At 50.4% G+C, this 257,628-nt stretch overlaps 6 protein-coding genes and 1 pseudogene across 22 annotated transcripts; 4 read left to right on the top strand and 3 right to left on the bottom strand.

Annotated features, from left to right (window-relative positions):
* Positions 1-38,523: 38,523 nt before the first annotated feature.
* LOC116942781 (uncharacterized) lies at positions 38,524-49,525 on the bottom strand. The gene is made up of 2 exons (XM_076067539.1): positions 47,275-49,525; positions 38,524-44,642 (listed from the first exon to the last, which is right to left on the bottom strand). Exon 2 carries the CDS (start codon positions 43,424-43,426, stop codon positions 39,971-39,973), a length of 3,456 nt encoding a protein of 1,151 aa, XP_075923654.1. The 5' UTR covers positions 43,427-44,642; positions 47,275-49,525; the 3' UTR covers positions 38,524-39,970.
* LOC116942804 (fibrinogen-like protein 1) lies at positions 45,715-69,743 on the top strand. Of its 2 annotated transcripts, none has more exons than XM_076067540.1 (8): positions 45,715-45,830; positions 60,241-60,325; positions 61,606-61,804; positions 63,019-63,178; positions 64,433-64,530; positions 65,311-65,399; positions 66,232-66,425; positions 68,458-69,743. In XM_076067540.1, the coding sequence occupies exons 1-8, from the start codon at positions 45,730-45,732 to the stop codon at positions 68,621-68,623; spliced, it is 1,092 nt and encodes a 363-aa protein (XP_075923655.1). In that variant the 5' UTR covers positions 45,715-45,729; the 3' UTR covers positions 68,624-69,743. The 2 variants fall into 2 exon arrangements, with proteins under 2 accessions (XP_075923655.1, XP_075923656.1); XM_076067541.1 differs by lacking the exon at positions 45,715-45,830 and adding an exon at positions 59,527-59,598.
* A 13,076-nt stretch (positions 69,744-82,819) lies between these two features.
* LOC116942808 (flavin reductase (NADPH)-like) lies at positions 82,820-92,719 on the bottom strand. Of its 6 annotated transcripts, none has more exons than XM_032955109.2 (5): positions 92,629-92,719; positions 90,353-90,517; positions 89,718-89,910; positions 88,249-88,416; positions 82,820-87,853 (listed from the first exon to the last, which is right to left on the bottom strand). In XM_032955109.2, the coding sequence occupies exons 2-5, from the start codon at positions 90,497-90,499 to the stop codon at positions 87,657-87,659; spliced, it is 705 nt and encodes a 234-aa protein (XP_032811000.1). In that variant the 5' UTR covers positions 90,500-90,517; positions 92,629-92,719; the 3' UTR covers positions 82,820-87,656. The 6 variants fall into 6 exon arrangements, with proteins under 6 accessions (XP_032811000.1, XP_032810998.1, XP_032810997.1 ...); XM_032955107.2 differs by having other exon boundaries at positions 92,430-92,699; XM_032955106.2 differs by having other exon boundaries at positions 92,451-92,696.
* LOC116942805 (copper-transporting ATPase 1-like) lies at positions 91,735-144,274 on the top strand. 9 transcript variants are annotated; one of them, XM_032955097.2, is made up of 22 exons: positions 91,735-91,864; positions 105,185-105,262; positions 105,720-105,882; positions 112,662-113,907; positions 116,214-116,459; positions 119,816-119,982; positions 123,526-123,687; positions 124,406-124,485; positions 125,684-125,858; positions 126,708-126,941; positions 127,904-127,995; positions 128,641-128,768; positions 129,408-129,562; positions 130,246-130,380; positions 133,902-134,096; positions 135,154-135,336; positions 136,264-136,474; positions 137,014-137,151; positions 137,560-137,702; positions 139,144-139,347; positions 140,115-140,232; positions 141,682-143,171. In XM_032955097.2, the coding sequence occupies exons 3-22, from the start codon at positions 105,766-105,768 to the stop codon at positions 142,134-142,136; spliced, it is 4,584 nt and encodes a 1,527-aa protein (XP_032810988.2). In that variant the 5' UTR covers positions 91,735-91,864; positions 105,185-105,262; positions 105,720-105,765; the 3' UTR covers positions 142,137-143,171. The 9 variants fall into 9 exon arrangements, with proteins under 9 accessions (XP_032810988.2, XP_075923651.1, XP_032810987.2 ...); XM_076067536.1 differs by having other exon boundaries at positions 91,735-91,868; XM_032955096.2 differs by lacking the exon at positions 91,735-91,864 and adding an exon at positions 93,110-93,992.
* A 1,764-nt stretch (positions 144,275-146,038) lies between these two features.
* On the bottom strand, positions 146,039-189,430 carry LOC116942807 (endothelin-converting enzyme 1). Of its 2 annotated transcripts, XM_032955102.2 has the most exons (19): positions 188,518-189,424; positions 181,706-181,750; positions 176,953-177,085; positions 171,754-171,978; positions 171,251-171,369; positions 170,685-170,858; positions 167,138-167,203; positions 166,018-166,194; positions 161,900-162,042; positions 158,195-158,309; positions 156,672-156,785; positions 154,746-154,844; positions 153,453-153,530; positions 153,037-153,146; positions 151,857-151,967; positions 150,163-150,230; positions 148,995-149,188; positions 148,387-148,482; positions 146,039-147,999 (listed from the first exon to the last, which is right to left on the bottom strand). In XM_032955102.2, exons 1-19 carry the CDS (start codon positions 188,578-188,580, stop codon positions 147,820-147,822), a joined length of 2,310 nt encoding a protein of 769 aa, XP_032810993.1. In that variant the 5' UTR covers positions 188,581-189,424; the 3' UTR covers positions 146,039-147,819. The 2 variants fall into 2 exon arrangements, with proteins under 2 accessions (XP_032810993.1, XP_032810992.1); XM_032955101.2 differs by lacking the exon at positions 146,039-147,999 and having other exon boundaries at positions 148,064-148,482; positions 188,518-189,430.
* A 26,735-nt stretch (positions 189,431-216,165) lies between these two features.
* LOC116942809 (indolethylamine N-methyltransferase-like) lies at positions 216,166-225,347 on the top strand. 2 transcript variants are annotated; one of them, XM_032955113.2, is made up of 4 exons: positions 216,166-216,378; positions 221,238-221,412; positions 221,883-222,090; positions 224,819-225,347. In XM_032955113.2, exons 1-4 carry the CDS (start codon positions 216,181-216,183, stop codon positions 225,243-225,245), a joined length of 1,008 nt encoding a protein of 335 aa, XP_032811004.1. In that variant the 5' UTR covers positions 216,166-216,180; the 3' UTR covers positions 225,246-225,347. The 2 variants fall into 2 exon arrangements, with proteins under 2 accessions (XP_032811004.1, XP_032811005.1); XM_032955114.2 differs by lacking the exon at positions 216,166-216,378 and adding an exon at positions 218,127-218,266.
* Positions 225,348-230,291: 4,944 nt separating this feature from the next.
* Positions 230,292-249,776, top strand: LOC116942782 (putative beta-lactamase-like 1; annotated as a pseudogene).
* The last annotated feature ends 7,852 nt before the right edge of the window (positions 249,777-257,628 follow it).

Raw genomic sequence — 257,628 nt, 5'->3', positions numbered from 1 at the left:
CGTCAAACACGAGGGCCGCGATGGAGTTCTTTCAGAAATTGCCGGATGATTTAGTGTGCATCACACACCGAGGGTTTAGTAAGGCACCGCGCACCGAGGGGCTGAGTGCTTTTGCGCGCCGTCGTGTGAGTGACACTTCATCGTTTTACGGCCTGCACAATGATCCCCGTCGTTCGCAGATCTGACGATTCCCGTCGTTCGCAGCAGCAGCAGAAGAAGCCCCCTCCCATCATTGACCCAAGTGCGTGCGGTGTGTGAGCTGCGGGCACTCCCAGCAGCCGGCTTGCGCTGGCGTGTGGAGCCGCTGCTACGGAGTAATACACGACAGCCATCGTGAGAGAGAGAGTGAGTGAGCGAGAGAGGGAAGGTGGCTTTCCAGAATCGCCCCGTCACTTGCAGCAGGCGGCGGTGGCCACCACTCACGAGTGTCTCGACTAGGCCGGCCGTGCGAGTGTAAGGAGCGCGCAGCAGCAGCAGCAGGGCCTGCCGTGCGTGCGCCACGGATGGACAATAAGCGTGGAGGGCGGTGGGGAATTCGAGGACACACTGATTATTGTTTGATTCTTTCGGTAAAGTGACGTAGATTGAAACACAATAATAATAATACAAAAATAAAGTGAATGAAAATATGTATTTTTTTAATATAATAAAAATAAAGTGAATAAAAATAATACAATTTAAAATGTATTTTATTTTTATTATTAAAAAATATATATTTTTTCATTCACTTTATTTTTGTATTTTTTTCTATCTACGTCACTTTACCGAAAGAACCAAAGAGTATTGATTCCTGCAGTCACGAAAGTTTTAAGTCAAAATACATGCTGATGATATATATACATATAGACAGTCGTTGATGTTGGTATCGGAGTGGAATGTAGCTACCCATGTTTGCTCGCAAAAAAAAGTTACACTTTGTATTAAATTTGCCTCAATGAGATTTCACCTCGTTAAAACAAAATTATTTGACGAATACAGCCGTTATACAGAGCTATTGTTCATAAAGCAACAGTGTGGAGAATGTGCGTGTGTGGGAACAAATGTCTCTGTGACAGAGCGTTGACACGGGATGACCCTGTGTGTGTGTCTGTGTGTGCGTGTGTGCGTATGTGTGTATCTGTGTGTGTCTGTGTGTGTGTCTGTGTGTCTGTGTGTGTCTGTGTGTATCCGTGTGTCTGTGTGTGTCTGTGTGTGTGTCTGTGTATCTGTGTGTGTCTGTGTGTCTGTGTGTGTCTGTGTGTGTGTGTGTCTGTGTGTCTGTGTGTGTCTGTGTGTGTGTGTCTCTGTGTGTCTATCTGTGTGTGTCTGTGTATCTGTCTGTGTGTGTGTCTGTGTGTCTGTCTGTGTGTGTCTGTGTGTGCCTGTGTGTGTCTGTCTGTGTCTGTCTGTGTCTGTCTGTCTGTGTGTGTCTGTGTGTGTGTCTGTCTGTGTGTGTCTGTCGACCCGTGGCACCTGGGTCTGCTCCGTGACCTCCTGCCAGCGGGCGTTCGACACTTCACGTGGCCTCAGGGTGCACATAGCCTGGCACAAGCGTCGTGGTGACGTCACCGCCACTTAGTGGTGAATAGTGGTTGTTGTTATATGCTTAGTTTTTTCGGTAAAGTCACGTTGAAGAGAAACAACAAAATAATAAAAATATTTTGTTGTTTCTCTTCAACGTGACTTTACCGAAAAAACTAAGAATATGAATTACTGCAGTCACGAAAGCTTTAAATCAAAATTTAGTGGTTGTTGTTGTTGTCTGTGTGTGTCTGTCTGTGTGTGTCTGTGTCTGCCTGTGTGTGTGTTTGTCTGTGTGTGTGGTGTCTCTGTGTGTGTCTGTGTGTGTGTGTCTGTCTGTGTGTGTGTCTGTGTGTGTGTCTGTGTGTGTGGTGTCTATGTGTGTGTCTGTGTGTGTGTGTCTGTGTGTGTCTGTCTGTGTGTGTCTGTCTGTGTGTGTCTGTGTGTCTGTCTGTTTGTATGTGTTTGTGTCTGTGTGTGTATCTGTGTGTGTCTGTCTGTGTGTGTCTGTGTGTGTCTGTCTGTGTGTGTCTGTGTGTGGGGAGCGGTAGTGTAGCGGTTAGCGCGCTGCGCTATGAACCTGGCGACCCCGAGTTCGATTCCCGCTCACGGCCAACACCAGTGACGATTATCTGAACCGGTCCCGGGCCTCCCCTAGGTCGACTCAGCCTCAAATGAGTACCTGGTGCGGTGTGTAAACATTGCCACTGGGGAGACAAAGGCGGTCGGGCGTGGTGCTGGCCACCCACCCCCTCGTGTACCGTATCCGGCCTTCATAGGTGCTCGCTAACAGCACTTGCCCCTACAGTCTGTTAAGGCTATATGGGGGATCTTTGTCTTTGTCTGTGTGTGTGTGTCTATTACCATCATTAGGGGGAAAAAACGGTGATCCAATCTCCGAACCCCAGGAACAGGTTTGCAGATTTGCTGAGCATTTCTGTGAGGTCCTGGGGGAGGGAAAATCCCTCAGTCAGGAAAACATCGTGGCACAAAGTGAGGATGACCCTGCTGAGGCTGCGGTGCCTCAAATATTGGAAGAAGTCAACCACTGTGAGTGGCTGGCTGAAGTACCATTTGTTGAGGAAGGACTGAAGGCGATGCGGAGTCTGAGACCAGGAAAGACAGCGGGCAGAGATGATCTCCCAAACGAAATGCTGAGGGAGGGTGGCGTTTGTGCACAGACTGCCCTATATGACATCATAACAACAGTCTGGACCACTGGACGGGTTCCGCAGGATTGGAAGGATGCCCTGGTGGTCCGCCTCTTTAAGAAGGGGGGCCGCACAGACTGTACCAACTACAGGGGCATCTCACTCAGTGTGCCGGGAAAGGTCCTGGCAAGGATTATTCAACATCGCCTCACCAGGCACGCTGAGGAGAGGCTTGCGGGGCCCCAATGCGGTTTCAGGAAAGGGCGGTCCTGCACAGATGCCATATTTTATGTCCGTCTGCTACAGCAAAGGTGTAGGGAATTCCAACAAGACCTACATCTCTGCTTTATTGTCCTGGTCAAGGCCTATGATACCATCAGTAGGCCTGGGCTCTGGGTTGTTCTTCGTGCTTTTGGAGTCCCTGACCCTCTGCTCACGATCATTAAGGACCTTCATGATGGTGAGCGGGCCCGGGTAAAACTACGTGGCCGGGAGTCAGAGCCATTCCCTGTACACCTTGGGGTGCGACAGGGATGTCCTCTGGCTCCCACATTATTTAACATCTATTTTGACCACGTAGTTCGTGAAGCCTTCAATAGCTGTACCGGTGGAATCTCCATTTGGTACAGATATAATGGGAGGCTGATCGATGCCCGGGTGCGGTCAAGGGATGGCTCCCTATTGCTCAACCACGTTATGCAAGCCGATGATTTGGTAATAGCTGCTCATTCAGAGGAGGAGTTGGAGACGCTGCTGCTGAGACTGGAGCGTGCCACTAAGAGATGGGGCCTTACCATCAGCCCCACCAAAACTAAGCACCTGCCTGGGTATTTTGTACCATCGGACACTCCACCCCCACAACTCCCAATCGGTGATGGGGCAGTTGTGGAGAGAGTGGAGAGTTTCCCATACCTGGGCAGTGTGCTTATGACCGGCTCCAGTTTAACAGCAGAGGTCTCACTCCGAATCAGTCGAGCGGCAATATCTTTTCATCGGTTGCGTAACGCTGTGTGGAAGCTACCTGGTCTGTCGCTCCGCATTAAGCTTCAGGTCTTCTCGGCCATGGTCATTCCCTCCCTTCTCTACGCTTGCGAAACGTGGACCCCCTTAATGGAGCATCTTTGCCGGTTGGAAACATTTAGGCTGGCCTGCCTACGATCCATCCTGGGTGTAACCAGGCTGGATTGTGTGAGGAGCTCAAAAATCCTTGAAAGATCTGGGCAAGGTCCCATCGGTGAGCTCCTCCGGCAGGCAAGGCTGCGTTGGCTGGGTCATGTAGCCCGCATGCCCAGCCACCGCATGCCGAAACAGCTTTTGTTCGGCCGGATCGAGGGGGCTAAACGGGCGCGGCACGGGCTAGAGAAGAGATGGAGTGATGTGGTACAGGAGGACGTGGAGCTGAGTGGACTTGCCGATGACTGGTACCAGCGGTGTCAAGATCGGCCTCTGTGGAGGAGGCTCGTGAAGGACGCTATTGGGCAGTTGGAGGCAGTCGCCCTCCAACAACAACGGAGGGCGGAGGAGCGACGCTCATAATAACGAGCGGAGCGCCGGGTGGCTAAAGCACAGCAGGTTGGCACAGTAGGGGGCACAGATGGTGCACCAGCCAGTCATTTCAGTCAGTCGACCCGTGGCACCTGGGTCTGCCCCGTGACCTCCTGCCCGCGGGCGTTCGACACTTCACGTGGCCTCAAGGTGCACATGGCCTAGCACAAGCGGCGTGGTGACGTCACCGCCACTTAGTGGCGAATGGCGGTTGTTGTTGTTGTGACTGTCTGTCTGTGTGTCTGTCTGTGTGTCTGTCTGTCTGTGTGTGTGTCTGTGTGTCTGTCTGTGTGTCTGTCTGTGTGTGTCTGTGTGTGGTGTCTGTTTGTGTGTCTGTCTGTGTGTGTGTTTGTCTGTGTGTGTGGTGTCTGTGTGTGTATCTGTGTGTGTTTGTGTGTGTGGTGTCTGTGTGTCTGTGTGTGTGTGTCTGTCTGTGTGTGTGTCTGTGTGTGTGTGTCTGTGTGTGCTTATGACCGGCTCCAGTTTAACAGCAGAGGTCTCACTCCGAATCAGTCGAGCGGCAATATCTTTTCATCGGTTGCGTAACGCTGTGTGGAAGCTACCTGGTCTGTCGCTCCGCACTAAGCTTCAGGTCTTCTCGGCCACGGTCATTCCCTCCCTTCTCTACGCTTGCGAAACGTGGACCCCCCTAATGGAACATCTTCGCCGGTTAGAAACATTTAGGCTAGCCTGCCTACGACCGGGCTGGATTGTGTGAGGAGCTCACAAGTTATTGAAAGATCTGGGCAAGGTCCCATCGGTGAGCAAATCCGGCAGGCAAGGCTGCGTTGGCTGGGTCATGTAGCCCGCATGCCCAGCCACCGCATGCCGAAACAGCTTTTGTTCGGTCGGATCGAGGGGGCTAAACGGGCGCGGCACGGGCTAGAGAAGAGATGGAGTGATGTGGTACAGGGGGACGTGGAGCTGAGTGGACTTGCCGATGACTGGTACCAGCGGTGTCAAGATCGGCCTCTGTGGAGGAGGCTCGTGAAGGACGCTACTGGGCAGTTGGAGGCAGTCGCCCTCCAACAACAACGGAGGGCGGAAGAGCGACGCTCACAACAACGAGCGGAGCGCCGGGTGGCTAAAGCACAGCAGGTTGGCACAGTAGGGGGCACAGGTGGTGCATCAGCCAGTCATCTCAGTCAGTCGACCTGTGACACCTGGGTCTGCTCCGTGACCTCCTGCCAGCGGGCGTTCGACACTTCACGTGGCCTCAAGGTGCACATGGCCTGGCACAAGCGTCGTGGTGACGTCACCGCCACTTAGTGGCGAATGGCGGTTGTTGTGTATGTGTGTGTCTATGTGTGTGTGTGCTCGCTAACAGCACTTGTCCCTACAGTCTGTTAAGGCTATATGCGGGATATTTGTATCTTTGTGTGTCTGTGTGTGTGTCTGTGTGTCTGTGTGTGTCTGTGTGTATGTCTGTGTGTGTGTATGTGATGATGACTGGCTGATGCACCACCTGTGCCCCCTACTGTGCCACCCTTCTGTGCTTTAGCCACCCGGCGCTCCGCTCGTTGTTCTGAGCGTCGCTCCTCCGCCCTCCGTTGTTGTTGGAAGGCGACTACCTCCAACTGCCCAGTAGCATCCTTCACGAGCCTCCTCTCAGTCATCTCAGTCAGTCGACCCGTGGCACTTGGGTCTGCCCCGTGACCTCCTGCCAGCGGGCGTTCGACACTTTACGTGGCCTCAGGGTGCACATAGCCTGGCACAAGCGTCGTGGTGACGTCACCGCCACTTAGTGGCGAATGGCGGTTGTTGTTGTGTGTATGTGTATCTGTGTGTGTGTCTGTGTGTGTTCCGCAACAATGCCTGCGCCTGCCGCGCTCCCTAATGAGTGCTGACGCGCGTGTGGGCAGCAGCAGCAGCACAGAGTGGGCGGGTGTGAGCCCCTCCCCCTGCCCCCCCATGCACCCCCCCATGCACCCCTCCACTCCCTGGGCCCCCCTGGGCCCCTCTCGACCCCCCCCCCCCCTTCGCTGGGCTCCCACCCTCCTCCTTCTACAGTCACACTGCCTGCCTGCACACAGTTACTGCCTACTCACAGTGCCTGCCTGCACACTCACACTGCCTGCCTAACCACACTGCCTGCCTGCACACAGTGCCTGCCTGCCTACCCACATTGCCTGCCTGGCTGCGCACACTGGCTGCCTGCCTGCAGGAACATGCGGCCACCACGCCTGTGTTAGATTCCTGTAATTCCATTCTGTCCTTGCGCCTGATGGCAGCAGGGGTCTGATCACGAGACAGAGGCCAATGTCGAGGCCTGCTGGCCACGACGAGAGGGCTTCAGAGAGGGGGAGAAGTCGCGTGGTTTTTGCTGCTCCACCTCCATTGAATGGGCACAGACGAAAGTGGTTTGCTATGAAGTCCAGGATCTGGGTTGCATGGTCACATTGGTCGCGTTGCTTGTCTTTAATTTGTGTTGATGTGTCTCTGTGGATCTGTGGGTTTCGAAAAGTCTCTGTGTATATCTATGTGTCCCTACGGGTTGTCAATATGGTCCATTATTTGAGTTGCATGGCCACATTTGTCCTGTGGCTTATCGTTAATTGTATTTACGTATTTCTGTGTGTCTATGTATCTCTATGTGTCTCTACGGTGTGACTCATTTGGTCCATTGTTCGGGAAACATGGCCACATCCGTACTGGGGCCTGTCTTTAATATTCCATTCGTGAAGGAGATGCCGTGCACATCGGCCTGTGGATATTCCGACGCGGCCGATGGTCACACAGGTCAGCGCCCGTCGAGAAACGTGAGAGCCAGGAGGAGGTGGGCGATGTTTGGGTCTCGAATGACGAGTTCATTCAGGACGGCCACTTTGTTCAGCGGCGTTCTCCTCTCGGGCCTGGGTGGCGGTGAGATTCTTGGAGGGTGGCTGCAGGAGCAGCAGCAGCAGTTAGCAGCGCGACCCCCACAAGGCGGATCGGAGCTCGAGTCGGTGGCGTGGAACTTCGTCGAGTTTCCGGCTTGAGCGAGTCGGGATCAGCTCACGGTGGGTCATGAGTGTTCCATCAAAACCTTGAGCCGAATGAGCCACGCGAGCCGCCTGCCGCTTTAACGGTGATCGCCACAGGGGCCGTCCATAAATGACGTCACGCGATTTTGGACTATTTTTTGACCCCCCCCCCCACCTCGTCACACGGCGTCACAAAAAGTCAGACCCCCCCTCAAATATGACGTCACAAAGCTCTGCCCCCCCCCCCCAAAAAACATATTTCCATTTTGAAAAAATAAAACATGCTTCAAATCGCTTTAAACTATTGTCATTGTAGTGCGTATTTAATGTGGCGCTGCACTCTGATGTTGCAGTAGAAAACATTTATTAAAAAGTCTATTTATTCAATAGAACGTGTTGTCTATATTTATTTAAAGTTGCGCATTTTGATTTGACGTCACATTTCTCAAACACCCCCCCCCCACGTCACACATTGTTACAAATGTCTGACCCCCCCCCCACCCAGGTGCGTGACGTCATTTATGGACGGCCCCATACAAGTCGTGATCGGTCACAGTGCAATCTACGTCCCCCATTTACACTTCGCTTGCCGTAGACTATACGCACATGTAAAGTGCCGCGTGGGCGATATGCAAGGTACCACGTGGGGCAATTCCTGCAGAGACACCACAACGATCTGTTGTTATTGTTGTGTGAGAGTGCAGCGGTTAGCGGTGGTGTAGCGGTCAGTGCTACGCTGCGCTACGAACCTGGCGACCCGGGTTCGATTCCCGCTCACGGCCAACACCCAGTGATGATTATTTGAACCGGTCCTGGGCCTCCCCTAGGTCTCCCACGAGGGAGACAAAGGCGGCCGGGCGTCGTGTTGGCCACCCACCCCCATCGTGTGCCGTGCCGGTCTTTATAGGTGCTCGCTAACAGCACTTGCCCCTACAGTCTGTTACAGGCTTTGTGTGCACCCTGGGAGAATCTCAACAACACGTCCAGTCAGCCAAATGGAGGTGGTCGCACCAAAACACGGCACACGTTTGAGTAACGATCTCCGGGTTGCACATACGCTGTGCAGTGCATGACCAAGTATTACACCTCGCTCGTGCTTTCAAAGTCAATGCGATACAAAGGTACTTCTCTCCGGAACTCGTGCGAACGGCACAGCCTCGTGTCGTCACGTCACAGAACGGCCGTGGAAGTGGACACCTCAGATCCACCTCCTGGCATCACCTCGACGGGCGCTGTATGGAAAATTCACGTGAAGTTTAAAAAAAAATTGTATTTGTGCAGTCATTGTTTGAGATCAGCTGGTGTGTGTGTGTGGCTGCTTTTTTCACGAGTGGCGGCCCGGGTACTGATCCAGGATCTCAGCCCTGCTGTTGTTACTGGATCAGTGCTCCCGGACACAGCCGCCTCTGGAGTTTCATTTATTTTAAGAGCTATGGTTTTTTTTTTAAAGACTGCAATATATTTGTTGAAAATGCAAAAAATTCAAATGTCAGGTTGAGACTCTATAAACAAATTACGTGGCAATCTATCCAAAATGTGACACACGTCGGCTGAAACAGAATTTACAGATATTTTTGTGTGGAGAAAATCACTTTAAATAATACAATTATAAATGTTATACCTCATTTATCCTTACGTAGATGTTTCCAAGCGGATTTAAGGAGCACGGCATATAAATATGGTGTGAATATATATAAATGTGTTTGTGCAAAAAAATAATTATGTAACGTTATAGAGGTGTCGAATAAGGGCACAAAGTAAGATGGTGAAATAAGTCGACTTTCTGCAATAAACGGGGAGCTCTGTAATTCACTGACGGTTATGAAAAGTATTTTTTTTTACGATGGAGATCTTTAAAAAAACAAGATCAGGACTGATTTCCTTCAAACTTACGTGAAAACCAAGAATGACAAAACAGATCTCAATGACAAAACAATTGAAGAAGTCACCCAAATTGACGTGGAAATGCGCCACGTGTTGAGGCTGCAAGTTCATGTGTCGACGCACTAAGGGTGGTGACGATGACGATGTTGAGCGTGAACATTCCTGTGATTCTTACTGCATGTCAGAGAAATGAGGGTCACGAATTTAGTGAGGGAGTTTTGCTAACAGAGTAAAAAAAAGCATCAATTTCTTTACACCAAGTCCATCCAGCCGTCCTGTGATCTGGAAAGACACACGTAACAGGATGGAATACAAATCAGCAGGACTGCATGGGCAACAAGAGTCACGGATAAAAAAAAAATCAACTGATCACATCGAGTGTATACTTGGTTAAACATCGCAAAAAATATATAATTCCCCAAAAATGTACATCAATGGAAAATAGATAAATGTGGAAAATGTGGTGCTGCGTTTAATTGTGTTATTTTATTGCATTATTTTATTCTCATTCTACGTGACTTTACCGAAAGAACCAAAGAAGATAAAGGCAAAGCACTTGACAAATGTACAAAGCAATATGACAAGACAAAGCAAACAGAGGCTGATCACACGATGTGACACGATTTTTGTCCGTGGGTAGTAAGTGTTATTTTTTAATTGCTTATGCCTAAAAAGTGTCGAAAATGGCTATTATTATTATTATCCACAAACGTTGCTTTTGTGACCAGGACTCTATGTGAAGGAATATAACACAAATGCACACCATCCACGTGTTCTCATTGAAAATAGGTAAATTTCAAAATATCACTGTCCTGGTCACAAAAGCAAAGTTTGTGGGGAATAATAATAGACATTTTCTGTGCTTTTTGAGGCATAAGCAATGAGGTAATAACACTTACTACCTAGGGACAAAATATTTTTTTTTATTACACAGTGTAATAATTCTTGCAGCATTTTCGCCACTTGTGGCTCCAGGTTAGGGGCAAAAGATACTCCGTTTTGGGGTTTCCAGGGCCTGAAGAAAACCCTTGCAGCTTCCCTAGATAATTGCCTCTGGTCTGGCAAAGTCTCAAACCACTACATTAAACATCGCCCCTGAATTCAGATTGCAGATTAACCACCACCTACTATACACCGTGTCACCAGCGGGCGAAACCAGCTGGCCCTGACGGCTATCCACAGAAATTAAACCAGCTGGGCATTATTAATTTGCATTAGGCTGACACGGCCATATTGAAATTCCGCAGGGATATTGATATTTCGTGAATTAGTCAGCGTGGATAATGTCCCCGAAGTGGCAAGTCCGAGCAATGGCATTGGCACGCGATGGATTGCTCCTGCGAGTGAAGTCCCGCGACCACTTCCAGGAGACAGCCCGCATTGAGAGCTCCCTGCAGCGCCACCGAATCAGCCCGGGGAGTCGGGCTGGCGACCAGCATGGCTTGTCATCGGCAAAGGCACAAACCCAACAGACTATCGAACTATACCCTGAATGGGCATTACCCTGGGAACAAGAGACGTACTGTCCTCACAGTGGACCTGCTGTTTGCTGCATGTGTATGCCACGGTGACAATATGTTACCTACCTCGCCTGGTATGCAGGAGGTCGTGGATTCGATCCCGACCCTGGACGCCTACTGCTGTATATTTGGAGTTTGCGTGTCTCTCTCTCTCTCCCCGTGGTCGCGTGGATTTGTCTCCGGGTCCCCCGGGTTTTCCCTCCAAATTTAGGAACACGCGTTTAGAGTATCTGCTATCCATGTCTACGTGACAAGCCACTTGGTTGAGCTATCATTTGTGTTCGCCAGGTCGCTTCTGACAAAGAGCTCTCCAGCTCAGTGGGGCCTTACCTGGTGAAATAAAATAGTTTAAATAGTTTAGACTGTACAGTGGTGGAATGTTGTCTACAGACAACCCTCACTGCCCCAGATTTCAGACTGAAAAAAAACACGCGTGCCTTTGGGTTAAATGCCGCGTTCCCAATTGAAGAGAATTCAACCGGCATGTGCCCTAATTACTTCTGAATGTGCCACTGCCTGTTAACTTAATTATCAGCCACGCCGTTGGGATTCCTTCGCCGCCGGTGTGTGGTTACTCTGCGGCGTTGTGTGCATTGAAAGTGAAATACATTGACACGGCAACAAAAGGCCGGTTCAAGTGCACGAGCGATTAAGAGGATATGAACAAGACGACGCAGCAGCACAGACGCAAGACGTAGCTAAAATATTTTTTGTAGATGAAAACTCATCTCTTTAGCACAGCTTTTTTTGCGTCACGTTTGTTGACCATACCCCGTACCTCCGATCAGCGCGGGTGGCTACTTACGGTGCAAACGAAGTTGAACATGCTGCTACAGTGGGGGAAAAAAGTATTTGATCCTGTACTGATTTTGTACGTTTGCCCACTGACAGAGAAATGATCAGTCAATAATTTTAATGGTAGGTTTATTTGAACAGTGAGAGACAGAATAACAACAACAAAAAAACAGAAAAACGCATGTCAAAAATGTTATAAATTGATTTGCTTTTTAATGAGGGAAATCAGTATTTGACCCCCTCTCAATCAGAAAGATGTCTGGCTCCCAGGTGTCTTTTATACAGGTAACGAGCTGAGATTAGGAGCACACTCTTAAAGGGAGTGCTCCTTATCCCTGTATAAAAGACGCCTGTCCACAGAAGCAATAAATCAATCAGATTCCAAACTCTCCACCATGGCCAAGACCAAAGAGCTCTCCAAGGATGTCAGGGACAAGATTGTAGACCTACACAAGGCTGGAATGGGCTACAAGACCATTGCCAAGCAGCTTGGTGAGAAGGTGACAACAGTTGGTGCGATTATTCACAAATGGAAGAAACACAAAATAATTGTCAATCTCCCTCGGCCTGGGGCTCCATGCAAGATCTCACCTCGTGGAGTTGCAATGATCATGAGAACGGTGAGGAATCAGCCCAGAACTACACGGGAGGATCTTGTCAATAATCTCAAGGCAGCTGGGACCATAATCGCCAAGAAAACAATTGGTAACACACTACGCCGTGAAGGACTGAAATCCTGCAGCGCCCGCAAGGTCTCCCTGCTCAAGAAAGCACATATACATGCCCGTCTGAAGTTTGGCAATGAACATCTGAATGATTCAGAGGATAAATGGGTGAAAGTGTTGTGGTCAGATGAAACCAAAATGGAGCTCTTTGGCATTAACTCAACTCGCCGTGTTTGAAGGAGGAGGAATGCTGCCTATGACCCCAAGAACACCATCCCCACCGTCAAACATGGAGGTGGAAACATTATGCTTTGGGGGTGTTTGTCTGCTAAGGGGACAGGACAACTTCACCGCATCAAAGGGACGATGGACGGGGCCATGTACCGTCAAATCTTGGGTGAGAACCTCCTTCCCTCAGCCACGGCATTGAAAATGGGTCGTGGATGGGTATTCCAGCATGACAATGACCCAAAACACACGGCCAAGGCAACAAAGGAGTGGCTCAAGAAGAAGCACATTAAGGTCCTGGAGTGGCCTAGCCAGTCTCCAGACCTTAATCCCATAGAAAATCTGTGGAGGGAGCTGAAGGTTCGAGTTGCCAAGCGTCAGCCTCGAAACCTTAATGACTTGGAGAAGATCTGCAAAGAGGAGTTGGACAAATTCCCTCCTGAGATGTGTGCAAACCTGGTGGCCAACTACAAGAAACGTCTGACCTCTGTGATTGCCAACAAGGATTTTGCCACCAAGTACTAAGTCATGTTTTGCAGAGGGGTCAAATACTTATTTCCCTCATTAAAATGCAAATCAATTTATAACATTTTTGACATGCGTTTTTCCGGATTTTTTTGTTGTTATTCTGTCTCTCATTGTTCAAATAAATCTACCATTAAAATTATAGACTAATAATTTCTTTGTCAGTGGGCAAACGTACAAAATCAGCAGGAGATTAAATACTTTTTTCCCTCACTGTATATACATCGCTTGTTTCTGCCGCACAATGGAAAATGTGCTTCGGTTTTTTCAAACACTAAATTGGAGAGTGGAGCTATTTGGGCTGTGCCATAGCAAACATTCACATCGTTATACCCTGACATAACTTAGATGTTAACATGGAGGGAATGAATGAGAGTGGCTTAACCTATTTGTATAATTGTTGGCATGAAGAACCACACGATTTGATACGGATGAAGACTTAGCATTAATATGTTGTAAATGTGTTGAGAATATCTAGGCCAAAAAACGGTGCGCCATTGAAGCACTGCATTGGGAGTGGCTCCCAACACACAGACCAACACAAAAGGCTCACGCCTAAGGAAATGGGAGAATCCTGGCTCACCCCAACGGGTTCATCTATTAATACACTACTATAATTAAACAATCAATTGCCCGGAATCCCCTTTTAGCTACATTAAAAAGGACTAAAAATAAATTGCGAAAAATGTAGATTTGTTAAAACTCTATCAATAATGTAATAATGTAAGCAACAGAAACCAATTACAATAGTTGTTTCATTCAATGTACTCTTGTAATCTTCTTACTTGTTTATTTTACTTTAGCAACTAAAATTAGGTTACGCGATGTCACAAAGAACTGTTGTTACTCTCATGCAATGTTTACAGACGGAAAGTGGGTGAACACGAGGTTCACGTCTTGCGCGCTCCGCTGGAGCCGCTCATAAGCGAACGCGTTTTGACAGCCGCGCGCACCGGCTGGGTAGACCTGGCCACTGCTCATCGCCACGTCGGTTCCTGAGCCTGGCAGGTGACCAACATTCCTCCCAAAAGGCGCGCTGTGAAACTCCAGACGGCTGGGCGATGTGAGAGAATAGAGGGGGCCGTTTTAGATCGCCCGTGCCAGACTGGCTGGAGCCCGTGCTCCCACTTGTGACTATTTATTACGCGCAGGAACGGCCCTGTCAGGGGGGCACGTTGGGGGATGCTGTTATCTCTGTACGTGGAGGCGCGATGTTAACTACCTCGCCAGGTATACAGGAAGTCGCGTGTTCGATGCCGACCCTGACGCCTGTCGTATATTTGGAGTTTGAGTTTTCAATCTTAAAGTAAAAGCCCAATGCAGGGCCCTCCTGAAAGAAGGGTCGTGCGGCTGAGTGTGGCGTTCCTACATAAATAAGTAAAACAAATATATATATAGATCAGCTCCCCAGGAGTGCATTATTGGTCCTTAAAAGTTAGAGGGATGTATTTAAAAATGATGAACACAACTCATTTTCGTGATATAAAATCGATCGCAGTCCACTCGCACCAACAGCAGGCACATTACCCGTGTGTGAGCGCTTCATCACAATTCACGGTCCTCTCCGAAGAGAGTGACACATGCCATCAAAAGTAAACAGCAATCGGTGAATTAACAATGCGCCGAGTGATTTATAAAAGATGATCTGCAATTTCGATTTAAAGCTTTCGTGACTGCAAGGATTCATCTTCTTTGGTTCTTTCGGTAAAGTCACGTAGAATGAGAATAAAATAATAAATTGATTAAAAAAAATAACACAATAATATTCTCACGACGTTTCGGCCACAACACAAGCGGCCTTCATCAGGTGAAGGGACGAGACTGTCTGGAGGACAGTGCTGGAGTGATCTGCAATGCGCTCCATGATGGGGCTCTTTGCTGCAATGCGATGTTTTATATTCCTATGATCTGTACAGCGTAATCGTCGTAAAGCTTTTGCCCATATGCCACGTGGGAATGACGATAATGGTGGCGTTGGTGAGGGTTTGCCTTTATCAGTTAATACACAATGAGAGTTATTGCCATTGGTGGTTACGTGAAGAGCACTTTAGAGCGATACCGATCGGTGAACATCGGTGATATTGTTCGGCTCGTTCGCGATGAACCGCGCGGTTATCGGTTTGTACGATTTGTTGTTAATGCTTTTGGCTTTGAATAGCAGAGTAAATATAATTGCAGTGCAGTCCCTGACACAAATCACGATTTTAAATACAGTCTGTTCTCCTCTAACGTGGTGGTGGCGTCCCTGCAGAAGACCGCGTTTTGGAAAATCGCGTTAGAGTAAATAATATATAATATAGGGGGTAAAGTGAGATGCTGAACAAAGATTGAGGGCGCGTGGGTAGCGTATGGAAGCATCCAGCAGCATCCCAGTGCCTTGTGCGATGCTACGCCGAGGCAGCCGTACGACCGCTTAGTCCGACTCGCACGGCGTCGTTCTGTTCACTCAATCGCGTTATATCCAATTCGCATCCGCGTTCAAAGAAAATGTGTTCCCTTATACATTAATCGCGTTGTATCCACTGCTCGTTATGAAAACAACACGCGTCATTATAGTAGAACAGACTGTAATTGGCCAAAAAATATCGGTGAGCAGGAGCCGTCTAAAAAAAATATTCCTGAGCCTCAGAAAGGCGTTTCTGGATAAATAAACGACAAACTTTATCTTATTATTATTATTATCTCAGAGCCACACAATACTACAGTAGTCGTGTGTCCAATTGCGTTTGTGATCTGGAATGTTCTGCGCCGGAGCTATTCAACGCAACAGTTATTTCAGACGTCCTTTGAGATATTTGTGAGTGTGCCCGGCACCCACAACTCCACCAGCTTGCCAGTGCCGCTGGTGCACAGACAGGAAACCGGGGGGCACTGCACTGCTGAGGCATGGTGGCTCCACTTCAAAGGGCCCCCAACGGGAATCCGAATGACCTTAAATTGTCTCGGTGAATTTGCGCTCGCGTGCGGCTTCCCAGAATAACGCGGCCACGGTGACGATGGCAACACCGCACACACACAAAAACCATCCAGCAGCAGCAGCCAAACGCTAAACAACGCGTGCCAGGTCCGGCTTGCCTGTGAGGGCCGTTGCCACAGGCTCGGCGAGATTTAAACTAAAAGCTGAACTATACTCTTGGTTCTTTCGGTAAAGTCACGTGACTTCACCGAAAGAACCAAGAATATGAATCCCTGCAGTCACGAAAGCTTTACATCAACATTTAAAAGCTGAACTGTTTTTTCTTTAATAATTTTTTTCAGAAGCGACTTGGCTAAACACATGACAGCTCAAAGGAAGTGGACATGATGATGTTTTAAAGTGGCAGCCACATATTCTGAACGCGCCTTGATTCGAAATGAGGAGAGGGGAAAAGAAAACTGGAGGACCCGGAGACAAATCCACGCGATCACGGGGAGAGAGAGCGAGACACACAAACTCCGAATATACAGCAGACGTCAGGGTCGGGATCGAACCGACGACTGAGTGATGTGAAGAGCACCCCAGACTCAGACCCTCCCAACAGCAACGTGCTGGGGTACACGGAAGAAGGCATCTTGCTGCACTGCCCACAACGCCTACCACAGCTGCCTTCTGCAAGGTGGTCCACCCATCCGCTGGCCAGGTTCTCTCCTGCTTAGCTCCTGTGTTGTAGGGCCGTCAGTGGCGATGGTGGTGGTGGTGATGCGTTCACTCTGTGCTCACCCGCTCCTCTCATTGCAGTCTCTCCAGTTAAATATGGTTCAAGCTCATGCTTGCTTGCACCACAAACAAACAAAATCAACGCACGCATTTCCGAACCAATATTTTGCCGTTGCAAACTTGAATTTCTCAACCGCACGCGTTCCGATAACTAACGGCAATTGCCAGCGGGCTATCGTCACCGAGCGTAAACAGCAACGGGGTCCCACCACAGGACACACACGGACTGAGGCAGAGCACTCCACGGCACGTTCACTTTCGGCATGAGATCGATGATGATGGTGATGACAAATGAAACGTGAGCCGTGCGGTGGGAGCGTTGCTCAGCGAGGGGTGGGCGGCACCGTCGTGCTGAGAACGTGCGCCGAGACCCAGCGAGGGCCCAGGGTAGGAGGAGAATCCCGGGCAGACCGCCGCTATTTGTGTTTGTTTGTTACAGAAACAATCGGACGACGCTTGCGAAAGTTTTCTGTGGAAGCGAAGCGGCCGCTTGGGGGTGGCGGGGGTGGGGGCAGTGCCGGATTATCGTAGTCGCAAAAGCAGCTACACGTGTAGTAGTAGTAGCTACACGTGTAGTAGTAGTAGCTACACGTGTAGTAGTAGCAGTAGCTACTACTACACGTGTAACTACTACTACACGTGTAGTAGTAGCTACACGTGTAGTAGTAGCAGTAGCTACTACTACACGTGTAGCTACTACTACTACACGTGTAGTAGTAGCTACACGTGTAGTAGTAGCTACACGTGTAGTAGTAGCTACACGTGTAGTAGTAGCTACACGTGTAGTAGTAGCTACACGTGTAGTAGTAGCAGTAGCTACTACTACACGTGTAGTAGTAGCTACTACTACACGTGTAGTAGTAGCTACAAGTGCGGGGCCCGTAGCTACTACTACTACACGTGTAACTACTACTACACGTGTAGCTACTACTACACGTGTAGCTACTACTACACGTGTAGTAGTAGCTACACTTTCAAGGGCCCCGCGCTAAATGCTTTCAAGCTATAAATTCCGGTTCAGTGACTCTGCACTTGCTCTATTACTGTAGTACTATACTGCCTTCAACTTTTATGAACGACTGGGTGTTTAAGGTTAGCGATTTGTCGTATCATCCGGCTGTATAGCAAATGGAACAAATACAATTACTTTACTGTGCAAGTAAAAAATGTGTTTTAATATTTACGTGTTTTTATTATTATTTAGGGCCCCTTTATAACATCACGTGCTACAGGACCCGCACTAGCTTCATCCGGCACTGGGATGGGGGTAGCCAGCCGCAGGGCCTCCGGTTGCGGATCGAGATGAACTCGGCGCATGCGGCGCTGTAGCTCGGACTCCGATCCCTCACGAACCGCCCGGGCGATCACGGGCAGAGCCACGCGCCCGATCATCGCAGGGCCAGAGACAGCGGCCCAGGGCCCAGGGGCCAGAGACAGCGGCCCAGGGGCCAGAGACAGCGGCCCAGGGCCCAGGGCCCGGCTCCCCGTGCTCAGCAGCGGTGGCGGCTGTTGGCGAGCGGAACGCTGCTGAGGCCGCTGCTGTTGCTGCTGCTGCCGGCTACTTTGCACGATATGGTTTTGTACATTTGCTGCAGTCTTTGCATGACCTGGAGGGTCAATATTAAATGAATTCTGTTGGTGATGCTGTTGCTGTTTTGGCAGTGGTGCGCGGACACAACAACAAACACACTCAACGCATTCGTCGATAACGCTGTGTGGCCTTAAAATGAAACGTGATAGGCGACGTTTTGGGCGAAGGCCCTTCTTCAAGCGCCCCGTCTTCATAGCACAACCAAAGTGTCAGCGTCAATCAAGCACTTTGTCTGTGGCGATTGTGACGGTGGGTGACCACAACGTCCACACCATTCCCGGTGAGAGAACCCACCCCCATCACACTCCCTCCCCCCGTGTCAACCGACACAATAGTCGAAGGTAAAGCGTCTTTCTGGCAAGATGCGTTTCACACATTCGCAACGCCTCGTCTACGACCTATGTGGAGAGCTCGTGAACTTATAACGAGATATCGCGTGATACAAACACAAACCCAACGTAGTCCCGCATGGACGTGTGTGGAGTGATCCAGCCGGTGTCGCGTGGTCTAAGCAGCGGCGGCCACGTGGAGAGAGGCGTTCTCAACTTCTTTATTTCAAAGGGAAACCTCATTGCTCGATCCATTGCCACGGAGGGACGGTGGTTTTTTATTGTGTGTGTCAATTAATGCATCGGCCGTGGGCACACAGGGCAGGGGCCGTTCTGGGTGCATCAAACTGATGGCGAATTCGCGTGATGAGGGGCCGTCCGTAAATGACGTCACGCGGTTTTGGACGATTTTTGACCCCCCCCCCCGCCTCGTCACACGGCGTCACAAAAAGTCAGACCACCCCCCCTCAAATATGACGTCACAAAGCTCTGCCCCCCCCCGAAAACCATATTTCCATTTTTAAAATAAAACATGCTTCAAATCGCTTTAAACTATTGTCATTGTAGTGCGTATTTAATGTGGCGCTGCACTCTGATGTTGTGGGAGAAAACATTTATAAAAAAAGTATATTTAGTCAATAGAACGTGTTGTCTATATTTATTTAAAGTTGCGCATTTTGATGTGACGTCACACTTTATCACCCCCTAGGTGCGTGACGTTATTTATGGACGGCCCCTGAGCACACACGGCAGCCTGCGCGTTATGCAGCAGGTTACCATGAAAGTAATATATGTATCTGATGAAACGTGACCGGCTGACAGCAGTGATGCAGAGGCGCACACATGTGGACCCGGGTTCCATCCTTATCAGGAACTCGTCAGCACATGACAGTCGCGAATGATCACTGCCCTAGTGTCTACTCCTGGAAACCAGCAATCGTGAAGTGCCCAAAGTCCACACTGTGGGACAAATCTGGTCCAAGTCAGTAACATTTGCTCACATTTATGTTGATGCTCCTCGAGACGAGCGGACCACAGTGCACTTCTTCAGGAAGCGCTGCTGGTCGTTGCATAATGCGCAGAGGCTGTGTGCTTGTGGCATGTTGTCGACACTCTTGATTTTCCCCGCCTGCACTTCGATTCCGCTACGATGGCTCTTTTCAGCGCGTATAGATTTGGCTTCTGCTGTGAGTCAATCCAACCACTCCCCCCCCCCCCCAGCCCTCGGGACTGCATTGGCAGTCGTGCATAAGTATTGCCTGAAACACATCACCGCCATCAACGCGAACTGCTCCATGACAAACGCGGGCACCACGCGGGCGTGGACTCGCGCTGCTGCCACTTTCCCAGAGAAGTGACACGAGACGGTTTATTTTGAGTCTCTCATCCGGTTTATTTTGAGTCTCTCATCGCTTCATCCGAGACGACTGTTTTACAATGTGCCGGCTGGAAATAAACTGGAAAATGTTACCTTCGGTGATGTGTGGATGATGCCCATGTACGTGTGCCCATGCACTGCTTTTTTATATATATTTTTTTATTTTTGGACAGAGGTGGCAAGACACGTGGTGTTGTGGGTTTCCTTGGCTGCTCACCATGCACCCCCCCCTCCCCCCCAATTAAAATGTCTCTCCACACCCCTGCATGCGTGGCTACTGTATAAATGTAGAACTCTGGACTCGACAACAGCACACAGTCGCCATCACTTGTTCGTGACGTACCAATATTTAATATTCACTTTATACAAGATATGTGCATGGGAGGAGTCATATTAATATGAACGCATTACAATGTCGCACTCATTGCACGCAAAGCGCTGTCCACAAGTAAACCACGATATCTCGATGATGTCGTCAAATATTGTGGGCAATCACGTGAACTTCGGTCATCCTCACAGCGGCTTTTGGCTCGGCCATCGAACAAACCTTTTACCGAATAAAACCAAAGAATATGAATCCTTGCAGTCACGAAAGCTTCAAATCGAGAAAGACGGTGGTCACCGCATCGCGCGATTTCAGATACATTTCTGCGGCCGTCTGGAACGTTCTTCCTTCCGATATTAGGAATCCACCGGGAGCTTTGCCCTTTCAAATCATCATCTAGATTGAAAACGCATTTCTTTAGAACTGCTTTTTGTGTTAAGTTTTGTTGTCTTCCCGCACCACCGATAAAACACGGTTGGCTATGTACGGTGCGAAATAAGTTCAACACATATACATGCTGGCTACTATAGCTCACAATTAACATAAACGGCCGGCACAATCGTTTCCACTTTCTAAAGTAATACACTGCAAATAAGGAATTCCAAGAAGTGCCCGGTAAACGTGAAGCAATGAGACCGTGAATGTTCACTGAAACTGGATAAATCACGGCCCGCGAGTCCTCCTACCTCCCGTAAACAGATTCCAGTGACCATTTACACCTAAATCCTCAACGATAGTGACGTAACCGCTAAACCAGGACTCTCACAGAACATCTGAGCGTCGCGTGGGCCACACACCGGCTGAGAAAAAGCGGTAACTTCACCTGGGCACGTGGAGCCAACGTGTTTTTCTGTCAATAGAAAAAGAAATCAAATCAAGCCAGCCGATTTGATCCTTTTGGTAACCGGTGGGTATCGCGCGCGGCACCGAAGCATCGATGACGTTGGACTTTTTTTCGCACCGTGCGTCGCCGACGGCGCGGTGCCGGGGGTAAGCGCCGCGGAACAGAAGCCACCGGCGGCGGCCCTGGCAGCGGAACCGCGCCGCCAAACGGTGCTGGGCCATTCTGCTCGAGTCCACGGCGGTGTCCGAGGCGGCCTCCCTCAACCCCTCACCGTCGGCCGCTCTCCGGCGCTGCCGCGGGACCCCCCGGATGCGGGCGGAGGCTCCGCTTGTGACGTCGGCAGCGCGATGCCGCGAGGCGCCCACGACCACCACCACCACCACGTCCCAGGTGGCGCGCCACGTGTTGTGGGTTAAGCGTCATTAGTGCGAGGGGCCTCAGGGGCGACTGAAGCCAAGGAGAGACAGATGTGGGGGGGACGTGCAGGGAAATCCGTTAACAAGACAATGAAGCACGCGCAACACACGTTCGGTTTGCTTTCAAAGGCTAATTGTACATTTCCACGGGAGCTCGCTTCATTTTTACGACGACAAATTGCGTTATGCGAGTATCATGGCGCGGCGGCAAAACGTTGAGCGCGTGTCCGGTCAGCGCCGCCTTCGCTTGGTGGCGCGGAAGTTGAACGCAGCACGGTGGCACACGGCGTTGTCGTGAGGCTTTCCATCCTCGGCCCCGGTGTTTGACTTCACTCTGTCTACCAAAGATGTCATGAACAAAACCCAGCCACTGTACGTTCAACCCAGCCACTGTACGTTCAACCCAGGTGTTCCGCGCAACTCGGTGTAAAAAAAAAAAAGTCTGAAAATTTTCACAAAACCGTGAAGTGACATTTGTTGGCAGGACTTTCCAAAAAAAAGTGCTCACGTTCAGGCAATGTGCAAGCATCAGCACGTGAGCCCCGGCCAACACCACAATGAGCAGTGTCTGCTGTTCGTCGTGTCAGAGGCTAATTAACAGCAGACGTGGAAATCAACTCGCGGACTTAATGACATCCTGCCCTCTCGTGCGTTCGTGCGCGAGTTTCGTGCACGGCGTGCGGATCGTCGTTCGCTCCTCATCCGGTCGGGTTTGCCGGCATCGTTGCAGCAGCGTCGACGCAAGCGCCAACTTGGGGCAGAGAGAGGCGATCCCTGAGGGAGGGATGGCCGCGAGGGTGCATTCAGTCGGCGTCGGAAATTTGAGTTCGATCCAGGCGTGGGTGTCTTCAGTTGGCGTCGGAAATTCGGGTTCGATCCAGGCGTGGGTGCCTTCCGTGGGCGTCGGAAAGTGGCTTTGATACAAACGAAGGTGTCTTCAGTTGGCGTCGGAAAGTGGGTTCGATCCAGACGTGGGTGCCTTCAGTGGGCGTCGGAAATTTGAGTTCGATCCAGACGTGGGTGCCTTCAGTGGGCGTCGGAAATTTGAGTTCGATCCAGACGTGGGTGCCTTCAGTGGGCGTCGGAAATTTGTGTTCGATCCAGACGTGGGTGCCTTCAGTGGGCGTCGGAAATTTGAGTTCGATCCAGACGTGGGTGCCTCCAGTTGTAAATGGAGAAGCGCTGTGTGCGCTCCCGTTGGCGGTTCGTGATCATTGACAAAACTCTGGGCTGAGAACGGCGATGCTCTAAGAAAACAAGAAGTAAATTTGCAGAGAAAGGCAGACGTTTAACAAAACAAAAATATGTCAATTTACATTTTGAGAAAGATTCCTCCCATCCCTGTTTTTTTTTACGTCAAGCTACCAAGCATTGAGCAACAATTCATGATACGTAATGAACTTATAAGTTTGTGGGGTCCCTGTGTGATCTCCTACGCCAAACCTGGTGATTAACGTGTAAAATCAACAGCCGTTCCCAGAGATGACCAAACGCTAATCCCAGAGCCACGCAAATTCACGACCTGGCCCAGTAGGCCATAGGCCACAGAAGAAATCCGTACCACCGAAGGAAGAAAACATTCAGTCGTGCAGCACCCATTTGTTTATACGCCAATACGAGCGAATCGATAACCTCCACTCGTTTCAAGTATTTATCACAGAATTCACTGTCATTGGCCAGCTAGAGAAATGAAATAGTTTGTACCGACACGAGAGATATACATATGCTGTACGGTCTCACGGATTACAGAGACAACAGTGGACTCTGCGTCGACTCAGTTGCCAGTGGAATCACTGTTAAATAAGTCGACACCCACAATGGAATTCACACAGACGGTACAGCAGTATCGTAGTGCATGCGAGAACCATGTTAAATGGGTGGGAGTATAAAATAATTCACTCGTATTGGACATATAAATACTTTTTTTATGACAAGATTCGCTACTGATAAATGTTGAACTTCTTTCGCACCGGACACAGCCAAACGTGCTAATCGGAGGTCCGGGGAAGGACAACAAAATAAACACAAAACGAGTTAAAAAAAAATGAATGGTGGTAACGGTTTCTGCCCTGGCCGACGAACTATATTCTGTAGATCTCTGTAAACGCAGCGGCACCTCTGATGACTCTCGTGCAGGTGTCTGGGTGACTGCCTTGCACCATACCTGTGTAACTTAGCGATGCGCCCATAGCTGCGATGACACAATTTACAGTTGCTGATCAACAGAATTAAGTGCAAATCGAATTTTTTTTAGCAATGCATTCAGGAATGATTGGTGGCAGGAGTGACAATATCAGTGGATGGCCTCCTCCCCTCGGATCATGGGAATCGGCCTCCACAGGCTACCCACGCCACGCACGGTTATCACATCAAACACCTTCACCAGGCGCACACTGAATATCAACGAACCTCATTCCAATTTAAACTGGCACACGGACTTGGAACGCCATGCTCTCTTTTTTATTTGTGGGTGCCACGGTGGCGAGATGTTAACTATCTCGCCTAGTATACAGGAGGTCGTAGGTTCGATCCAGACCCTGATGCCTACTGTATATTTTGGAGTTTGCTTGTCACTCTCCCCGTGGTGGTGTGGATTTTTATCCGGGTCCTCCGGTTTTTCCCTCCGCATTTAGAATCAACATCACGCGTTTAGAGTATTTGGCTGCGATACATTTCCGCGTGATTAGCCACTTCGTTGAGCTGTCATTTGTGGCCAGGTCGCGTCTGAAAAAATAGCAACATAGCTCAGTGGGGCCTTACCTGGTAAAATAAAAAAAGATTTCGGTTTTTAGCTTGAATGTGGCAACGGCTCTCACAGCACGCGGGGCCTGGCACGCGTTGTTCGGCGTTTGGCCGCTGCTGGATTTTTTTGTGCGTTGGTGCCATCATCTCCGTGGCCAAATATACAAATAAATAATAATCACCCAGAAATGTCTGTCCGTCCCGCGCGTGACGTCACTCCACATGACGCCCCCCCCCCCGCGTGACGCCACTCCACAAGATACCCACCCCCCTCATTAATATTCATTAGTGGGTGGATTTTTACACGAACGCAGAAGGTAGAGCTGAATTAATGAATTAATTTACGCAAAGTCGCTTCAAATATGACGACGTTTCTTTACAGAAAGTGACGGTAAAAAATAAATCTACGCAGCACAGTGCTACATCCGTGCGTGACGTCACTGCAAAAGAGCCCCTCCCCCCTTCATTAATATTCATGCCCGCGTGGAAATTTACACGAACGCACAAAAAGGTCGCGCACTCCACATGCCGCACCCCTCCCCTCATTAATAATCATGAGTGGGTGACGTCACTCCACATGCCGCACCCCTCCCCAATAAGCATGAGGGGTTGACGTCACTCCACATGCCGCACCCCTCCCCAATAACCATTAGCGGGTGACGTCACTCCACATGCCGCACCAATCCACAACGACCATTATCGGGTGACGTCACTCCACATGGGGCAACCCAATTTTCTTATTGAATATTTCAGATTTACTGCAATAAACACCCGTCCTTGGACGGGCAAAAACAGATCGTATATAAATAAATAGGTACTTAACTCGATGTACATTGTATCGCTCGTGGTCAAATAGAGTGTTTTACAACGATTTGAAGCTTTCGTGACTGCAAGGATCCATACTCTTTGGTTCTATTCGGTAAAGTCACGTAGGTAAAAAAATTAAAACAACAAAAATCACGACGTTTCGGCCACAACACAAGCGGCCTTCATCAGGTGAAGGGACCAACCTGTCCAGCGGACAGCGTTGGAGTGAAGAAAGCCAAGTGCTGGTCGCCTCCCTTTAAGCTGTGAGGGGGCAAACAGCAAACGCCCTGACAAAGGAAATTAGCATGAAACGCACCACTGACAAAGCTTGGGATTAGCACAAGATGATAATACACCACCCTGGGAGTTTGGAATATCACTACTAGAATAAATATATTGTACCATTGAAATTTATTTTCTCCGATACCAAGGTCCTTTGCAAACTGATAGGTTATCATCAGAGATTTGTCCACGAGGCAATTCAGATTTACAAACACAGACAATTTCAACCGAGAAGATGGTTTCAAATTAAGCAACCATTGGAAATATGTTCTAAATCGAACCAAACATTAAACTAATTTCAATGGTACAGTATATTTATTTAAAATAGTGGCACTCCAAACTTCCAAGGTCGTGATTTTTGTTGTTTAATTTTTTTACCTACGTGACTTTACCTAATAGAACCAATGAGTTTGGATCCTTGCAGGCACGAAAGCTTCAAATCTAAATTTCAATGGTACAGTATATTTATTCTAGTAGTGGTATTTCAAACTCCCAGGGTGGTGTATTATCATCTTGTGCTAATTCCAAGCTTTGTCAGTGGTGCGTTTCATGCTAATTTCCTTTGTCAGGGCGTTTGCTGTTTGCCCCCTCACAGCTTAAAGGGAGGCGACCAGCACTTGGCTTTCTTCACTCCAACGCTGTCCGCTGGACAGGTTGGTCCCTTCACCTGATGAAGGCCGCTTGTGTTGTGGCCGAAACGTCGTGATTTTTGTTGTTTTAATTTTTTTACCTACGTGACTTTACCGAATAGAACCAAAGAGTTTGTTTTACAACGGCTGCTGAGCTCCGTGTTAGCAAAGTGGTGCTGTCTGTTTGCTTGTTTTGTTTTGCACGGGAACCCCCAGGCCCCTTTAGCTGCGCCTGGCATCCGCTGCTCCGCGCTGCAGGTGGGAAACTTCTCATCCCTGAACCGCTTTGGCCGGGCGTTTGACGACAGCCGAGCGTCGTGCCCTGCCCTGCGCTCGGTCGCGTGGCACCGCGCATCCAACGCTGTTGTGATTCCTCCCCTCGGACCAAGCAAGTCCCGATGCCAATCAACAATTATTCGTCCATAATAGAGTTATTTTTTTTAGTCAGATCGCGTAAATATATAAATGTGTCGTTAAACCCGCCACCACTCGACACAGCCAACTAGTAAGGGTTGTCACGTAAACAGAACGTGGCCAATTCGTCACTAGTACAGCACACCGGTGAGTTGAAGAGCAAAGCCACAACGTTTATAATCTGAGTACGACGTTTCGCCAGTAAATTACAACTAGCTTCATCAGGCGACTGCCAGATTTGTGACGAATTGGCATGTTCTAATAGGGGTTTTCCCCTTTTTTCTGGCAACAAAACTGAAACCTGATTACAAGGAATCATGTCTGCATTAACCACAATACTTGCAGTCAAAATGTAAACAAAAAACCCACTCTGATAATATATGCATTGTCCTTGAAATTGATTGGTCCACACCAAGGAACGGCTTATTCTCTTTAGGTAACAACCCTTACTAGTTGGCTGTGTCGGTGTGGCGGACTTGACAACACATTTACGCGATCTAACTTTTAAAAAAATCTATGTTATTGATGACATTCGTCACGAAAGCCTACGTGTTAATATAATTATTCATCTTTATTATCTTTTGTGTTGGCAGTCATTGATATCGGAAACTTCCCCTCCCCCGATCATCCCTGGCGCGTCAGTGAGCACGCAGCTTTAAAGCGAAGCTCTCTCGCGCGTGTGTACACAAAGTGTCGGCGTTGCCGATCCACTGCTGGATGAGGGCCTCCCCACGCCGCGAGGTCACTGTGCATCGGCGACGACGGAGAGCGTAGTCGTTGAAGCACAGTACGGTACAACTAGTCATTATTTTGCTGCAGGGAACGTTTCTATGGGCGCGGGGATCTGCGTGCAAGCTGAGGTCGAGCAGGTCATGGAGACGGTCATTGGAGTGGCACCCCTGAGGGTGCCAACGAGGGGGAAGGTCTCAAGCCAGACGGTTTGCAGCAAGCCAGATGCAGCAGTGAGCATTGATGGTTAAACTGTACTGACGAGTTCCGACAAAGGCAAAACCGGTCCACAGTTGTCGTTCTCTGTGTCTCGCTGCTGCTAGCCAGGTCACATTTGACTCAAATTTATTTTGATGGTGACCTAAGACGAGAGGACCACAGTGTAGTACTTCACGAACCAGTAATCGTTGTTGCATAATGCGCAAAGATTGTGCGTGCTTTTTACACACACGCGTGTCTGTCTGTTGTTTGGCACTAGCGGTGGGATTCTGCGTGAGCAGGCCTTGTGTGCTGCTAGGCAGGGAAGGGGAGTGATGGCGTGGTAAGACATCATCAGCAGTGGCTACGATAGCCTCTGCTTGCCCTAAATGCATTTTGATGCTTTACTGTTATGAACGGTACCGTACGCTAACATTGAAATTGTAATACCAGCACACCGGTAAATAGTGAAGCATATCCTATTTCTGAATCCTTTGTAATGGTGAGGCCATACGTAATGTGTACGATCAGGCCATAAGTAATGTTAGAGAACGGTCTGGAAATTATTGATTAATAATGTTGCAGATAGCTGCATCTCTTCGTGGGTTAAGGTTAGGAAAGTGGCGCATTGCTCATCTTCCCTTGAAACGATCGCCCATGGACAGGGCGACAAGATCCATTGTGATTTGTGATAAAGATTAAACAATGCGACTGGGTAATCCAGATGCATTCACGTCGGGCTGTCTTAAATTAGGGTCAACTCGGGTCATCCAATTGCTGCCGCAATTTGCATCGAATGTCTTCTTGTGAAAAAGGCCAACAAAGAATCTCCTTGCTGAGAAATACCTTCTGTCTAATTTATATCTCTACCCCCGCTGTGTACTGAATTATTAACGTGACCTTAAAGGTCACAGATTGCGTGCTCCCCGAAGCTCGATGCAGTGACGAGGCCGCGATATTGGAATTTCTTGAAGGACGAGCGGCGAAACGTGCCCGGAGATCTGCGCTCTGCGCGGGGCTTGTTGTGCAAATCGTATTTTCCGTTCCGACGGTGTTCTTCGGAGCCAATGTTTTGTAAATGCTTCCAGCGACGTACAGAATAATAATAATAATAACGACAGCCCTCCGTATGAAGAGTCTTTCATCAAGGATGTCAAAGCGCTAAGACACATCAGCAGACGCTCAGTTTGGCAGCAACTCAAGCAGCTAAACATCAAGGCACGGCAAATATGATGGATCAAATGCAGAAAGTCGTTTGCTAAATTAACCGCTCGTTGAATAAATACGATGTTACGGCGTGTATATATATTTTTAAATGCCCGCAGGCTCGAGAGATGCTGGTATCTCATGAGAGAGGGAGAGAGTCTGGGGGGGGGGGGGGGGGTGGTGGGCACACGGGGTAAAGCTCGGTCGTCCAGAGACCTGGAAACGCAGAGGAGACCAACATCCCCATGCAAATCTCACTCAAAGGGGGCATCTGGGTGCCAGCAACCAGCAGGTGAAGCGAGAAACGCTGCCGCTGCTGCTGACGCCCCCGTCTCCTCTCCCACTCGCGTCGCTCACGTCGCCAGCTGGCGTTGGGGATCTCTGCGGATGCACAGCGGCGTCCACAGCGGCAGCGCTGGGGCCAACACGGAGTCCACGCTCACACCGATCGTCTGCACTTCTCCAGCAGGCCGTGGCGGTCGTGGAGGGCAGTGGCTGGACGCTGCTTGTGGAGCGCAGCCAGTTGGCCTACGGCAAGGATCGAATCTGTAACAGATGAGAAAATCCGTCATAATAGAAACTAAATACCCCCCCCCCCCAAAAAAGTAACCGGCGCAGTTCTTCAGGGACTGTTAAGATATTTTTTAGCGCGTGACGCAGAGGCGATTCTGCGTGCGCCTAGAAAGTGTCCACACGAGGCAGACTCATTTCAGCAGCAATTGTGCAGGGGTCGATCAATCGTGCCTCGGCATGCGGGTACCCTGAACAAGGGTAGCGATGTGCGCGTTGGGGATCTAGAGTTGCCCTCGGCGTAGAGCGAGGATGTTTTATCCAAAGGGATGCTCAGCTCCGGCAAAGTTGGCCGTCTATTTAACAAACAACAACAACAAACGCCACTCCAAACAAACGATTGTACGATAATTGATTTGCGCCCTTGACTCTCGCTTTATTTTTAATTGTTTTTAAAGGTTTTCGGCATCGTGAAAAAACCAAACAAACAAACAGATCAGTCGGGAACATCTGGCCCTTGAAGTAATGACAGCAGGTAGGATCAAAGTGAGTGGTTGTGAAAGGCCCGGGCATGTCCGGTATGCGAACGTCTGAAGCTGTGGCCCCATTAAAGTCTGCATGACCTCCGCTAATTAGGCCCTTTCCTGGTGTTCCGTTACTTGCACCGTGCCCGCAGTGCCACGCTTAATGCAAGTCAAAGTCAGCCTTCCTCCCCTGCGAGAAACACCTTGGGGGCTTCCTTTTATGTCTTTAGACAACGCGGAATGTTGCATAATAATGCAGCCACTGCTGCTGCTACTACGACAACGCTGGCATCACACCCAGTCCTGTGCCGCCCCCTGGAGACCGCTCCTCATCACTCGCTCACGCACTACGACCCTCTCAGTCTACCACTTGCCGGGTCTCCTGCTGCCCTCTAAACTCACTCTCCTGCTGCCCTCTAAGCCCAGTCTCCTGCTGCCCTCTAAACCCAGTCTCCTGCTGCTCTCTAAACCCACTCTCCTGCTGCGGTCTAAACCCAGTCTCCTGCTGCCCTCTAAGCCCAGTCTCCTGCTGCCCTCTAAACCCAGTCTCCTGCTGCCCTCTAAGCCCAGTCTCCTGCTGCCTTCTAAACCCAGTCTCCTGCTGCCCTCTAAACCCAGTCTCCTGCTGCTCTCTAAGCCCAGTCCCCTGCTGCCCTCTAAACCCAGTCTCCTGCTGCTCTCTAAACCCACTCTCCTGCTGCGGTCTAAACCCAGTCTCCTGCTGCCCTCTAAGCCCAGTCTCCTGCTGCCCTCTAAACCCAGTCTCCTGCTGCCCTCTAAGCCCAGTCTCCTGCTGCGGTCTAAACCCAGTCTCCTGATGCCCTCTAAACCCAGTCTCCTGCTGTCCTCTAAGCCCAGTCTCCTGCTTCCCTCTAAGCCCAGTCTCCTGCTGCCCTCTAAACCCAGTCTCCTGCTGCCCTCTAAGCCCAGTCTCCTGCTGCCCTCTAAGCCCAGTCTCCTGCTGCGGGCTAAACCCAGTCTCCTGATGCCCTCTAAAACCAGTCTCCTGCTGCCCTCTAAGCCCAGTCTCCTGCTGCCCTCTAAGCACACTGTCGTTCACACACAAGGGTGGTGTTATGGTCAGGGCCTGAGTGCTGAGGACTTGATAGCGAGTCGGGGCTGATCTGCCATCGTTAAGAATATCTCAAAGTCCGACTCCATGGGAACCACACTGAGACCCCGCGGTGATCGTTAACGGTTTTAAATCACACTCAAATGTGAGGGCCCGCGGAGTGATTGCGATCATCCAAGCTTTCATCAGGTCCCCATATCGCCCCTCTGTAGCAAAAACATGTTTAAAAAAAAGAAGTGATTTCAGAGGATTCTCAGAGATCAGAGCGTTTCGCTAATCTCGTGTTATGATTTACGAACACTGGAATACATGCTCATTTTGCACTAAGAAATTCCGCACTGTGCTGTATTGGCACGCCTATTCACAGCGAGTCAGCAAAAAAGAGAATAGAAAGGATAGCGGGTTGCTGGCAGAGGAAACACAGTACATGTTAGGAAGCCACTGGGAGCTATTATTTAGATGAAAAACTAATTTCTTTCTAACTGCTTGTTGTGCTTAATGCGGTTCCCTTCCCGCCGCACCTCCGATTAGCACGGCTTGCTACACGCAATGCTACAGAAGTTCAAAATGCCGTACATACACAAACACATTGCGATCTTTCATAATCACTGAAGTCCAAGAGTCTTCCAAATAGCAAGCAATGCCACTTGTTTCTCAATTAAATAAATAACACGCCTCAACGGGGGCCCGGGCCGAGGGCTGCTTTATGATGATGATGGTGTTATTGTTCGTTTTACACGTGGGCTTTCGCGACCAATATTATTCATAATAAAGGTTTTTGGGTTAGATCGCGTTATTTATTATGAGTTGCTGTTGTTGTTTAACTTGCATATCATCGCGCAATACAATTCCAGCCACCACACTCCCATGTGCACCGTAAATAAATGAAGTAATACAACACATGTAAATCGTCAAATCTTAAGGGTAACCCTTGACCTTAAACGCGGAGCGACGAAGCGTTTAGCAGCGAGGGATATCTGCTAGAGAGTTGAGTGCTACGTCCCTCTGCCCTGCCACGTAATCAACATAACTTCACAATTCCATGAGACTCTTCCCATGCCCAGCCCATGGTAGCCACGGGCAGGATGCTCCTTGTCCTATCACCCAAACGTGTGCCACAGTGACGAGACGTTAACTACCTCGCCTGGAATGCGGAAGGTCGTGCGTTCCCGACGCCTGTGTATTTGGACTTTGTATGTTCTTCTCCACGTGGTCGCGTGGTTTTTTCCCTCCACATTTAGAAACGTGCATTTAGAGTATTTGGTTGCTTATACATTTCCACGTGATAAGCCACTTCGTTGAGCTATCATTTGTGGTCGGGTCACTTCTGAACAAGAGCTACATAGCTCAGTGGGCCTTACCTGGTAAAACATTTTTTAAAAAATTGTTTAGTTTTAGTCTAGTTCGAGAAGGGAGAGAGATGTAAAATCCAAAAATGACCCCACGTGACCGTGGCTCTGCGCAGGTGGAGAATGCAGAGGCACCGTTCCTGCTGCTCACGCTGGCGTTGGTGACAGGTTCTGAAAGGAGGGAGCCGTTGTTTCTCCGCGAGTTATTAATACCACTTTGTTTGTGTTTGCTTTAAAGCAGCGTTTTTATTTAATATAACCCCGCACGTCGCAAGCACGGGGTCCATCTGCCCCCGCCACGTGACACGACGCAGAGCCACCCCAGCCAATCGCAGCCAGCCGAACACATTTCAGACAAATGAACCGACAGCAACTTGATCGGGGATTGGCTTCGTGGTGCCACTCTACGTCGACTTCAGCACAGAGATTTGTCGAGTTGTGCCCCTTGCGGAGTTGACATTTCGGACTCCGTACGCAAGGGCGCAACGGCCTCTTACAACGGTGGGGGGAGGGGAGGGGGAGCAATCCAAGATCCGACTGTGGGCCTCCCTCCTTTTCCCTGACTCGCTTTTACTGAAATAGTTACGGATGTTTTTAACCCCATCGCTCTAGGATTTCCTCAAAGGGGGTGGATCGCGCAAACTTTCTGCTGCTCTGTTGATGCGATAGCCAGATGCGTTGGTCGGGCTTGGCCCATGGCAGATCGCAGCTAATTTTTTATGAATGTATTTGAATACATTTTCTTCACATTTTGTTGTTTATCTGTTGATTCGGGGCCCCTTGTGGCCGACTGGGCCCCTTACGCGTCGCGTAACGCTGCCACATGCCCCCAACCATAGTTGCGCCCCTGCTCTTTAACATGCGCTGCCTTCAATACAGCGCCTGGCCAGAACAAACAGCACTCGCGTTTCATACCTAGCTCTTGTGGGAAATTGATTGGAAATTCTCATCAAAAGTGCACGGCGATCGCGACGGTGTCATCCGTCGTTAAAGAATAACAATTGACAGCAGTTTGGGCAGCTTGTGCCGGCTGATTCAACTTTACACACACACAGACACAAAGATCTCCCGTATAGATTTAAAGCTTTCGTGACTGCTAGGATCCATACTCTTTGGTTCTATTGGGTAAAGTCACGTAGGTAAAAAATAAAATAACAAAAATCACGACGTTTCGGCCACAACACAAGCGGCCTTCATCAGGTGAAGGGACGAGACTGTCTGGAGGACAGCGCTGGAGTGAAAAAAGCCACGCTCAGATCAGGTCGTGAGCATGGCGTTTTTCACTCAGATCAGGTCGTGATCTGAGCGTGGCTTTTTCACTCCAGCGCTGTCCTCCAGACAGTCTCGTCCCTTCACCTGATGAAGGCCGCTTGTGTTGTGGCCGAAACGTCGTGATTTTTGTTATTTAATTTTTTACCTACGTGACTTTACCCAATAGAACCAAAGAGTATATCCCGTATAGCCTTAACAGACTGTAGGGGCAAGTGATGTTAGCGAGCATCTATGAAGGCCGGAACGGTACACGAGGGGGTGGGTGGCCAGCACCACGCCCGGCCGCCTTCGTCTTCCTCGTGGCGATATTTACACACCTCACCAGGTACTCATTTGAGGCTGAGACGACCTAGGGGAGGAGGCTTAGGACCGGTTCAGATAATCGTCACTGGTATTGGCCGTGAGCGGGAATCAAACTCGGATAGCCGGGTTCATAGCGCAGCGCGCTAACCGCTACACTATCGCTCCCCACACACAGACACACACACAGACACACACAGACTCAGACACAACAACAACCGCCATTCGCCACTAAGTGGCGATGACGTCACCACGACGCTTGTGCCAGGCCATGTGCACCTTGAGGCCACGTGAAGTGTCGAACGCCCGCTGGCAGGAGGTCACATGGCAGACCCAGGTGCCACGGGTCGACTGACTGAGATGACTGGCTGATGCACCACCTGTGCCCCTACTGTGCCAACCTGCTGTGCTTTAGCCACCCGGCGCTCCGCTCGTTGTTGTGAGCGTCGCTCCTCCACCCTCCGTTGTTGTTGGAGGGCGACTACCTCCAAATGCCCAGTACCTTCCTTAACGAGCCTCCTCCACAGAGGCCGATCTTGACACCGCTGGTACCAGTCATCAGCAAGTCCACTCAGCTCCACGTCCTCCTGTACCACATCACTCCATCTCTTCTCTAGCCCGTGCCGCGCACACTTAGCCCCCTCGATCCGGCCGAACAAAAGCTGTTTCGGCATGCGGTGGCTGGGCATGCGGGCTACATGACCCAGCCAACGCAGCCTTGCCTGCCGGAGGAGCTCACCGATGGGACCTTGTCCAGATCTTTCAAGGATTTGTGAGACACACACATACATACACACACACAGACACAGGCACACACACAGACGCACACACAGACACACACACACAGACGCACACACAGACACACACACAGACACACACACACAGACACACACAGACACACACGTGGTAGTGGCATGAAGGTTTAATTGTAGAACTTTGCTGGTGGAGAGCAAAATACAACCGATGGAATTCTGCAAATGTTTTTTTTAATGATACCAATTGAAAATCGTTCTCTTTCAATGAAACTACTCGATTAGGAATTGGCCGACATCCCAATGCAGGACCCTCATGGCACAAACAGATTGATAACTTATTGGGGATAATAGTTTCTTTTTGCGTGTGTTTAAAAAAAAATCTATCAGTCTTTTATTATTTCTTCTTCCGTACGGCAACTGACGTGGATGCAGAGCAGCAACTGCAATGTCCCATCCAGGCGGTGAAGCCCAGATAACCGCATCATCATCAGCGGCGGCGGCGGCGGAGTTGCATCGTCGCCACGATGCCTCCTTCGCATTCGTGGCTCGGGGCATTGGCGTCGTGCCCTCAGGTCTGGGACGACCGTAGTCGCAGCACCCCAACGGAGAGTTGCCCATCGCTGAAGGACGTCGACCCCAGCCGTCGGCAAATCGTGAGCGGAGCAGCCCGGCCTCGTGGCTCTGCGGTGCCTCGTGTGTCCAACCCCCCCCCAGCCAACCAGGCGCACCCCGCGCCGATCGTCAGACAGCCGGGAACGGAAAGGGTCGGGACCGTGGAATGTGGGCAGCGTGCCAGGGCTGCGCGGGTGGGGACTGAGTGGGGAGATGTGTGGAGGGGGGGGGGCTGTGTGGGGGCTTGAGCTGGTGGCTGAGTGGGGGGCTGTGTGGGGGACAGAGTGGGGGGCTGAGTGGGGGGTTGAGTGGGAGGCTGAGTGGGGGGCTGAGCGAAGGGTTGAATGGGAGGCTGAGTGGGGGGCTGAGTGCGGGGCTGAGTGGGGGGCTGAGTGCGGGGCTGAGTGGGGGGCTGAGTGGGGGATTGAGTGGGAGGCAGAGTGGGGGGCTGAGTGGGGGGCTGAGTGGGGCAGAGTGGGGGGCTGAGTGGGAGGCTGAGTGGAGGGCTGAATGGGGGTTTGAGTGGGGGTTTGAGTGGGGGGCTGAGTGGGCGGCTGTATGGGGAGATTTGTGTGGGGGGTTGAGTGGGAGGCTGAGTGGGGGGCTGAGTGAGGGGTTGAATGGGAGGCTGAGTGAGGGGCTGTGTGGGAGGCTGAGTGGGGGGCTGAATGGGGGTTTGAGTGGGGGTTTGAGTGGGGGGCTGAGTGGGGGACTGAGTGGGCGGCTGTATGGGGAGATTTGAGTGGGGGTTTGAGGGGGGGGCTGAGTGGGAGGCTGAGTGGGGTGCTGAGTGGGAGGCTGAGTGGGGGGCTGAGTGGGGGGCTGTGTAGGTTTCTGGTCGAGCGCTGCATAGGAGGCTGCTGCTCCGGCTTCCAGCGAGCACACTCACGAAACGGCACACGTGATGCTGGCACTGCGGGACTCCGAGCAGCTCAATTGTGTTTGGTATTCATCCGACCCCACAAGTAAATGGCTTAAAGTAAAACTCAGCGGCGTGCAGGAGGTCGTGTCTGTCTATCGGCCTCTCGTCTCTGAGCCAAATCGCACCTCAGTGGGTTTCTGGCCCTGTCAAGGGTGCTCGACCGCGGTTGGTATCCACGTGGAAAAAGACTGAGCTCCCGCCAACAGGAATGTGGAATTTCCACCACTGATTCTTGGCCCACCAAAGGAGTTGAGGAACGCTTCCCGCTTGCTTGGGGAGAGTCGGCGACTGGGCTGAGGTGCGGTAGAGACCGCGAAATAGAAACGAAAGCGGCACGCACGGAGAAGTGACATCGGGCGACGGAGGGGTTCGCAGACTCGAGCAAATTTATACAGGCGGGAGACGAGACGCGGTCGCTATACTCATTTGATAGTAAACATTGAACAATCGCTGAAATACATTTTAATAATACCAACAGATATACAAACTTTCAATTATAGATGTAACTTGCAATGCCACGTGTTTCAAACATTCTTCGCGAGGGGCTTCATGGCTGATTTAGCGTTCACCATCGCGGTCGCAATAAGTTGGTGACCAGCTCCCATGGCAAGTGTCAGAAAGAGTCTTTCGTGGGACCCCCTCTGTTCTCATCAATCCGCTTTGCCTGATGTCGTCGATGCCCCAGAACGCCAGGATGTTGCAGTGTATGATGTGAGCATGTGAAATAGAAATATTGAAAATGTGATTTATACAGGATGCATCAAAACAATGTGAACACTTACATGGGACTTTCGTTTTTAATGGAAAAAGTACGGACAACGCATTGTAACATGATAACAAATGCAATTTTTGATTTAAAGCTTTCGTGACTGCAGTAATTCATATTCTTAGTTTTTTCGGTAAAGTCACGTTGAAGAGAAACAACAAAATAATAAAATATATATAAAACAATAAAAAATTCTCACGACGTTTCGACCATAACTCAAACGGTCATCTTCAGGTGTGTCGGTTTGCATAAATTTATTTAGAAACGGCGCATTTATTTATATATATAAAAGACGTTAGCGTCACGCGCAGCGATTTGGCAGTTTACCCAGGACTAGTCCATCTATATTTTGAAAAGAGGAGGGGGGAGACGAAATTTTTTATAATGTATGCTGTCTGAAAGCCAATGTAAGCGTGAACAATCAATTAAGAACTGAAATGGTTTATCAAATCTTTCCAATGATTGCTAAGATAGAATCCACCTTCTCGGTTGAAATTGTCTCTGTGCTTGTATATGTGGATAGCCTCATGAACGAATCTCTCATGGAAGCCAGATGGCTTACAAAGAACCTCTGTCTTGGAAAAGTCAATGACATGTGAGCCTACTGAATTAGAACAATGATCCAAACGCCATGTCTCGGACCGCATTCGTGAACACAAAGCAGACCTTAAACACGGTAGGACCAACACCTCGGCCGTAGCAGATCATTGTTCTAATTCAGTAGGCTCACATGCCATTGACTTTTCCAAGACAGAGGTTCTTTGTAAGCCATCTGGCTTCCATAAGAGATTTGTTCATGAGGCTATCCACATATACAAGCACAGAGACAATTTCAACCGAGAAGGTGGATTCTATCTTAGCAATCATTGGAAAGATTTGATAAACCATTTCAGTTCTTAATTGATTGTTCACGCTTACATTGGCTTTCAGACAGCATACATTATAAAAAATTTCGTCTCCCCCCTCCTCTTTTCAAAATATAGATGGACTAGTCCTGGGTAAACTGCCAAATCGCTGCGCGTGACGCTAACGTCTTTTATATATATAAATAAATGCGCCGTTTCTAAATAAATTTATGCAAACCGACACACCTGAAGATGACCGTTTGAGTTATGGTCGAAACGTCGTGAGAATTTTTTATTGTTTTATATATATTTTATTATTTTGTTGTTTCTCTTCAACGTGACTTTACCGAAAAAACTAAGAATATAAACAAATGTAATGTTAATAGCTTCAAAGAGTCAAAGAGTCTCCACGCCTGGAATCTTCTCCAGGTGATCTCCAGAGCCCGGAGGCAGCAGCACCTGTCACGTGGTGTTGTTGCAAATTCTCGAAAGTGTCAACATTATTTTTGAAGCATCCTGCGTTTCAAAAAAAAAAGAGCCGTTCGTTGCACGAGCAAGAGCTGAGATCGTTGAAGGCGAGCCGGCCGTTGCCACGGAGCGATTGTGGAAAGGTGAGTTGCATATTGTTGTTGTCTTTGCGTGGTTTCCTCTCCAATTCCCCACCCACTGGGAGCGAGTCCCCGGGCAGGAATGCGGAGCGATGGAGCCGCGCAGCTTCCGGGCCTTCATCTGTGGTGGCGTGGCTACACACTGAGTTCACGTCATACAAAGACAAAGATCCCCCGTATAGCCTTAACAGACGGTAGGGGCAAGTGCCGTTAGCGAGCACCTATGAAGGCCGGAACGGCACACGAGGGGGTTGGTGGCCAGCACCACGCTCGCTCGCCTTTGTCTCCCCAGTGGCGATGTTTACACACCGCACCAGGTACTCGTTTAGGGCTGAGTCGACCTAGGGGAGGCCCAGGACTGGTTAAGATAATCGTCACTGGTGTTGGCCGTGAGTGGGAATCGAACCCGGGCCGCCGGGTTCATAGCGCAGCGCGCTAACCGCTACACTACCGCTCCCCACTATACACATACACTTTATACACACACAAGTGTCGGAATTCATTGCTCTTTAAGAAATAAAAACCCACGTGTCTACCCTTATTTATTTAAAATCGTCGTTCGCTGTTTGGAACTCCTGGGCTTGTAAAGGTTGGCGTTCCCCCCCCACCCCCCCCATAACCTCCCTTTAACAGAGCTGGGTTTTAAGTGGCATTCTGCTAGGCTCGTATGCACGGCCGAAAGTACGCATTGGGGCTGCTCAGCATGAGCGGCCGTGTGCCACCAGGGCATCTCGCCACCGAGGGCATCTCGCCACCGAGGGCGCCAATTGTTGGCAGCGAGTCGAGGGCCCGCCTCTGCTTGTACACGGACGGAGTCGAGTACTTTATATCTCGCTGGTAAAGACCGATGCTAGTGTTCACTGTGAAGTATTCATGAGCTCAACAGGGCCCCACGGTGGCGAGATGTTGACTACCTCGCCTGGTGTACAGGAGGTCGTGGCTTCGATACCAACCCTGACGCCTGTTGTATATTTGGAGTTTGCGGTGTCTCTCTCCCCGTGGTCTCGTGGATTTCCTCCAGGTCCTCCGGGTTTTGCCTCCACATTTAGAATCAAGCGTTTTAGAGGATGTGGCTGTGATACATTTCCACGTGGTAAGCCACTTCGTTGGCAAATCATTTGTGGCCAGGTCGCTTCTGAAAAAGAGCTATACATCTCAGTGGGCCTTAGCTGATACAAAACAAAGAAAGCCGTTTAGTCAAGTTCATACTGTGACACCACCGCTCGACGCGAGAGGTGGAGTCTCCCGCCACGACCATCATCCTGCCCCGGGCACCGATCACGAACCGTCGGTGGGACCCTCGCTGGGTTGAAGTGGAGGCTCCAGCGAACTGGGCGAGATCACAGGGTCACGACGTCACGCGATGTGGCATTCGTACGTCCCTCCTGGGAACCGTGCGAACAAAACGGGCACCGGTAAGGAGATATTTTATTTATTTAAAGCGGCAATGTTTTCGTCGGCCTTCTAGCAGGGTGGGCTGAGGGGGTGGTTTAGGATCAGCTGCTGGGGGAGCCGTGCGCCCTCTGTCCGCTTAGCCCAGCGGTCGACAACCTGCACCGAGTTCACTGTGACACACCGAGTACACTGTGGTAGCACACTGAGCCACCAGTGCAGCTGACAGGCGTGTTCTATAAACACAACTGAAAACTAATTTCATTGGAATTGAGTTTTGTGTTTAGTTTGTTCTTCCCCCGCACCTCCGATTGGCAAGGGGGGGGGGGGGAATCTTTACCTCTCAGCTCTGGGGAGGATTGCTGGACTGCAGCGAGAGTGGAGTTTGTGTTTGTTCGGCAGGGGCCGTCCGGCCCATTTCCACCACTGAGATCCTTTGGAGGTCTCTTAACGGGGTGACCTTCCAGAGTAATTGGGAACAAATACTAACTTAACGGATTGTAGTTAACATTATGAAGGTGGCACGTGTCAATACGCACGAAGGGTACATTTTGGTGAATGTCGACAAAGCGGTGCTCGTGGCGAAAAGGAGAACGGTGGAATAATCTGCGCTTGCTCAGGAGGTGATAAACGATGCAGTCCTGTGGCTCGCTTTGCATGACATTTACTATCTAAAAAAATTACAGGTGAGGACGGATCTTGCCAAGGCAACAAGATGCCGCTTCTCCACCAGTGCTGTGAGAAGATTGAGATGGCACGCATCTTAGAGAAGATTGAGATGGCATGCGTCTGAGGGAAGATTGAGATGGCATGCGTCTGAGGGAAGATTGAGATGGCACGGGGCTGAGAGAAGGTTGAGATGGCACGCGTCTGAGAGAAGATTGAGATTGCACGGGGCTGAGAGAAGATTGAGATGGCATGGGGCTGAGAAAAGATTGAGATTGCACGGGGCTTAGAGAAGGTTGAGATGGCACGGGGCTGAGAGAAGGTTGAGATGGCACGGGGCTTAGAGAAGGTTGAGATGGCACGAGGCTGAGATAAGGTTGAGATGGCACGGGGCTGAGAGGAGATTGAGATGGCACGGGGCTGAGAGAAGGTTGAGATGGCACGGGGCTGAGAGAAGGTTGAGATGGCACGGGGCTGAGAGAAGGTTGAGATGGCACAGGGCTGAGAGAAGGTTGAGATGGCACGCGTCTGAGAGAAGATTGAGATTGCACGGGGCTGAGAGAAGATTGAGATGGCATGGGGCTGAGAAAAGATTGAGATTGCACGGGGCTGAGAGAAGGTTGAGATGGCACGGGGCTTAGAGAAGGTTGAGATGGCACGAGGCTGAGAGAAGGTTGAGATGGCACGGGGCTGAGAGGAGATTGAGATGGCACGGGGCTGAGAGAAGGTTGAGATGGCACGGGGCTGAGAGAAGGTTGAGATGGCACGGGGCTGAGAGAAGGTTGAGATGGCACGGGGCTGAGAGAAGGTTGAGATGGCACGGGGCTGAGAGGAGATTGAGATGGCACGGGGCTGAGAGAAGGTTGAGATGGCACGGGGCTGAGAGAAGGTTGAGATGGCACGGGGCTGAGAGAAGGTTGAGATGGCACGGGGCTGAGAGGAGATTGAGATGGCACGGGGCTGAGAGAAGGTTGAGATGGCACGGGGCTGAGAGAAGGTTGAGATGGCACGGGGCTGAGAGAAGATTGAGATGGCACGGTGCTGAGAGAAGGTTGAGATGGCACGGGGCTGAGAGAAGGTTGAGATGGCACGGGGCTGAGAGAAGATTGAGATGGCATGGGGCTGAGAAAAGATTGAGATTGCACGGGGCTTAGAGAAGGTTGAGATGGCACGGGGCTGAGAGAAGGTTGAGATGGCACGGGGCTTAGAGAAGGTTGAGATGGCACGAGGCTGAGATAAGGTTGAGATGGCACGGGGCTGAGAGGAGATTGAGATGGCACGGGGCTGAGAGAAGGTTGAGATGGCACGGGGCTGAGAGAAGGTTGAGATGGCACGGGGCTGAGAGAAGGTTGAGATGGCACAGGGCTGAGAGAAGGTTGAGATGGCACGCGTCTGAGAGAAGATTGAGATTGCACGGGGCTGAGAGAAGATTGAGATGGCATGGGGCTGAGAAAAGATTGAGATTGCACGGGGCTGAGAGAAGGTTGAGATGGCACGGGGCTTAGAGAAGGTTGAGATGGCACGAGGCTGAGAGAAGGTTGAGATGGCACGGGGCTGAGAGGAGATTGAGATGGCACGGGGCTGAGAGAAGGTTGAGATGGCACGGGGCTGAGAGAAGGTTGAGATGGCACGGGGCTGAGAGAAGGTTGAGATGGCACGGGGCTGAGAGAAGGTTGAGATGGCACGGGGCTGAGAGGAGATTGAGATGGCACGGGGCTGAGAGAAGGTTGAGATGGCACGGGGCTGAGAGAAGGTTGAGATGGCACGGGGCTGAGAGAAGGTTGAGATGGCACGGGGCTGAGAGGAGATTGAGATGGCACGGGGCTGAGAGAAGGTTGAGATGGCACGGGGCTGAGAGAAGGTTGAGATGGCACGGGGCTGAGAGAAGATTGAGATGGCACGGTGCTGAGAGAAGGTTGAGATGGCACGGGGCTGAGAGAAGGTTGAGATGGCACGGGGCTGAGAGAAGATTGAGATGGCACGGGGCTGAGAGAATGTTGAGATGGCACGGGGCTGAGAGAAGATTGAGATGGCACGGGGCTGAGAGAAGGTTGAGATGGCACGGGGCTGAGAGAAGGTTGAGATGGCACGAGGCTGAGAGAAGGTTGAGATGGCACGGGGCTGAGAGAAGATTGAGATGGCACGGGGCTGAGAGAAGGTTGCGATGGCACGAGGCTGAGAGGTTGAGATGGCACGGGGCTGAGAGAAGATTGAGATGGCACGGGGCTGAGAGAAGGTTGAGATGGCACGGGGCTGAGAGAAGATTGAGATGGCACGGGGCTGAGAGAAGGTTGCGATGGCACGAGGCTGAGAGGTTGAGATGGCACGAGGCTGAGAGAAGATTGAGATGGCACGGGGCTGAGAGAAGATTGAGATGGCACGGGGCTGAGAGAAGGTCGAGATGGCACGAGGCTGAGAGAATGTTGAGATGGCACGGGGCTGAGAGAAGGTTGAGATGGCACGAGGCTGAGAGAAGGTTGAGATGGCACGGGGCTGAGAGAAGATTGAGATGGCACGGGGCTGAGAGAAGATTGAGATGGCACGGGGCTGAGAGAAGGTTGAGATGGCACGGGGCTGAGAGAAGGTTGAGATGGCACGAGGCTGAGAGAAGGTTGAGATGGCACAGGGCTGAGAGAAGATTGAGATGGCACGGGGCTGAGAGAAGATTGAGATGGCACGGGGCTGAGAGAAGGTTGAGATGGCACGGGGCTGAGAGAAGGTTGAGATGGCACGGGGCTGAGAGAAGGTTGAGATGGCACGGGGCTGAGAGAAGGTTGCGATGGCACGAGGCTGAGAGGTTGAGATGGCACGGGGCTGAGAGAAGGTTGAGATGGCACGAGGCTGAGAGAATGTTGAGATGGCACGGAGCATAAAGAAGGTTGACATGGCACAGGGCTGAGAGAAGATTGAGATGGCATGGGGCTGAGAGAAGGTTGAGATGGCACGAGGCTGAGAGAAGGTTGAGATGGCACGGGGCTGAGAGAAGGTTGAGATGGCACGGGGCTGAGAGAAGGTTGAGATGGCACGGGGCTGAGAGAAGGTTGAGATGGCACGGGGCATAAAGAAGGTTGACATGGCACGGGGCTGAGAGAAGATTGAGATGGCACGGGGCTGAGAGAAGGTTGAGATGGCACGACGCTGAGAGAATGTTGAGATGGCACGGGGCTGAGAGAAGGTTGAGATGGCACGGGGCATAAAGAAGATTGAGATGGCACGGGGCTGAGAGAAGATTGAGATGGCACGGGGCTGAGAGAATGTTGAGATGGCACGAGGCTGAGAGAAGGTTGAGATGGCACGAGGCTGAGAGAAGGTTGAGATGGCACGGGGCTGAGAGAAGATTTAGATTGCACGGGGCTGAGAGAAGGTTGAGATGGCACGGGGCTGAGAGAAGGTTGAGATGGCACGGGGCGAGGATGGGGTTCTGTCCCTTCCCCCGTGTGGCTGCGGCGAGACCGCCCCCAGCCGGCCATCAGCTGTCACTGCGACCGGGAGAGCTGGGACGGGCGGCGCGTGGTGGCGCCATGTCCTAAACAATTATATATATTTTTAACTAATATATTTTAAACTATTATATATTTTTAAACTATTATATATTTTTTAGTGTTATATGTGTTTACATATTTTTATAATTTGACCAGGTAAGGCCCACTGAGCTATGTAGCTCTTTTTTCAGACGCGACCTGGCCACGTGATATTGCTCAACGAAGTCGCTTATCGTCATCATGTGCAAATTTACAGCAGCCAAATAAACCCTCAACGCGTGATGTTGATTCCAAATGCGGAGGGGAAGAAACCGAAGGTCCTGCAGAAAAAATCCACTCGACAAAGGGGGGAGAGAGAGGGAGACCTGCAATCTCCAAATATATGGGCGTCAGGATCGGGATCGAACCCACAACTTACTGTATACCACGTGAGCTAGTTAACATCTCACCACCGCGAGACCTGTGCCGTGAACATCGGTTTGGTTCCAGAAACAGGGGCATTACTCACCCTGTAGATTTATGACATACCTAGTGTTGAAAGTTCAGTCGCAAATGTCGTAATTGTAACTGGCGTGGCTTTAACCTGCAAGCAATAGCTGCGGTGCATGTTAAACATATCAGCTGTGCGCCGGGATCTTTGGGGCCGTCCATAAATGACGTCACGCACCTAGGGGGGGGAGGGGGGGTCAGACATTTGTGACGATGTGTGACGAGGGGGGGGAGGTTGAGAAATGTGACGTCACATCAAAATGCGCAACTTTAAATAAATATAGGCAACACGTTCTACTTAATTAAATAGACTTTTAAATAAATGTTTTCTCCTACAACATCAGAGTGCAGCGGCACATTAAATACGCACTACAATGACAATAGTTTAAAGCGATTTGAAGCATATTTTATTCTTTTTTTGGGGGGGGGGCAGAGCTTTGTGACGTCATATTTGAGGGGGGGGGTCTGACTTTTTGTGACGTCGTGTGACGAGGGGGGGGGGTGTTTAAAAATCGTCCAAAATCGCGTGACGTCATTTATGGACGGCCCCTTTGCTGTGGTGCAAAGCGCTCAGCCGTAGTGCAAAAACGTGAACACAAAAAAACCCACTCATCTTCGTGCATTATACAAAACCAGCAAACGGCTCCTGAGCAATGCACGGTGGTCATCGTTGGTCTTCGGTCACCATCAATAACATTTGGGCGAACGTGACCGTCTGATGGGCAGCAGAGAGAGAGAGTCAGACAAGGGGTAAGGCCAGAGAGGAGTTGTTGCTCTTTCTCTGCGTTCTTTGCGTGGTATAAACACAGAGTAGTGCCCTGCATGTGAAGCAAGGAGAGAGATGCGGATCCAGAGCAGAGCAAAGCCGCTTTACAGAAATCCCACTGCAAATAGGACTCATCCTGATCAGTGGAGCATTGGTGGTCACCTCTGAGAGTGACCCTGGGACATTAGTTTAACACCTCGTAGTAGTAGTAGGAGGCTTTCGCGATCAATGTTATCCATAATAGAGGTTTTTTGGGTTTAGATCGCGTAAATATTAACTTGTTAAACCTGCCACCACCAGACACAGCCAATTATAATCAAGGGTTGTCACGTAAACAAAACGTGACAATTCGGCACGAGTACAGCAACACCGGGGTGTTGGAGGGTAAATCCACAACATTTACAATTCGGGTACGACGTTTTGCCAGCAATTACAACCAGCCTCATCAGGCGACAGCCAGAGCTGTGGAGAAACCCTCATGCTTCGGTCCTACGTGGAAGCATAAATGTGATGTCACCTGTAAGCCGCCCTCTGGCCTTCGGACCTGATTGGCTCACAATTTATCCCCTCTATTTAACACCGAAACAGGAGGATTTCTCCACAACTCTTACTGTCGCCTGGGACAGCAGTTCAAAGCCCCCATTGCTTTATAATGACAAATCTGTTGGTCGCGAAAGCCTACGTGTTAAATTGGGCTGACGTCCGTTCACAATCCAATCACTGCATGTTGACTTTCCTCAAAGGGGAATTCATTTTTATTGACCCCGGAGAGATGACGGGCTGAGTCGCCCAACGACTTAGGACTTTAAATCGGAAGCGTTTGACTGTGAGCCCCAACGCTCGACGTCTGGCAAAGAAAAAAAACACAAAACACTGCCGAGCTGCAGCGTATACAAAGCCCTCTGGCACGTGTCCGTGACCTGTAGTGCAAGATCCCATGGGCTCCCGGTTGCCGAACGAATACATTCTAAGGGTCGCACTCATTATACACAAAGTGCTTGCCACAAATGAACCTCAATGCCTTGCTGATCTCGTCATGGAACATAAACCATCATCACACGAACTCCGGTCATCCTCGCAGCAGCGGCTTTTGGCGAGCCATCGAAAAACCACGGTCACCGCATCGCGCGAATCCAGGTGCGCTTCTGCGGCCTTCTCGAGCGCTCTTGCTTACGATATTAGGAGGCCATTGGAGCTATGCGCTTTTAAATTTAGATGAAAAATGAATTTCTTTAGAACTCAATCTTGATTTCAAAACAGTCTGCCTCAGCAGCAGCAGCAGGCCACGCTTTCCCACCTGATGACGGACGCTTGTGTTGTGCCCGAAACGTCGTGATTGATTTTATTTTATACCCACGTGACTTTGCCGAAAGAACCAGAGTATTCTTTAGAACTGTTTTTTGTGTTTAGTTTGTTGTCTTTCCCCCGCACCTCCGATTAGCACGGTTCGCAACGGACGGTACGAAAGAAGTTCAACATATGTACATAAGAGAGGCATCCAGTGAATGATTGAGTGGAAACATATATTCAGTCCAATGTAGGATTGAGCTTCGGTCAGCAAGTATTATGATTGTGGGCTCGCGTGTCCTTGCGTGCGTAGAATAAACCTTGCTCGCACATTTCTCCTGCACGCTCTAATTCTTTGGGTTCGGTGTTTCTTGACAGTGGCCTGGGAGAAACATGCTTGAGACTGAGGTCGTAATTATAATAAATATGCTCAAAATGTCCCCCCCAATACATTGCTATAAAATAGATTTCTGTGTATATGATTGTGGTTATGGTTGTACTTTATTAATCCCTAATCTCTGCCATTACATACAATGAAACAAGAAAAGGTAAAAAAAGAAAAAACAGAGCAATGTAATACAATATACACTATTAGACATTGTAAAAAAAAAAGTCTATCCCATGTGTTCGTGAATTTTTTAAAATTTTAGGCAGGAAATTCGTTTTCAAATTTATTTATTTTTTCTGGGGGGGGGGACCCCCCAGACCCCCTGGAAGATTTGGTCCCCCCCCCCAATGTTGACTCCATGGCTACGGCCTTGTTTGAGACACTCAATCATTTTTATTTTTGCTAAATTATATGCTAATTCCTTTGTCAAGGCGCTTTGTTCCTCTCACACAGCTTAAAGGCCGTGATCTGAACGTGGCTCTTTCACTCCAGCGCGGTCCTACCAGACAGTCTCGCCCCTTCACCTGATGAAGGCCGCTTGTGTTGTGGCCGAAACGTCGTGAGAATATTATTGTGTTATTTTATTTTATCAATTTATTATTTTATTCTCATTCTACGTGACTTTACCGAAAGAACCAAAGAAGACACTCAATCATGAATGCCGAGTAGACACTGGGCCTGGAGTCTGGTGTGGCACTGAACCCTCGCCCACAGAACTGTGCCTTGTCATGGGATGACTGCGGTACCAGTGAAGTGTACTCTGTAGTACACGCAGATGTGCAACAACCCCATTCTTCTACTCGTGGGCTGCCACCACCACCACCGCCGCCGCTAGACCACTGCGTAGAACTGGATTGCTGTTGCACGAAAGAAACATAAATCTAGGTAACGTTTCAGGCAACACACCTTCTCAGCAGGGCGTCTTAATTCAAGGAGGAGGATTCCTGCCCGTGCCGTTGTTGAGTTCTCGGCGTGCGCGATCGTCTGCCGATGGAGGTGCCGAGGTGACGTTCGTCGTCCGGGATTTGGGCTGCACCGCGGTCGGTGCAGGATGAAGCTAAGTGCGGGGCCTGTAGCATATGATGTAAATATTAAAACACTAAATTTTTAACAGCCAGATAATACGACAAATCGCTAACCTTAAACACCCAGTCGTTCGTGAAAGTTGAAGGCGGTATAGTACTATAGTAATAGAGCAAGTGCAGAATCACTGAACCGTAATTTATAGCTTGAAAGCATTTAGCGCGGTGACCTTGAAAGTGCGGGGCCCGTGGCTGCTACTACCACACGTGTAGCAGCTACTACTACTACACGTGTGGCTACTGCTACTACTACATGTAGCTACTACTACTACACGTGTGGCTACTGCTACTACTACATGTAGCTACTACTACTACACGTGTGGCTACTGCTACTACTACATGTAGCTACTACTACCACACGTGTGGCTGCTACTTCTACTACACGTGTGGCTGCTAATACCACACGTGTGGCTGCTACTTCTACTACACGTGTGGCTGCTAATACCACACGTGTGGCTACTACTACTACACGTGTAGCTACTATTACTACACGTGTAGCTACTACTACTGCTCCCACACATGTGGCTACTGCTACTAGACGTGTAGCTACTACTACTACACGTGTGGCTACTACTACTACACGTGTGGCTACTACTACTACACGTGTGGCTACTTCTACTACACGTGTGGCTACTACTACTACACGTGTGGCTACTACTACTACACGTGTGGCTGCTAATACCACACGTGTGGCTACTACTACACGTGTGGCTACAACTACTACACACATGTAGCAACTACTACACATGTGTAGCTACTACTACCACACGTGTGGCTACTACTACTACACGTGTGGCTACTACTATCACACGTGTGGCTACTACTACTACACATGTGTAGCTACTACTACCACACGTGTAGCTACTACTATCACACGTGTGGCTGCTGAAACCACACGTGTAGCTACTACTACTGCTCCCACACATGTAGCTACTGCTACACGTGTAGATACTACTACTACGCGTGTAGCTACTACTACTACACGTGTAGCTACTACTACTACACGTGTAGCTACTACTACTACACGTGTAGCTACTACTACTACACGTGTAGCTACTACTACTACTACACGTGTAGCTACTACTACTACACGTGTAGCTACTACTACTACACGTGTAGCTACTACTACTACACGTGTAGCTACTACTACTACACGTGTAGCTACTACTACTACACGTGTAGCTACTACTACTACTACACGTGTAGCTACTACTACTACACGTGTAGCTACTACTACTACACGTGTAGCTACTACTACTACACGTGTAGCTACTACTACTACACGTGTAGCTACTACTACTACACGTGTAGCTACTTGTGCCACTGCGACAATCCGGCGCTGACTGCACTGTGGTTGCCTCTTCCATGGTTGTTGGTGCCGGCTCGCCCATGGATTTGCTCCTCGGGGGGAGCTGCAAGCTCACGAGGGCCTCACTCAACCGGCGGGTTAATTATTTGTTTCCCGTTAAAGGGTAAACATGGTATTCTTTGAAATTCGCTGACATTTCTCTGTTTGCGAGCATTCCCCCTTCTCTCTCTCCCCTCAACGTAAACAGAGAGAATGGAATCCGCTGCGTGATTAAACATTCCGCTGGTAAACACAACTGGCGAAGCAACCATGTTCTGTTTTCACTTGCGGAAGAATGCAATTATCTTAAATGGCCATTCTCCACATTTTTATTTCCATGACATTTTTATGGATTTCCATCAATTAAATGGAAAGCCAATTTTCCACCGGTGCACTGGCCAGGCTGTATTTTGTCACTGCTGTTTGCAAACGTGGATTTGCGTCTGTGCTCGCAATGTTGACAGAACTGGGGGGTGGGCAGCTACATTCCTCCTGAGTTTGTTGAGGTTGCACCTGCTCCGAAATGGGTCGCGCTAATCCGGTTCCCAAGCTGACATAGGGTGGCATCTGGCCTTGCTGTGTCAGGACACAATGGCTGAGGATCTCTCTCTCTCTCTTTCTCGTGGCTTTTAGCACCATCACTAGCTTTGTGCATCGCTTGTCATCTCTGCCAGCAGCCACAAGGCCTTCCACTGTGTGCGTAATGGTGCAGCAGCAGCCTTTATTTAACCAGGAGATTAACTGAACCCATTGAAAAGCATGGCACGACGTTGCTTATATTTTTTGCACGGGCAAAAGCCTGTAAGGTTATATTAAGTGCAAGTTTAAGAACACAATCGTTGATAAAACATGAACATGAATGGAGATTAAATGTAAAGGTATATTACACGTGAGTATAACAAGTTAAATTGCACTTGAAGTTATAATTATATCAAGAATGTGATGTGACCATCGGAAGGGAGAATGACGAGACCCGCTTGGAGAGGGAATGGGGAGACAATTGTGGAAAATCTCATCGATGGCGACGATCCGGCTTCAGTCGGAAAACAAAACACACACACACACATCGTTAACACACACACATCGTTAACACACACACACATCGTTAACACACACGGATCATTCACACACACATCACGCACACACAGATCACACACAGATCACTCACACACACACATATCGTTAACACACACAGATCATTCACACACATATCATTCACACACACAGATCCTTCACACACACACATATCGTTAACACACACAGATCATTCACACACAGATCACTCACACACCCAGATCATTCACACACACACAGATCATTCACACACACACAGATCCTTCACACACACACACAGATCACACATACATATCATTCACACACACAGATCATTCACACACACAACAACAACAACAACCGCCATTCGCCACTAAGTGGCGGTGACGTCACCACGACGCTTGTGCCAGGCTATGTGCACCCTGAGGCCACGTGAAGTGTCGAACGCCCGCTGGCAGGAGGTCACGGGGCAGACCCAGGTGCCACGGGTCGACTGACTGAGATGACTGGCTGATGCACCACCTGTGCCCCCTACTGTGCCAACCTGCTGTGCTTTAGCCACCCGGCGCTCCGCTCGCTGTTGTGAGCGTCGCTCCTCCGCCCTCCGTTGTTGTTGGAGGGCGACTGCCTCCAACTGCCCAGTAGCATCCTTCACGAGCCTCCTCCACAGAGGCCGATCTTGACACCGCTGGTACCAGTCATCGGCAAGTCCACTCAGCTCCACGTCCTCCTGTACCACATCACTCCATCTCTTCTCTAGCCCGTGCCGCGCCCGCTTAGCCCCCTCAATCCGGCCAAACAAAAGCTGTTTCGGCATGCGGTGGCTGGGCATGCGGGCTACATGACCCAGCCATCGCAGCCTTGCCTGCCGGAGGAGCTCACCGATGGGACCCTGCCCAGATCTTTCAAGGATTTGTGAGCTCCTCACACAATCCAGTCTGGTTAAACCCAGGATGGATCGTAGGCAGGCCAGCCTAAATGTTTCTAACCGGCGAAGATGTTCCATTAGGGGGGTCCACGTTTCGCAAGCGTAGAGAAGGGAGGGAATGACCGTGGCCGAGAAGACCTGAAGCTTAGTGCGGAGCGACAGACCAGGTAGCTTCCACACAGCGTTACGCAACCGATGAAAAGATATTGCCGCTCGACTGATTCGGAGTGAGACCTCTGCTGTTAAACTGGAGCCAGTCATAAGCACACTGCCCAGGTATGGGAAACTCTCCACTCTCTCCACAACTGCCCCATCACCGATTGGGAGTTGTGGGGGTGGAGTGTCCGATGGTACAAAATACCCAGGCAGGTGCTTAGTTTTGGTGGGGCTGATGGTAAGGCCCCACCTCTTAGTGGCACGCTCCAGTCTCAGCAGCAGCGTCTCCAACTCCTCCTCTGACTGAGCAGCTATTACCAAGTCATCAGCATACATAACGTGGTTGAGCAATAGGGAGCCATCCCTTGACCGCACCCGGGCATCGATTAGCCTCCCATTATATCTGTACCATATGGAGATTCCCCCGGTACAGCTATTGAAGGCTTCACGAACTACGTGGTCAAAATAGATGTTAAATAATGTGGGAGCCAGAGGACATCCCTGTCGCACCCCAAGGTGTACAGGGAATGGCTCTGACTCCCGGCCACGTAGTTTTACCCGGGCCCGCTCACCATCATGAAGGTCCTTAATGATCGTGAGCAGAGGGTCAGGTACTCCAAAAGCACGAAGAACGACCCAGAGCCCAGGCCTACTGATGGTATCATAGGCCTTGACCAGGTCAATAAAGCAGAGATGTAGGTCTTGTTGGAATTCCCTACACCTCTGCTGTAGCAGACGGACAGAAAATATGGCATCTGTGCAGGACCGCCCTTTCCTGAAACCGCATTGGGGCTCCGCAAGCCTCTCCTCAGCGTGCCTGGCAAGGCGATGCTGAATAATCCTTGCCAGGACCTTTCCCGGCACACTGAGGAGTGAGATGCCCCTGTAGTTGTTACAGTCTGTGCGGTCCCCCTTCTTAAAAAGGGGGACCACCAGGGCATCCTTCCAATCCTGCGGAACCCGTCCAGTGGTCCAGACTGTTGTTATGATGTCATATAGGGCAGTCTGTGCACAAACGCCACCCTCCCTCAGCATTTCGCTTGGGAGATCATCTCTGCCCGCTGCCTTTCCTGGTCTCAGACTCCGGATCGCCTTCAATACTTCCTCAGCAGATGGCACCTCAGCCAGCCACTCACAGGGGGTGACTTCATCCAATATTTGAGGCACCGCAGCCTCAGCAGGGTCATCCTCACTTTGTGCCACGATGTTTTCCTGGCTGAGGGATTTTCCCTCCCCCAGGACCTCACAGAAATGCTCAGCAAATCTGCGAACCTGTTCCTGGGGGTCGGAAATTGGATCACCGTTTTTTCCCCTAATGATGGTAATAGGTGTGGCGCTGCAGGTTACTTTTTTGATGGAGTTAAATAGAGATTTGTGATCACGGGCCACTGAAGCAGACTCCATCTCCTCAGCAACCCGCGACCACCACCCATCCTTGCAGCGCCTCACGGCTCTCCGAACCTCCGAGCGAAGGCTGCGGTAAGCCTCCTCATTCTCTGACGTGGGATTCTGTAGCCGATGACAGTGGGCCTGTCGCTTTTTCTCAACCATCGTGAACAACTCCTCTGTCATCCAGGGTGTCTGGGGAGGTCTGGACCGCGTACCCAAAGCAGCCATTGCAGCTGCATGAGTCACAGTCCTAAACCTCGCCCATTTACCCTCGACATCAGGAGGAGTCGGGGACGATGCCAATCCCAGCCGCAAGCGATGATGAAATTCTCGCTTGCAACTTTCATCAGATAACTGAGACCAGGCCACTTTAGGTTGGAATGGGGTCCTAGGTGTACACCCACCACTGGAGTGGAAGAATGGCAGGCGCATCTTACAGATGACTAGTCGATGGTCAGAGGGAAGATCAGCTCCACGGTAGGTCCTGGTGTCAAGGACATGGGCTCGCATTCGCTGGTCCGTCACTATGTAGTCCAGCAGATGTTCTTGCTTGGACCCGGCATGCATCCATGATGTTGTGTGGATGCGCCAATGCCGGAACAGCGTGTTGGTAATTACAAGCCCATGGGCTGCACAAAAATCTAGCAGCCTCCTACCGTTGTTATTGAGCTGATCTGGCCCATGCCCTCCAATCACTCCAGACCAGGTGCCAGTATCATGACCAACTCGGGCATTGAAGTCACCCAACATGATGACTCTATCCCGAGGGGCCACTTTAGCCAGCACCTGTGACAGGAGGTCATAGAAGGCATCTGACTCATCGGCTTTGCCTGCATCCCTCCACGGATGTTCATCTTCGGTGGGGGCATAAGTAACCACGACCACCATTCCTCGCCTCCGGTTGATGGGAAGGCGAGCCCAAAGTAGCCTGGGGCTTACAGCTTCCCACACCTCACCGCCACGCTCCCACGCCCCCTTCATTCTTTTGTTCAAAAGAAGACCCACACCCTGTTGTTTGGCAGTCTGCTGCCCCGAGTAGAGGACTGTCCACCCCTCATGGTGGCAGGAGCCAGAGCCGGTCCACCGGACCTCCTGAATGCCGCATAGATCCAGGCGGTACCGGTCCAGCTCCCGACAGAGGAGTGGCAGCCTCTCCTCTGCAGTGAGCGTTCGAACATTCCACGTGGCCACCCGTAGTGGCTTTTCGTTGTTTCTGGAGTAGCCCCGAGGGTAGGTATTCAATCTCCTGGCTCCGCCAATTGGGGTTTGGCCAGGAGACGTCATAGACGCCTGGCCCCCCGGGGCCTCCGGCACAAGCTTAGTTGTTACATATTTCAGTTTAATTCGTAGTTTCGTGGTAATTAATTGAAGGTGGAGGGGTTACCAGCCCCTCGCACCCGTCCAGAGCCCCCGTTTAGCCCCTGTGGTGGACACATATGCCATGAGGGGAGGAGCCAATCAAAATTGGATCTCCCCCCACAGCGCTGTCCACGACAGAGTTGCCCGTCCGGCACCGCGAGGAGGTAGGGGGAAGGCTACTTGTGTTGTGGCCGAAACGTCGTGAGAATTTTATTGTCTTATTTTGCTTTATTGTTTTATTCTCATTCTACGTGACTTTACCGAAAGAACCAATAAGATCTTAACACAGCTGTTTTGTTGCCAGAAAAAAAGGGGAAAACCTCTTCTCATGTTTTGGTACTGGCAAAGGGGAGGGTCCATGACACACACACTCTTACTTTAGTCTCAAATCGTTATTGGCATCCTGATGGCTGTTTTCGCATTTCACATACTGCAGTGCATCGCGCATAAAGGGCCATGTTATGGTTGGTGACATAGTCAACCAGTCAAATGAGGCTGGCGCAGGCGTCAGAAACCCGCAGCTCTGTGAGGACTGCTTCGTGGCGCTCTTCACGTCCACTGCGGCTCTTGAAATGTTTATTTTACCGAATTACCGTGCAAGTACTGTTTACCATGGAAGTCCAGTTCGCTATGGGTATACAGTTCACCATGGACGTCCAGTTGACCATGGAAGCCCAGTTAACCATGAAGTCCAGTTTACTATGGGAGTCCAGTTCACCATGGAAGTACAGTTTACCATGGGAGTCCAGTTGACCAGTGAAGTTCAGTTCACCATGGGAGTCCAGTTGACCAGTGAAGTTCAGTTCACCATGGGAGTCCAGTTCACCATGGGAGTCCAGTTCACCATGGAAGTTCAATTCACCATGGATGTCCAGTTTACCATGGGAGTCCAGGGTCGGCAACGTGCGGCTCATTAAGGAGTGCTTCTTGACATTATTATTTATTAAGGACCATCGTCTCATATTCACCACAGTGCATTGCGGCTCTTGAACTATTGAGGTTTTTATTTTTTTTACTGAATTCCAAATTATTTTTTTTCCTCTTGTTATTTTAGTTGCCCACCCCTGGGTTGGCGTAATGAAAGGACGGATTGCATTCGATGTACGGTATATTTGATTGCCTTCGTTTGATTTTCTCGAATAAGCCAGCCGAGACAGCAGCCCTGGGACGTACATTCCATTTTGCACTTTAATTGTGCAAAAGTTTTGTCTGTCAAGGTTTTTCAAAAGGCCACGTGGTAACGAGTCGTCAAGCGTACTGCGAGCCTCCCGAGATGAAAGTGCATTCATCAAGCTAATGGTCACTAGCGCTAATGCCATTGAATGCGGTAATGTGACGTCTCCCCAGCCTAGTACCATAGATCTCGACCTAATAATGATGACACTTGCCTAGCATCAAGGTATAAGCCCCAGAGGTACATTTGTTAGCCATCATAGCAAGTCCGCTACAAGTTATTCCACGTGTATAATTATGAAGGTGCCACTGAAAGAAAACGTCTAGTTAGCGAGCTTACACAGTTACGTTGGTCTGCTGTGATAAATAACTATAAAGTAGTTAGCTAGCTAGCTACCTATGGGCAGGCATCATTAGTAGTCATGAACAACATCTCTTTCCCTAGCTTACACAGTAACGTTGGTCTGCTGTGGTAAATAACTATAAAGTAGTTAGCTAGCTAGCTATGGGCAGGGAGCATTAGTAGTCATGAACAACATATTTTTCCCTGTGATGGATACTCTCTCTCTAAATCCGTGGCCAGATCTGTACAGAACGTACATCAAAAGCATGCTGTGTCAGCACAAGCGGTGCCCACTTTTACAACACAGCGCGTCGTTAATCGGAGCCTACATTCCCATAGACAGTACACACAGTAGAGACATCACTTGCCGATGTGTTTTTGCTTTTCTCAGCCATATTTAACAGGGTTTAATTGTGTCTTAGCAATCATTGGAAGGATTTGATAAACCATTTCGGGTCTTAATTGATTGTTCACGCTCACGGTGGCTTTCAGACCGTATCCATTATTTTCGTCTCCCCCCTCCTCTTTTCCGAACATAGATGGACTCGTCCATCTGAATAACTGTCAAATCGCTCTCTGTGGTGCTAACGTTAAAAAAGCCACTTTTTCATTTTTTTCTTGCTGTGGTGTTCACACTTGATGAAGATTGCTTGTGTTGCAGTCGAAACGTCGTGAGAATATTAATGTTTTATATTTTTATTATTTTATTGTTTCCCTTCTACGTGACTTTACCGGAAGAACCAAGAATATAGGGTTTAATAGGTTGATATCGACAAAAAATACACATTAGAATAACAAAAGTTCCACGTCAAGTCACGTCGGAAAACCAGAGCCACTCCATTCAAATGTGTTCGGACTCATGTCGTAAGCAAGGATGGCACTGCGGTGCGAAATTACGGAACGGTATTTTTTTTTAATTAAGTACGGTACAATATTACGGTACGATATTTTTTCGTCAGCTACGGTACAAAATAATTTGGTACAAAAGTACCGTATTATTTTTCCCGACAATTTTCGTACTCACGTGAATAATTAGTTAGAACCTAAGTTTCTTACATTTCCGATAATCATTCTACTCACGTGTCTTTAAAGGCAGCTATAATAATTCAACACATCAGTTATCAAAACAAACTAAATCGGTAGGCAATATTCTTTTATCGAAATGCCACTGATCGTTGCTAATGTATGAGAATTGTAATCGTTTTAATAAACATTTCGAAATTATACGATTTGGGGTTTAAATCCCTGGTGTCTCGTGAAAAGCAGAAACCATTCGTCCCATCAGCATGGCAAATGGGAGTGGATGAGGTAAGTAAAGTGTCGGTTTTACGGGTATATGTAATGGTGGGATAAAATCTAAATACCCCCACTAAACCCTTATAGCTGTGTTTAAAAATATGTTTTAATGATCCGGTAACATGAATAATTTTATTTATGGCACATTTTAGCCAACATTAAGTGCTCCGATACTTGCATTCTCTTAGTGCTGTTAACCTCTTGGTGTTCTCTGGTCTAACATTGGTGAGACACGGCCACAAAGAAGGCTGTCTCTGGCGCAGGCCAATAAGTTCCAATAAATATGATGAAGTTTCAAAGACAATGCATATATTTTCAGAGCATGTTTGTTTGCATGTTTTTCCACAAGTACTGTGTGGTTAATGCAGACTTGATGCCTTGCAAACATTATTTATTTGGTGTTTGAACATCTTAACACCTGTTCTAATGCTAGAAAGGTGAAAATCTACTCTTATTTTTTCATCTTTTTTGATACTGTCAAAAGGTCCAAATGATATAACTGCTCCACCCGAGCGATACATGCTCTGACACTTGCATTGTCTTTGTACTGTTCGGCTTTTGGCGTTCTCTGGTCTGACACTGGTGGGGCAAGGCCTTAAAAAAGGTTGTCTCTGGTGCAGGCCAATCAGTTTCGAACACAATAAGTATATTGTCAGATCATGTTTGTTTGAATGTTTTTTCCCCACAATTACGTGTTATTAATACAGACTTGATACCTTCCAAAAGGTGTTTGAACACCTGTTTTATATTGCCAGAAAAGGGTAAAACCTATTCTGACGTTTCCATCACGACTCATTTTGTATTCCTGGTGTCTAGAGAGAGAGGAGTAGTGAATGCGTTTCATCACCAGGGGAAGGGGGGGGGGCTGGGTGGTCCGGTGGAAATGTTTGCATTGGCCGAGTGATTGGCGTTAACCAAACAAGTTTGGTTAACGTTGCCCTCGGGGGGGATCTGGGCCTCGCTGTTTATTCGGCCGATTGTGGTCACATCGGAGAGCAAGGGCTGCTCCTCTTCCAGCTCAGCGGAGTCGCAGGCTGCACCGTGAGGTACAGCACCCAGAGCCGCTCACGATCGCGTTCGCTGTGGGGCTGAGACGTTCTTTGAGAATTCACCCATTTGGAGGGACTGCGGACAGACAGCTCACAGCGTTTAACACGTGTCGGCTTTCGCGAAACAGGAGGGATTCTCCACGAATTCTGGCTGTCGCCTGATGATGCTGGTTGTTGTAATTACCGGCGCAATATCACGGTTCTCGAATTGTAAATGTTGTGTGTTACTCTCCAACACACCGGTGTGCTGAACTAGTAACACATTGGCACGTTCTGTTTAGGTGACAGGCCTTACTGGGTGGTGGTGGGTTCAACGACGCATTTATATTTACGCGATCGAACCCAAAATAAAACCTCTCCTATGGAGCTTATGTAACTCTTCAATAAAAATATCGCACCCGGGTCGCAACGTAAAGAGGACTCGGAAAAACATTTCGATAATGCAAATCCTAAAAGCATGTCGAGCAATAGTATTGCTATGCGTTATCGTGCCGACTCGAGCGCCGTGCTTGATTATCTCGCGAGCAGGGGAGGCCCGTCCATACAGGCGAACTATAGGCGGTCGCCGAGGGCGCCAATTAGGTGGGGCGCCAAATTCGGAGGAAGTAGATACACAAATAAAATAATTACCAAGATGTCATTATTGAAATTCTCGCGCGCGTACAAAAGGACTATTCATTAGAATTCATTTCGATTTAAAGCTTTCGTGACTGCAGGGATTCATATTCTTGGTTCTTTCGGTAAAGTCACCACGTAGAAGAGAAATAATAAAATAATACAAACAAAACAATAAAAATAGAATATTATTCATTTCTTAACATTTCTGAGAATGTATTGGTTGGACAGAGGGACGGACGGACGGACAATCCGAATAATCATGCCTCTGTTGAGAAAATATATACTGACTAAAAAGTAAGGAAAAATAGGAGCAAAATGTTTCCCAGTTTACCAAAAAAGCCTCAGCCTAGATCTGCCCTTGGGGTTTGCCGGTTGGGGCGCCGATTGCGTGGTTCGCCTCGGGCATCAGATGTTGGCAGCTAGCCTAGGGCCGCCCCTGCTTGTACATGTTTGTACAGGAGTTCATATATCTCGCTGGTAAAGACTGATGCTAGTGCTCAGCAGAGTCACTGATGGTTGAAATTCATAAACATTCTCTTACAGAGAGTTTGAGCTTTTAATGTTTACTAAAATAAAATGTTTCGTTTAAAAGTTGACCTCGGCATTCAGGGCCACGTGAATTGAATTCAGAATGCCATATTTTTACATTTGAGCACAGAACGTCGTTGATGGAGGTTTGTCCTGTGGGTGCATCCTGACCGGGTGTGAAGTATTCATAAGCTCAACAGGGCGCCACTCTGGCGAGATGTTGACTACCTCGCCTGGTATACAGGAGGTCGTGGGTTAAATCCCGACCCTGACGCCTGCTGCTGCTGTTGTATATTTGCAGTGTGCATGTCACTCTCCCCCTGGTCGCGTTGGTTTTTTCTCCGGGTCCTCCGGTTTTCCCCTCGACATTTAGAAACACGCGTTCAGAGTATTTGGCCGCTGCTTATAAACTTCCACGTGAAAAGCCAACTTCGTTGAGCTATCATTCGTGATAGCAAGGTCGCTTCTGAAAAAGAGCTACCGTAGCTCAGTGGGCCTTACCTGGGAAAATAAAAAAAGTGTATTTTCAATGTTTAAAAAAAATTAGTTTAAGCGGAGCTCCCGCAAGAGGGGACGTTTGCCCACAAGGTCCACTCTCCACCACCGGCCGTGTCGGGAGAAACATGGCGAGCACATTGACCAAAAACCTTAAACTTTCAAGCAAAGCAACAGGGTACAATGCGTTATTTACACGTTGTCTCCAGGCAATCGCATCACAATGTTACACAAAACAGTGGGACATGCCCATCTCGGTTAACAATTAGGCACGGGCTGTATATATATCCGCTGTGCTGTATTCATGAACATAGACAAGACAAGGAGGTCGCAGGCAGGCGGAGGAAACGAGGAAGACCTTGAGCCTTGAGAATTCTCACCGACGCAGGCAGCAGCGGAAGAGCGACCTCCCAGTGAGTGCAGGTTGCCTGGAGGCTTTTACAGAAGGCCTTGGTTGTCCTTCCCCCGCGCCTCCGATTAGCACGGTTGGCTACGTACGGCGCGCAAGAAGTTCAACATGCATACTGTACACACTTGTTTGGTGGAGTGGATAGAACCTCGGCAGGGGGAGTAGAGGGAGATGATAGGCAGGCGCCAGTCCTTGGAGGATCTTGAAGACTGAGATCAATCTTTGACTGTTGGAGTGATGTGCTCGTGCGTACGGGTGCGGATGACGGGTGTGGCGGTGACATTTTGGTCGTAGTGAGGAATTTTGGGAGGCCGTAGAGATTTGCGATGAAGGCAGTATAGCTCACAATTGCGCAATTGTGAGTGCCAATGAAATCAATCGACACACTCGACCGACCTCCGTGGTGAGTCGCAGCATCGAAACGGCTTTTTTCCAGGCCACTTCCGCAGTGCTGACCGTGTTACAAAGGGAACTCTGCTCCACAGGCGCGGAGATGCACAACGTGCAACAAACGCTGTCAGGACGGTGATGTCACAATGGAATGTGAGACGTCATCACAATGCCCTCGTGCAAGCCTCGTGGGTGGCCTTCGACCGTCTTGCCGTAGTGAGGGAATGATCGCGCTACGATGTGTGGTCGCATGCAGGGCACCCGCAGACATGACCGGCCAGCGGTCGCTGTCGCTGCTGCTGGTGCTGATCGCTGTGTCACGTGGACAGCATCTTCACACGGTAACCATGACGACTGCAGCGCAGGGCAGGCTCATCAACATGCTCTGATGCACCAGCGTCCCCTTTGAAACGAGGAGTTTGCGCAGATGTGGTAATCCAAATTGAAAGTCAAGTCTTGAGCATCATTTGGAATTTGGCCCTGCCATACTGCCAGGAATGTCTCTATTGCACATTTGTTAAGAACTGCTTTTTGTGTTTAGTTTGTTGTCCTTCCCCGCACCTGCAATTAGCACTATTGGTTATGTACGGTGCGAAAGAAGTTCAGCATTACATATTACCGTAGGGTTGTCAGTCTCATATGCTTCGTCTTTATAGGATGTTAACCATACCCATCGAACCCATCAGCAGTTATGCCATCCATTGGAGTTGTGGGTAATATATTACGTGCCCAGGTACATGCTACTTGTTCAGAGCAACTATATATATACTTTTTAGTTTAATATTCAGCTAAATGGCAGGGGGATGTAATACCTGCATTGAACATTAATACTGAAATGGCATAAATGCTGCAAAAAGCATATGCCATAGAACCAACACACATGGACATATTAGCAGAAACCCCATATCTCTGAATCGCCCTTGGGAAAACAGCCAAATTTAAGGAAATCTTTGTTTTTTTTTATTTTAGCAAAATTTCGGCATTAAGCTGGAAATTCCACAAAAGTTATTTAATAAAATTCATTAAAAAAAAATGTCGACCCATCTCCCCGAAAAACCTCACAGCCGATCAGTAGCTACGGAAGGTGCGCACCGATGTCTGCTACGTTCGCCACACACGTACGGAGCGAGCCAACCACCCCGGCGGACTCGCTCCAATCTGGGACACTCGCCACGCAACATGCACGGTGACGAGGAGGAGCGCGTGCGAGAATCTCTCCACCCTCCTCCACCACCGCCAAGGGTACCATGCGGTCGCGCTTTTCTGACGACGCTCAAGAATGGTCGCCGCCGACGCGTTTTTTGCCAACTCCGCGCGAAAGTGTCGCTGGCCCTGCGCGGTGGCGTAGCGACTAGCGCGCTGCTGCGCTAAGAACCCGGCGACTGCAGTTCGATTCCCGCTCACGGCAACACCAGTGACCATTATCTGAACCGGTCCTGAGCCTCCCGTAGGCCGGCTCGGCCTCAAATGAGTACCTGGCGCGGTGTGTAAACATCGCTGGCCACCCAACCCCCTCGTGTGCCGTGCCGGCCTTCATGGATTGCCGCTCGCTGACAGCACTCGCCCCCAACAGCCTCTTTAAGGCCGACACGGGGGATCTTTGTCTTTGTGCGCCGTGGAGGGAGGCGAGTGGGAGCCGGGGCCGTGCGACGACTCCGAGGTGCGGCGACTCCGCGAGCAGGTGACGGCGCTGGAGCGCGCGCTCGGAGAAGCGCACGCCCGCACGTACGCCCTGCTCCAGGAGCGCACCGCCAGGACGGCGCCACTACCACAGCCACCACGGTCGGCGCCCGCTTTCGGCTCCCAGGGGGAGTACGCCGGTGCGTACCGCCCGCCTGCCTGTCCGCCCGCCCGCCCGCCACCCCCCCCTCCTCCTCCACTGCGATCGTCACAGCGGCTTGGGAGTCAAAGCACCACGGATCATTTATTGTGCCCCCTCGAGTGAAGGGTGGCGGTGACTGCTTCACGCGCAGGTGACACTGTGCGTGCTGGTACCGTTGGCACAGTAGGGGGCACAGGAGGTGCATCAGCCAATCATCTCGGTCGTCTCAGTCAGTCGACCCGTGGCACCTGCTGGGTCTGCCCCGTGACCTCCTGCCAGCGGGCGTTCGACACTTCACGTGGCCTCAAGGTGCACGTGGCCTGGCACAAGCGTCGTGGTGACGTCACCGCCACTTCGTGGCTAATGGCGGTTGTTGTTGTTGTTGCTGGTACCATTGGCAAATTTGTAGAATTAGCTTGAATGAAAAAACAACTTCAGAAAATTCCACACGTGGGGACGTGTGCCCCTGTGCTCGGCCACGATTTTTTTTGGGTGAAGTTGTGAGAATGCCAAAGTGGTGCCACAGTCATCACGAGTGTGTGCGTTCAGAGTGAGGTCAAACACCCTCATGCCAAATCGCACGTAAACCTTGGCCCTCAGCCCCTCATACGTAGAAAGTGAAACACTCAAGACACAATAGTGCGATTGTGGTCATGCAACTCAAACTATGGACCATATTCTAAACCACTGTAGTCTGCGCTCCTTCAATGGAGGAGGAGGAACACCAAAATGACCTCGACATTGGCATCGAGCTCCTGCACGTATTCCTGCCGTACGCAAGAATAGAACCAGCAATGTAACAAAACGCGGAACAAACTTGACTGTACATTGTACTCAAGTGCTATTCAGTAGGAGCCCGGGACAGAGCACAAGCCGCGACGTAGCGAGGGGCGAGACAGAAACTCCGCTGACACAGGTCCCCAACGCTGTGCACCAGAGTTTAGAGAAGGGGGGAGATTGGGCTCGCTGCTTACCCCACCGAGTTGGGGACCCCGAGAGCGGGGAGCGCGTTGTGCTCTTATATGGGAAGGTGAAGGAAGAATAACTTAAGCAAGTGGAGGGAGCGGGGGGAAGAGGGGGGCAGGACTCGTAAGCTCTTTGAATAATCGTTGCAGCGCTTACTGAATGAGCCAGACAGGGCGTTGTTGTTGTCGTGGTGGTGGTGGTGACCACGGCCGAGAGCGCGAGGGACCCGTGCTTGCCGTGCCGCAGACTGCGCCGAGGCGTTCAACGCGGGCCGCGTGCGGAGCGGCTACTACCGCGTGCACCCACGCAGCGCGCCGGACGCCTTCACCGCTTACTGCGACATGTCCGACGGTGGCGGCTGGACCGTGCTCCAGCGTCGAACCGACGGCAGCGTGGACTTCAACAGGTGGCTCCCGGCGCGCTCACGCCAGGACGGGCACAGCGTAGAGACGCTGGCGCCGCGGATGGCGAGATGTTGACTCCCTCGCCGTGGTGTACAAGAGGTTGTGGGTTCGATCCCGACCCTGACGCCTGCTGTGTATTCGGAGTTTGCGTGTTCTCTGTCCCCGTGGCCGCGTGGATTTTTCTCCGGGTCCTCCGGTTTTTACCCTCCACATTTAGAATCAACGTCACGAGTTTTAGAGTATTTGTCTGCAATAAATGTCCACGTGATAAGCCACTTCGTTGGGGTATCATTTGTGGCCAGGTCGCTTCTGAAAAAGAGTGACATAGTTCAGTGGGGCCTTACCTGGTCATATAAAAAATATTATTTAGTTTTTTTAGTTTACTTTGTAGGAACCTAGAAGAGTAATCACATTTGAGCTTGCCACGCCAACTCGCCTCCTCCCTGGTTCCATGTAGGCAATAATAATAACGACCATGTCAAGGTCAAGAGGTCATCACTGAAAATGCCACCGAGGTAACAATGACAGTCATAATGATGAGAGCCAAAGTGTTCTCCATGGCCAATTGAGTGTTGATGTGCTGCATCATTAGCGGTGGAAATTCATCATGGCTATGGTGACAGCCAGCATCTACACAGGGAAGCGTATGTAATGTTATATATTTTTTTAAATATGACGCGAATCATAAGAACAGTTTTCAATCCGTTTTCGACTCACTGCCGGATGTTCTTTCCACACATTGTCCGCCATGGTGGTTGCCTGACTATACTTCACCACAAGGGTCAGTGTGGGTTGGTAAAGGGGGAGTCGAGCAGTAGTTCCAATATCACTCGACGCTGACGTTAGCCGTGACCGGGAATCGAACTCGGGTCACCGTTTTTTTTTTATCGCAGCGCGCTCAAAGTACGAGCCAAAGCCAGGGAGCGCGACCACTAAGTTCACATACTGTACCATGGTTACAGTGCGCATTCATGTTTCATCAGATACAAAGACAGTCACCGCATCGCGCGGAGCTTTCAGATGCGCTTCTGCGGCCGTCTCGAACGTTCTTCCTTCCGATATTCAGAAGCCACTGGAGCTGTTCACTTTAAAATATCGATTGATAACTCATTTGTTTGGAACTTCTGTTTGTATTTAGCTTGTTATCATTCCCCCCACACCTCCGATTAGCACGGCTGACTATGTACGGTGCGAAAAAAGTTAAACACATACGTACAACATGTATACTTAACCGATTCTGTTGCTTTTCATTGTAGAGCATGGAAGGAATACAAGGATGGATTTGGGAACTTCAAGGCTGACAACAGCGAATACTGGCTGGGCAATGAAAAAATACACCAACTCACCATTCAAGGTAGGTGATCACTTCAAGCACTGCTAGTGCCCTGCTGGTCACGTTATTCATTGTTCCCTGACGGATATATTGTTCACGAGCTTAAGAAGCCCTATAAATATCATATCTCACTGGCAGCTTGTGTCATGGGCATTGGACCAGGTCAACCCCACAGCTGTAGCATTATAGGAGCCATCGTTAGTTTTACAACGACCATCAAATATTAGGCACAGACTAATCTGACCCCAGATTACACCTGACTTTGTCTTGAACAAAGTCAGGTGTAAATAACAATTGTCACTTGTAACGTTTCACCCAATTTGATCCCAATTGAGTTTTCTTGATGTCGCGCCACGAAATGCAGGTTCCATTCCGAGCTCACATGGAGCGGTGTTAGAAAACGAACCGCGGCAGCGGATGTCAAAGAGCTACCTCTGAGATCTCTTTAAGTGACCTCGGAGAATGAAGTTTTTTTTTTAACATCACTTCCAAACCACCACCCCCCGTCAGACACGCCTCGACGCATGTCCTGCGAAGGCGTCCCCTCCAGGGGTCGGACAGAGGGAAGGGGTGAGCACGTGGACAGCGAGTGGCGGGGAAACTAGCCAGGACGAGGCCACGAATGCACCCATCTCACTTTGCCTTGGGACGCGGAGTTGCCCCGGTCCGAACGCAATTGTTCACGGAAAGGTGGAGTGGGCCTCCTCGCGCGGGCGTGCCGCTGGGCTGTCTGCCGCGTGTGCCTGGGGCCGCGTGCGCTGGGAGCGGGCAAGGGCTAAGCGCTGCTGTGCTGTCCTGCAGGTGACTACATCCTGAAGGTGGACCTCACCGACTGGGACGGCGAGCAGCGCGACGCTCAGTATCAGAGGTTCCGGGTCGCAGATGAGAAAGTAGGTCCGACCAGGGGAGCACAAAACGCCGCGTCGTCGTAACCACTGTCCAAAGCATTTGTGAGCATTCACTTGTTGGCAGTTTGTTACGTGCGTACATTTTTTTGTTTCCTTCCCCAAGTTTTAGCCAAATCTGTGGATGTTTGCTTTCGAAAATGTCTTTCGTTTAAAAATTCTGCCGCTGAAAGGATAAAATAGGCCCGTAACTTTGTACTTAATTGTCCATTTGAGTAGGGACACAAACTGCTGTAAATGGCAGTGTGCGTCACAGTCACTCGCTCACGATCACGGCATAACCGAGTTACCGGAGGAGTGCACATTGGTGATCACCATGAACATTTCCCTGACAGTGCTATGTTAGGAAATGTTTTAACTCCACGTCATTTCCCCCCCACCCCCCCAAAACTTTACCACGATCGTGCTGTCGGCGTGGAGCTGGAATTTTGGCAAAGTAAGTGCAGAGCCAAATTTAATGTCACGGACGTTTTTGTTGTTGCAATCATTGGTAGCCAGACTTATCAGCTCACCGCACTTGAGACAGCTATTCCAATTACCTTAATAAATGAGATCGATCAGTAGTAGGTGGGTGCTGGGCACGTTCTAGTCCTGTGAGTGCTACTGCACTTCAGCAGCGGCATGAGCCGGGATTATTGTAGAGGAAATGCAGACAAATCTCCTCCAGCATCGCAGATTCTTTCCTTTAGATTGGAAGTTTCTGCATAGCCTTGATGGAAATGAATGTCTCAACGTTATTCGGGTACGACTGGCCCGGTGCATGTGATTTTAAGACATATGTCGTGTTGAGCCGAGCCCCCCCCCCTTCCGTCTGCAGGCAAAATACCAGCTGACGTTTGGCGCCTACAGCGGCGGCACGGCGGGGGACGCTCTGTCGGGCGGCTTCCACCCCGAGACGCGCTGGTGGGCCGACCTCAACGGGATGTCCTTCAGCACGCGCGACCGCGACGGCGACCGCTACGAGGAGGGGCAGTGCGCCCGCGAGGACACCGCCGGCTGGTGGTTCAACAGGTGCGTCGCACGCACGTCTGGCACGTGCTCCCGAGCAGCATCGCGATGCGCGACTCATCGCATGCTCGTGGGGCTTCGCGTAGCGGGACGTGGCCACGTGGCCTCCGCGCAGGATCTTCATGCGTGGATTTTGGCCGGGCGCAAGGTGGCTATGCCCGTGGCCTGTCGTCCAGCAGCACTGGAAGCAGCAGCGAGAGGATGCCAGAGGCGTCGAGGTGCTATATCCCTGGCCTGCCAGAAGACGCCAGTACAGCAATAAATGTGAACGCCACTTGTTACAGATGCATGGGATCGTGTTTCCCCCTGCACGTGTGGCTTGGTTTCTCGGGTGTTCCGGTTTCCTCCCGCATAACACCGATAACACCTTAATATATAGAGGACCGCAGAATTTGGGCAGTTGTTGGCACTGGTTACGTAAGGTGTGAAATAAGTTCAACACACATACGTACGCTGAGAAGCAATGTAAAATAGGCACACTTATTTATGATTCTGGCAAGGAAAACAATGCATAATTGAACGTTGCCAAAGCATATAACCCAGCATGTGGAGGTTTTTCTACAATTTACGCTCACCCATCAACACGTGTGAATCCCATCATTTTGAGAAATGTAGGGTCCCATTTAAGATGTCCCACCAAGCGTGTCCGGCCCGTTTTAAAGCATAGCGCTGCTGCTTCTGTAAACTTGAACAATCACAAACAAGTTGATTGAAAATAAGCGCATTTTACTGAAACTCAGAGCAAAGGAAAATCTCAGCTTTTATGATTGACAGACCGTCTGCAGAAAATATTGAGGTTCATAAGCAGAATCATAATATTGTTCAGTGTCCAGTGGACAGTTCAGAGTTGGGGGAGTTGTGTTGATCCATACTCTTTGGTTCTTTCGGTAAAGTCACGTAGGCATAAAATAAATGAAATCACGACGTTTCGGGCGCAACACAAGCACCCGTCATCAGGTGGGACAACCACAGCAAGAAACAATTGCTGAAGTGGGCAGAAGGGGTGCTTGTATCAAGAGGCTATATAGGTAAGAGAGGGGGGGGTAGCGGAGCCAGGGAGGAGAGATAGAGAGGGTGGGAGTGTGGGATAGGGGAAATGTGTTGATTCTGTTGACACATTGAGGCTTATCAGGAGAGTAGGACTTACAGTAGATGCCGTAGCATGACAGCAACAACCGCCGTTCGTCACTCAAACGGCTGTGATGTCACCAGGGTGGTTGTGCCAGGCTAGACGCACCTTGATTTGAAGTGTCAAATGCACGCTGCCAGGTCACGGGACAGACACAGGCGTTATAGGTTAACGGAGATATCTGGCAGATGCCACTGCCTGTCACCTGCAGTGTGTCCACTTGCGACGTTTTAGCCGCCTGGCGCTCTGCTCGTTGCCGTGAACATCGCCCCTCTGTCCTCCGCTGTTGCAGTGGCGAGATGTGAATTCCATCGCCTGTTATACAGGAGGTCATGGATTACATCGCGACCCTAACACGTGTACATTTGGAGTTTGCGTGTTCTATTCGTGGTCGCGTGGGTTTTTCTCCGGTTTTTGCCGTCCACATGTAGAAATTTCGCGCGTTTAGAGTATTTGGCTGCTATACATTTACACGTGATAAGCTACTTCGTTGAGCTATCAATTGTGCCCCAGGTCGCTTCTGACAAAGAGCTACATATCTCAGTGGGCCCTACCTGGTAAAAGAAAAAGTTTATTTTTAGTTTAATTCAGGCTTATCAGGAGGTGGGTTTACTGAAGGTAAGATTTTTTAAAAGTACGATTTAGGTACCGTAAGTTTTATAGCATGACAACCATTCGTCACTAAATGGCGATGATGTCACCAGGGTGCTTGTGTCAGGCTCGGTGCACCTCGAGGCGATCATGTGAAGTGTCACCTCCACTGTGCCAACTTTCTACGTTTTAGCTGCCTCTGCTTGTTGCCGTGAGTGATGCTCCTCTGCCCTCCGCTCTTGCCATGACTAGAATCGGATGGGCAGGTGGGCGACGGCATCTCGAAAACCCGCCGCTTCTCTCTCTCTCCTCCAGATGCCACGGAGCGAATTTGAATGGCGTGTACCACCTCGGAGGGCCCTACTCGGCGGGCACGGACAATGGCATCGTGTGGTACACGTGGCGCGGCTGGTGGTACTCGTACCGCGCCGCGCGCATGAAGGTCCGCCCGGCTGCCTTCCAGCCGGCGGAGGCCACCTAGGGCTGGCCGTCATCGCATTGCCCACCGGGGGTCCGAAGCCTCATTGGGCTCATCGGCCTCATCGTCATCAGCGGTGGCTTCTTGAAAAATCGCCGTCTTGTCGGAAAGGAGGTTGGCTCTCAAATCGGGGTTTTTTTGTGGTTCGAAATGATTGCGGAAATTATACCGGCCTTGAGGAAAAACGAGACCCTGACGTCACGTGATTGTCGAAGAGCAATTGCAGAAATACAGTTCGTCTTTTTTTCGATTTTTAGTTATTACACTGTATATGCTGTACTAAATAGACCAGGAAATAACACATTCCCTGACTAAATACTGCCAGTAACTTAACCAAACTCAATCATGTAAGCACATGCATGCCCACCTGGTAAGCAAGGCATTTAAATGATGGCAGTGCTGTGACCCCTGTGTTCTATGTGCCCGTGCGTATGAGCGGCGTTACAAGGACAGCAGAATCACAGAATTCCTGAATGAGTTCCATCACCGTGTCTGTGCGCTGGTCTAATTATTGAAACTCAGAAGATATGGCCCAGGGTTTGTCCCACACACCTGCACCAGCCCTGCGCGGCTCTACGGTGTGGGACGATGGTTTTATTATGAGCTTGGCTGCTAGATCTCTCAATGCCTCGAGCTCAACTAGAGCTCCTTGTTGCTACGGTGGCAACACCAACAGCCGCTTCTGACCCGCCCCCTACTGGACATCTGTGAAAAAGAGCCTCATAGCTCATCGGATTCCTCCAGTCGCTTCGTGGAGTGGAGGTGGCTGTAGGCAGGATTAGCTGCCATCACATGAATTCCGCGGCCCCCCCCTCTTTTGGATCCCAAGGTAAGAAGCGAGGGTTTCCGAGATGCCGTCGCATTTATAGTAACTGCATTGAGGAGCACTGATCTGCGATGGGCTCCAGTGCTTACAGCTTGTGGTCTGTTTTTAGGTTGGAGGCCCTAGCCCATGGGTTGCTGCAGGCTTAATCGACACCGTCTTGCTGTGCTCTTTTTGGGTGTTGTAACCTGTGACAATCCTGTTGGCCACCACGCTCGCTGTAAACGTTTGATTTCCATGCCTGAAGCATCTGCGGCCTCTGTGAAAAGTGATACACGAATAAATTGCAATTGATGTCGATTTGTGGAATGTTGTTTATGTAACCCCACAGCTTTATACAGTGCTTATATTTCATTGTATGGCAGAACCTTCATTTAGGAGGCGGGTAGGACTTTTAATTCAAGTATATATTTTTAGGGCATTTTCTTGATAAAGTAGATGTATTTTTGCTCAGAAATCAACATGAAATTTGCATTGGACTATTGACGTAGGAAACCAATTATAAAAAGTGTGACACTTCTTCATATTTAGTTCGATTGTCCATATATACAAGAATGCACAGGTGGCTTCTTAGGGATAACTCTCCAAGAAAACATCCAACCAGCCACCAGCCAGGAGGCCCAGCCACCAGCCAGGAGGTCCAGCCACCAGCCAGGAGGCTCAGCCACCAGCCAGGAGACTCAGCCACCAGCCAGGCTCAGCCACCAGTCAGGCTCAGCCACCAGCCAGGAGGCCCAGCCACCAGCCAGGAGGCCCAGCCACCAGCCAGGCTCAGCCACCAGCCAGGAGGCCCAGCCACCAGCCAGGAGGCCCAGCCACCATCCAGGCCCAGCCACCAGCCAGGAGGCCCAGCCACCAGCCAGGCTCAGCCACCAGCCAGGAGGTTCAGCCACCAGCCAGGAGGCTCAGCCACCAGCCAGGCTCAGCTACCAGCCAGGAGGCTCAGCCACCAGCCAGGAGGCCCAGCCACCAGCCAGGAGGTCCAGCCACCAGCCAGGAGGCTCAGCCACCAGCCAGGAGACTCAGCCACCAGCCAGGCTCAGCCACCAGTCAGGCTCAGCCACCAGCCAGGAGGCCCAGCCACCAGCCAGGAGGCCCAGCCACCAGCCAGGCTCAGCCACCAGCCAGGAGGCCCAGCCACCAGCCAGGAGGCCCAGCCACCATCCAGGCCCAGCCACCAGCCAGGAGGCCCAGCCACCAGCCAGGCTCAGCCACCAGCCAGGAGGTTCAGCCACCAGCCAGGAGGCTCAGCCACCAGCCAGGCTCAGCTACCAGCCAGGAGGCTCAGCCACCAGCCAGGAGGCTCAGCCACCAGCCAGGAGGCTCAGCCACCAGCCAGTAGGCTCAGCCACCAGCCAGGAGGCTCAGCCACCAGCCAGGCTCAGCCACCAGCCAGGCTCAGCCACCAGCCAGGCTCAGCTACCAGCCAGGCTCAGCCACCAGCCAGGCCCAGCCACCAGCCAGGCTCAGCCACCAGCCAGGAGGCTCAGCCACCAGCCAGGCTCAGCTACCAGCCAGGCTCAGCCACCAGCCAGGCTTAGCCACCAGCCAGGAGGCTCAGCCACCAGCCAGGCTCAGCCACCAGCCAGGCTTAGCGACCGGCCAGGAGGCCCAGCCACCAGCCAGGAGGCTCAGCCACCAGCCAGGCTCAGCCACCAGCCAGGAGGCTCAGCCACCAGCCAGGAGGCTCAGCTACCAGCCAGGCTCAGCCACCAGCCAGGCTCAGCCACCAGCCAGGCTCAGCTACCAGCCAGGCTCAGCCACCAGCCAGGCCCAGCCACCAGCCAGGCTCAGCCACCAGCCAGGAGGCTCAACCACAAGCCAGGTTTAACCACCAGCCAGGCTTAGTTACCATTCAGGCTCAGCTACCATCCAGGCTCAGACATTAGCCAGGCCCAGTCACCAGTCAGGCTCATCCACCAGCCAGGCTCAGCCACCAGCCAGGAGGCCCAGCCACCAGCCAGGAGGCCCAGCCACCATCCAGGCCCAGCCACCAGCCAGGAGGCCCAGCCACCAGCCAGGCTCAGCCACCAGCCAGGAGGTTCAGCCACCAGCCAGGAGGCTCAGCGACCAGCCAGGCTCAGCTACCAGCCAGGAGTCTCAGCCACCAGCCAGGAGGCTCAGCCACTAGCCAGGAGGCTGAGCCACCAGCCAGGAGGCTCAGCCACCAGCCAGGAGGCTCAGCCACCAGCCAGGAGGCTCAGCCACCAGCCAGGCTCAGCCACCAGCCAGGCTCAGCCACCAGCCAGGCTCAGCCACCAGCCAGGAGGCTCAGCCACCAGCCAGGCTCAGCCACCAGTCAGGCTCAACCACCAGCCAGGAGGCTCAGCCACCAGCCAGGAGGCTCAGCCACCAGCCAGGCTCAGCCACCAGCCAGGAGGCTCAGCCACCAGCCAGGCTCAGCCACCAGTCAGGCTCAGCCACCAGCCAGGAGGCCCAGCCACCAGCCAGGAGGCTCAGCCACCAGCCAGGAGGCTCAGCCACCAGCCAGGAGGCTCAGCCACCAGCCAGGAGGCTCAGCCACCAGCCAGGCTCAGCTACCAGCCAGGCTTAGCCACCAGCCAGGAGGCTCAGCCACCAGCCAGGCTCAGCCACCAGTCAGGCTCAGCCACCAGCCAGGAGGCCCAGCCACCAGCCAGGAGGCTCAGCCACCAGCCAGGCTCAGCCACCAGCCAGAAGGCTCAGCCACCAGCCAGGTGCGGCCACCAGTCAGGAGGCTCAGCCACCAGCCAGGCTCAGCAACCAGCCAGGCTCAGCCAAAAGCCAGGCCCAGCCACCAGCCAGGCTCAGCCACCAGCCAGTAGGCTCAGCCACCAGCCAGGAGGCTCAGCCACCAGCCAGGCTCAGCCACCAGCCAGGCTCAGCCACCAGCCAGGCTCAGCTACCAGCCAGGCTCAGCCACCAGCCAGGCCCAGCCACCAGCCAGGCTCAGCCACCAGCCAGGAGGCTCAGCCACCAGCCAGGCTCAGCTACCAGCCAGGCTCAGCCACCAGCCAGGCTTAGCCACCAGCCAGGAGGCTCAGCCACCAGCCAGGCTCAGCCACCAGCCAGGCTTAGCGACCGGCCAGGAGGCCCAGCCACCAGCCAGGAGGCTCAGCCACCAGCCAGGCTCAGCCACCAGCCAGGAGGCTCAGCCACCAGCCAGGAGGCTCAGCTACCAGCCAGGCTCAGCCACCAGCCAGGCTCAGCCACCAGCCAGGCTCAGCTACCAGCCAGGCTCAGCCACCAGCCAAGCCCAGCCACCAGCCAGGCTCAGCCACCAGCCAGGAGGCTCAACCACAAGCCAGGTTTAACCACCAGCCAGGCTTAGTTACCATTCAGGCTCAGCTACCATCCAGGCTCAGACATTAGCCAGGCCCAGTCACCAGTCAGGCTCAGCCACCAGCCAGGCTCAGCCACCAGCCAGGAGGCCCAGCCACCAGCCAGGAGGCCCAGCCACCATCCAGGCCCAGCCACCAGCCAGGAGGCCCAGCCACCAGCCAGGCTCAGCCACCAGCCAGGAGGTTCAGCCACCAGCCAGGAGGCTCAGCGACCAGCCAGGCTCAGCTACCAGCCAGGAGTCTCAGCCACCAGCCAGGAGGCTCAGCCACCAGCCAGGAGGCTGAGCCACCAGCCAGGAGGCTCAGCCACCAGCCAGTAGGCTCAGCCACCAGCCAGGAGGCTCAGCCACCAGCCAGGCTCAGCCACCAGCCAGGCTCAGCCACCAGCCAGGCTCAGCCACCAGCCAGGAGGCTCAGCCACCAGCCAGGCTCAGCCACCAGTCAGGCTCAACCACCAGCCAGGAGGCTCAGCCACCAGCCAGGAGGCTCAGCCACCAGCCAGGCTCAGCCACCAGCCAGGAGGCTCAGCCACCAGCCACGCTCAGCCACCAGTCAGGCTCAGCCACCAGCCAGGAGGCCCAGCCACCAGCCAGGAGGCCCAGCCACCAGCCAGGCTCAGCCACCAGCCAGGAGGCCCAGCCACCAGCCAGGAGGCCCAGCCACCATCCAGGCCCAGCCACCAGCCAGGAGGCCCAGCCACCAGCCAGGCTCAGCCACCAGCCAGGAGGTTCAGCCACCAGCCAGGAGGCTCAGCCACCAGCCAGGCTCAGCTACCAGCCAGGAGGCTCAGCCACCAGCCAGGAGGCTCAGCCACCAGCCAGGAGGCTCAGCCACCAGCCAGTAGGCTCAGCCACCAGCCAGGAGGCTCAGCCACCAGCCAGGCTCAGCCACCAGCCAGGCTCAGCCACCAGCCAGGCTCAGCTACCAGCCAGGCTCAGCCACCAGCCAGGCTTAGCCACCAGCCAGGAGGCTCAGCCACCAGCCAGGCTCAGCCACCAGCCAGGCTTAGCGACCGGCCAGGAGGCCCAGCCACCAGCCAGGAGGCTCAGCCACCAGCCAGGCTCAGCCACCAGCCAGGAGGCTCAGCCACCAGCCAGGAGGCTCAGCTACCAGCCAGGCTCAGCCACCAGCCAGGCTCAGCCACCAGCCAGGCTCAGCTACCAGCCAGGCTCAGCCACCAGCCAGGCCCAGCCACCAGCCAGGCTCAGCCACCAGCCAGGAGGCTCAACCACAAGCCAGGTTTAACCACCAGCCAGGCTTAGTTACCATTCAGGCTCAGCTACCATCCAGGCTCAGACATTAGCCAGGCCCAGTCACCAGTCAGGCTCAGCCACCAGCCAGGCTCAGCCACCAGCCAGGAGGCCCAGCCACCAGCCAGGAGGCCCAGCCACCATCCAGGCCCAGCCACCAGCCAGGAGGCCCAGCCACCAGCCAGGCTCAGCCACCAGCCAGGAGGTTCAGCCACCAGCCAGGAGGCTCAGCGACCAGCCAGGCTCAGCTACCAGCCAGGAGTCTCAGCCACCAGCCAGGAGGCTCAGCCACCAGCCAGGAGGCTGAGCCACCAGCCAGGAGGCTCAGCCACCAGCCAGGAGGCTCAGCCACCAGCCAGGAGGCTCAGCCACCAGCCAGGCTCAGCCACCAGCCAGGCTCAGCCACCAGCCAGGCTCAGCCACCAGCCAGGAGGCTCAGCCACCAGCCAGGCTCAGCCACCAGTCAGGCTCAACCACCAGCCAGGAGGCTCAGCCACCAGCCAGGAGGCTCAGCCACCAGCCAGGCTCAGCCACCAGCCAGGAGGCTCAGCCACCAGCCAGGCTCAGCCACCAGTCAGGCTCAGCCACCAACCAGGAGGCCCAGCCACCAGCCAGGAGGCTCAGCCACCAGCCAGGAGGCTCAGCCACCAGCCAGGAGGCTCAGCCACCAGCCAGGAGGCCCAGCCACCAGCCAGGAGGCCCAGCCACCATCCAGGCCCAGCCACCAGCCAGGAGGCCCAGCCACCAGCCAGGCTCAGCCACCAGCCAGGAGGTTCAGCCACCAGCCAGGAGGCTCAGCGACCAGCCAGGCTCAGCTACCAGCCAGGAGTCTCAGCCACCAGCCAGGAGGCTCAGCCACCAGCCAGGAGGCTGAGCCACCAGCCAGGAGGCTCAGCCACCAGCCAGGAGGCTCAGCCACCAGCCAGGAGGCTCAGCCACCAGCCAGGCTCAGCCACCAGCCAGGCTCAGCCACCAGCCAGGCTCAGCCACCAGCCAGGAGGCTCAGCCACCAGCCAGGCTCAGCCACCAGTCAGGCTCAACCACCAGCCAGGAGGCTCAGCCACCAGCCAGGAGGCTCAGCCACCAGCCAGGCTCAGCCACCAGCCAGGAGGCTCAGCCACCAGCCAGGCTCAGCCACCAGTCAGGCTCAGCCACCAGCCAGGAGGCCCAGCCACCAGCCAGGAGGCTCAGCCACCAGCCAGGAGGCTCAGCCACCAGCCAGGAGGCTCAGCCACCAGCCAGGAGGCTCAGCCACCAGCCAGGAGGCTCAGCCACCAGCCAGGCTCAGCTACCAGCCAGGCTTAGCCACCAGCCAGGAGGCTCAGCCACCAGCCAGGCTCAGCCACCAGTCAGGCTCAGCCACCAGCCAGGAGGCCCAGCCACCAGCCAGGAGGCTCAGCCACCAGCCAGGCTCAGCCACCAGCCAAAAGGCTCAGCCACCAGCCAGGTGCGGCCACCAGTCAGGAGGCTCAGCCACCAGCCAGGCTCAGCTACCAGCCAGGCTCAGCCAAAAGCCAGGCCCAGCCACCAGCCAGGCTCAGCCACCAGCCAGTAGGCTCAGCCACCAGCCAGGAGGCTCAGCCACCAGCCAGGCTCAGCCACCAGCCAGGCTCAGCCACCAGCCAGGCTCAGCTACCAGCCAGGCTCAGCCACCAGCCAGGCCCAGCCACCAGCCAGGCTCAGCCACCAGCCAGGAGGCTCAGCCACCAGCCAGGCTCAGCTACCAGCCAGGCTCAGCCACCAGCCAGGCTTAGCCACCAGCCAGGAGGCTCAGCCACCAGCCAGGCTCAGCCACCAGCCAGGCTTAGCGACCGGCCAGGAGGCCCAGCCACCAGCCAGGAGGCTCAGCCACCAGCCAGGCTCAGCCACCAGCCAGGAGGCTGTGCCACCAGCCAGGAGGCTCAGCCACCAGCCAGTAGGCTCAGCCACCAGCCAGGAGGCTCAGCCACCAGCCAGGCTCAGCCACCAGCCAGGCTCAGCCACCAGCCAGGCTCAGCCACCAGCCAGGAGGCTCAGCCACCAGCCAGGCTCAGCCACCAGTCAGGCTCAACCACCAGCCAGGAGGCTCAGCCACCAGCCAGGAGGCTCAGCCACCAGCCAGGCTCAGCCACCAGCCAGGAGGCTCAGCCACCAGCCAGGCTCAGCCACCAGTCAGGCTCAGCCACCAGCCAGGAGGCCCAGCCACCAGCCAGGAGGCTCAGCCACCAGCCAGGAGGCTCAGCCACCAGCCAGGAGGCTCAGCCACCAGCCAGGAGGCTCAGCCACCAGCCAGGCTCAGCTACCAGCCAGGCTTAGCCACCAGCCAGGAGGCTCAGCCACCAGCCAGGCTCAGCCACCAGTCAGGCTCAGCCACCAGCCAGGAGGCCCAGCCACCAGCCAGGAGGCTCAGCCACCAGCCAGGCTCAGCCACCAGCCAGAAGGCTCAGCCACCAGCCAGGTGCGGCCACCAGTCAGGAGGCTCAGCCACCAGCCAGGCTCAGCTACCAGCCAGGCTCAGCCAAAAGCCAGGCCCAGCCACCAGCCAGGCTCAGCCACCAGCCAGGAGGCTCAACCACAAGCCAGGTTTAACCACCAGCCAGGCTTAGTTACCATTCAGGCTCAGCTACCATCCAGGCTCAGCCATTAGCCAGGCCCAGTCACCAGTCAGGCTCAGCCACCAGCCAGGCTCAGCCACCAGCCAGGAGGCTCAGCCACCAGCCAGGCTCTGCCACCAGCCAGGAGGCTCAGCCACCAGCCAGGAGGCTCAGCCACCAGCCAGGAGGCTCAGCCACCAGCCAGGCTCAGCTACCAGCCAGGCTCAGCCACCAGCCAGGCTTAGCCACCAGTCAGGAGGCTCAGCCACCAGCCAGGCTCAGCCACCAGTCAGGCTCAGCCACCAGCCAGGAGGCCCAGCCACCAGCCAGGAGGCTCAGCCACCAGCCAGGCTTCAGCCACCAGCCAGGAGGCTCAGCCACCAGCCAGGAGGCTCAGCCACCAGCCAGGAGGCTCAGCTAGCAGCCAGGCTCAGCCACCAGCCAGGCTCAGCCACCAGCCAGGCTCAGCCACCAGCCAGGCTTAGCCACCAGCCAGGAGGCTCAGCCACCAGCCAGGCTCAGCCACCAGCCAGTAGGCTCAGCCACCAGCCAGGAGGCTCAGCCACCAGCCAGGCTCAGCCACCAGCCAGGCTCAGCCACCAGCCAGGCTCAGCTACCAGCCAGGCTCAGCCACCAGCCAGGCCCAGCCACCAGCCAGGCTCAGCCACCAGCCAGGAGGCTCAGCCACCAGCCAGGCTCAGCTACCAGCCAGGCTCAGCCACCAGCCAGGCTTAGCCACCAGCCAGGAGGCTCAGCCACCAGCCAGGCTCAGCCACCAGCCAGGCTTAGCGACCGGCCAGGAGGCCCAGCCACCAGCCAGGAGGCTCAGCCACCAGCCAGGCTCAGCCACCAGCCAGGAGGCTCAGCCACCAGCCAGGAGGCTCAGCTACCAGCCAGGCTCAGCCACCAGCCAGGCTCAGCCACCAGCCAGGCTCAGCTACCAGCCAGGCTCAGCCACCAGCCAGGCCCAGCCACCAGCCAGGCTCAGCCACCAGCCAGGAGGCTCAACCACAAGCCAGGTTTAACCACCAGCCAGGCTTAGTTACCATTCAGGCTCAGCTACCATCCAGGCTCAGACATTAGCCAGGCCCAGTCACCAGTCAGGCTCAGCCACCAGCCAGGCTCAGCCACCAGCCAGGAGGCCCAGCCACCAGCCAGGAGGCCCAGCCACCATCCAGGCCCAGCCACCAGCCAGGAGGCCCAGCCACCAGCCAGGCTCAGCCACCAGCCAGGAGGTTCAGCCACCAGCCAGGAGGCTCAGCGACCAGCCAGGCTCAGCTACCAGCCAGGAGTCTCAGCCACCAGCCAGGAGGCTCAGCCACCAGCCAGGAGGCTGAGCCACCAGCCAGGAGGCTCAGCCACCAGCCAGTAGGCTCAGTCACCAGCCAGGAGGCTCAGCCACCAGCCAGGCTCAGCCACCAGCCAGGCTCAGCCACCAGCCAGGCTCAGCCACCAGCCAGGAGGCTCAGCCACCAGCCAGGCTCAGCCACCAGTCAGGCTCAACCACCAGCCAGGAGGCTCAGCCACCAGCCAGGAGGCTCAGCCACCAGCCAGGCTCAGCCACCAGCCAGGAGGCTCAGCCACCAGCCAGGCTCAGCCACCAGTCAGGCTCAGCCACCAGCCAGGAGGCCCAGCCACCAGCCAGGAGGCTCAGCCACCAGCCAGGAGGCTCAGCCACCAGCCAGGAGGCTCAGCCACCAGCCAGGAGGCTCAGCCACCAGCCAGGCTCAGCTACCAGCCAGGCTTAGCCACCAGCCAGGAGGCTCAGCCACCAGCCAGGCTCAGCCACCAGTCAGGCTCAGCCACCAGCCAGGAGGCCCAGCCACCAGCCAGGAGGCTCAGCCACCAGCCAGGCTCAGCCACCAGCCAGAAGGCTCAGCCACCAGCCAGGTGCGGCCACCAGTCAGGAGGCTCAGCCACCAGCCAGGCTCAGCTACCAGCCAGGCTCAGCCAAAAGCCAGGCCCAGCCACCAGCCAGGCTCAGCCACCAGCCAGGAGGCTCAACCACAAGCCAGGTTTAACCACCAGCCAGGCTTAGTTACCATTCAGGCTCAGCTACCATCCAGGCTCAGCCATTAGCCAGGCCCAGTCACCAGTCAGGCTCAGCCACCAGCCAGGCTCAGCCACCAGCCAGGAGGCTCAGCCACCAGCCAGGCTCAGCCACCAGCCAGGAGGCTCAGCCACCAGCCAGGAGGCTCAGCCACCAGCCAGGAGGCTCAGCCACCAGCCAGGCTCAGCTACCAGCCAGGCTCAGCCACCAGCCAGGCTTAGCCACCAGTCAGGAGGCTCAGCCACCAGCCAGGCTCAGCCACCAGTCAGGCTCAGCCACCAGCCAGGAGGCCCAGCCACCAGCCAGGAGGCTCAGCCACCAGCCAGGCTTCAGCCACCAGCCAGGAGGCTCAGCCACCAGCCAGGAGGCTCAGCCACCAGCCAGGAGGCTCAGCTAGCAGCCAGGCTCAGCCACCAGCCAGGCTCAGCCACCAGCCAGGCTCAGCCACCAGCCAGGTTTAACCACCAGCCAGGCTCAGCCACCAGCCACGAGGCTCAACCACCAGCCAGGCTCAGCCACCAGCTAGGAGGCCCAGCCACCAGCCAGGAAGCTCAGCCACCAGCCAGGCTCAGCCACCAGCCAGGAGGCTCGGCCACCAGCCAGGCTCAGCCACCAGTCAGGAGGCTCAGCCACCAGACAGGCTCAGCCACCAGCCAGGCTCAGTCACCAGCCAGGAGGCCCAGCCACCAGCCAGGCTCAGCCACCAGCCAGGCTCAGCCACCAGCCAGGAGGCTCAGCCACCAGCCTGGAGGCTCAGCCACCAGCCAGGCTCAGCCACCAGCTAGGAGGCTCAACCACCAGCCAGGAGGCTCAGCTACCAGCCAGGCTCAGCCACCAGCCAGGCTCAGCCACCAGCCAGGCTCAGCTACCAGCCAGGCTCAGCCACCAGCCAGGCCCAGCCACCAGCCAGGCTCAGCCACCAGCCAGGAGGCTCAACCACAAGCCAGGTTTAACCACCAGCCAGGCTTAGTTACCATTCAGGCTCAGCTACCATCCAGGCTCAGACATTAGCCAGGCCCAGTCACCAGTCAGGCTCAGCCACCAGCCAGGCTCAGCCACCAGCCAGGAGGCCCAGCCACCAGCCAGGAGGCCCAGCCACCATCCAGGCTCAGCCACCAGCCAGGAGGCCCAGCCACCAGCCAGGCTCAGCCACCAGCCAGGAGGTTCAGCCACCAGCCAGGAGGCTCAGCCACCAGCCAGGCTCAGCTACCAGCCAGGAGTCTCAGCCACCAGCCAGGAGGCTCAGCCACCAGCCAGGAGGCTCAGCCACCAGCCAGGAGGCTCAGCCACCAGCCAGGAGGCTCAGCCACCAGCCAGGAGGCTCAGCCACCAGCCAGGCTCAGCAACCAGCCAGGCTCAGCCACCAGCCAGGCTCAGCCACCAGCCAGGAGGCTCAGCCACCAGCCAGGCTCAGCCACCAGTCAGGCTCAACCACCAGCCAGGAGGCTCAGCCACCAGCCAGGAGGCTCAGCCACCAGCCAGGCTCAGCCACCAGCCAGGAGGCTCAGCCACCAGCCAGGCTCAGCCACCAGTCAGGCTCAGCCACCAGCCAGGAGGCTCAGCCACCAGCCAGGAGGCTCAGCCACCAGCCAGGAGGCTCAGCCACCAGCCAGGAGGCTCAGCCACCAGCCAGGAGGCTCAGCCACCAGCCAGGCTCAGCTACCAGCCAGGCTTAGCCACCAGCCAGGAGGCTCAGCCACCAGCCAGGCTCAGCCACCAGTCAGGCTCAGCCACCAGCCAGGAGGCCCAGGCACCAGCCAGGAGGCTCAGCCACCAGCCAGGCTCAGCCACCAGCCAGGAGGCTCAGCCACCAGCCAGGTGCGGCCACCAGTCAGGAGGCTCAGCCACCAGCCAGGCTCAGCTACCAGCCAGGCTCAGCCAAAAGCCAGGCCCAGCCACCAGCCAGGCTCAGCCACCAGCCAGGAGGCTCAACCACAAGCCAGGTTTAACCACCAGCCAGGCTTAGTTACCATTCAGGCTCAGCTACCATCCAGGCTCAGCCATTAGCCAGGCCCAGTCACCAGTCAGGCTCAGCCACCAGCCAGGCTCAGCCACCAGCCAGGAGGCTCAGCCACCAGCCAGGCTCAGCCACCAGCCAGGAGGCTCAGCCAGCAGCCAGGAGGCTCAGCCACCAGCCAGGCTCAGCCACCAGCCAGGCTCAGCCACCAGCCAGGCTCAGCCACCAGCCAGGAGGCTCAGCCACCAGCCAGGCTCAGCCACCAGTCAGGCTCAACCACCAGCCAGGAGGCTCAGCCACCAGCCAGGAGGCTCAGCCACCAGCCAGGCTCAGCCACCAGCCAGGAGGCTCAGCCACCAGCCAGGCTCAGCCACCAGCCAGGAGGCTCAGCCACCAGCCAGGCTCAGCTACCAGCCAGGCTTAGCCACCAGCCAGGAGGCTCAGCCACCAGCCAGGCTCAGCCACCAGTCAGGCTCAGCCACCAGCCAGGAGGCCCAGCCACCAGCCAGGAGGCTCAGCCACCAGCCAGGCTCAGCCACCAGCCAGGAGGCTCAGCCACCAGCCAGGTGCGGCCACCAGTCAGGAGGCTCAGCCACCAGTCAGGCTCAGCCACCAGCCAGGAGGCCCAGCCACCAGCCAGGAGGCTCAGCCACCAGCCAGGCTCAGCCACCAGCCAGGAGGCTCAGCCACCAGCCAGGTGCGGCCACCAGTCAGGAGGCTCAGCCACCAGCCAGGCTCAGCTACCAGCCAGGCTCAGCCAAAAGCCAGGCCCAGCCACCAGCCAGGCTCAGCCACCAGCCAGGAGGCTCAACCACAAGCCAGGTTTAACCACCAGCCAGGCTTAGTTACCATTCAGGCTCAGCTACCATCCAGGCTCAGCCATTAGCCAGGCCCAGTCACCAGTCAGGCTCAGCCACCAGCCAGGCTCAGCCACCAGCCAGGAGGCTCAGCCACCAGCCAGGCTCAGCCACCAGCCAGGAGGCTCAGCCACCAGCCAGGAGGCTCAGCCACCAGCCAGGAGGCTCAGCCACCAGCCAGGCTCAGCTACCAGCCAGGCTCAGCCACCAGCCAGGCTTAGCCACCAGTCAGGAGGCTCAGCCACCAGCCAGGCTCAGCCACCAGTCAGGCTCAGCCACCAGCCAGGAGGCCCAGCCACCAGCCAGGAGGCTCAGCCACCAGCCAGGCTTCAGCCACCAGCCAGGAGGCTCAGCCACCAGCCAGGAGGCTCAGCCACCAGCCAGGAGGCTCAGCTAGCAGCCAGGCTCAGCCACCAGCCAGGCTCAGCCACCAGCCAGGCTCAGCCACCAGCCAGGCTCAGCCACCAGCCAGGTTTAACCACCAGCCAGGCTCAGCCACCAGCCACGAGGCTCAACCACCAGCCAGGCTCAGCCACCAGCTAGGAGGCCCAGCCACCAGCCAGGAGAGTCAGCCACCAGCCAGGCTCAGCCACCAGCCAGGAGGCTCAGCCACCAGCCAGGCTCAGCCACCATTCAGGAGGCTCAGCCACCAGCCAGGCTCAGCCACCAGCCAGGCTCAGCCACCAGCCAGGAGGCTCAGCCACCAGCCAGGCTCAGCCACCAGCCAGGAGGCTCAGCCACCAGCCTGGAGGCTCAGCCACCAGCCTGGAGGCTCAGCCACCAGCCAGGCTCAGCCACCAGCTAGGAGGCTCAACCACCAGCCAGGAGGCTCAGCCACCAGCCAGGCTCAGCCACCAGTCAGGCTCAGCCACCAGCCAGGCTCAGCCACCAGTCAGGCTCAGCCACCAGCCAGGCTCAACCACCAGCCAGGAGGCTCAGCCACCAGCCAGGAGGCTCAGCCACTAGCCAGGTTTAACCACCACCCAGGCTTAGTTACCATTCAGGCTCAGTCACCTGCCAGGCTCGGCCACAAGGTCACTCAACCACCCCACCATGTTGCCATGACACAGTCACACATCCATCCCGCCAACAAAATCACTTGACCCAAACCTAAATACACTATTAGTTGGATATAAACACCCCCTTTGGAGCAAGGATCATGCTTTTTTGCAAAGTGTGCTTGTATGAGAAGTTGCCCTCCCCCACCAGTGTAATGTAAGAGTGTGTTGCTTATAACAGAACTGTGATTGTGTGCTTATATCCAATTTCCACTGTATAGCCACAAAACAAGGCTGCCCAAATATGGTTAAGTCACATGTGGCCAATATCATCCAGATGATGAACTTAACATACTCGATCAACACACCAATTATGAGATTATATTTATTCATTTATGCATGTCACAAAACAATAATGTGTAAAGCATGATGGCAACAGAGGTAACTGATGGCACGGTGTTTAGATCGGGCATGTCCACACGATGAATGTAATGAATGCAGCGATATGAAGACGGTTACAAAATGTAAAAGGTTGATAGGCATGCACGTTACTTTAGGCACCATGCTGCTGGTTAACTCGCCGAGGCGTTCTGATGACACCGACGATGAGACGAGGTTTAATTTGCAGGACCCCTGCACCAGCAACTTGATTCCTCAACCATGCAGACCCTTCTCAGGCATGACCAAATTGTACACAATGAGCAGTGTCAACTGGTGTTGTTATTCTTCTTTACAGAGTAAACCCCTGAGAATCGAGAGCGTGGAAACGGGCACAATCACCACAAGCTAATTTGGCATCGAGCACGGAGTAGACATTTGTGGGATGCTTTGAATGTCACGTGTGACCAACGGTATCGAACGAGCAGTACCGACCGACTGCTGCTGCTGCTGTCGCTTGTTAACTTCTTGACTTGGTCAAAGTGTGAGGATTAATTCAGTCGTCATTGTCGTCATACATCATTCCTACATGAATCGCAAGAGGAGACCTATTCTAGGAAACACCACATTACTTGGGTTGCATGTCCATATGGGTAACTTAGAGATCGAAAAGTTCCATTATATATTTAGTCACTTAAAACAACCTGAGTAAAATTGCTCAATATGTAACAATGTAATTTAAATTACATTTTTGCTCGCAACAAAAGACAATGTTATGGTATCGTGCAAGTTATTAAACTAAAATATTTGTTTATTTGACCAGACAAGGCCCACTCAGCTATATAGCCCTTTTTCAGAAGCGAGCTGCCAAAAAATAATAGCTCAATATAGTGGCTCATCATGTGGAAATGTATAGCAGCCAAATAATCTCTACGCTTGTTTCTATATGTGGTGGGAAAAACCGGAGGACCCGGAGAAAATTCCACGCGACCATGGAGCGAACATGCAAACTCCAAATATACAGCGAGGGAAAAAAAGTATTTGATCCCCTGCTGATTTTGTACGTTTGCCCACTGACAAAGAAATGATCAGTCTATAATTTTAATGGTAGGTTTATTTGAACAATGAGAGACAGAATAACAACAAAAAAAATCCAGAAAAACGCATGTCAAAAATGTTATAAATTGATTTGCATTTTACCTGTATAAAAGACACCTGTCCACAGAAGCAATCAATCAGATTCCAAACTCTCTACCATGGCCAAGACCAAAGAGCTCTCTAAGGATGTCAGGGACAAGATTGTAGACCTACACAAGGCTGGAATGGGCTACAAGACCATTGCAAAGCAGCTTGGTGAGAAGGTGACAACAGTTGGTGCGATTATTCGCAAATAGAAGAAACACAAAATAACTGTCAATCTCCCTCGGCCTGGGGCTCCATGCAAGATCTCACCTCGTGGAGTTGCAATGATCATGAGAACGGTGAGGAATCAGCCCAGAACTACACGGGATCATAGTCCCGTGACCATAGTCACCAAGAAAACAATTGGTAACACACTACGCCGATGAGGACTGAAATCCTGCAGCGCCCACAAGGTCCCCCTACTCAAGAAAGCACATATACATGCCCGTCTGAAGTTTGCCAATGAACATCTGAATGTTTCAGAGGACAACTGGGTGAAAGTGTTGTGGTCAGATGAGACCAAAATGGAGCTATTTGGCATCAACTCAACTCGCCGTGTTTGGAGGAGGACTAATGCTGCTTATGACTCCAAGAACACCATCCCCACTGTCAAACATGGAGGTGGAAACATTATGCTTTGGGGGTGTTTTTCTGCTAAGGGGACAGGACAACTTCACCGCATCAAAGGGACGATGGACGGGGCCATGTACCGTCAAATCTTGGGTGAGAACCTCCTTCCCTCAGCCAGGGCATTGAAAATGGGTCGTGGATGGGTATTCCAGCATGACCATGACCCAAAACACACAGCCAAGGCAACAAAGGAGTGGTTCAAGAAGAAGCACATTAAGGTCCTGGAGTGGCCTAGCAAGTCTCCAGACCTTAATCCCATAGAAAATCTGTGGAGGGAGCTGAAGGTTCGAGTTGCCAAACGTCAGCCTCGAAAGAATAGTGGGACAAAATTCCTCCTGAGATGTGTGCAAACCTGGTGGCCAACAACAAGAAACGTCTGACCTCTGTGATTGCCAACAAGGGTTTTGCCACCAAGTACTAAGTCATGTTTTGCAGAGGGGTCAAATATTTATTTCCCTCATTAAAATGCAAATCAATTTATAACATTTTTGACATGCGTTTTCCTGGATTTTTGTTGTTGTTATTCTGTCTCTCACTATTCAAATAAACCTACTATTAAAAGTATAGACTGATCATTTCTTCGTCAGTGGGCAAACATACAAAATCAGCAGAGGATCAAATACTTTTTTCCCTCACTGTACAGGCGTCAGGGTCACGATCGAGCCCACGGCCTCCAGTATACCAGGCGAGGTGGTGAACATCTCGCCAACGTGGCGGTATCCCTGAATAAGGACGGCATTGCTTTTCTTGAAGCTCGTGCAAGTGAAAACAAAGCCATCCTGACACTGCCTTGCCATGAGCACAAAGAACTTTGCTCAAAAGTCAATGCATGGACGAAGGGTTCCCAGGCCTTCACCAGCCCTCACACTGTGGAGGCCACAAAATCCACGTAGAACCTGTGCACGAGCCGATGTAATCTCTCCGTCGCCACGGCAGAAGTTCCTCTCGGGCGAGTTTCCTCCTCTGGCTGCCACCCAAGCGTTAGTTTTAACCACCGTCCACCGTCCCTGCCAGGTGGGACATGTCCCTGCCCAAGCCCACTCACTTTCCTTCCCTCTCCATGCGAGTCTAACTTGCATTATGTTCTATAGACCACGGGTTCTCCTTCCTGTTTCTCAGTGCAATTCCAAGTGCAGGCAGTCCCCAGGTTATGGAAGGGTTAGGTTCCCGAGGAACGATCCGTAACCCGAATATTCCACATGTCGTGAACTGAACAATTTCCCCCCAAAATCAAGATAAAATCCCAAAGCCGGAAATAGTTGCGACTCTTATTCCCGATTACGAATTCGTTTTCTCTCAGTACTGATTCGTGCTGTCGTCCGTTTTCTATCGCTCCCTGTATCGCTGTACATACAATTTGCGTTTACGGTGATTCTTTATTTTCATCGAATATATACCCTAACACATACTGTATTCAATTGTTCATGAATACCACGAAACATTTTAATAATTGTTAACAGAAAGCAGTCACTTCCGAATGTTTGTTTACCGTGCATTACGCTAGGATTAGATTTCATACACACACAAAGACAAAGATCCCCCGTATAGCCTTCACAGACTGCTGGGACAAGTGCTGTTAGCGAGCACCTATGAAGGCCGGAACGGCACACGAGGGGGTGGGTGGACAGCACAACGCCTGGCCGCCTTTGTCTCCCCAGTGGCAATATTTTTACACATCACACCAGGTACTCATTTGAGGCTGAGTCGACCTTGGCGATTCCCAGGACCGGTTCATATTATTGTCACTGTGACCAGATTTGTAGCGCAGCGCACTAACCGCTACACCACCGCTCTGCCACACATACACACACACACATATACATGCACACAAAGTCAAAGGTGGAGTAGGCTTGTCTACACGCACACGCAGTACATACAGCAAATAACTCCTGAAATTAACTTAAAATGAAGAACATTAGCAATAGAAACATGGGGGGAAAAGATAGTTCTAAGCATAGAAAACAAACAATTAGGTAATGGTACAAATAATTACATGAAGCTACAAAACTTCCATTGACCTTAATCCTAGTGAAGCTTGGGCTCGGTGAAGGCGGCGTTTTGGTATTCATCCGCAACCTCACCGCGTTGCAGTATTTGCGCTTACGTAACTAACGCCACAATTTACGCATATCGATTTTTCTTAAACATGATTTATGGGAGCATTTCCATAAAATCGGTTTTCCATACATCGGATCTTCCACAACCCGGGGTCTCACTGTACTGCCTCACACCTCGCCGTGCCTCCTGACACCTCGCCGTGCCGCCTGACACCTCGCCGTGCCTCCTCACACCTCGCCGTGCCTCCTCACACCTCGCCGTGCCTCCTGACACCTCGCCGTGCCTCCTTACACCTCGCCGTGCCTCCTTACACCTCGCCGTGCCTCCTTACACTTCGCCGTGCCGCCTTACACCTCGCCGTGCTTGTCTACTGACTTTTCGGCACATGTTCTGTTTAAATTGGCTAAGGGCCACGTCTCTGGTGGATATGTCACAGTAGGCAATTGTTCACCGGGTCACACCACGTTCTTATTTAGCGCTCTGGTGTGTTTAAAAGCGCTCTAATTTAAAGCAACGTCGAACATGAATGATTCTCACTGCATGCCTCGGTGCCGCCTGTGCAGTCTACGCACACTCCACCACCGTGCCCCCCCCCCCGACGGGTCTCGAGATAAGGGGCAGCATTGGGAACGTTCCATCATCTGCACTGCAACCACACGCGTGTGTGTGTGAGATGAAACCATATGCTTGTGTCCTATCCCTTTTGGAACGGTCCATTTGTAAAGGCAGATACAAATGAAATCCAACCCCACGTTACGTGCTTTTATACCACAATAACGTTTCCCCGCGATATATATATATTTTCATTTTATATTGCATGAGAGGCAAGATAATTTTGATGCGGCAGCAGCATTGATCAATAAAAAAAAAGAGAAACTCTCCCAAATACAGCTTAACATTTCACAGAAAATGTCTTTCAAGAAAGACACGTTGGTATTTGGCTGCATTTGGGGTTTGGTTCTAAACAGAGCCACTGCCCGTCAAGGCCAGGGAGCCTACAGGACCGTCATGGCCACCTCTTTGCGGTCCCAGGTGTGTGAGGTGAGGACTTGCAGCATGAATCGTGCCACGTCCCCACGGGACACCTGCGAGCCCTTGGTGCCCAGCCAGCCGGAGTCCTGCACGGGCACGAACATCCCCTCCACCACCTCCATCTCCTTGTCTGGCAGTGGGACAAGGCACAGAGACGCACAAGCGTGCACATTCTCACAAACGCGCAAAGCATACGGTGCCTCACCGCAAAACGGGTTTGATTCTTGACTCGGCGCCTTTTCTGTATGGAGTTTGTCCTCCCCCTATTCTGTATGTATGTTGAACTTCTTTCGCGCCATACGTAGCCAACCGTGTTAATCGGAGGTGCGGCGTAACCAGTGTTGTCCAAACATTCCAACGCCGAAAGATTGCCTGCGAATTACTCAATTGGCACCATTCACGGCCACATCGCCCCCTCACTGCATAACCTTGGCGGGACCCTCCTTAAAAGGTAGTCTTGAGACTCGGCAAGGCTCTCCTGGGCAAACAAGCGTAACGACGATATAGACGCACCACGTACCCGTCGGCGGCTCGTTTTTCAGGCCCGGCGGACGGACGACGGTGTAGTTGATGTCAGAGCACTCGGTGCACAGGAACTGCTCCATGACACGCATGCTGGCGAGGATCGGTCTGATCATGGGCAGCAGAATCCAACGAACAAACCGAGGAGCATGGGCCTGGGAATCGACTGTTGTGCAAAAAAAAAAACAACCCACCGTTATTGTATGTATGAACTTCTTTTGCACCATACATAGCCAACCGTGCTCATCGGAGGCCCAACTCTGATTCACCAAATGTGAACACTTGGAAACGGATACAACATCGTAACCACTGTCCATGGATATTTTATTCATGCATTTCTTAATTTGCAGGGGTTAAACTAACACACCTTTTTCATTGGTTTCATTGCAGTCGTGAGATTTTTGAAAACGTACGTTATTAATGCAATCCTGTACATCTGATTATGTGAATCAGGTCAGGTGACAATGTAATTGAGCTTGATTCGTGATAACCTGGTCATGAGATCAATCCCAGCCCAAAAAAACAACCAAATCCTTTCCTCTGGGATCAATAAAATGAGTACCACTTTGTGGCATGCCAACTGTGGACACCCTTTCAACAGTTGGGCAGTGGACGTAAGAATGTGAAATTAATGTTGCTGGATTAGGGCCAACAAGAAAGTTGAATAAGTTCCTGGAAAATTCCCCTCCCCCTTCAACTCCTTCAGATTTCCGCCATTGTTATTGTGCTAAAGGATGCTGCTGCGTCGCTGTCAGTTTCTTGTGTGTGCACACTTTATTTTTTAAATTTCACTTCAACACAAAACCCCCATCTCCGTTACTCTTCCCGCACTGCGACACTCATGCCCAACGCTTGCCCCCGACACTGATTTGGCAGCCCGACGCTCGCCCCCGACACATGAATCTCCCAACGACTGGACGGCAAGATGCATGCGGGTACATGTGCTTCATGTGTGAGCGTGTTGAATGTGTGTTGCACAACAAAAGCCATACATTAAATAAAAAAAAACATACATGGTAATTAAATCGTTCTCACAGTCGATTCACTCGGCACAGAGTAGCTTCTCTAAAGATGCAGTACTCTCCACCTCTCGCAAGCCTATCTAACAACAATCGTATTGTTTTATATATATATATTATTCTTTCCCTTCAACGTGACTTTACCGAAAGAGCTAAGTATATAATCTTAGCAACGTTAAATCGCGTCTAGCCGAAACGTCACCCACCGCCCCCCCCCCCCCAACCTATTCCGGAAAACAGACCTCAGCAAGTAAACGTTTATAGGCGAAGCACCGCGCTCTACGAGACCGAGTTCAGCGAGGTTTTCCTGTGCTGCCCCATAGGGAGATGCTTTGATCCTGGTGGGCCCCCTCAGGGGTGTCCGTCAGCCACTCTCCACCACCGTTCTTCATATAAACAGCATGGCACCAACATGCGAGTTTGTTTTGAAGAGTTCCTCAGCACTCACCATCCGTATACCATGCTGTCATGGCTATGAAGCGGCTGACCCCGGCCTGCCTCATGGCATCCACGATGGCTTTAGCTGAGTCGCCGTAAGCTGTGACCTCTTGCGGAGTGAAGCCCAAACACGACATGACCGCGTCGTGACCAACCAACGCATCCTTCAGGCTCTCCGTCGAGAAAACATCTCCCTGGATCACCTGAAATCGCGGCGATAAATCACACAATAAGCGAAACACATCGTATTATAAGACAGAAGGTAACTATCCTTCACGATCTTGATTTGAAGCTTTCGTGACTGCAGGAATCCATACTCTTTGGTTCTTTCGGTAAAATCACGTAGGTAGAAATAAAACAAAATAAATCACGACGTTTCGATAGCAACACAAGCCATCATACAACGTATATAAACTCTTGCTGCTAACAGCTTCTCTTCACAAGGCAGCAGACATCGTGCTGCTCGCAGCAGACATCGCGGCTGTCGCGATTTTCACCCGAAGACGATGGCTTGTGTTGCTATCGAAACGTCGTGATTTATTTCGTTTTATTTCTACCTACGTGACTTACTGAAAGAACCAAAGAGTATCCTTTACGAGTTAGGCAACCCCGCCATGTGCCTCCCTGGGAGGGCCCAAACCTCACCTTGAGATTTTCATGTTGGAGTTGCACTTTGCTAGGAGAGCGCACGATGGCGGTCACGTGGTGGCCCTGCTCCAGGGCCTGGGCCATGAGTCGCTGGCCGGTGAGGCCCGTGGCGCCCAGCAGAGCGATGCGCGCTGCAGAGGCCATAGCAACTGCGGCTTGGAGCTGCGAGGCCACGAAGAGAGTGAGAATGAGACCACGGATACACGAGGGCAAAAGCAGTGGCATATAGTAATACCACGTACTGATGTCTGCTGTATATAACCAAGTGCGTTATATAACGCGTCGTCAAATGTATTGTCACACCATGATGATGTGGATCAACTTTCCAACTTACGGGCAGGGCCAATACACAATTTATGATCAAAGTTGAGTGTTTCACCGAGGGCAAATTAATCTAAATCACCGCTAATATTCGGTAACCGGTTACATCCCAGCAACAGTCCAGCGATTTATTAGGAATGTTACGCGCAATTGATCCATGAAAGCACCGCTAATATTCTTCGATTGTCCTCACACTGGGAAACCTTTGGCAGGACCCTCTTGAAGGAGAGTCGTGAGACTCAGCGATGCTTTCACGGGTAAAATTGCGCGTAACATTTCCTAACAAATCGCTGGACTATTGCTGGGATGTAAATGTGTGTATGCGTAAACAAACACTGCAGCACACCGGCGCACGCCGACTGCAACCCGCGTGCAGCTGGCAGGGCAATCTTAACCCCGCGGGCATGTCGCAATTCGAGCAGGTTAAACAACAACAGCCCTGATGACAATTGAGTTGCGTAACGAGGGCGTTGTTAAACGACAACCGGTGAATCGATCAGGTATCGATGACACGGTTCCGAAAATCAGGGACCGGTAACCGGTTCAGTGGCAAGCAATCGACGCGTAACGTTAAGATGATGATGATGATGATACATCACTGGACAACTTGTTGCGATGTAAACGCGGCAGCGTCTTCCCAAAAGCCACGACCATCATTGTTAAGTCGTTGCAGAGAACGCGAAAGCTCTGTGTCGGAAACGACGGGCAATCAAAACGCCGCGGGGGAATGAGTCTGCAGCGTCTGTGCCGACTCGCTTCCGTCGCAACGCAGATCGCGATAATCGATTAGCGCTAATCGATTAGCGCGGTTGGCTGGGTGCGGTGCGAAAGAAGTTCAACGTAGTACAGTAACAACGCGCAACAATGACAACAGCCACACGCGGCTTGCACCCTTCTGCAGCAGCGAGGGCGCCGGTCGCAACTAAGACCCCCCCCCCGAGCGTGATCCCGGAGCCTGGACTCCGGGACAACGCGGAGTCTGCGGCCCGGGTGCCCAATCGGCGAATCCAGAATCCGGGAATCCACGCCGGGAGTTTGTGCGGCGCGGTGACGGCACGGCGGCCTCTTGGGCGTTCACAACAACAACAAAAACGGCGTCGACTACAGGGCGAGCGCAAGGGACTCGACCTTGCGGGAATCATCGGCACGGCGCGGCCCCCCGGCACGGCGCGGCCTCCGTCTCACCCCGTGTGTGAGAGGGTCTCAGCCCGTGTGTGTGAGGGTCTCACCCCGTGTGTGAGAGAGGGTCTCACCCCGTGTGTGAGAGGGTCTCATCCCGTGTGTGAGAGACTCACCCCGTGTGTGAGAGTGTCTCACCCCGTGTGTGTGAGAGTCTCACCCCGTGTGTGTGAGAGTCTCACCCCGTGTGTGAGAGTCTCACCCCGTGTGTGAGAGAGTCTCACCCCGTGTGTGAGAGAGTCTCACCCCGTGTGTGAGAGTCTCACCTCCTGTGTGAGTGTCTCACCCCGTGTGTGAGAGAGTCTCACCCCGTGTGTGAGGGAGTCTCACCCCGTGTGTGAGAGGCTCACCCCGTGTGTGTGAGAGGCTCACCCCGTGTGTGTGAGAGGCTCACCCCGTGTGTGTGAGGGTCTCACCCCGTGTGTGTGAGGGTCTCACCCCGTGTGTGTGAGAGTCTCACCCCGTGTGTGTGAGAGTCTCACCCCGTGTGTGTGAGAGTCTCACCCCGTGTGTGTGAGTCTCACCCCCGTGTGAGGCTCACCCCGTGTGAGTCTCCCCCCTGTGTGAGGCTCACCTGAGCGTGTGAGAGGCTCACCTGAGCGCGTGAGGAGCCTCACCCCGTGAGGCTCGCCGCGTGTGAAGTGTTTCTCTCCCCTGCGTGAGCGTCTCTCTCCCCTGCGTGAGAGTCTCTCTCACCTCGTGTGTGAAAGTCTCCTCACCCTGAGCGCGTGAGAGCCTCACGCCCCGTGTGTGTGAGTGTGTTAGGGCTTCACCTGTGCGAGTGCTCTGAGATCTCTCGGTTTCTGTCGAGACCCCCCCCCCACCGGGCGCAGGGCGCACCCCCGTGGCCCAATCGGTGCGCCCGGGGGCGTGGCCTCTGGGCACGCGCGCGCCCCGCCCCCACCGGGCACCCGGGGGCGTGGCCTCTGGGCACGCGTGCCCCGCCCCCTCCCTCTGTTGGCTGCGTTGCCTCACTGCTGACGTTGCCTCAACAAACGTGAGGTACCCCCCCCATTAATAATCATGAGCGGGTGACGTCGCTCCACATGGGCCCCCCCTCATTAATAATCATTAGCGGGTGACGTCACTCCACATGGGCCACACCCCCCCTCATTAATAATCATTAGCGGGTGACGTCACTCCACATGGGCCACCCCCCCCTCATTAATAATCAGCGGGTGACGTCGCTCCACATGGGCCACCCCCCCCTCATTAATAATCATGAGCTGATGACGTCACTCATGTGGCCCCCACTCCCTCAATAATCATGAGCTGATGACGTCACTCATATGGCCCCCACCCCCTCATTAATAATCATGTGCAGATGAATCTCGACTTAAAGCGTTGGTGACTGCAGGAATTCATATTCTTTGGGTCTTTCGGTAAAGTCACGTAGATAGGTTCAAAGAAAATAAAAAACTACGACGTTTCGATCGCAACGCAAGCGATCGTCATCAGGAGGGAAAAAAATCGATCGCTTGTGTTGTGATCGAAATGATTAACTGCAATACACCCGTCCTTGGACGGGCTATAGGCTAGTATATTTATAATAATATTGAGGTTTTTTTTACAGAGCAAGCTTCATTCATGCGGCTGCATCACACGAGGCTGCACAAATACACATGAAGGCGCATCGATGAAGATGTGTCGTTAAACCCGCCACCACCCGACACAGCCAATTAGTAAGGGTTGTCACTTAAACAGAACGTGCTAATTCGTTACTAGTACAGCACACCGTTGTGTTGGAGAGAAAATCCACAACATTTACAATCCGAGCACGACGTTTCGTTAGTAATTGCAACTAGCATCATCAGGTGACAGCCAGATATATTTACGCGATCTAACCCAAAAAAAAACCTATATTATGGATGATATTGGCCGCGAAAGCCCTACGTGTTAAACTGATGAAGATGTTTTCATCCAATTAACGAGGAGTGTTTATACACCTGGGGGATCCCAGAACAAAGGGGAAACACTGTCCCATACAGAAGGGATAGATGGAGATTAGTCCACACTTTGTTGTACCGCGTTCTATTTGTCAGCCAGGGTTTGGCACCTCGACGGCCACCTGCGAGAATGGAGTTGGAACAGATTAAGAGAAGTCCACACTTGCTGTACCACCTCCTGGCGAACCAGGGTGTGGCACTCCCTTGACACCCACCTACAATCGAGTTGGAACAGATGGAGATTAAATTTCGATTTAAAGCTTTCGTGACTGCAGGGATTCATATTCTTGGTTCTTTCGGTAAATTCACGTAGAAGGGAAATAATAACATAATAAAAAATAAAAATATCACGACGTTTCGATTGCAACACAAGCAATCATCATCATCACCTGACGATGATTGCTTGTATTTTTATTATTTTATTATTTCCCTTCTACGTGACTTTACCGAAAGAACCAAGAAGATGGAGATTAGTCGACACTTGATGTGGCGCCATCTTCTGGCGAGCCGGAGTACAGCACCTCGACGCCACCCATGGGAAGGGACTTTCACAAACATTTGCCAACAAACCTTGCAGCTGCCTCCACTGTGCCGGATCACAGGCCCGGAGGTCGTGGCACGCACGAATATTCCTCAACCCACAATGCTCCTCTCAGCTGTGCACAATGAGCGTGTGCTTTGTACAGTATTTTGAAAGAAAATCCCGAGTCTTGCTGAAAGACTGAAACTCCTCTTATCGGTGAACCTATTGCTTGTGACGTGTGCTTTCCGTGGCCCAGAACGATCCGTGACACTTATCCGTGGAGAGGCTCTTCCTCTTAACGGTTTCTGTCATTGGGAACGGAGTCGCCCCAGGCCACCGTGGGCACAACACTCATCCTACCAGACAGTCTCGTCCCTTCACCTGATTAAGGCCGCTTGTGTTGTGGCCGAAACGTCGTGAGAATATTATTGTGTTATTTTATTTTATCAATTTATTATTTTATTCTCATTCTACGTGACTTTACCGAAAGAACCAAAGAAGACTCATCCTATTATCCACAAATTCACGGATAAAATGAATCATTTTGCAAATCAATCCACGGATAGATTAGTGGATACGGCGAACCATTCTTGCGGACAATGGGATGACAACTCTTCCCACCTGCATGTTTCCTAATCGACCAACACCATTCCCCCACTCAACGCCAACGCTGCACTGAGGCCGATGGATTATGTGCTGTGAGAGGCGTAGTGGGAAGCTATGCCTGGTGTTCAGTTTGCATATTCATGCAAATATACTAACACGCTGGCTTTCGTCAGGGTTGCGTTCCTGAAATGTGCGACGACGAATATTGAAACGACGTAAATCAAAGCAATTTATTTATTTATGGACGCGACGGTTCAGGCGACGGATAACGAGAAAGGACGGGTGATGCCGTCAGCGACGTAAGTGTGGGTTGAGGCGACGCATATCAGGTAGTGGTGTTAATAATAAAGTGGCGACGTGTTTGCGAATCAACGTAAAAGGGGGAGACGTAAATCGGGGTATTACTGTATTATTGAAATTTTAAAAAAATCAGTAATCTCCAAAATATTCCATTTGTGTTTAGACAATTAAACGTCCCACCACACCAATCAGCAGCGCGTCATTATGCGTCGTATGTTGTCGGGGAATACCCCATCCAGGTGCTTTCAGTCAACAACTGAAGTCAATTCACTCCACCTCTCGTGACACCATTGTGCACGTGGTGCACCAGATAATAACGTTTTTTTTGCATACGCTGCCAAATAAATTAACTTATCATTCACAATGATTGGCACGGTGTCAATCACCAAAAAAGTGGACCATATTATAAATATGGACCATATCGTTAACCACTGTAGGCCTGCACTCCTTCAATGGAGGACGAATAGCAAAAACACAAACTCTTTATTGAAGCCTTCCTGTAGCCACCAGACCGCGACGTTGGTATTGTCAGTACCAGACACAAGAATAGAATCAACCCAAAGTATAGTTCTTTTGTTTAGTAGTGGCACCATTGTGGTCAATGAAGAGAAGGCAGAGAACGGAGCATTTGATAGTCCATTAAAAAGAGTTTACAATAGTGGCGTTTATGATAGTGATGAAAAGTAAAATTATCCACACCAAAGGGATGATTTTATGCAATGGTAAATGTTCAACATCAGTTAAAATGTGAAGGAGTCCAAGTGCGGCAATAACAAGGTTGTAAGTTGAACACTTTTACGCATTGCCACGCGTGCACCACATGACCTGTTTGCCATTACTCTGACAAATGTATAATGTCCTGTAAATGGTAAAATACAATAAAATAATTAAAGCAAGAAGATACTAAAATGAAAGCTTTATTTTCACCGTCTTAAAGTGAGAGCTTTACAATTTGTGTGTGGCGTGTGGATGCCGTGGTTAGTAAGAGTGCAGTGTGCGTAGTTATTTACAATATAACCTACAACACTACTATATATTACATGGCATTGTTATTACTACTTTAAGACGTAAAATGTTAACGTTTATAATGCTAATTTATACATATGCATGCGGCAGTGGTGTAAATAGCACACTGGACATGAGCATTCTGTGAATGTATCCATGTTGGCAGGCGCGGTTCCTCCACTAGGGGCTTTGGGGCACTGTCCCATCAAGCAGCTGCAGATGAGCATTTTTTTAAACTTTTCTATAAATTGTTTCACTCTGTTTAAAAACGTTAAAATATGATTCTTTCCACGTGAATTGCCTAATGAACATTTTAAGTTGCTCATATTAGATACCGCTGGCACACCAATGTCTGATTTGTGCCTCGGGGAGGTCTCGGCTGTGAAGGCGTCCGAGTGAGAGATTTCCCTTCAACAATTGCGAGTAGCTTCTAGCATTGTAGCCACGCCGTTTGAGACGCATTCAGGGCGGTGAAAAAGTGCGCCCCATGGCTGCAATGACGATGTCACAACGCGAGGTTGCACTGCAAATCGAGCAGCTCACGGCTTACACCCACTCGGCTTTTGGCAGTGTCAAATGAGTTGTGTGGTGTGGACTTGAGAGTCGTGGGGACAGCATTTGAGTGCTTTGTTTTTATGCTTCGTATTGTTTTTAAAAGGCCTACCGTTGGTAGATAAGGCAGTTATATCACTTTCACGGGAAGGTCAATAAGAATTCGGTCACAGTCCCTATGATCACTGTTACGTTGCAATTATGGCTTTATTTTTTGGTGATTTTGAAAACGTTTTTTTGGTTTGGACATGTTTGTTTTGTTGTAGTACGGAGTTAGACTGATGGCCTTAATCTAAGTTTTCTTGTGGTTGTTGTTTGACTTGCATCCCACTGGCATTTTTTGCACACAGCGTTGGTGTACGGTGCTTTTTTCAGGTATATTTTGCTGTTTTTTTCATGGATTTTCTGTTTGCACAGTCACATAGTCACTTTAAGATGTTTTCTTGTTCGTGTTTTTGTTTTTTGTGGTTGCACCCGATTCAAGACCTGAATGGCTCACAGGGCTATACCAAAATAAATAAACTGAAAACAAGACGAGGTTTTTATTACCCACTTCCCAATGTGGTATCGACTGCAAACTTGGTATACTTATGTCACACTGATGACCATACTATATTCTATCATTAAAAATATATTTTTAAAATATTATTTTTATATGTTATGTTTAGGTTTGGGTCTAATTGTCCACGCTCAACTGACGTTGGCTGTAAATCACCACGGTCCCCTTACGTTATGGAAAGCTTCGGGGCCACTTCCTGGAGTCGTGGTGGAGTTCTTCCATTACTAGTACGGTACATTTCATTAAAGCGTGCTTTAAAAAAAAACCGTTTCTTTAAATATTACTTATTCTCAATTAGAACACCGTTTCTTCAGTAGCCCCACCTAGTGGGCACGTCACGGGTCGCCACTGCTGCTGCCACCCGCTGGAGGCGAGTCGGCGGTGCTGCCCACGTGGGTGAGGCGTGTGCGGGCGAGCGAGTGGGGCACGCGTGGGTGGGGAGCGGTGGCGGAGCGGTCAGCGCGTTGCGCTCCGAACCTGCCGACCAGGCTTCGATTCCCGCTCACGGCCACCGGTGACGATTATCTGAACCGGTCCTGGGCCTCCCCTAGGTCGACTCAAATTAGTACCTTGTGCGGTGTGTAAATATCGCCACTGGGGAGACAAAGACGGGCCGGCGTGGTGCTGGCCACCCACCCCCTCGTCTGCCGTGCCGGCCTTCATAGGTGCTGCTTGCTAACAACACTTACCCCAACAGTCTATTAATGGGCCGTCCATAAATGACGTCACGCGATTTTGGACGATTTTTGACCCCCCCCCCCTTTGTCACAAAAAGTCAGACCCCCCCGCCTCAAATATGACGTCACAAAGCTCTGCCCCCCCCCCTCCAAAAATAAAATATGCTTCAAATCGCTTTAAACTATTGTCATTGTAGTGCCTATTTAATGTGGCGCTGCACTCTGATGTTGTAGGAGAAAACATTTATTAAAAAGTCTATTTAATTAAGTAGAACGTGTTGTCTGTATTTATTTAAAGTTGCGCATTTTGATGTGACGTCACATTTCTCAAACCCCCCCGCCCTCGTCACACATCTGACCCCCCCTAGGTGCGTGACGTCATTTATGGACGGCCCTTAAGGCTATACGGGGGGGGGGGGTGGATGACAAAGTAATAACAAGTAATAAGAGCGGTGAGAGCGCTAATGGGCGCTCGCTCTCGCCACATGCTGGCGGACCAGCATGTGGCTAATGGGCGCTCGCTGGCGGAGAGGGCCCCCACGTGATGCAGCCACGGATGGTTGTTGTCGCAGACTCTTCCACGCCGAGCAGACGCCATGGAAGAGGTGGCCATTCCCAGGCCCGGGGATTGACCACAGGGGTAGCAGTTCAGTTCAGTTTATTTTGGTATAGCCCTGTGAGCCATTCGGCTCTTGAATCGGGTGCAACCGCAACAAACAAAAAAACAAAAACACGAACAAGAAAAAACATCTTAAAGTGACTATGTGACTGTGCAAACAGAAAATCCAGGGAAAAAAACCAGCAAAAATATTTCTGAAAAAATCACCGTACACCAACGCTGTGTGCAAAAAATCCCAGTGGGATGCAAGTCAAACAACAACAACAACCACAAGACAACTTAGATTAAGGCCATCAGTCTAACTCCGTACTACAACAAAACAAACATGTCCAAACCAAAAAACGTTTTCCAAATCACCAAAAATAAAGCCATAATTGCAACGTAACAGTGATCAGTCCGGGCAAATGCCCGGTGGGACCGGTCCATTCCGAGGGCCGGTGGACCAATCTGTGTAAGGAAAATTGCAAACGTGATCAGAGTAATCTTTAAAAAAATATATATTTGATTACCTCTACTGTGTACACTGCATTGCTTATTTACGTTCTCGATTTGAATGAGGTCCCTTATTCGGCAGTCCCAAAGATTCTTCCTCGCCTTGCCCATGTTTTTTTTGGGACCCAAATGGGCCAATGAATCTCACGGCAACAACACGCGAATACGTTGCTTCGCAACATCGAGCTACGGGGTCCTTCCTTGTAAAAAAGGTGTCGATTTGGTGTTCGCGTACCGTGTCAACACGTACGCTTTAGCCGTATTTTTGTACGGGGAAATCGAGTTTTCAGGTTTACACGGCGTACAGTCGTTTCAATTCGGGTAAAACAACACATTGTTTATTTGTGCTCTATAGTGATGAGACTTTGTAGGATGAACTTTGGGATTTATAAGGGCACGGGGTGACCAATAAGGTCTGAGTTGGTCTGGAATAAGGTAGGGCACTGATAAGGGGTTGGCAGTTATGTGCTCGAATATCTTAACGCCTGTTTTATTACCAGAAAGGCTAAAACATTATTACGAGTAATCTTAATTTGAAGCTTCCGTGACTGTAGGAATCCATACTCTTTGGTTCTTTCGGTAAAGTCACGTGGGTAGAAATAAAATAAAATAAATCACGACGTTTCGATCGCAACACAAGTGGTTGCCTGATGACGACCGCTTGTGTTGCGATCGAAACGTCGTGACTAGTTTTGTTTTTATTACTAACCACGTGACTTTACCGAAGGAACCAAAGGGTATTCTTACGAGTACTATATAGTTTACGTGTTCAACGCAGCCCGAAATTGAGTCGGTGTGTTTACAAAGGCCTGGGTCGATTTTGTTTTGTCCCAGTCCGCCACCGGACGTACCCACACTTTACCCCACAGCGCACGTGACCTGCGGAGCGAGATGCTGCAGTGAACCCGTTCACTTCTCGTGTTGGGCGGATAGAGGAGGCGTGGGTGGGTGTGGCGGTGGGTGGGTGGGGTGGTGTGACGGTGGGTGGGGGTGGGTGGCGGTGGTGTGGTGGGGGTGGGTAGGGGTGGTGTGCAGGTGGTGTGGAGGTGGTGGGGGTGGGTGTGGCGGTGGGTGGGGGTGGTGTGACGGTGGGTGGGTGGCGGTGGTGTGGTGGGGGTGTGGTGGGGGTGGGTAGGGGTGGATGGGGGTGGTGAGGCGGTGGGTGGGGGTGGTGTGGCGGTGGGTGGGGGTGGGTGGGGGTGGTAGGGGTGGTGTGGGGGTGGGTGGGGGTGTGGGGGTGGTGGGGGTGGTAGGGGTGGTGTGCGGGTGGGTAGGGGTGGGTGAGGGTGGTGTGGGTGGGGGTGTGGTGGGGGTGGTGTGGGGGTGTGGTGGGGGTGGGTGAGGCATTCAATCAACGAGCCCCATTCTTTCAACTGCTACCGCCGCCGGGAGATGCGATCGAACCGAAGTCCTCCGGATTGCAAGTCCAATTCACTGTGGCAGACACTCATCCCCCTTGGTTTCTCTCACTTCAAGAGCAAGCGATGTACCGTTTAAGACTCGACACGTATTCTGTACTTTCGGTGAACCGGTAACCGGTTTGTTTCCTTTTTCTCAGACGACCATAACCGATTCCATCAGCACCCCCCCCGAGTTAAACAGTACCACTTAGCTGGGTGGCTTGTGTTGTGTGGCCGGGTGCTTGGTAGAGTGGTCAGAGGGCGCCGCTGTGGCAGGATGGCAACTACCTCCTCGCCCGGTGCGATGCAAGTCGTGGGTTCGATCCCGATCCCGACCCCGACGCCCGCTGTTTTATTTGGAGTTTGCATTTCGTTCTCCCCGTGATCGCGTAGATCTTTCTCCGTTTTTTTTGTCCCTTCCACATTTGCAAAAAAAAAACATGCTCTTAGAGTATTTGGCTGCTATGCATTTCCACATGACCAGCCACTTAATTTGGGCTATCATTTGTGGCCAGGGCGCGCTTCTGGTAAAGTTAAAAAAGAGTTCGTCTACGTGACTGCCTTTGTTTATGTATCATTCCGCGCGTGCGGTTCACGTGTTTTGTGCAAGGTGTGCGAGTGAGTCCCTGAGTACTGAGAATTCCCGCGAGTCTGGCCAGATGCCACGTTGCGTAAGCGGCTTAGGATCGGATTAACGTGGCTCACAGAGCCTCATTACGCACCTTCATTAGAGAGACGCACTTGAGCAGGTGAGTTGTAATAGTTGTGGAAGAAGGATTCAGGTTGGAATTGTCATCGTCTTTAATTCAAGGTCTGAGCGCTGGCTCGGAGCTGATGATGCTGGATGTAATCCGGCGAAATGTGCGTAACCATTCTTTAATTTTGCTGGCAAACTAAATCGACTGGCACACATTGGTCCAGGTGACAACGCTTTATTTATTTGGCCGAATCGTGCGGTGCAGGGCACCGAGCTATGAGCCCTAAGGCATTAATAACCAACACGATCTCACCAAAAAACATGAATTGTTCATCATAGTAGCGGCCCTGAAATCCAACATGCCAAACCAGAACATATTCATATACGGCAATCTCTTTTTTGCAAGGTTGTTGAGCAGCGCTTGGCAACCTGCGGCTTTCTGGCATCCCGCTTGCGTGCAGGCGGTTTTTTTTAAACCCTTAAATCTGGAACGTAATTAAACGCAAAGATAATGTGCAATTTATCAAATATTACAGTGAATGTTTGGGTCCGTATGGAATGTCTTGGTGACAACGAAGCGTACAGTCACCCTTTATTGTTCAAGAATAACGAAGGGTGGGAAATAAAACTAGACGCAGGTTATTGCATCGCCTGTTTTGCTTATCTAATTTCAGAATTTGCCATCTGTGTGTGCAAGTAGCTCTGCGTGTGATGCGGCTCTCGAACTATTTTGGTCAAAGACTAGAAGAATGCCTCTTCTTCTTTGAAAAGTTGTCGACGCCCCTGGTTTTGAGTAAACGCAGCCATGCAATTTTTTTGTACAATTATCAGGATTTTTTTCCTGATGGTTTATCGTCGTAAATAACATTTGAAAACGTGAGCAATACAAATGTACGGGACTTGCACTTTGTCGATTAACTGTTGGATGAAGGGCCTTCTCGCTCCCTGTCGATCATTATGGCTGTTTAACCATACTTCACCAAGCTGGTCAATATCGCTCATTACTGCGACACCACTCCCACGTTTGGGACTTGTTAATTATGACCTAGTTTAGAAAATTGTGTTTTACCACGTGATAATGTAGTCTACAATGTCGACTTTAGGTCGGGTTGGTGAAAATGTGGTGCTGGCTGTGGCCGAATAACTCCATGCAGGCTGCGGTTGAAGAGGTATTTATTGTTTTTTGTGTGCAGAGTAATTGGGCAAATGTCACTTAACCGAAAAACAGCAGCCGTAATAATAGCACGAGGTTCCACATGCAGAGTGAAAAGGTGAAAGCTAAAATGAGCGTGCGGATTGAATCACCTTCCCACCCCCCCAAAGATGTTTTACGTTAATTCAACGAGACATTGATGTTGTCGGTCGTAGCTGGTGTAGGTAATTAGTGAACGGGACGCCTGGCGTGTGAAGGCTGTGACTGAAGGAGGAAGAGAAGGAGGATGAGAAGGAGGATGAGGCCATTGTGTGAGTTCCCGGCTCTCGCGTTTCGCGGGTGACGTGACCGGGCTGCTTCAAGTTCGCGGATTTCGTCCGAGGAGGAACAATGACTTAGATTGCTGCTCAATAATCAAAGCTTCACTCGTCGGGCAGGGTTATATAGAGAGGCGTCCTCGAGGGTGCGGTGAATCGGGGCGTGGGGCTGGGTGGGAGGGGTGGGGCTGGGTGGGAAGGGGCTGGTCACCCCGTGGTGCCCTTATAAAACTCAACGTTTAACCTACTCACGCCGGCTTGTGCCCGTCCTCACAGTCGGGCATATTTGCGGAATACACCACGTGGTGGTGCCGCCGTTGACCCTGGCCATTGACCGAGCAACCCAACGTCCCTACCAGCTCCCTCCGCAGGAATGTGTTTAACCTGGCGAGCAGCAGGTTCTCCCTTGGCAAACTTTTCTGCACATGAAGAGCAATGGCAGGGCAGCAAAACAAACGTACACATCATGAGAGCGTCATTATTATAGTGCTGTGAATGAGGTGTTAGCTGATTATATGGAATTTGGATTACATACTCTTTGGTTCTATTCGGTAAAGTCACGTAGGTAAAAAATAAAACAACAAAAGATCACGATGTTTCGGCCACAACACAAGTGGCCTTCATCAGGTGAAGGGACCGGATTGTCCAGAGGACAGCGTTGGAGTGAAAACAGCCAAGCCCAGGTCGCGTCCTTTAAGCTGTGGGAGGAAACAAAAGCACCTTGACAAAGGAATTAGCATAAAAATGAGCACGATGCACGTAGGAGGTACATGAAGGACCGGCACGGAGGGGGGAGTTTACATAATGTTGGTGTGAAGGGAAATAAGCAGCTGCGAAATTTTGGGATACCACTACTTGAAAAAATATACTGTACCATTGAAAATTAGTTTGATTTAGAACATTTTTCCAATTGCTTAATTTGAAACCATCCTCTCGGTTGAAATTGTGTCTGTGTTTGTAAATCTGAATTGCCTCGTGGACAAATCTCTGATAAAAAAAACCCGTGGGTTTGCAGAGAACCTTGATACCAACCTTGATACCAAGGTTCTCTGCGACCTTGATACCAACGCTGTCCTCTGGACAGTCCGGTCCCTTCACCTGATGAAGGCCACTTGTGTTGTGGCCAAAACGTCGTGATTTTTTGTTTTATTTTTTACCTACGTGACTTTACCGAATAGAACCAAAGAGTATGGATCCTTGCAGTGACGAAACCTTTAAATCTAGAACCAAGATTACGTAGTTTTATACAATAGAGATTTGCATTATGATTTTTTTTTTCTATCTTCGTGGCTTTAACGAAAGACCCAGAGAATTGCGATTAATTTATTACTATTACAATTGTGATTTATGTCATGCGTTATTGTCTGTCGGTTACCATGTGTTGCAATTTCATCGGAGAATGGCATGCAGACAGATCGCACTGCTGCATGTATTTTTAAACACTTTGGCTGCTGTAGTCGTACGTTTGGTTTGACTTTGAATTTAGAGCGATTTCTTAATTCCTTGAGCCTGCTACCTCGTTGGGACATGACCACAGCTCATGGCTTTGTGACCATAGGCCCCTGCGTACATCCTTTCTATAAAGAGTCTGTTCTGTAACGCTGCGTGTTGTTTTCATAACGTGAATAGGATATAACGCGATTGAGTGAACAGAACGACGCCGTGCGAGTCGGACTAAGCGGTCGTACGGCTGCCTCGGCGAAGCATCGTACAAGGCACTGGGATGCTGCTGGATGCTTCTAGACGCTACCCACGCACCCTCAGTCTTTGTTCAGCCTGCGTACGCATCTCACGTGCTATCGTGGACTGTGCTTTACCCTATGTTATACATTATTAATAACGGATTTTTCCATAACGCGGTGTTCTTCAGGAACGTAACAACTACCGCGTTTATAGGAGACTGCGGGTGCAGGACAACTGCTGCCATTACACGTGGTGTGCTCTGTGCAACACTGCCGATGACAGCGCCTGATCATTTTTGTTCACCACGATCGTAGAATTCGTGCTGGTGACTCAAGCTGGCTACTGTCGTGTTTATGAATGAACTCCACCAAGTTGTATGCTTGGTTCTTTCGGTAAAGTCACGTAGAAGGGAAATAATAAAAATATAAAACAATACAATTCTCACTATTATTTTATTGTTTCCCTTCTACGTGACTTTACCAAAAGAACCAAGAATATGAATCCCTGCAGTCGCGAAAGCTTTAAATAAAAATTTACCAAGTTGTGTTATTAATTTTGTATCTTACTGAAAAGTACAATAAAGTAATGCGGAAGGTAAATTAAGCGGGATTATAACATTCATAAAGTGTGGTAAATGATGTTAATCGGCATCATGGACCAAGAGGGCATTCATTGGCTTAAATAAAGAGCAGCAGTTGGCAACTATGGCAGAATCCTGCGTGTAATCCAGGCCCCACCAGCATGAGTTTGCAGTTTTGCATACGGGACACTGCTCTTGAAAATCTGTTTTTTCCTGGCAGCTTTGTGGATCCATGCACCGAGGCCGGCGCGGAGCCCTGACGGTGGGAGGAGGAGGAGCAGCAGCAGTAGGGGTCGGGGTGCGTGGAGCGGGAGGGTCGTGCGCTGCCCACACAACACCCACGGGGAGAGTTCACGTTGGTCCATCGGAGGTGGTGCATCATCATCGCCGCCACCGGCACGGCTAGCTGACGGAGGCGTGTGTGTTTTCCCGAGGTTGTGGTTTACTCCAGGTTGATTTTTTGACAGCGCTAAAAGTTGGTAAATGATTATTAATTTTTATTGGGCGTTAGTTAAATCGTTGCCTCGCTTCTCCACTCGCGTAGCCATCGTTCAGTAATGTCCATTTGTCGGTGCTGGATCCTACAAATGTGTTTGCTTTTCGCTGACTCTCTCTCCAACTGTACACATTGTGAGTCGATCGATAGAAACGATGTTTGTTTTAACTCTACGTGCGGCGTACCGACTGCTGCGACTGTGAGTGTTTGAGAACTCGCCGATATCATCTGGAGTTTTTTGTCACGTGTATGTTTACAGCGATCGCCGACGATCCTCCGGGAGCTGTCCTTGCACATCGCACGAGATGGCTGGAGGAGAAGCCTGGTGTGTGACCCTGTCTGTGGATGGCATGACCTGCGATGCCTGTGTCAAGAGCATTGAGGAACAACTTTCCCAACTGCCAGGAGTTTACGATATTAAGGTAAGCCAGCTATAGCGGTGGCCTCTGTGTGTAGAGAAGCAACATAGATGTTATTTTGATTTAAAGCTTTCGTGACTGCAGGGATGCATATTCTTGGTTCTTTCGGTAAAGTCACATAGAAGGGAAACAATAAAATAATAAAAATATAAAACAATACATTTCTCACGACGTTTCGACTGCAGCACAAGCAATCATCATCAGGTGTGAAAACCACTTTTTTCAAATTTTCTTGTTGTGGTTTTCACACCTGATAATGATTGCTTGTGTTGCAGTCGAAACGTCGTGATAATTTTATTATTTTATATTTTTATTATTTTATTGTTTCCCTTCTACGTGACTTTATCGAAAGAACCAAGAATATAGATATTATTTTTACATTTAAACAAATATATATTTACGGTCTTTTTTTCTGCATTTATTCCCATTGTGCTTTTGGCACCTTGTCATGAGATGAAAATTCCATTTGTAAATCACGCACCATGCGTGAGAGCGGCTACAGGAGAGAGATTTGACAAGACTCTGGAACAATCCTTCCAGTGGCATTTTTATCCTTTGCACAAGAGGGGGTCGCCAGTTTTCCACGCACTTCATTAAAAATGGATACGTTTACATTTTAAGTCCAGGAATCGAGTTAAAACGCACGTTGATTCCATGCACGGATCCCTCCCGCGTGGCCCCGTGGGCCCGGCATGTGCTCGCTCCATACGTGGCCCCGTTGTGCGTGAGTGAGGGCAACCCGCCTGACACACCGCCCCCACCCCTCCCGGCCTTGCTGAGAAACTCCTCAGGTCGTTTTTATTTTGCCGACTGTTTCCATCGCCGCGGTGGCCAGGAGATGTTAACCACCTCACCTGGTATACAGGGAGTCGTGGATTCGATCCCGACCCTGACGCCTGCTGTATATATGCAATTTGCATGTCTCTCTCCCTGTGGTCGCGTGGATTTTTCTCCGGGTCGTCCGGTTTTTCCCTCCACATTTTAGAAACATGGCGTTTAGAGTACTTGGCTGCTATGAATTTCCACGTGATTAGCCGCTTCGTTGAGCTGTCATATGTCATAGCCAGGTCGCTTCTGAAAAAGAGCTATATAGCTCAGTGGGCCTTACCTGGTAAAATAAAAATAGTTTATTGTTTAATATCAATCCATCTAGCTCCTCGACAGTGTTGTGGATGGTTGCGAGGGTGGGAGGGTTGCCAGGTGTGGCAATGCCTCAGTCCTAATTCCGGTGTCTTTGATGCTGATTCTGTGGAGCACACAGCGACGAGTAATCACCCAGAAAAATGAATCAATAATCAATTATTTATCCGGGAATCCCTCTGAGGCTCAACACCTTTCTAGGAGGATTCTGCCTTTGTGATATTTGATAGGTGTTGTAGCGTTTCACCAACGCATTGGGAATTCGTGCCGGGTATTGTCTCATGGATGAGAAGAAAAAAGTAAATTTTATTTGAGGCATTTTTTTGCGTTGAAAAAAATCAGTATATATAAGAAATGTGCAGCCTAGCGCTTACATCGGTAGAGTTGGCCAAGTGTGCGCGGTGATGCGTCGAGTGGCAGGGAATCTGCTTATCCGTGAAGATTCCCATTGACATGTCACCAGACTGACCTAGCCCGCCACTAACTGCGTAGGGTCGTAATTAATAGCCAGGTGTAAACCTAACTTGCTATTGGCCCTTGTTTTCGTTTAGTTTTTTTAGTTCATTTATTTTGGTATAGCCCTGTGAGCCATTCGGCTCTTGAATCGGGTGCAACCACAACAAACAAAAAAACGAACAAGAAAACATCTTAAAGTGACTATGTGACTGTGCAAACAGAAAATCCATGAAAAAACAGTAAAATATTCCTGAAAAAAGCACCGTACACCAACGCTGTGTGCAAAAAATCCCAGTGGGATGCAAGTCAAACAACAACAACAACAACCACAATAAAACTTAGATTACGGCCATCAGTCTAACTCCGTACTACAACAAAACAAACATGTCCAAACCAAACAACGTTTTCGAAATCACCAAAAAATAAAACCATAATTGCAACGTAACAGTGATTATAGGGACTGTGACCGAATTTTTACAATAAACTACATAAATAACATGTAACACCAAAATCCTAGAGCCATAGCTGGCTGCATGAGTTACTCCACAACAACAGAAGCATCAGTCGGAGTATCAATTTTTTCAATGCACCTTTAAGATCAGCACGCTAAATCAAAATACAGATAATACTTTGCAGCATCATCCGGAGCGAAACATTTTATTTTATTTTACACCAATGAATAGCAGTGGCAGCTAGGGGTGTACAACTCCTCTAGAGCAGTTTTGAGAGAAGATCTCATTGGTAGCAATTCAAGTTGCAGTTTATTGTCAATAGCATTCCAGACCCTGGGGGCATCAATAGCAAAGGCCCTTCCTCCAGTTTTTGTACGGCAATAGGGAATGTGAAGCTGGTAAATGAGCGAAGACCTGAGGTCAAATTTGTTCTTAGAAACAGAGAGGAGATCCAGCAGGTAGTCTGCGGATTTTTTTGTAAGTACATCGTGAATAAATAAGATCTGGTGCACAAGCCGTCGAACATTAAGAGATGTTAAGTTTGACCCAATGTAGAGATCACAGTGGTGAGTCCTATATGGGCAGTTCAATGTAAATCTTAAGGCCGAGTGATAGATGGAATCAAGCTTCTTCAGTACAGTACTTGGGGCTGATTTATACACGATGTCACAGTAGTCAAGTAGAGGCAGTATGGTAGCTTTTATCAATTCCAAACGGAACATTGGGGAGAAGCAGTGCTTGTGTCGATACAGAAAACCAATTTTTATTTTTGTCTTTTTACCACTATAATCAATGTGAGCTTCAAAATTCAGTTTTGAATCCAGGATGACCCCAAGATACTTATAGATCTTGACTTCCTCTATTTGATAATTATTTAAGGAATGTAATTGGCCAAGAGCTCTCACCAACAACAGCTGGCAAAGCACTGACGGGTGAGCTTTGAATCGCGCCCTGTAATGAGTAATGTGCATTGTACCTTTTTATTGTGTGTAGGACTTCACTGAAACGTTTCACTGCCCATTGAACAGCACAGCCTTTGGTTTACAGTCCACTCGAGGTTGTTTTTGCACTCGCACAAGCCCATTGGCAATCCACGGCTAGACGGGGCCTCTTCCCACGCAGCGTGAGTTGTTGGGGTTTGTTTGACCATACTTCACGGCGTTCAGTGCGGATTTGTCGAAAGGGGCGTAGACGTGGGAGCGTAGAGTACATGACAGCAACATGTTTTGCCGCGCTGCCCTCTGCTGCCCACTTCGTAGCCACGCAGCAGCCTGTAGCAACCTGCTGTACATGCTGGTTGCCTCTTGAAAGCACTTACCAGGCTCATTCCAGCTTAGCTTCTGGGATCTGATGAGATCGGATGCATTCTGGGTGACTTGGTTCAAGGAAACTTGCACCATCCTGCCCTGGCAGGTGTGGTGCAACTGCCTATACCGCATGTTTCGATGGAGAATGGCGCGTGCTCTGCATCCCCATGGCATTTGATTAGCACATTTGGCTAAGTACGGCACGAAAGAAGTTCCACTCGTCCTGTCCGCGATCAAAACCCAAAACTATGTTGTTGTTGGATCGTCAGAAATTACACATTTAGGCCCGATTTTCAGATGTTCCAGGTGAGATTGTGATTGTTCCGATTGAGAGGATCCATGGGAAGCCTCCTCCATGCAGATGTGGGTTGCTGGAATTTACCTTAAATGTTCCATTTTGTGGAAAGCTACTCTGGTGTTTACAAAGCATCCCGTAACAATAGGAACGTGAAATGTACACATGGCTCCGAGCGACCAACAGAGGTGGGCACTGCCAATGACTCCCCGAGCTCAACTTGTGATTGATATGAATGCTGAACGTATGTCAGCCGTGTTGGGCGCCGCTATGGATGTAAGTATATTACTGTAATTAATCCAATCACGTCATTCCCCTTCCTGTTCCGTCAAACCCACACTGACCGGTGTGGTGAAGTATGGTCAAGAAAACCCCCACGATCGATGCGGCATGGGGAGGCCTTCATCCAGCAGTGGATTGACAGAGTGCTGTCAATTAGTAAAACCTTGGATTGCGAGCATAATTCGTTCCGGAAATGTGTTTATAATCCAAAGCACTCGTATATCAAAGCACTCGTATATCAGTTGTGATCACGTGACGCTCGACAGACAAAGCATATACGTACCACTCGTATTGCAAGACCCTCGCTCGTTTATATAATTAATATTTATTTAAAATGTTTGCTCGTCTTGCAAAACACTCGCAGACCAAATTACTCGCAAACCAAGGTTTTACTGTAAGTCCTACCTTCTGGAACGAATTAACGACGTATACCGAGGTACCACTGTAGTTGTTTTAGCCCTCCCACCACGCCAAAGTGATTAGTTTGGATGGTTTATTGTAAAAGCCTTGCGTGTGATCGCGTCGTACCCGACATTGAAATAGCAACCATCCCGGCGCAGCTGATGGCGTGGTTGCGACGTTTGGTTTGTGTTCACCTCATCTCGGTCGCGTTGAGTTGCCGTCCTCGGTCACAGCGCTGCGGTCATTGCCGACTCGGGACGCACAATGTCCGCGTTCGCGTCGTCGGCACGGGCGAGCCGAGCTCGCGCCGCAGCCGTCGTCGCTTCCTGCCTCGAGCCGTCGCCACCGCGCGTTCTGCGCGCGTCCGCGTGGACCATCGCGTGGCGGTTGCGCGTGTGTACGCATGTTTACTGCATGCGCGTGCGATGTGTGAACGTTGCCACCGGGGTATACAAAGGCGGCCGGGGGGCGGTGTTGGCTATTCGCTGACTCGCGCGCCGTGCCGGCCTTCATAGGTGCTCGCTAACAGCACTTGCTCCAACAGTCAATTAAAGGCTATGCGGGGGATCTTTGTCTTTGTTTTTCACGTACGTGTAATGCGGGTGTGTCCGCAAGTGGGGAGCGGTGGTTCAGTGGTTAGCGCACCGTGCCACAATCATACAGTCTCGACCACAGGAAACACCAGTGGGAATTGGAATATGAACCTGGTCTGGACTTCGCCTGAGTTGGCTCGGCCCAAATGCATGTCAGCGAAGTGATGTTGTTGTAGATCGGTGGTGGTTGGCACATTGCTCTATGACACCTGCGATGTTGAGTGTGATTCGTGGCGGCGGCTAACATCGATAGCGAGTGATATCTGACCTGATGATAGGCTCGCCCCCGCCCCTCTACCCCTTTCATCATCTCCCACTGACCAGAATAGTGAAGTATGGTAAACCAACCCCCATGACTGACACGGCTTGGGGGAGGCTTTCATCCACCAGTGGATTGAGAAAGAATCGTACATCATCATGAAGTGACGTACCCAGGCTGAGTGCAAAGTTGCGTATGTGTACTCTTCGGGTCTTTTGGTAAATTCACGTAGATAAAATAAAATCACGACGTTTCCATCGCAACACAAGCAATCATCTTCAGGTGAAAAAATACAGCAGACGGACTGCTGAGGCAGGAAGAAATATAGCGAGAGAGCTACTGCAGCCAAAGGTTATATAGGTTTGAGATGGGTACAACCCAAGGGTAAGTGGGCGGATCTGGAGATGGAATTTGCAAGTAAATGTAAAATCGCAGAGCTAGGTATACCTCGGCTATTGTGTTGCTAGAGATTAGCATATAGCAGCAGATGTGAGTGTAAAGGTGATCGGTATTACCTTGGTGTCGCGGCATCTCTTCAGAAAAGTGAGCGACTCGATCAGATGAGCCTTCTTTTCTCGGAGTCTGTTAAAAGATCTAATGGTTGTGTGGAAACCCTCCCCGTAGAGGCGGTTAAATCTTGACTTAAAGCGTTCTTGACTGCAGGAATTCATGAAGTCACGAAAGACCCAAAGAGTGTGAATTCCTGCAGTCACGAAAGCTTTAAGTCAAGATTTAATTGTGTATGTGTGTATGTATGTTGAACTTCTTTCGAACCGACACTCACATGGTGTGGGTCAATGAGGGGCGGCGGGGCGGTGGGTGAGAGGGTGGAGAGGCGGAAGAGAGAGTGGGGTAGTGGGCAAGAGGTGAGAGGGTGGATGAGTGGGATGAGAAGGGAGGATGGTAAAGAGTCGATGATCACAAGCAGTTGTTCAACCTCACTTGGAGCAATGTGCCACACCTCTGATAATAAATCTGGCTATCGCCTGATGAAGCTAGTTGTAATTTACTGGCGAAACGTCGTACTCAGATTGTAAATGTTGTGGCTTGGCTCTCCAACACACCGGTGTGCTGTACTAGTGACGAATTGGCATGTTCTGTTTCCGTGACAACCCTTACTAGTTGGCTGTGTCGGGTAGTGGCGGGTTTAACGACACATTTATATATTTATGCGATCTAACCCAAAAAAACCCTCTTATGGACAATATATTTTTTTCCGGGTAAGGCCCACTGGGCTATGTAGCTCTTTTTTATTGAAACGACCTGTCGACAAATGATAGCTGAATGACGTGGCTTATCAGAATTAAATTTATAGCAGCCAAATATTGGTGGGAAAAACTGGAGGACCTGGAGAAAAATCCACGCGACCACAGGGAGAGAGACATGCAAACTCCAAATATACAGCAGGCGTCAAGGTGGGGGTCAAACCTACGATCTCCTGTATACCAGGCAAGGTAGTTAACATCTCGCCGCAGTGGCACCCACTCAGCACGGCGCGTCAACCTAAACATCGGCCTGCAGGCGGGATGCGTTACCTTGGGGTTCGTTTGTTGTTGCGAGGCTCGTGAGAATGTCTCCGTGTGCGTGCCGCGCCAGGTGTCGCTGCTCGACATGAGCGCCCGCGTGCTGTACGACGCCCGGCGCCAGGCGCCCGAGAGCCTCCTGGAGGCCGTGGAGCGGGCCGGTTTCGAGGCATCACTAGACCTCGGTGGCGACGGCTCCAGGTTCCCGGCCGACACCGAGTCTGTCGAGATCCTGGTCACCGGCGCCACGCCGTCCGCCGAGCTTCGCGGGCACTCCCTGGCGGACCTCGCGGCCTCCCTGCGCGGCGTCACGGCGACGGACGTCGTCCGATCGCCGAGCGAAGAGGCCGAGGACGCGCGCCGTAAGATGAACGTGACCTTTTTGCCGGAGCTCACGGGCGCCAATGTGATCTGCCAGAAGATAGAGGACTTTGGCTACCGGGCCACCCTGCAGGCGGGTCGGCGGCAGCCGGGCCTCGCCACGCTCATTGTGACGGTTGAGGGCATGAAGCGGCAGACGTGCGCCCGCCGTGTCGAGAGCGCGCTCGCCAAGCTGCCGGGGGTGGAGCACGTGGAAGCTTCTCTCGCCAGCCGGGAGGTGCGGATCGGCTATAAATCACACCTGATTAACGCCTCGGAGCTGCGGAGGCAGATCGAGGCATTGGGGTTCGCTGCGCTGTTGCCAAAATCGCCGTTGAAAAGGGAGAAGTCACGGGCGTTGCCTGCGGATCCGCAATCGTCTGCACCGCCCAGTGAGGCTATCGAAAGTGCCACAATAACTTTAGGTGTGGAAGGCATGCATTGCAAGTCGTGTGTCGACAACATAGAAAGTCATGTTGGAGAACTGGCGGCGGTTTACAGCATCGAGGTATCTCTGTCCGAAAGTAAAGCCGATATTCGTTACAATCCAACGCTTCTAGGACCGGCTGATTTAAAACAAGCCATAGAAAGCCTCCCTCCTGGGAATCTCTCCGTTTCCTTTGGGCTGAGGAGCACAGACCTTCCCTCGCCAAATGTGTACCAAAGCCTGCTGAGCAGGTGCGCCAAGGGGGCGGTGGAGGAGCCGGTGCCCGTAAGTGAAACCACGTTTTCCCTTCCGCGCGCCGACAACCCGACGGTGGTGCTGCGTGTCACCGGCATGACATGCGCCTCCTGCGTGCAAAACGTCGAAGGGGGCCTGGCCAAGCGTGCAGGAGTGAGATCCGTGAGTGTCTCCCTGGGCGACGGGACGGCCACGGTCTCCTACGACCGAGGTGTGACAAGCCCCGAGATCCTACAGGGCGCCGTCGAGGACATGGGCTACGGCGCCACTCTCACCGGTAACATTCCCCTCTCTCTCTCACCGGTAACGTTCCCCCCCTCTCTCACCGGTAACATTCCCCTCTCTCTCTCTCACCGGTAACATTCCCCCCCCTCTCTCACCGGTAACGTTCCCTCTCTCTCACCAGTAACGTGCCCCCCCCCCCCCTCTCTCACCAGTAATGTTCCCCACCCCCCTGACCGGTAACGTCCCGTTTCTCTCGCTTCACTCTCTCTCTGCGACGTGAATCTTTATTTGTCACGACATGGGAAACCTTCATCGAACGATGGGACGCGTTTTACGCTGCACGATAATGTTGCGGTCGTGAGAAATGTGCCGTACCTGTGATTGACTTTATCACCGTAGTTGCACTGCTTTTATTCGTTTTCTGTCGTCGTACGATTAATCTTTGTCAGATGTTTCCAATGGGCGTATGGAGAACAGATTTAGGTTCTTTATATTGTCGTGCTATTAAAATATCAGTCTACTATGACATTTCACATTTCGCATTTTATATAGGATGTGATTGTCTTAACATGTTTATCGGTAAGCCCTTGGATTCTTGCTACAATTGATCTTTCACAGTACAGGTGACAGCTCGACTTGTGATCCCCCACTTTTACGACCTTACTTATACTAAGACCCCCACAGTAATGACCAAAAACTCGTATCTACGACGCCGAGTCTCCTGAATGCGCTGCTTTGCTCTTCCGCCACAGGTACAGCCGCGCAGAGAGTGAATGCAGCAGCGTCTCTTTCACAACGCTTCTTCACTTCTTTGTACATTTTGTTCAAATTGAGAAAATTTTCACCTTTTGTTATGTCCGAGAAGAGGAAATGTGATGCACATGCAGAAAAGTACTTACTTATTTTCAAATGTGTTTGTTTTTACTTAATACATGTTTAGTAAAAGTTACGTTGAGTTCAATCTAGATTTGTACGTTAATTTACAATAAATGTTTGTTTGGAGTTATTTTAATTTATTTTCGTGGTAAATTTTGATATTTTTATGGTATGCAATGGGATTCCAGGAACGGAACTCCAATTCATAACATTGCACCAATGGGAGACAAGGGGTACAACTCACGACGGCGCTGTCGTCCTAGAACCAATGAGGTCGTAGGCTCGGTGGTCGCCTGTACACTGGTTACTCCAACTTATTCATCATCGTCATTGCTGAATATTTATACGTTCATAATTTTGTAATATATTGACTATTAATTCCAAAAGTTCTATTTTGAGTTTATAGCTCTATCACACGTTGTGTTCTCTAGACAGTGAGAGTCTTCCACACGTTTTGTTCTCTAGACAGTGAGAGTCTCCTACACGTTGTGTTCTCTAGACAGTGAGAGTCTCCTACACGTTGTGTTCTCTAGACAGTGAGAGTCTCCTACACGTTGTGTTCTCTAGACAGTGAGAGTCTCCCACACGTTGTGTTCTCTAGACAGTGAGAGTCTCCTAGACGTTGTGTTCTCTAGACAGTGAGAGTCTCCTAGACGTTGTGTTCTCTAGACAGCGAGGGTCTCCTACACGTGTTCTTTAGACAGTGAGAGTCTCCTACACGTTGTGTCCTCTAGACAGTGAGAGTCTCCTACACGTTGTGTTCTCTAGACAGTGAGAGTCTCCTACACGTTGTGTTCTCTAGACAGTGAGAGTCTCCTACACGTTGTGTTCTCTAGACAGTGAGAGTCTCCTAGACGTTGTGTTCTCTAGACAGTGAGAGTCTCCCACACGTTGTGTTCTCTAGACAGTGAGAGTCTCCTACACGTTGTGTTCTCTAGACAGTGAGAGTCTCCCACACGTTGTGTTCTCTAGACAGTGAGAGTCTCCCACACGTTGTGTTCTCTAGACAGTGAGAGTCTCCTAGACGTTGTGTTCTCTAGACAGTGAGAGTCTCCTACACGTTGTGTTCTCTAGACAGTGAGAGTCTCCTAGACGTTGTGTTCTCTAGACAGTGAGAGTCTCCTAGACGTTGTGTTCTCTAGACAGTGAGAGTCTCCTACACGTTGTGTTCTCTAGACAGTGAGAGTCTCCTAGACGTTCTGTTCTCTAGACAGTGAGAGTCTCCTAGACGTTGTGTTCTCTAGACAGTGAGAGTCTCCCACACGTTGTGTTCTCTAGACAGTAAGAGTCTCCTACACGTTGTGTTCTCTAGGCAGTGAGAGTCTCCTACACGCTGTGTTCTCTAGACAGTGAGAGTCTCCTACACGATGTGTTCTCTAGACAGTGAGAGTCTCCTACACGTTCTACTCTCTAGATGATGAGAGTCTCCTACACGTTCTACTCTCTAGACGGTGAGAGTTTCCCACGTGTTGTGCCCTCTAGATGGGCATGACTCTGGGCAGGCCCCGCGGGGGTGCAGGGAGAAGGACGTGGGGGGTTCGCCGACGACGTCCAAAATGGGGTGCGAGGTGGGGGGGCGTCCCGACTACGTGATCAGCGAGCTGCCGCCAAAGCCGAGCGGGGAGCGCGAGGACGCGCGGGAGCCTGAGAAGTGCCTCCTGCGGGTCACCGGCATGACCTGCGCCTCCTGCGTGGCCAACATCGAAAACAACTTGAAGAAGAAGGACGGTGGGTGAAGGCAACACTCAACACCGCCACTGTCGTCATTAATAACATCCACCACGCCTCCCCATGCAGTACAGTCTGTTCTTCTATAATGCCATACTAGTTGCGTTCCTGAAGAACATCGCATTATGGAAAAACAATCAAGTTACAATAAATAATATAGATTATGGGGTAAAGCACGGTCCAGGATAACACTTGAGATGCGTAACGCAGGCCGACCAAAGACCGAGGTGCGTGGGTAGCATCTAGAAGCATCCAGCAGCCAATCCGTAGCTGAGCGCTGTGATGCAAGAGATCCCCACGTGCTTTCTGGGTGACGTTAGGTGTTTCACGGATGACGATTGTAACCACGGCCTGCGGCATCCGTTTTTTTGTGATTTGAGTCACGTGGAAAGATCCTCGGTGATGTGCACATTCAGACGCATGACCCGAGAGAGACGGATGAGATTGTGGAGTTTATATCCCCACCTGGGATCAACCAAGTGTCATCCTCCTGGGCTCATCAAATGTCTACCACTTTGTGGACAGTCAACAACAATGTTCAAGATGTAGAGAGACTGGCTCCTTTCATGGGAATGTGGACTCTCCACCGCTAGCTGAGGACGACTGACATAATTGAGTGTCACCTCTTTAGTTGTTGAGCAGGGAGACGTGTTGGCTGATTTAGTACTAAATGACATTTGCCTTAGGTATCTGATTGTGCAGTTCCTGTAAAGGCAGAGGTAATCTACTGGTTCATTTACATTCATTTTATGAGAGGTCCTTTCGCTACTTGTAATTGTAATATTTTCATTTTCCATGCATTTGCCCTGCGATTTGTTATATATCGCATTTGCTTGTGCGTGCGTATTTCCGGATCCATATACACATGGCATGTGTGTGTGTCTGTCAATGCACTGTGGAAACGAGCGGTCATGTAGTGGTTAACGCACTGCGCTAGTTCGATTCCCGCTCATGGCCGACACCAGTGACGATTATTTGAACTGGTCCAGGGCTTCTGCTAGTCGACTAAGCCACAAATGAGTGCCTGGTACGTTGTGTAGTAAACATCGCCACTAGGGAGACAAAGCCGGTTGGCCGTGGTGCTGGCCACCCACCCTGTCGTTTACCAATCCCGGCCTTCATAGTTGCTCGCTAATAGCACTTTCCCCTAACAGTCTTTTGAGGCTATACGGCGGATCTTTGTCTTTGTTTAGTGTCTGTAAATGCACTGTAGAAACGAGTGTGCACCTGCAAATGTTCCGTTTAGATGAGGATCAATACACCTAACAACTTAGCCTGGGCTTTTAGCGTCGCGTGTTCAAGTATTGTTACCTGACCCTACCTACAGAGGCAATGCTACTGTGGGCAGTGAACGAAAGCTATGAGAGACAAAGACAAATATCCCCCAGTTTAGCCTTTCCAGACTGTTGGGGCAAGTGCTGTTAGCGAGCACCTAATGAAGGCTGGAACGGCACATGAGAGGGTGGGTGGCCAGCACCACGCCTGGCTGCCTTTGTCTCCCGAGTTGCATTTTTTTACACATCGCACCAGGTTACCCATTTGACATTGAGTTGATCTCGGGGAGGCTCAGGACCGGTTCAGATGACCGTCACTGGAGCTGGCCTTGAGCAGCAATCGAACTCGGGTCGCCGGGTTCGTAGCACAGCGCGCTAACCACTACACCACCGCTCCCCATCCCTGCATTCACAGACAATAGCAACATGGATACAATAGCAACATGGGAACAATAGCGACATTGAAACAATAGCGACATGGAAACAATAGCGACATGGAAACAATAGCGACATGGGAACAATAGTAACATGGAAACAATAGCAACAATTCACGGCCCTTTGTGAAGCGACAGCTTCGTCAAAGTTGCCTCGCACTCTGTCGTCCACGAGGCTTGGTTGACCATACTGCACCACAGGTTTAATGAAGGGGGTTAACTATGTACGGTCCGCAAGAAGTTCAACATGCACACGCCACTGATGTTAGCCGTGGCCAGAAACCAAACTCATCAAGCAGCGTGCTGACCACTGCACCGCCTCTCCAGCCCGTTCAAAACAGCCTACCTTGGCGGTGGTGTCACTCACGTGACTCCCAGAATGCACTGGACCAACATTTTGGGCAGATCTTTGGTCATATTTCCTTAAAGTAATTTTTAAATGTAATTTGCAGTCCTATATATTTTTAGTCTAAATAACTATTCCTTTGATATCTCATGAATGGCTTCTCTCCGTGTTAAGTGGAGAAGTTTAAGGTGCAGCCCTGCAATGCTTCGCTGACGCCACTGCTGGTGGAAGGGCCTCCGCTAGACGGAACTCCACAGAGCCCCCCTCGAGTTATGCTCTTGTCATGCACCAGTCAAAGTCTTCCGCCATCTCGTTTTTTTTTCGAAAGAAAGGTTCTTTTGGATGATTTCTTAATGACATACTGTCCACTTAGCTGGAACACACGGTTAATAAAGAATGCCGCCAATCAGTTGAGACTGCAAATGGAGCAATACCCAAGTTTATGAGGGAGATGCATTCCTAAAAGGTGCGACCAACATCGAAACGACGCAAATCCAAGCTATTTTTTTTACAAATCGCGAAAATACTGTACACAAATAATATACAGTATTGTACTCGACAGTACGGTACATGTCTTGTCGAGCGTCACAAAGTGGTTCATGTGCAGGGTAGGTGGGGGGCGAAGGCTGAGAGGCGGCGGATAGCGAGGAAAGGACGGATGATGATGATGTCAGCGACGTAAGCGAAGGTTGGGGTGACGCAAATTGGGTAGTGGTGTTAACACTTTCCCGTTCCGAGACGCCTGCAAGTAGCAGGGTGGATGTCCCATCTCGGAACGTGCGAGTGGCTCGGCGTTGACTTTATTGAGAGACATAGCGTTGCTGTTTTTAACGACATTGTACTATAGTCGCCACAAGGGACTGTGGCGACACGATGGCACCCTGAGATAGCTGGCACCAAACTGTGCCACACGCCCTCCCACGTGGCCTTTTACTTCCCGATTCCACTCAAAACTGATCCGATTCTAGACAGGATCGTTTACGTCCCGACGACGCGAAACGCACGTGATCGGAAACGGAATCGGAAGAAAAACTGATGGTGCACACGTACGCCATGGGAAGAGGAAAGGGTTCATGAAGTGACGACATGTTTGCGAAACGATGTAAAGGGTGGCAGACGTAAACCGGGAGGGGGGGGGGTGGTGGAGGTATCGCCGCTGTACGTTGGGGTAAACCCTGAAACACTCGGGCGGATCTCGGGACTGTCCTCCCGCCCAAATGCGCGCGGACGTGCGAGTCCCCCGTGCGTGCCGCCGCCACCGCTGCCGTGCGACTCTCGAGGCGCGGTGGGCGCCGTCTGCAGGGATCCTGTCGGTGCTCGTCGCCCTGATTGCCGGCAAGGCCGAGGTGAAGTACGACCCGGCGCTGACGAGCCCCGAGGAGATCGCCGCCTGGGTGCGGTGGATGGGCTTCGAGGCCGACGTCGTGGACGTCCGCCTGGCGGGGTCAAACGGAGTCGTCGAGCTCGCCGTGAGTTCCCGAAGGCGAGGGCAGAGCCCCCGTCGCGCGGCGATCGCTCCCGGGTCTCCGTGCCGCGGCGCGCTTCGCGTGGCGGGCAACGTCCGTGGGACGCTGTCTTTGCCTTGCGCATCTGTCGGCGCCATTAGCACGGTTGGCTAAGTACGGTTTCGAAAGAAGTTCAACGTACATTCTAGATTCGAATCTACATTTGAAGTTTTCGTGACTGCAGGAATCCATGCTCTTTGGTTCTTCCGGTAAAGTCACGTGGGTATGAAATGAAATAAATCACGACGTTTCGGGCACAACACAAGCGTCCATCATCATGATGGACGCTTGTGTATGGATTCCTGCAGTCAAGAAAGCTTCAAATCAAGATTACACCGTATGTTTGTGTTTAAGGAGACACACAATATGTGCATGAAATGTAGATGCACATTGCTCTGACATCTGATGGGCTGTGGCTGTACTAACTGCACAAGCTGTACATTTGCTGAGTTGTTGGCTTTTAGATATGAGTTTGTAGCCTCGAGCTTGCGAAAGACATCGTTAATGGTTTGTTGAGAACACACAGCCAGTTCCACGTGAAATTCAGCGAAAGGTTTATGTGAGTTGTCGCAGCACTGCGTGTCGTTGCACTGTGTGTGAGTGTCACAGTGCTGTGTGTGTGTCACAGTGCTGTGTGTGTGTGTGTCACAGTGCTGTGTGTGTGTCACAGTGCTGTGTGTGTGTCACAGTGCTGTGTGTGAGTGTCACAGTGCTGTGTGTGTGTGTGTGTCACAGTGCTGTGTGTGTGTGTGTCACAGTGCTGTGTGTGAGTGTCACAGTCCTGTGTGTGTGTCACAGTGTTCTGTGTGTGTCACAGTGCTGTGTGTGTGTGTCACAGTGCTGTGTGTGAGTGTCACAGTGCTGTGTGTGAGTGTCACAGTGCTGTGTGTGAGTGTCACAGTGCTGTGTGTGTGTGTGTCACAGTGCTGTGTGTGAGTGTCACAGTGCTGTGTGTGTGTGTCACAGTGCTGTGTGTGTGTCACAGTGCTGTGTGTGTGTCACAGTGCTGTGTGTGAGTGTCACAGTGCTGTGTGTGAGTGTCACAGTGCTGTGTGTGAGTGTCACAGTGCTGTGTGTGAGTGTCACAGTGCTGTGTGTGAGTGTCACAGTGCTGTGTGTGAGTGTCACAGTGCTGTGTGAGTGTCACAGTGCTGTGTGTGAGTGTCACAGTGCTGTGTGTGAGTGTCACAGTGCTGTGTGTGTGTCACAGTGCTGTGTGTGAGTGTCACAGTGCTGTGTGTGAGTGTCACAGTGCTGTGTGTGTGTGTCACAGTGCTGTGTGTGTGTCACAGTGCTGTGTGTGTGTCACAGTGCTGTGTGTGAGTGTCACAGTGCTGTGTGTGAGTGTCACAGTGCTGTGTGTGAGTGTCACAGTGCTGTGTGTGTGTGTGTCACAGTGCTGTGTGTGAGTGTCACAGTGCTGTGTGTGTGAGTGTCACAGTGCTGTGTGTGAGTGTCACAGTGCTGTGTGTGTGTCACAGTGCTGTGTGTGAGTGTCACAGTGTGCTGTGTGTGTGTCACAGTGCTGTGTGTGAGTGTCACAGTGCTGTGTGTGAGTGTCACAGTGCTGTGTGTGAGTGTCATAGTGCTGTGTGTGAGTGTCACAGTGCTGTGTGTGAGTGTCACAGTGCTGTGTGTGAGTGTCACAGTGCTGTGTGTGAGTGTCACAGTGCTGTGTGTGAGTGTCACAGTGCTGTGTGTGTGTGTCACAGTGCTGTGTGTGAGTGTCACAGTGCTGTGTGAGTGTCACAGTGCTGTGTGTGTGTCACAGTGCTGTGTGTGTGTCACAGTGCTGTGTGTGTGTGTCACAGTGCTGTGTGTGAGTGTCACAGTGCTGTGTGTGAGTGTCACAGTGCTGTGTGTGAGTGTCATAGTGCTGTGTGTGAGTGTCACAGTGCTGTGTGTGAGTGTCACAGTGCTGTGTGTGAGTGTCACAGTGCTGTGTGTGAGTGTCACAGTGCTGTGTGTGAGTGTCACAGTGCTGTGTGTGTGTGTCACAGTGCTGTGTGTGTGTCACAGTGCTGTGTGTGTGTGTCACAGTGCTGTGTGTGTGTCACAGTGCTGTGTGTGTGTGTCACAGTGCTGTGTGTGTGTGTCACAGTGCTGTGTGTGAGTGTCACAGTGCTGTGTGTGTGTGTCACAGTGCTGTGTGTGAGTGTCACAGTGCTGTGTGTGAGTGTCACAGTGCTGTGTGTGTGTGTCACAGTGCTGTGTGTGAGTGTCACAGTGCTGTGTGTGAGTGTCACAGTGCTGTGTGTGAGTGTCACAGTGCTGTGTGTGTGTGTCACAGTGCTGTGTGTGAGTGTCACAGTGCTGTGTGTGTGTGTCACAGTGCTGTGTGTGTGTGTCACAGTGCTGTGTGTGAGTGTCACAGTGCTGTGTGTGAGTGTCACAGTGTGCTGTGTGTCACAGTGTGCTGTGTGTGAGTGTCACAGTGCTGTGTGTGAGTGTCACAGTGCTGTGTGTGAGTGTCACAGTGCTGTGTGTGAGTGTCACAGTGCTGTGTGTGTGTCACAGTGCTGTGTGTGTGTGTCACAGTGCTGTGTGTGAGTGTCACAGTGCTGTGTGTGTGTGTCACAGTGCTGTGTGTGTGTGTGTCACAGTGCTGTGTGTGAGTGTCAGTGTGCTGTGTGTGTGTCACAGTGCTGTGTGTGTGTGAGTGTCACAGTGCTGTGTGTGTGTGTCACAGTGTTGTGTGTGTGTGTCACAGTGCTGTGTGTGTGTGAGTGTCACAGTGCTGTGTGTGTGTGTCACAGTGCTGTGTGTGTGTCACAGTGCTGTGTGTGAGTGTCACAGTGCTGTGTGTGTGTCACAGTGCTGTGTGTGTGTGTCACAGTGCTGTGTGTGTCACAGTGCTGTGTGTGAGTGTCACAGTGCTGTGTGTGAGTGTCACAGTGCTGTGTGTGAGTGTCACAGTGCTGTGTGTGTGTGTCACAGTGCTGTGTGTGTCACAGTGCTGTGTGTGAGTGTCACAGTGCTGTGTGTGAGTGTCACAGTGCTGTGTGTGAGTGTCACAGTGCTGTGTGTGTGTGTCACAGCGCTGTGTGTGAGTGTCACAGTGCTGTGTGTGTGTGTCACAGTGCTGTGTGTGTGTCACAGCGCTGTGTGTGTGTGTCACAGTGCTGTGTGTGTGTGTCACAGCGCTGTGTGTGAGTGTCACAGTGCTGTGTGTGTGTGTCACAGTGCTGTGTGAGTGTCACAGTGCTGTGTGTGTGTGTCACAGGGCTGTGTGTGAGTGTCACAGTGCTGTGTGTGTGTCACAGTGCTGTGTGTGAGTGTCACAGTGCTGTGTGTGAGTGTCACAGTGCTGTGTGTGAGTGTCACAGTGCTGTGTGTGAGTGTCACAGTGTTGTGTGTGAGTGTCACAGTGCTGTGTGTGTGTGTCACAGTGCTGTGTGTGAGTGTCACAGTGCTGTGTGTGAGTGTCACAGTGCTGTGTGTGAGTGTCACAGTGCTGTGTGCGGAGCGCTGAGTGTGCGTCCGCTGGTTGGATGCGTGCCGCCCCAGGTGACGGGGATGACGTGCACGTCGTGCGTGCACGGCATCGAGTCCACTCTGCTCCAAAACGACGGCGTTTTCACCGCTTCGGTCGCCTTGGCGACGGGCAGGGCCCGCGTGGAATTTGACTCGGAGAAGATCGGACCCCGAGGCATCATCCTCATCGTCGAGGTGAGAGACGCCGGCTGCTCCGTGCGCTCGCGTTTGGCTTCAGAACGAGGGGACCTGGAGTGGCTCGTCCGTCGGTTCTCTCAAATGACCAGGAGCCCTGCCCCGAGCCCTTTTTACACAACAGAAAATAAGCTCAACTAAGCTATTTTTTTAGTTTACAAGGTAAGTCCCACTGAGCTACGTAGCTCGTTTTCCGAAGTGACCTGGCCACAAATGATAGCTCAACGAAGTGGCTTATCGCGTGGAAATTTATAGCTGCAAAATATTCAAAATGTGGAGGAAAAACCGGAGAACCCGGAGTTTAATCCACGCGACCACGTGGAGAGAGACACGCAAAACTCCAAATGTCCAGCAGGCATCAGGGTCGGGATCGAACCCATGAGCTCCTGCAGGTGAGGTAGTTAACATCTCCTAGCCACCGTGAGGTCACAATGCCTCAAAAGTACAATGCACAACTCTCATGGAGGCATGCTATTTTTCTGGAATGTTTTGAAGGAAATGGTCTCAATGAACCTCCTCGTGGTTCTGTCACGTTCACATCGAAAGACAAGGAGTCGATAACGCTGCAGGAATGCCTTAACATTATCCCACGCAATTCCCGTGTTTTTACTGCGTAATGTAATGGGGCGAACAAGCGCTCGCGTGTCTCGTGCCGGTCTGCGTTCCACGTCTCTGACGCGAGGTTCCCCCGTTTTGTGCCCTTACCGCGGCTGAACAGCGCATGGGCTACACGGCGGCCCTGGTCAAGCAAGAATGCCGTGGCACCAGCCACCTGGAGCACACGGACGAGATCAGGCAGTGTGTGGGGCATCACGCGTCACACCACTTCCGCAGAGTTTGGTCGCAATCCACACCGAGCGTCGTGTTTTTTAACTGAGCGTTGTTGTTTTCAGCCATAGGGCTTTACTGTACGTGGCGAAGCTAATCTCATCTTGTCCGCCTGTCCTCTGCAGGGACCAGGGGTTAATGGTGATATTCTGTAAGGCTCCAATTATAATCTCAAGTAGCTTAGGCTTAATTTTCCATTCTGCTTCGTAGTTTTGTCCATAATCAAATGTCATTATAATCACTCTGGTTCTCTCCCTCTTTCACGTTGTTAAAAAGACACCACTCTTAATTTTCCATTTTCAAACTGTATTCCACTAAATTTGCTGGGCCATTAATGTGACTCAAAATGTATTTAGCTTGCCCCAAGAGAACATTTTAAAAAAGGACGCGGTCAAGAAACATTTAAATATAAAGGGTTTGGGATTGTTCCAAGGGATGGAATTTCGTCCGTGGACATTTATCATCCCCACCCCAGGTCACGCAGCGTGATCTTCGTTTAACCTCATTCTCGGGTCAGGAGGCTCGTTGGCCAATCACAGGTGGTGGTGATGTTTTACGAAGCAGACAATGCAGGCAACTAGAGTGGCTCACACAGCAGAGTAGTTTCTCGTGTAAATGTCAAGCGCTAATGCGCTCCAACCAAGGCAAGTGGTGTCTAGACGGGTGACGCTGGGCTGAAGATGAGCTCGCAAGGAGGAAGCACTCATTCAGCGTCTTCGCACTGGGCAGCTGGACTAACCTCTCTTGCCGGAAATGTTTACAGATTCAGTTTTAAATATAATCACGTTACATTTGTTGTTTTGCTTTTGTAGCATATTAATATATCCTATGATGCATTGCAGACTAATCTGTTATATCCCGTACACCGTGTCGCTGGGTGGATTTGCTCTGTCCTCCTAACGAGGGTGTTGATGTGATCCATCGGCTCTTTCGGTAAAGTCACGTAGATATAAAATCAAATAAATTAAATCACTTGTACCTACGTGACTTTGCCGAAAGAACCAAAGAGTATGGATCCCTGCAGTCACGAAAACTTCAAATCTAGAGTGATCCATCGGCTCTGCACATGTAACACGGGGCTAAAGATGAACGCATACGACAGGTGGGAGAGGATGCTGAACGCCAAACGTGAATGCCCCGTTGAGAACAAACGCCTGCCCCCTTCTAGATGGCGGAATGCCTTCCTGCTGAACCTGCTGTTTGGCATTCCGGTGATGGCTCTGATGGTCTACATGATCGTGATGGACTCCCAAAAGAAGCACAACTATCTCATGAATCACATGGTCCTCCCTGGGCTCTCCACAATCAACCTGGTTTTCTTTGCGCTCTGCACCCCTGTACAGGTACGATAATGAGCCTTGCGCTTTGGGCATCTTACCAAGAGTTGGTCTCTGTGATCGGCCCTGTTTTGTCTTACCAGACATTCTCAATGCTCGTCTGTAAAACCACCAGTTCACAAGTTAATTGAATCATCCGCTGGACTTGAAATTCAGAGGGCGTCGATTCAATTCCATCTCCTGACTTGGAAGTTGAAACAATAGGTGCAAGTTTCTTAATTCGCCCTCCACTTCTGTCCACATAGCAGTGTGGATGGGTTCACCACATTTAAGGCAATTGGCAGGTTGTGGAAGAGTAGGCCAAAACACCCTCCAGAGGGGTTCTCTACAGCTTCCTCTAGTGGAGGAAATTTCGCCGACAGTGGCATAAGCAATAAATTTACTGGGCTGATTCTAGTTTTACTTTAGAGAGACGGTTATAAGAGAGCTCCAGCAATGCATTCGGGCGACACGGTGAAGAGATGTTAACTACCTCGCCTGGTATAGAGGAGGTCGTGGGTTCAATCCCGTCACTGACGCCTGCTGTATATTTGGAGATTGCATGTTCTCCCCGTGGTCATGTCCTCCACTGTTTCACTCCACATTTAGAATCCGCATTTATTGAGAGTATTTGGCTGCTATAAATGTCCAAATGTCCAAGCCGCTTCGTTGAGCTATAATCTGTGAGGGCCAGGTCGCTTCTGACAAAGATCTACGCAACAGTTCAGTGGGCCTTACCTGGTAAAAGAAGAAATAGTTTATCGCTTTTAGTTCACAAATGCGCAACACGGCTACGAACCACCGAGCAAAGAACCGCGTCGCGCGTTCGCCGCGTCCCGCCGAAACCATGAGCGCTGTTGTGTGTCCCCCTGGGAGTTTGTCGGAGGGAGGCACTTCTACGCGCGCGCGTACAAGTCTGTGAAGCACCGGGCGGCCAACATGGATGTGCTGATCGTGCTGGCCACCAGCATCGCGTACGTCTACTCGGTGGTGATCCTCCTCGTGGCCATGGCCGAGCGGGCCCCGCGCAGCCCGCTCACCTTCTTCGACACGCCGCCCATGCTATTTGTGTTCATCACGCTGGGCCGCTGGCTTGAGCATCTGGCCAAGGTGAGCGTGCCAGACCCACCGACGCCTGCTGCTGTATATTTGGAGTTTTCGTGTCTCTCTCTCCCCCGTGCTCGTGTGGATTTTTGTCCGGGTCCTCCTCATGACGGGCAGACACTTGTGAATTATATATAGATAGTTGTAGACACTAACTGCCGCTAATACACGTGTCCCTGGTTCCTTCTGAAACGCAGTCACATTCAATTTCGGACCATTTCCAACCATGGATAGATGCGGTACACAATGTAAAATGTGCACATCGTGAGTTGTCAACTACCTCGCCTGGTATGTAGGAGGTCGTGGGTTCGATCCCAACCCTGACACCTGCTGTATATTTAGAGTTTGTGTCTTCTCCCTGTGATCGTGTGGATTTTTCTCCGGGATCTCTGGTTTTTCCCTCCAGGTTTAGAATCAACACGTGTTTAGAGTATTTTGCTGCAATAAATTTCCAAATGATAAGCCACTTCGTTGGGCTATCATTTGTGGCCAGGTCGCTGAAAAAGAACTATATAGTATCTCAGTGGGCCTTACCTGGTGAAATAACAAGTGTCCAGTTGTATTTATGCAACGTGTGGTGAGGGTCGAGACTCACTTGGAACACGGGCCCCGTACCCAACGTCACCGCTACTCTGTCGGTGGCGGAAGCAGCCTGCTTATTAATGCTTGTGTAAATTAGCGTATGCGTATAGTTTGCATGACTTGTAAAAGATAATTTCTTAGAAGCGTGATTCAGCGCATGTGTTATGAGCTTGAGCATTGATTTTACTCAACGAATCGATGAAATTCCTCACGAACACTTTCCGCATGTCCGATTAGCACGGTCGGCTACGTACAGTGCGAAACAGGTTGAACACACACACATACGTGCAGTACTTCCCTCGTGCACCGTGTCGCATGCCTCTGAAGCGTCACGTGAGTGGCTCGTGAGCTCGTGGCTGAGGGCGCTGCTCTGCCCATCGCCGCAGGGGAAGACGTCGGAGGCGCTGGCGAAGCTGATGTCCTTGCAGGCGGCCGAGGCCACGCTCGTCACACTGGGCCCCGACAACTCCCTTGTCAGGTGGGTCACTCGGGCAGGGGCCACGGGGCTCGTGGGCCGCGGGGGTCGTGGGGGCCGCTGGGCTGGTGCATACTGGCCTCAGAGCTCGCATTCGAGTGGATCTTTTTCACCAGGTTAGAACTCGAGTGATCGAGTCTTCATTTGCTCGAGTGAAAGTTGGGTCGGATTTTTAAGTCATTTGCAGGAAAATTGAGTTACAGAAACTTAGACAGATTTAAGATTATTGTTGCACGAATATGTAAGCAGGCTAGGCTGTGTCAAATATAATGCAGTGCATATGGTTTGTGAGTGTGTGTGGTGTGTAGTGTGTGTGTGGTGTAGCAGGGAGCGCTAGTATAGTGGTTTGCGGTGTGCTTTGAACCCGGCAACCCAAGTTAGATTCCGTGACGATTATTTGAACCAGTAATGGGCCTCCCCTAGGTCGACTGAGCCTTAAATGAGTACCTGGTACAGTGTGTAAACATGGCCACTCGGGAGACAAAGGTGGCCGGACGTGGTGCTGGCCACCGACCCCCTCATCTGCCGTGTCGGCCTTCATAGGTGCTACTCGCCAACAGCACTTGCCCCAACAGCCTGTCAAGGCTACACGGGGGATCTTTGTCTTTGTGTCGCTGAGTGCTCCGGCGGTGTGCGGCGCGTGTGCAGCGAGGAGCAGGTGGAGGTGGAGCTGCTGCAGCGAGGGGATGCGCTGCGCGTCGTGCCCGGCGCCCGCTTCCCCGTGGATGGGCGCGTCATCGCCGGCACCTCCATGGCGGATGAGTCGATCATCACAGGTGGGCGCTGTGGGGACGTCCGGCCCCGCGCCGGCACCGGCTCGAACTCCGCCTCGATCTAGCCATCAGATGCGCTTCTGCGACCGCCTGTAACGCTCTCCCTTCCGATATTAGGAAGCGACCGGAGCTGTGTACTTTTAAATCATCATCTAGATTGTAAACTAATTTCTTTAGAACTGCTTTTTGTCCTTCCCCTGTGCCACCGATTAGCACGGTTGGCTACGTACGGTGCGAAAGAAGTTCAAATTACATACGTACAACAGCAACATCGGGGCACGTGCCGCTGAAGCGTGTTTGAACTTCAATAGACAGGCCCATGGGTGGTGCTGTGGCAGAGCAGACTCAGACTATAAATGTCAAAGAAGAAGATAAGGCATCTTCGGGCTCAGCCCAGCCACTCGTCCCTCTGAGTGGCAGCCTGTGGGCAGGCGATGTGCACTTCCTGTACCTCGGGCCACCACCGTAGAGGAGCGCACCGCAGCCTCGCACCATCGACGTTGCGACACGCCTTCTTTAATTGTCTGAAACGAATTGATCGGCACCGCCGATGGCGTTGAGAAACGCGAGGACTTTTGCGAGTTTTGTTCACTGGAAGTGGTTGCGGGTTCTCTGACGGAGCCTTTGCCGCTTGCGCCGCAGGGGAGGTGATGCCCGTGTCGAAGGGCCCAGGCAGCCTGGTGATCGCTGGCTCCATCAACCAGATGGGGTCGCTGCTGGTGGAGGCGACGCACGTCGGCGCGGATACCACGCTGGCCCAGATCGTCCGCCTCGTGGAAGAGGCGCAGACGTCAAAGGTGAGGCTTGCGGGGGTCACGGGCAATCGTGGCGCGGTGAGTGGACTTGCACGCTCCGTTGGATAAATTCCTCTCAAAGGTGTAATTGATAGGTTACTTTGTCGTTTGCATGCATTATTCCGCTTGATGTCTGTTATGGAAAAAAAACCGTCGGTGAGCACGCAAATTAACGTGTATTAAACATAAATGCATGCACCTTATGAATTGAAATGGAACGACCCGCTGCAAAGTCGCGAGAGAGCAAGTCTCGCGTGCGCGTCGCATCGGTTATAAAGCAGGGGACATCCTAAGTTGCCTGAAGAACTTGGAGGCGATGACTTGGTTGGTGATAGTATCGGTGCTCATGTCTGGAAATGTCTACGCTTCACACCATCATGTGAACAGAGACAAGTCTCCCTGGGCTGTCTGCGTTTCTGAACCCTATTGTACTGCCTTTGTTGACAACGCTCGTAATGCTATACCTTGGCCTTGCAATGAAACCGTGGCCGTGAGCCACTAGCACCACAGCCGTGAGCCGACTCGTCAGGCGTCAGAAGCCGTCGCACGCCGTGGCATTCTTGCTTGAAATCGAGTGTGGCCCGGGAACCAACGGCGTGATACGATCGGCAGTGTCACGTGTGATCTCCGCTACGACCAAAAGGGAGCTCCGGGGCGGTGCTCACGGTCCGTCCGCTCTCTCGCAGGCTCCCATCCAGCAGCTGGCCGACCGACTGAGTGGCTACTTCGTGCCGACCGTCGTCCTGCTGTCCACCCTCACGCTCGTCACCTGGATCGTCGTGGGCTTTGCGGACTTTGCGGTTGTGCAGAAATACTTCCCGGTGAGTGCGCGGCTTGGGCGGTCCGTCTCCCCCCGCGCCCTCCGACATTCGTTGAAGACAGAAAGTTTGTTTCATGTGAACTCGCGACTGTTATGTTAATGCAGTCGGTTCATTATCGCTGCATTTGTTACAATTATATTATCACCGATGGCAATACGATGAGGAGCTCAATGCCAATGTTGGGTTCTGCTGCCCACGAGAGTTTTGCTTTTCCTCCTCTGTTGAAGGGAGCGCAGATTACAGCGGTATACTGCATGGTCAGAATTTGTTACTGATTGTAATGGATGCAGTTGCAATAAAATATGATGTACTTATTATTGTTATTTGTATTTATATAATTAAATTCGTAAATGTTACTTTGTAAACACCTGCTTTTTCCCTTGACAATCGTGTGCTAACCACAAGTGAGTCAAATCTATGCTGCTTGTGCGTCCGATAATGCTGACAATGCAATTTCCTGCGATGACATCACTTCCTGCTGCTGCCTTCTTGGGGTCAGGGAGGCCTAGGGGTAGCTCTTGATTGGCCAAGGTGGTGTACACATTGAGGCTGGTGAAACCAGAAGTGGTTGCGGCACAGCTCCAGGGGATTGGGATGAGGGCCTTGAGCTGTTCCTGCGAACATTTTACGAGTTCTCCACCGCTTGAGTCCCTCGCCGCTCCCGGGCGCCACCTTCGTCCTGTGTGTACGCACGTGTGCGGTGCTGCACTGCGTATTTGTCTTTCCTCCGCCACCCCTCCGATGAGCACAGTTGGCTACGCACAGTGCGAAAGAAGTTCAACATACAAAGGCTCGATCAACTTGAGGCTATTCTAATACAAACACGACAAATGCGTAATTACAAAACACAAATGTCAAATATGTTAAGTTAACTGTCTAATCATTAATGGCACGCATGCTTAGCTGTTGTTAAATATTGAACATCCAGTGAGGAGTTGCTGAGGCAGGTCATTTGTGGACATGCACTTTGCTAATGATTGATCTGGCTGCGGAGTAATGTGGGCAGTTTGAGGAGAGTTACAGTTTGAAGCAGTTGTTGACTGGTCTGGCTGTTTGGGTACTTATGTTACCTCATTCAATTTAACGTTCTAAAATAAAAAAAAATTGATGACATTTATTTGGCGGTACAAAAGGAAATACAGGCGACTTGAGCATCTGAGATCTCTGTCATGAAATTTACATCAGGTACATCGATACAATTTGTTTTGTAAATACTCTTTGGTTCTATTCGGTAAAGTCACGTAGGTAAAAATAAAATAACAAAAATCACGACGTTTCGGCCACAACACAAGTAGCCTTCAACAGGTGAAGGGACTGGACTGTCCAGAGGACAGCGTTGGAGTGAAGACAGCAAGCCCAGGTCGTGTCCTTTAAGCTGTGTGGGAGGAAACAAAAAAACGCCTTGACAAAGGAATTAGCATAACAATGATGTACTGGACCGGCACGGTGGGGGGGGGGAGTTTACATAATGTTGGTGTGAAGGGAATAGAACCAAAGAGTATGGATCCTTGCAGTCACGAAAGCTTCAAATCTAGAATTGTTTTGTAAATGTTGTGGATTCACTCTTCAATACAGCGGTGGGCTAAAGTAGTGAACTATTTTGTCTTTTGTCAACGTGACACTTTTTTACTGATTGGCCGTGTCGGGTGGTGGAGGGTTACGACACATTTATAAATAACGCGATCTCACCCAAAAACCTTTATTATAGACATCGATATTAAACAACAGAATAAATATTTTTAAATATAAAGTTACAACGCCACGTTTAAGGTGAACATTCCAGGGTGAAGGATGTGAACCCTGGTGTCCCCAGTGGGTGTGGGCCCATGCCAGGAGCCTCCTTGGGATGCTTAGCATGGACCTCTGTGGTTGTCTCTATATATATAAAAAAGGGAAATTTGTGATTATGTGTGTGTCTGTTCAAAATGTTTAGCGTACTTCCCGACATGCAACAAACTTGAAATTTGCCATGTGGGTACTTTCCAGACTGTACACCATGCAAAAATTATAAAAATAGACTTTATTTTGGGGGGGGGGGGCTCAATAATGCATGTATTTTTTTGCACGGCAAGTGAGCTGTGACGTCACATCTGTCATGTGACCCGCGTGCGGAAGCGAAACGGAGTGTGCCTGCTGATCGCGGCTGAAGTGAAACACAAATGTGTTGCAGGTCTAAGGCGTTCTTCGCGCAGCATTGCTTTATTATTTAAGTCGTTTACTGCCGTATGCACCCTGAAAGTTGCGTGTGTGTCTGCAGCAAGCGCGTCTATGTGTACCTATGGTTAGCGCGCTGCGCTACGAACCCGGTGACCCGAGTTCGATTCCCGCTCGCGGCCACCAACGGTGACGATTATTTGAACCGGTCCTGGGCCTCCCCTAGGTCGACTCAGCCTCAAACGGTTAACTAGTGTGGTGTGTGAACATCGCCACTGGGGAGACAAAGGCGGCCGGGCGCGGTGAATCCAAGTCCCGGGTGAAGCCGGGTAGTAAAGCTAATTTACCATAAACTAAACTACAAACTATTTTTTATTTTACCAGGTATGGCCCACTGAGCTATATAGTTCTATCCCGGAAGCAACCCAGCCACAAATGATAGCCCAACGAAGTGGCTTATCACGTGGAAATTTATAGCAGCCAAATACTCTGAAGGGATGTTTCTGAATGTGGAGAGAAAAACCTTAGCACCAGCAGAAAAATTCACACGACCACGGGGAGAACATGCAAACTCCAAATACGCAGGCATCAGGGTCGGGATCAAACCCACGACCTCCTGTATACCAGGCGAGGTAGTTAACATCTCACCACTGTGGCATCCAATTCATGATGTGTACAAGAAAATAACAGCTTCTGCACTGCCATTAAACCACAGTAATTCGTTGTTTAGCGCGGTGGATGCGTTCCTGAATAGTGCCTCGTTCAACGAGAAATTACTGTATACACATTACAGGGCATAAGTAACGTGCATTCTTATCATGGCGTCGCTACAAAATCAGGCTGCAGCCATCCCATGGTGGGACAAAGAACTTAGATGAGGTTACGCCTCCACGTACCTTGTCACTCCGCATGTATACCCAGAGTTTCCGTACCGACCAGCTGTGCAGCTCAAGAAAGTAGTTCATCGTTGACCGCTCAGAAACTGCGCTATCACGGGCGCGTTCTGCGTGTGACCAATTCAAGAATTGTGTCATAGCGAAAACGCGTCGTGTGAAAATGCAGCAAGTGAGGACTTACCATACCCATATATAATAATAATAATACGTTACAGCCTTCTCTAAATTTGTCCACCCCATATCCGCATGCAGGCATTTCTTAACGGTTCATCAGCAACGGGCGGATGAGGATGCACAGAAGCATGGCTGCTGCTGCTGCTGCTGCTACCACCCACGAGTCTCCTTGCCGCACAATCGCTAACATTATTGTGCAAAGCCGAAGCTCCAGGCGTAACCGGCGCTGAGTAACTCTTGGCGATCTGGTGGACTCGCTTCCCCCCCTGCACGTCCCCGCCTGTCTGTCCGTTCCAGGATTTCGACCCGTCGCTGCCGCACGGGGAGGTGGTGCTGCGCTTTGCGTTCCAGGCGGCCATCACGGTGCTGAGCATCGCGTGCCCATGCGCTCTGGGCCTCGCGACGCCCACGGCCGTCATGGTGGGCACCGGCGTCGGTGCGCAGAACGGCATCCTCATCAAGGGCGGCGAGCCGCTGGAGATGGCTCACAAGGTACGCTTTCGCGGGGACGCTGCCTCGCTTTGACACGCGACGCCGCGCCCCGCGTAGCCCAACCTGTGAGACGATGCGGAAGGACACCCGGCGTATGATTGTTGTGTTGTTTTCAAGGACTACAGTCTGTTCTCATACCGCGGATTGGATATAACACGATTAATGTATTGAGGAACACATTTTTTTGGAGCGTGGATGCGAGCAGCACTACATCGCGCGAGCAGGAATAAGCGGTCGTACGGCTGCGTCGGCGTAGCATCGCACAAGGCGGACATGCTGCTGGATGCTTCTAAATGCTACCCACACGCCTCAATCGTTGCTCAGCTTGAGTACGCAGCTGCAGTAACCCTATATTGTATATATTATGACGCGATTTTCCCATAAGGCAGTGTTCTTCAGGAATGCGCAACTACTCCCGCGTTATAGGAGAATAGACTGTACTTTCCTTTTTCTTTTGCTTGCATATCTCAGTTGAGCCAGCGTGCGGCCATCCCTCTCAGCACGGGGTGGTTTTTCCACTGGGGATTTTTGCCTCGCAAGGAATCTGAACCTTGCTCGTGGCCAAGCTGGGCCAGGGGCAGGGAGTCGAATGACGCGTTCAGTGCGCGCGTGGCCGTCTGTGCAAGTCAAACAGAGTGTCGCCCCTTCGTCTACACTCGTTGGGTGCCATGGCGGCATCATGCGGCTCGGTTTCTGCGGTGGAAAAAAGATGTGGCTCCTCCTGAGCTGTGCTGGGCTGGCTTAGCGTAGCCCCCTGCACCGCTTAATCGCTGCTGAAATTGTGCACCTCCCAGAAGGGCTGGTAATTAAACTAAACAAACATTCTTTAAACTAAACTAATGGGAAGTGTCGTTTTTTTATGTGGAGGGACAGATCTATAAACGAGGCGTATCGTCTGCTTATTTATTTAGCTCCCTGTCTTCTCAACAACGGTGCTCGTGATTATTTTGTCTTCTGCTATAATCCCCGCCTGCTGGAGGAAACCACCCGAACATGAAAGCCGTTGCCAGGCACCAGAATTGAGCTCACGTGCACCTCGTCCACCGTGCGCTCGCAGATCAAGGCCGTGGTGTTCGACAAGACGGGCACGCTGACTCACGGGATGCCACGGGTGCTGAGATTCGCGCTGTTCGGCAACCGAGCGCGCGTCTCCCCGAGGAGGCTGACGGCCATCGTGGGCACGGCGGAGGCGAGCAGCGAGCACCCCCTGGGAGTGGCCATCACCAAGCACTGCAAGCAGGCGCGTGGCGCCCCGGGGGAAACGCGGAGCAAAGGGAGATGTAGACTCGCACGTCACGTGATGGCTCAACGCCCCCTCCAGAAGAGGAGCTTTGCGGTGGTGCGGTGTGCGTTGGTTTATAACCGGACAGAGCCTTGGCCCGCTTCGCTCGGGGAACCGCTCCTCGGTACCGAAAATGGTTCTGGACACAATGTTGGACCGCTTAGCCGTAACGCAACATTGTTGTACACGGCGCGCTCCCTGTAGGCTGTGGATGCCGCTGTTTCCTGCGATCGATGGCTGTGGCTTGAATGACAGGGTGGCCTCTTGTCCATCAGGTGTAAAAGCTCGATTTGGCGCTTTCGTGACTGCAGGAATTACTCTTTGGTTTTTTCGGTGAAGTCACGTAGAAATAAGAAATAAAAATAAAATTACATAGTAGCATACGACGTGTCGATTGCAACACAAGCAATCATCATCAGGTAGAGGAAACACATAACCGCAGATATATATATACAGACCCTAAGTAGAGGGAATTAACATAGGTACACCAGGGGATACAGAGAGAGACACTAAATCAAACAGGGTTTAGCAAAATTTGGAAACTATATAAAGCAACACAGACGGTCGGTTAAAAACACAATTAACGCATGGTCTAGTTGATTACGCTATTTCAAAGATTGCTAAATTGTAAGTTAAGTGTGAAATTTAAGAGAGTGATAGAATACAGACCGCAAAGAGACATATGTGCGTGTCTCCCCCCATATGTCTCTCTTCATTTCTATTCGCTTCATTTGCTGTCCTCTGTTTCATTTCATTTTGTATTTGCTCCTTTCATTTCGGGAACCCGGGTCTCTCGTGCAATTGAGATTCCTGTCTTGGCCCCTGGAGTTCTCACCGGGGTCCAACGACGTCGGGCCGGACTTGGGCGCTTGTCCATGCGTGCAGGAGCTGTCCACGGAGAGGCTGGGCTCCTGCCAGGCCTTCCAGGCGGTGCCGGGCTTTGGGATCTCCTGCGAGGTGTCGAACGTGGACGCAGCGCTGAACGCCGTCGACGAGGACGAGGAGAACGAGAAGAACGCCTCTCCCTCCGCGCCGGCCAACCGCTCGGCGCCGCACATCATCATGGACGGTGACGAATCGACGGCCACACGTCACGGTAAGCAACGGCAGTTCGGTGCAAACGTGTGGTTGGCTGTTTGTGTCGTCGGCTGTTCGTGGAGGTCGCCACGGTACAGGATATCTCGCCGCGGTGGCGAGAATGGTATCTGTCTCGCCTGGTTGCAGGAGGTCGTGGGTTCGATCCCGACCCTGCTGTATATTCGGAGTTTGCGTGTCTCTCTCCGCGTGGTAGCGTGGATGTTTCTCCGGGTTTTCCGGTTTTCCCTCCACATTTAGAAACACGCGTTTAGAGTATTTGGCTGCTATAAATTGCCACGTGATAAGCCACTTAGTTGAGCTATAACTTGTGGCCAGGTCGCTTCTGAAAAAGAGCTATACAGCTCAGTGAGCCTTACCCGGTAAAATAAAAATTAGTTTAGTTCAGAAAACGGAGCCTGGGACTCCATCAGGCTTTCCTGGGTAAACAAACGCTGCAACAATTCTGTTCTAATAAGCTGCAAGGCAGCGTTCCCGTAATCCTGCGATGTGCATTGGCTGTTGCCGTGGCGACGTCGGTGGTTGTTGAATCGCGTGCAGAGCTGCAGCACTACGCCGTGCTGATCGGGAACCGCGAGTGGATGGGGCGCAGCGGCGTGGAGGTGGCCCCCGCCGTGCACGCCGCCATGGCCCAGCACGAGGAGCAGGGCCACACGGCCGTGCTGGTGGCCGTTGACGGTACGGGCCCCATGCAGGCACGCACGTTTGCCGGGGGCCGTTTCCCATTCCAGGAAAAGTGGGCACTGCGCTAGGGGGGCGACGGGCCGGGCCCCGCACCACCGAGTGTCCGTTCATCTCACCCAAGGTCACTCTCCATCACTGTTATGATGGCCCCCCAGGCAACAGCTGTACCCCCACCCCCCCCCCCCCAATCAGAGAAGGGCTGAAGTCGTGCCTGACAATAACTTTAATCACAATCGATTTATACCGGTTACTTGGTGACGCTGCATCTGCTGCTTGCAGTAGCAGTGCTGCTTGAGCGTAAATAACTAAAGCAAAAAAAAAGATGCGTGCATCAACACCACTGCCTGAAAGGGCGTGCACGCACGGCGTGCTGCGCGATGGCCTTGCCGCTGTGTGCTCCAGGCCAGCTGTGCGGCATGCTGGCGATCGCCGACGCCGTGAAGGAGGAGGCCGCGCTGGTGGTGCGCACGCTCACCGCCATGGGGCTCCACGTGATCCTGCTCACGGGCGACAACCGCAGGACGGCGCGCGCCATCGCCGCACAGGTGAGCCGGCCCGGCACGGCCGCCCCCAAACCCCTCGCCGACCTCGCCGCCGTCGCCGTTGCGGCGACACCACCACGAGACGCTCCCAGCCTGGCAAGGGGGAGAGCGCAACGCTCCGTTTGTAGCGGCTGGTGGCGTTCCTGTGTGGCTGGTGGTGTTCCTGTGTGGCTGGTGGCGTTCTTGTGTGGCTGGTGGCGTTCTTGTGTGGCTGGTGGCGTTTTTGTGTGGCTGGTGGTGTTCCTGTGTGGCTGGTGGCGTTCCTGTGTGGCTGGTGGTGTTCCTGTGTGGCTGGTGGTGTTCCTGTGTGGCTGGTGGCGTTCCTGTGTGGCTGGTGGTGTTCCTGTGTGGCTGCTGGCGTTCCTGTGTGGCTGCTGGCGTTCCTGTGTGGCTGGTGGGGTTCCTATGTGGTTGGTGGTGTTCCTGTGTGGCTGGTGGCGTTCCTGTGTGGCTGTTGGCGTTTCTGTGTGGCTGGTGGTGTTCCTGTGTGGCTGGTGGCGTTCCTGTGTGGTTGGTGGTGTTCCTGTGTGGCTGGTGGCGTTCCTGTGTGGCTGGTGGCGTTCCTGTGTGGCTGTTGGCGTTTCTGTGTGGCTGGTGGGGTTCCTGTGTGGTTGGTGGTGTTCCTGTGTGGCTGGTGGCGTTCCTGTGTGGCTGGTGGTGTTCCTGCGTGGCTGGTGGTGTTCCTGTGTGGCTGGTGGCGTTCCTGTGTGGCTGGTGGGGTTCCTGTGTGGCTGGTGGGGTTCCTGTGTGGCTGGTGGCGTTCCTGTGTGGCTGGTGGGGTTCCTGTGTGGCTGGTGGCGTTCCTGTGTGGCTGGTGGCGTTCCTGTGTGGCTGGTGGTGTTCCTGTGTGGCTGGTGGGGTTCCTGTGCGGCTGCTGGAGCAGCTGTGTTCCTCACAGTGCCCGGCTGGCGCCAAGAGGCACCCGTGGTTACAGCAGGTTCCCGGGTGTCTATATCTACCTATCTATATTATAATCCACAAAGTGTCTATATCTATCTACCTATCTATATTATAATCCACAAAGTGTCTATCCGTCATGCTCTGGATCTCCCAAACGTTATGTGGGCGGAAAACACGTGTACAATTGTGTAAAAGATCTGCGAGTAAACATAAAGAATATATACAAATATATAACATTTCTTTATTGAGTGTGTTGCTGAAGCAGGAATAACAATGTATGCATCGATGCTCATGTCATCCACCCCCTTGCTCAGTTGGTATGCTGCAGATGTGTGGTAGGAGTGACGTATCCGTGAGCTCTCCCAGTGATTCCTTCACCATTTCCAGCCCATCGTTTGACGCGCAGCGACGCGCTGCTGCCCGCAGAGGGAAGCGCGCTTCCTCCTTTGCCCACGCGGTGGGGGTGGAGGGGGGCACGGCGGGGAGATGTCGTCGCCCGATAAACTCTCCCGCCGGCGCCCGTCACCGCGTCGGCCGCGTGCAGGTGGGCGTGCGCACCGCCTACGCCGAGGTGCTGCCGGCGGACAAGGTGCGCGAGGTGGAGCGCCTGCAGCGGCAAGGCCTGCGCGTCGCCATGGTCGGCGACGGCGTCAACGACTCGCCGGCGCTCGCCCAGGCCGACGTCGGCATCGCCATCGGCTCCGGCACCGACGTGGCCATCGCCGCCGCCGACATCGTCCTCATCCGCGTGGGTGCAGCGCGGGGACCTAGACGAGGCCATCGCCTTCCGCTCATCTGCCTTCCCCCAGGCCCGCGGACGCTCCGTTCCCCGTGGGCCCCGCTGCAGTTGCACCGCCTGCATGGCCCGCAGCTCCCGCTGCTTTAGCGAGACGTTACTTGGCTTGGGGAGCTTCCTCCGTGCGGCGACGCGGTGTGCCGTCCCCGGGCGTCGGCCATTGCTGCTGTCGTTCATATGACCGCTAAATGAACAGCTGCCACTAAATTGGGACATTCCCTCCTGTGGTGCGGTGGTGGCACACACCTCTGCAAACCTTTGGAGGCAGGGTTGGTGGGTCACCTAGAGACCATTGTGTGTGCTGTGCATCTCCTAAAAACCGCTGGGCTGTAATGTGTCCGGGCAGTACAGCAATGAAATCTCGACTCTGTCTGTGCGGAGCTTTGTGTGTCAGCTCCTTGTACGCGTGCATGTTCTCCAAGCGCTCCAGTTTCCTGCCACATGCAAAACACTCGATCGTAAAAAAAAACTGTCCAACATCCTAATGCACAACCCTCCTGAATAATTCACGTCTTGAGGCTTTCATAGACAAAGCACGTGACTCTATTTTGTATTCATAGCTGTAATGGTTGGAGGTTGGTTATTGCGATACTGTATTAGTATTTAAACCAATCAGTACTGCACTTGAGCACGAAGTGTTGAAGTTCATTGCCGCACTGTCTCGTTCTGTCCCGTCGCCTCTGCTCGTGCTCCCGTCCCTACACCGTGTGTCTCCACAGAGCAACCTTCTGGACGTCGTGTCGAGCATTGAGCTCTCAAAGAAAACCGTGCTCCGCATCCGCATCAACTTCATCTTCGCCCTCGTCTATAACCTGCTGGGCCTTCCCATCGCTGCAGGTGCAGGGCTGGGTGCAGGAGGGGGCAGTGTGGTTCTGTGCGGGATATGGGGGAGTGTGGTTCTGCACGGGGGAGTGTGGCTCTGTACGGGATACGGGGGAGTGTGGTTCTGTATGGGATATAGGGGAGTGTGGTTCTGTACGGGGGAGTGTGGCTCTGTACGGGATACGGGGGAGTGTGGTTCTGTATGGGATATTGGGGAGTGTGGTTCTGTAGGGATATTGGGGAGTGTGGCTCTGTATGGGATATGGGGAGTGTGGTTCTGTATGGGATATGGGGGAGTGTGGTTCTGTATGGGATATGGGGGAGTGTGGGTCTGTATGGGATACGAGGGAGTGTGGCTCTGTGCGGGATATGGGGGAGTGTGGTTCTGTATGGGATATGGGGGAGTGTGGGTCTGTATGGGATATGGGGGAGTGTGGGTCTGTATGGGATATGGGGGAGTGTGGCTCTGTATGGGATACGGGGGAGTGTGGCTCTGTAGGTGAAACGGGGGAGTGTGGTTCTGTACGGGATACGGGGGAGTGTGGTTCTGTACGGGATACGGGGGAGTGTGGTTCTGTACGGGATATGGGGGAGTGTGGGTCTGTATGGGATATGGGGGAGTGTGGCTCTGTAGGGGAAACGGGGGAGTGTGGCTCTGTAGGGGATATAGGGGAGTGTGGCTCTGTATGGGATATGGGGGAGTGTGGCTCTGTATGGGATACGGGGGAGTGTGGCTCTGTATGGGATATGGGGGAGTGTGGCTCTGTAGGTGAAACGGGGGAGTGTGGTTCTGTACGGGATACGGGGGAGTGTGCCTCTGTACGGGATATGGGGGAGTGTGGTTCTGTACGGGATACGGGGGAGTGTGGGTCTGTATGGGATATGGGGAGTGTGGTTCTGTATGGAATATGGGGGAGTGTGGTTCTGTACAGGATACGGGGGAGTGTGGTTCTGTACGGGATATGGGGGAGTGTGGCTCTGTACGGGATACGGGGGAGTGTGGTTCTGTATGGGATATGGGGGAGTGTGGTTCTGTACGGGATACGGGGGAGTGTGGTTCTGTACGGGATACGGGGGAGTGTGGTTCTGTACGGGATATGGGGGAGTGTGGTTCTGTATGGGATATGGGGGAGTGTGGTTCTGTAGGGGATATGGGGGAGTGTGGTTCTGTATGGGGGAGTGTGGTTCTGTATGGGATATGGGGGAGTGTGGCTCTGTACGGGATACGGGGGCGTGTGGTTCGTATGGGATATGGGGGAGTGTGGTTCTGTACGGGATACGGGGGAGTGTGGTTCTGTATAGGATATAGGGGAGTGTGGTTCTGTAGGGGATATGGGGGAGTGTGGTTCTACATACAAACGCCACGCAGAACGTTTATTAAATCAGGAATCAAACCCCAGGCCCTTCCTGCTGCGAGGCGCGAGCGTTCACTGCGGGCCCTGCCTCTCTCCCACGTGCCCCCAGGGGTCTTCCTGCCGCTGGGCCTCGTGCTGCAGCCGTGGATGGCCTCGGCCGCCATGGCGGCCTCCTCCGTCTCCGTGCTGCTCTCTTCGCTCCTCCTGCGTCTGTCAGTTTGTCTCCCCCCACCGCTCACCCCGCCCAGACGAAGCGACAAAGCGCACGCACGGGCCCACGCACGGGCCCACGCAGGGCCCACACAGGGCCCACACAGGGCCCAGGCACGGGCCCACGCACGGGCCCACGCACGTTTGTCGCCGTCACACTGGGATTCAGACCAAAACTCAAAACTGGGATCGGGGCTCCGTCACCCGTCACGCTCCGTGCCACAATGGTGCTGCACGTTAGATGTTCCGCGCCAAGCTGCGAGGGGATTTGGATTGCTTCGTTCACGAGCGACGGGCGTCGTGCGATTGTGCGCGTTCAGCACGAGAGACTGCGAGCGACGTACAACTCTCTAGTTTGCCCAATGGGTGAGGGTGACCGACCATCCTGGCCATATATTTCTGTGTGCCCAGTCAAGAATTTGTGGTGGTTTGGTTTGGATCATCGATGCTATAAATGCCGATTAGCTGAGTGGCTCTACTCCACACACACAGACACACGCTTTATTTTTGGCAAAGAGCAGCATTTAAAGAGTTTCAAACCATGGAGGGAGGGGGGTGGAGCTGCCTCTACTCCTTGGCCGAGTCGAGTGTCACATTCGCCTCGACCCGGCATTTTACTTATAATACTGTGGAGGATTGAGCACGGCAGTTACTAAGAGGTGCTAGGCCTGCCATTATCAAGGTGGGCTCTGTGGTTCGCCTAGTTTCCCTGCTCGGTCGACTGCCCCCACCCTGCTTGAGTATGCGGAGGCTATCGGTGTCGAGCCTCGGCTTGTGTATTTTTCTGTTTTTGTATTTCCTCTGCAACACGGTGGTCCTTAGCCTTTACTGCAGCCTTGCAGCCCTTTGGTTCTCGCACTCCTTATCAAACATAGTTGAATGAGGTCGCTTCTTTAAAGCTAAGATAACTATGGAATTAATTTACCTTCTAAAAAAATATGGCATGTCCCGCACCCCCAGAAAGGACATCTCGCATTCCCAGGGGGTGCGTGCACGCCAGGTTAAAAGCCAGAACAGCGGGTCTCCTCCTCGCTTGTTCTCCATACGCGGCCGCGATGCCGATGTGGAGGTCGTACGGATGCTGTGTGAGCCTCGACGATACCACGACATTCAGGAGAAGCAGTCCACTGTACATTGTTTATCGACCGCACACAGTTACCTACACTTATGCAATTGTTCCCCCAAAAATGTTTTGTGCGGCTCAGCGTTCACTACCTAGGAAGGATTAGCACGGTCGCCTACGTAGGGTGCGAAAGAAGTTCAACACACGCGCACACACACACGTGTTCCCCGCGTCTCCTCGGCGTTGCTCGGTGCGCGGATGACGACGACGACGACGAGGACGACAACGGCACTGCTGCCGATCAACGCCGTCGCCCGCTGTCGCCTGCGCAGGTACCGCAAGCGGAGCCGGGAGCAGCTGGAGGCCGCCTCGTCGGGCTGGAAGGCGTTGGCGGCCGAGGACGTGCGGGTGCACGTGGGGGTCGAGCGGGAGGGTGGCGGCGGCGGCGGCGGCGGCGGCGGTGCCGCTGGGGGGGGGTGGAGCCCGGGCGCCGGCGCGCAGCTCGGGGACGGTGCGGCGGCGGCGGCGGCACCCGCGGGAGTGGACAATGGGGCCTTTGAGCCGGACAGCGGCCACCCGCGGGTGTGACCAAAAGCCGGACCGACGTCGCTTAGCTTCCTTCGAAACAAATACTCCCACCTGTGCGGCGCAGCGGGCACCTAATTGCAATTGCCGTGATGCCCTCTGTCCCATTTCGCGTCGCTAAACTGAGCCCGACGGCCCTCAGTCCCGCGGGAGCGCGAGCGCGAGCGAAGCCGTCGCGACCGCGTGGCGGCCTGCCCGTGACCAGCGCCCGTTGTCCCCCCGGAAGCGGCTCCCACCTCGAGCGGCCCCCGGCCAACGCGTTGCGCTCCCCGAGCTGCCGTGCTCGCGGCGCGCGCTGCGCACCGCGAGCACGGCAGTCGCTCGTTAGCTTACGGGTGGCATCGCAGGACGGCGCTAGGGCACCTACCGGACCCCGCTTGTGGCCGCCCCGGACGGTTCGATCCCGCACGAGCCATGCGGTGCAGTGCTTAGTTGACCAACATCGCTCTGCACACGATTCACCTGGAGCATAGGGGGGGGGGTGGGAGGGGGGGTAGAATCCCTGCAGCTTGCAGCCCTCAATCGCTGGCGGTTTTCACAGGGACTGGCCCTGTGACGCAGCCGGAAGGCTGCTCACGGCTGCGGGTGGCTACGACGATTGGTTTCTTTATTAGAACGTCGCAATGCATCACAATGCCGTAAGTCCTAATGCTTGCAGATTTCACAACACTACGTGTAACTTCTGAAAGTACAAATTGAAACACTTACTAATTGTTATCGTAACTTGGGAGTTAAAATGTAAATGTCTGAGTGGTGTTATTACAGGTTTAAGCATAACGTTCCTATACCCGTCAAGTGGTTTCTCTGACGTGCAATCACGAAAATAAACATTGAAGCGGAACAACGCGAGGGTGGACTCTGGCTACGCGATTCAAGCAAAACGTGCGCTCAGCGCATCTGTGAGATTGGGAATCCTGGCAACACGATCGTAAAAAAAAAAGTCGTAACGAGGTGAATAGGAATCCTCCTACAGACGACACCCAGTGCACGCCCCTCCAACCCTCTGACCCGGTCAACTCCTGCGTGCATGTCGGCATAATTTCTGTGACCCGACCTTTTAAAGTGAATGTATGACGTGAAATTTAACGGGCAGAGGATTGTGGCACTGTACCTTCTGTTAATCACCTCCGCATTTCCGAAATTTGCCGTGGAGATGTTACGTAGACCGTGGCCTTGCATGATGCTGAAGCTTTCACTCAATTTGGTCATGTAAGGCTGTGAAATCCAACAAATGCACAAAGCGTTAATAGAAAATACATTTGGACAAAGACATGCTGTTAAGCTAGGTGTGGTGCGAGCACTTTGGACTGTGAATGCTACACACGGATTGATTTACAAAGTGAAAGACCCACACTGTCGTGTTTGTGCCCCAGTGAAAGACCCACACTCTTGGTAAGAATTCCTAGGACGAGGCTTCATCATGTTGCTGGCATTTGCAAGAATCAGCCATATAACTAAAATAAAGAACATTTGAATCGGCGAGCAGATATGGCTCCTAACACAACTTATGACGAAATCATCCTCACGGTGCCTTCTCATGTTAGGTCTCAGGAGCCTAGTGGGACCTGGTTTATTGCTTGGATAGGAGACTGCCTCCTGCGATGCCAAGTGGCGTGAGCGTGGGTAGACGTGGCCAGGAGGTGGCAGTACCACGATGGCTCCGCGTGAGATTTGTGCCTCCTGCTTTGAGTATTGTCCCTTCCTGTGGGCAGATTTTTGTTCACGGATTCTCCATTTTCAACCCACATGCCAAACTTGACTAGGATTGGACAGATATCCTCAATGGTAAATACTGTCTGAAAAGAGTCTTGAGGCTTTCCTTTGTAAAGACCATTATTAATTTAATTGTAATGGGAAGGTGGGGAGGGGGAGTTTCTGTTCTGTGAATCCAGAAATTCCGAGTGATTCCCAGATACTGGACATGAGTGGCGAGTGAAAGTTGAACCGGTCCTGCAACCACCCCCTCTACACAGTGGAGGGGCACCTTCATCCACGAGCGGATTGTTAAAAGGGCTCTAAAATTATTAAGGAAAAACTAAAATTATTTCGATTTGTTCATTGTAAACGCAGGCAACTGTGCGGGAAAAACGTGGGACTGGAGTTCGATAGCGCCGATGGGTCTACGGGGTGGGCAGACGACAACAGAGGCGTGCTGTAGTTGGAGGGCGCTTGATCCAGTTGAAGAGCACGTGGTCAAACCCCAGTCGGGTCGGCTAGGCCCATCCTCCCTGCAGGGTTGATGGGCATACCGCTGTTTGAGGAGTCAACAGAAGTTGTCCTTTGCAGATACTGATGCTTGCCATGGGAATGTGGAATTGCTTGAAATTCCACATTCTTATACATCTACTGTGGCTTGGGGCTGCCACGGTAGATGTAAATACCACAAGTGCCTGTGTAAACTCCGGAAACGTTAGCGATTTGCCTCATTAAGTTATGGAAACGTCAACACATTTTTGCCAAAGATTGGACAAAAAGGGACATTTTCCAACAACGCATAAATCTATGGTCTGTTGACTTCAACGTAGGGCTCAGGACGACCCTAGTCCCAGGAACAAGGCAACATTACCGTGTTGATGGCAGTGAGTTTGTAAAGAAGCTCCTTTGCAGGTTCCATTTTCCAGGCAGTTTATTTCCTGATAACGTATTTACAAGGCGAGAGTACGACTAACACGTTTCACAGGGCTATGACCATCTGCAGCCCCGGTGGTTTCCACTAGATTCATCTCTAACAGTCCTTCTTGATGGTTTCCACCATGTCGATCTCCAACAGTCGGCCCCGAAGTCGTCCACCTGCAGTCGTCCTTCAGTCCCCAAGCCACGCCCTAATCGTGGGCCTTGCTCCCCTTTATCTACCCGCTCGGCCATGCCCCGGTAACTTCCAGCACTTTCCCCCGGTAGATTCTTCCAGCAGACTCTACCGTCTTCTACTTCCCTTCTCGAACCTTCCCTCGTACAGTACCCTGCACCTGTTTCCACCCATCTCCACTGACCCCACGATAACCGTTGCCATGTACAGTACCCTGCAAGTTCATTGGTTTCATAACGCCCTAATACGGTTCAACGGCACAAACGGCAGAAGAGCATGGCACGTGTCATGTTATCCTCGCGATTATATGGGCATCGGGACTTTGAATTCTATTACAGAACCCTCTATGAGAGCTGCCACAAATGGTAACTTGCAACAACAACCAGCCAGGTAGTCTTCAGGGTCTGTTTTACCGCGAACTTAATGTGCCCTCTAGAAATGTGCAGACGTTCGCCCGGGCGCTTTACCTGTAAAACGAATGCACGAGCAAGTGACTGAATACATTCCAGGCGGAGGCTACCACACGCACGTCCGACAGGACTCTGGCTTCTAGCTGGGTTGGGAGACCGTCATCTGGATTTATGATCTCGGCAGCACCAAGCTAGTCGTTGCATAAAATTACCCAGCAGCCATCCGGCTCTCGCCGCTGTGTACCAAACACACAGCTCATGCACAATCCCCTATTAAACACAAACATTTAAAACAATATTTGTATTCTAAAAACCATCTGATTTTCGCATTCAATCGGTCATTACCTTTTGAAAAGCGTCTTTCCAAAATGTTAAAAAAAATTTGTACAAAACGTCTCAACTAAATTTTCTGCAAGATAAACTAAACTCGTACTGTAATTAGCATAGAAAATGTGCCACCTCGCGGCGTTTGAGCCGCCCGTTGCTGGGCTCGCGAGCGTCACTCGCCATACGCGACGCTCGCGATTGCTTAGCGCGTGAACATCCCGGCTCACAGAAGCTCCCCTGGCCGTGGCTTCTCTGCTCTCTCAACAGCCCTGCAACGTCTTCCCCCTGTATTCTCAAACGGCTAAGCACATGGGAGTATCAGACGAATTCTTTGGCGACACTGCGCTGGCGGTGGTGCACAGGCTCAAACAGTAATAATCATAAAAAATCTCGACGCGTTCGTCAGTATTGCCGTGTGGCCTTAAAAGTAAGAGACGGTGGATAATGGGCGGTGTTTTGGCCGATGGCCTTCACAGTGCATAGAGAGAGGGGCTGGAGAGGTGCCGTGGGGCCTCTTGCGCTGTGAAGAATGGCCATTTCGCGACACGTCACCTATGGTACACCGTTTCTGATGAAGGCCACAGTGTGAATGCTTTTTTTGCATTGGTATAGACACACAGGTAAGCATTGGTAAACATTTTGACCGCACGTTCAAGCCAGACTGTTCGATCACAAAGCAACACACAAAGCCGCTCATTCCCACTCTCCCAGACGCCGGCTGGGCACCGTAGGATCCCGAAAACTCGTGGTCGCAAACTCCACGCTGGGGGTTTGGCAGCGGGCCCTCACAAGCTCCGGACTCTCACGCCTCCCAACGGTAAAACGGGCGCCCGGCGCCGCCCTGGGTCACCAGACGTCGCACTTGTTCCGCGGGTTCATCGGCGACGCCGCGGGGCAGTTGAACGTGGCGGCGAACTCGGCAGAGTTGGACAGCGACGCGAGCGTCCGGAGGCGCGCGGGGCTGTGCGTGTCCCGCAGCAGGAGCTGGCGCCGGCGGTCCTCCGCCGTCTCCGTGGAGCACCACACCTGCGGCACGAAGCGCGCGACGCCAAGGCTGCTTTTGGTCGGCGCTAAGTGGGCCCGCCCCCCCCGAGGCTCGGCTATGGGCAGGTGGTGAATCGGGCGTTGGTTTTTGGGCATGTTGTGCAAGTCCCTCGACGTCCCCCGTGTGTGTGTGTGCGCCGAGCGGTTCTGGGTGCAGGTTACTATACATCAAGGGGAAATTGGCAACACTGACCACGAACGCACGTGGATGAAAAACTGAACATTAGCAGGGAGATAAGAGGGAAGATTACGGTGCCGAGAGGTGAACGACGTTGAGAGGTGAGCGGCGACGAGAGTTGTGTGGTCACGGTGCCGTACGTGGCGTTGTGTGAAACGCTGAATCGGGAGCTCGTGATGACTGCATCCTACCTGAGAGAAGGCTGTGAAGAAAATTTGCCGGTCGGTGAGATTCCTCACTGGCAGGAAGGCTTCCTCACCCCTCTCCTCTGTCCACATCTCGTAGGCCTACAAAGACAAAGATCCCCCCGTGTATCCTTAGCAGAATGTTGGGGCAAGTGCTGTTAGCGAGCACCTATGAAGGCCGGCACTGCACACCCAATCGCCTTTTTCTTCCCAGTGGCGATGTTTACAGATGGCACCAGGTACTCATTTTGGGGCTCAGTCGACCTAGGGGAGGCCCAGGACCGGTTCAGATAATAGTCACTGGCGTTGGCCGTGAGCGGGAATCGAACTCGGGATCGCCGGGTTCGTAGCGCAGCGTAGCGCTACACTGTCGCTCCCCACACAAAGATAAAGATCCCCCGTGTTGCTTTACAGACTGTTGAGGCAAGTGCTGTTAGCGAGCACCTATGAAGGCCGGCACTGTGGCGCACGAGGGGGTGGGTGGCCAGCACCGCACTCGGTCCGCCATTATCTCCCCAGTGGCGATGTTCACACACACCGCACCGGGTACTCATTTTGAGGCCGAGTCAACCTAGAGGAGGCCACCGCCATGAGGTGCCCGTGGCGCTGCGGACCCGGAAGGCCGTCTTGATGCCGCCCAGGTCGGCGACGTTCTCCCCCAGGGTCTGCCGGCCGCTGAATCGCTCCTCGCCGCCCGCAGCCCAGCGCTCGTAGAGCTCCACCAAGCAGTCGCTGCGCTGCTTGAACGCGGCGAGCGACGCGCTCGACCACCACGTACGCATCCGGCCCTGGCCGTCGAACCTCCGGCCTGCACGCGCAGTCACGGTCGCGACGCGAAGCCGATGATCTCTGCGCGTGTTGGTGATCCCTCTCCATGCCGGTGATCTCTGTGCGTGTTGGTGATCCCTCTCCATGCCGATGATCTCTGTGCGTGTTGGTGATCCCTCTCCATGCCGATGATCTCTGTGCGTGTTGGTGATCCCTCTCCGTGCCGATGATCTCTGTGCGTGTTGGTGATCCCTCTCCATGCCGATGATCTCTGTGCGTGTTGGTGATCCCTCTCCATGCCGATGATCTCTGCGCGTGTTGGTGATCCCTCTCCATGCCGATGATCTCTGTGCGTGTTGGTGATCCCTCTCCGTGCCGATGATCTCTGCGCGTGTTGGTGATCCCTCTCCATGCCGGTCATCTCTGTGCGTGTTGGTGATCCCTCTCCATGCCGATGATCTCTGTGCGTGTTGGTGATCCCTCTCCATGCCGATGATCTCTGTGCGTGTTGGTGATCCCTCTCCTCTGTGCATTTATTTATGTTTGAGGGGGCAGCACCCGTAGAAAGAATCAGGAGCACGATTGTTATCTTGTACGAATGCCGTGCGTTCGCTACGCTGGTTCTGACGCAAGTTTTCAATAAATGGCACCAACGGCTCCGCACAGATGCCATGGTGACCATACCCTGTTCCCGTCTCGTCGGAACGTTCCCCGAGCACAACCAAGGTTGGAGTTCTACGCAAGAAAGGGCGCAAGGAGGCTGCACGAGCGCATGGCACCTACGCCAGCGCAATGACCGCGCCAGCTCCGACCGGCAACCAAACGCGTTCCGTGTGCCCTGAGTGCCGACGGCCCAGAGGCGAACGCCACACTCTCGACTTCCGCTAGTTTACGTTTTTACCGGTCCACGCGTGAATTAAGAACGACAATGTTGGATTCGCCGTGAATCAAAAAAACAACGCGCGGGACTGTGTTCGCCTTGTCTGTGACGCGGAAGTTGGCATTGCACCGCACCTTGGTCGTCGAACGCGTGAGTCACTTCGTGGCCGATGACGACGCCAATTTTGCCGAAATTCACCGCCCTGAAACCCACGAGCAGAACGACGCACAGAGCTCCATCATCATGCTACAGTCATCACACAGACCTCCATCATCATCCTACAGTCATCACACAGACCTCCATCATCATCCTACAGTCATCACACAGACCTCCATCATCCTACAGTCATCACACAGACCTCCATCATCATCCTACAGTCAGCACACAGACCTCCATCATCCTACAGTCAGCACACAGACCTCCATCATCCTACAGTCAGCACACAGACCTCCATCATCATCCTACAGTCATCACACAGACCTCCATCATCATCCTACAGTCATCACACATACCTCCATCATCATCCTACAGTCATCACACAGACCTCCATCATCATCCTACAGTCAGCACACAGACCTCCATCATCCTACAGTCAGCACACAGACCTCCATCATCCTACAGTCATCATACAGACCTCCATCGTCCTAGAGTTAATAGACGAGCGTGCACGACACATCAACCTCCAACACGTCGACACGTCGACCAAAGATTGTCCCATAAACACAGGCATGTAATCTTAGGTGGGTACACGGCATTAAATAAAAATTTTTAAAAATATTTTCTTCAGGATGTCGGCATCGCTGGTGATGCGGCAGTTATGGTGGTCCCCATCGCGAGCTGCGATTGGGTCGGGACAATATTTGTGACAGGGTCGGCACTGGGCCTTCTCCTTGGCCCGCTGAATGCCACTCGCAGCAGCGCTGCATGGGAGCTCAAATGATGTCTCACACCAATGGTATAACGTGGATTATGACCGCTACACGCTGGTTTTCTCAGCCGATATTATGGTGTCTAATGACAGAGATGTGGTCAATATCGTGACGTGGCCTAACCCAAAAATCATAATCAACCGTGCATGTGGAATTGCGCGTTGTGGTGCATTATGGGTACAAGCGTTTACAATCAGAAACTCTGTTCTGTCTCCACATATCACGAATAATGTTTAGTCCACTGGCCTATCCACACTCTCAATCGCTTGGCGCTCATTGAAGAAATCTTTTTAGTATTGTTTTTTTTTACTTTTTTTTCCTCCAATATTATTCCAAATGCTTCATCGGCACTGTGTCACGAGGCGAGTAAATTAGCTGTCACAGTAAGCAGTGCATCACACTGCAGATATCACAGCGCTGCTTCAGAAGTCACCTCAACAGGCCTCTCACATCTAGAACTAGACGGAACTCCAATTCCCTTGCAGAGAGCGTTCGTCTCACGGAATTCAAAACTGACATTTGTATTCCCCAAGGCAGTGATTATGCCGAAGTGACGAAGCCGAGTCTCGTATGGTTGTTCGGTCATTGGTGACCAGGGTTGAGACCAGCAACTAAGCTACACCTTGGGAAGCATGTCAATCACGAGTGGCCGCTGGAATTCAAAACGCGAACCCTAGCGATGTTGGCGCAGTACTCCGACACAGCTGGTGATCATCTGTGTCAACCGCCATTTGTAGGTTTTTATGGGCCGTGTGTCAAAAGGTTTTTTGTTTTCGGCGTTCTGCCAACACTAAATATTACGATAGACTCGAAGAGCACGGGGGCCTCCGTCTCCCGGGACGCCACGCGCTGAAGGCAGGCAGGCATGCAGTGCGCCGAGGGGTGCGTTGCCGGCGTACATGGGGAAGTCTCCGTGGAAAAGCGGCGGCTGGAACAGCGCCGCGGGGAGAACGACGGTGTTCTCCTCCGGGGAGTAGTACGCGTTGGCCGTCTGGGGGTTCATGCTCCACCTTCGGCACGCGCACGCACGCACGAGTGTGAACAAACGCGCGGACGCTCACGTGTAGGTATGGAAAGCAGCGAGCACAGAGGGTCCGCTTCATAGAGCAATGACGATGTCGGCGTGTAAGGCGCCGCGCACGGCCCTCGCTCGCTCTCCAAGAGAAGAGACTCAGATGCACCAGGAGAGAGGAACCACAGACGGGCGGGAAAGCAGAAGCAGCGGTGAGGCCACGCCAAATTTCCTTCCCAAGCTCTGCTCCGCTACAGATATTAAGATGTTATCGGGCCAATGGATGAGTGGTTACGTGTAACGTGTAGTAAGCATACACGTCTATGTCGTGTCGTTAATGCTTTAAGTTGCATCTGTACAAGAGAGAAAAATAAGTTTAATATGGCTTTTTTTGCGAGACATACTCGCACACCCAGGCTAATTCAACTATTCACATAGTCGCACTTTTGCTGAATTTCTTGGGGGGGGGGGGGGTAAAAAAAAACACAATCCCCTTCGTGATTAATCGAGGGCAAAAGGCCAATAAACACAACACAGCGATGGACTGCGCTGGCAGTGGTGAACAAAGCACGCAAATTAAACCTCCCCTGGCACCAATGGCCCTTGCCACTGCATCACAGCAGAAGCGCACGCGCACGTGGGCCTAACGTTTCTGAACCATATCTCAAAATGTGACTGGCACACATTTGTTTATGTTGAAAGCGAGTCACACCTCCGATTAGCACGGTTGGCTACGTACGGTGCGAAAGTCGCTCAACGTCCGGGTGTTCCGGTTTTCCCCTCCGCATTTCGACTCAAATGCGCGTTCAGAGTATTTGTCGACTGCTATAAATTTCCACGCGATGATCAGCCACTTCGTTGAGCTTTCGTTTTTGATAGCCAGGTCGGCTTCAGAAAAAAAGAGCTACACATCTCAGAGGGCCCCCCTAACCTGGTCAAATTAAAAAAGAGTAAAAAAAGAGTTGAAAGCCATGATGAATCGTGAATGTGTCTGCACGCCATTTATGAGTGGGTCCCCTTGGCAGTAAGGGTTCCCGACGGAGGAGGACAGAGGCCTCACAACGCACCGATTGTTGTCGTTGTTGTCCACAGGCACGCTCAGCTGCTGCTGCAGGGTTTCCCTCCGTGTCCGGTACAGCTCCAGCGTGTTCTCAAATAAGCTTCCCGACACCGTGACCTGAAAGGGCCGTGGTTTTCCGACAGATCTGCTCCGATCGGCGATGTCACAAACGCGCAGCGCAACCGCCATGCGTCTACGGTCTGAACTTGCGTTGAACTTACGTTTAGCCGTTTCGGATTTCTCGCGAGTAGTCGGCACCCCCATAAGATGATTTCTTATTATTTTTCAATTTATATTTTCAATGTTGTTTCAAACAAAAACATCGTTTTCAATCCCATGATGTGTGCGTTGACTGAGGGTTGAGGCACCAAAGTGACACTGGGCGTGGAGAAACAGTGGGTTCCGATCTGAGCGACAACTCACGTTGGCGTACAATCGATCCAGGAATCCTGGCTCAAGCATCCCTTGCGGATACCCCACTTGAAATTTGATGGACATGGACTGTGGAGAAAAGGCACAAAACGCGTATACCATAGCGGTTACATGGCGTGGCGCGGTGGTAATGGTATCACATCAGTGTGACTGAAGCACATCTACACGTATTATAACCCTTGCCGAGACGTCCGCGAATTGCAGGGTGTGGTGGTGGTTGTCGATCACTGCTGAATTACTCGCGAACGCGTAAGTGCTCCGGCATGAATTTCTATTCAGAGAGGTGTAGCGCCGCTGTGTTTAAAAACATTGTCACTCACCGCAGAGAACTGTAGCGACACGACCGCACTCTACGATATCTGGCGCCAAACCGTGCTACACGACCTCCCGTGTAGCCTTTTACTTCCGATCCCACTTCGTTCTTCGATGATGTAAATGTACGTCATCGGAAAACGCAATCCGAAGGAAAAACTGTCTCCTCCATCGGAACGGTAAAGGGTTGAAGGCCAGGGAGCAGTGGCGGTACTGTCCTGTCTGAAGGTCCAGATGGTGTCTTTTTTGTTGTTCGGTGCTCACTGTGTTTTTTTGTCTGGGCAACTCGGCTCTCAGGAATGTGCCCAGAAAGCCCATCCTGGATTTGGGCTGACACGCACCCAGTCCAACCCGAGCCATTTGGGAGCTGATTAGAGTTCAGATTCACGTTGGACCGAGTGTTGCGGCGCATCTCCAGGGCCAGATTTACTGGGCAAGGGCTCGTGGACCAGTCCAACCCTCGGTGCGAACTTCCCTTTCACTGTTTGGATGGAAACTTGTTATTATTGCTTCACACATCACCCATCAGCTTCCTATAAGCCATCATTTGACGCCCACCAGCTGGTGCCCACCAGCTGAAGCTCACCAGTTGATGCCCACCAGCTGATGCCCACCAGCTGATGCCCACCAGCTGAAGCCCACCAATTGATGCCCACCAGCTGAAGCTCACCAGTTGATGCCCACCAGCTGATGCCCACCAGCTGATGCCCACCAGCTGAAGCCCACCATTTGATAACCATCAGCTGAAGCCCACGAGTTGATGCCCACCAGCTGATGCCCACCAGCTGATGCCCACCAGCTGAAGCCCACCATTTGATGCCCACCAGCTGAAGCTCACCAGTTGATGCCCACCAGCTGATGCCCACCAATTGGTGCCCACCAGCTGATTGCCCACCAGTTGATGCACACCAGCTGATTGCCCACCAATAGCCCAGCCGCCCTTGCCCGCGAGGTGCCGTGCATGCCCCCTACCTTCTCTTTGGCTGCCGCGCGAGTCTTGCCGTCCATCCACGCGACGCTGTCCAGGTTGCTCACGAATGCATTTCGTATCCTTGTGACGATGTCCTCCGCCTGCAAGGTTCATCGACCGTTTGTTCATGGGGAGGAGGGAAACCAAGTTAAAAGTTTACGGGACCCATTTTGCCAGTATCAAGATGATGAACATTTAAAAGAAAAAAAGAATAGGTTTTACCCTTTCCAGCAAGAATACAGGAGGTGTTTAGATGTTCAAACACCAAATCGACAGTCATCACGCAGCATCAAGTCTGCATTAACCACGCATCCTTGTGGTAAAACGTGCAAACAAACATCCTATTATAACGAGGCCGTAGCCATGGAGTCAACATTGTGGGGGGGACCAAATCTTCCAGGGGTTCTGGGGGCCCCCCCCCCCAGAATTTTTTAAAAATTTTAAAACGCATTTCCTGCCTAAAATATAAAAAAATAATTAACTAACACATGGGATGGACTTTTTATTTACTTATTACAATAATGTCTAATAGTGTTATTGTATTTACATTGCTCTGTTTTTACTTTTTACCATTTCTTGTTTCATTGTATGTAATGGCAGAGATTAGGGATTAATAAAGCACAACCATAACCACAATCATATAAACAGAAATCTATGCGTTGATTTATATGAAGACAAGTCCAGACATTGTGGACAAGGTTTAGCAAATTGTTGTTTTTATTTACATAGCATAGCAATTAAAAATATATATTGTTTAAATCAATATATTGGGGGGAGGGAACATTTTGAGCATATTTGAATATTGGGCGGGATGTGTCCCCCCCAAAATACATTATAATTACGGCCTTGTATTATAATGTACGCAATGTTTTACCACAAGCATGTGTGGTTAATGCAGACTTGATGCCTTGTGATAGCTGTCGATTTGGTGTTTGAACATCTTAAACACCTCCTATTCCTGCCAAATAAGGGAAAGCCTTTTTTATTTTAAAGCCCAAGTTGAAGTTTGCTTTGGTGTTCAGTTACAAAGTGTCACACACGACGACATCAGCATGGCAAGCAAAGCCCTGCGACACAGCAGTCTACCCGTGGGGGCGGCCGCTGCTGGTACTGACTGCTACTGCTGGTTGCTACTGCTGACTGCTGCTGCTGACTGCTGCTGCTGACTGCTACTGCTGACTGCTGCTGACTGCTGCTGACTGCTGCTGCTGACTGCTGCTGACTGCTACTGCTAATGCTGACTGCTGACTGCTGCTGCTGACTGCTACTGCTGGCCGCTGCTGCTGACTGCTGCTGACTGCTGCTGCTGGCTGCTGCTGCTGCTGACTGCTGCTGACTGATGCTGCTGGCTGCTGCTGCTGACTGCTACTGCTGAATGCTGCTGACTGCTGCTGCTGCTGGCTGCTGCTGCTGGCTGCTGCTGCTGCTGACTGCTGCTGCTGGCTGCTGACTGCTGCTGACTGCTGTTGCTGACTGCTGCTGGCTGCTGCTGCTGACTGCTGTTGCTGACTGCTGCTGACTGCTGCTGACTGCTGCTGCTGACTGCTGTTGCTGACTGCTGCTGGCTGCTGCTGCTGGCTGCTGCTGCTGACTGCTGCTGCTACTGCTGGCTGCTACTACTACTGCTGCTGCTTGCTGCTGCTGACTGCTGCTACTACTACTGCTGCTACTACTACTGCTGCTGCTACTACTACCGCTGCTGTCTGCTGCTGCTGCTGCTGTCTGCTGCTACTACTGCTGGCTGCTGCTGGCTGCTGCTGCTACTACTACTGCTGCTACTACTACTGCTGCTGCTACTACTACTGCTGCTGTCTGCTGCTGCTGCTGACTGCTGCTGGCTGCTGCTGACTGCTGGCTGCTACTACTACTGCTGCTACTGCCTACCACTGCTGCTACCACTGCTGCAGAGCGTGCGCTGTGGCTCGTACCATGCGCCGCTGCGTTTCATTAAACGTGGCCCTCGCGTAGAGAGCTCCCAGGCCCAGGGGCAGGGCCCGGTTGGTCTCCTCCACGCAGAACTCCCAGCGCGCTCGCGACTCGACCTGCGGGCGCACAGACAGCGCGCGGGTTAGAGCGGAGCCACCGGCGGACAGAAGCCAGCAGCTGCCTGGTGCCGCCGCCACTGCTGCTGATGTGTGGACGAGATTAGGTGAAGACAGCATCGTGAACATTGGCCATAAATGATCAACATTCACATCACGTAGACGCACAGTGTGCCACCCACTGGAGGCTGAAAATGAAGAATGTGAAGTCTATATTCTTAGTTCTTTCGGTAAAGTCACGTTGAAGGGAAACAACAAAATAATAATATATATATAAAACAATAAAAAAAATTCTCACGACGTTTCGACCATAACACAAACGGTCGTCTTCAGGTGTGTTATGGTCGAAACGTCGTGAGAATCTTTATTGTTTTATATATATTTTATTATTTTGTTGTTTCCCTTCAACGTGACTTTACCGAAAGAACTAAGAATATGAATTACTGCAGTCACGAAAGCTTTAAATCAAAATTTAAATGTGAAGTCTATCGCGGAGTTTCACGCTGCATGGCAGAGTGTGGCAGCAAGTGACCGTGAACGTGGTACGAATATTTAAATTCGCTAAGACAGATTTTGTTTTACGCTCACCGAGTCGTTTTCAGGAGGGTCCTGCTGTAAACTTTGCAGGAGAAGGCGACGTTGCCGTCAGTGCCGGATTATCCCAGTAGGGGCCCCGCACTTTCAAGGGCCCCGCGCTAAACGCTTTCAAGCGATCAATTCCGGTCCAGTGGTTCTGCACTTGCTCTATTACTGTAGTACTATACCGCCTTCAAATTTCATGAACGACTGGGTGTTTAAGGTTAGCCATTTGTCGTATTATCCGGCTGTATAGCAAATGCAAGTTCAAATTGTGTGTGTTTATTCATTTTACGTATGGCCCCTTTATAACATATGCTGCAGGCCCTGCACTAGCTTCATCCGGCACTGGTTTCCGTCGACTGTTGCAATTGAGGAATCCATTTGAAGCGTAAATTCTCGAAACCGGACAGTGACGCTACGCTCGTGTCTGAAGCCGTAGGCGAGTCGTGCTTTGCCGTTGAAACGCACCCGCGGTATTGACCGGGGCGGACCTCTGCAACAGGCGCGATGGCTCGGCCCCATGTCGATGTCCCGACGTCAGAACAGCGAATCTTTATTTAGACTGCAGGAGGAGGAATCCGATGAGCTATGAAGCTCTTTTCCACAGATGCCAGTAGCGGCACGGGGTAAGAACCGTCACAACAAACTATACAACAATCTACACGATTAAACAACTCACTACAGGAGGCTGCTATGGTGTCACAGGATGCATGCCTAATGCAGCCAATCGGAGGCGATGCCACAGGGTCAGCGACCAATGGGAAGCGTCGATATTTCACCGATTCATGCGACAGCTTTACAGCGCCACCACAGCCACTCAACCAACTCACATTGTCCGCTCCGTGGATTGCCACCATTAGGTCTTGCTTGGCATCCTCATACCTACCATCCAAACTGGGCAACAGCTGCCGGACGAGGCTCCACAGTGCATACAGACGCAGCACTCTGCCAGAGAGAAAAAAAGACAAAGATCCCCCGTATAGCCTTAGACTGTTGGGGCAAGTGCTGTTAGTGAGCACCTATGAAGGCCGGCACGACGCAAGAAGGGGTGGGTGGCCCAGCCGCCTTTGTCTCCCCAGTGGCGATGTTTACACACCGCACCAGATACTCATTTGAGGCTGAGTAGAGAGGAGGCCCAGGACCGGTTCAGATAATCGTCACTGGTGTTGGCCGTGAGCGGGAATCGAACTCTGGTGGCCAGGTTCGTAGTGCAGCGCGCTGACCGCTGCACTGCCAACACACACAGACACACGCACACGTGTGTCTGTGTGTGTCAGGGGCGCTTCTGTTGTCCGGACAACATCAGCACCTAGCGCTGCCAAGCTGACCGCACGCTCTATGAAATTAATTTCAGAATCAGGATCAGGAGTTTGTTCTCCGAGTAAATAACCCACAGAGCCATGCGGCTCTCTTTCAAGCGTGACTCGGCCAGCAGGCAGACACGGCAGCAAGTGTTACAAATTCACAACTAAACTTGATATCAAATATCATTGATAAGAAGCAAGCAACTAAAACGATACGCTCTCACAAAACAATTATGTGCATTCACAATTGTAATGTTTGGACCTCAATAGTGTCTGTTTATAAGGAGTAGAGGCATGGCAGAGGGAGACACCAGGGTTGGTTACAATGCTTTGGAGCAGCAGCAGCAGCTACACACAGCTACCAACCCCGTGTTCTTGTGCAGGGTAATTGAGTTTGCAGGTCCGTACGTTGTACAGCCGTTTCAACACGGGCAACATGTTTCGTCTAATTGTTCGCGTTTCTCCCTTGTAATGAGACTTTTGTAGGATGAACGTTGAGATTTAAAGGGGCACGGGGTGACCAATAAGTTCTGAATTTGTCTGTAACAAGGTAGGCACAGGTAAGGGGTTGACAGGTATGGCTACATGAAACTCTTTTGAAGCAAGTTGCTTTTAGGGAATCTCGTGAACAATTAATCAGACGCCTCGCTGTTTGTTTCGGATTTCATAATAAATCTGATAGATCCCTCCCTCCCCCCTTCCCTCCACCCTCCCTCCCCCCCCCCTTCTTCCCCCCGCTCCCTCCCTATTTCTTCTTCCTTCACCTTCCCATATAAGAGCACAACGCGCTCCCCGCTCTCGGGGTCCCCACTCGGTGGGGTAGCAGCGAGCCCAATCTCCCCCCTTCTCTAAACTCTTGTGCACAGCGTTGGGGACCTGTGTCAGCAGAGTTTCTGTCTCGCCCCTCGCTACGTCGCGGCTTGTGCTCTAATCAGACACAAATCTGATTAAAGTGCAGATCTTTGGGTGATTGCCTTATGAATGAATATCGCGCAATGACAGAAAGAGTATTCATGTCACCATAATGACTGTGGCCAATCTGATTTAATACTAATGTCTCGGTAATTTTAATAGAGTATTTATTTTACTGAAACAGTCCACACGCGTACTCATTTTTCGAAAAAGAACGCCTTCATGTTACAGTACAATTATGATTCGTGAGAGCAATCTCAATGAGATCACATCTCAAAAGGCTGTGCAAATTGTGGGTCATGTGCGTACAGATAATGTGAATCGGGATCTATTTTGAATACGGGAAGGACTGAGCAACACCAGCTCAGGGGGGCACACAGGCAACATGATGTGGTGAATGTGGAGTCTTCCTCTTTCGATGAGGGGCTGCTGATGTTGATGCAGAGCAACCACCACGATTTCACATGCACGTGGTCAAGACATAAAACCGCGTCAGGAGCAGTGGCGGAATGTATCGCTGTGATGTCTCCTTCGTATTTGTGGTTCGGGGCACTGCGTCATTATACGTTGTACGATTTGTTCTGGATAACCTCAGTTGCACACTAGAAAGTTTTTTTTTAATTTATTTTCCATTTGTGCGTCAGGTATCCGCATCTGCCGTGGTTTGTGCAGTGGATGCGGTTTAGGGTGGACCATGAGCTTCGTGGAAGATCAAACCCAGGGGACTTCTGGGTTTGTGCAGTGAAAACACTTCACACACACACGCGTTTTTATTTTGGGCTGAAAGTCGTTCTTAAGGGGAAGGAATTACTTCACGACGCAAACTAACAAGTGATACTCTTTGGTTTTATTCGGTGAAGTCACGTAGGTAAAATAAATTAAAAGAAAATTAATAAAAGAAAACAATTGAATCAGGACGTTTCGGAGGCAACACAAGCTTCCGTCTTCAGGTGGAATAGTCACAGCAGAATATCTGTGTCAAGTGCACAGCTCTGAGACGATCGGGTTTATATCTAGGTTAAGGGGGGGGGGGGGAGGAGCCAGAAAGGAACGTGGGTGGGTGGGAGGGCTGAGTTAAGCCGTTTTTGAAAACGAAAGAAGCAGCTAAAGTTTGGCATACCACCACTGAAAATTGCTGTACAATTAAAAGGTAGCTAACGTTTGACTTGATTTATAACGTCTTTCCAATGGTTGCTTAATTTGAAACCATCCTCTCGGTTGAAGTTGTGTCTGTGTTTGTATATCTGGATGGCCTCGTGGACAAATCTCTGGTAATAACCGGGAGGTTTGCAGAGTACCTTGGTATCGGAGAAAACTATATCATGATAACCCACAGCGTTGTAACAGTGATCAGCCACGGCAGAATAATTCGTTCTGCCGTGTTTTAAATCTGATTTGTGCTCGCGAATTCGGTCAGAGATATGTCGTTTCGTCTCCCCGATATAGCAATCACCGCAGATAATTTGTAAACATCGGGGTACTGTAAGTCAGGAATGACATCCTTTATGGATGGGATCAGATTACAGATTTTGTGTACTGTTTTGAACCGGACCTGGATCTTGTGTTTGTTTAGAATTTTGGAAATCTTTTTAGTAACGCCTGCTATGTATGGTAACGTGATGATTTTGGTCGGAGTATCAAGTAGTTGTTTCTGTATGGTGGGAGAAACAGCTTGGCGGATGGTACGGTCAGAGTATCCGTTCATCTTGAGGGCCAGATGTACATGTTTTAATTCACTGGTCAGGTGGTGTTGGTCAGAAATGCAATGTGCCCTGTGGTATAACATTTTGATGAGAGAATTCTTTTGAGCTGGGTGGTGGTGGGACTCAGGTGTCAAGTAGGAGTCTGTGTGGATGGGCTTCCTGTAAACAGAATGTCCCAAAGAGCCATCAGATCTCCTCTCAAACAGAACATCCAAGAATGGCAGCTTGCCATCTTTCTCCACTTCCATGGTGAATTTGATGGAAGGGTGTCTGGAATTGATGTGGTCTAGGAAAAGGTTCAAAGCTGGCAGGCCATGTGGCCAAATGATGAAAGTATCATCCACATATCTCTTCCACAGGGAAGGACTGAGGGTGGATGTCTGGATGGTGTCTGATTCAAATTTCTCCATGAAAACATTGGCTCATACTGGTGATAAGAGGGAACCCATAGGGGTACCCTCATTTTGTTTGTAGAAGGTGCCATTCCAAGTAAAGTAGGTGTTGGTGAGGCAGTGCCTAAAAAGTTTCAAATCTAGAATTAACAAGTGATACTTTACACTCATATCGGTGCTACCTTTACAGTCCGACACCGCGTGGCCCTGCTGGTTAGGCTCACCTTCTGTCTGTGTTGTTTACGAGGTCAAACGCGCTGTGGAAGTATTCCTTGTTATCGATCAGCACGGTTCTTTGGCTGTACGTAGGCAGTGGGTAAAACACCTCATGGAAATATTGGGTCCAGTCGAGGAATGGTGACATATCCTTAAGGGGTAAGGAAAAATAAAATAAAATAAAACGCCAAGAATATTAAACTACATTATCACTTTTTCCAAACTTTACCGAGACATCTATTGCTTACAGTAAACGGAATGTGTGTGTGGCACACGATTTATGTACTTTGTACCCATCACATGGATTGTAAAAGCTCAAGTTGTACCCTCCACAATACAAAAGTGACAAAAAGCAAGTAATCTTCCCGATGTATTTACATTCATAATCTGTATTTATCCTGGAGGAATCCGATGAGCTGTGAAGCTCTTTTTCACAGATGACCACTTGGGAACAAATTTCCATAATATTTGAAGCTTAGGACTGCGGGGGAGTGGAAGCGCCGGGGGTTTGTGGTGTGAAGGGGTCCTGTGATGATGTTTCTTGTCAGAACTGGGTGGGCAGGCTGACAGCCATCGAATTGTCCAGTGAGCCACAGTGAGCCACAATGAGCCACAATGAGCCACAGTGAGCCACAGTGAGCCACAATGAGCCACAGTGAGCCACAGTGAGCCACAATGAGCCACAGTGAGCCACAATGAGCCACAGTGAGCCACAGTGAGCCACAATGAGCCAGTGAGCCACAGTGAGCCACAGTGAGCCACAGTGAGCCAGTGAGCCACAATGAGCCACAGTGAGCCACAGTGAGCCACAGTGAGCCAGTGAGCCACAATGAGCCACAATGAGCCACAATGAGCCAGTGAGCCACAGTGAGCCACAGTGAGCCAGTGAGCCACAATGAGCCACAATGAGCCACAGTGAGCCACAATGAGCCAGTGAGCCACAGTGAGCCACAGTGAGTCACAGTGAGCCATAGTGAGTCACAGTGAGCCAGTGAGCCACAATGAGCCACAGTGAGCCACAATGAGCCACAGTGAGCCACAATGAGCCACAGTGAGCCACAATGAGCCAGTGAGCCACAGTGAGCTACAGTGAGCCACAGTGAATCACGGTGAGCCAGTGAGCCACAGTGCGCCAGTGAGCCACAATGAGCCACAGTGAGCCACAATGAGCCACTGTGAGCCACAGTGAGCCACAGTGCGCCACAATGAGTCACAGTGAGCCACAGTGAGCCAGTGAGCCACAGTGAGCCACAATGAGCCAGTGAGCCACAGTGAGCCACAGTGAGCCACAATGAGCCACAGTGAGCCACAGTGAGCCAGTGAGCCACAATGAGCCACAGTGAGCCAGTGAGCCACAATGAGCCACAATGAGCCACAGTGAGCCACAGTGAGCCACAGTGAGCCAGTGAGCCACAATGAGCCACAATGAGCCACAATGAGCCAGTGAGCCACAGTGAGCCACAGTGAGTCACAGTGAGCCATAGTGAGTCACAGTGAGCCAGTGAGCCACAATGAGCCACAGTGAGCCACAATGAGCCACAGTGAGCCACAATGAGCCACAGTGAGCCACAATGAGCCAGTGAGCCACAGTGAGCTACAGTGAGCCACAGTGAATCACGGTGAGCCAGTGAGCCACAGTGAGCCACAGTGCGCCACAATGAGTCACAGTGAGCCAGTGAGCCACAGTGAGCCACAGTGAGCCACAATGAGCCACAGTGAGCCACAGTGAGCCACAGTGAGTCACAGTGAGCCATAGTGAGTCACAGTGAGCCAGTGAGCCACAGTGCGCCAGTGAGCCACAATGAGCCACAGTGAGCCACAATGAGCCACTGTGAGCCACAGTGAGCCACAGTGAGCCACAATGAGCCACAGTGAGCCACAGTGCGCCAATGAGCCACAGTGAGCCACAATGAGCCACAGTGCACCAATGAGCCACAGTGAGCCACAATGAGCCAGTGAGCCACAGTGAGCCACAATAAGCCACAGTGAGCCACAGTGAGCCAGTGAGCCACAGTGAGCCACAATGAGTCACAGTGAGCCACAATGAGCCAGTGAGCCACAGTGAGCTACAGTGAGCCACAGTGAATCACGGTGAGCCAGTGAGCCACAGTGAGCCACAGTGCGCCACAATGAGTCACAGTGAGCCACAGTGAGCCAGTGAGCCACAGTGAGCCACAGTGAGCCACAGTGCGCCACAATGAGCCACAGTGAGCCACAGTGAGCCACAATGAGCCACAGTGAGCCACAGTGAGCCACAGTGAGTCACAGTGAGTCACAGTGAGCCAGTGAGCCACAGTGCACCAGTGAGCCACAATGAGCCACAGTGAGCCACAATGAGCCACTGTGAGCCACAGTGAGCCACAATGAGCCACAGTGAGCCACGGTGAGCCACAGTGCGCCAATGAGCCACAATGAGCCACAGTGCACCAATGAGCCACAGTGAACCACAATGAGCCAGTGAGCCACAGTGAGCCACAATAAGCCACAGTGAGCCAGTGAGCCACAATGAGCCACAATGAGCCACAGTGAGCCACAATGAGCCAGTGAGCCACAGTGAGCCACAGTGAGTCACAGTGAGCCATAGTGAGTCACAGTGAGCCAGTGAGCCACAATGAGCCACAGTGAGCCACAATGAGCCACAGTGAGCCACAATGAGCCACAGTGAGCCACAATGAGCCAGTGAGCCACAGTGAGCTACAGTGAGCCACAGTGAATCACGGTGAGCCAGTGAGCCACAGTGAGCCACAGTGCGCCACAATGAGCCACAGTGAGCCACAGTGAGCCACAGTGAGCCACAATGAGCCACAGTGAGCCACAGTGAGCCACAGTGAGTCACAGTGAGCCATAGTGAGTCACAGTGAGCCAGTGAGCCACAGTGCGCCAGTGAGCCACAATGAGCCACAGTGAGCCACAATGAGCCACTGTGAGCCACAGTGAGCCACAGTGAGCCACAATGAGCCACAGTGAGCCACAGTGCGCCAATGAGCCACAGTGAGCCACAATGAGCCACAGTGCACCAATGAGCCACAGTGAGCCACAATGAGCCAGTGAGCCACAGTGAGCCACAATAAGCCACAGTGAGCCACAGTGAGCTACAGTGAGCCACAGTGAGCCACAATGAGTCACAGTGAGCCACAATGAGCCAGTGAGCCACAGTGAGCTACAGTGAGCCACAGTGAATCACGGTGAGCCAGTGAGCCACAGTGAGCCACAGTGCGCCACAATGAGTCACAGTGAGCCACAGTGAGCCAGTGAGCCACAGTGAGCCACAATGAGCCACAGTGAGCCACAGTGAGCCACAATGAGCCACAGTGAGCCACAGTGAGCCACAGTGAGTCACAGTGAGTCACAGTGAGCCAGTGAGCCACAGTGCGCCAGTGAGCCACAATGAGCCACAGTGAGCCACAATGAGCCACTGTGAGCCACAGTGAGCCACAATGAGCCACAGTGAGCCACAGTGAGCCACAGTGCGCCAATGAGCCACAATGAGCCACAGTGCACCAATGAGCCACAGTGAACCACAATGAGCCAGTGAGCCACAGTGAGCCACAATAAGCCACAGTGAGCCACAGTGAGCCAGTGAGCCACAGCGCTGTCTTCTGGACAGTCCTGTTTCTTCACCTGAGGGAGGCTACCTCGCCTGGTATACAGGAGGCCGTGGGTTCTATCCCGACCATGACGATGCCTGCTGCTGTATATTTGGAGTTTGCATGTTCTCCAGGTAAGGCCCACTGAGCTATGTAGCTCTTTTTCAGAAGCGACCTGGCCACAAACGGTAACTCAACAAATTTGCTTATGATGTGGAAATTTTATAGCAGGCAAATACTGTAAACGCACATTGAGTCTAAATGTGGAGGGGAGAAAAAAACGGAGGATCTGGATAAAAATCCACGCATACTAGGCGAGGGAGATAAGATCTCGCCACCAAAGTGCCCTCACTCAATCCACCAATCAACGAGATATCCTTGGTGGCCTCAGCCAACCACGCAGTAGATTTCAATTTTCCCGGCAAAATTAAGTGTGATATACCTCCAATATAAAAAAAAACCAGCAAAATGTGTTCATGTTGCTGTGTAGTCGTGCATTCGGATTGGTCCGTCACTGCTCATAGGGGCAGGGTGTGTACCTGCAGGTCCCTGAACGTGATGAATCCGGGATTCCTGTTGCTGCCTGTCAGAGCCATGATCCCAGCGAGCCTCGACTCGAGCTCCAGCACGAGGCGCATGTCGGACGCGGCCCGCTCGTCCACACCGCCCAGCAGCTGTCGAACCCTGATCATGAAGTCCAGGTAGGTGGTCAGCACCTGTAACAACTTGTCAGTCAGACAGAGCACTGGCACGGCATCCCCCTTCGCCCAGACCACAGGCACATCATTCCTACTCTTTGCCCACAATGCCGTCCCCCAGGCAGTGTTTGTGTCTTGATACACTGTAAGTATTCGTGGTTGTGCTGCCATACAGCCCTTCAATGGTATTTCGGCTTTGTTTGGCACGATGTCTGACGTTTTGCACCACCTTCTGAGAGGGAACAGAATAGATTCGGTCGCTGATTTGCACTCTGAGCTATGTGCCAGTATGTTTAATCAGGACACATTGGGAAATTCATGGAACGTGAATTGAAATGGACGGAGGCCTGAATCATTGTCGTACTTCTATGCAATTGAGAGGGTAAAAAAACTACACCACTAGAATCAATTAAAATATCTGCGTCGCGTGATAAATACTTTATCACGATGATCAAATATTTATTTTGCACAAGAAGGCTCTTATGCATTGAAGAGACCCTCGTGAATAGCAGATTAAACCTTTGCCTCGTGTACTTTATGTTGACAAGCAATTAGCCGTGATGATTCAAAACCATCCGTTTGAAAATACCCTCAGCGGAGAGAGAGAGATAACCCGTATTTTATGAAAATAACAATCATGGGGTAAGTTATTTACCACGATCTGCATTAAACAGATGATTAGCCATTGCGTCAACACAAACCTCGTCCGGATTGTGTACGTTCCATTGTGTCAGCAAATGTCTACTTACCACAAGATAATCTCATTGCAAACACAATTCTAAGCGCCATATTTAGGTGTGAGTGTAGTCACATTTTGTACGTATGTATGTTGAACTTTTTTCGCAATGTACGTCGCCAACAGTGCAAATCGGAGGTATGTATGTTCGCATGTATGTATGTTCAAGAGCGTTGTGTAAATCTGAGCTTTAATACTAACTCCCTGAAATGTACGCATACGTACCTTATCATTTGCCGTCTTGTTAAGGTAATAGTCAGGAGATGGGAGGCCCAGGTCTGGAACTGAAAGCTGTGAATGGAAATTGCGCAAAAAAAAGATCGTTCCCTCTACTGCCAAAAACAAGCGCTCCGGGTCGTCAGCACATTTCACGTGTTTAGCTGGGCAAGTGGTGATGGCTGTGCACGCGACCTGTACTCCAAAACTCTGGAGGCAGTGAGGGTTGGTGGATTACACAACTGTTGCGAAACTCCTGTCCCGTAGGCGTCGAGGAGGTGCTATGCTCTGGCTTACCATGGGACGGCAGCACAACATAAAATGTGGACTCCACCTGTTCCGTCTGTACGAGGTCGCGTGTTTTCTCCGGGTCCGCCGGTTTCCTCCCACATGCAAACGCTCATTAATTGGCCGATAGCACCCTTCAAATATGCGGAGGAGCGCAGAGCTTGGGCAACTGCCGTCGCCGGCTCATCGCGTGGTTGCCCTCCCGCCCGTCTGTGGTTCCTCCACGCGCCTTACGAGTCGCTCTCTACGAGAGAGAGAGAGAGAGAGCGACTGCCGTGCACATTACGAGTTGAAATGATGAACATTGAAAGCGCCACACCAATTCTATCTGGAAGTCCAAACGCTTTCCTGGAGCTACTGCAGGTGTCAAATGGCACCCACAACATATTTTATTACGCTATTATTATTATTCATATTGTTTCTTGGCGAAGTTTACATTTGTCCACCCGAACTTCATGAAGACACTAATGTGATTTAGTCCTCCGACGCAATGGGTGGTCCCTGGACCCTGTATAAAATGTTACCTTGTTCAAATAAAATGCACGCGATCTAACCCAAAAACCTCGATTATGAATAATATTGGTTTCGCAAAAGTCTTCTACGTGTTAAATTGCTCAAACAAGGTAACATTTTAGGCTTAATCCTTTCCGCCAAGAATACAGGAGGTGTTACGACATCAAATAGACACCCATCACAAGGCACCAAGCCAGCATTAACCACGCATGCTTGTGGTAAAATATGCAAACAAAACACGCTATGATAATTATTCATGCATGTTTTTTTTTGCCACAAGCACGCGTGGCTAATGCAGACTTGTTTTATATTGCCTGGAAGGGTAAAAGCCTACTCTTTATTTTTCATACCACGTGTTTAATGACGTTAATCTGCTGTGCCGTGAGCAACTCTACCAATGGAAAAAAACTCACAGAGGCAATGGCAAATGCGCGCACACGCACGGGCGCGCGTGTGCGTACGGGCCGCACACGATGAGTCAGCAGGGGCGCCAATGGTTTCCTCCCACAGTGGAACCAGATAACGATGATTACGCCACGGATGGTAAAAAAAAATACAATTAAGCTGCATTCATTATATATTCATCATTTCAACTCGTAACGCGCATGGCAAGTCGCCCGCTCTCGTAGACAGAGGACGACTCAGAGGGGCGAGGAGCCACGGACAAGCGGGAGGGCAGCCAGGCGACGAGACGGGGACAACAACTGCCCAAGCTCTGCGCTCCTCTATATATTCAGGTGTCATCGGCCAATTAATGAGTGTTTGCATGTGGGAGGGAACCGGAGCACCCGGAGAAAACTCACATGTGCGAGGGGGAAACACTCTATCCCGTAAAGATGGAACAGGTGGAGTCCACATTTTAGCTGTACCACCATCTCCTGACGAGCCAGGGTATGGCTCCTCCTCAGTGCCCACAGGAAGGGAGTTTGGCAACATTTGTGTAATCCACCAACCCTCGCTGGTGCCTCCACAGGGCTGGATGATCACATGCCGCGTGCGTAGCTACCGCTAATCGGCATGCGGCGTCAGCACGGTCGATAAGACGTGTGTCACGCCACGCCTCTGTATCTCACAAAAAAACGCATGTGTACGCATTTGTGTGCTTGTTATTCTACATACAATCATAAAATTACGATGAAGTGTGCAAAACGATTTGATTTTCAGGTCAGGGCTTGAATATTGGCATTATGGGTAGAGCCCTCTGAAGTGGCTAAGCCCTGCGCCCTCCCCGACATGCAGAGTGTAATGGTCGAATACTCCACGTGAGCCACGGGGTCGTGAAAGTCAGAGCGAAGAAAATGGTAATACATTCCACAAAGCTGTGCCTGCAAGGTTAATAAACGCAAGTGTGTGTAAGTAAGACAATTCTCACACATTATGTACATGTTGTGATACCCAGCAGACAGAGATGTGGACACGGGCCGGAAAAATAAACCGTAATAATCCTACACGTATCCTCTCTCCTCCCATCATGTCATACATGGCACATGACAGCACCATACTGGGTGCATCTGGGCAGTCTAAAACAAGGCATACATGTGTAGTGTCAACAATTCAGAGACAGAGTTTCTCAGAGGCACTTTCTTTATGATCAACTTCAATGATTTCATCCGCACACTCTCCACAGTAGCTCAGCCTAGCCTGTACACAACGCTAGCCGTCTAACACTGACGGCATTGACTGAGATAGCCAACTACTCTCCTTCCTAGCGCAATATCTAGCGGAGACGTTTGGCGATGACGGCGACGAGACGTCAGCAAGGACGAGACGAGTCCACTCCCAGAACCGGCAGCCTCGAAGCCCCACGCTCTGGCCTTCTTTTATGCTCCCAGCACGGCCTGGCCCTGCCCTGACCACGCCTCCCTTCTCGAACCCACTAGCAGGTTCCAGGGGCCTCCAGATGGGGTCCTCCGTGACCCTTACCCTAGTTCCTCCTCTCTGCCCACACACCGTGCTCACGCTCACCGGCGTGTGTGCTGTCTGTCCGCCACAGTTGTCGGTGCTGTCCACCAGCCGGCGCTATTACACTACATATGCAACATGGTGGTGTCACGTGACGTTCGAGGTTGTGTCACGTGACATGATTGAAGGACCGAAGCTACGGTGGCAATCGAACATTTGAGTATTATCGCTCGTACAAGTATGTACCTGCACTGTGTGTAGAGGTGTTACCTGCTGAAATATTCTGCTAAAACTGTCGGCTGGCAGGGACACCGCACCGCATGGGAGAGAGACGTTCACCGACACCGCACCACATGGGAGACGTTCACCAAGACCGCACCACACGGGAGAGAGACGTTCACCAACACCACACCACACCACATGGGAGAGAGACGTTCGCCGACACCGCACCACATGGGAGAGAGACGTTCACCAGCACTGCATCACATGGCAGACGTTCACCGACACCACACCACATGGGAGAGAGACGCTCACCGACACCGTACCGCACGGGAGAGAGATGTTCACCAACACTGCACCACACGGGAGAGAGACATCCACCGACACCGCACCACATGGGAGACGTTCACCAAGACTGCACCACACGGGAGAGAGACGTTCACCGACACCACACCACACCACATGGGAGAGAGATGTTCACCAACACTGCACCACATGGGAGAGAGACATACACCGACACCGCATCACATGGGAGACGTTCACTGACACCGCACCACACGGGAGAGAGACGTTCACCGACGGGTTTCATGGCACGCATTGTAGGTGTCGGGTTTCGCGTGAGGTGAGCGCTCACCCCGAGGGCTCTCTGCTTGAAGTCGAACGGCAGGGAGCCGACGCCCAGCTTGAAGAACGCTCCGAGGGAGAAGTTCCTGCCTAGGAGCTGCAGTAGCTGCTGCAGCTCAGCGTCGCCAGTGGTGGCGCCGGTGGTGGTGGTGGTGGTGGGGTGCCCGCCGTGCCACCCGCCCAGCTGGCAGCACACACACACAGGCAGCACCACAGGATTCGTGAGGGCTCCTCTGGCAATCAAATTTCGGTGGGCTTGCGGCGGCGCAATGAGTTAATTTTTTTTTTATTACGTTTGCTTCGCATGCGAAACTCGATACTTTTGAAAGTGTACGGTGCAACAAAACGCGTACTCTAAATCGCTACGCGTAGGGGGAGCTCACACTTTCTATTTGAACAGTAATTCACAGTGGCCTCATATAAAACTCGATTGGAGATTTGGTTCGAACACATCTCGCCGAAGGTTTTTCTCACGAAGGCGCCCGCCCCCACTCCTGCCTGAAATCCGCTCTCCTGGAAGCGAGGCTCAGAGTGGCACCACGGACGCCCCGCTTGGCACGGCAGCGCCCCCGCTACCTGGCTGATGATGCCGCTGAGCGATCGGCTCCCAAGCCGGCTTCTGCTGCTGCTCAGGCATGAGAGGTAAAACCGCTGGACTTTTCTCTCCGCGTCGGTCTCCTTGATCGTAGCATTTTCTGAACAAAGTCGTCGGACACACAGCACCGACATCAACTTGGGAACACATGCACCGAGTGATATTACTGCGCGAGCCTGGCTGTACGATTCAACGTAATCCACGTGATTGGGTTGCACATCGTTTTTTATGGTTATATTTTGAAAAGTAATACAATTTTCGGATATCCTGCATCCAGATGCATCATGGTTTCCCTGCCCTCGCAGCGTAATCGGGCGACCCAAGTGCATTGTGTGCCACCTACGATCCTGATCTGACAATCGCACGTTATTTCTGACTTATTTGAAGATGAACTTTTCATTATCACATAGAGAGCGATGGCTTTCATTCATCGACTAACGCATTTGCACGGGGGTGGGGGGGGGGGGGGGGCAACGGCTATTACCCAGAAATCTGTGCATGGCGAACTGGTTATTTTTGTCGAGCTCCTGCCACGTTCCCCAGTGCGGTTTCCCCGTGGGCTGCCCGCTCCCCTGGAGCCACCGGCCGCAGCTGAAGCCGTAGAAGTCCTCGCAGGGGTCGCCCGACGAGTTCAGAGCCTCCCACATGGAGCTCACGGCCTGCACGCAGTGGCTCGTCGTGCACGTGCGCCACTTCTCTACGTCTCCAGCTGCGGACACACAATAAACCCAAGGACAGCACCACGCGTCACACTCGTCCCTCGTAATACAGTCGAGAGACGTGACTTAAGAATAAGTTGTACCCTTTCTGGCAACAAAACAGCTGTCTTGGGATGTTAAAACACCAAACAGAAAACGTTTGCAAGCAATCATGTCTGCGTTAACCACGTATCTACTTATGGCGAACATTAAGAAGAAACATGCTGTCCCATGATGTAGCTGCTCACCACGAGCTCTCAATGTCCTGATAGTGGCATTGTCTTCGTGCTGTTCGCCTTTTGGCGTCCTCTGGTCTAACGCCGTTTGAGACGAGGCTCTAAAAAAAGCTGTCTCTGGTGTGGACCAATCCGTTTCAAAGAGAATGCATATAATCTTGACTTAAAGCGTTCGTGACTGCAGGAATTCATATTCTTTGGGTCTTTCGGTAAAGTCACGTAGATAGGTTCAAGGAAAATAACAAAAAAACTACGACGTTTCGATCGTAACGCAAGCGTTCGTCAACAGCTAACCGCCTCTTCCTGTTCTTCTGCCAAACAAGGTCACGTTAACTTCCTTCTCGCGGACAAAGCGCAAGGACTGTCAACAATGTCCCTCTCCTTGTCACGCTCGACGCAGGAAGTGGTCACAGGCAGCTGCGATCCGAGCGATGCTTCGGCATTGCCAACGAGAGACCGCGTCCCAAACCAAACAGGCGGAGGCAAAAGGTCGGTGGCCAAACTCCAAATCTTCTCCGCGCGGTGGGAGAACGCAGACTAAGCAAGCACGTCTCACCGCCTTGAGCAATAACGTCGCTTGCATCGTAATGGGCAGGGTACTGAACGCGCAGGGCAAAGCAGAAGAGAAGAAAACAAGAAAAAGCCTGTGAAAGATAAGGCCAGATATGAAATAAAAACATGATTGCCAAACAACTGTAAAACCATTAGGAACCCATTAGTTTCACATTCATATAAATAAAAATATGATGATTTGGTACGTGCACCTGCAAACATAGTTTATACATTGCTGTATGGCATATAATGTACGGCACTTTACCACCAATCAAACACATTTCATAGCTACAGCTGCGAATACAAAAGCAACGTACGCTTATTTGGGATTATGTGTTTGCGTGGCAGAGCCAGACGTCGAAGTGTAATGTGTTTAATCATCGCACCGGTATTGAACAATGACATTTAGCGACGGTTGAAGCTGCCATCTCATGATATTAGTTACACTCTAGTCTCACAGAGGGTGTTGTGTCAGTCTTGTGCATTGCAGGAGCGTTGTCCGTTACACCCCCTGAACCCATCAAGGCAGTGACGCCTGCTTGTGGGGAAAATAAAAAAAAACACCTCGCGATTGCTGACAAAATAAAAAAAGACGTTTGGCCAATTACATTAAATTACTCTTTGGTTCTTTCAGTAAAGTCACGTAGAAAGAAAATAAATTAAATAATAGAGTACGACTTTACAATTGCAACACAAGCAGTCGTCATCAGGGAGAACTAAATTTGAGAGAGAGACAAAACACAGACACGGAGACACACAGACACACAAGGAGAGAGAGACAACACAGAGACACACAGAGAGAGACAACACAGACACACAGACACACAAGCAGATAGAGACAACACAGAGACACACAGAGAGACACACAACATAGATACACAGAGAGACACACAAGCAGAGAGAGACAACACAGAGACACACAGAGAGAGACACAGAACATAGATACACAGAGAGACACACAACATAGACACACAGAGAGAGACACACAACATAGATACACACAGAGACACACAAGCAGAGAGAGACAACACAGAGACACACAGAGAGACACAACATAGACACACAGAGAGACAACACAGAGACACAGAGAGAGAGACACACAACATAGATACACAGAGAGGCAACACAGAGACACAGAGAGAGAGACACACAACATAGATACACACAGAGACACACAAGCAGAGAGAGACAACACAGAGACACACAGAGACACAACATAGACACACAGAGAGACAACACAGAGACAGAGAGAGAGACACACAGCATAGACACACAGAGAGACAACACAGATACACAGAGAGACACACAACATAGACACACAGACATACACACAAGCAGAGAGAGACAACACAGAGACACAGAGAGAGACACAACATAGACACACAGAGAGGCAACACAGAGACACAGAGAGAGACACACAACATAGACACACAGAGAGACAACACAGATACACAGAGAGACACACAACATAGACACACAGACAGACACACAAGCAGAGAGAGACAACACAGAGACACACAGAGAGAGAGAGACACAACATAGACACACAGACAGACACACAAGCAGAGAGAGACAACACAGAGACACAGAGAGAGAGACACACAACATAGACACACAGAGAGAAAGACATACACAGAGACAGAGACACACAAACAGAGAGAGACAACACAGAGACACAGAGAGAGAGACACAACATAGACACACAGAGAGACACACAGAGACACAGAGAGAGACACACAGCATAGACACACAGACAGACACACAAGCAGAGAGAGACACACAGAGAGAGACACACAACATAGATACACAGAGACCCAATGCCTGTGTCAAGGCCTTAAAGAGAGAAAGGGGGGGGGGGGGGGGTTGGGCAGAGAGAGAGGTTGGTCTGCTGAGGCTGCTGCTGGAGCAGATAAATTAGCACGTCAATGAATCCACCCCGAAGCGACCGAGGGAAAGAAGAAGATCGAATGGCCCTATGATAGCCTGGTACATTTTAGAGAGAGAAATAGTTTGAGAAAACAGAGAGTCGGCTAACACATAGTTAACGCGTAGCCTTATCTTCTTTACCTCGGTCGCTTCGGGGTGGATTCATTGACATGCTATTTTATCTGCTCCAGTAGCTGCTCCAGCAGACCCACCTCTCTCTCTCTGCCCACCCCCCCCTTCTCTATTTAAGGCCTCGATACAGAGGCATTGGGTCTCTGTGTGTCTATGTTGTGTGTCTCTCTCGGTGTGTCTCTGTGTTGTCTCTCTCTGCTTGTGTGTCTATGTTGTGTGTCTCTCTCTCTGTGTCTTTGTGTTGTCTCTCTCTGCTTGTGTCTGTCTGTGTGTCTATGTTGTGTGTCTCTCTCTATGTGTCTCTGTGTTGTCTCTCTCTGCTTGTGTGTCTGTCTGTGTGTCTATGTTGTGTGTCTCTCTCTATGTGTCTCTGTGTTGTCTCTCTCTGCTTGTGTGTCTGTCTGTGTGTCTATGTTGTGTGTCTCTCTGTGTCTCTGTGTTGTCTCTCTCTCTCTGTGTCTCTCTCTGTGTCTCTGTGTTGTCTCTCTGTGTCTATGTTGTGTGTTTCTCTCTGTGTGTCTCTGTGTTGTCTCTCTCTGTGTGTCTCTGTGTCTCTGTGTTGTCTCTCTCTCTGTGTCTCTCTCTCTGTGTCTCTGTGTTGTCTTTCTGTGTGTCTATGTTGTGTGTTTCTCTCTGTGTGTCTCTGTGTTGTCTCTCTCTCTGTTTGTGTGTCTCTGTGTCTCTGTGTTGTCTCTCTGTGTGTCTATGTTGTGTGTCTCTCTCTGTGTCTCTGTGTTGTCTCTCTCTGCTTGTGTGTCTGTGTGTCTCCGTGTCTGTCTACCTGATGACGGTTGCTTGTGTTGCAATCGAAACGTCGTACTCTATTATTTAATTTATTTTCTTTCTACGTGACTTTACCGAAAGAACCAAAGAGTAATTCCTGCAGTCACGGAAGCTTCAAATCAAGTTTAATTACATTAAGTGCTGCTGCGCACTCCATTCGTCCACCAATCGGTCAGTTACAGGACTAAGGTGAGTAGTAACGTTCATAAAAAAAATTATATAAAAAAAACAATGATGGTAACGTTTCATGTGATCCATCTGTTGGGGGGCTTTAAGAAATTATATAAACTCATTCTATTCGATTTTCCTCTCTCTCCTAGCTGCAACACGGCTTCGTTAAGCAATCAAAACTTCCACGTCAAGAATCGCTTACATTTGCATGAGGTGGTTTTCTTTTTTAATACGTTCACCCTAGTCGCAATAATGCCTAGTTACAATTCTGAAAGAGCCAGCAATAATTCATTTTGAGGCACTGGAGCGCACCATGCTACACCACTTCCCTGCCGCTGCTCGGGACGTGACGATATGTGTCCAATGTGTGGCAACGCTGAGCACACGCTGCCGTGCCTGAGCAAGCCTTGTCATTGCGTTCCCGGGGAGTGTTCACACGGCCCGGTGCATTACTTGGTGGACTCACTTCCTGGCCCTTATGGTCGACAACTGAGTGCATGCGGAGTCTGTGAACAAAGACTTTTAATATATTTAAAAAAAAAAGCATTGTCCCCGGGAATATTTCTTATTATTACGCCTGTTCACCCAGGAAAGCCTCGCTGAGTCTCCTAACTCTTCTCCATGAGTTTTCTCATTTACAGATTTGAATGATTGATGCTTAAGCCATTGAGTCCCCAGTGTGAAGGTACGCGCTCTCTCCTGAGGAGGCTCCCAGAGGCATAAGGCAGCAGGGGTGACTACTGATGAATCGTAATAATCACAAAAACCGGTCTGCAGTTGAGTTTTTGTTTAACTGCTGCCTGGTGGGATGGCCATATTTTCTCAACTCTTTTGAGTTGGCGGTCTAAAAGTCCAGACTCTCCACACATGCAGTTAATTTTGAGCTGCTGGTCTGAATAAGGCCCGAAAGCCTTTGTCCACACAATGAACATCCTTGCACACTGTTAAATCTACCGATTTCTCCGGCCACAACTCGTTATTCTCTCGTGATGGGTTTTGTCGTGACATTTTGCAAATGTCACGACGGACCTCAGTGGCGAGCGGTAACTGAAGTGGCGCAGGGCACTCCGTCAGCCAACGCCGACACTCACGAGCGTGGCCATGTGCGCTCAAACATCCCTCACGACCGACATGAAGAGTGAGAAAGGACCAAGGTGGTGGGAGGGGACATGGTTATTGGCGAACCTGTTGCCCGTGGCGGCAGCATCAAGGCCACGACGCAGCCGGTGAGCGCGAGGGTCAGCCCCGCGGTCAGGGCCCACAGGAAACAGCCCCACCGCCACGTGCTCATGTTCAAACAACGCTTCACGCACTCAACCTGCGGGCGAACGACAAACAAACAAAAAACCGAGCAGCCGCACAGGACTTGAATGGGAGGAGGAAGCTCTCTGCGTGCTACCTTACCACGTCAATCACGCACACCACCTACCACTCACCACCACAAAGACAAAATCCCCCTGTAGCCTTAACAGGCTGTTGGGGCAAGTGCTGTTAGCGAGCACCTATGAAGGCCGGCACAGCACAAGAGAGGGTGGGTGGCCAGCACCACGCCCGGCCGCCTTTGTCTCCCCAGTGGCGATGGTTTTACACACCACACCAGGTACTCATTTGAGGCTGAGTCGACCTAGGGGAGGCCCAATACCGGTTCAGATAATCGTTAACCGGTGTTGGCCGTGAGCGGGAATCGAACTCGGGGTCCCGGGGTCGTAGTGCAGCGCGCTAACCGCTACACTATCGCTCCCCATTACCAGCGCTCACCCACCACCACCCACCATCACACACCACCACTCACCCACCACTCACCACCACTCACCCACCACTCACCACCACTCACCAGCACTCACCCACCACTCACCAGCACTCACCCACCACCACCCACCATCACACACCACCACTCACCCACCACCCACCACCACTCACCCACTACCACCCATCACCACCCACCACCACTCACCCACCACCACCCACCACCCACCACCACTCACCCACCACCACCCATCACCACCCACCACCACTCACCAGCACTCACCCATCACCACCCACCATCACACACCACCACTCACCCACCACTCACCAGCACTCACACACCACTCACCCACCACTCACCAGCACTCACCCACCACTCACCAGCACTCACCCACCACCATCCACCATCACACACCACCACTCACCCACCACTCACCAGCACTCACACACCACTCACCCACCACTCACCAGCACTCACCCACCACTCACCAGCACTCACCCACCACCACCCACCATCACACACCACCACTCACCACTCACCAGCACTCCCCCACCACTCACCCACCACTCACCAGCACTCACCACCACTCACCAGCACTCACCCACCACCACCCACCATCACACACCACCACTCACACACCACTCACCAGCACTCCCCCACCACTCACCCACCACTCACCAGCACTCACCCACCACTCACCACCACTCACCCACCACTCACCACCACTCACCAGCACTCACCCACCACTCACCAGCACTCACCCACCACCACCCACCACCACACACCACCACTCACCAGCACTCACTACCACTCACACACCACCACTCACCCATCACCACACACCACCACTCACCCACCACCACCCACCACCATTCACCAGTACTCACCACCACTTGCCCACTACCACTCACCACCACACACCACCATTCACCAGCACTCACCACCACTCGCCCACCACCACCCACCACACACCACCATTCACCAGTACCACCCGCTGCTCCTCCCAGTGTGAATGCGCCACTCACCCATCACTCACCACCACTCACCACCTCTCACCCACTGCTAACGCGTGATGTTTGTAGACGCTTAAACGGCGTCATTATCTCTACGGCAAATTAATAAGTTGTGTGGGTCTCTACACGTCTTTTTATTTTTCCATCTGAGACTTTCACATCACCATTTTACATGATGTCACTCGCATGACCCTGTCCATCGCAGAGTGATCCCAATGAATGCTTAATGAGTACAGCATGCCCCTATACAATACATGCAAAGCAATACGAGCTCTAATCTCGTCCTTGATACAGCAGACTCGTTATAGATACATGCATATATAGATTCACGTTTAAAAATAGATTCATCTGCACAAACTTGTTTTAGTGTACTTCCGTGAGCACGTGGTGTACCTGTGCGGTGACTGTGTTTAAATCAACATGGCTTTTTTTACAGACATGCATTGTGAAATAATGGAATCTGCTCTCGCACTGAGCTGCTCATAGATCAAGAAAAATGTCAAGGCACCCTAAGTGCAGTGACCATCAGCCACTCAAAACCGACAATTGGCGTACAACCAGACCAGTGGCATTCCTCTATTTGGAGCACAGCACATATTACAAGAGTCGCTCACGTGCTACAGGGTTTATATACAGTTACGGACAGTCCTCGGGTCACGAACCTAGTTCGTTTCTGAGACCCGTTTGTAAGTCGACCCGTTCGTAAGTCAACCCGTTCGTAAATCAACCCGTTCGTAAGTCGACCCGTTCGTAAGTCGACCCGTTTGTAAGTCAACCCGTTCGTAAATCACCCGTTCGTAAGTAGGCCCGTTCGTAAGTCAACCCGTTCGTAAGTCAACCCGTTCGTAAGTCAACCCGTTCGTAAGTCAACCCGTACGTAAGTCGACCCGTACGTAAGTCGATCCGTACGTAAGTAGACCCGCTCGTAAGTCAACTTGTTCGTAAGTCGACCTGTTCGTAAGTCAACCCGTACGTAAGTCGACCCGTTCGTAAATTAACCCGTTCGTAAGTCAACCTGTTCGTAAGTCGACGTGTTCGTAAGTCAACCCGTTCGTAAGTCAACCCCTTCGTAATTCAACCCGTTCGTAAGTCAACCCGTTCGAAAGTCAACCTGTTCGTAAGTTGACCCATTCGTAAGTTAACCTGTTCGTAAGTCAACCCGTTCGTAAGTCAACCTGTTCATAAATCAACCTGTTCGTAAGTCAACCCGTACGTAAGTCGACCCGTTCGTAAGTCGACCCGTTCGTAAATCAACCCGTTCGTAAGTCAACCCGTTCGTAAGTCAACCCGTTCGTAAGTCAACCTGTTCGTAAGTCGACCCGTTCGTAAATCGACCCGTTCGTAAATCGACCCGTTCATAAGTCAACCCGTTCCTAAGTCAACCCGTTCGTAAGTCAACCCGTTCGTAAGTCGACCCGTTCGTAAGTCGACCCGTTTGTAAGTCGACCCGTTCGTAAGTCGACCCGTTCGTAAGTCAACCTGTTCGTAAGTCAACCTGTTCATAAGTCGACCCGTTCGTAAGTCAACCCGTTCGTAAGTCAACCTGTTCGTAAATCAACCTGTTCGTAAGTCAACCTGCTCGTAAGTCAACCCGTTCGTAAGTCAACCTGTTCATAAGTCGACCCGTTCGTAAGTCAACCCGTTCGTAAGTTGACGCGTTTGTAAGTCGACCCGTTCGTAAGTTGAGGACTGCCTGCACAGTAGTCCCCCTCTTAACGATGGTAATTGGTTCCATGAAACCGGCTGTTAAGTGATTTGGCCGTTAAACAAGTATAGGTAAATACACGTTAAAGGCTTAATTCGTTCCGATAGCATAGAAAGTTACCCTTTTTCACCCAAAAAACGTACTTTATCATATTGAAACAATGGAAATTAATACATAAAGATACTAACAGAATTATACACATAATATTAAAATAAAATGGTTAATCAATTCATTAATTCATATTTACTGTACTTGCAACAGCCCGTCGTTAACAGGGGAATGGTCGGTAAGCGAACACATTGGGCTCTATGGAGGCAATACACTGTACACTACACTATACACTACACGACTATACACTACACTATACTCTACACTACTATACACTACACTACTATACACTACACTATACTCTACACTACTATACACTACACTATACACCACACAACACTATACACTACACATTGGGCTCTTTGGAGGCCCGTCGTTAAGTGATTAGTCGTTAACAGGGGTGGTCGTCAAGAGGGGTTCTATTCTACACTGCATTCAACAGACGTCAGTCCTTGTATTCAATGGAGGCCAGCTGCCCTTAACCCTACTGCCACCACTATGATGGACACGCCACTGCCATTAGGCATAACGTACGATGTTGCGTAGATTCATGCTCGCACGGTTAACGCTAAGCTTCCTTGACAATGTGATCGTATGTGCTAGGAAGAAGAGCCATTACCCAAAACGTCGCCTATGATATTTCTTTGTGTCAAGCAGAATTACTGACAAATGTGAGGGTTTTTTTCTGTTGTGTGCTGGTGCACTACCGCCAACGCAGCAGCAGCAGCATCATTGAATACTTTCTAATCCTTGATAATATTTTAATATCATGGAGGGTTAAAAGCAAGTCAAGTCGACGCAGCTTCGTTGCTTATTCATTACCACTACCTCTATCACGCCTCCGATTAGCACCGTTGGCTATGTATGGTGCAAAAGAAGTGCACCATACATACACACATCTATCCAGCTGTGAAGTATAACAAGTGCTGTGCCATTAGATTGAAAGGCGAACCGTTCAAGAAGTGGGTAAAAAGTTTTAAACTTGAAAAACTTCGTTGCACTTGTTAAGCCACCAACACTTCTCGCGCGGGGAGCCAGCAAACTTTTAAAATGGGACAAAGTCCAGATTTTTTACAACTGCTTCAGGACATCACCGGTAACAGCCTCTGCTCTTCATGACAACCGAGGGCTGTCCTCAGTTGTCCCAGCCAAAGGGAGGATGTATCTTCACTTCATCCATCATCAACTGCAATGGAATGTGCCAACCCGGCGTTTTCTATTCAGTCGGTTTAGTCTTGCTAATTTTTTATGTCAACATAGAGAAATGAAATACTGTGCAGTAGTTTTCGCGGTACTGGAATAAGAGAGGCACGACTTTGTGTGCGTGTGTGTGCGCGCAGAATGAACACGAGGCCCAGTACTTACGTGCGCCCCGTGACGTTTCGCACAGACGCAATGCAACCACGGATACTGTGAACACAGACAATAAGAAAAGTGGAGTTTCTTTTCACTTAAGCATTTAAATTCACACGCTCACTCACTGAAATGTGAAGCCTTTCTTCCAGTACGTGAGAAGCCTGAGCTGGCCCACCAGCGATTCAGACTCTCAGTTGCAGATATAACTTGACTTGAGCAATTTCAGTCGTGCGGTTGAGAGTACGCAACTGCTGATATTGTGACTATGAAGAGCAAGGGACCTAATATATTGGCGACGAGCTACTCATGACCACAGAACATTTCATGGATAAATGGCATCACAATTATTACGTCATTGTTCTCATAATTTTTTGGGGGTTCTTTGGAACATAATTTCTGCCACTACCCAGAAGTTACACTCCATAATCTGCTTTCTTATCCGTGGGGAATCGCGAATAGGAGGCGTTTTTTGTGAGTCAGTTGAACGCAGGGTGACCTAATCTTCTTCCCCGGTTGTCCGCAGCATCATGATGAACAACGGAACGTGTCATGGCCTGCTGACCAACGACCAAGCTCCTCTCATCCACAACCTCACGGACATTACTGCCAGCCGCAAGCGCTTCTGGCGAATACTGTGGATCATTGGAAGAATCAAGCTGCAGGCTCACGTGATTCTACACGGAATGCATTTGTGGCTGCGAATAGTAGAATTGACAGCATAAGAGGTTCACAGACAGGAGGAGTTTCGCTGTGTTCTGAATAGTTGCTACGCGGCCTGTGCTGGTAAAAGTTGCCATTTGAAGTGAGGTCTAAAACAGAAACACTTTTCAGCTGAAGATCGTTGCACAACGTGAACCGCACAGCACAAAAGAGGAAATGCGTTTCAAGAGTAATGAATGAAGCCGTGTCACGCTGCGACCTCTCCGCACCGAGGGAACCTCACCCACATGCTTGCATGTCGCTCAAAGTAACAACGGGGAAAAAAAACCCCAAAACAATCCGCCTTGTTTTCTCCAAGACGTAATCCCCTATTTATTGGATTTAGAGGCCACGAACAGCAATCAGATGTACGTATAGCAATTTAAACGCTCTGCAAATGCAAATGTAGTCGCGGAACGCGCGCAGGGTTTGCAAACAGCAGTTGCATTATGGACGGGGTTGCAGGCAGTGAGGTCAGCTCAGGAGAAGCAGTGCAGGCGGGTGGACTGGGTGACAGCAGACAGAGAGACGCCAGCAATTAGGGAAAGAGGCAGTGGTTGGTTGTCCGGCTGCAAATATAAACGCGGAGTCGGTGCCATGGAGGCGAGAGATAGTGGCGATAAGGGGGAGAACACGTGGGGGAGAACACGTGGGGAGGACTCCGGCTTAATGAGGGCCATCTGTGGGCACTTAATGAGGAGGGGGATAAAAGGGGAACGTGTGAGGCAGAGGGGTTGAGTTGGTTGGAGTGAAGACAAGAGAGAATTCAAGAGAAGTCCGGGACCCCGCTCTCCACACATCGTCCTCTCCAGCGGTGTTGGCTGATCCCCCGCTGGAGGCAAGGGCGAGGTCGGAGGAGTGAGGGTAGACAGGCTAGCAGTAGAGAGACTATCAGAGTCCTACATGTGAGTGTGAGACAGGCTAGCAGTAGAGAGGCTAGCAGTAGAGAGGTGAGCGGAATCCTAAGTGTGAGACAGGCTAGCAGTAGAGAGACTAGCGGAATCCTACATGTGAGTGTGAGACAGGCTAGCAGTAGAGAGGCGAGCGGAATCCTAAGTGTGAGTGTGAGACAGGCTAGCAGTAGAGAGACTAGCGGAGTCCTAAGTGTGAGTGTGAGAAGGCTAGCAGTAGAGAGGCTAGGGGAATCCTACATGTGAGTGTGAGAAGGCTAGCAGTAGAGAGGCTAGCGGAATCCTACATGTGAGTGTGAGACAGGCTAGCAGTAGAGAGACTAGGGGAATCCTACATGTGAGTGTGAGACAGGCTAGCAGTAGAGAGGCTAGCGGAGTCCTAAGTGTGAGTGTGAGAAGGCTAGCAGTAGAGAGGCTAGGGGAATCCTACATGTGAGTGTGAGACAGGCTAGCAGTAGAGAGACTAGCGGAATCCTACATGTGAGTGTGAGACAGGCTAGCAGTAGAGAGGCTAGCGGAGTCCTAAGTGTGAGTGTGAGAAGGCTAGCAGTAGAGAGGCTAGGGGAATCCTACATGTGAGTGTGAGACAGGCTAGCAGTAGAGAGGCTAGGGGAATCCTACATGTGAGTGTGATACAGGCTAGCAGTAGAGAGGCTAGCGGAGTCCTACATGTGAGTGTGATACAGGCTAGCAGTAGAGAGGCTAGGGGAATCCTACATGTGAGTGAGACAGGCTAGCAGTAGAGAGGCTAGGGGAATCCTACATGTCAGTGTGAGAGGCTAGCAGTAGAGAGGCTAGGGGAATCCTACATGTGAGTGTGAGACAGGCTAGCAGTAGAGAGGCTAGGGGAGTCCTAAGTGAGTGTGAGACAGGCTAGCAGTAGACAGGCGAGCGGAATCCTAAGTGTGAGTATGAGACAGGCTAGCAGTAGAGAGGCTAGGGGAATCCCACATGTGAGTGTGAGACAGGCTAGCAGCAGAGAGACTACGGGAATCCTACATGTGAGTGTGAGACAGGCTAGCAGTAGAGAGGCTAGGGGAATCCTAAGTGTGAGTGTGAGACAGGCAAGCAGTAGAGAGGCTAGGGGAATCCTAAGTGTGAGAAGGCTAGCAGTAGAGAAGCTAGGGGAATCCTACATGTGAGTGTGAGACAGGCTAGCAGTAGAGAGACTAGGGGAATCCTACATGTAAGTGTGAGACAGGCTAGCAGTAGAGAGGCTAGGGGAATCCTACATGTGAGTGTGAGACAGGCTAGCAGTAGAGAGACTAGGGGAATCCTACATGTGAGTGTGAGACAGGCTAGCAGTAGAGAGGCTAGCGGAGTCCTAAGTGTGAGTGTGAGAAGGCTAGCAGTAGAGAGGCTAGGGGAATCCTACATGTGAGTGTGAGACAGGCTAGCAGTAGAGAGACTAGCGGAATCCTACATGTGAGTGTGAGACAGGCTAGCAGTAGAGAGGCTAGCGGAGTCCTAAGTGTGAGTGTGAGAAGGCTAGCAGTAGAGAGGCTAGGGGAATCCTACATGTGAGTGTGAGACAGGCTAGCAGTAGAGAGGCTAGGGGAATCCTACATGTGAGTGTGATACAGGCTAGCAGTAGAGAGGCTAGCGGAGTCCTACATGTGAGTGTGATACAGGCTAGCAGTAGAGAGGCTAGGGGAATCCTACATGTGAGTGAGACAGGCTAGCAGTAGAGAGGCTAGGGGAATCCTACATGTGAGTGTGATACAGGCTAGCAGTAGAGAGGCTAGCGGAGTCCTACATGTGAGTGTGATACAGGCTAGCAGTAGAGAGGCTAGGGGAATCCTACATGTGAGTGAGACAGGCTAGCAGTAGAGAGGCTAGGGGAATCCTACATGTCAGTGTGAGAGGCTAGCAGTAGAGAGGCTAGGGGAATCCTACATGTGAGTGTGAGACAGGCTAGCAGTAGAGAGGCTAGGGGAGTCCTAAGTGAGTGTGAGACAGGCTAGCAGTAGACAGGCGAGCGGAATCCTAAGTGTGAGTATGAGACAGGCTAGCAGTAGAGAGGCTAGGGGAATCCCACATGTGAGTGTGAGACAGGCTAGCAGTAGAGAGGCTAGGGGAATCCTACATGTGAGTGTGAGACAGGCTAGCAGTAGAGAGGCTAGGGGAATCCTACATGTGAGTGTGATACAGGCTAGCAGTAGAGAGGCTAGCGGAGTCCTACATGTGAGTGTGATACAGGCTAGCAGTAGAGAGGCTAGGGGAATCCTACATGTGAGTGAGACAGGCTAGCAGTAGAGAGGCTAGGGGAATCCTACATGTCAGTGTGAGAGGCTAGCAGTAGAGAGGCTAGGGGAATCCTACATGTGAGTGTGAGACAGGCTAGCAGTAGAGAGGCTAGGGGAGTCCTAAGTGAGTGTGAGACAGGCTAGCAGTAGACAGGCGAGCGGAATCCTAAGTGTGAGTATGAGACAGGCTAGCAGTAGAGAGGCTAGGGGAATCCCACATGTGAGTGTGAGACAGGCTAGCAGCAGAGAGACTACGGGAATCCTACATGTGAGTGTGAGACAGGCTAGCAGTAGAGAGGCTAGGGGAATCCTAAGTGTGAGTGTGAGACAGGCAAGCAGTAGAGAGGCTAGGGGAATCCTAAGTGTGAGAAGGCTAGCAGTAGAGAAGCTAGGGGAATCCTACATGTGAGTGTGAGACAGGCTAGCAGTAGAGAGACTAGGGGAATCCTACATGTAAGTGTGAGACAGGCTAGCAGTAGAGAGGCTAGGGGAATCCTACATGTGAGTGTGAGACAGGCTAGCAGTAGAGAGACTAGGGGAATCCTACATGTGAGTGTGAGACAGGCTAGCAGTAGAGAGGCTAGCGGAGTCCTAAGTGTGAGTGTGAGAAGGCTAGCAGTAGAGAGGCTAGGGGAATCCTACATGTGAGTGTGAGACAGGCTAGCAGTAGAGAGACTAGCGGAATCCTACATGTGAGTGTGAGACAGGCTAGCAGTAGAGAGGCTAGCGGAGTCCTAAGTGTGAGTGTGAGAAGGCTAGCAGTAGAGAGGCTAGGGGAATCCTACATGTGAGTGTGAGACAGGCTAGCAGTAGAGAGGCTAGGGGAATCCTACATGTGAGTGTGATACAGGCTAGCAGTAGAGAGGCTAGCGGAGTCCTACATGTGAGTGTGATACAGGCTAGCAGTAGAGAGGCTAGGGGAATCCTACATGTGAGTGAGACAGGCTAGCAGTAGAGAGGCTAGGGGAATCCTACATGTCAGTGTGAGAGGCTAGCAGTAGAGAGGCTAGGGGAATCCTACATGTGAGTGTGAGACAGGCTAGCAGTAGAGAGGCTAGGGGAGTCCTAAGTGAGTGTGAGACAGGCTAGCAGTAGACAGGCGAGCGGAATCCTAAGTGTCTGTATGAGACAGGCTAGCAGTAGAGAGGCTAGGGGAATCCCACATGTGAGTGTGAGACAGGCTAGCAGCAGAGAGACTACGGGAATCCTACATGTGAGTGTGAGACAGGCTAGCAGTAGAGAGGCTAGGGGAATCCTAAGTGTGAGTGTGAGACAGGCAAGCAGTAGAGAGGCTAGGGGAATCCTAAGTGTGAGAAGGCTAGCAGTAGAGAAGCTAGGGGAATCCTACATGTGAGTGTGAGACAGGCTAGCAGTAGAGAGACTAGGGGAATCCTACATGTAAGTGTGAGACAGGCTAGCAGTAGAGAGGCTAGGGGAATCCTACATGTGAGTGTGAGACAGGCTAGCAGTAGAGAGGCTAGGGGAATCCTACATGTGAGTGTGAGACAGGCTATCAGTAGAGAGGCTAGGGGAATCCTACATGTAAGTGTGAGACAGGCTAGCAGTAGAGAGGCTAGGGGAATCCTACATGTGAGTGTGAGACAGGCTAGCAGTGGAGAGGCTAGGGGAATCCTACATGTGAGTGTGAGACAGGCTCGCAGTAGAGAGGCTAGGGGAATCCTACATGTGAGTGTGATACAGGCTAGCAGTATAGAGGCTAGGGGAATCCTACATGTGAGTGTGAGACAGGCTAGCAGTAGAGAGACTACGGGAATCCTACATGTGAGTGTGAGACAGGCTAGCAGTAGAGAAGCTAGGGGAATCCTACGTGTGAGACAGGCTAGCAGTAGAGAGGCTAGGGGAATCCTACATGTGAGTGTGAGACAGGCTAGCAGTAGAGAGGCTAGGGGAATCCTACATGTGAGTGTGAGACAGGCTAGCAGTAGAGAAGCTAGCAGCAGAGTGCAACATGGCAGGCTAGCGGAGCGTAGCAGACCAGCAGGGTAAGAGTTGTGACGCGTGGTGTTGAACGTGATGAGTTCTGCACGAATAAAGTGAGACAGGATAAAAGGAAGTTGTCCGTGTGAAATCACACCACTGCACGAGATGCGTTCCTGGAGCTTCGTTTGTATATCGAAACGTCGTATATTGAATAAGTTATAACATTAGTACAATGAGGATGCGTTCCCAACCTTCGTGACTTACCATTTCATTCTATAAACACTTCATAACTTACCATTCAGATTGTAAGCAAAGACAATTCATATGGAAAATAAAATAATATTTTTCATACTGTACACTATTAAAATAAAACTGACAAATGAAACGGACGGTGAAGAAACATAATTGTATTTGTATTTATAGTGTGCTGTAGAGCGAGTAATTATTTACTCATTCAATACGGTGCATCTGTTTCTGATTTTAATCTATTTTTAGCTTTGTGTGTAAAATAATGGTAGAAGAAAAATCCAAAGTTTCGTGATGCTGAAACTTCATTGATCGAATATCCGCGTAGCGAGACAGGACAACTGCCACCGTATGGATGAGATGAGTTTCCAAAGGCAATTTAAGTGCCCAGATTTAAACAATGTCACTCCAGTACATGTGCCGCATTTGCCTACAGCATGGCACTGCAAAATCATCCTTCAATTGCCAATGATAGCAATACTCGCTGCAACTGTCGTTATCAGCCAATGTTACTCCACTGCTGGATGAAAATCCTCCCCAATCCGCCGCCGCCACCTCTCACCATGTATTCATTAAAGCCGCCTAGCGCCGGCACACCGAACCCATTTAAATCGCTCCATCTCCTCGGAGGCGTTGCAGTCGCCACAGCGTCAACACGAGAGGAATGGATCCTGCTGAGGCCTCCCCTACCACCAGAGCACCCCCCTCGCCCCACCACAGAGCCCCCCACCACCACCACAGAGCCCCCCACCACCACAGAGGTGTCCACAGCACATACCCGGGCTGGGGGCCCCGATCCCTCCTCCAGCAACGCAGCCAGACCCGCCGCCTCCATCTCCATGCGCCCCGAGTGACAGCTGCTGCAGTAGCAGCAGAGGCGGCGATAATGTTTAAGTATTATGGATACATACAGGAACACTCCCGTTCAAGTCCTTGTTGGCAAACACTGACGATGGCTGTGTTCCTACGAAGACAAAGGCCGCATGCGTAGGCAGCATGTAAACAACGCACAGACACAGCGAACACGTCCGACACCGCTCGCCTGACTGTAGGCGCGTGTGTGTGTAGGCGCGTGTGTGTAGGCGCGCGTGTGTGTAGGTGTGTGTGTGTAGGCGCGTGTGTGTGTGTGTGTAGGCGCGTGTGTGTGCAGGCGTGTGTGTGTGCGTGTGTGTAGGCGCGCGTGTGTGGGCGCGTGTGTGTGTGCGTGTGTGTAGGCAGGCGCGTGTGTGTGTAGGCGCGTGTGTGTGTGTAGGCGCGCGTGTGTGTGTAGGCGCGCGTGTGTGTGTAGGCGCGTGTGTGTGTGTGTAGGCGCGCGTGTGTGTGTAGGCGTGCGTGTGTGTAGGCGTGCGTGTGTGTAGGCGTGTGTGTGTGTAGGCGCGCGTGTGTGTGTAGGCGCGCGTGTGTGTGTAGGCGCGCGTGTGTGTGTGCGTGCGTGTGTGTAGGCGCGCGTGTGTAGGCGCGTGTGTGTAGGCGCGTGTGTGTGTGGGCGCGTGTGTGTGTGTAGGCGCGCGTGTGTGTGTAGGCGCGTGTGTGTAGGCGCGTGTGTGTAGGCGCGTGTGTGTGTGTGCGTGCGTGTGTGTAGGCGTGTGTGTGTGTGGGCGCACGTCTGTGTGTGGGGAGCGATAGTGTAGCGGTCAACGCGCTGCGCTATGAACCTGGCGACCCGGGTTCGATTCCCGCTCACGGCCAATACCAGTGACGATTATCTGAACTGGTCCCGGGCCTCCCCTAGGTCAACTCAGCCTCAAATAAGTACCTGTTGCGGCGTGTAAACATTGCCACTGGGGAGACAAAGGCGGTCGGGCGTGGTGCTGGCCTCCCACCCCCCGGTGTACTGTTACCGGCCTTCATAGGTGCTCGCTAACAGCACTTGCCCCTACAGTCTGTTAAGGCTATATGGGGGATCTTTGTCTTTTATCTGTGTGTAGGTGTGTGTAGGTGTGTGTAGGTGTGTGTAGGTGTGTGTAGGTGTGTGTAGGTGTGTGTAAGTCTGCCTGCTGCACTCGTGCTGCACAGGCACTGCGCTTGCTCCCTGGAGCACACACAACGTCACTCTTTAAGGCCGTCCATAAATGACGTAACGCACCTAGGGAGGAGGGGGGGGGGTCAGACATTTGTGACGATGTGTGACGAGGGGGGGAAGGGTTTGAGAAATGTGACGTCACATCAAAATGCGCAACTTTAAATAAATATAGAATTACATTTTGATTTAAAGCTTTCGTGACTGCAGGGATTCATATTCTTGGTTCTTTCGGTAAAGTCACGTAGAAGGGAAACAATAAAATAATAATAACAAACGTCGTGATTCGTTTTATTTTATTTCTAACTACGTGACTTTACCGAAAGAACCAACGAGTATTAACATCTTATCTTCCAACGAGTATTAACATCTTATCTTCTTGGTTCTTTCGGTAAAGTCACGTAGAAGGGAAATAATACAACAATAAAACTGAAACAATAAAATTCTCACGACGTTTCCATTGCAACACAAGCAATCATCATCAGGTGTGAAAAAACCACAGCAAGAAAGAACCACGAATGCGAATCCCTGCAGTCGCGAAAACTTTAAATCGAAAAGTATTTATATCTTTTACTGCATTCATAATTCGTGTTCCTCTCGGGTTTCCTTTTTCGGTGAATGATTACGAGACATTGCGAGACCGCCCTGGGTAAACGGCGAGACAGCTTGAGCGTCACGGGGTAGTGGTGTGGACTGTTTGTACCCAAGAGTGTGCTGTCCACTTGGTCGAGCCTGTTCGTGTGTCTACACATAGCTGATCATGTGGGGAGCGGTGGCGCAACGGTTAGTGCACTGCGCTACGAACACGGCGACCCGAAGTTCGATTCCCCGCTCACGGTCGACACCGGTGACACTTATCCAAACCGGTGATGGGCTTCCCCTAGGTCGGCTCAGCCTCAAATGAGTACCTGGTTGCGGTGTGTAAAGATCACCACTGGGGAGACAAAGGCCGGCCGCCCACCCCCTCGCGCGCCGTGCCGGCCTTCATAGGTGCTGCTCGCTAAAAGCACTTGCCCCAACAGTCTGTTAAGGCTATAGGGGGGACTTCTGTCTTTATAGGGCATGACATAACCTGTGCTGGCAATGGGTACATACTGTACAGTGTAAACACTGGCACACACCATAATTGTATATTATTACGTGTGAAAATGGTGTATGTATAGCATACATTGTGTAAGTATATCGAAAACAATTTTAGCAATGATCATTTGTCAATTCACTGCTGGATACAGGCCTCCCAACATCGCCCCCGTCGTGAGTGTTGTTTGACGATACTTCACCACGCTGGTCAGTGAATGCTAACCGAGGCTGGGAATCGAACTCAGGTAGCCCACAGGCGAGAATATATCCGAAATGCTGTCCACAGTGGAGATGGAGCGATTAGATCAGCTGTTGTGCAGGAGCGAGATGGATTGTTGCATCACAAGTCCACGAGGAATGGCAATGGGAGAGCGCCTTCATGTCTGACGCTGATCAATAAATACGTATATGACGAGCAGAAAATGTGAGCTTTTTTTCTCTGGTATTTTGCTGTTCAACTGTGGAACAATGAAAAAAGAACAATCATTTATCGGGGTAATTAAAGTTAAAAAAAATTATGTTTGATGGAAATCTATAATCAAGTATTATAGTAAACTGGGAAATTAGTCAAATTCGACATTTCACATTTGTTCCAAATGCGCATTATCAGTTAGCCACATTCGTGCAGGAAACCCACCACCCAGCATTATCTGCTTTGCAATCATAAATGTGCTGCGTTGTTATCACCGCCATACTTGTGTAATGACTTCGGACTCGAACTGTAGAGGGTTCTTTTGTGGAACTTTAACGAGATAGTGCCGACGTGGAGACCATGATGACATTCAGGACGAGAAGACAGTGACGACGAGAAGACAGTGATGACAGGAAGTCCGCGATGACGATGATAAGGCAGCGACAATGACGATCAGACAGCGACAATGACGATCAGACAGCGACGAAGGCCCCGAGGCCCCACTGAACAGCCCCGAACCTCCACGGCGTGGCCATCACCCCACTTTTGGTCCCGCCTTTCCTTCTCGAACTCTCTGGCAAGTTCCCGAACCTTTATGGAGCTTGCAATCATTCCCTTTTCTCTCTCTATCCTGTTGTCACCACTTGTCCCTTAGTTGACGCACTGTCTTTAAATCACCCCCCCCCCCCCTACAAAGTTAGCCGTCTCGGCTAACAACAATTTTTAGAAGCAACGTGCATTAGGGCAGAAACTGCAGCAACATTTTCCCAACATCTGACGATTACAATCTTAAGGGTCTACTGTAAGGGGTGGGCAATGTGACCCTACTCACCCGACATCAACAACCATAACAACAATATCCATAACACACTTCCACGTTGCTCGAGGGAACCCTTCCATAGCTCGTGGGTTGGGCGTGGAGCCTAATAGCGCAACCTTACGCATTTTGACCAGGTTCTCGATGCCGGTCCCCCTCCCATGGCAGAGTCTTGTGCCTTTCTGGGCGTCAAGGATTCGCACAACAGCCTTGAAGAGTTAGGCTCATCCCTGGCTTCTTTTGAAGGATTTGACCGGGCTCCAGACACCAGTCCCTCGCACGTGGCATATTCTTGAGACACCCCGGACCTCAGGGGCTCGGATACTGTGGGCGGCACAACACATTTTCTTTGGCGTATGGTTTACTTGACTAAGCGCCCCAGCACTTCGGACACACCAGACATCGGCCGTACAGGACATGGGGATGCGCTCTCTGGGTGGAGATGGATATAAGTTTTGAGGCGGGACGAGTGGACGAACCAACAGCGACGCCCTGTCTGTATTCGTACACACTGCAGACGTTTCACCTCTATGACCTCGACCGGACCCCGCCATGGGCAGTGCAACTTGAGGGACGTACCCGGTGGCACCTGTGGGCAATACAACCATGCCCTGTCCCCGACCGCCCATGGAAGCACGTGTTCTCGCCACCCCCGTGTTCTCTTCATTAGCGGCTTGCGCTATGGCGATGTTTTCCCTGGCTGCCTCGCATGCCTCTGACACACGACTCAGCGTAACCTGCAGAGGTCCGGGAATGGGAAAAAAGGCGAGAATCCCGTAGAGGCATGTGGGACTCGGCTCTATTTTCCACTGTGCCTATGACGTCCACCCCAGTGGATTCAGCAGCCTCGCAACATGCAGCCGTTGCATGAGCCAGTACCGTACCCACCTGGACCACCACCATTCTCACTTCTACATTTAGGACCTGTTAAAACGGCTCCTAACTCATCCGCAATATTGTTTGCGCACCCACCAGCGTGAACCCACGGGTCGCTGTGTTTGACGGAGTGAGGAGAACTCCCACCTCAGGGTCAGCCAATTTAAGCCGGTTGTGGTATCGCAGAGGGACTAACATTTGCGTGCCTGGTGGAATCTCTATTAATTCCTTTACCAAGGCCAGAACTGAAACGTTCACAACCTTATTTTTTACCTGGGGAGATCAGAAAGAATAATCGCTGTCCTGACAGCACTTCGACACATCTTAAGTCTGTCAGAATATTGAGGGGCATCCTACTCAAAAAATCGGTATCCAAGAGACACGGTACTGCCAGTGCTTTAGAAATCAACACAGGTCCCGAAATTTATATTTCCCCAATCTTTACACAATCTTTCACCTGCCCCACGATTCCCATGCTCCCTCGTTTAGCCGCAATACACATATTTCCTACGGGCGTAATCTAACAGCTCTTTGACGGTAACATGTCATATATTATTTGTGATATAATTGTGGCTGAGGCCCCCACGTCTGTCTACATGCGCACATCCACCCCCTCTATGTAGCCGGCCACTGCCGATGTACCGGCACCAGACGCCACAACCTGGCGAGCCAACTTCCTCCATTGGGTGCTCCAATTTGTCCACCCACCTAGAGTCGAAACTCGCTGTTCGTCCGCGATGGCTACGGGATGAGGGGTGAAAATGATGCTTGCTTGGATCCTGGGATGACTTAGATGTGTGAGGTGGTTCAGGCCGGGTGTCTGGTATGTCGCAACTCGCCTGCTGGGGCTGTGGAGCGGACGTCGGCGGAAGGGTGGATGTCGGTGACGCTGGCGTCGGTCGGGTATTGCTCTGGCATCCTCGGGCGATGTGTCCTGGCTGGCCGCATTTGAAGCAGGTGACGACGGGTCTCTGCTGCGGAGGGGTTACCTCCCCCCTAGGCCTTCAACCTCGAGGCCGCCGCGAGGTCTCCCCCTGCCGCCGAGCCCAGCCTTGTACTGCCGCTGCCCCCTCCCTCTCCAGCTCTGGATCCTGCTCCACTGTCGTCAGGTTGCACCTTGGCAATCGGGCGGTCGAGACACCGCTCAACAGGGGCTCACCTGACCAAGCTACCACCCGAGGCCGCCGGTTCATGCTCTCATGGGCTTGCAGGCACTTGGCCACCCACAGGGACGTCTGTGCTCCCTCGTCAATGACGAGCAGCACGATCCCCATCTCCTGTGCCGACACCAGTGCTTGCCTGATCCATCCGTGGATACGGCGCCTGCCCAAGCGCCATCGAAGCGCTGTGGTTCACGAGGGGCGTCTCGGCCCTTACCCCGCCTCCATTGCGGGAACTTCTGGCACGTATTGGATGGCAGTTCATAGACGGCCACCATCTCCCTGTATGCCTAATGCCGGCCTGCTCGCCGCAGTCACGCCCAGCTGCAGGGAGAGCTGCGCGACGGCCGTGAGGAGCAGGCTAAGCCGTCCTGCCACCTGACGCCACTCCTCCGTGGTTTGCGGCTACCAGCTGCTGGCGCCCGGCTGCGTCTTCTCACGTCATCGCCCATTGTTCTCCCGCACCAAGGGGTTTGTTGACCGGGACCCCTGTTCCCAGGACTGCTTGGAGGGGGGCTTGCTCTTCATCCTCTGAAGTTGTTTCAAGTGGGAAGTTTCTTCTCCCGTATCTTGACATGATCTTCTTGCCACTTCTGACACCAGTTGTAATGACTTCGGACTCGAACCGTAGAGAGTTATTTCATTGAACTTTAACGTGGCTTAGGACCACAGTGTAACGAGATAGTGCCAACATTGAGACCGTGATGACAGTCAGGACGAGAAGACAGTAATGACGAGAAGACAGTGATAACAGGAAGTCCGCAACAATGACGAGAAGACAGGGATGACGATAATCAGACAGTGATGACGAGAAGACAGCGACGACGGCCCCAAGTCCCCACCAAACAGCCCCGAATCTCGTTCCTCACCCCTCTTTTATCCCCGGCGTGACCATCACCCCACTCTGGGGGGCGCTGTTCCCGCCAAAATGCCGTTCCCGCCGACGTCAACACCTTGTGGAGGCTGAGCTCCACACTTCAAGTGGCGCCCCGACTTCTGCTCGAGCGCCGGTGGCGGCTGCAGTCGCAAGAGGAGTCCGTGTTGGCGTGCAAGATTCTTCGGGGCATCCCAGCGCTCCACCCTGCCGCCTTCCGCTCGTCACAGCTTGTCAGGCGAGGACGTGACGCGACACACACCGGCCCCTGTTGACACCTCATCCATCTTGCGTGCGCCGGGTTGTGAGTTTATGTTATCTTTTTATTGTTTTCCCGCCGGTATGCGGGGCGTCCAATTGCTTTTAATAACTTGCGTCTGTCCGTGGCGTTTGTGTCGGGTGTCCATGTGTTACATTATTGGTTCAATACGGCGTCGGGAGAGTTATCTTAAGGAGCCAGTTAATGATTAATTCGCCTAGGTGGGGGGTCTCGGGCTCTGTTAAGATCCAGTGGATTGCCGAGTTAATGATTTGTTGACACTTTGTTGGTTGCCGTTGCAGAGTTACGATTGTTTTAGGTATACAGTATGGAGCTTCGCTTGTGAGTGTTGTCAACGTGTGACTGTGGAAAACTGTTCATCATTGTTAATGTATAGCTGTGCTGTGATTGTTAACAGTGTATAGACTGTATCAAGATGGTTGGCTGTATGCAGACTGCATGGGCTGCATATACTGTATTACCCCATTCGGCGATTATTGGGCGTTTTGTGTATTATTTTGTTTTGCTCCTCAAATTGGAATGCCTGAGTCCCATGGTAAATATTGGGGGGGATTTTGAAATGCAAGGTTCAAATTGTATGTGTTGTGAGGGTGTGAGATTGCAATTGTGCGGGGGATGATTGCCTTGGTTGGTGGCTCTGCCGTCATTGGTACGGAGCATTTAAATTGAGATGGTGACATGCTGCCAGTGTTGGAATTGTGGTGCTGGCTGTCAAATTTCTTGGGGCGCAGATCCTGACCAGGATGGTCCAGGGGGTGTTGCGTGCCTGACATATCAGTTGTGGTCCCGTCATGCTACGGCTGATGGCTTGACCTGGCCACCCGGAGATTGAAACACTCCGTGGTGTGGATAGCCTAGTGGGCTGGGCGCTCACATGGCTTGGAGAGTGTGGTCCCATCATGCTGCGGCTGTAGGCTCGCCCTGCCAGCCTGGAGATCGAGACACTCCAAGGCGCGTTGCAACAGAGGGCTGGTGATTCGTGTTGTTCGGGCATTGTTGTCCGGTTGCGTTGAGACTGTATCCCTCCATTGTTAGGGTGCATGTTGTGCAGTAAGTGAGCGCTAGGCGGTTCTTCCGTCTTCGCTCCATCACCGTCTAGTGGATGGAACGGTGGCTGGGGGTCGGGGAACCCTGCCACCCGTGTTGTGTGGGTGAAGGTGAACATACAGGGGTACCCCGGAGATCAAACTTAATTCGTTCCAGACGGCCATTCCAACACCAATTGGTTCGGGTTCTGGTGCATTCCACCAGAATCTCCGAGGTTCTACTGTATTTGGGTTCATCGCGGCGTTGTTTGTGCATCCAATGCATCTGAATTTGTGGTTATTTTTTCTTCTCTTCTCTCGCGCCAGCCGGAATCCCCTCATCTCCACTACTCAGGGGCCAGGTGTCTGTTGTGTCCACCGAGCCGGGCCGCACGAGTTGTGATGGCCGTGAGCGATGCCATGCCTTTGTGTGCGCCTGCAGAACCCCCGCCAGTAATTCCACCAGCGGTGCCTCACCTGGTGGATTGGCCAGTGGACTGGACACCTGCCAGCACACCGCCAATTCTGAGGTCGACGTGGCATGGAAAAGCGGGCCGGCGTCACGCACACGCTCGCGGGGCATGTGGATACGGTGATGGCCAGTGGGGCCGTTTCTTCGTCCCCTGCCTTCGTTGGACACGTTCCGGTGTCCCGTGTGGGGACCGTCTCCAAGTTGCCCTGTACCGTGCTGCCCTAGTGTTGGGTTATGTTCTAGCAGCCGGTCCTGTTCTCTTCACACACATGTCACTTACACTCTTTTGATGTAGTTGTTTTCCCATTCGGGTTGCCGGGCTCTGCTCTCGTAATGGTTGCAGCCGGATCGGCTGATTTTTTTTTCACGGGGGGGGGGGGGTGGTGGTGATGTAGAGTAGGAGTTAGTGACGTCATGTCACGCTCGCCCTCTGGTACGATGACGTCACGGATGGTGACGTCATGCACAGGGGGCGGGACGGTGACGTTAGGTCCCCCTGGGGGATTTAAGCTGGAACCCGTCACGGGTTCAGGGTCGTCTGGAGGGTCCGGGAATGTGAAGGGTGAAAGTCGGGACCCAGGGTAGGGGGAAATTGGCACCAGGCTAGGGTAGACTGTGGGTGTGCTAGGGACCTCCCCAGTTCCCTTCCCCTGGGGGAGCGATGGGACCCCGGGGTAGGGGGAAATTGGCACCAGGCAAGCATAGCCCGCGGGTGCTAGGGAATCCCCATTACCTTTCCCCTGGGGTGTGGAGTGTAGGCAGTGAGTGTGTAGTACACGGAGTCGTGTGCAAAGAGAGGTCTTTAATAAAACAACTGGCGTGAGTCCTTAATAATCGTGGCGCAAGCCCTTACATGAAGATCTGCCTCCGAGTCATCAGTTACGCCTCAACACATGTATACATCTAAACTGGGTGGTTTTAAGTAGGAGCGATATGGGGCCTACCGAAAGGGCTCTCCAAATTTGCATTAATTTTGGTCTGTAGTCTGGTCTGGTCCTCCACAATACGAAGGAGCATGTATGCTCCTGACATTTTGTACTTATCACCACCATCCATAAGACAATTAACAAAAGGATGGGAGATTACTGTAAAAATGATTGTTTGGAGCTTTAGTTATGGCATCCCTGATTTGCATGAATTTGAATAAGTGGCCATGTTGAGGTTGCATATGTTTGAATGATTCGAAGTTTCCATCGGAAGGATATCTCTGACACTGTAAATATTAGCCATCCTCAGAAGTGGCCATATGAGCCCTATTTATCCTATTTTAATAGATGGGGGAAAGTCTGTGTAAAGTGGATGGAATGGGGATCTGTTTGTTCTTACAGATCCCAAGGGCGAAGGTTACCATCTACAGCGATCTAAGTCCTCGCGGCCTGTCCTCAACTGGGGACAGTGCGACGCCTTCCTGACCGACCAAGCTTTTTTCCACTCCTCTAACATCCCTCTCCTCTCAGGGGTCAGCCAGTGCCTGACATTTAGGAGCGCGACCGATTGATGGTATTTGAGAAAATATGATAGGGCTAGGCCTCCCTGCTCTCTACTTTTGGTCCAGATTCAGGTTGTTCTGTGGTAGGCACTAGCTCCACCCCCTCCTCCAGGTCACCCTCCTGCCTGCCTGGGCTCTGCGTTCCCAGGCAGATTGTGGTTGTAGCCTTTAAAAAACTGCTCTCACCCTTCCAACCCCGACGATCGTCCATCTAGCCTGCCTGGGCCTTTGGTTCAGGGCAAGCTGTGCTGTGGCAACCACAACTTCTGCACTCCCCACAATTAAGTTGTTTTCCTTTTGGCCAGCCCCGGATCATGATCTGTTAACAAAAAAAACAGATCTGCCTCTGGTGCCCGCTGCTGTTCCCCATCACTGCCTACTCTAACCTTTGTTTCCCTATCTATCGCCCCACAAGCTCCCCTGCCACCCATTTACATTACCCGTCTGCTCCACTGTTCTCCCTCCACTATAGATCAGCTGGGCCCTTGGTCCAGGGTCAGGAGTGGTTATAGCCATCCCCCTCCCCACTCTGCTCCCCCACTCCCCTCCCCTAAAATCCCAAAGAGTCATTACAGCTGTGACTGGGACTCTGCTTTTGGCCTGCTCATCACCACCCCCCAAGCTGCTTGAGTTTTTGTTTGGTTGCGCCTCCCCTGATGGCTCTGCTGATCGATGCTGAGTTACTGTCTTGGATCACTGCCTGTGTGCGCAATCGTGGCCTCACCTGCTGCCTGCAAGCTGGGGGTGTCTCCTGCTGGCTAAACCAGCTTGGCCATTCGAGGGTTCAGCCCCTGACCTGCTGGAGCCGAGCTGCTGGAGCTGGCCTGTTGGAGCAGGCCTACCACATCGGTATGCTGACCTGGCCCACGACTATTGCCAAATCGTTACTTGCTTATGCTCATCCAGGAATTCCACATGGTTGCCATGCAATACTGCTACTCCCTTGCCTCGCTTCGAGGCCTACAATATCACTCTAATCACTTTGACGCTGGCATTTCCTCAGTCTGTCAACTGCTTGGATTATTAGGCCGCCGTCCTTATATTCACTGTAGGTCGGGTCGCACTCGAATCATTAACCTGTTAACTGACTCAACTCATAACACCAACATTCCCACTATCGGCTCTCAAGCATCTCTGCAAGACTGACTGTGCACATCTTCGGAACGACCACTTTTGGCCATTGCTTAGGAAATTACATTTCTCCACCAGCACTCAACCTGTTTCTGACTTTACTCATGTCGCTTTGTTAAATATACATTCATTAAATAGTAAGGCACTACGCGTAAATGATTTCATTCTATGAAATGCCCTGGACCTCATGTGCTTGACTGAGACCTGGCATAGACCTTCCGACCATTTGTCACTAATTGAGGCAACACCTTCAGGCTTTTCCTTTCACGATAGACCCTGATCTTCTGGTCGTGGAGAGGGCTTGCATTTATCCACAGTAACACGAACCTCCATTCAACTTCATTAACTTTGTTCCATTTTTTTTAACACATACCTCTGTTGGAAAACATTTCAATCACTGCTATTACTCTTGCTTTACCGTCCATCCGGTCCAACCACTACCTTCCTTGCTGACTTTCCTGATCTCCTCTCAATGGTGTGCTCTAAATTCAACCGGATTCTGCTCTGTGGGAACTTTAACATTGATGTAGACTCCCCATCTACCACTGTAATTACAGACTTTGTAGTCATGTTAAAATTGATTGTTTTTTCACATGTTTAGGGCGCTACTCAGTCAGATGGCCATACATTACACTTAGTCCGCCCCACTGGGTTCTCCGCTTAAACCTTTCTATTGCTGATATAGTAATTTGAGATCACTCTGCAATAATCTTTGAGTTACCCCCCCCCCCCATCCGGTTCCCTTAAGCATCATATCACATCGCAGGATAACGTATATCCCCTCTTCTATTGCCCAGTCTATTGCCCTTTCTCCCCTCTCTACGCCTAGTTCGCTTTCAGTGGATGAGGCAGCCTCGTCATATAACTTCTCCCTTCACAAAATACTATTCGCTGGCCCCTCTTAAAACCAGACACATTTCAGCCATCAAATCCTCACCTTGGTACTCCACTCAATTGCGTTTACTTAAAACTGCACTCCGCAAATCTGAATGTGCCTGGAAAAAATTTGGTTCAACCCTACATTATCAAATGTTTAAAACCTTACTTCGCACTTATAATGACATACACACCCTCGCAATATCTTCCTTCCTCACCAACCACATTGCTTCCGGTAAAATAAACACCAAAGTTGTATTTCTAAACATAAACAAGCTCTTAAACCAACCTAACTACTCGACCAGCCACTCTCTGATGCTCTCTGTACTTCACTCCAGCATTTCTTCCTCGAAAAAAATATCTTCATCCGGTCTCAATTACTCCTCTCCCCAATCATCCATCTACCTTCTGACAACCCTTCTCCATCTTTTAATGGCACAATATTAGCCGAGTTCTCTGAAGTTGTCAGTCTCTGAACTGACTTCATTAATTAACAAATCTCATCCCACCACTTGTCCTCTTGATCCTTTTCCTACCCGTGTCCTAAGAGATAATTTATCTTCTCTGATTCCATTCGTCCAAGATCTTCTTAACAAGTGATTAAAAACTGTGATTGTCCCATTGACATTTAAGATGGCTTCCATAACACCACTTCTTAAGAAACCGGGTCTAGATTAGACTGTCTTTAGCAACTTCCGCCCAATCTCAAATCTCCCTTTTCTATCTAAAATTATTGAGCGGCTCTCTCTTGACAGTTTAATTTACACCTGCTGTCAAATATCTACTCGATCCATTTCAGTCTGGTTTTAGATCTCGTTATAGTACTGAACCAGCCTTAATAAGAATAATCAATGATCTCCGATTTGCTGCAGATAAAGGTCATTCCAGCGTTCTCCTCACCTAAGCTCAGCCATTGACATGATTGATCACAATATCTTAATCAACCGATTGGGATTCTTGATGGTGATCTCAGGGACCTCGTTGAAATGGTTCTACTCCTATCTCTGAAATCGCAAGCAAAATTTGTCACGATGGGCACCTATAAATTCTGAACCAACACAGTTCCTCATGGTGTCCCTCAGGGATCAGTATTAGGCCCCATCCTGGTCTCTGTCTATTTGGCTCCACTTAGAGCTGAATTACAACACTAAGGGTTCAGATATCACTGTTATGTGTTATGCTGATGATGCTCACATCTACCTACAGTTGGGATTGGATGGTGTATCTACAGTATCACTCAATTTCTCACGTCAAAGCCTGGATTTCTCAAAACTTCCTTAAAATGAATTATGATAAAACACAGTTTATTTTAATCGGTACACCCCATTAGCTATCCAATTCAATCCCTCAACTTGGTAATTGATGGTTGGAAGGTCTATCAAACACGAGATCAACAATATTGGTGTCCTTTTAGATCAAAACTTTATCCTTATTGGTGTCCTTTTAGATCAAAACTTTATCCATTCAGCCCCATGTCAACAGAACCGTGAGAACCTCTTTTTTCCACCTGAGAAACATATCCCGGCTTTGTCATATCCTTAACGCTCTAGACAGTGAAAGACTGATCCACACATTCCTTTTCTCGCGCATTGATCACTGTAATGCCCTGCTTTTTGGAACCCCAAGCAAATTCATACACAGGCTGCAATATGTAAAAAATTCAGCCGCCAGGATGCTAACTGGTACACCGTTTCAGGATCATGTCACACCTGTGCCCCTGTCCTTTCACTGGCTCCCTGTCCATACCCGTATTGCTTTTAAGATTATCTTACTAGTTTTCAAGGCCTTAAATAGTCTTTATCCTCCCTACATTATTGACCTCATTCAGCCATATGTTCCATCAAGATCATTAAGATCTTCAGATTGTGCATTGCTCACTGCACCACGGACTAGGCTTCACACTTGGGGTGATTGTGCCGTTGAAATTGCAGCACCTAACCTCTGAAACTCCTTGCCCTTCAAGGGCAGGACTTCTGAGACACTACAGATCTTCAAATCTAGACTAAAAACGTATTTTTTAAATGGTTTTCACTCTTTCAAACGTCTATCTCACTTCTTCTCTTCTTCGTTAGCTATTTTCCACCTTTCCATGGTGTAAGAAGGAACACAGAGGCTCAACACACGGGGGAAGGGCCCTCTTTATTGCCACGTGCAGTTCCCAGTCTCAGCTGCCATCTTGCCCCCCATGTGTAGTGACCAACTCGGAGACGATAAGACTTGGAGGCACTTATTTATTTCACGAGCACCATCGGGGATAACACATTTAATATTTAGTCCATCTATTATCAGTGACCCCGCTTAGTTAGAACAGAGGGGCCCCATAGGGCCCCCTCTTATACTGTCCACGTGATCCTGCCCCGCCCTGGCTACGCCCCTCTCTGGAACCTTCTAGCGGGTTTTCGAGACTTCCCAATGGGCCCCCCTCTGTGACCTTTGCCCTAGATGTCCCCTTCTCGTGTCTATCATTGCCTGCTGACGTCAGTACTGCTGTACACCGCAGTTACCCTTTTTCGCCAGCAGCCAGCACTATGACACTACATCTGTAAGAATAGGCACTAGTTTATGCATGGTGTCAGTTATTGCTAAAGAGTATCTCTGTGCAACAGCGGGAATCGGCGATGCGATGACGGCAGCGTTGCAGTGTGTAGTGATCAATGGATTTCTGTATTTTAGTGGTACTCGTTCTGCGACTGTGGCCTGTACCTGTTGGGAGTGATGCACATGTGGGCCGGGTCGTAGGAAAAAAATAAACGACCTGAAGGTGTTTCAACACACCCCTCCGCTTTGCAAATCTTGATGGACATCCTATTTAAGAAATCAGTCTCCACTAAACATGGTACTGCCAATGTTGTGGAGATCAGTATTCTGCCTAACAGTTCCAGGTCACCTATGGCAATTGGGGCCTGGATTTTGCCGATTATCCCCATACTACCCCCATTTGCTGCAATGTATTTGACAGCGACTGTTTGCAGGTGGTATCCTGCAGGGGCAGTGTTTCATCGGTAAGACTGGATATGATGGTTGCAGATGCCCCTGTGTCAATTAGCAATCACATTCGATTACCTATGAGGATGGACTCTCCCGATGCATTGTGTTTGTGAGTGTATGTATGTGGGATATGTTTTGTTGATGTGGAAGAGGTGTTAACGTTATTCTTGCATACGTTCGGGTCGTTTTCCCCTGTTTACAGCTATCAATGCACGTGTCTGTCAGTGCGTGTGTGTCTAAGTGGACGTGTGGTACTGGTCATGAAGCTGGCACCTGGTCTGGAGTGATTGGAGGGCATGGGCCAGATCAGCTCAATAACAACGGTAGGAGGCTGCTAGATTTTTGTGCAGCCCATGGGCTTGTAATTACCAACACGCTGTTCCGGCATCGGCGCATCTACGGTTGCATGCCAGGTCCAAGCAAAAACATCTGCTAGACTACATAGTGACGGACCAGCAGATGCAAGCCCATGTCCTTGACACCAGGACCTACCGTGGAGCTGATCTGCCCTCTGACCATCGACTAGTCATCTGTAAGATGGGCCTGCCATTCTTCCATTCCGGTGGTGGGTGTACACCCAGGACCCCATTCCAACCTAAAGTGGCCTGGTCTCAGTTTTCTGATGAAAGTTGCAAGCGAGAATTCATCATCGCTTGTGGCTGGAGTGGGCATCGTCCTCCACTCCTGATGTCGAGGGTAAATGGGCGAGGTTAAGGACTGTGACTCATGCAGCTGCAATGGCTGCTTTGGGTACGCAGTCCAGACCTCCCCAGAGACCTTGGCTGACAGAAGAGGTGTTCAGGATAGTTGAGAAAAAGCGACAGGCCCACTGTCATCGGCTACAGAATCCCACATCAGAGAATGAGGAGGCTTACCGCAGCCTTCGCTCGGAGGTTCGGAGAGCCGTGAGGCACTGCAAGGATGGGTGGTGGTCGTGGATTGCTGAGGAGATGGAGTCTGCCTCAGTGGCCCGCGATCACAAATCTCTATTTAACTCCATCAAAAAAGTAACCTGCAGCGCCACACCTATTACCATCATTAGGGGAAAAAACGGTGATCCAATCTCCGACCTCCAGGAACAGGTTTGCAGATTTGCTGAGAATTTCTGTGCGGTCCTGGGGGAGGGGAAATACCTCAGCCAGGATGACCCTGCTGAGGCTGCGGTGCCTCAAATATTGGAGAAAGTCACCCCCTGTGAGTGGCTGGCTGATGTGCCATCTGTTGAGGAAGTACTGAAGGCGATCCGGAGTCTGAGACCAGGAAAGGCACCGGGTAGAAATGATCTCCCAAGCGAAATGCTGAGGGAGGGTGGTGTTTGTGCACAGACAGCCCTATATGACATCATAACAACAGTCTGGACCACTGGATGGGTTCCGCAGGATTGGAAGGATGCCCTGGTGGTCCCCCTCTTTAAGAAGGGGGACCGCACAGACTGTAACAACTACAGGGGCATCTCACTCCTCAGTGTGCCGGGAAAGGTCCTGGCAAGGATTATTCAACATTGCCTTACCAGGCACGCTGAGGAGAGGATTGCGGAGCCCCAATGCGGTTTCAGGAAAGGGCGGTTCTGCACAGATGCCATATTTTCTGTCGTCTGCTACAGCAGAGGTGTAGGGAATTCCAACAAGACCTACATCTCTGCTTTATTGACCTGGTCAAGGCCTATGATACTATCAGTAGGCCTGGGCTCTGGGTTGTTCTTCGTGCTTTTGGAGTCCCTGACCCTCTGCTCACGATCATTAAGGACCTTCATGATGGTGAGCGGGCCCGGGTAAAACTACGTGGCTGGGAGCCATTCCCTGTACACCTTGGGGTGCGACAGGGATGTCCTCTGGCTCCCACATTATTTAACATAGTTCGTGAAGCCTTCTTCACCTGAGGAAGTAGCCTTCGTTAGGTGAAGAAACAGGACTATCCGGAAGGCGCTCTGTTCCTCCCACACAGCTTAAAAGATGCGATCCATGCTTGGCAGTGTTCACTGAAGCGCTGTCTTCCGGACAGTCCTGTTTCTTCACCTGAGGAAGGCTACTTGTGTTGTGGCTGAAACGTCGTGAGAATTTTATTCTGTTATTATTTTTATTATTTTATTCCCATTCTACGTGACTTTACTGAAAGAAGCCAGAACACTTTATGTATGACGATGATTTGGTAATAGCTGCTCATTCAGAGGAGGAGTTGGAGACGCTGCTGCTGAGACTGGAGCGTGACACTAAGAGATGGGGCCTTACCATCAGCCCCACCAAAACTAAGCACCTGCCTGGGTATTTTGTACCATCGGACACTCCACCCCCACAATTCCCAATCGGTGATGGGGCAGTTGTGGAGAGAGTGGAGAGTTTCCCATACCTGGGCAGTGTGCTTATGACCGGCTCCAGTTTAACAGCTGAGGTCTCATTCCGAATCAGTCGAGCGGCAATATCTTTTCATCGGTTACGTAACGCTGTGTGGAAGCTACCTGGTCTGTCGCTCCGCACTAAGCTTCAGGTCTTCTCGGCCACAGTCATTCCCTTCCTTCTCTACGCTTGCGAAACGTGGACCCCCCTAATGGAACATCTTCGCCGGTTAGAAACATTTAGGCTAGCCTGCCTACGATCCATCCTAGGTTTAACCAGGCTGGATTGTGTGAGGAGCTCACAAATCTTTGAAAGATCTGGGCAATGTCCCATCGGTGAGCTCCTCCGGCAGGCAAGGCTGCGTTGGCTGGGTCATGTAGCCCGCATGCCCAGCCACCAAATGCCGAAACAGCTTTTGTTTGGCCGGATCGAGGGGGCTAAATGGGCGCGACACGGGCTAGAGAAGAGATGGAGTGATGTGGTACAGGAGGACGTGGAGCTGAGTGGACTTGCCGATGACTGGTACCAGCGGTGTCAAGATAAGCCTCTGTGGAGGAGGCTCATGAAGGATGCTACTGGGCAGTTGGAGGCAGTCGCCCTCCAACAACAACGGAGGGCGGAGGAGCGACGCTCACAACAACGAGCGGAGCGCCGGGCGGCTAAAGCACAGCAGGTTGGCACAGTAGGGGGCACAGGTGGTGCATCAGCCAGCCATCTCAGTCAGTCGACCCGTGGCACCTGGGTCTGCCCCGTGACCTTCTGCCCGCGGGCGTTCGACACTTCACGTGGCCTCAAGGTGCACATGGCCTGGCACAAGCGCCGTGATGATGTCACCGCCACTTAGTGGCGAATGGCGGTTGTTGTTGTTGTGTGGTACTGGCCAGGCGTGGGGGTTTTTGCCACTGTCTTGATCCTGGTCCCGTGAGGTCGCATATTTAACATTGTTTTGGCACAGATAAGCTATGTGCTCTGCTTGACTGAAGCGGAAGCAAGTGATCCAATCCCGGTTGCGCAGATAGGTGTGTGTTTGGTCGCGTGGCGTTCAACGCTGCATTTGATTCACTGTATTTTGGTGTGAGGAGGTGAGGTCTTTTATCGCAGCAACCATCTCTCCCATTGCAGGCCCCAAGTGGGTCTTGTTGGGTGTCTCCTGTGCTTGTTTAATTTTGCATCCCGCCACATGCATTGTCACCACTGGCATGATTAGAGGCTCCCGCGTGGTTGGTGACTTGTGTGACCATCCGCGGGGACTCGCGCATGTCTTCCGCGGCTCTAATGTTACGGGCCAGCCATTATGAAGTGGGCAAATCATTCTCCCCCGGCATTAAAAAATGTTGTTTTGGTAGGTATACTCTTGGAGGTGCTCTGCTACCATGGCATCAATGTCTCGTTCCACTGCCTTCGGGAAAGCCTATCTCGCCAATGCTCATAGCATGCTTCTATAGATGAGCGGCGAGTCACCGATCCCCAATTGGCACTTTTTGAAGCCTGATTAAGTGCTGTGCGGTGGCTTGAAGATGTCACCCATTTCTTTGAAAACGGTCTCCAGGGTTGTCTTCTTGTCTGCTGGTATGCCCGTAAGAATGGTGAGCGCTTCGTCTCTGAGTGCTGTTGATAGTGTAGCCAGTGCCTCGGCATCTGACCAACCTAATGCTTTAGCCATTTCTTCAAAGCGGCAAATGTTCCCCAATTGTTGCTGGTTGTCACAAACTTCTTCATTGCGACAAGGCACCACGGCTGCTCCAGTGGCTGTGATGGCGGCTCTTGCAACTGCTGCTCTGGTGGCAATTGCTGCTGCTGCACTGGGGGTTGTTGCTGCTGTTGAGCTGGTGGCTGTTGCAACTGTTGCTGTTGCAGCTGCTGATATTGCAGTAGCCCGGTGACTACCTCCAACAGACTGTCCAGTTTAGCTTCCACTCTGGACACATTTCTTCTCGGGCATCGTTTGGGCATTGCATGGGTCAACCACGTGATCCCTGTGGTCCAGGTGGAGCGACGTGGACGTGGGGTGATCTCGCAGGGCGTCTCTGAGGGCCTCCCGCTCCAGACCCCTCGATCTCCTCATTGATGCCCTCTATTCCTTCAATTTCAGGCTCTATTTGGTGTGGTTATGTACTATCCCACCGCTGCCACCACTTCTAAGAAGGGAATGCAGAGGCTCAGCACAGGGGGAAGGACCCTCTTTATTGCCTTCCAGCAACAGCCCTGAGTTATCGCTCAGGGGCCCTCTCATGCTTCCGGCGTGGCCTTGCTCTGCCCTGCCCCCCCTCACCCCCTTCTGGAACCTACTAGCAGGTTCCCGGGGCTTCCAGATGGACTCTTCCTGAGCTTTTCCTTGAGTTGTCTTTCCCCCCTGTGGAAACTGTCACCTGCTGATGTGTGTACTGCCATACACTATCAGTACCACCTTCCATCAGCAGCCAGCGCTATTATTCTACACATGCATAGCGTTCTGAGAACGATTGGTTGACGCTTTGTACATTTGTATAATTATTAAAATAATAATTATTAATCCTTGCAGTCTTGTGATTCCATGTGTAGGACGCAATTTGCGAGTGCAGAGTCTTGAAGAAGGCTCTAGCAATTCGGGTAGGGATAGCCCTCAGGCGGTAGAAGAGTTTAGGTAGAAACATCGTTTTGACCATCTGGGTGTGGTTGGGGAGGGTAAGAGGAATACTATTCCATATACAGTGAGGGAAAAAGTATATACAGGTAACAAGCTGAGATTAGGAGCACTCCCTTTAAGAGTGTGCTCCTAATCTCAGCTCATTACCTGTATAAAAGACACCTGTGAGCCAGAAATATTTCTGATTGAGAGGGGGTCAAATACTTATTTCCCTCATTAAAATGCAAATCAATTTCTAACATTTTTGACATGCGTTTTTCTGGATTTTTGTTGTTGTTATTCTGTCTCTCACTGATCAAATAAACCTACCATTAAAATTATAGACTGACCATTTCTTTGTCAGTGGGCAAACGTACAAAATCAGCAGGGGATCAAATCCTTTTTTCCCTCACTGAAGAGAGCGAGGTAGAGAGTGGAAATCACGATAACATCTTGCACCTGTTCCAGTAAAGCTGGCTCATATGTGTCTCTGCATCTGTAATTCTACATCAATTTCTGGTGATGGGAGATAAGAGAGCGCATGCTGAGTATTTATAAAATGAAGTTTTACATTCTAGCCAGGAGAGCAGTTGGGTTAAGGACAATGTTTATGGCTGTGTTTCTCTGGTTTATAATAAACTTCCAGTAAAACAATTACATATGTCAGCTAAGGACATTCAACTTTATTTCAATTTTGTAAAGAAAAAAAACAGCTTTGCTTGACATGTCTTTTGTGTTCTTAGTTCTTTCGGTAAAGTCACGTTGAAGGGAAACAACAAAATAATAAAATATATATAAAACAATAAAAATTCTCACGACGTTTCGACCATAACACAAACGGTCGTCTTCAGGTGTGTTGGTTTGCATAAATGTATTTTTAAACGGTGCATTTATTTATTTATAAAAAAACGTTAGCGCCACGCGCAGTGATTTAAATAAATGCACCGTTTAAAAATAAATTTATGCAAACCAACACACCTGAAGACGACCGTTTGTGTTATGGTCGAAACGTCGTGAGAATTTTTATTGTTTTATATATATATTTTATTATTTTCTTGTTTCCCTTCAACGTAACTTTACCGAAAGAACTAAGATTATGAATTACTGCAGTAATGAAAGCTTTAAATCAAAATTTATGTATTTTGTACCTGTGGTTAAATAGTGACTTCATATGTCACCACATTCATCGTGCCATAATTGGTGGGTAAGAGGAAAATTGGATAATAAAGTTTTTGTGTGGGCAACTAACAAAAAGTTACAAAAAAGTCTTCCCATACGTGTTTTGCAAGTTTAAATGTACATTTTTAGCTTCTTCTGAATTTTTTTAAATTCTCTTCTGCTGGTTGGAAGTACGGAGTGCACCGGGCATCTTGTCTCATTGGTTCCAGCAGCTTGGGGGAGGGAGACAGAATGCCACGAGGGACACGTAAATGGCCCAGGTGGTCGTGATAAGAGGAGGTGATTTATTTTTTGTAGCCTAAGGCAACTACGGATGTTGCTGTCTGGGTGCAAGGTCTATTTTCGTTTAGTCCTTTGTAATTGTATCTGCGTTGATATATTTTCTGACTGAATAAAAACGTTAATTTTCGTAATATGTTCATACAATACCCTGTCTTGCATTACAACTAAGCTAACGCTCCCTGGATGAGGACGCCATCATTGAGTTGATCAATGTTTCATCAATCGTGACATCTTGCAAATAATTTCGTCAGCTTTTAATCATTATCAGCCTGACACAGTTTAGTTGCCATTCATTCGTGTACATTTTCAAACTCAACCTTTTACGGAAAATGATTTTCCAAAATAACACTGTCTCTTATTGTGTGGTTTTCTAATTATTTTGAGTAGCTGAGTGGCAACAGTCATGCCTCACAACAAAAGCCGCTTGGGTTTGATTCCTGACTGGGGTGCCGTTCTGTGTGGAGTTTATATGTTCTTCCTCTGCTCGTCATGAGTTTCCTCCAGGTTCTCCGATTTCCTGCCACAGCTAACACAAATCCCAACAGAATGTGTTGGCTAAACATGCCATTGCTAAAGAATTGCCTGCAAATTCTCAAATGGGATTACACAGCAGCAACCTGGCCCCCACTACTGTGAAAAGTTGCCAGGACCCCCCTGAAAAAAAGTCTTTACAGTGAGGCTTTTCTGGGCAAAGAAGCATAATACTACAATAAATATCCCACTAAAGAACAATATATTGATAAAGAGTGGAATTATGTAACGTATAGCTCACCATACACAGCGAAGCTTCCAATCAGTCCTCCAGTCACTATTCTTCCTGCGATACAAACTTCTGAATCAATCCGTGGATATTCCTATGATCAGAGGCCTTGGTTTATGAAAGGCGCCTTTACATATATAGCGTTTGATATATTGATCTGAACATACATTTTCATATTATCTAAGATTTTGTGCGGTAGCATTGCATTAATGGAAACTTCTTCCGTTCATCCACGCTTATCCGCTGGTTGACCTGACGAGATTAAAATGGACGTGTCCCTAAGGTGCACTGCGTAAATTCATCCCATTTTGCACCCTTTTGCATGGACAAAAGGAGTCAGGAATAAGTGGTGGAAAATGTATTTCGTTCTCCAAACGAACCACTCTACTTTGCACAGCGAAGGGTAGAATGTGTATATATCTGCAGATAACAGGATAAATTCAAATAATAGTATCAACCAAAAGTGCCCACAGGCATTGTATCCTCCAACACGTGGAGGGTACGATGGAGGCATTGTATCCTCCACAGGTTCGCAAATCTGGACTGGAAAACGCTGCCTTGTAAAAAAAGCAATGACTAGTTAAGAGTGTACCTCCACCTCATGTTACGCAGTGAATGTATATTTCCAAACACACACCTCACGGCACACACCCAAGAGATAACTGCGCAGAGAAAAACTAATGTAGTTAGATTGCACTCACGGCTTCTGTCGTAATGTCGTAAGGATCTGCCGATTGCTATCTCTGCTCGCCTGGTGATAGCACGGAGCCATATAAAGCAGACACGCTCTGTTATCGCAAATGCAGCTGGAGGGGATTCTGGTCATATTTACATTGCACACTATATTTAGCAATAGGTTATTCTAATATTATAATTATCCGCATTATTTACGAACTTCAAATGTAAAATAGGTTTTGGACAACTTGTTTAAATTTAGTATAGTCATACCTCGCTGAACGTGGGGTTACGTTCCTGGAAAATGCCGTGCTTGGCAAAACAGCGTTCGACAAATAATGATAATAGACCTTATGGGAAAAATAGGGTTGCGTTCCTGGTTCTTAAAATTATCACCCCCTCCGTCTTTGTGTATCGAATGCTATATGAATTTCCCCCACTTCGTATCACGTAAAAAAAACAGACACATTAAACATTTAACTAGAATAAGGGAAAATATATTGAAAGAAAAAGTGGAATTGAAATGTTTTACTTACAATAATTGATAATGGTGACGATTATCACCCTTATCCCTCTGTTTAGACTCCATTGTATTGCATGTCAGGAATGACCTCCTTCACAGATGGGATTAGATCACGGATTTTGTGTACTGTATTGAATCTGACCTGGATCTTGTGTTTGTTTGTCTAAGATTTTGGAAATCTTTTACCCTGGAGTCTACAAACTGAGTTGTACCTGCGGTAGCAGTTACATTGGGGAAACGAAACGACATGTCTCGGACCGTGTTCGTGAACACAACGCAGATCTGAAACACGGCAGAACCAAGACCATTGTTATAACGCTGTGGGCTCGCATGATATTGTTTTTTTTCCGAGACCAAGGTACTCTGCAAACCTTCGGGCAACTATCAAAGGTTTGTTCATGAAGCCATCCAGATATATAAACATAGACGTAACTTCACCCGAGAAGATGGATACAAATTGAGCAATCATTGGAAGGATGTTATTAACCAGGTAAAGCCTTAACTGGATGCAGTTGTTTCCATCCTACCTGCCGTTTACTAGTATATTTTTCTGAGTTACTTTCCCCCCGTGTCCCACACTTAGCTTCCAACTCCCCCCCCCCCCCAGCCTCACTTTTTCTCCCCCTAGCGCTCACGCAGCTCCCCTTCCCCTGCCCCACACCCCTCCCCCCTCTCTCTCCCCCCTTGCCTCCCCCCTTACCTATATAACCTCTTGCCATGGCAGCTCTCTCGCATACTTCAGCATGCTTCTTGCTGTGGTTGTTCCACCCGATGAAGATTGCTTGTGTTGCGATCGAAACGTCTGCTCAACGATGGAAGTTACTAAAAAATTAAAAATTACCCTACTAATAGCCTAGCGATAAAAAACAACAAGATCATCACAAGTTCGACCTCCCTAATCGACCCAACTAAACGTCCCTCCCTAAAACCTTCTGCTGCAAGACCCCCTAGATTCTATGGTCTTCCCAAGATTCATAAAGAAGGCACCCCACTATGACCCATCGTAACTACGATCAACTCCCCTACCTATAGACTAGCCCGTTTTCTGTCAGATATCTTGCTGCCTTTCACTGGCAAGACCGCCTCAGCTGTACTTAACTCAGCCCAATTGGTCTCTATGGTCAAAGACGTTGTACTGTCCCCTGACGATATCCTTGTCAGCTTCGATGTCGTCTCTTTGTTCACCAAGGTCCCAGTACCTGATACCATTGAAATAATTGAAAATTTGGTCCAACATGGACTAGACCCCGACACACCTGCACTGGTTAGGCACTGCCTCAACAATACCTACTTTGCTTGGAATGGCTCCTTCAACAAACAAAATGAGGGTACCCCCATGAGATCCCCCTTGTCACCAGTGATAGCCAATATTTTCATGGAGAAATTTGAATCAGACGCCATCCAGACTTCCACCCTCAGACCTTCCCTGTGGAAGAGATATGTAGACGGCACTTTCGTCATTTGGCCACATGGCCTCCCGGCTTTGAACCTTTTCCTAGACCACATTAATTCCAGACACCCCGCCATCAAATTCACCATGGAAGTGGAGAAAGATGGCAAGCTGCCATTCTTGGATGTTCTGTTTGAGAGGAGACCTGATGGCTCAATGGGACATTCTGTCTACAGGTAACCCACCCACACAGATTCCTACTTGAAACCTGATTCCCACCACCACCCGACGCAAAATAATTCTCTCATCAAAACGTTATACCACAGGGCTCATTGCATTTCGGACCAACACCACCTGACCAGTGAATTAAAACATGTGCATCTGGCCCTAAAAAGGAATGGATACTCTGACCGTACCATCCGCCAAGCTGTTTCTCCCTCCATACAGAAACAACAACTTGATACTCCGATCAAAACCATCACATTGCCATATATAGCAGGCGTTACTAAAAAGATCTCCAAAATTCTAAACAAACACAAGATCCTGGTCCGGTTCAATACAGTACACAAAATCCGTGACCTGATCCCTTCTGTGAAAGATGTCATTCCTGACTTACAGTACCCCGGAGTTTACAGATTGATCTGCACCTGTGGTGACTCCTATATCGGGGAGACGAAACGACATGTCTCTGACCGAATTCGTGAGCACAAATCAGATTTGAAACACGGCAGAACGAATTCTTCTGCCGTAGCTGATCACTGTTACAACGCTGTGGGTGATCACGATATAATTTTCTCCGATACCAAGGTTCTTTGCAAACCCACGGGTTTTTATCAGAGATTTGTTCACGAGGCAATTCAGATTTACAAACACAGACACAATTTCAACCGAGAAGATGGTTTCAAATTAAACAACCATTGGAAAGATGTTCTAAATCGAACCAAACATTAAACTAATTTTCAATGGTACAGTATATTTTTTCAAGTAGTGGTATCCCAAACTTTCGCAGCTGCTTAAATTCCCTTGTCACACCATCAATATGTAAACTCCCCCTCCCCCCCTCGCCGGTCTGCACATGTTCCCCCTCTCTACACCATTCATCATGCTCAGTCCGCCAATTAAATGCAAATTTTTATGCTAATTCCTTTGTCAAGGCGCTCTGCTTCCTCTCACACAGCTTAAAGGTCACGGTCTGAGCTTGGCTGTGTTCACTCCAGTGCTGTCCTCGAGACAGTCTGGTCCCTTCACCTGATGAAGGCCACTTGTGTTGTGGCCGAAACGCAGTGAAAGCATCTTATTTATTTATATATTTTATTACTTTGTTATATATTTTTATTTTTTTACTTTTTTCTGTTGTTTTATACTTTTACGTGACTTTACCGAATAGAACCAAAGAGTATGGATCCTTGCAGTCACGAAACCTTTAAATCTAGAATCGTCGTGATTTATTTTATTTTCTACCTACGTGACTTTACCGAAAGAACCAAAGCATATGGATTCCTGCAGTCACGAAAGCTTCAAATCAAAATACTCCACATCTAATTCAGCGAGCACAACACCAATGCCGAGGTCCATCGGGGAACAAGCATCTCTGGCGGTGACTGAAATGGTCAGGCTCGGGAGATTTCACCTCTTCAGAAACGTTGCCTGGGCGGACGCCGCAGCTGCTCGCACCAGAAGCCCTGCGCGCCATCGTTGTCGGCTTACCGCACCACTGGAGCCGACCCCGACGCTGATCCCAGTTGACTTTGGTGCGCAACTATTTAGGCCTTGGGCTGTGCTCAGCTTCGTGGCATGCGCATGGATTGAGTCGCGTGCGTGGCCTCTCATCGGGGACAGCTATTATCCAGCCATGATGATGAATCAATTCACGGACATTCCTATCATCAGGGGCCTTGGTTTAAGAAAGGCCTTTAATTTATTTTAATGTTTTCTTATATTTCACAGATTTTGTGTCATAACCTGAGAGTCATGGAAACTATTTTTTATTATGCACTAGCTGTACGACCCGGCTTCGCCCGGGACTTGGATTCACCACGCCCGCCGCCTTTGTCTCTCCAGTGGCGATGTTCACACAGCAGAGCAGTTACTCGTTTGATGCTGAGTCGACCTAGGGGAGGCCCAGGACCGGTTGAAATAATCGTCACCGGTGGTGGCCGTGAGCGGGAATCGAACTCGGGTCGCCGGGTTCGTAGCGCGGCGCGCTAACCGCTACACTACAATGCGTTACACTTCCACATGCGAGGGTCACGTGACAACACCACGCCCGGCCGCCTTTGTCTCCCCAGTGGCGATGTTTACACACCGCACCAGGTACTTATTTGAGGCTGAGTCGACCTAGGGGAGGCCCAGGACCGGTTTAGGTCATCGTCACTGATGGTGCTGCTGTCCCTGAGCAGGAATCGAACTCGATGTCGGCAGGTTCATGGCACAACACGCTAACCGCTACACTGCCCTTCCCGGCTACACTCTCACACACACAAAATAAAAAGACAAGGATCTCCTGTACAGCCTGAACAGACTGTTGGGAAAAAGCGATGCTAGCGAGCACCTCTTAAGGCCTGAACCGCACACAAGGTAGGTAGCCAGCAAGCAACCACGCACGGCCGCTTTGGTCTCCCTCGGAGTGTGGTGCCACCGCAGCGGAGCAACTCGGCCGGCGCTACCCTCTCCTCGCACCCCCCCCCCCCCCCCCACGAACGCACGCACGCCCCACTAAAACACTCACATGCACCCCCGTAGGGTCTCGAGGAGGGATCACGTGGTACGATGGGTTTTCACCCGAGGATCCCACTAGCAGGGACGTTCCACAGTTTCCCCGGACCAGGAAATTGGCTGAGCCCCCCAGATCGGATTACATGGCGGCCCCCCCCCCCCAAAAAGGGGGCATAGAGCTTTACAGGCTGGCCGCGATGAAGCATACACAACACGGGGGGAGGGAGGGGGGCTGGGACCTTCAGCCAGTACCCAGCGGCAGAGTAAACAGTGGGGTGGGAGGGAAAAGCCCCTAGGCAGATAAGAGCTGATTTAAGTTGGAGGGAGCGAGGGGATTATCGATGAGTCAACGGCTAGGGACGCGGGTACAGAGACAATGGGAAGGGTGGGCGGTGACGCGACCCCCCCCCCCCACAAACAGCCAGAGTGCTCAAAATGGCAGAAAAGAGGATTCGATTGGATGCTCAGGATGACATCACATGACCCGGGGATTAACGGGCTTTGGGAATATAAGGGGGGCAGGAGGGAAAATTGCATCAGAGTTCTTCTGGAGTGGGAGAGAACACCAGCCGCTGTCAGCGTCTGTGGGACGCCTGCAGGGTGCAGCTGAAAACGATCGCCCGGGCAAAGTCTCCGAGGCGGGCATCTTCCCCAACCCCCATCGTGCAGCTGGAAAGGTGGGTCAGTACGGGGGGAGGGGGCCAATTCATTCCAGCTCGTAGTCAGCTCGAGCTTAGGGGATAGACGCACTCTGCGACGGGTAGGTGACAGGAGGAAGGGTGCTGGCTGGAGGGGGCCTAATCGGGGGTCCCTATTCGCTCCGGGAAATACAGTGAGGGAAAAAAGTATTTGATCCCCTACTGATTTTGTACGTTTGCCCACTGACAAAGAAATGATCAGTCTATAATTTTAATGGTAGGTTTATTTGAACAGCGAGAGACAAAATAACAACAGAAAAATCCAGAAAAACGCATGTCAAAAATGTTATAAATTGATTTGCATTTTAATGAGGGAAATAAGTATTTGACCCCCTCTCAATCAGAAAGATTTCTGGCTCCCGGGTGTCTTTCATACAGGTAACGAGCCGAGATTAGGAGCACACTCTTAAAGGGAGTGCTCCTAATCTCAGCTTGTTGCCTGTATATACTTTTTCCCTAACTATATATGGAATAGTATTCCTCTTACCCTCCCCAACCACACCCACATGGTGAAAACAATCTTTCTACCTAAACTCTTCTACCGCCTGAGGACTATCCCTACCCGAATTGCTAGAGCCTTCTTCAAGACTCTGCACTCGCAAATTGCGTCCTACACATGGAATCACAGGACTGCAAGGATTAAGAATTATTATTTTAATAATTATACAAATGTTCAAAGCGTCAACCAATCGTTCTCAGAACGCTATGCATGTGTAGAGTAATAGCGCTGGCTGCTGATGGAAAGTGTTACTGATAGTGTATGGCAGTACACACGTCAGCAGGTGACAGTTTCTACAAGAAGAAGCACATTAAGGTCCTGGAGTGGCCGAGTCAGTCTCCAGACCTTAATCCCATAGAAAATCTGTGGAGGGAGCAGAAGGTTCGAGTTGCCAAACGTCAGCCTCGAAACCTTAATGACTTGGAGAAGATCTGCAAAGAGGAGTGGGACAAAATCCCTCCTGAGATGTGTGCAAACCTGGTTGCCAACTACAAGAAACGTCTGACCTCTGTGATTGCCAAGAAGGGTTTTGCCACCAAGTACTAAGTCATGTTTTACAGAGGGGTCAAATACTTATTTCCCTCATTAAAATGCAAATCAATTTATAACATTTTTGACATGCGGTTTTCTGGATTTTCTTGTTGTTGTTCTGTCTCTCTCACTGTTCAAATAACCCTACCATTAAAATTATAGACTGATCATTTCTTTGTCAGTGGGCAAACGTACAAAATCAGCAGGGGATCAAATACTTTTTTTTCCCTCACTGTAAATCTTAGCACAGACTGACCGTTGCGCAACGATGCGTGGTGTAGGTGTGCGTGTGAAGAGCGGTGGGGCAGCGATCGGCGTTCGACGGTGGGTGGGTGACTCTAAATCAGTGTGGGTGTGACGCGCGCGCACTTGCTAATAAATAATTCAAAAGAGGGACGCTCGTCGGCGTCGCGGGCGTAGCCCGAAATTATTCATTGATTCCGAGCGTTCGCCTCGTTGACAACGGCTTAGTGGAGTCAACCCATTACGTAATCCACGCGGTGAGGACGCGCGAGGAGCGGGGGGGAGGAGGTGATTGACGACCCCCCCCCGACCCCCCAATGGCGGGTGGGGGGGAGGGCATCGGCCCCCACCTAATGGGGGGTGGGGAGGGGGGCATTAGCCCCCACAGTGGCGATGCTTTCGAAGCACACACCTCACAGCACTCGTCCAAGAGATAAGCACGCAGAGATAAACTATTGTAGTTAGATTGCACTCACAGCTTCTGCCCCCCAAGGCTCTGCCGATTGCTATCTCCCTTCATCTGGTGATTGTACCGAGGGCTTTAAAAGCACGCACGCGCCATCATCTCACATCCAGCTGAAGAAGGAGATTCAGGTAATGAGTGCATTGCACACCGATGCTTAGCAAAGGGTTCTTCTATGATCGTTATATTCTTCATATTCGAACTTAAAGGTTAAATAGGCTTTAGACAACGTATTTCAAGTTGGTATACGTTTAAAAATATACAAAGAAATGTTCTGTTTACGATGACACGAGGGACATTTTCTAATTTATTCTTGTTCATCTCGAGGAATAATGGGCAATAGATGCAGATGATGAAAATAAAAATTACAGATAAAATACAAAATAATAAAATGTTACCCTGTTTGTCGGTGATCATGAATGTGAGATTCCGTGTGTGCTATCAAACTGTGCTGTGCTTTTCTGAGATCACCATCAAAATAAGGTCCACGTTGTGTAAAGAGTTCCTTTACTGCACTGAGGGATACATTATATTTCTGGCCCAGACTACAAAGATACTCTTGCAGTATAAAAACAAATCACACGTTGCCTGTCCACCTCTCTTTTACCATATATAATACACAAACTATCTGGAGATATTGTTCATACATGTTATGTATAATACTGCTGCTACTGAACATAATCACTATACGTTCATCTGTTGATATGCAAATAATGTACAATATGTGCAGTTCAGCAGTGATTGCTGCAGTTTTGAATTCCTCTGTTGGTTATATAGAAACACGCGTTTAGAGTATTTGGCTGCTATAAATTTCCAGATGAGCTATACAGCTCAGTGGGCCTTATTTGGAAAAATAAAAAGTTTAGTTTATACTCTTTGGTTTTATTCGGTAAAGTCACGTAGGTAAAATAAAATAAAAGAAAACAATTAAATCACGACGTTTCAGAGGCAACACAAGCGTCCGTCTTGTCCTTGCAGTCACGAAAGCTTCAAATCTAGAAGAAGTTTAGTGTAAGAATCACTCTCGAAGGACAACAAATGGTGATAATTAATTGAATATGCGTGTACGGGCCCTAAACAACTTTAAGTTGGTATTAATAAAATATATATACGTGTATATGTTTCGACTTAAGAAAAACTGATAGAAATGCCCTAAAACAATATTTATAGGGCTAAATATATCTCGGAATGAAGCGGATGCCTTGATGAAAACCCCTGTTGCCATCCATGGTGTCAAAACGGTGCCACTTTTGGCGCTGCCTCGATTCCCATCCATTGTCCTCTTTAACCAAAGCAACTCCCTTTAGAGGATTTCCTGTGAGCGAGGCCACCCGTTGGTTTTCTTTCCTTGAGTTGAAAGTGCTTTATTTTAATCATCACAAGATAGAACGCTTACATTTTAAGCCAAGATAAGTCACTTCAAGTGCATCTGACGGACGCTTGTGCAATCGAAACGTCGTAGTTTTTTCTTATTTTCTTTGAACCTATCTATGTGATATTCTTAGCTTTCGGTAAAGTCACGCTGAAGGGAAACAATAAAATATATATAAAACAATAAAAATTATCACGTTTCGACCATAACACAAACGGTCATCATCAGGTGTGAAAAGCAACACCAAATTAAACCAAGGGCCTCAAAACCACCTAGACTGTATGGGCTACCAAAGATTCATAAAATCGGCATCCCCTTGCTACCCATAGTACAATTGGCTCTGCCACTTATAAATTAGCAAAATATGTAACTAAACAAATGTTTCTTGCCGTTGCTTTTCACACCTGATGACGACCGTTTGTGTTATGGTCGAAACGTCGTGAGAATTTTTATTGTTTTATATATATTTTATTGTTTCCCTTCAACGTGACTTTACCGAAAGAGCTAAGAATATGAATTACTGCAGTCACGAAAGCTTTAAATCAAAATCTATCTATGTGACTTTACCGCAAGACCCAAAGAATATAAGAACAAGTTAACGTTTTTTTTTCTCAATCCGAGGGGTGTATCCATGAGTGAATTTACCAACAGCATTACTCCGAGCTCAAGGCACACGCATGCTATTGCATGCATAAGATTATATATTTTCGGGTCATATATAGTATTTTGTATTTGAAGGTTTTGCGTGATCCATTTGGCCACTATAGAGGTGATTGCATTTCTCGCAACATAAAAACATTTCCTAAACCAAATATTGAATAACCAGAGGGGTGGAGGTGTGAATCATAACCCTACGATGGTGTGTAAGACTGGTCCTACAACAAGTTTTACAGCCATTTGTCAATCCACTGCTGGATTAATACCTCGATACGCTCAGCAATGGTATGGGTTGGGACATTTGGGAGAGGGGGCAGGACTAGTTCTATTGTTATATGTAAGCCATGTCCAGGAATGGAACTCAGGTCAACTAGCTCAGTGTGTGAATCACTGCGCCACTGCTCCACCAGCAACCGTTATATTTGTTTCATTGAACTTAATGCTGCAAATGTGTGATTGTGATGCTATCTCTTGGTGTTTGGCTATGGCACAGGCAGTTGTCTGTGTCGGGGACGCTGCCCTCCGACCCCCCCCCCCCTCACCGCAGTCCCTCGGGGCATAATGCGCGGCTGGCGCGTAGCCACCTGGGATCAACTCGCACACACACTCCCCCTCGCGTGCTCCTCTAAACGTTACGCACGCCGTACGCGGTCGCGCACACGCACGCGCCCGCAGGCACCAAAATTCGACGCGGCTACCTGCCCGGCGCCGCGCACCAATCGCACGCGCGGGACCCGGGGTCGGGGGTCAGAGGGCGGGGGCGTCACTCGTACGCGTGCAGCCGATTGGAGGAGGTGCCCCGGAGCAGGTTTAAAGGGCTGTGTGAACAACCTCGCGGGTACGCCGCCCGTGCACCTCTAGCTCTGTTATTACAGATGTGACGTGGACATCATGAACATCTCTGCGGAACCCAGCTTTAAGTGGGGTGCGAGAAACTAGCCCAACTGCCGGTTCTGATGTTGATGGGGGGGGGGGGGCTCTTGGATGCATTTATCACAATCGTGGCCCTTTGCAGTGAGCAATAGAAAATGAAGTTGATTGTTGCATTCGTCCCACTCTGCTGTCGTTGGCAGAGCAAGGAGGACATGGCTGCACAGGCGAAAGGCAAACCACACCGAGACTACAACTCGCTCTTCTCGGCACGCGCCTACCTGGAGAGGTACTACGAGCCGCTGCACGTTGGCGACAACGGCGTGGAGGAGGTGGCTATGTTCAACATGCAGTGTCTGCACGAGGCCTACATCAAGGGTGAGGCTGCTCGACTGTCGCGACCAACACGCAGTGTCCTGCATCGTAGATGTGCAACGCAGTCCTGGTGCAGCAAGCACGAGAAGGGGAGTTCGCAGGGAGGCACGGTTTGGGGTTCCCACGCTTCTTGACAGCCATCTTCTCAGTGGAGCCTAGTTGTGGTGTCAATGCCCCACCCCTCTGGAGGTGTTGAGTGCAACATTTCACCGTTAGTCCACGAGACCTGACCAGAAATTCTCATTTGCCGGTACCGCCCAAAGGCGGCATAACTTTAGCGGTCCCAATTTCTTTACATAGCCAATTCGAGTAAGTTCAATGTATGTTGAACTTCTTTCCAATCGTGCTAACCGGAGGTGCTTGACAATGCCATGTCACGTGGTTATTACAGTGTCATTGACGAATGCGTTGCGTTTGTTTGTTATTCATGCTCGTGCCGGGGATTCGTGCGTGCGTGCGTGCGTGCGGCGCAGGGCCCGTGTCGGGGACCAGGATGCTGGATGTGGGCTGCGGCCCCATCATCTACCAGCTGCTCTTCGCCTGCGACAGCATCTCAGAGATCACCATGGCCGACTTCACGCCCGCCAACCGCCGCGAGGTGGAGCTGTGGCGTGCAGACGATCCCAGCGCCTACAACTGGGACTCGTACATCCGCTACGCCTGCCACCTGCAGGGGACCCAGTAGGTGGCAACACCAGCCGGAAAGCATGCACGTCGTACACCCGCACAGAACTATGCAGGGACGGCAGCAATGTGGGCCATCGGTCAGGCCTTCGCAACTGGTGTGCTGCGGCAAAGTCCCGGGTGTGCCGCGGTATTTCAGAAATAATTGTAGGAAAGAACACCACTGCTCGCAAGCTAGGGGGCCGTCCATAAACGACGTCACGCACCTAGGGCCGGGGGTGGGGTTAGACATTTGTGACGATGTGTGACGATGGGGGGGGGGGGGGGTTGAGAAATGTGACGTCACGTGAAAATGCAGAACTTTAAAGAAATATAGACAACACGTTCTACTTAATTAGACTTCTTAATAAATGTTTTCTCCTACAACATCAGAGTGCAGCGCCACATTAAATACGCACTACAATGACAATAGTTTAAAGCGATTTGAAGCATGTTTTTTTCTTAGGGGGGGGAGGGGGGCAGAGCTTTGTGACGTCATATTTGAGGGGGGGGTCTGACTTTTTGTGACGCCGTGTGACGAACGAGGGGGGGGGGTCAAAAATCGTCCGAAATCGCGTGACGTCATTTATGGACGGCCCCTAGGACAGACGATCTCTCCTCCTTCAGCCAGCCTCCAAACCCCATCTCGCGACAGAGACAGCCAGCAAGCCCTCACCCTCGGCCCTCTCAGCTCCCTCGTTCGCGCACGTTGTAGCACTTGCGAACCGCATAGCCTATATATATGTGTTCAGTTCGGTGGCTGCGCTACTAATTATTTTAGAATGAGTTTGTAAGTGAACTCGGGGATTGACGTGCTCGCAACGATGGCCGCGAAGACTTCTCCATGGCAGATTAACTTTTATTCTCTAACTCCCAACTCAAAGTCTGTACATAGGAGAATGCCACGCTCGGCTCTCTCAGTCCACGTGTCACAGAACATACGGGGCCGGCATCGCTCCTCTCTGATGATGGCTTCACCTGCGCCACCTGCTGGTCATAGTTAACAAACACTTTATTTCCCTGTTTCCGATAAAAAAAAAAAATCCTATTTGAGCCTCCCCCGTTTGGCAACAATTTTAGCGAGTAACTTATAGTTGGAATTTAACAATGAGATTGACCTATAGTTTCCTGCCAGTTCTGGTTGGGTGTTAGGCTTGTGCATAACCGAGATTCTCGCTTCGTTCATGGAACTCGGAGGGCCACCTTAGGGAGAAAGCTGCATTGATGTCCTCGAGCAGGTCCGCAGTCATTTTGGTCCCCACCGCCTTACAGAATTCAACAGGGAAGCCATCTGGGCCCGGGCCTTGCCAGACGAAGATGTTTTCATTGCATCACTAAATTCTTTCTTGGTATTATTTTCAATGATTGCTGTTCATTTTTTCCCACGTAATTCCGTTTTTGTTAGAGTTTACGTATGATTGTTTAATGTATCTACCTTTGCCGATATCCTCTGTAATATTCCACTATTTCACGCATCTTCGGCTTTGACGCCTCTGAGAAAGAGCTTCATAGCTCATTGCGTTCTTCAAGCTTAAATAAAGCGTCTGTGTCTCCAGAAGAGATATCAAAGACGTCATCTACTTATGCATAAGTTGACTTGTCTTGACATGTTAACAAGCATTGGTTAGGTGCTTTACAGGAATGTAGTTCGAATGTAGTTAAACATGCATTGCACACGTGCGCAATACCAGGTTCGCGAGGACGAGGTTTGGTAGATGTGATGCAACAATCACGTGGTGCGAATGGCGTTCCGCACCTCTCATTCCAGTAGTGTGGCAATGCGTCCGTGCAAACAGCTCGCCTGTTGAAGCCACCATCAGAAAACAATACCTATTTTTATGATTGTATCATGATTATGCTTGGGTTTACCCAGGGAAGCCTCACAGGGCCGCCTCTAATACTTGTTCGTGAGGCCACTGCCAAGTTCTCACAGTAACGGGCGATTGTTACTATTTGTAACCTCAATTGAGTTAATTTTCAGTAAAAAAATGTTCAGCATTGTGATGTTTGGTCATTGCTAGTTACAGGCATACCCCGGTTTACACCCAGTATGCGTTCCTGAAAAGCGGAACTTAAATAGAAGCATTTTTGGTGGATCCTAGCGTGGTACAGTTCCTTAACAGAGGATGCTCAGTAATTGTAATTGCGCATATATACTGTGCAACATTTGGTATGAATAGTAAGTATGTATTAAGATATATTACTACGTCTATTCTACTATATGTATTATTCGTTGTTTATCATGTAAAATTGTTGACGCTTGGAAACAAAATAGTCGCCATAAAAAAACAGTATGTGGCGGAAACAAATAGCAGAGTGCACATGAGAGAGAGAGTAGCCAGTCAGGGGCACTAACACTTGAGCGTCAAAAAAACAAATTGGGGCCGAATGGTTAAGTTCGTTAATCTCGAGTGTGTTATGGCGAGGTACTCGGCACGCAATATGGGACTTGTCAATCAATAAGTTGAGTACGTTGCAGAGAAAGTACGTGACGCGGGAGGGCGTGAATCGATGTGTTGCTGCATTGTATATTGGTTATGGGAGGAAACCAGAGAAGCTGGAGGAAACGCATGCAACATAGCAGTAGAACGTACAAACTCCACACCAGAAGGGCGTCCCAGTCGGGAATCAAACCCAGGTGCTTCTTGCTGTGAATCACGGGGGTTACCACTACGCTACCCTGCCGTGCAATACAAAAGGACATTCACCCGCTGAACCAATGCTCTCTGCGTTCCCACCTGTGCAGAGGACAGGAGAAGGCGAGGGCAGAGAGGCTGCGGCGTGCGATCAAGCACGTGCTGCCCTGTGACGTCTTGCAGAGCAACATCGTCCACCCCGAGCAGCCGGCGCCGTTCGATGTCGTGCAGTCGTCCTTCTGCCTGGAGTGCGCGTGCGACACGGAGCTCAGCTTCCGTGCGGCGCTCCGCAACGTGGCCGCGCTGCTGGTGTCCGGCGGGTGGTTCCTGCTCATCGGGGCCCTGGGCCAAACGGTCTACTGCGTGGCGGAGCAGAGCTTCGCCGCGCTGCCCCTGAGCGAGGATGCGGTGCGCGCTGCCGTGCACGCAGCGGGCTTGCAGGTGCACACGTTCCGCGTGCTCCCGCGACCCCAAAGCCTCGAGGATGACCTCAGTGACCTGAGTGGCTTCTTCTTCCTTCTGGCCAAGAAGGGATAGTCGAAGGGGCATCCTGACGGGAATGTGTTGTTCCGTTGCTACCGATTTGTAAAATGCATGCATGAGGCCAATGCATTAAAAAAATGCGGATGGATTATGAAACTGCGGTCTGAGCTTCGTTTTCGTGTTGCTTGATGATGTCTCTTCAAACTGCTTGTGGGGTATTTGTTTAGATAAGCATTGGTTTACGGATTAGTTGCTGCAGCAACTACCACAATTCTGCCGAGAATTGACAACGCGTGATTAAACACTCAACAAGCTAAATATTGATTACAAGTGTAATAATTATTGGTGGAATGGTACGGAATAATGCCTTGTATTTGCAAACATTTGATTTGCAAGGCGGGTTATCCACAAAACTCCCACCACAGCACAGAGAATTCGCATCCCGCTTAAATTTCACGTTCAATGTGCCTGCTAATCACACATACTTTAACCAGGAGCACACTGTGGCCTCAGGTATTCTGTGATCTCTGCCTCGGGATTTCTGGCGAAGAAACATTCCAGCCTTGCAGGAGAATCCGTTTGTTGACAGCCCACTGGCACGTGACATCCTTGTTTCCCAAACTCCGTGCCTCCCAAACTCCTCCTTGAACCCCACAGCCCAGCTTCCCAATGATTTCCCATCTTTTCGATTGTCATGCATTTCAAACCGTTACACGCTGAGTGCACCTGATGATTCTTGATCACGGAACACTGCACCATGGGGGCCACAAGAACTGGAGATTGAGATGCACCGCATGAAACCTTGCCTCCACATTCAAAGGATTGTCTGCAGTCGCCTGCTGATTTCACCTGTTTGGAATCACCGGTGAAACCTATCTGTGCCCTTATTCGTTACACTTCCAAGTATCCATGCCGTGAAATGATGAGTGGAACATCTTACCACCTGCACTCACCTGGAGATAACAGGAATCACCCGCAAGTGGCTGTAAATTATTTAAAATTTGGCACGAATAAAGAGTGAGCAGAAGTGTCAGATGCGTCCTCCGCACAAGCAGCTCCGAACAGAAGCAGCGCGCATTTGGCCAGGGCCACTTTGGTTGTCCCCATTGTTTAGTGTATCGCGAGTAAGCGTCGAGTGAACCCGACACGGACGCTCGGTGTACCCAACACACATTTTACCGTGGACGGTGGATGACAAGTCCGCATAGGGAGGGAGGCGCGGCGAGGCACTCCCACACGCATCCATTTGCGTTGAAACGTTACCCTAATGCGTTCAAGACAAATCTGCTGATGGCAAAAGCAGGTGGCGTGGCGTTACGTAAAGCAGAGCCCCTGCACTGTCGGCACAAGCGCTATGCCGAATTTATCTGCGGGACGTAACAAAAAAAGCAACCTCGTGGCTTCCAACTGGGGAATGATTTTATTTCACCAGTAAAGAGAAGTTGCGACTTGCAACAGCCACGTGTGTGAGTGGGGATTGGCGCAGCTGTGAAGGTGTCCCCCAGGTAAGGCGCGCAGAGCACGCTGAAGTGTGCGCATAAAGCAACGTCCATACTACCTACGGTGGCGGGTCTACGGTGCCAAAATTGTGTTCTCGGTTCGTCTTGGTTGGCGTTTCGTGTGAGAGAATCCCTCGTTCTGGGTAGCCCGCACGGACAGTAGATTAACATGTAGATGATCATCGGTTTATCTTCTTCTGTTGACAAAATAAGAGTGGGCTTTAAAACGAAAACAAACATGGCACATCTGAGTCACCTGTTAGGCATGCATTTATTAATTAAATGTCCATTACACATTTGTAAGATATCAGTACCTACAGGGATTCTCTAATATTAAGCGGTTCATTCATTGTGTCCATCCAGTCGACTTGGTCAGTGGCAACCGTTTTGTGTGCACAGTGATGGTGCAGAGGCGAGATGTTAACTACCTTGCCTGGTATACAGGAGGTCGTGGGTTCGATCCCGACCCTGATGCATGCAGTATATTTGGAGTTTGTATGTTCTCTCTGTGGTTCCGTGCATGTTTCTCCGGGCCCTCCGGGTTTTCCCCTCCATTCTTAGAATCAACATCACGCGTTCGGGGGATTTGGCTGCTCTCTATTTGCCACGTGATAAGCCACTTCGTTGAGCTATTATAATTTGTGATAGCCAGGTCGCTTCTGAAAAAAAGAACTACATAAGTCAGTTGGTCTTGCCTGGTAAAATAAAAAAAAATCGTACGAAAAATATTGTTGCCTTGCCGAGATGTCCACCACACTCACTGACATGGAAGTGCTCATTCCTCACGATGTTCTCGCCTATTGTTTTGACAATAGTAAGAACTTGTGATCATCACCGGAGATGAGATGGATGCACATGTTTGACTGTACAATGTGGGCGTTGCCTGGCAATTTGAAAATACACATGTTCAAGAGACAGCGCGTGCATTAAACTTACACCTCATCTTAAACCGAAGTCAAGAGATATCTAAGTCGGTGCTCTCACGTTGCCTGGGTGATGTGGGCGATGTCCTTGCACAATCGCGGCCGGCTGGCTCAATAACTCAACCAAGGCAATAAAGAAATGACAACTAAATATGTACATTTGTGTAAAACCTCCACTCACTACGGGAAGTCAAATCCGAGTCCGGTGAAGCAGAGTTGGAAGGTTCACTGGATTTGGAGGCTCCGGAGATTATCTGACGCGACTTGATGTGTGGGGGTAATTTGTAAAAGAGATGTGACAAACGAGAGCCCGCCAACAGGGCATATGGCTGACCAGGTGTCCAAGGGCACAAGTTCACTCATTAGTCTCCCACGTGTTCTGGTGATGATCTGGCATCTCACTTTTTTTTACATAACTGACATATATAAAGTAGAAAATAGGTTAATGTCATAGCCAGTACACCATGTAGTAGACTGATTGATGGATGTAAATCCACTGTAAACTATTCGTGCTGCAGTAGCTTGGAATTCCCTGATTGCTGCGGTGTCCAGTGGGACATTTAAATCAGGATTTGTGATGTGCCAGGGATTTAATTTTATGAGCATACTGCATAGCATTTAAGTTAATTAATAGCTTTAATTTGTGCCAGTTCACCTATTTTATTTATTAAAACAATGCAATGTGTCGTAACATTCCAGCAAAGAAGTCAAAATAATGCGCACAATCATATGTATAATATGTTTGTTAGCATGTTTTACCATAAACATGAGTGGTTAATGCAGGCTTGATGCCTTGTGAAAAATGTGTCTATTTGGTGTTTAAACATCTTTACACCTCCTGTTTTATTGCCAGAAATGGTAAAACCTATTCTTATTTCTCATCATTATGCATGGTATTGACACACCATACATAGTATAGCACGTGAAGTGAATTTACCGCTTTGCTGGAACATTCTCGCCAGAAACTCGGTGCCCTCCCGGCTGCACTTCCCAGCTGTAAAAGAAAAACGAGCCTCAGGGCCGTATTAGCCAATAGTCCACAGGAGGCACTGTGCATAGGGCCGACACAAACTAAAAGGGCCTACGACAAAAATGTAACCATGTTTTTTGTTTGTTTGTGTGATAAAAAATGTAACCATGATATCTTTTTCAGTAAATATATGTATATAGCAAGGATAGGCACAGTGTGTACACAAAGAGGCAGAGTCATATCAATCGTTTTCTTTTTTTCACAAAGTGAGATAAATTAACACCGGAGATGAACTTTTCGAAAAATATTCATTGCAAAATTAGCAATAACATCTTCAAATCGTGTTTTTTCGCACAATCAAGCGAGTGACAGCGGTGGCAGTAACATGGGTCAGCAGCAGTACCAACTGTAGAGAGTGATCACTGAAGGCCTACGGAACAGAAGTTCCTCGGGCCAACAAGAACATTTATCCGGCCCTGTCGAGCCTCACCCTCCGAACGGCCTTGCTCGTCGTACTGAGCGTGGCAGTGGCGTCTGTACGCATGTGTAGTGAGTCCAACTGAGTCGCAGACGTTGTTCCTCAGAGGCAACGCATTTATTCAAAAACACGTATATACAAAAGGGGTAACTGCCCCTTTACCAGATACAGCCTAGGGTGGTGACCACCCAGCTAACTACACGACACAGAGGAGTTACAGCTACGATGAACCGCACCCTCACTCGGGTCCCGGCCACGTGTTTGTTGGTGCCTCTTCAGACGTAGGACGCGGAGCTTCCAGCTTGTAGAACCAAGCGACCCCGGTCCCTCTCAGGGAGCCGCTTTATATCCTCCCGGGTTCGGGGCCGGCTCCAGCCTCCCTCTCGATCCCTCTCGAGAGCTCTCCCGCTCCCCTCTGTGGGAGGCCCACACTGCACTCCATGCGTGGTGCCTACGCTATCCCAGCACACACCAAGCCCCGCTAGGTCAGGGTGCTGTCCGCGACGTTGGTACATCGCACGCCACGGCCCTCCCGGGCCGGCACCCCACAGTGACATCACCGATGTCACTACACATGCAAGGCGCTCGCCACACGGTGGATAAACCTTGTCTTTTTTTTAACCTATCTACGTGACTTTACCGAAAGACCCAAAGAATATGAATTCCTGCAGTCACGAAAGATTTCTGTCAATATTTAAACCTAACAGTCGGTTGGTGCAGGTTGCAAGGCAATGCTTTGCAGGGCAAATATGTTTTTTGTTTACCTTAATAGAGGGGGGAGGGGGGGTTTGGGGGGGTTAGATCGCGTAAATATAAATGTGTCGTTAAACCTGCCACCACCCGACACAACCAATTAGTGAGGTTTTACACGTAAAGAAAACGTGTTAATTCGTTCCGAATTAAAACCCCTTGGTTTAACACGTAGGCTTTCGGGTAATTATGATCACCGTGCATACTTTACTTCTGCGTATTACATAAATTATGCCAAATTACTATATAGTACTTAAACAATGAATATCCATGGCAGCTCTGCTAAATAACCTGGAGCTCAAAGTCTTGTCTCAATAAAATGTCTCATTGTTTAATCGTTCCCAACGCGTATACACCATAAACCTTCCATCATTATTGTTAAGACTCAATAGAAAGGCACTTAGAGTATTTCTCTAAGCGACGATAACTTCCACAATGCCCTCTCCTTCTCTGCGTGTAGCCTTACTGCTCCGCGTAGCGATGGCCATGGCGGGCGAGCAGCATCTGATCTCGGGTGGCTTGGTGTTCTTCATGGCGCTGTCCATGCTTCTGACGGGCTGCTTCGTATGGCAGTACAAGTTGCCCAAGCAATACTCAAGGCACCGCACCGTACTCAAGGTTCTCAGGGTGGGCCTCTGGTGAAGGAATTGAAGTGTGGGATTGGTGCACGTGGCGCACACACACGAGTCAAGTTTGTTTTCCGTAACCGGGGTGGTGAAAACTCGTGAGGCCAGAACAAGTTTCATTTGTAAGAGTAACCTGGATTACAAAAATGGCAAAAGCAAAATATAAAGTACGGCAACGAAGCAACATGGAAATGATCACCTTGGCAAGAAATATAGTGACCTAACATCTGGCAGAAATACCGGTCGTCCACTATTCTTTGTTGAACATGGATGAACTACATTAAACGTGCTTGTGAGAATTGCCACAAGATCGAGCTCTCTTCATGTTCTTTTTGGTCAAATTAAGTCCATCCACGAACAGTGTGCATTGGCAACATTTACAGCTTGTGGAACGAGGGGGCCATTGTCCTGACGCCAGCCGTCTCTGACCATCCCCACAACACCTCCAATGATCTCCCCACGAGTCCGTGCATTAAAGCCAACAAGCTTCTTAGCAAATGCGGTTAATCCTATTTTCAGTCTAAACTTCTCTTTGAGAATTAGTTTTACATGTTGCATGCGCACAGCACGAGGAGTTAAATGTTTATCGTGATACTGCACGCAGCGCTGCAATACCCACATTGGTGTTTGTATATATGGATGTTTAACTTCTTTCGCACCGCACATAGCCAACCGTTCTAATCGGAGGTGCATTTACAAAGCATGTTTTATGGCTGACGCACATGCTTTGTAAACGCTGACCCCACAAAGTGGTGCATGGCACTGCGGTGGCACTGAAACCAGACTTCGGAGGGAAATTCAAAGCACTCTCGGCCTTCTTTGGTTCTTTCGGTAAAGGCCGCTTGTGTTGTGGCCGAAACGTCGTGAGAATTTTATTGTTTTATTTATTATTTTATTCTCATTCTACGTGACTTTACCGAGAGAACCAAAGAAGATGAATCCTTGCAGTCACGAAAGCTTTAAATCGAAACTCTCGGCCTTGTAGCGATGCAGTGGCGTCCTCTCTCCCTCTTGTGAATCACTTGGGTTATTTATCGCTGCGTGCCTCCTTCACCTTCTCAAGGTACTCGGACCTCCTCGTGGAAACGAAATAAAATAATGCAAAAAATCAGTCTCACTCCAATCGCTCTTAGAATTCTTGATAGAATACCAGGAGTTCGTTGGGTCCTGGGCATTCTCATTGGATTCTTATAAATTCTAACTTGGCATTCTCAATTCGCCTTCAAAGCCCATGCCGTCGCTTTGAGGTATCATACAATCCTCACTCGATTTTGTTTAACAAAAATAAAAATTTGTTCGATCTATCTCCAAGATAAGCATCCCACCTCATCTCACTCCCAACCGATCGCCTTTTCCTCCGCTTATCTCAAACGCTGGCAAGTGCTAACGTAGCGTGGATGTTTGGCTCTGTGCAGACAGCCAGCCTCCTCCCAAGGTGTTGCCTCAGACGCCCACGTGCCCCAAGCACAGTCGATGTGGAGACCGCGTGCGAGGGGGGTAAAGCGTGGGTACCCCAACATTGCTGTGATTCTGGTGTCGTTGATTTGCAGCATGAAGCAAAACGTCTTACAGGATAAACGAGCGTGGGGCGTCGCTCATCTCAGTTATTTTAGTTTTTCAGTTTTCAGTCTAATTTATTTGGTATAGCCCTGTGAGCCATTCGGCTCTTGAATCGGGTGCAACCGCAACAAACGAAAAACATGAACAAGAAAACATCTTAAAGTGACTACGCGCAAACAGAAAAATCCAGGAAAAAACAGCAAAATCTTCCAGAAAAAGCACCGTACACCAACGCTGTGTGCAAAAATCCCAGTGGGATGCAAGTCATTGGTCTTGGAACAATCGTGCCATTTCCATATTCCTATGGTGCTGGCCAGTCTTGTGTCGTGCCAATGTATCCACCCTGGAGGAATAATGATAACGATGATGATGATGGTGGTGATTAATAGTGGTGGTGATGGCGGTGATGCTCAGGAAGGCTCTTGAGTGGTAGGGTAGATGAGTTCGATTCCCACTCACGACCAATAACAGTGACGATTATCTAAATCAGCGTTTGGGCCTTTCCTAGGTCGGCTCAGCCTCAATTGCGTACCTGGTGTGGTGTATAAACATCGCCATTGGGGAGACAAAGGCGGCCGGGCGCGGTGCTGGCCACCCACCCCCTCGTGTGCTGTGCCGCACTTCATAGGCGCTCGTTAACAGCACTTGCCCGAACAGTCTGTTAAGGCTACACGGGGGATCTTTGTCTTTGGAGGTTCGTGAAGGGCGCTGCTGGGCAGTTGGAGGCATTTACACTCCAACAACAGCGGAGGGCAGAGGAGCGATGCTCAAAATGATGAGTGGAGTGCCGGGCAGGTAAAACACAGCAAGTTAGCACAGTATGGGGGGGGGGGGGGGGGGGTACAGGTGGTGCATCTGCCAGTCATCTCAGTCTACCCTTCGCACCTCGATCTGTTCCGTGACCTCCTGCAAGTGAGCCTTCGACACTTCACGTGGCCTCGGAGTGCACCTGGACTGGCACAAGCGCCGTTGTGACGTCACCGCCACTTAGTGGTGATTGCGGCTGTTCTCGTTGATGACTCGCAGCCTTTCCAGATCGTGGGTCGAGCATCCTGCAGTACCAGCCGGAGGACGATGTTGCGGCAGCTGTAGCCACGTCGAAAGGGCGCCGTGTGAAGGAGGGGCCTGGTCGTGCAACAGTTCGCGTGCTGTGCTACGAACACGACAACCCGTGCTTCGCCTAGGTAGACTCAGCCTCAAATGAGTACCTGGTGCGATGTATAAACATAACCACTGGGGATACAAAGGTGGCCGGGCGTGGTGCTGGCCACCGACCCTCTCGTGCGCTGTGCCGGCCTTCATAGGTGCTCGCTAACAGCACTCGCCCCAACAGCCTGTTAAGGCTATACGGAATATCTTTGTCTTTGTGTGTGTTTTTTTGGGGTGATTGTGGTGATAATTCAACCCCCAACCGGGGATTTGAAAACTCCCAAACGTTTCCCATTGTAAAGTCGAGCGTTCTACAGCACCAGCAAGGACAGCGGGGGTGGGGGGGGGTATGGTGTGACGATGTAGCTGTAACGATGTTGAAAAGATGCGTGCGAGGTGAGAGATTACTCGTGTGGGCACGCGGCGTCTCCCGGTGGTGCAGGCCTGGTACGGACGGATCTGCTGTGGACGGGCAGCACGTGGGAGGCGCTGCTCAAGGTGGACGTGCTCGTGGCCCGGCACGCGGTACGGCGACGCCCTCGCTTGGCGCGGGTGAACTCGGAAATAAATCGTCTTTTGGTGACAACAAAAAATAAGGATCAACGGCACCCAAGGCTGTGCCATTGATGGTAAACACAACTTTGCGTGGAATCTGACTCGATGCTAACACTGTTGAACACTTCAGGGGTACTGTGCTTTGGCAGCAGTGTACAAGCACGCATTTACAGAACTCCCCAAATCCATCATGAACACTGCTTCAACAGAGCAAAGTGCCGGTGTTAAGAGTACAGCAATAAGAGGGCATTTGAGTGGGGAAACAGCCACGGCTGTAAATTGATTATTGTTCAGAGTACCACGTTATGATGATGCAGTGTGAATGACGAATGTGAGGAGTTATTTTGAATTTGTAGCTGGATTACTTATGGGCCGTCCATAAATGACGTCACGCGATTTTTGACGATTTTCGACCCCCCCTCCCCTTCGTCACACGACGTCACAAAAAGTCAGACCCCCCTCTCAAATATGACGTCACAAAGCTCTGCCCCCCCCTCCCCCAAAATATATATAAAACATGCTTCAAATCGCTTTAAACTATTGTCATTGTAGTGCGTATTTAATGTGGCGCTGCACTCTGATGTTGTAGGAGAAAACATTTATTAAAAAGTCTATTTAATTAAGTAGAACGTGTTGTCTGTATATTATTTAAAGTTGCGCATTTTGATGTGACGTCACATTCCTCAACCCACCCGTCCCTCGTCACACATCGTCACAAATGTCTGACCACCCCCCGCCCCCCAAGGTGCGTGACGTCATTTATGGACGGCCCCTTAACGCTATATATTTAGCTGCAGTCCCGCGTGGCCCCCATACCTTGCGCTTCTCAGGCCACGCCCTGTTAACACAACCTGTTATTTGTGATTCTACACTGGGCGGGAGTAGTAGTAGGGCTTTCCCGAGACGGTGCCGCAGATGTGGGAACTCAGATTGCCTCCCAGCACCGAACAGTTCAAGAAACTCCGCAAGACTATATTTTTTCTTTTTAGCTTTTTCCTTGAGTATGTCCTCTCATTTTCATATATTTTTTTACGTGTGTCTTGGTTTTGTAGGTAGGCCTACGTCGGTTTAATTTCTACTGTAAAGTATTGCGATGCCCTCTTTTAGTGGGGGCGAGCTCTTACAACAAAAATAAATATTATTTCTTTATTTTGAGCCTCAGGAAACAGCCTTAGAGAGATAGCGATGAGAAATGTGAATAATTTCTGCCAGGTTTAGTCCATTGCTTTCTACCCCCCTGGGTATTTTGAGAACCAGCCCACTGCTTTACTGCTGTAGCCACAAGCTGATAATCTAGAAATTGCGATAATCTTGACAACCTCATCAAATGCTAATGACAGATCGGTTAAGACAGCTGCACATTATTTTGTTCTTATCCAAAAGATCCGTAAATATCGTCGTACATGGAACACGTTTTTTTTATTGCAACATGTTGCAATTAATTTCCCCTTCAGGAGTACAATCCCTCTGGCACTTTTATCCGGTATTGCATGAAAGCTTTTTTTGTATCTATAGAAATGCTGAAACAGTATGCAATGAGTGTTATCTGCTAATATTTGCACTTTTTCAGCAGTGGTCAGGCATTTGCAAGGCATATTATATCTGCAATCAAGGCTGGATTATACAGGATTGTCTATGTGGAAATGCAGAATAGCAGTCGTGCATTAATTACATCCCGTTAAAATATGACTTCATGTTTATGAGGAACAGTAGCTGTGGGGTTTTCCGTCTGAGCTGCGGGCCTCGTCTGCTGCAGTTCGTTGCTCATCCACCCGCTGAGCTCTGGCAACCCAACCAACAAACGAGCAGATGTTAACCCAATGCAGCGCGGTTATCCGTGAACGTGCACACCGCGGCGGTCAGCCCCGGAATGACGATCAGCAGCGCGCCTCTGCCCTGTGCCTCTTCCAGCCGCCACTTCAGCATCGCGGCCACATCCCTGCAGGCGCACGTGCTCGCTGAGCGGGTTGTCGGAAGCAGGTACGAGGCGTGGCTGGAGCAGAATGTGCTGCGACCGATGGGGATGAGAGGCACCACCTTCTTACCCGCACGCCCACGCGGGCAAGCGGCCTCGGGGGAGGGGGGCTACGCGGACGGGAGCGTCCCTCCGCTCTACAACTGTAATTTTCGTCTCCCCCCCCCCCCTCCTCTTTTGCGAACATAGATGGACTCGTCCATCTGCACAAACTGCCAAATCGCTCTCCGTGGTGCTAACGTTAAAAAAAACGCCACTTTTTTCAAATTTTCTTGCTGTGATTTTCACACCTGATGATGATGTGTTGCAGTCGATACGTCGTGAGAATGTAATTGTTTTATATTTTTTTATTATTTTATTGTTTCCCTTCTACGTGGTGACTTTACCGAAAGAACCAAGAATATGAATCCCTGCAGTCACGGAAGCTTGAAATCAAAATGTAATTGTATTGTTTGTTGCGGTTGCACCCGAATCAAGAGCCGAATGGCTCACAGGGTTATTCCAAATAAATGAAACTGAAAAACCCTGGGCTGGTAACGTCCCGCCGGACAGATGTTCTCGAGCGTCGCCGACTTGGCCAAGCTCAGCACCCTCTTACTGGACACGTCTCAAAGCCCGGTCCTCACGGGGGACACCGTCAAGTGAGGCACAGTTGGCGCCAGCGTCGGGTTCTTGTCTTTCTTAAACCAAATTCCCCGTTGCACCAAAAAAAAAGGTGTCCGCCGACGCGAAAAGAGGAAATGTAACAGCACCTTTGTGGCAAGTTGGGTGAAGCGTGGCAGTGGTCATCCTTGTGGTAGACGCTGAAAGGAAGTGCTTCAGTCACGATCGGGGGTTTTTGCTGGTCGGATTTCACTCCTTGACCTTTCTCAAACGGGTTTGTTCAAACTGCACGTGCCAAGCGGGTGACTCACTGTACCTCGCATAAGCCACTTGGAGTATATAAATAGCCGATGGAGAGCCAGTGGGCACACACGCGTCGGGAGGGGAAAGTGTGTGGCTGACGTCCTCTGCTTCTGAAGGATCAGGAAGTTATCCTCACGTTATGCCTGAGATCACAGAGCTTCACTTGAATATATATGTTTATTATTTTTGTATGATGTACAGGGCAGTCCAAAAGTAAAAACATATAGGGTTATTTTAACAAATAACGTAGCGTGTCTTTTTTTAAAACAAAAGTTCAAAATGACTTCTATTAGCATAAATGCATGCGGAAATTATTTTGAAATCTATTTCGGACTTTTTTTTTTAAAGATTGCAGCTGTAATCTTTCAACATTCATCAATTGTGTTTTGTCTCAATTCATTCGGGGTTCCTGGTCGAGTTTTTTTTAAATGGTGGAATTTAGGTGACCCCACAGGAAGAAGAAAAATATATATTAATAATGACAATAGATAAAATCTAAACTGAACAAAAAGAAACAATTACAATCTTATTTGGTTCTTTCGGTAAAGTCACGTAGAATGAGAATAAAATAATAAAGTAAAAAAATGAAATTCTCACGACGTTTCCGAAACGTCGTGAGAATTTTATTGTTTTATTCTCATTCTACGTGACTTTACCGAAAGAACCAAAGAAGATGAATCCTTGCAGTCACGAAAGCTTTAAATCTAAATTGTATGTATGTACTGTGTTTTGAACGTCTTTTGCTGCACCATACGTAGCGAACCGCGCGAATCGGAGGTGCGACAAGATAATAGAGTCGTTAGGGGAAATGTTAACAACCAAATTACGACGTTAAAATCTCAATTTCGTTGTTTTCCAGCACTAGTATTCACGTATGCAGGAAGTGTAAATTTACAGATAAGAACACGTATTTTGCCATAATGGGGTTTCTGTTAATCAGCATGATAAAAAAAATGGGTTGATCAAATGCAATGTATTTGTATATGCTTAGTGGCTTGCACAGTTTTCAGAATGGAGTCGTTTCTCTTGAAGAGCTTCTGCGATGGTCGTGTGCAGCGATTTGCGCGTTGTTTTCTTGGTCGAGTCTTGATTGGATGGAGTCGGTGACGTGTTGCGTATTTCAACCTAAAACGAACATTTCTGCTTCCTCAATGCAATCATTTGAACAAAACAGATAGGTTCTATTTTTTTTTCATGATGGATACATATATATTGTTGTATTCGCCGTGCCAATGTGGCATACAATTTAGAATGGAAAAAAAATCTTCATTTTCATATGAAAGGGGCATGTGAAACTGAGTTAATTACTACTGGGGGCCACAACATCTGCAACGTGCACTTCCATTAACAAAATGTCCATTTTATGGTGACCAAACAGATTTAAACTTTAACCTCAGTATGTATGTTAAACTTCTTTCGCACCGTACGTAGCCAACCGTGTGAATCGGAGGTGCTAATCATGGCTCTGTAATGACAACCAGATATCTAGCAAAGTTTCATTGCCATGATCAGTATATAGGCTTGCTCTTTAGACGCCTGACATTGTAAATGTTAAGTCACCGAATGTCAAATCCTGGACAGAGTGCACCTGAGTCTGGGTGATGGAAGTTCACAATCTGTTGGTCCTGTTGCTCCAGTGGGATTCGGGTGACCATGGCTCAAGTGCTGCTCCACCGAGCAGGGAAATGGGCCCAAAAACTCGGCCCGGAAAACGTGTAGGCCAAGGTAGCTCAGTTGAAAAGTGCGGAATCTTTCCGGAAGCTTCACTTCAATGCTAGGACCGAACACTCGCAAAAACAATGTTTTTTTGGGCCTTTCTTGCTGCCGCTCTGACTGCAGCAGGCTCTCCAAGTTATCTGCTGTTGGCATTTCACGAGTATTTTGCTTCTACCGTCCCTGACTTTCCTTATTCCTTACTCAGCGTTTCTTCAAGCGGTGTTGTCGCGTCTGTGTCTGCTCCTTGACACTCCGGCGGCCGTGTTGGGCCCTGCCCGTCTTCCATCATGTCCTGCTCCGGTGCCGTGGTGATGTGGTAGAAGGTCACGTTGGAGTAGGCGTAGTAGCCGGGGTAGCGCCGTGGCACAGGAGCCGGCCAGGCAGTCCTGGGGACCTCGCGCAGCACGTGGTCGAAGGTCGGCAGCAGCTGGGCATACACAGCCACTGTGAGGTCTGCCTGAGAGGGGTCAGCCATCCCCGACCACGCAAGATGACCAATAACGCATGGGTTGAACAACAACAAGGTTACACAGTAATGAGGATAATTGTCTCAAAGCTGCCCGTATTTTGTTAATGCACAAAAGTTTATTTGTGTCTTTGATTATTATTTGTGTCATTGATTACGATATTGTTATCATTGATCATTTGCTACGTTATTTTCCACACCAATTGTTATTAAAGAGGCCAAATAACAATTTAATTTTAAGAATATGCTCAGTATTTTTTCTGGTCACCGCCCATCATTGTGTATTCTATACACATCTTAATGCTTAATAAGAAATAATGTTTAACAACTATTAATCGAGGCACCGACATTAACAGTTGCAGTTGGAGCAAATGAGGGCCGATGTATGCAAGCTAATGAACACTCCCGTTAGCTATGCAATTCTGAACATAAACAAACCAATGCCCAACCCTACAAGAAGCAGGGGAAATTCATAATCACGACAAAATATATACATAACACACAATATATGCTTAAAACACACAGAATACATTATATTGTTGGCCTGTCTTTCGTCATTGCTTTGTTAAATAATTGAAACGTTCTGAGGTTCCATTCCTGAACTTTACCCCTGGGATTCGCCCTTCCACCGGGTGCATCAAACATCAACTGCGGTCGATCATCGATTATCCGGCGGCTTCAGATAATCACTAATCATTTTTTAAATCGATTTTTTAAAACACATTCTTGTATGAAATCATGTTTTTCGGTATGAATAAAAAAAATTGTGTTTTAAATGTGTCCGTGTGCTGCTGCCAACGAGGGCAATCGCACCTCGTTATTTTGTGGATGTTTTTTGTTGCCAAATCAGCACTGTCTCAACACGTAGACACACCTGTCAACCCACGTGGTGTACGCCGTGTTCTTGTTACCAAATCAGCAGTCTTAGCACGTAGACACACCTGTCAACCCACGTGGTGTACGCCGTGTTCTTGTTACCAAATCAGCAGTCTTAGCACGTAGACACACCTGTCAACCCACGTGGTTTACCCCGTATTCATGTTGCCAAATCAGCAGTCTTAACACGTAGACACACCTGTCAACCCACGTGGTTTACCCCGTATTCATGTTGCCAAATCAGCACTGTCTCAACACGTAGACACACCTGTCAACCCACGTGGTTTACCCCGTATTCGTGTTGCCAAATCAGCACTGTCTCAACACGTAGACACACCTGTCAACCCACGTGGTTTACCCCGTATTCTTGTTGCCAAATCAGCACTGTCTTAACACGTAGGCACACCTGTCAACCCACGTGGTTTACCCCGTATTCTTGTTGCCAAATCAGCACTGTCTTAACACGTAGGCACACCTGTCAACCCACGTGGTTTACCCCGTATTCGTGTTGCCAAATCAGCACTGTCTTAACACGTAGGCACACCTGTCAACCCACGTGCTTTACCCCATATTCTTGTACAGGGAAATTGAGTTTTCAGGTCCATACGGCGTACAGCGTTTCAATAAGGGCAATTTGTTTGTGTTTCTCCCTTGCGATGGGACTTTGTAGGATGAACGCTGAGATGTATAAGGGCACGGGGTGACCAAAAAGGTCTGAATTGGTCTGTAATAAGGTAGGCACTGGGCGGATCCGTGCAGGAATTGTCCTCGAAGACAAAGAGAGTGATAACGACATGGCGTTATAAGAGGTGGCACTGTGTCTGTGGTCAGTTACTTGGCCCCCTTTTAAAACTGATGTCTGAAGGCAGGAAACCCCCCTGCAAGTTAAGCACAGCGTGATGCAGATGATGCGGATGATGTCACCTCCCATCCAGCGGCACACGTGGGCACAGCGGTGAGACTTGTTTACCCCAGATATGTTTCTGTGTTATCTGACGAGTCAAGTAATCAAACCCAATAATTGGTAGAGTAATCGATCACGTGAATAGCCAGAGAGCCCAGCTCGGATTCATATTTGTAAAGATGACGATCTGCAAATGAAGGGTGTAAGGTGGCTATAACTCTAGCGCTACGGCATCATCGCATTACAGCTTGGGAGCTAAAGAGGTCTGGCCTGAGTCCCACTTGGATCAGTTCCTACCAAGGGCAGTTTTATGGCGTTATGGATATTAGATGAGTCACATCTGGTGCTGCCATGCAAAATTCTGCTTGTGTCACAAGCTGGCCCAGTGCAATCCCGCTGCATGTTATTATAGTGGAAGTCTGAATAGAGTATTTACATTATCGATCAATAAATCAAGTCATAAATCAATCTTTATTTTATGTGACATTATCTCCCTTAATAAGGCAATGCATCAGTGCACGTTACAACAGAACGGGAACAGCACACGGGGCACGGAAAGTAGAAACCCGTCACGACCTCAGCGGCTAAAACTGGTCATTTGAACCTCCTTGCCAAGTAGAGAATGCCACTGCTTTTATCCTAGCACTCATGGGTACATGAGGACGGCTACTTGTGTTGTGAAGAAACAGGACTGTCCGGAAGACAGCGCTGTCTTCTGGACAGTTCTGTTTCTTCACCTGAGGACGGCTACTTGTGTTGTGGCCGAAACGTCGTGAGAATTTCATTGTTTTATTTTATTATTTTATTCTCATTCTACGTGACTTTACCGAAAGAACCAAAGAAGATGAATCCTTGCAGTCACGAAAGCTTTAAATCGAAATAATTACAATGTTTTAATGTCAGTGTTAAAATAATTGAAGTAAGAATAATAGGGTTTTCCCCCTTTTTTCTGGCAACAAAACTGAAACCTTTTAACAAGGATTCATGTCTGCATTAACCACAATACCTGCAGTCAAAATGCAAACAAAAAACATAAATGATAATATATGCATTGTCCTTGAAACTGATTGGTCCACACCAAGGGACGGCTTTCTTTTTGAGCCTCGACCCAATTGGTGCTCGACCCAATTGGTGCACGTACACTATAGTTGAAATAATCCTATGCGTCCTGACTTTTATGCCGACTCTGTATATCAGTAAGCTTAACGCACAGTTGTTACCATACACCAAGACTCGCACTGTCCGTCAAAGTGAAAGACAATCAGCAGTGGTGCTGTTCCCTATACATCAAGCGACAACAGAGAACATCTTGGGTGACGTACACCACGGATAGAGCAGTCGCGGCGGGAAGGTGGCTTGTGTCTTCGGTGACCCGTGTAATACAGCACTCACAGTGGCAAATTCGATGCAGACATCAGACTATTTAACTGGCAGGTCTTGAATGCCTTAGCTCAGGGGTGTCCAAACTACGGCCCGCGGGCCAACTGGGGCCCGCCATCCATTTTTAATTGGCCCGTATCAAAGTCTAAAAATATAATGGACTATGGCCCACTGTATTGCACTTCTTAGTTTAAACGCTAGGTGGCGCTATTGTCTTGAACAAGGCAGCGTCTCCACAAAGCAAGCAATCGAAGAAAAAATTTGCTCAGGGTCACCAGAAATGCCGGAACCGAAGAGACGCAAGATTGCAAGCGAGTGCAGAAAATTTCAGACTCGGTGGAAAAATTAATAATTTTTTCATAGAAACCAAGGGGAAGTGTGTTTGTTTGATTTGTAATGAGAGTGTTGCCGTGATGAAAGAGTACAATGTACGACGGCATTATGAAACCAAACATCAGACCTTCACGTCCTACACTGGCGCCGAGCGGAGAGAGAAGGTAAAGCAAATGGCAAGCTAGCCTGCTAACGCAGCTGCAGGGTTTTTTTTCCGTGCTAACAAAGCTCAAGAAAATGCAACAATAGCCAGCAATGAAGTAGCTCGACTCATTGCCCTACACGGGAAACCTTTCTCAGACGATGACTTCATCAAACAGTGCCTCACTAAAGTCGTGGGAATAATGTGCCCGGAGAAAATGCAGGATTTAAACGATGTTAGTATGTCCAGAAATACGGTTGTGTGGCGAATTGAAGACTTGTCGGCTAACTTAAAACAGCAAGTGTCAGATAAAGCTTGTGCTTTCGATTTTTACTCGATTGCATGCTATGAGAGCACAGATGCCATGGACACTGCACAGCCGTTCAATTTTTTTGTGGGGAGTTGATGAGAATTTTTGCATTACGGAGGAACTGCTCGATCTTCGCAGTCTAAAGGGGACAACAACTGGGAAGGACATGTTTGAAGCTGTGTCAGATGCAATTGACCAGGCTGGACTTAAATGGGACAAGCTGTGTGGAATTACAACGGATGGGGCTCCAGCAATGACAGGCGAGCGCAAAGGAACGGCCTCTATGGTGAGTGCCAAGGTGCGGGAGAGCGGAGGTGAGGCTGTCAAAATGCACTGTGTCATCCACCAAGAAGCCCTCTGTGCCAAGATAATCCAGCTTGGCGATGTGATGAACACAGTTGTGAAAACTGTCAACATAATTCGGGCACGAGGGCTTTACCACAGAGAATTTTCAAGCATTCCTCTCTGATGTCGATGCTGAATACGGGGACCTACTCTACCATTCTGAAGTGCGCTGGCTCAGTCGCGGCTCCGTGCCGCAACGGTTTTATTCCCAGAGATCAAATATCGACAAGTTTTTGAAAGAAAAGGGCAGACCTCTCCATGAGATCAGTGACCCTTTATGGTTGGCAGACCTGGCTTTTTTAGTTGATCTCACTGATCATCTCAACACCCTGAACAAGAGACTACAAGGCAAAGAGCAGCTGGTACCACAGCTGTATGCGCACATGAAAGCATTCCGTGCGAAGCTCCGTCTCTTCGAGTCACAACTGCGCAACTTAAATGTAGCGCACTTCCCCACGCTGACCGAGATCAAATGCGCATTTCCAAATGCCAAGCTCTCTGGAAAAATGGGAGAATGTGTCTGTGATCACATCTCTCATGACAGAATTCAGTCAGCGCTTCCAAGATTTTTCTGTCATTGAGAAGGAAATCACACTGTTTGCGGCTCCGTTTTCAATGGATGCAAAAGAAGTGGAGGAGAGTCTGCAATTAGAACTGATCGAAATTCAGTGTGATGATTCTCTGAAGAATCAGGATCAGCTTCTCTCCCTTCCTGACTTCTACCGGAGCTTGGAAAAGGCCAAGTTTCCTCTGATGAGACGCCACGCAAAACGAATGATGAATCTGTTCGGCTCAACATACATCTGTGAGCAGACATTCTCTCTGTTAACGCTGAACAAAAGCAGACTGAGAACCAGAACGACCGACAGCCATCTCCGTGACGTCCTTCGCATCTCAACCACCAAAACTTACTCCTGACCTGCCAGCTATCCTTCAGACCAAAGCACAGCATCACTACTCCCACTGAGCGCATCATTCTTCCCATTACAGGTAAGTTAAAAATATACACACAGTTTTCATTTGTTAATAAGCCCAATTACTTAATAAATTCAGTCAATTAAAGTTGATGACAATGTTTTAACAATCGTTAGTTGATGTGTTAACACGCCCAATAATTTATTTGTGTAATAAGCTTGAAATATCCACATCTCCTATTTCTCTTCTTGTCTCTCCATTCATACAGGACAATGAAGGGGGATCAGCACCCTAAGAACCAATCTGAGGCTGTCACTGAGAGAATGACCTGCCTACCTTTTTGTTAAAAATAAAATGAAAATCTACTAATGGAGAGCTATGATGGAGGCTTTTTTTCCTTCAAACATATTTAATTATCAAACGTAATTTACCTGCATTTGATTGATTTTGCCAATATTAGTGCATGAGAAGTGAGGCCGTATACCTCACGTCTAGTGAGTGGCCCAGTCCTTCGTATATTTTTCTGTATGTGGCCCTCGGGAAAAAAAGTTTGGACACCCCTGCTTTAGCTTTAATGTGATCTGCCACTAGCACGAGCCACAATTGCACATACTGATTTAAAGGAAAGCCCACAGAAGGAGCCAATTGCTGCAACAAACGTGTATGTATGACCTCTACGTTTTAAAGTGTGCAATAACTGGGAAGGAAAACGTTGAATTATTGAAATCTTTGTTTTAATTCCCAGACAGACTCTGCCGTTTTGGCAGATGTTGTTGACCCCAGTTCAGGCGTGCCAAGTGGACTACTTTGCGGCGAAGTCTGGCCTTCCCTGGGAGAGTGGGCGCCAGCTGGGATACACGATCCTCAGGAAGGACGGCGATATCGATGGCTATGCTGCCAAATTTTCAATCGTGCCGCGGCTGAAGCTGGCATTCGAGTTGCTGATCGCCGGCGAGAGGCAGCAGCAGATACTGTGTTTTGGGTCGGAATCACGTCGATGCGGTAATAGCACAGAGTTGCCATTTTTTTTTATTCCCACGAAGCACTTCGGCGGGGTGTCGCTGTGACGCACCACTTAACTCGTTATTACTTTGCCGATTTAAAACCTCAGCGTGGGGGGCGACTTTAGCACGCCCTGTTTCTGGAGTGGATATAATGAGAACCACTGTTATAAGTCAACAGTGGCTGTCATATGAAGAGCATCGTCTATATCGTAAAGAAATGTAGAATTTCCACGACAGGGTTATGAACAGAAATACGCACGACCCATTGCTCAATGGAGCATAGAGACACGTTGATGATGTGTTGTCACACTATTTTATGATGTGATGATTAGAAACCCTCTTCACTGAGGGGTGCCACGTTGAGTGAGATATTAACTACCTCACCTGGTATACAGAAGGTCGTGGGTTCGATCCCGACCTAACGTCTGTATGATTTGGAGTTTGCATGTCTCTCTCTCTCCATGGTTGTATTTAGCTGCTATAAATGTCCATGCCATAAGCCACTTCGTTGAGCTATAATTTGTGATAGGCAGGCCACTTCTGAACAAGAGCTACATAGCCGTTCATTCGTAACTCGGGCATGTGGATGGCCATCAGCCAACGAGTTATTTTGTGCGTTTGAATTGCACCCATGAGTGCTAGGATAAAAGCATTCGCATTCTCTACTTGGCAAGGAGGTTCAAATGACCAGTTTTAGCCCCTGAGGTCGTGACGGGTTTCTACTTTCCGTGCCCCGTGTGCTGTTCCCGTTCTGTTGTAACGTGCACTGATGCACTACCTTATTAAGGGAGATAATGTCACATGAAATAAAGATTGATTTATGACTTGATTGATTGATCGATAATGTAAATACTCTATTCAGACTTCCACTACAATAACATGCAGCGGGATTGCACTGGGCCAGCTTGTGACACAAGCAGAATTTTGCATGGCAGCACCAGATGTGACTCATCTAATATCCATAACACCATAAAACTGCCCTTGGTAGGAACTGATCCAAGTGGGACTCAGGCCAGACCTCTTTAGCTCCCAAGCTGTAATGCGATGATGCCGTAGCGCTAGAGTTATAGCCACCTTACACCCTTCATTTGCAGATCGTCATCTTTACAAATATGAATCCGAGCTGGGCTCTCTGGCTATTCAAGTGATCGATGACTCTACCAATTATTGGGTTTGATTACTTGACTCGTCAGATAACACAGAAACATAGCTGGGGTAAACAAGTCTCACCGCTGTGCCCAAGTGTGACGCTGAATGGGAGGTGACATCATCCGCATCATCTGCATCAGGCTGTGCTTAACTTGCAGGGGGGTTTCCTGCCTTCAGCCATCAGTTTTAAAAGGGGGCCAAGTAACTGACCACAGACACAGCACCACCTCTAATAACGCCATGTCGTTATCACTCTCTTTGTCTTCGAGGAAAATTCCTGCACGGATCAGCCCAGTGCCTACCTTATTACAGACCAATTCAGACCTTTTTGGTCACCCCGTGCCCTTATACATCTCAGCGTTCATCCTACGAAGTCCCATCGCAAGGGAGAAACACAAACAAATTGCCCTTATTGAAACGCTGTACGCCGTATGGACCTGAAAACTCAATTTCCCTGTACAAGAATATGGGGTAAAGCACGTGGGTTGACAGGTGTGTCTACGTGTTAAGACTGCTGATTTGGTAACAAGAATACGGGGTAAATCACGTGGGTTGACAGGTGTGCCTACGTGTTAAGACAGTGCTGATTTGGTAACAAGAATACGGGGTAAAGCACGTGGGTTGACAGGTGTGTCTACGTGTTAACACTGCTGATTTGGTAACAAGAATACGGGGTAAATCACGTGGGTTGACAGGTGTGCCTACGTGTTAAGACAGTGCTGATTTGGTAACAAGAATACGGGGTAAATAACGTGGGTTGACAGGTGTGCCTACGTGTTAAGACTGCTGATTTGGCAACATGAATACGGGGTAAAGCACGTGGGTTGACAGGTGTGTCTACGTGTTGAGACAGTGCTGATTTGGCAACACGAATACGGGGTAAACCACGTGGGTTGACAGGTGTGTCTACGTGTTGAGACAGTGCTGATTTGGCAACATGAATACGGGGTAAACCACGTGGGTTGACAGGTGTGTCTACGTGTTAAGACTGCTGATTTGGCAACATGAATACGGGGTAAACCACGTGGGTTGACAGGTGTGTCTACGTGCTAAGACTGCTGATTTGGTAACAAGAACACGGCGTACACCACGTGGGTTGACAGGTGTGTCTACGTGTTAAGACTGCTGATTTGGTAACAAGAATACGGGGTAAATCACGTGGGTTGACAGGTGTGCCTACGTGTTAAGACAGTGCTAATTTGGTAACAAGAATACGGGGTAAAGCACGTGGGTTGACAGGTGTGTCTACGTGTTAACACTGCTGATTTGGTAACAAGAATACGGGGTAAATCACGTGGGTTGACAGGTGTGCCTACGTGTTAAGACAGTGCTGATTTGGTAACAAGAATACGGGGTAAATAACGTGGGTTGACAGGTGTGCCTACGTGTTAAGACTGCTGATTTGGCAACATGAATACGGGGTAAAGCACGTGGGTTGACAGGTGTGTCTACGTGTTGAGACAGTGCTGATTTGGCAACACGAATACGGGGTAAACCACGTGGGTTGACAGGTGTGTCTACGTGTTGAGACAGTGCTGATTTGGCAACATGAATACGGGGTAAACCACGTGGGTTGACAGGTGTGTCTACGTGTTAAGACTGCTGATTTGGCAACATGAATACGGGGTAAACCACGTGGGTTGACAGGTGTGTCTACGTGCTAAGACTGCTGATTTGGTAACAAGAACACGGCGTACACCACGTGGGTTGACAGGTGTGTCTACGTGCTAAGACTGCTGATTTGGTAACAAGAACACGGCGTACACCACGTGGGTTGACAGGTGTGTCTACGTGTTAAGACTGCTGATTTGGCAACATGAATACGGGGTAAACCACGTGGGTTGACAGGTGTGTCTACGTGCTAAGACTGCTGATTTGGTAACAAGAACACGGCGTACACCACGTGGGTTGACAGGTGTGTCTACGTGTTAAGACTGCTGATTTGGCAACATGAATACGGGGTAAACCACGTGGGTTGACAGGTGTGTCTACGTGCTAAGACTGCTGATTTGGTAACAAGAACACGGCGTACACCACGTGGGTTGACAGGTGTGTCTACGTGCTAAGACTGCTGATTTGGTAACAAGAACACGGCGTACACCACGTGGGTTGACAGGTGTGTCTACGTGTTGAGACAGTGCTGATTTGGCAACAAAAAACATCCACAAAATAACGAGGTGCGATTGCCCTCGTTGGCAGCAGCACACGGACACATTTAAAACACAATTTTTTTTTATTCATACCGAAAAACATGATTTCATACAAGAATGTGTGTTAAAAAAATCTATTTTAAAAATGATTAGTGATTATCTGAAGCCGCCAGATAATCGATGATCGACCGCAGTTGATGTTTGATGCACCCGGTGGAAGGGCGAATCCCAGGGGTAGAGTTCAGGAATGGAACCTCAGAACGTTTCAATTATTTAACGAAGCAATGACGAAAGACAGGCCAACAATATAATGTATTCTGTGTGTTTTAAGCATATATTGTGTGTTATGTATATATTTTGTCGTGATTATGAATTTCCTCTGCTTCTTGTAGGGTTGGGCATTGGTTTGTTTATGTTCAGAATTGCAGAGCTAACGGGAGTGTTCATTAGCTTGCATACATCGGCCCTCATTTGCTCCAACTGCAACTGTTAATGTCGGTGCCTCGATTAATAGTTGTGAAACATTATTTCTTATTAAGCATTAAGATGTGTATAGAATACACAATGATGGGCGGTGACCAGAAAAAATACTGAGCATATTCTTAAAATTTAATTGTTATTTGGCCTCTTTAATAACAATTGGTGTGGAAAATAACGTAGCAAATGATCAATGATAACAATATCGTAATCAATGACACAAATAATAATCAAAGACACAAATAAACTTTTGTGCATTAACAAAATACGGGCAGCTTTGAGACAATTATCCTCATTACTGTGTAACCTTGTTGTTGATCAACCCATGCGTTATTGGTCATCTTGCGTGGTCGGGGATGGCTGACCCCTCTCAGGCAGACCTCACAGTGGCTGTGTATGCCCAACTGCTGCCGACCTTCGACCACGTGCTGCGCGAGGTCCCCAGGACTGCCTGGCCGGCTCCTGTGCCACGGCGCTACCCCGGCTACTACGCCTACTCCAACGTGACCTTCTACCACATCACCACGGCACCGGAGCAGGACATGATGGAAGACGGGCAGGGCCCAACACGGCCGCCGGAGTGTCAAGGAGCAGACACAGACGCGACAACACCGCTTGAAGAAACGCTGAGTAAGGAATAAGGAAAGTCAGGGACGGTAGAAGCAAACTACTCGTGAACTGCCAACAGCAGATAACCTGGAGAGCCTGCTGCTGTCAGAGCGGCAGCAAGAAAGGCCCCAAAAAAACATTGTTTTTGCGAGTGTTCGGTCCTGGCATTGAAGTGAAGCTTCCGGAAAGATTCCGCACTTTTCAACTGAGCTACCTTGGCCTACACGTTTTCCGGGCCGAGTTTTTGGGCCCATTTCCCTGCTCGGTGGAGCAGCACTTGAGCCATGGTCACCCGAATCCAACTGGAGCAACAGGACCAACAGATTGTGAACTTCCATCACCCAGACTCAGGTGCACTCTGTCCAGCATTTGACATTCGGTGACTTAACATTTACAATGTCAGGCGTCTAAAGAGCAAGCCTATTTACTGATCATGACAATGTAACTTTGCTAAATATCTAGTTGTAATTACAGAGCCATGATTAGCACCTCCGATTAACACGGTTGGCTACGTATGGTGCGAAAGAAGTGTAACATACATACTGAGGTTGAAGTTTAAATCTGTTTGGTCACCATAAAATGGACATTTTGTTAATGGAAGTGCACGTAGCAGATGTTGTGGCCCCCAGTAGTAATTAACTCAGTTTCACATGCCCCTTTCATATGAAAATGTTTTTTTTCCATTCTAAATTGTATGCCACATTGGCACGGCGGATACAACAATATATATGTATCCATAAAAAAAATAGAACCTTTCTGTTTTGTTCAAATGGTTGCATCGAGGAAGCAGCAATGTTCGTTTTAGGTTGAAATACGCAACACGTCACCGACTCCATCCAATCAAGACTCGACCATGAAAGCAACGCGCAAATCGCTGCACACGACCATCGCAGAAGCTCTTCAAGAGAAACGACTCCATTCTGAAAAACTGTGCAAGCCACTAAGCATATACAAATACATTGCATTTGATCAACCCATTTTTTTTTTTATCATGCTGATTAACAGAAACCCCATTATGGCAAAATACGTGTTCTTATCTGTAAATTTACACTTCCTGCATACGTGGATACTAGTGCTGGAAAACAACGAAATTGAGATTTTAACGTCGTAATTTGGTTGTTAACATTTCCCCTAACGACTCTATTATCTTGTCGCACCTCCGATTCGCGCGGTTCGCTACGTATGGTGCAGCAAAAGACGTTCAAAACACAGGACATACATTAAATTTCGATTTAAAGCTTTCGTGACTGCAAGGCTTCATCTTCTTTGGTTCTTTCAGTAAAGTCATGTAGAATGAGAATAAAATAATAAATTAAAACAATAAATTTCTCACGACGTTTCGGCCACAACACGAGTAGCCGTCCTCAGGTGAAGAAACAGAACTGTCCAGAAGACAGCGCTTGAGTGGACGGTCGTGTTTCTTCACCTGAGGACGGCTACTCGTGTTGTGGCCGAAACATTGTGAGAATTTCATTGTTTTATTTTATTATTTCATTCTCATCCCACGTGACTTTACCGAAAGAACCAAAGAAGAGTACATACATTGTCAACGTCCTCATTGCTGATATTTCAGTGACAGCTGCCAAACTGCGTGAAGGCTTTCCTAAAACATGAACCCATGATAAGATGTTTACATGAAGCATTGTACAACCATCCGCCACCCACCCCCCAGCACGAGTGTTAAGCGGGTGACCGCCGTGTGACCCCAGGACTGCGGGGCTACACGGTGACCCGCAGAGGGCATCAATCCATTGCTGTTCTGTGGTTCTGTTCCGCGTGCGAGCTCCCAGCTTTCACCAAAGCCGCACTGAGCCACGTGGCAATTTGTAGTCGAACAACCCCCGTGGTTGAATTTTGATTTAAAGCTTTCGTGACTGCAGTGATTCATAGGCTTGGTTCTTTCGGTAAAGTCACGTTTCCCTTCAACGTGACTTTACCGAAAGAACCAAGAATATGAACCCCCCATGGTGTTGGAGAGTCCCTCATCCAGCAGTGGATTGACGAAGATGCATTATTGTACCGTGATTTTCGAAGAATGAGCATTGTTTTTTGACATTAAGATTCTTAAGTTAAGAGCATTTTGCACATCATAGTTTCATGCTTAGATGTGTCCGTTACACCGTGATTAGCATATCCTTGTAAGTTTAACCTTCGCTGTAAGATATGAACATGTTGGTGGTACACGGGTGCACATTTTTCGCAATAATTGTTTTTATTTCCCCGTGATAAGCAACTCCGGTCAGAAAATCTTGCGGGTGCGTGTCAAAATCAGTTCTTGTGATGTCGAAGCAGTCGGAAGACGAATGTTTATGATTGGCTGAACACGAAGCTTCACAATCTGTCGAATAGCAGCGAGCACGCCGTAATGACGGTTGTCTGCTCGGTGTTTGATAGGCTCCTCGTGCCCTAGACTTGGTCGGACGGTTCCTCCATTCATTGCCGGGATAATTTCTCGGCGGACAGTAGCATCAAAAGATTACGGCTCGTGCCACACGTTTGAATGGGGAAAGCAGCTTCTGAATTTAAGTGCAACTTCTGATGGAGAGTCTGAAGCTCACTCAAGGGGCAAGAGCGACATCGTCAGTGTGAGAACCGCCGTGTTGTTATGCTACACCGGTGTACCACGCATATACGCCCAGATGCCCTTTTGTGCAACGAAACTGTTTAGGGGCCGTCCATAAATGACGTCACGCAATTTTGGACGATTTTTGACCCCCCCCCCTTCGTTACACGACGTGACAAAAAGTCAGACCCCCCCCCTCAAATATGACGTCACAAAGCTCTGCCCCCCTCCTCGCCCAAAAAAAATAAAACATGCTTCAAATCATATTCTGGGTTCATTCGGTAAAGTCACGTTGAAGGGAAACAATAAAATAATAAAATATATATATAAAACAATAAAATTCTCACGACGTTTCGACTGCAACACAAGCAGTCATCATCAGGTGTGAAAACCACAACAAGAAAATTTGAAAGAAGTGGCGGATTGTATTTATTTGTTTTTAAACGTTAGCACCATGGATAGCGATTTGACAGTTTGTTTAGATGGACGAGTCCATCTATGTTCGTAAAAGAGGAGGGGGGAGACGAAAAATTAATGTATGCTGTCTGAAAGCCACCGTAAGCGTGAACAATCAATTCAGACCCGAAATGGTTTATCAAATCCTTCCAATGATTGCTAAGCCAGAATCCATCTTCTCGGTTGAAATTGTCTCTGTGTTTGTATATGTGGATAGCCTCATGAACGAATCTGTCATGGTAGCCAGATGGCTTGCAAAGAACCTCTGTCTTGGAGAAGTCAATGACATTGACAATTTATTAAAGAGTCGATTTAATTAAGTAGAACGTGTTGTCTATATTTAAAGTTGCGCATTTTGATGTGACGTCACATTTCTCAAACCACCCCCCCCCTCGTCACACATCGTCATAAATGTCTGACCCCCCCCCCCGGTGCGTGACGTCATTTATGGACGGCCCCTTACGACAGGTGTGGCCGTGCAAACCGAGGGAGGTGACCGAGACAACTCCCTTGCGAGGGAGACCTATTGACGTTACGCGGATCTTGACCGATATTTTCCAACAAAACCACACGATGAAATTATAACTCTATTTTTTTTCCACTGTACAATCTGAGCCGTGCTGGGGTCTGTGCCGAGCCAGAAACCGAGCCATGCCACGAGACCGACGTCACGTGCCCAGCGAGCGAGTCGAGGCACATGCAGATGACGCAGCGATGTCCTTACGGTGTGCTTACTGACGTCACACACGATGAAGGCGTCATTAGCCCCGCCCCCCGCACTGTTTGGCCCCAAACGAGACTGAGATGACCTTTGAGGACAGTGCACCAAGGTTTGGCTCTCGTTAAAGGACCAACCGCATGCTATTTTGTGTCAATGCTCCTCTGAAGCAATGACCAGAGGAGATGTCACTGCCACAAGAAAGTTAAGAGTTTCCCCTTGACGAAGACCGACAGAGGCACCACATCATACCACCGACTCGCAACTGAGCTCTTAGCTTAGGTTCTGTAACAATGTGGTCACATTTACGTCGCTGAGACTTTCACCACCCAAGCAGAGCCAAAACGAATTAAGTTGGTACACGTGCGAGCCTTTAACGCGCACATTATTCTTGTTTCAGCTCGCTGGCCAGTTTAACAATGATCACATCCAAGTTTATCAATTTGATAAGACTGGTGTACGCCGTGGCCAACAGTTGAACTCTGTTCATTGGGTTTAGAGCACAAGTGCACTAACCATTGCACAACAAACAATGCTATAAATAACGACAACATTGGGAGTGTTTTATATATAGGTCATGTATGCGACTGCACACACGTGTCACAAGACTGCGCGGCCCACAAAACACGGTGACGCAGATAGACGAAGATGTTTTCAGGCAATTACTGATGGGTTCGTCCATACGAGAGGAAACCAGAGCACCCACGGGGGGGGGAGGGGGGGGAGGGTGTGTGGGTGCAACGCTACCCCGTACAGATGGGACAGATGGAGATGAATCCTCTTGCTGTATCGCCTCCTCCTGGCACGCCAGGGTATAGCACCGCCTCAATGCCCACGGGTAGAAGGGAGTTTCGCAACATCTCGTGTGTGTGTGTGTGACCCACAGACCCTCGCTGCTGCCCCCACTGTGCTGGATTATTGGGCAGCCACTTGCACAGCGCATCCACCACCACCACCACCGCGGTGGCTCCCAAACACCACAATGTAGTGGGAAAACTGGCTGGCCCATTGCGCACACGGCGTGTGTAAAGGTGTATGCTCGCGTGTCGTTGATAGCACCGCGTTCCAACTTTGTCGAGCTCTGTACGTCTCTTGCGAGAGGTGCGTGAAACCGACTTGGCTTTATTTTCCAAGCTTGCTATTTTTTTGCACGTTTTCAAGGGGTGCAAGTCCTTAAGCCGTTGCTAGGTACAGAACTGCAGCAGCTCAAATGTCCAATCTGAGCACTAAAGGATCTTAACCGGAGGTCAAAGTCCACCGCGCAACGCTTCAAAACGAGGGTAGGTGTATTTACAGTAGTAGCTCGTTTTTTTTTTAAAGTTGGGGCGATTAACGCATTTGGTAGATAATGGTGCGGTAAAAGTTGGGGCGGTGCGTGTGTTGCGGGTTGCAAAGACGCTTGACTACATACGACGGGGCAGTCGGTACGAGGTTGAATTGGGGGAAATGAGACCAAAAGAACGAATCAAGACCAGCCAGGCAGGCGTTGGTGGCTACATGCGTGGCCTACAAGGGGCTGTCCATAAATGACGTCACGCGATTTTGGACGATTTTTGACCCCCCCCCCCGCTTCGTCACGCGACGTCACAAAAAGTGAGACCCCCCCCCTCAAATATGACGTCACAAAGTTCTGCCCCCCCCCCTCCCCGCCCAAAAAAATCTAAAACATGCTTCAAATCGCTTTAAACTATTGTCATTGTAGTGCGTATTTAATGTGGCGCTGCACTCTGATGTTGTAGGAGTAAACATTTATTAAAAAGTCTATTTAATTAGGTAGAACGTGTTGTCTATATTTATTTAAAGTTGCGCATTTTAATGGGGGAGGGGGGGGGCATCGTCACAAATGTGGGCCCCCAATCCAGCACCGTAGAGGCAGCGGTGGAATTGGTGGATCACAGAAGAGGTTCTGAAACTTTCGTCTTTCTGCGGTCGTCAGGACGTCATGACGCAGGAGATGATACACCAACGTGCATACTCAAATAATCTTTCCCTTATATACGGGATCGAGCGTTTCCTCCTCACACAATGGGTTTCTCTGGGTGCCCCCCGGTTTCATTCAACGTGTTAATAAATTATTAATTGCCTCAAAACATTTTAATATATCGAGCTTGAGTAATTGCGGAGGTCGGCTCATCACCTGACCGCTGCCTTCCAGCTCGTGAGAGCTTCCTCGGCGAGTATGAGCGGTGCAATTTGCAGGAACAAAATGACGCTTTCTGTGAAACTACTAAATGTGATTCTAACGCGCTGGACGGTCAACAGCCGTTGCAACACCGATTGTGCACCACGCCGATTGTGCACTGCCGACTACCACCGAGTGACTATTCACCACCGACTGACTATACACCACTGACTATTCACCACTGACTATTCACCACTGACTATACACCACTGACTATACACCACTGACTATTCACCACTGACTATTCACCACTGACTATACACCACTGACTATTCACCACTGACTATACACCACTGACTATACACCACTGACTATACACCACTGACTATACACCACTGACTACTCACCACTGACTATTCACCACTGACTACACACCACTGACTATACACCACTGACTATTCACCACTGAATATACACCACTGACTATACACCACTGACTATTCACCACTGACTACACACCACTGACTACACACCACTGACTATACACCACTGACTATTCACCACTGACTATACACCACTGACTATTCACCACTGAATATACACCACTGACTATACACCACTGACTATACACCACTGACTATTCACCACTGAATATACACCACTGACTATTCACCACTGACTATTCACCACTGAATATACACCACTGACTATACACCACTGACTATTCACCACTGACTATTCACCACTGACTACACACCACTGAATATACACCACTGACTATTCACCACTGACTATTCACCACTGACTACACACCACTGACTGCACACCACTGACTATACACCACTGAATATACACCACTGACTATTCACCACTGACTATTCACCACTGACTATACACCACTGACTATTCACCACTGACTATTCACCACTGACTATACACCACTGACTATTCACCACTGACTATTCACCACTGACTATACACCACTGACTATTCACCACTGACTATTCACCACTGACTATTCACCACTGACTACACACCACTGACTACACACCACTGACTATACACCACTGACTATACACCACTGACTACACACCACTGAATACACACCACTGACTATTCACCACTGACTATACACCACTGACTATTCACCACTGACTATTCACCACTGACTATTCACCACTGACTACACACCACTGACTACACACCACTGACTATTCACCACTGACTATACACCACTGACTATTCACCACTGACTATTCACCACTGACTATACACCACTGACTATTCACCACTGACTATTCACCACTGACTATTCACCACTGACTATTCACCACTGACTATACACCACTGACTATACACCACTGACTATTCACCACTGACTACACACCACTGAATACACACCACTGACTATACACCACTGACTATTCACCACTGACTATACACCACTGACTATACACCACTGACTATTCACCACTGACTATACACCACTGACTACACACCACTGACTATTCACCACTGACTATTCACCACTGACTATTCACCACTGACTATTCACCACTGACTACACACCACTGACTACACACCACTGACTACACACCACTGACTACACACCACTGACTATTCACCACTGACTATTCACCACTGACTATACACCACTGACTATTCACCACTGACTATACACCACTGACTACACACCACTGACTATTCACCACTGACTACACACCACTGACTATACACCACTGACTACACACCACTGACTACACACCACTGACTACACACCACTGACTACACACCACTGACTATTCACCACTGACTATACACCACTGACTACACACCACTGTTGAGTAACTTTTCCAGCTCCGCTTCCCGATGGGAGCTGACGGGCTGCTGTTTCTTACAACTCACTCACAGTCCCACTGCTACCTTAACCTACTCAAGATAAACTCATATATTTAAAACAATCTTCAAATAATCACTGTGCACTTAAGGGTGCAGTGAACTAGGGATGCGTAATATTTAATGTGTAATAGGCAGATTAATTGATCATAATAGGGTTTTCCACCTTTTTTTTTCTGGCGACAAAACTAAAACCATCTACAAGAAAAAAACGTTTACATTAGCCACAATACTTGGTCAAAATGCAAACAAAAAACAACACTGACAATTTTGATTTAAAGCTTTCGTGACTGCAGTAATTCATATTCTTAGCTCTTTCGGTAAAGTCACGTTGAAGGGAAACAATAAAATAATAAAATATATATAAAACAATAAAAATTCTCACGACGTTTCGACCATAACACAAACGGTCGTCATCAGGTGTGTCGGTTTGCATACATTTTTTTTTAATTAAAAGAATATGAAACACTGACAATGTATGCATTGTCATTGAAACTCATTGGTCCTCACCAGAG

The sequence above is a fragment of the Petromyzon marinus genome, chromosome 16 (assembly GCF_048934315.1).
Source record: "Petromyzon marinus isolate PM22_M1 ecotype Great Lakes invasive population chromosome 16, UKy_Petmar_22M1.pri1.0, whole genome shotgun sequence".
NCBI classification, from domain to species: Eukaryota; Metazoa; Chordata; class Hyperoartia; order Petromyzontiformes; family Petromyzontidae; genus Petromyzon; species Petromyzon marinus.
This window is presented reverse-complemented; position numbering and strand designations above follow the sequence as displayed.

Bases quoted from the DNA above. Each gene is read 5' to 3' on its own strand.
- LOC116942781 (XM_076067539.1), bottom strand. From the start codon at position 43,426: ATGGCCGGCTGGGGGCGGTCTCGCCGCAGCCACACGGGGGAAGGGACA.
- LOC116942804 (XM_076067540.1), top strand. From the start codon at position 45,730: ATGGAACATAAACCATCATCACACGAACTCCGGTCATCCTCGCAGCAG. The intron at 61,805-63,018 runs GTGCGTACCGCC...GCCGTGCCGCAG, and splicing joins CTCCCAGGGGGAGTACGCCG to ACTGCGCCGAGGCGTTCAAC. The intron at 63,179-64,432 runs GTGGCTCCCGGC...TTTTCATTGTAG, and splicing joins GGCAGCGTGGACTTCAACAG to AGCATGGAAGGAATACAAGG.
- LOC116942808 (XM_032955105.2), bottom strand. From the start codon at position 91,082: ATGCCCGCGGGGTTAAGATTGCCCTGCCAGCTGCACGCGGGTTGCAGT. The intron at 90,518-91,022 runs GTGTGCTGCAGT...GTGGCCTCGCAG, and splicing joins GTTGCAGTCGGCGTGCGCCG to CTCCAAGCCGCAGTTGCTAT. The intron at 89,911-90,352 runs GTGAGGTTTGGG...CCGCGATTTCAG, and splicing joins TCCAACATGAAAATCTCAAG to GTGATCCAGGGAGATGTTTT.
- LOC116942805 (XM_032955097.2), top strand. From the start codon at position 105,766: ATGGCTGGAGGAGAAGCCTGGTGTGTGACCCTGTCTGTGGATGGCATG. The intron at 116,460-119,815 runs GTGGGTGAAGGC...CGCCGTCTGCAG, and splicing joins CAACTTGAAGAAGAAGGACG to GGATCCTGTCGGTGCTCGTC. The intron at 135,337-136,263 runs GCGCGTGGCGCC...CCATGCGTGCAG, and splicing joins TCACCAAGCACTGCAAGCAG to GAGCTGTCCACGGAGAGGCT.
- LOC116942807 (XM_032955101.2), bottom strand. From the start codon at position 188,580: ATGGAGATGGAGGCGGCGGGTCTGGCTGCGTTGCTGGAGGAGGGATCG. The intron at 171,979-176,952 runs GTTCGCCAATAA...GTGTGTCCGCAG, and splicing joins GCTGCCGCCACGGGCAACAG to CTGGAGACGTAGAGAAGTGG. The intron at 150,231-151,856 runs GTACGCCGGCAA...CGTGGGTTTCAG, and splicing joins TTCCACGGAGACTTCCCCAT to GGCGGTGAATTTCGGCAAAA.
- LOC116942809 (XM_032955113.2), top strand. From the start codon at position 216,181: ATGACCCGGGGATTAACGGGCTTTGGGAATATAAGGGGGGCAGGAGGG. The intron at 221,413-221,882 runs GTGAGGCTGCTC...CGTGCGGCGCAG, and splicing joins GCACGAGGCCTACATCAAGG to GGCCCGTGTCGGGGACCAGG. The intron at 222,091-224,818 runs GTAGGTGGCAAC...CCACCTGTGCAG, and splicing joins TGCCACCTGCAGGGGACCCA to AGGACAGGAGAAGGCGAGGG.